Source organism: Mus caroli, unplaced genomic scaffold, assembly GCF_978045245.1.
Source record: "Mus caroli unplaced genomic scaffold, Mus_caroli_1 scaffold_4, whole genome shotgun sequence".
Classification (NCBI taxonomy): Eukaryota; Metazoa; Chordata; class Mammalia; order Rodentia; family Muridae; genus Mus; species Mus caroli.
Window position 1 is genome coordinate 118,414,131 of NW_028227259.1, and position 282,840 is coordinate 118,696,970.

At 51.0% G+C, this 282,840-nt stretch overlaps 6 protein-coding genes across 11 annotated transcripts; 3 read left to right on the forward strand and 3 right to left on the reverse strand.

Annotated features, from left to right (window-relative positions):
- Positions 1 to 392: 392 nt before the first annotated feature.
- Foxn4 (forkhead box N4) lies at positions 393 to 19,501 on the reverse strand. Of its 2 annotated transcripts, XM_021163952.2 has the most exons (10): positions 19,348 to 19,501; positions 18,645 to 18,733; positions 8,150 to 8,295; positions 6,355 to 6,482; positions 6,152 to 6,271; positions 5,629 to 5,756; positions 5,018 to 5,114; positions 3,818 to 4,025; positions 1,534 to 1,926; positions 393 to 652 (listed from the first exon to the last, which is right to left on the reverse strand). In XM_021163952.2, exons 2-10 carry the CDS (start codon positions 18,728 to 18,730, stop codon positions 393 to 395), a joined length of 1,566 nt encoding a protein of 521 aa, XP_021019611.1. In that variant the 5' UTR covers positions 18,731 to 18,733; positions 19,348 to 19,501. The 2 variants fall into 2 exon arrangements, with proteins under 2 accessions (XP_021019611.1, XP_021019612.1); XM_021163953.1 differs by lacking the exon at positions 19,348 to 19,501 and having other exon boundaries at positions 6,152 to 6,262; positions 18,645 to 18,730.
- Positions 19,502 to 35,301: 15,800 nt separating this feature from the next.
- Positions 35,302 to 109,036, forward strand: Myo1h (myosin IH). Its single transcript, XM_085837046.1, has 32 exons — positions 35,302 to 35,417; positions 61,861 to 62,022; positions 64,457 to 64,572; positions 66,647 to 66,845; positions 67,642 to 67,722; positions 70,398 to 70,577; positions 74,221 to 74,319; positions 76,296 to 76,409; positions 76,779 to 76,850; positions 77,694 to 77,813; positions 80,444 to 80,511; positions 81,105 to 81,210; positions 83,761 to 83,841; positions 85,498 to 85,589; positions 89,305 to 89,399; positions 92,051 to 92,097; positions 93,558 to 93,638; positions 94,546 to 94,651; positions 95,673 to 95,790; positions 97,735 to 97,848; positions 99,894 to 99,970; positions 101,172 to 101,240; positions 102,939 to 103,023; positions 103,923 to 104,082; positions 104,903 to 104,986; positions 105,514 to 105,607; positions 105,747 to 105,802; positions 106,484 to 106,619; positions 107,037 to 107,107; positions 107,221 to 107,318; positions 108,067 to 108,166; positions 108,948 to 109,036. The coding sequence occupies exons 1-32, from the start codon at positions 35,406 to 35,408 to the stop codon at positions 108,969 to 108,971; spliced, it is 3,117 nt and encodes a 1,038-aa protein (XP_085693172.1). The 5' UTR covers positions 35,302 to 35,405; the 3' UTR covers positions 108,972 to 109,036.
- Positions 109,037 to 109,470: 434 nt separating this feature from the next.
- Kctd10 (potassium channel tetramerization domain containing 10) lies at positions 109,471 to 127,589 on the reverse strand. 2 transcript variants are annotated; one of them, XM_021162948.3, is made up of 7 exons: positions 127,506 to 127,589; positions 121,986 to 122,199; positions 115,796 to 115,965; positions 114,438 to 114,524; positions 113,852 to 113,904; positions 113,118 to 113,313; positions 109,471 to 111,763 (listed from the first exon to the last, which is right to left on the reverse strand). In XM_021162948.3, the coding sequence occupies exons 1-7, from the start codon at positions 127,506 to 127,508 to the stop codon at positions 111,539 to 111,541; spliced, it is 948 nt and encodes a 315-aa protein (XP_021018607.1). In that variant the 5' UTR covers positions 127,509 to 127,589; the 3' UTR covers positions 109,471 to 111,538. The 2 variants fall into 2 exon arrangements, with proteins under 2 accessions (XP_021018607.1, XP_021018606.1); XM_021162947.3 differs by having other exon boundaries at positions 114,438 to 114,527.
- A 328-nt stretch (positions 127,590 to 127,917) lies between these two features.
- On the forward strand, positions 127,918 to 169,007 carry Ube3b (ubiquitin protein ligase E3B). 2 transcript variants are annotated; one of them, XM_021161955.3, is made up of 28 exons: positions 127,918 to 128,088; positions 131,439 to 131,526; positions 133,739 to 133,923; positions 134,032 to 134,152; positions 135,332 to 135,391; positions 135,674 to 135,778; positions 137,018 to 137,114; positions 138,721 to 138,806; positions 139,687 to 139,769; positions 144,759 to 144,864; positions 145,114 to 145,234; positions 146,166 to 146,343; positions 147,663 to 147,832; positions 148,928 to 149,095; positions 150,939 to 151,110; positions 152,596 to 152,714; positions 153,168 to 153,282; positions 154,144 to 154,243; positions 154,690 to 154,809; positions 158,693 to 158,869; positions 158,978 to 159,088; positions 159,265 to 159,402; positions 159,521 to 159,586; positions 160,500 to 160,558; positions 162,980 to 163,162; positions 163,356 to 163,467; positions 166,293 to 166,385; positions 167,360 to 169,007. In XM_021161955.3, the coding sequence occupies exons 3-28, from the start codon at positions 133,763 to 133,765 to the stop codon at positions 167,549 to 167,551; spliced, it is 3,213 nt and encodes a 1,070-aa protein (XP_021017614.1). In that variant the 5' UTR covers positions 127,918 to 128,088; positions 131,439 to 131,526; positions 133,739 to 133,762; the 3' UTR covers positions 167,552 to 169,007. The 2 variants fall into 2 exon arrangements, with proteins under 2 accessions (XP_021017614.1, XP_021017615.1); XM_021161956.3 differs by having other exon boundaries at positions 127,918 to 128,081.
- Positions 169,008 to 178,710: 9,703 nt separating this feature from the next.
- On the reverse strand, positions 178,711 to 190,745 carry Mmab (metabolism of cobalamin associated B). Of its 2 annotated transcripts, XM_085837048.1 has the most exons (10): positions 190,587 to 190,745; positions 189,632 to 189,693; positions 186,430 to 186,523; positions 185,683 to 185,740; positions 184,890 to 184,962; positions 184,564 to 184,661; positions 184,335 to 184,399; positions 183,094 to 183,153; positions 182,451 to 182,586; positions 178,711 to 180,991 (listed from the first exon to the last, which is right to left on the reverse strand). In XM_085837048.1, exons 1-9 carry the CDS (start codon positions 190,700 to 190,702, stop codon positions 182,469 to 182,471), a joined length of 744 nt encoding a protein of 247 aa, XP_085693174.1. In that variant the 5' UTR covers positions 190,703 to 190,745; the 3' UTR covers positions 178,711 to 180,991; positions 182,451 to 182,468. The 2 variants fall into 2 exon arrangements, with proteins under 2 accessions (XP_085693174.1, XP_085693175.1); XM_085837049.1 differs by lacking the exon at positions 182,451 to 182,586.
- Positions 190,746 to 190,955: 210 nt separating this feature from the next.
- Mvk (mevalonate kinase) lies at positions 190,956 to 206,246 on the forward strand. 2 transcript variants are annotated; one of them, XM_021162597.3, is made up of 12 exons: positions 190,986 to 191,077; positions 191,366 to 191,403; positions 192,083 to 192,174; positions 192,895 to 193,042; positions 197,227 to 197,371; positions 197,657 to 197,812; positions 199,380 to 199,483; positions 199,933 to 199,978; positions 201,158 to 201,248; positions 201,555 to 201,671; positions 204,515 to 204,668; positions 205,684 to 206,246. In XM_021162597.3, exons 3-12 carry the CDS (start codon positions 192,097 to 192,099, stop codon positions 205,830 to 205,832), a joined length of 1,188 nt encoding a protein of 395 aa, XP_021018256.1. In that variant the 5' UTR covers positions 190,986 to 191,077; positions 191,366 to 191,403; positions 192,083 to 192,096; the 3' UTR covers positions 205,833 to 206,246. The 2 variants fall into 2 exon arrangements, with proteins under 2 accessions (XP_021018257.1, XP_021018256.1); XM_021162598.3 differs by lacking the exon at positions 191,366 to 191,403 and having other exon boundaries at positions 190,956 to 191,077.
- The last annotated feature ends 76,594 nt before the right edge of the window (positions 206,247 to 282,840 follow it).

Sequence of the window (282,840 nt, forward strand, 5' to 3'; positions counted from 1 at the left end):
TTGCTGAGCAGTGGGGAGTCTAACATGGGTCTTTTTCTAGGGATCTTAGCTGGAGTCACAATAAATATAAATAAATGTACACACAGTCTCAATAGCATAGCTCTGGACACCCTAGGAGCAAGGGGCAGAAGTCTGTGGCGGAGGTCAATCATGTCACTTCCAAGGCTGACCAGGGCCTTTCTCCAGCTGTAGGCCATGCCTCTGTCTCAAGTCCTGCAGAAGATGGGGAGGTGGAGGGCTTGCCATCCCCGCCTTGCTTCTGTTGGGTGCCCCAGGAGTGTCCTGTGGCAGCATGTTGGGGTGCAGGAGGAACCACACGCTGTCATTTCCCCCATCAGCAATTGGCTCGAGACACGGTGCAGCCAAGGTGCCCTTTCTTCCAGGCCAACAGCTCAAAGCAGAGCAATAGGCTTGTTCCCTGGTGTACCCAGGTACTGCGCAGAGTTGGCCGCCGATGGGGCCACACCGTCTGCAGCGGCGGAGTAGGCAGCATAGAGACCTGTCACCTGCACATCAGGGAATGACTGGTCACTGTTGCCAGAGACAGGGGTCAGGCTTGGGGGTCCCAGGTCGCAGCCAAGCGGGGAGTCTCCGAAGGCCTCCAGCGTGTCCAGGCTGAAGCTGTCCTCCTTCATCTCTTCCCACAGGTTACCTTGCAAAGACAAAAGCATTTGGGTGAGCCAGCATAGGGCCAATCAGCCCTGAGTTCAAATCCCCCTCTTGGGAACAGAAGCAAAGATGACGTGAGGTGTTCTCAGGAGGCAAAGCAGAAGCAGAGGCTCCGCCCAGGTCTTCCTCCTGCTGCTGTGTGCCCCTGGGAAAGCCACTTTAGTCTCTGAGCCACAATGTAAGATGGAGATGATCCAAACACCCACATATGAGCCACAGTGCACGGGAAGTGTTTGGTTCTCATTGGGCAGCAACCTCAGGATCAGAGCCAGGGAGGACAGAGGAACAGGGGGATGGGACATGCCTTTCCACAGCTGTGACGGACCTGACCGACTCACCTGCCATCGGTTCTGTTCCCTAGTGAGGGATGGGACACAAGGGCTGGAACACAGCAGGCGCATGTGTGCTAGGGCTCAGTTGGGTTGGGAGCCTTTGCTGAAGCACACTTGATACCCTGCTTGGTTCTTGGATGTGTCTGTCTATTCATTGTCTCCCCCTGGACTGACTGAAGGGGCCCCTGTGCTGCAGTGTAACCCCACCTGACTTAGCATGCGTAACGTTGAAGCAATTACTGAAGAAAAGTTTGGGGTGCTAGGCTGAAATCCTGGGTCTGCCAGTGAGCAGCCAGGCTGGTGACTCAACTTCTCTTTGCTTTAGTGTCCTTATCAGCAGAACAAAGAGGAGATAGCAGGGCTTTGGCAGGGTGGGACAAGATGGTGTATAGGAAGTGCTTGGTTGGTATACAGCAGGTGCTCATGAGGTGTTAATAGGTAGGGTGGTTGTCATAGTGATGATGGGCATAGGCAGACCACCGCCACCAGGGCTCCCCTCCACCCTGCCCAACCCCTACCTCCTACACCTCACCCTGTAGAGCGAAGTCCATGATGCTGGGGTCCAGGGCGTCCACCTCTGTGTTCATGTCACTGTTGATGTTGAGGAAGTCCCCAGGAACCCTACCCATGGCTGGCTGTGGGAGAGGCCCTGGGCTGAGACTGGGTAGGGCATGAAGAGGTGGGGTCTGTGCTGGTGCCGGGGAGTCTGGGGCCAGGTGTGCCTGGGGCTGGAGCTGGTGGTGCAGAGGCACTGACTGCAGGGACAGGGTCATCAGTGGCTTTGGTGGGAGTTGGGAGATGGCCAGGCAGCTATGGGCCATGGCCACCGTGGTGGTGTGAGTTAGCACGGGGGCTTTAGGCTCTCCTCGTTTTCCAGGACGCCGGCAGCTTTCTGGGCGGTCTGAGATGAGCTTGTCCAACTCCTCTGCAGAGAAGTAGGAAATGTGACTCAGAAGTCCATTCTGTCACCAGGTCCTGAGTCCCTGTGCCACCACCCATATGAAATAGCAACTGTCTGAGACTCTCAGTCTCCTCTTCTATGAGATGGTGTGATTCCGTCTGCACTGGGTTGCTATGGAGATGTGATGCCATCCCAAACCATTAAAAGACCTTCAAGAAACGGGAGGGGAGCTACCATGAATCCCTAACAGCCCTTCCCCTCCAGACAGGACCTCACAGCACAGACCCATGTCCCTATGACTTTATTTGAATTCCTACCAGCCCCTGCAGAGGGGGCTGAGGCAGGGACACAGGTCCCAGGAGACAGCTAGATCATTAATGATTAAGGAGACCAAGCCACTCTGTGAAAAAAAAAAAATCCTAACACTGAAACTCATTGCTATGGGCTGAATGGGCTCCCTTCTATGAGAACAAAGAGCAGAAATCACTCTTTTTAAAATTATGTGTGTATGTGTATTGCATGTGTTTGTGTGTGCATGTGTATGTATGCGCATGTATATTGTGTGCACATGTATATGTGTGCATGTGTATGTGTGTGCATGTGTGTATGTGTGTGCATGTGTATGTGTGTGCATGTGTGTATACGTGTGCATGTGTATGTGTGTGCATGTATATGTGTGTATGTGTGTGCATGTGTGTGCATGTATATGTGTATATGTATATGTGTGTATGTGTGTGCATGTGTGTATGTGTGTGCATGTATATGTGTGTATGTGTGTGCATGTGTATGTGTGTGCATGTATGCATGTGCATGTATATGTGTGTTCATGTGTGTATGTGTGTGCATGTGTGTATATGTGTGTGCATATGTGTGCATGTGTATATATGTGTATGTGTGTATGTGTGTGTATGTGTGTATGTGTGTGTATGTGTGTGCATGCATGTATATGTGTGTGCATGTGTGTATGTATGTGCACGTGTATGTGTGTGCATGTGTGTGTATGTGTGTATATGTGTATGCATGTGTGTATGTGTGTGCACATGTATGTATGTACATGTGCATGCGTGTATATGTGTGTGCATGTGTGTATGTATGTGCACGTGTATGTGTGTGCATGTGTATGTATGTGCATGTATATTATATGCATGTGTATGTGTGCATGTGTATGTGTGTGCATGAGTGTATATGTATGTGCATGTGTGTATGTGTGTGCACATGTATGTATGTGCATGTATATTATATGCATGTGTATGTGTGCATGTGTATTGTGTGCATGTGTCTGTGTGTGCATGCATGCGTGTGCGCCACAGAGCACACGTCCAGGTCTGAATACGATCTCAGGTGGCAGCCCTTGCCTTCCACCTTGTGACAAGGTCTGTTGTTAGCTCATGCATCTCCACCACCCACCTTGCCCAAGGAGCCCCAGGATTGCTCATGCGCACTGCCACATCCCCTTTACCTGGCTTCTGGGGCTCAGGACCGAACACTGCAATGTGTGCTTTCCCACCCAGCCCCAGGAATCACTCGCGTTCGACTGTTCCTTACTGAGCCATAAGGGGCCCAGGAGCTAGCTGGACCACTTTAGAGATGAGAATCTAGGCCAGATGACCCACCCAGGATTCCACAGCAAGCTTAGACCAAGGCCTGGGAACCCTGGGATGGGTGTCACACAGGGCCTTCTAACATTCCCTGCTAAAACCCGTCTCCCCCTTACTGAAATGAGCATTGTTGCCTCCCATACCCACAGGGATGCCACCCCAGGGCTGCGGAGTGAGAAACCAGGGACAGCAGCTTTTTCTATTTCTCTCCATTCTCCCGCGCTGGCTGGCTTTTAGACTGGGGCGGGGAGCCATGGGAGGCTATGGAGGTGGCGGGTACGTATGCGTGTGCGCATGCGTGGTGGGTCGGGGCTCACCGGGGTTGGCCATGCTGCGGTGTATGGCAGCGAGGTCCTTCCGTTTCCACTTGTGCATCTCCTCCTCCATCTTGTCGATGCGAGCCAGGTTCAGGGCCCACAGGCAGCCCTTGCGTGAGGAGCCGCTGGACTTGGTTTCCACCTTCTCGAAGCACTTGTTCAGGGACAGGTTGTGCCTCACAGAGTTCTTCCAGCCATCAGGTGCTGTCTGCGGGGGGCAGAGGGGGTGGGTGTCGGGTAGATGCCTCAGGTGACACCCACTTAGTGAGTCTTTCCCTGCCTGGGCATACTCACACTCATGCCTGTCCGGGCAGGACACAAGGAATTCTGTCTATAAAAGCTGGGAAGACGATAGGGAAGGGTGGGGACTGTGGCACACAGTAGCCCCTGCCCTGGGGTCTGTAGTTGGACCACAATTCCAGGGCTTTCACAGTGTCTTTTCTCATCTCCTAATGGACAGGATTTAGGGGAGACTGATGCCAAAGGCTATGGAGCTGCCCAGTAAGTTTGGTGCAAATCACTTCCTTCCTTCCTTCCTTCCTTCCTTCCAACATTTATTTATTTATTTTATGTATGTGAGTACACTGTAGCTGTCTTCAGACACACCAGAAGAGGGCATCGGATCCTATTACAGATCGTTGTGAGCCACCATGTGGTTGCTGGGAACTGAACTCAGGACCTCTGGAAGAACAGTCGGTGCTCTTAACCGCTGAGCCATCTCTCCTGCCTGCAAATCACTTTCAAATGTTCATACTTCATTGCCCGATAACCAGATACTGGCACCCAGCTCACCCAATCTATGCGTCCAGCATTTCTACCTGGGATACTGTCCAGGCCCGAGATCCTGTGATCCGGACGCCTGGCTGCTTGGTGGTCTTTGGGATTTAAAGTTTGCAGGCTGACTAATGGTCAATCCCACTCCTGCTGCTCACAAGGTCTCCTTAAGTCCTTCTGAACTCGCCAGCAAAGGCTCCTGCTGAGGGTGGGCTTGACATCTTGCTTTCTGGCTCAGTGCTGAATAACTAGCCCGGCCCCTCCCCTCCTCATACCCAGAGATACATGAGGCTCTGCTTTCTCTATCCCAGCCCAGTTCTATTGCTCATAAAACTGCGAGGCTAAGATTGTGGCTTGGTGTGGTGCAGAGGAAGCCAGGGAGAGACAGGGTGGCTTCAGCACCCCACCCTGGATCAGTGCCCTCACCTTGAAGTAGGGGAAGTGCTCCTTCATGAAGCTGTAGATCTCACTCACGGGCAGGCTGCCTGTTTTGCTGTTCTTCAAGGCCATGGCGATCAGACAGCTGGGGCCAGACATGGGGATGGAAACAAGGCTCAGGACAGGGACAGACAGCCTAGGGTCCCCTCTTGCCATGGGTTCTGCCCTGCTTGGTACCAGTCCCTCCATATTCCCAGCAATAGCTCCTTATTAGCACCTTTCCATGCCCTCCTCCCGTGCCTATCCCTCCCCTCACCCAATCTCAGCTCTGCTACAGCAGTGAGCAGAGAGATCCTGTTTGCCCTTTGACTCCACTCCCATAGCCTTTTAGACTTCATCCAAGATGCTTCCTCCCCAAAGCCCGAGATACACACTGCCATTTCTACGACTGACTTTTAATCTGAAGAAACAGGCTCGGAGAGACAAAGCCATATAGTTTGAGACCATGGAGAACCAATATCTGATACAAAGTTGCCAGTCCCTCCCAAGAGTGGATCCCACCTGGGGACAACTCCCTTTGGAGTCAGCTCACACTTCCTGTCTGTCTAAGATGACCTGAAGGCAGCCCTTTTGCTTCCTCCTGGACAGTCGGAACTCACCTGTAGGAGTAGATGGGCTTGGGGTAGTGTTTGGGGTGTGGCTCCTGAGACGCGTGCATTGTCCCGTGGGCCTGTGGGTAGGAAGGCCGAGCCGCAAACGGAGAACCATAGAGGCCGGCAGGAGGGCACTTCGCAGAGAGAAGAGGGCCATGAGACAATCAGATGTAAGCCATAAACCCTAGCCCAGTTTCTTGTGTCCCCAGCAAGACCTGAGTGGTAAGAATGTGTGGGCAAAGAGGGCATCTTGTCCCCAGGAGCCTGAGTGGTATATTAGGGCCCAAAAGGTTGGTACAAGGGGCTAGAGTGATGGCTCAGCGGTTAAGAGCACTGACTGCTCTTCCAGAGGTCCTGAGTTCAATTCCCAGCACCTACATGGTGGCTCACAACCATCTGTAATGGGATCTGATGCCTCTTCTGGTGTGTCTGAAGACAGCGACAGTGTACTTACATACATAAAATAAATCTTAAAAAAAAAAATTGGTACAAGTGATTCCAGGATATTTTGTTTCCAAGCCTACAGTACCTGCTGGGACCCCAGAGGCAGAGGGAACTGGATTTGGGTAGCTGGGGAGTACAGCTGTGGCATTTCCTGGAGGACCGATGATGCCTGGCCTCCTGCAGGGAACTGGTTCATCTGCTCAGCCTGGAGAGAGTGAGACAGAACGAGACAGAAGGTCAGGGACGGACAGACATCCCCCTTTTTCCCAGCCATGCAGTGGCACTTACGCTGGCTCTGTGGTTGCCTATAGGGCTCAAACCCAGCACACCCCTGGGGACCACGGCAGTCTGGCTGCGGCGGAGCAGGGGACGTGGGGCCGCACCCACATGCAGGTCTGCTGTCCCAGCCAAGGCACCTGTAGGAGGAAGGCACAGAGAAGCGGCTCTGCTGGAAATGGTGGCCACAGTGGAGAAGGTCCATCACACATCCCTGGAGTATGGGGGCCACCGTCCACCCCAGGACCAGGCAGGCAGGAAGTGCTTCCTGGAGTGTGGTACATAATAGTGCGGAGCCTGTAACCTGTATAATTTGGCCAACCTCCGTGTCTCCATTTCTAATTACCCCTTACCTATTTACAAAGTTGTGGTGGTTAAATGGAGGACTGCCTACCGAGTGCCTAATAAAAATCTCTATTAATGTGAGCTGATGGCAACGGTGATGATCGATTAGTTTGGTTCTTGTGCTTTATGAACTAAAATGCTGATTTAGCATTCATCTCCTCAAAAGCTTCCTGGCTCCTTGGGGTCTCTAGATTAACATACAAGTGTTTTGTCCCCCTCTTCCTCCCGGAAGCTCTGCTAGTCAGCCTGCCAAAGATTAGGCCAAGAATAGCAGATGTACATCTGCTTCCTGTGCTGGGCCTGTGACAGACATCACTAATACATCACAGATTCTCATTGCACTATCTCTAATCAAGGAAAAGTGACCTGCCACATGCTGCCTTATTTTTCCATGTATCAAACTTCAGCTGCTTTAAGATGTCTCCTGTATGGACCATTGGCAATACCGCGTAAGAATAGCTCTCTTTACTCTCCCTGCAGATAAGGAAACTGCAGACCAGAGGGGCAGGCACATCCCAGTGCTGCATAACTGTCTTCCAGGGCTCTAGATTAGAGTTAGAAAACTTATCAGCAGGCCAAACCTAGCCCATAGCCTGATTTGTCAATAAAGTTTTATTGGCACACAGCCATATCTATTCATTTGCATACAGTGTGTGGCTGATTTTTCACTGTAAATATTGGTACTGAATAGTTTGGATCTAGACTTTATGAATTTAAAAAATCTCAAATATATTTTCCCAGCAAAGGCACTGTAATCCCAGCACTCGGGAGGCAGAGGCAGGCGGATTTCCGAGTTCGAGGCCAGCCTGGGCTACAGAGTGAGTTCCAGGACAGCCAGGGCTACACAGAGAAACCCTGCCTCGGAAAGCCAAATATATAAATAAATAAATAAATAATATTTCCTCATCCTCCATGGAAGATGTAAGTCAGTCACTGTGGACATTGGGACACCGATGTCCACCTCTGTCCTGGTCTTGTGTAGCAGTGACACCTCAGTCACATCACTTTCCGTCAGCACTGACTTCAGTCCACTCTCTTTGCTGACAGCTCCCTGTCACTTACGGAGCACCTACGAAGTCCAGGATTCTCTCAGAACCTTCTAGAGCAGAGGGCAGTACACATGTTTTCTAAAGGGTCAGACAGCAAAGGCTTTCAGCCTTGCCAGTCACATGGTCTGCTGTCTCCATGTTCTTACCGTCCTCAGAAAATCTAAAACCCACTCTTAGCTCGTGTAAGAACGGGCCTCAGCTTGCATTTGGCCCAATGCAAGTTTGCTAACAGTGTGAGGTGTTTGACAAGTCCCAGGGTGTCTTCCCCGGGGCTGGGTATATCACTAAGGTATATGGACACGCCCCCAGAAAGAGGAGACTCCTCCCACTTTATAGGTATGGACAGAGAGGCCAGAGAGACAGAAGGTCCTCCCTGTGGCAGGGCTGGGGTCGCCTCCTCCCCTTGAACCTACCTGGGTGTGGATGTGTCACACCGGAACTGCCCAGGTCTATCCGCCCATTTGCCATCTGCTGCAGCCGCGGCACATCCACGGCCGTGAGCCACGACAGCGACTGAAGGTCCCCAGGGAGGTCGTCATCACCCACGGGAGGCAGGAGCCTGTTCCAAAAACCAGAATCTCAGAATCAAAAAGTTACTGAGCCATGATACCACCGTGGAAAACCTCACATTGTGGATCATCTGGGGGGGGGGGAGTTGCCGTAAACCCCTTCACGCTGTGGTGTGTGACACACGAGACACCCGTAGTCTCCAGTCCCTTCACAAATATGGCTCCCTGCATGTACCTGGAACACTCCCCAAACCTCCACATTGAAATTCAAAAACACTTCTTTTGGATGAGGTATATGCTTATTGTGTCCCCTTTCATATGTGGTAAACTGAGGCTCAGCACAATGAGTCACTTGATCAAGGTCATGTAGCACAGGAAGTGGGGGTCCAGGAGCAGGTGACACAGCTTGCAGCCAGGGATCTTCCTCATGACCCAGGCAGCCCTGGAAGCCCCATCAGGCATACCAGTGACCAGCAGGCTAACACACTAACACACACACACACACACACACACACACACACACACACACACAGTCAATGCACAGCTTTCTGCAGCAAGAGAAAGGCTGTGCCCAACAAGACCCCAACTGGGGAGATGACACTGGTATCCCTGAAGTTCCATGTGCCGTGTGGCAAACAGCTTTGTGACAGGACCTTGTGTCTGCTGTCTGGGCTGCCCATACCCTATCCGAGCACCATCTCGTCTGTACCAAGTTCTATCCGCTCTGTTGCCAATTGGTCAAAGCTTACATCCCCCACACTTGAGCTCAAACCAGTGTGTGACAGGGTCTCAGAGAGGAGCGAGGGGGAACTTGTACCCTAGAACCTCAGTCTCTAGGTCCCTCCTGCACCTGTGGGGTTTCCCATGTGGCCTGCCATCCCTCTGCCTGGCGTCTCTGAGCTCCCATACTCTCTCCTCCCATCTCTGCTCTCTGTCCTTAGAGCAGCAGTCAGCAGCATCACCATGACCACCGCTGCTCAGTCATCACAGGTCTGGGCCCTCCGCTCACGAAGCCAGTATCAGGTGATGATGAGCTGCCTCGCCCATTGGTTGCCTCATAGGAAAACAGGGCCTGGACATGACTGGTAACTGTCTGGCTGGTGTCAGTGGCAACAGTTGGCCAGGCTGCTGTCCCTCGGTGGCCCATTGTGCCACAAACGACTGTTGCCCCTGCGGCACGTGGCCCCCATTGTTCTAAATCTCAATGCCATCGGTTCTGTGTTTCCTCGTGGCCACCCCTTTGGCCTGCTTACAACTCATCCATCTGAGTGACAGTCCTGGCCCTGGCCTGGCCCATGCCATCTGTCCCCTAGCATCCCTGGGGACTATGGTGTACAGGGGAGGGGCTGACCCCACTCTCTCTCCTAGCGGAGATTAGGGTAGACAGGCTCAGAGCCAGCAGACACGAAGACTGCAGCTCCCAACCACTCCCACTTACCGGGATGCCCTTAATTAAAGTCAGGCCCTGAGGGGTGTGTTGTCTCCATTTTACATATGGAGAAACTGAGTCCCTGACGGTCCTAAACTGCTTCCTATAGAGTGAGACCTGCCAGAGATAATTCTTAATGGTGCTTCAAGGTGGCAGGTGGTGGGGTGGCATTGTTGCTGTCCTGATGGTGGCTCTACTTCCCCAGCATCCCTCAGTCCACTAAATACTCAGCACCCCCACATGCTGCCCGTGTTTTTGCTGTCCCCTGCCTGCCTGGCCTTCCTTCTCCTTCTCACAAGACGACAGCCACACTGGGGTCTCCGTCTTAACCAGGAAGGGGCGGGTCATTAGGACTCCTGGCTCCCCTTGGGGGTGGGGGAAGTGGCAGCAGCAGCCAGGTTACCCGTGCTCCAGCTCCATCATCCTCTGTACTGAGTGCTCCCCACTGTTCCTCTGTAGCTCACCACTCTACGCTTCCCCCTGTGGTGCTCTCCAAGGACCTTTGCTGCCAACGTGGCTGGTTGAAACAGACGGAGCCCAGGTCAGTGACCGCAAGGAAGAATTGAGTGTAACCATCCGGTTCTGCTAGAGTTGCCCTCTGATCCCTGAACTCCTTGTCTGGGAGCAGCAGGTGAGCCACAGAGGGCGAACATCTTACTTTACAGATGGGGAAACTGAGGCTAGTAAGTACAGTTAAAGTCCCTTTGTAGGGTGACAGGGGCTCCAACCTGGTCTCTGCCACCTTGGTAGTCATTCCTAATGCAGCCAGTTTGTAGGAGTAGAGCTGAGAGAGTTACAGTGCAGAAGGGTCCTGCTTGGGCGCTGGATCCACTCGCAGATGCAGACGACCCTGAGCTGGCTGGCTCTTGATGGGTCCTTGGGACTCTGAGCATGTGGCCATAAGCAAGTCCCTTCAGGCCCTGAGACCCCAGTCCCCTGAGCCATTGTGAGCATCGAATGAGACAGTGCACAGTCACCTTTAGTGCAAGTGGGGCCTGTTGTCTATTCTTGGGGTTTGCTGTCACTTCGGGGGTCTGTGGTCTTCCTGCCTCGGCCATGCAGAAGAATGTCTGTCTTGTGTGCCAGCCCCTCTTGGCCCTGCCAACCCCTCTGTGCTCCTGTGATGGAGCACGGGCTTGAAGCCCTGTTCCCTCCTCCCTTTTCCACACAGGGACAGGGGACTGGGGCACGGGAGGGCAAGGGAGTATGGACTCTCCTCACTGTCCAGTCCAGGAGCTCGTCAAGGCACTCCTCTCCACAGCTGCACAGGGCTCACCAACTTGTGCATCTCCCCGTCCAGAAGGCACCCACACACAGCCTTGCTTCCTCCCAGTGCCTCATAGACTGTAAACTCTGGGTCCAGGACATTGCAACAGGAAAGACTTGTGATTTCAGGAACTATCCTGGTTTCCTACCACCGGCCCTCAGAACATTTAACACCCAACCTTGGTTTTCCAGTCTGTAAAATGGGTGTGGATGAGAATAAAGGTGAAGACACCTCAGATGCCCCAGAAATGGTTTCTAGGGTGGAGGAGAGGTAGTTTGAGATGTCTCCTGCCATCATGAGAGGGACAGACAGATAAACAGACAGAGCCTATGACAGTGTTCACAGTAACTTTGTCCTCTATGGGACACTTGCAAAGGCAGTAAAAGTCTGGACTAACCCTGGGGCCTTGCAAGCCTATTCCACTCACTGTCTGTCCTTGTGTTCCTCAGTGAGGAGAAACCCTGGGGTGACCACATCCCCAATGCCCACATGCCTGTGATGAGCTCTTCCCACTCTCCTTTCTGTGTCTTGTCTGTCACTGCGACTGACGGGCTCTGTGGTGAAGTCCTGGCTTCATCCTTTCTGCTGGAGGATGTCGCGCACTTCTGAACCTTTCTAGGCCTAGGTTTCCACATCTGCATAATGGGGATAACAGTCTTAGAGGCAGAGCACCCCTTCCCTCCTCTACACCCCACGGACCTGTCTCCTTCCCACGTAATCGCTATCCCTCACCTGACTGCCCTCGGAACAGCTGTCCATCACCGTACAGACTTCCTGCAGATGCCACTCGGGCGCCTGCGTCTGATGCTCACCCCATGCCCATGTGACTCCCACACACCATGCACTGGGGACTGGTGTCGCCCTCTGGCTGACTGGGTGGTCTGGCTCTGACCCATGAGCCATGGGTCCTAAGGCTTCAGAGACCTTGGCTGTGGCTTCTTGGAGCCCCGCGCCTTCTGTTTGCTCACGGTGTAAGCCTTACCACTTCTTCCCTGTGCCTCTCTCTGTCAGGCGCCCATTTCTCTGATCCTTGCTAGTCCGTCTCTCATTGTCTACAAGCCTCTGTTCCTTGAGCCCTGGTAGTGTCCCCAGCAGGCACTACCCAGGTTTCTGAGGACCCCGAGGGTCAGGAGGATCAACAAGAATAAGACAGGCACTGAACCTCCTACTGGGTGCAAGTGGCCCCAGGAGCCCCCACTACTGAAGTAAGGGGCTTTGTCTCCTCTACAGGAAGAGTCACAGAGCCCAGCACAGGCCTCTGTACACAGTAGGCACTCAATAATCACAAATGTACCCTACTTTCCTGATGTTCAACCCTCACTCTCTTGGGGCCCAGCAGGGGTAGAAAACTCAGGTGTTCCCCGTGGCTATAGCTCGCCTTGCTCAGAGAGTCTGAGTGGGCGTGGGGATAGCCTGAGCATACAAAGGGGCTAGCCTGGGGAGGTAGGAGGGCTAGCCTGAGAAAGCATGGGGCTAGCCTGAGCAAATAGGACTAGCTTGGGCATGCAGAGGGCTAGCCTAAGGATATAAGGGCTAGCTGAGCAAGCTGATTAAAGCACTGGTTCAGGGGTCCCTGGGATGACCCCTAACAGTGAATCCTTCTTAGACCCTGAGGATTTATCATTCACAGGAGTTATCATTAATGAGAGGGCTCCCAGGGCTCCCCTAACTCAGTGAGCCTTCCAAATATCAGATCTCCCCATTCAACAATACCAGGCACACTGTTTCTTACTGACCCCCATGTCAACCAGACCCCTCTCAATTAGAGAAGGTGGGGGTCAAACCTAATTCGAACCACACACACCCAAACTCTCAACATCCATGAGTCTTGTCTGTGAGTGTCTACCTCTCTGTGCCTTAGTTTACCCGGCTGTAAAATGGGCACCCTCATGCTATACCCTGTCTCTCAGGCCTGGTGAAGATCAGATGGCAGAGGAGAGAGGCACTTCCTGCAACTGAGGGTGCTCATGGGACTGGTTCACCCTCAGAGGAGTATGGACTCAGCATGAATCGGAGTCCACGAACACTGTCTAGACCTCAGGGGATCCACACCAACTACACATACCCCAAACGGGCAAGCTGACTTTTCTTACATCTAAGCAGGTAGGCTTCTTAACTGACCCTGGATGGCCAAGGAGGAGAGCCTGTGGTATGGCCACATATCCTGTGGTCCTTCAGTCTGCATCTCCCAAGTTCCCTGGCCACTAGGAGGAGGTCACCTCTGACCCCCAGCTCACAGGCAGTGTGCCTAGGGAGCATGGGCAGGCTGGCTATGGGGCTAAGCTGAAGGAGAGACCCTTGCTCTGCAGCCTCTCTCGTGGTCACTCTGCCCACTTGGCTGAAACAATCCAGGACATGTCGGGGAAGGGCACAGCCTCATCATGAAACTGTTGAAAAGGATTGTGTTGCTGGGGTCCCCATGGTGACACAGTCTCAGTCAAGGGACACTTTGGGAAATCTGAGCTGGCTCTCCTGGCTGGGGGTGGAAGGGGAGGGGGAGAGGGTTCTAAACTCACACCTCATCAGCCTGCACACAGGCTGTCTCCTCAGCTGTGCGCTCCTTGGCACACTCCTGGCTCTTTCCGAGTCTGCTGCTTAGAGCCACCAAGCTGGTCCAGCCCTGCGGGTCCTCCCCACCGCCATCATTCTGGCAATGTGTCCACAGGTTTCTAGCCTCCTGTTGTGTAAGGATAAGGCCTAAGAAGGCTGTGTGTTAGCCGGGCAGTGGTGGCTCATGCCTTTAGTCCCAGCACTTGCGAGGCAGAGGCAGGCAGATTTCCGAGTTCGAGGCCAGCCTGGTCTACAGAGTGAGTTCCAGGGCTACACAGAGAAACCCTGTCTCAGAAAAAAAAAAGAAGAAGAAGGCTGTGTGTTCAACAGCCTGTAGACATCTCTTTATACCTTTTCATGTGGGAAAGAGAGGCGGGATCAGCAACGGAAGTTTTATCTCTACTGCCAACCCAGCTCCTAACCATGCTTCCTCCAGGAAGCCCTCCCAAACCGTCTCAGTGTCTCAGAACTCTGACCTGCCCCTAACATTGATGCTGTGGTTACAACATCAACAGCTGGAGAATCTCCTGCGGATTTCCAGGAACACCTACTCCCTTCTAGCTGCTAAATGCCTAGATGACAAAATACACTGACTCAGCCTGCCATTCCTTCATGGGACAAATATTTGCCCACTGAGGTGGACTGGACTCCACGGTGCTGTTCTGTGCCACCGCTGATCACGCATGTGCTGAAGAGCCCAGTGGGTACCCAGTGAGGCTGAACCTGTGCCGGTGTGGCTACAGTTCCTGTAGGAATCTCTATCTCACATGGTGGGCAGAGCTGGCACTGCCAGCATGCAGGAGAAGGCACAATCTGTTTGAGCTCAGATCTCACCCCTACGTCTTTGTAGCTGTGTCACTTTGGCCAGTCGGTTCTCCCCCTTCTCTGTGCCTCAGTTTCCCCTAAAGAAAACGGAGTCGTGATTCTCACTGCAGGGCAGACATGAGGCTAGGGAGGGAGGACTAAGAGACACAACATTGTGTGCTCCAGCCACGTTCTTAACTTCGCACTGTGCCTTCTGCTCCTCCCTTGGATGAGCCCCAGAAGGGGTGTGCCAGCAAACACTGGAGGGAGGGATTCAGAGCCACCGAGAGATCTTCATGACAAGGAGGTGCCCCACCCTCCTGGGCTGTGGTTGGTGAGAAACTGTAACAGTCCACAAACCGTTCTTGTCTCCAGGATTAAGCCTTTGAGGGCCGTGTTTACCCAGCTAACATGTTCTTTGTGATACCTTTCAGAGAGGTTCATGGGGCGGGGGGTGGGGGGTGGTTAAGGGGGGAGACAGTTAAATGCTACTTAGCATGCTCAGAATTTCCTTGCAAGACAGAGTGGGTATACCATGAAATGATGTGATTTGTGGGGAGAAGGGAGTGTTGTTACCATCTAGAACAATAGCTGACATGGGACTGTGTGTGTGTGTGTGTGTGTGTGTGTGTGCATTTTGCCCGGGGTAGCATGACTGGACACCTCTCTTCCTTGTCTATACAGTTGCTAGGACTCTAATTAATATTCTGATCTCAAAAATGGAGGCTGTGAAGATGTTAGTTCCCCTGTAAGTCTACCCTGGAGGTTACAGCTGATGGGTGGTGCCTCCCTTAAGAGGTTCAATGTTGCACCTCACAAGGCAAGGGGCTTTTGAACCATTTCCCACCACTAGGCAGGATCTGTCTGCTCGCCCATCTATCTAGCTAATGCTGAACTAGCTGGTCTGCCTGGCACTGTGGTTCACTGAAGGAAACCACAGTGTGTGTGTGTGTGTGTGTGTGTGTGTGTGTGTGTGTGTGTGTAACGGGGGGGGGAGGAATGGGGGAGGAGACCTTCTCTTCCCAGGATCTCTTCCTTCTTTAGGGCAAGCCCTGACATTTTGGGAAGTTAACGAACAGGGCAAGGACTCCCGTGGAATTCCACGGGAGCAGGTGTGGGCCGGAGAACACGCCAACAGGCCTTCCCTTGCTCAACTCCCTCTCTGGAGGAAAGGTGCTGCGTCTGACCTCTTGGAACTGAGTTCCAAAATATGAGGCAGCTGCTCAGAATTTCTTGTTCTCCTGCCTCTCCCCATACCTAAGCCTGTGGGCAAGCAAGGTCTCTAGACTCTGTCTCCTCATCTGCAGATGGAGATGAAGCCGGGGTCATTGCTGTCAGGAAGACAGGAAGACCACACTTGCTGGAACTGAGCAAGCACTTAGCACCTAGTACCAAGCAGGTACTTAAGAACTACTCCCTGACATTCTGGGAGAGGAAGCTAAGAAGAAACCCAGTTAAAGCTGTTGAAGCTCGAGGCTGCTCGCTCTGGGAGAGAGCCACAGATACTGGTGGCTCACTCTAGTGTCAGCCCCTAGGAAGAGAGAGGTGACTGCTCTCCCTGTCAGGGCCTCTGCCACTGACCCCTGACAGCTGCCCCAAAACTGGGCGGTTGGCTGCAGCCAGCAACGCCCTCCTGGAACGTGGGCTTTGAAAGTTAACTAACGGCTAAACTAGCCCCAGGGGGGGCTGGAGCACCCGGCAGCTGCTCTGGTGGCCTGTATGAGGAGCCCCAGCGGTGGCTGGACTCGCAGCCTACAGGATTCAATCCTCCGAGCAGTCCCTGGAGACGCAGGAGAGCCAATGAGAAGCCGTAAACCTCTCCTGGGCTATTATTCTGGGAGAAAAATGGGAGTGTTGAAAGTAATTATGAAGTTTCCCTTCTAGGAACAAGTGCCCTCCTGGGCTGGCTGAACGCCTTCCCCACTGCAGGCACAAAACCCCCATGGCCAGCCTGTTGATTGGTTTTCAGAGATTTCATTTCGCAGAGTGGATCAGAGAGGGCAATAACTTGTCCGGGGGTCACACAGTGGTGAGGTAATATGTGACCTTTACCGGGAGGGGGATGCAGGTGAGACTAGAGTCTCGATGATCTCGGGTATGTGGCAATTTCAGGTTTGAGGACTCTGAAGCATTGACTCTGGCTAATCCCTGGATTCATTCCCTTGCCAGATTGTCACAGGAATGCTGCAGCTCCCAGAATGGTTTGGGGGCAGCTGGTCACCACTTATCCTGAGAGTCACCATTTATACCGCAAGAGGTGGCAGTCTGAGGCAAAGGGCCCCCAGCAGTTGCAGCAAAGGTTAAGGCCGTCTGGATGCTTTAGCTATTCAATACATCGTGGCAAAAGTATGCCAGGGTCCAGGCACCTCTGGATCCAGTACTGATAGCATGGGGCCTTCGTCCAGTCCCGAGTCCCCGCCTGGTTAGTGAGCAGGACACACCTGCCATTCCCTAAGGATGCTCTCTGTCTGCCCTTCCCTGGTGTTAGAGCCAGGCAGTGCTGCAGGCAGTTTCTGGTTGACTCTGGCCTGGACATGTAGCCCAGCCTTCTGGGAGCCTTCATTGGGTGGCAGATGGGCGGGCATCCGGATTCGGGGATCCCACCCCACACTCGCCTCAGGCTCTCTGTGGTTCTGACTCCCACACATTCCAACATGGCTAAGTTGGAAGCATCGACAACAAAACTAGTTAAGCAGCCTGTTAAAACTAGTTTAAACTAGTTAGAAGTCAGTCAGCTTTGCCGTGAATCCCATGGCAGCCTAAGTGTGCCCGTTTTTAATTTTCATTTTTATTTTTTTAATCTTGTTTTTTGGGGGGCACTGAAGACAGTCATATCACAGCACGTGTGTAGAGATCAGAGGACATCTTGGGGAGTCACTTCCCCCTTCCCATCTTTTACAAGGGTCCCAAGGATCGAACTCAGTTCACCAGGCTCGCATCACAAGCGCCTTTACCCACTGAGCCATTGCACTGACTACAGTAAAGCTACCCTGGGAACATGTCAGGCCTGCTGGGTATCTGTTAATTTTAGGGTAGTTTCTCTTCTCCACTGTATTAAACCAATGATGCTTCAGAGATCACACTACCAGCAAGTAGCTAAGCCAGATGTGGCTGCTCAGTTGCCACAGCAACCCCATTACCCCCCCCCCAGCCATTTAGCTCCATTTTACAGATAAAGAAACTGAGGTTTAAGAAGTGCCACACAGCCAGAGAAGCCAGGTTTACCCAAGCTGGAGATGCTCACACAGCCTTCAGTCTTCACTTATAGCAAGAAGGAAGCCCAGAGGACCTAGGTTGGGTAAGACTCAGTTTCTACACCTGAGTGATGGGCTCAGCAGAGGCCAGGAATGATGGGTACGGTAACTGCTTTTGCACCTGGGCCAGGTGCTGCACACACAGACACACGCGAACACAAGCGCACACGCACCACCACCACCCCAATAAGATAAACCCAGCTGTTTGAATCCTTGGCTCCTTTGTGTCTAGAGACAGCAGCCTTCTTCTAATTGGAGGCTGCCTGCGGCCTCGGGAGGTACGGCTGGGGCTACAGCGGGAGCCCGAGCCAGACAGCCCCTGGGTAAACAGGGCTGATCTGAGGTGACAGCCTGGCTTTTCCGGGGCAGCCCCCATCATGGCCCCACTACTCAACCAAGACATGGTGCTGGTTTTAGGGCCCTGGGAACCAGGTCAGGCCACTCCATCTCAAGGAAGAGAGGCTAGCGGGGGACCCTGTGACCTTCCTTCTCCTCCCCCCTCCCTCCCCGAGTCTCTGTGTGCTCTGCTCTGGGCTTCAGTTCTCCCACCTGTAAAGAAGGTTTTGTTTGGGTTTGGTTTTTGGCTGAAACCCCTAATGGCTTTCCACAAAGAGGGAAGTTCTATAAGGCTCCCCCACATTCCCCTGAACTTTGATCCTGCTGCAAGAACCATTCTTGGGCTTCACTTTGAGGCTTGTTGGCCCTTTGGACTCCAAAAGAGACCCTGAGGTCATCTAAGTCACAGCCCCATTTATTTATACGAGGAGAAAACCAGGTCCAGAGTGGGCAAAGGACTAGCTAAAAGTCACACAGCCGGGCTAAGAACTCACAGTTGTGACCTACAACCTTGCAACATCCTGAGTGCTTTGGGGCACGGTGGGGTGGAGACCATTTCCTAGAACCCTTGCTGGAGTCACTGGATGGAGAGCAACAGCTGCTGGGGTCACCAGGCTGCCCACAGTCTGTGACCCACAGGAGACACACCCTTAGAGGGGACACAAAACTGCAGAGAGCTGCTCGTTCCGAAGCTCACACTTTGTAGCTCACAGACAAGGCAGGTGCGCCCCCACCAGCACGGAGCCCAGGCCTCCTCACCTGTATTCCTGCGGAGAGCAGTGGTGGTTGTGCCCCGAGCTTCTGATCATTTCTGACATTCTGGACCAAATGCCACTTTCTATCATTTCCTTAGGGATGGGAAAAAAAAAAAAGTTAAAAAAAAAAAGTTCCCATCAGCACCGATGTAGGGCAGAGACCCCCAGTTTCCCACAGTTCAGACCCCAAAAGGGTCACAATTGCAGGACAATCCCGAGGCCGGGGGCTGGGGGTGGGGGGAGGTTAAGAACTAAGGATGGACAGTGAGTGAAATTCCAAGTTCTTTCAAATTCAAGGAGAAGGGGGGAGGGGGAGCCCCTAAACAGAAGCGCCAAGCTTTGGAAAACCCAGGCCAAATAGAAATCTGAAGAACTCCATTCAGTTCCAAGCCGCAGTCCCCACCACTATTCTGCTATGAACGGCCTGGAAATGAAGAGATCATCAAAGCGGGGCTTGATGGGGCCAGGGGAACCATCCCCGCCTGGTCTCTCGCCTTGGAAGGAGACCCCACACGGGTGCTGGAAAATCAGTTCACGCACTGCACCACCCACCCGGCCACCCACAAACGCGACATTAAATAAGACTCGGGGAGGGGGACGCCCCTAAATCCTCTAAGCCAAGCTTGAAGCAGGTGTGGGAAGCCTCCTGCCCCGGTGAAGCCCCCGTGGGTCCGACGGGGCGCGCAGCCCGGGCAGCACCGTGGTACCTGGAGCAGGTCCTGGGTTGGCTGGCTGGGGGCGGGTGGCGCTGCGGCAGGGGGGACTCCCTTTCGCTCGCCCCTCGCTGTCTGCAATTTGGCCACCGTCGCAGCTCGAACCGTTTTTAAATTTCCCTCTCTGGAGCTGTCCAACTCTGAGCATGCGCAGTAGGCGTGCCGGGTTGTTGGGGGTCCTTTCCCCTCCTTTTTCTTAAGGGTCAGTTACAGGGCAGGGTCAAGGAGATTTTAGCAGGCGGACCCCAGCAAGTCAGCCTCGTGCCCCCCGCGGCTCCCGGCCCTGGGGTGGGGCGGTCACCGAGGGAGAGACACCCCTTTTCCAACTTTGCAAACAGACGAGCTGAATGATGGGCAGGGCTGAGATGTAGATGCTGCAGGGGACCTGGGGGCGGGGGTGGGGGGGCGGAGGAGCGAGAGGCGCACGCACAGAACCAGTCCCACACCCCCACCTCCTACCCCTACACACACCGGGGGAATGAGCCCTGGCCACCTGTGGCTCCGAGAAAGTTGAGCCCGCGCTACGCCGGGGGCCGCGACAGGGTCCAGGAGCGCAGAGGGGAGTGCGGCTGCGCCCTGAACGCCGCAGGCCGTTGGGGACCGTGACCCGCTCTGCCTCCCGCGTTGCTCTGGGCTCCTCCCCGCTCTCGCCGCGGGAAAGGTGGCGCGTAGCACGGGCTGCCCGGGACAGGACCCCGCAACTTCATAGCTCGCTCTGCAGCTCGCTCCAGTGGTCAAAGGCTGCAGGGGCCTCTCCACCTGGGATGTCCCTGGCCCCGTGCCCCCCATCCCATCCCTCCTCCTCCCGGGTCTCTACGGCTTCACATGGGGCCCAGGGATCCTGATGCCCACTGGGCAGCTACATCCAGCCTGCCCCTGCCCAGCCAACCCCGGCTGTGTCCCACGCTGGGTGTCCCTCACTGTGACTCGGGAACCCTTAAGTTCAGGCAGAACCCAGGCTTCCAGCGCTAGGTGCCGGGTACTCAGCACCCCGTGCCATGCCCCCAGGTGGTTATGACCTCAGTGCTTGGCCAGGGCTTCCTTGTGGCACCTGGGCACCCTCACTTCCTCCTCCTCTGCCAGAGTAATACATAAACCCGTCACCTGGGACTTGAGTTCACCCGGGAGAAACGTAGATTATAGATATTGATCCAGGCTGTGGTTGGGGAACGCCTCAGTTTTCCTCTTCCCGACTGACTATATTTAAAATCTGAACTTGGGCTGGTCACAAAGACGGATGAAATGAAATACTTCACACGATCTGTGTTACTTTGAACGTCCCCGGATGCTCCAGGACTAATTCACCTGTTTGGTTATCCCAAGCGTTTGTGGGTGTTATAACTTCCCTTTGAAATAATCCTACTTTCCATTAAGATTGGATATGGGTCCTGGGCTTGGGGCGCGGCAGGGAGGCGAGGAGGCTCTTTGATGAGGGGTGGGGAGTTCTGTGTTCAAAAAGCTGGAGTGGTCATTAACGTTGAAGCCTGTAAACTGTTATAGAAAGGAAGGCCGGGGGTGGCGGGGAGGGGGTGGGGGAGGGAGGGAGAGAGAGAGAGACTACCACCTTTGGCTTCTCTGGGTTTTGGCTAGGGACTTTTTTTTTTTTTTTTTTTTAAAGAGTGGAGATTTTGAGTTCATTGCTTGAGGGTTAGTTAGTAGAAATAATGGTGCCCAGACACCACTGCTAGATGATTCAGAAACCCCTTTATTAGACTGACATATCCGCACTGTGCTGGCTCTGCTTTCAGTCACCTGGTGACACTGGAACCTTGGCAGCCGCGCTGCACTGAGGGCCATTATTCTCTATAGAGCGTGTAGGGGCCAACTGTGCAATCAAGGCACCTGCTCTGACGACACTCATCTTGAGTCATGGGTGACCAGCACTAGTCTGCTTCCCAGTTAAATGACAAAAGGACTCAGTTCACCTGTTCCCACAGCTTCCAGTGTGAAGAGGGGACCCCCCCACCCCCAAGCCTCAGGCAAGGTCCGATTTTGCAGCCACACTTAAGATTCTTCTCTAGCAAGAGCCCCCACGGGGCCTAACAAAAGCCAGTCAGGGGCGGTCGCCTTAGGAACTGGGTAGGTGGTTTTTGTTTGTCCTAATAGGGTGGGGGGTTGATGGTCAGTTCTCAGTAGGCTTGGGGTACCTGTGGGTGGGGAGAAAGCATTTGTCTCTGCTGTGACTGTGAGGTCTGCAGGAGCTGAGGACATTTAATTTATCCCAAGAAGTGTGTTTAGACAGCATTCTCACTGAACAACCAACAAAACCAACTTGCCGGCAAAGTCAAAGCGGGTTTTCTTTACTTGAGAAGTTCAATTTTATTACAAGTCACCTATGAGCAGCTCTCCTTGCTTCTCCCTTGCTAACTGTTCTGATCCCTTCGTCGAGGAGGACTCAGGGACAGCGAGGAGGACGGACGATCTGATCCACAGCATCAGGACCGATTCTCTCTTCCCAACCAGGAGCGGCCCGAGCTGCTCAGCCCCACTGAACTGCAGGGCGTGTCTGTGAACAGAATCACTAAGATCTTTCTTTACCCAGAACCGCCCAGGGTCACAGCCCCTGGCTGGGTCGTGCACTGCACAGGATGGGCCCTTGAGGGTCGGGGTTTATTTTTCCTGGCTTTGTCAGCTGCTGGAAGCAAAAACCACTTAGGTGATGTGAGACATTTCTCAAGGGTAACACAATAGTCAATTTCCCCTTCAACGTGCGACCATGGCAGCGGTTTCTGATTCTGGTTTCTTTTTTTTTTTTTTTTTTTTCTCGAGACAGGGTTTCTCTGTGTAGCCTTGGCTGTCCTGGCACTCACTTTGTAGACCAGGCTGGCCTCGAACTCAGAAATCCGCCTGCCTCTGCCTCCCAAGTGCTGGGATTAAAGGCGTGCGCTACCACGCCCGGCATCTGATTCTGGTTTCTTAAGGTTCAGGGAGACCACGGACAACTGTCTGAACGCAATTTCTGAACACGGAAGCAATGGGCTCTTTCTGGGGGAGACGTGGGGGGCTCTTGTCTCTTTTGCTCCTTTGGCTGACCTGTGTGTCAGAGCAGCGCACGGAGGGCCTGCTGCTGCTAACCGCAGTTCCTTATTTCTGTCTTTATGAAGTCCTGCTTTCTCCACCTAGACTCAGCTTGGTGGCTGTCCTATATACATCTCATAAAAAGGGCAGAGGTTCATTTATAAAAATCAATCCTGTTAGGGAACAGGGTTTGGAAAAGCACGTGGGACAAACCACAGGACCTTCTGTTTGCTTTCTCCGTTTAGCACGACCTCATTTGACTTTGTCGCCATTATCAACTTGTCCGAGGATTCCTGTGTGGTCTTTTTTTCTCTTTGGGATGTATTTCTTTTGAGATTTTCTCCCCCTTTGGAATCTAAAGAACAAAATGGGAGAGGGGTGGGCTTTTCCTTTTGGAACTTGAAAAAAAAGTATTAAGATCACGGAGTTGAGTGTGTCAAGGACTCTTTTAGTCAGCCTAAACGCTCAGGCTTCTGACCACCCTGGACTGTGTCTGAGCTAGCCTGAGCTATGACACAGCAGCTGAGAGACTCACAGGCTGGAAAAGGGTCAGCTCAGACCCTGCAGTTCAGCACCAAGTCCACGCAAGGCTTGACAGCAGATTCCCCCAGACAGACAGAGAGGAGACCAGAGTAAAGGCTTCAGGAAATGAACTTCACGTTGTAACTTCAACGAATATAGTCTTGGTCGTGATAACGCCCAAAGTGCCGAGCAGTAACCCTATTCGGCTTAACCTTAGAAGGGCGAATTAAATAACACTGAAACTGTAAAAGGGTGTCTCCATTCAAAACAGCCTCACCTTGGCTGTCTCTTGGTGGCTATTACTAAATGAACGTCTCCATTATTAGTCTGTTAAGTGGCAGTCATTAGGCCCTGTAAGCCAGCTTCTGAGGCATCTTCCAAATCTCTACAGGCATGATGGGTTTGTGTGGTATAATCTTAGCTTGAAGCATTTTGAGGGCGGGAGTAACATGTCTTGTCATCTCCAGCAGGGCGGCTCAGGCTGTTTAGCCCTCCTTTCCCAGCATTTCCTGAAAGAGCTTCCGCCATCAGCTTGCAGAACTGAGGCTGAAGGGGCAGGACCTGATGCCTCTCAGGCACTTGGTGGTGAGGGCCAGGTTTCCAGGTGGCTCTGCAGAGTGAGCCTCCCAGATAGAGGCAGCGATTGATCGATGGATTGATTGATCAGCATGTTTGTTTTGAGAAGGAACTCAACCTTCTCAACCAATAAAATTGGGTTTTCACTGAAGTGGGTGGGAAGCCGGAAGCTAGCTCCTTCGGGGAGATGTCACCATGGTTCCATGCTATGATACCCTCTGGGTTCTCACCCTCAAGTCTCATCAGGAGATGACATTTCGCCATCAGTTGCAGGGACAACTGTCTTGCTTCTGAATTCCGTAACTGGTTTCATGTAGACGGTGTATCTACATGGTGATTTTTTTTGTTCTCTTCACCATGTGGGTCTTGGGAATCAAACTCACAGAGTCAGGCTTGGCCTCAACTGTGCCATTACCCACTAAGCCATCTTGCCAGCCCTAAATGTGTGCTCCCTCTTTGTTTCTGTCTCTGTCTATGTGTCTCCTGGCTCCCCCCCCCCATCCCTCTCTCTGGCTCAGGCTCAGTCAGTCTCTCTCTCTCTCTCTCTCTCCACCACATCCCCCGCTTTTCCATCCAGTGATGCCCCAAGTACTCTGTCCCTTTTCTGGGTCTTCTTGAGGAGACCACGGTACTATACATTTGCATCCATCTGTGACAGAGGGAGAGAGTTCTGAGCTGAATCTCTGCGGATTTTGCTATGTTGCATCTTTCTAGTTGACAGTGTCTGGGCACGGTGAACAGGTGCTATGTCACCCATCTCCTGTCCCCCTCTCTGCACAGGTGGCTACTGACAGGCAGGACAAACCTCAGCCTCTTTCTTATGGCCCTGGCTCAAGCCTAGGCAGATCAGCTGTTGCTGATGCAGATATGTGTGGGGTAAGGTAGGGTCAGTCGGGTGGGGTGAGGGGAGTCTCTGCTCCCAGCCCCTCCCTGCAGAGGGAGCACCGTGTCCTCATCAAGTGGGTGTGACTTATAGAAATGGATCCAAGAGGACCTTCTGCAAGCCACTTTACAACACGGTCACATGAACGCATCTCTCATGCTAGCCACTCGGTCTGTGAAAGTAAACATTTGAACACATCACAGACAGCTGAGGAAAATAATATTTGTATGCGCAAGCCACTTAAATAGAAAGTGGGAACCAAGGAGAGCGCCTGAAAACACCCTCCACTGGCATTCTTGTTCTGCTGAGATTTGAAATACTTAGACCAACCGCTCTGAACCTGGGAATCAAGACCCCTTTGGGGGGTGGAATATCAGACATCCTGCATATCAGATATTCACATCGCAATTCATAACAGTAGAAGAATTATAGTTTTGAAATTAACTTATGGTTTGGGGACCGCCGCAACACGAGGAACTGTGTTAAAAGGTCGCAGCATTAGGGAGGTTGAGACCCACTGATGTGGATAGTGTTGTAACTGCTGGGACAGTAGAGACAGGTATGGTTTATGAAAAGAAATGCATCTTTTTCCTGCCAGCAGTCAGATCTTTTTTACTATCACAGACTATTTTGGGGACTGGTTTGACCCCCCATACACGGAACAACCTCAAACGGAGTTTGAAGATCTGCTCAAAATGCTCTCTCAAGCCTTAAAAGCACATCTTGGTCTGACAGTGCTCCCCTGTAACAAAGAGTCCTTTCAATACCAGCCTGTTCCCAAGGTTCTAGAGTGCGCTGTTTGTATCTTTTCCCATTTGTTTCCAAAGTGAAGGTAAATAGTAGCATGGGAACTGTTCGCATGTAGCACCAGGTAGCATGGGAACTGTTTGCATGTAGCACTGGTTAGCATGGGAACTCTTTGCGTGTCGCACTGGGCAGCCTCCTCTTTATTGCAAAGTAGCAGTCCCCGGCTGTTTGTTTTAGAAGTGGTAATGTCCCATTGTAACAAATTATACTTAAAAATCATTTAGTGTGAAATTGCAGATTAATCCCACAGGGACCGGGTATTAACAATCCCCCAGCCCTTTGGAGCATACAGATGGTGAATCTGGAGTTTACAATGGGAACAATCGCTGATTACATGCATGGGTGTAACGGACTAAAAAGACCTCCCCATCTCAGGCTGGAGAATATAGAGGGGGTCCTAGTGCCTGACCTGTTTGAGACACTCCGGTCCCTTAGAATGTCGGCTTTATCTCTTACTCCAGGGGTGGATTCTACAGCTGTTCTGTGTCCTCTGAAGTCTTTCCAGTGAATGCACGGAAAGTGTTCTGTTCTTCGGTTGTGCTTAACCTTAATTCTCCAGAGTGTTGTTCAAATGTTTAAGCACAGTATCTCAGAGAAGCCTGTCATGAGACCATGGTAGATGAGTGAGCTGAGAGCTCCTTATGGGATCAGATACCCGCTGTTCACTGTCGGAAAAAGTCCCTTGTGTACTCTGTAGAGGGAGGTGGAGTTGTTACTGCCTCCAAAATTAATCAGTGCCTGACCTGAAAAAAAAAAAAATCTTAAGTACAACGGCCTGATTTTGAGACTGTCAACCAGCTGAGCCCCAACTGAAAATTCCTTGGCTTTCCTGATGTTGTGTGGCGTTCTTGGATACAAAGCCTTGATTGAATATATATATATATATATATATATATATATATATATATATATATATATCATCTTAGAGTAGTAACCTGCCGGTGGTGTGTGCTGGAAATGCCAAATAAAGGCTGCTTTAAAAATGAAAGAAAAAAGCCGGGTTTGGTGGTGCACGCCTTTAATCCTAGCACTCGGGAGGCAGAGGCAGGTGAATTTCTGAGTTCCAGGCCAGCCTGGTCTACAAAGTGAGTTCCAGGACAGCCAGGGCTATATAGAGAAACCCTGTCTCGAAAAAACAAAACAAAACAAAACAAAAAGAAAGAAAAAAAAGATAAATTAGGTGGATGGGAAGATAGGTGGATGGAATCAGGAGTAGATGAATAAGTATATGTATGTATGTATGTATGTATGTATGTATGTATGTATGTATATATGGATGGATGGATGGATGGAAGGATGGGTGTGTGGATGGATAGATAGATGGGTGGCTGGCTGGCTGGCTGTGTGAGTGGATGGGTGAATGGGTAGGTAGTTAGGAGGGTAGATGTGTGGGTAGGTAGGTGGGTAGATGGGTAGATGTGGATATAGATAGAGATAACGATTAGCTGGAGAGATAAAACCTAGGCCATGTTCATGTTAGACAAGTACTCTACCGCTGACTACAATCCAACTTCACTTGGATAATTGTTTATGAGGTTTTGAGATCAGAGTAAATACTTTATGGGTAACCCAAATTCATGTACAACGTCTGGGAGAGCTCAAGCCCTCCACCCTGATCTCCCGTTTGACTTAAGATGTAGAGGCGGAGGGACGATCTCACAGTCAGGAGCAGACACTGACAAAAGCAAGAGGGCTCTGACGGGGCTGCAGATGATGTCAAGTGTTTGCCTAGCATGCTGGAAGGCCAGGCTTCCATCCCGACACTGATTACAACAGGATGTAACCCCAGCTCCTGGGAGGCAGAAGCAAAGTGATCAGAAATTTGAGGTCATCGACTACATAGGTATTTGTGGCCAGCCTGCACTACCTGAAATCTTGTCTCAAACACTCTCCCCCCCAAACCTTTCCTTCTGGCCCCCTTTCCATGATGGTCCTAAGCCTTGGGTGTGTTGATGCAGATGTCCCGTTGAGTGACTGAGCCCCAGTTATCTTCAGCTCTGTGACCCGTGGCGAATCTCTGCATTAACTGTTTTGCAGGCTGCAGGACGAAACCTCTCTAAGACTGAGAGAAGTTTGTGGCTGTAAACATGGATATTTAGAAGCGGTTTGATGTATCCATTTAGCAAAAGTGTAGCAGCTTCTATGCTCCAACCTCTGGCCTCCCCAACCCTGGGTTCTGAATAGTACTGGCTTTGACTTGTAGGCCTGTGCTTCCCACATTGGTCTGTGCTCCCCATGTTGGCCTGTGCTCCTCATGTTGGTCTGTATTCCCCGAGTTAGTCTATGCTCCCCACATTGGTCTGTGCTCCTCACCTTGTTTTGTGCACCCCCCCATGTTGGTCTGTGTTTGGTCTGTTCTCCCCACGTTGGTCTCTGTTCTTCACGTTGTTCTGTGCTCTCCACACTGGTTTGTGCTCCCCATGTTGATCCATGCTCCCTACATTGGTCTATGCTCCCCCACATTGGTCTATGCTCCCCCACATTGGTCTGTGCTCCCCACATTGGTCAGAAGGTAGAGAGCCGCCCAAGTCAGGTGCTCACAGCAGAGAGCAAACAAGGGCATCAGCGTCAGAACAGGGGCTCACAATACCCAGCCGAGATGACTGGAAGCAAGGAAGGGGAGGCAGTTAGCTGGGGCTCCCAGGCAGAGCATCCGGCTTCCTGGCCCCACCTCAGGCAGTTCAGTAAGTTACGTTATATGTATGGATGTCTTGCCTGTGTGTATATCTGTGCCCCGTGTGTGTGTGTGTGTGTGTGTGTGTGTGTGTGTGGTGTGTGTGTGTGTGTGTACACATGTGTGTTCATGTGTGTGTGTGTCCCTTCCCTGAGGAGAGAAGAAGAGGGCATCCCCTAGACCTGAAATTACAAATGGTTGTAAGCTGCCATGTGGATGCTGGACACTGAACCTGGGTCATCTGGAAGAGCATCGGGTGCGTTTAACTGCTCAGCTATCTCTCCAGCCCCTGCAAGCATCTTTATTTCCTCTGTTGGAAATGGGCTACTTCCTAGCCATTCTCAAAGACACAAAGTTTTAACCCTTCAGGGGCTTGCTGTGTTCCCTTCTCCCTGCCTGTCACATGGTTAGGGGATCAGCCTGACACAGGACAGAGAGTTTTATAGGACAGTTGATGTTAACATGCTGGAGTCTGAGGTGGGGGAGATCTCTTCACCCTTAGAGTCCACTTTCAACGGCACACGACAATTTGCTAATACAGTATTACTGTCGCTTATCTCTGAAGCCAGGGATTTGGGGTCGTGTTGAGCCGGCTCAGGGAAAATGGCAGTTCCTGTCTTCCAGAACTATTAATTACCTCTCCAGAAGGGGCTTATGGGGCTTATGGGGCTTATGGCTGGGTCTCCAAGGGATACCTGTAAGCATCAGGCTGATGCCAGCATGCCTGTCCAACTGTCACACACAGACACACACACAGACACACACCACCCACCCACAGCCACACACAACACATACACACACACACACATACGGCACAGAGCTACAGGCAGGCAAAACACCCACTTCAGATATCCACACAGGCTGGATAATGTCTCCATCACAATAGTCAACAAAGCCTTTGCCTCAGAAACCAACTACCCTATGGTATAGATTGTGGCAAGACTCATTCCTTGGAAAGCCTTTCTTTAAAAAAAAAAAGATAATTTTTTTGTGTGTGTACGTGTGTCCACACATGCACGAATGTGAGTATGTGTGTATGTGTATTTGTGAGTTGTGTGTGCACCAGGCATGTGAGTGTGTGTGTGCTCACAAGTGTGAGTGTATGTGTGTGTGTGCATGTATGCCGTAGCACATGTATGGATGTCAGAGGAGTCCAGAGTCTCCTTCATCATGTGGGTCCTGGGATTGAACTTGGGTTTTTAGGTTTGGCTGCAAGCACCTTTACCTCTCTGCTGTGCGGCCCAAGCTGGCCTGGTACCTAGGATCCTCCTGCCTTAGTCTCTTGAGCGTTCTGTATATAGTATGCATGTACCATGCATATATAGTATGCACGTACCATGCATGAGTTTGAGGTGATATACTGAGGCTCTTGGTCCAGATCCCTAACTGCAGTCTGCTCCTGGGAGAGACTTCAGCAAATCAACCAAGGTACCACCTGCAGGATGCTTGCCCACTCTTCACTGCTAGGGCCATGGAAAGCAGAATCAGCAATGATCCCACAGCAGAGGGCACAGGGAAACTGTCAACCATGAGCGCGACCACGTCCCTGGATCTTGCAGCAGGAAGAGGACATGGGTGGAGAAATGGCAGAATTTAAATAAGATTTAAATAAATATTCCCAACACTCAGGAGGCAGAGGCAGGAGAATTGCTATAAACTCCAGGTCAGTGTGGTCTACAGGACGAGACCCTGTCTTAAAATCTCAACAACCAAAACGGCATGCACTGGCCTCTTAATTGAGCAAAACACATCCCATGCTAACAGGGGGCAGGAGATCTGTGGACACTCCACACTAGCGGCTGGTCGTATTCCAAAATCACTGCAAAACACGGTTAATTGAAAAATCGAAGACTCGACCTGCATCAATACATACCCGAAGGAACAGAAAGCAAAACCATGAACAGACACCTACCCGTGTACACAGCGCAGACTGGAGGAGACTTGAGTGTCTATGGACAGGCAGAATTACAAAATGTGCCACCATGTACGCTGTGGAATATTACTTAGCTTTGAAAAGGAAGGGGATCCTATTATCTGTGGCAATGTGGGGAACCCTTGAGGACACTATGTTCACTGTAGCAAGCCAGCCACAAACAGAAACATACGCCATGGCACTCCCGCTGGTATGTGACAAGGAACGGACCGGTGGCTTCCAAAGGCCACGGGAAGTGAAAAGAGGGATTTTATTCTGGGTTAAAGTGATTTCAGGCGTTTAAATTGAGATAACTCTGCTGCTCTTTGAATATCCCGAATGTGTGTCCGGTTCCTGAAGTACACACTTGAAGACGTTGGAGGTATGAAGCCAGGTCCAGGACCCCCACATTCAGGAGGCTGAGACAGGAGGATGACACGTTCAAAGCCAGACTATGCTATAGCATATCCCACTTTAAGAGATGGCAAATTTGGGGATGTCCCCCTCTACAATTAATTTATTTTAAACCAAGTAAATGATATAACAGTTGTACTGTCTGCTTACCGAGGAAAAGGTATCTGGGGGTCTCAGGCTCAGGGGTGATTCTGAGACACTTTCGTTACTGTTGGGATGAACACAGAGCCCCACACTGGCTGGGCTCACGCCTTCCCACTAAGCTCCACCGGGAGTCCTCGGGCAGCCTTTTAACTGATAGTACTCTATCAGTGTGTGTGTGTGTGTGTGTGTGTGTGTGTGTGTGTGTGTGTGTATTCACACTACAGGAGATGATGTGTGGCCATGGGCAGTGATTGGGTCTGGGCAGTTGGCAACTCTGGCTCTCTAACCTTGTCAGGTTCTTCAATGATATTCTCATTATCTGGAAGTCTTCATGGTACACACACCATCTGGCTGTGAGCATCTGGGTGCAGCAGGGTGCCGGAGCCTGAGAGCCGCACCCCTTCTGGGGTGACTCCGGTGCTCTGTGAGGCAGAGGACTTCCTACTTCCTGTTTAATAACTACACTCGTAAGGGCTTGCAGAGCACGAGTGACCCGCACTTTGTCGCCAGGCCTCCCTCAGTGACCCCTACCAAGATCCCTGTCCCAGTTGGTCTGTCAGAGAAAGCTGAAGGGACTTCAGGAGCCATCAGCCATCATTCCTCTAATTGGGTCTGGTGGCTGGAGCCAGGCCTCGTTATTTTTAATTGGGGACCATCGTCCTGGAAGGATACAACATGCAGATCATGCCTGGGAATTTGTGGCTTGCAAGTTCAAAGTGAAACTGCAGTTGGAGACTTCCAAGGGCTCACACCAATTTCCAGTCCTCTCTATTGTCACCCAGGGACGTCAGGCTAAAGATCGCCCTCGGGTTGGGCCAGTCCGTGTCTGTGTCCAGAGACCTAGGCATCTAGACACAGTCTTAGCCATTGTTAAGACTTCATGAATATCACAATCCCCAGCAGTTGGACAGATTGTATCAATTAAGTATCATTTAGATGTGGCTCTGGGCATGGCATCGGAATGAATAAGTTCCTTGTTGAAAGGAACTTATTTTCGCTGATTTTCCTAATTAGCTTCAGGACAAGTAACTCATCCCGCATCACCAGCCTTCAAGATTTGTACCAGGCAGACTAAGAAACCCAGTTTGGAGAAGCTACAGCCATTTGCCTACTTATTTGCCTAGAGACGGGGTGGAGCTATGTGGTCCAGGCTGCCCTCAAGCTCCGACCTCCTGCCTCAGTCTCTCCCAAGTTGCAAGTGTTTGTCACTCTTCTCATCTCTCCCACTATTAAGAATTTTTCCCTCACAGTCATCTATTGGATGGAACACAGGGCCCCCAATAGAGGAGCTAGAGAAAGTACCCAAGGAGCTGAAGAGGTCTGCAACCCTATAGGTGGAACAACAATATGAACTAACCAATACCCCCAGAGCTCTTTTTTTTTTTTTTTTTTTTTTTTGGTTTTTCGAGACAGGGTTTCTCTGTATAGCTCTGGCTGTCCTGGAACTCACTTTGTAGACCAGGCTGGCCTCGAACTCAGAAATCCGCCTGCCTCTGCCTCCCAAGTGCTGGGATTAAAGGCGTGCGCCACCACCGCCCGGCTCCCCCAGAGCTCTTGACTCTAGCTGCATATGTATCAGAAGATGGCCTAGTTGGCCATCATTAGGAAGAGAGGCCCCTTGGTCTTGCAAACTTTATATACCCCAGTACAGGGGAACACCAGGGCCAAGAAGTGGGAGTGGGTGGGGAGGGGAACAGGGCAGGGGGAGGGTATAGGGGACTTTTGGGATAGCATTTGAAATGTAAATGAAGTAAGTACCTAATAAAAAATAAGATTAAAAAAAAAGAATTTTTCCCAACATAATAATCCTAATAAGTAAAATATTTATTGATTTCAATCTTTACGGAAACTATATATTAATGTTGTACAATAAAATATCTAAGCCTAGGACGAGAGATAATAATTTTTATGACCAAATATCTAAGATTTATTATAATGTTTGACTAATTTATTTTAGTATAAGTGTGTGTGTGTGTGTGTTTTGATTGCATGCGTGCTCACAGAGGCCAGCAGAGGGCGACACATCCCTCACAATTAGAACTACTGTTGGTTGTGAGCTGGGACTTGAACAGAGGTCCTCTGGGAGAGGAGCGGGTCTTTCGTGCTCCTGATTTGTTGTATGCGTTCTCATGCAAGTGTGCAGGATATGTTGAGCGTATCCCCCACACCCCCTTTGCCCCCTCCCATTCACCCCATTTGTTCCCTGGGCATTTCAGTATCCTTTCGTGTCAAGCACATACATGTGATTTTATGTATCTACCTAAAATCTAGGCCTGCAGATGGGAGATAACACGCACCTCTGAGACTGGCTTAATTCCCACAATACAATTCACTCCAGCTGCACCTAAGGTCAGTGTTCAAAAGATAGCTGTCCTTGGAAAAAGCTGGATGCGGCTAAAGGATTTCATTTGGATCATGTGGTATCTGTCTTGTTAGTAAGCCCTCTGTCCCTCCAGATAAGCACTGGCCCTTCTTGGACAGTGTGAAGCCTTCGGAGGAGGTTTGAGGGGCCGTGAAACATTTCAATACCCAATTGTTTTTTCGTTTCTCCTTGCTGAAAATATTCAAAAATTTTCCTGGAGAGCTACTTTCCAAAGCACACAATGGCCGGATGTCAGGGAGGGCTGTCTGAAGGTGTTATGGGAACCCAAAAGCTACCTCTCTGGTCTAACCCACCCTGAGGCTTCTGTCTCCATCCCCTTCCCCACCCCTTTCTGAGTCTCGGGAGCCATTCACCCAAGCTCTCCTCCTGAGAGATGAGGGTTTTTTAAAAAATCATCCATCCTTTTTTTAAAAAAACGCCATCTTTGAAATCCCCGCTGCGCAAGCACAAGCACGAGCGCCGATTGGTTGAATGGATGGACTTCGCTGAAGAGATGCCCGAATGAGATCTTTCTGAGCGCCTCGTTTGTCCTAAGCAAGGAGAAGTCAGGCCCCTAAAGTTCCCAGCGGCACTTGCTGACTTGCTGCTCAGAAACCAGAGCTGAAGACTGGGGGCTGCTTCAGGCATACAGAGCTCTCCCGGGCTCTCCTGGATACTCTGTGTCTGGGTATCTGCAGAAATCTGTGTGTATACACACCTGAGCGTGGAGCCTTGGAACTGACCCGTCTGGCAACTGGCAAGCATTCTGCCACCGAGCTGAGGCCCCACAGTACAAACAAAAAAATTTTAAAAGAAGAACCATACACCTACAAAGTGAGTGGTTCTGTCTTCTCTTTGGGTTTTTGTTTTTGCATGTGTGCAGGAGCATGCATGTGCAGAGACCAGGGGATGTTGTTAACATTCTTCAGATGCCTGCTACCTTGTGTTTCGAGGCTGGGTCTCTCTTCCCTATAGACTGAGTGGCAGACAAGCCCGGGAAACTATCTGCCTCTGTTTCTCCCGTACTGAACCAACAAGCAAGCTCCACCACGCCCAACTTCTGTAAAACTGCTTGCAGGGCAAGCGCTTGCCAGAGTCACATCTCCAGCCTGCCCTTGGGAGTCGTGCTCTGTAGAGACCCCCAGACCGTGGTTACTTAGTTGTAAATAAGAAGTTCTTATACCTGAGGTTGGGTGCATACTGGCTCACACCACAGATAGGTACAAACAAGGCAGGGAGGTGAAAGGGGAGGGAGTTGATTGGAGGCCACAGATGATGTCAAGGATGGCTTTGTTCTATACCATCTCAGAATCGGGGCTCTTTGCCTGTAACTTGCAAATGGCCAAGTTACACCTGTGAGGAGATGGTAGTCTATCCGGAATTGACTGTTGACCAGGTTATCAGAGGTTTGCAGCTGTAGTATGGCTTATAAAACTGAAAAAGTCACAGAGGCACAATTCCATCTAGTGGCTTCACAGTGGCCTCCGGTCCCCGACTCTATTTCCAAGCGGTTTTGTTCAGTTCTACTCTCTCTATGAAGCCGTCGTTCCTTGACTGTGCCAGACTTCTCTTTGTCAATGTGACACCAAAACTGAGACACACCTGGGAAGAGGGCTCGTCTGCCCATGGAGGAACTGGCCGCTATCAGAGGAGCCTGTGGACACGTCTGTAATCCTCGTTTTTTGATTACTAATTGATTTAAGAGGGCCCAACCCACTGTGGGCGGCAGCATCCCTAGGCTGTATAAGAAAGGCAGCTGCGGGAGCCAGCAAACGGGGACTCCTCTGTGATCTCTGCTTCAGTTCTTGCTTCCAGGGTCCCGACTGGGAGGCTCTTTCCCTGGCTTCAGTTAATGATGGACTGTAATCTGTAACATATAAACTGAAATAAACCCTTCCCTCCCACAAGTTGCTTCCAGCCGTAGTATTTACCATAGCAACAGAGGAGCAGACTGGCCCAGGCTGGTGACACTGGTGACTGAGAGGGCTTGCATGCCCATTGTACCACTAACCAAGGGGAGGAACGATTTTTTTCCCCTGGATGTTTCTAAGGAAATGTATAACCGTGTTTCCCATTGGTTCATTCCACCTTGTCTCTCAAAGGAGAGCCAAGCGCTGAGACTGAGCCAAGCACAACTAGAGGAAGGTAGAATCGTGCCCCACAGACATGTGTCTGGAGTGCTTGGGGGGCGCAGGAAAAGGGGGTCATCAGCACCATTACCTTCTCGCTTCTGAGAAGATGGGGGCAGCCGTTCAGTCATAAGAGAAAGCCTGCCTTGTGTCTGATGGATGGTAAAGGTGGACCTGGGAGCCATGAAGGTCGTCTCCAACACAGGCACTCTCACCTTAACTTACTGCAGCTTCAGTGTGAGGGTGTGGACAGAGTCCCCGCAGGTGTCTGTGGAACCGGAGCAGGTGCCAGCACAGCTCAGAGGCCCTACCTTGTCAGCCGGCATCTGCCCAGAGGGACCAATCAGAGGTCAGCGGTGGAGTAACGTGATCCAATGGGGTCCGATTTCCACTTGTAACCTCGAAGGGCCCTGTGTCCTCAGGTGGGCAGCCACAGGCGCAGGCCCCGCCTCCCAGTATGAATTATTCACCGCTCTATACTTTGGCCATCTAGAATCTCCACGGACCTTGATGCGGAGTGTCGCGCGTTGCAGGATCGCCAGGCACTGCGCTGCCCGGGTCCAGCAGAATACTGGTTACAACCGCTCTCCTCCGCTCTCCCTACAAACACCATGGGATCCAAGGTAATGGGGCCGGAGGGTGGAAACCTCTCTTCCACCAAGTCTAAGCGACAGTTCCTCCCATCCCCAGGCTTCCAAGGCAAGAAAGGACTGGGTTCGCACCTGAAATTCTGTACTTGTTGAGTGAAAATTTTTGTTTCAGGTGATCAAGTAGATGACGACTCTTCATCATCCAAGGGATGAGCTGTCCTTTAGAACCAAAGAGCGGGAAGCGGGTGGAGTTTCTCGTTTGTTTCAAACCGGATACATCTGGGATGACAGAGTGGTCACTAGCCTACCGTCCAGGGCTGGGACTATGGGACAAGGGTGGTTTCTGAGGACTTTAGGAGTGGCTGGCGTGGCAGAGGGATGGAAGTGTTTTCTTACTTATCCTTTTAGGGAGCCACGCAGGTAACTGGTGGTGATTGTGTCAGCCTGGATACAGTGGTCGCTGACAGAGACCCAGTGTTGGAAAAAGCCGTTATGATTGGTGCCTAGACGTGTAGTGTCTGTAAGTTTCTTTATCCAGACTGCCTGGGTCGGCATTGGGAAGAACCTAAAGAAACCAATGACAGAGACAGCTTCAATGTAGCCTGCTGCCTATGTACTTACAAGGGTGTTTTTTGGTTTGGTTTGGTTTTTTGTTTTCTGTTCGTTCCCCCCACCCCCCCACCCCCCGCTCCTGAAGAATGATCTCAGCATGTCTGTTTAGGGAACATGATTTATTGATGGATTGTCTCTTACTGGATAACCAAAGAGGGTCACAGAAAACCTGGGATATGTAGTCAGAGCTCAGTAACCACACACAGGAGCCTCCCACACCAGGAACTCTAGCCAGAGCCTGTCATGGATCCATTCAGCTAATTATCCATTTCTATAGCACCAAATACCGTTGCCTTGGCAACCAGCACTCACAACAGGCTTTGGCCTGAGGCCGTCCAGGTATGTGTATGGGGATGGCTTTCTGTGCCATGGCTGCAAACTGGCTCAGGGTGATGAGTGCAGGAAGTGGCTTCAGAGGGTGGGCATAGCCTGATTGCTTGGTAGAGGGGAGAGGGGTAGGCATGTCCTCAAAGAAGGTCATGGGTCGCTTTTAATGTTGTGGCGGCTGTGTGTATAAGAGAGTGTGTATGAGAGTAAGTGTGTGTGCATGTGTGAGAGAGTGTGTGTGTATGAGAGTGTGTGTGAGAGTGTGTGTGTGCATATGAGAATAAGTGTGAATGTGTGTGTGAGAGAGGGAGAGAGTGTATGTATAAGAGAGTATATGTGTGAGAGTGTATGTATGTGTAAGAGTGTGAGAAAGTGTGTATATGCATGTGATGATGTGTGAATGTGTGTATGAGAGAGTGTGAAGTGTGAAGGTGTGTGTGAGCATGTGTGTGTGTGTGTGTGTGTGTGTGAATGTGTATGTGAGAGAATGTGAGTATTGTGGAGAGTGTGTGAATGTGTGTGTGAGAGCATGTGTAAATGTGGGTGAGTGTGAAGATGAGAGTGTATGTGTAAAACAGAGTCATTGTGTGTGTGAATGTGTGTATGTGAGAGTATGAGTGTGTATGAGTATGTGTATGAGAGAGTAGTATGAGTGTGTGTATGTATGTATGTGTATGAGTGTGTGTATAGTGTGTGTGTGTGTGTTGTGTGTGTGTGTCTGTGACAGGGCCCCTTTTGTTATTTCCTTTTGTGTGCACTACACCAGTTGGCTGGTGAGTGTTTGTTCTGTCTCCGCCCCCCTCCAGCCCCGCCCCCCAAGAACTTATGCTTTCTCCCTCTCCTTTCTTGAGTTCTGGGCTCACCCTCAAGCTTGCACAGCGAACACTGTACCCACTGAGCCATCTCTGCAGCCTGAAACATGTCTCTGAGCAAGCACACAGATCTGGCTCCCTTACTTGCACTGTTTTAAGCCAAAACTCTCCTCCTTTGTGAATTCCCAGGTTCCCTTTGCAAGAGTCAAGTTTGCCACTGAAACCACTTGAAGACCTGCAGCTTCAGGAGGGAGGAGGTGACTGTCCCCACTCCCCTTCCCTAGTGCAGTAATCCCTGTAGATTCCTTTAGGAGAAGCCACCTCCTCCCCCACCCCCATCACTCACGCCCCTCCCATAACAAGGCTGTAAATGAACCTTGGTCACCAGAAACCAGGACTTAGAGCTGCAGTGGGAACCCAAATGAGCAATCCTGGCCCCTGCAAACGTCCACATCACGCATCTCTCATCCCTAGTATTACCACCATGGTCCCAAAACCCTTCTGTCTGGCTAACCTTCATAGATATAGCATCTGTTGTCTAAAACTCATAAAAGCACCATTTTTAAAAGCCATCTTTGGTTTGGGGCAGGGTGGTATGTACATGGTATGATGTGTGTGCATGAGCCAGTCAGTGCCCGTGTGGTGGTCACAGCACAACCTCTCTGTTGGTCTAGTCTTCAACTTTGTTTAAAGCAAGGTCTCTCGTTCACCGCCATGTGTGTTAATGAGACCATGGCTGACAGACAAAGCAGAGGGGAAAGTAGTGTGTAGTGGCGTGGAGCTACCAAGAGCTTGTTCTACGGCCTGTGGTGGGTGGTGTTTAGGGGTGGCTCATTTAAATCTCATTTTTTTTTTATGGTAAATAGTCGGAACTGTGGATTTGGTAACAAGTTGGGAAGTTGTGTCATCCACTGAGCAGGAGACCCAGGGCTTGCAAGCATCCACGTCTGGTGGGCCATGGTGCTCCCAGCACATGGCTTGCTGTGACTAGAGGATATTTTATGTAACTTTAAAATATGGCAAACCAAAGGCAACAGTCTAACATTTTACTGAAAATAATTATAGACTCAGAAAAAGGTGTTAAAAAAAAAAAAACAGAAAAGGCCCTATACTCTGGCCCTGCTGGTACGTCACCCTAATTATGCCTTAATTCCTGAGTGAGGTTAAGACCATCTGCATAGTGCCTGCTCCGTGACACATGGTTGCATCTGTGGGTGATACATGATTGCATCTGTGGATTCTTGGGACTGGCCTACAGTGAAGAAGAGAGATTTCTGTCCGGAGTATTTGGGAACTGATTTAGCTCCTTTAAGCCTCTTGGGTCCCTCGTCCGGTAAGGGATTCTCTCGAAGGCAGTGAAGTCAGGGGTAACAAGTTGGGCTCAGGAAATAACAGGGTCAGATGAGCTTTACAAGTGGTAGTGGAGACTTCACATTTCATTTTGCAACTGGTTTTGGTGTGTCTAACTTAATTGATCGTACATATGTTTAACATTCTATGACATTACGTGTGTGTGTGTGTGTGTGTGTGTGAGAGAGAGAGAGAGAGAGTGAGTTGTGTGAGTGTGTGTGTGTGAGAGTGTGTGTGTGAGTTGTGTGTGTGTGAGAGTTGTGTGAGTGTGTGAATATGAGTGTGAGTTGTGTGAGTGTGTGTGTGTGAGTGCTTGCTCGTGTGCAGGCCACGGCAAATGTGCAGGAGGCAGAAAACACTTTCTAGGAGTTGGCTCTTCTAGTACAGATCTCCCAGGAATCTAACACAGGCGGTTGGGTTCGTTAGCAAGCACCTCTACTCCCTGAGCTATCTTAGCCGGCCACATCCTAATAGTTTAGCATTACAGGATTGTACAAGGTCAACCCAAAAAGCAGGTCATTCAAGTATCACCAACCAGACGTAATTACTGAGTTCGGGGGTCGGGGGGGCGCCCATCACCCTTGCTACAAATAGCTGTGGATGGAAAGTCAGCACATCTCTAAGGTTTAGATGATGAGCTATTTCTAAAGCCCATTTGATCTTACTAGAACCCAAGAAAGGAGCGGTTACTAGGAAACAGAGTCGCGACGCTTCGAGCAACGAATCAGGAGATTGTTTTATTAGACCAAGTCCTCAAAGTAAAATTAGTTTTCAAACATTAAATTTTCTGGATTTATCGTGGTGAGCACCGCTCCTGTGTGTGTCTGCTCCGTAGGGAAGCCAGAGGAGTGTTTGCAGGGAGGGTTAGGGGCTTTGAGGCAAGCTCCTTTGACCCACTGAGCCATCTCGCCAGCCCAGCATTCTTTTTTTTTTTTTTTTTTTTGATCTCTGGGTAAGTTTATTATAGAAGTAGACCATTTTAGTAATTTACAAATAGATAGTGCATTCAATAATTTAGTTGAGAAAATATGAATAAAAAATAACAAAGATACCACTGTTAACTTCTTAGAAACATTATATTAATTTGTGGTTCATGTGTTTATATATATATATATATATATATATATAGTGTTTCAGGTCACATAAGAAGAGTTTTTTTGTTTTGTTTTTGTTTTTTTTAATTTTTAATATTTTTTATTACGTATTTTCCTCAATTACATTTCCAATGCTATCCCAAAAGTCCCCCATACCCCCCCACTTCCCTACCCACCCATTCCCATTATTTTGGCCCTGGCATTCCCCTGTATTGGGGCATATAAAGTTTGCAAGTCCAATGGGCCTCTCTTTCCAGTGATGGCCTACTAGGCCATCTTTCGATACATATGCAGCTAGAGACAAGAGCTCCGGGGTACTGGTTAGTTCATCATGTTGTTCCCCCTATAGGGTTGCAGATCCCTTTAACTCCTTGGGTACTTTCTCTAGCTTCTCCATTGGGAGCCCTGTGATCCATCCAATAGCTGACTGTGAGCATCCACTTCTGTGTTTGCTAGGCCCCGGCATAGTCTCACAAGAGACAGCTATATCTGGGTCCTTTCAGCAAAATCTTGCTAGTGTATGCAATGGTGTCCAGCATTCTTTATAAAGAAGATACTGGAGCAGCTCGTACCTGAAGCAGAGATGGGCCCAGCCCTCCCACCCTTTGGATCTTTAAGTGTCTCTCGTCGCCAAGGCCTGAGCGCACACTGCCTGGCTTTGTTCGAAGACTGTACCTCTGTCTGTAGCTCTGTCCTGGTGGCTGGCTATGGAAGCAGAACTGTGTTAGCAGGCGGGTGCATTTTCACACGGCTGGTGTGAAAGTCCTCTAAGTGGGATATTTCAAATAAACATTTTATGTGGAAAGTTGGAAAGAAAGCCAGCCCCACCCCCCACCTCCCCACCCCAAGCATCATCTCACCATGGGAACTGAGGACACAAAATGACTCCCTAATGAAGCATGCTTTGATTAGCCTCTGATTAAAGGGGAGGGGGTGGTGGATACAAGATGCCAGTGGCTCACAGTCCTGCTAGGAGAGCCAGGTTCAGGCAAAGGTTGGCTTGAGGAGCCTACCTCTAGCCTCTGTGTATTTGAATACACACAGAGAGACTGTACATTTCTAGGGACCAGGAAACTCCCATGAGGCCTTGTAAGCATGGCTCAGAAAGTATCGGCTGCTTTGCTCCAGGTTTTAAAACAAAACCGTTACCACAATGATCATGGTCAAGCCAGGCAGTGGTGGTGCATGCCTTTAATCCCAGCACTTGGCAGGCAGAGGCAGGCGGATTTCTGAGTTCCAGGCCAGCCTGGTCCTCAGAGTGAGTTCCAGGACAGCCAGGGCTACAGCCTCGGAAAAAAAAAAATTGCTTGTGTTCCTAGCAATTAGAATTATTCAAATTTCCAACCTGAAGGTATTGTATTTTTTAACTACTATAATGGAATACTAGAGGCTAGATAACTCTATTTAAAACAAAAAAACCAAAACAGGTTCTTGGCTCATGCCTTGAGAAATTCAAGGGCAGGGGGCTTAGAGAGAGATCACTTTGCTAGAGAAGAGACACCCATCCACCCCTGTCCCAGGCAAACCTCTTCCCCCTAAACTGATAAAGGCTCCCATAGAAACCCCTCAACCCATTCTGAGGGCAGCGCTCTCAGTGACCCAGGGAGCACTGGGCTCCTCCTCTCGAATGTATCACCACCAAAGCTCCAGTACACGACCCTTAAAGGACACAATGCATGCAGCCACCTTGCTTTCCAAGTTACAATAGAGAGTTAAGGTAAATCTTTACCATAGCTGCTTTAGATACCACAAATCACTCTATCATTCTGCTTTGGGGACAGGGAGATGGCTCAGTCAGTAAAGTGTCCAAGTGTGAAGATCGGAGTTCAGATTCCTAGTGCCCACACAGAAGCTGGGAGCAAGGGTGCACATCTGCAACCCCAGGTCATACAGACATGGGTGGGAGCAGGAAGGGCCTTGGGGCTCACTGGCTAGCCTGATTGTTGAGAGACCTCGTCACAAAGGAGATGGCTGATACCATAGGGCTTCCACATAGACACACGTGCACACGCACATAAACACATTAAAAAGTCCTTAAGTGGTAACACTGGGGGCTATAGGTAGAGTCCTTAAGATTTGTAATATAACCAGAGGTCACCATGGACCCAGACAATGTCATGGTATCCATGCATCTACAAGCCAGAAGAAGGCATCAGATCCCTTTACGTGGTTGCTGGGAATTGAACTCAGGACCTCTGGAGGAGCAGCCAGTGAGTGCTCTTAACCGCTGAGCCATCTCCCCAGCTTTTCAAAGCAATACAAAGGACATAAACCACTATCCTACCACACCCAAGCAGGAGGAGTAAGGCAAGAGGATCTAAAGGAATGGTCTTGTCCCTTTTAAAGACTTACTTGAGACGGTGGGCTGGAGCCACTGCTATGCGGATAAAAGCGCTTGCCGTTCAACCATGAGGACTTGAGATCAGATCCTCAAGGCTGACAAAAGTGGGTGTGTGAGTCACTAGCCCTGGGGCTGAGCAATGACAGGCAGAGGATTCCTAGGGCACAGGGGCTGGCAGGGCACTGACTTACCCAGCCAGTCAGTGAGTTCCAGGTTTGATGAGAAATTTTGTCTCTACAGGGGGAGGAGGGGGAAAACAGAGTGACAGAAGGATACGTCATGTTGGCCTTATGGGCACGTGTGCTCACGTGTGCTCCTACATGTGTTATATGTGCTCACCCATACAAACAAACTCATACACAAAGTCCCCCAGCGCTGTGGTATCCATACACATATGTCTGTGTGGGTGTGGGTGTGTGCATGTATATGTGTGTGCTTTTATGACTATATGGTTGGTTTTTGTTGTTGTTGTTGGTGGTGGTGGTGGTGGTTTTTCGAGAGAGGGTTTCTCTGTGTAGCCCTGGCTGTCCTGTAACTCACTCTATACCCCAGGCTAGCCTTGAACTCAGAAATCTGCCTGCCTCTGCCTCCTGAGTGCTGGGATTAAAGTCTTGTGCCACCACTGCCCAGTGGCTATATGTATTTTTAATTGGTGGGTAGTACACGTGTTTGGGGACTCTGTGCTGCTCTCTCTGCGCAGTCGCTGGCAGATCCCCACGTCAGTTATAATTGGTGTCAGAATATTCCAGATCCTCTACAGCAGCTAGTTTGCAGTCCCCACTTGGGCACTGTCTGCCACTCACCCAGTTACATGTGCTGAACGTCCTCTTCCTTGCTCCCTCCTCGCTTCGTGCTTTTCTCTGACATTAGTAACCTCTTCTAAGTCTCTGACATCCAAGCTCAGCTTCCACCTGTAAGAGAGGACACATGATCTTGTCTCTCTGGGTCTGGCTTATCTCACTTAACACGATGTTCCGGATTCCATCCGTGTTGCTGCAAATGATGGGACTGCCTTTGGAGAGCTCTTCCCTGTCCCTGTCTTGTGTGTGTCGTGTGTCTGTGTGTGGGTGGTGGTGATGGTGGTGATGGTGGTGGTGGTGATGGTGGTGGTGGTGATGCGGTTGTAGACTGAGTAGGATACTCAGCCATTGGCCTCCAGACCCCATATTACACATGCACCTTTACATACATGTGTGTCTGCACATATATTCACAGGCACCATTTTTTATAAGATGTGCAGTCTAGTAATTTTCCTTTCAATCCAAAGAGGTTGAAAGACTGAGATAAAAGAAGGGGGCGGAAGTGGAGTCCACGGTGCTGGTCCACACGTGCCCCACTGCCAGTTTCTGCCGTGGGCTCCCAGGAGAAGCTTCTGTTCTGGGAGAGAGAAGTTGAGGATACCAAGAAGACACTCCTGAAAGCCGCTCTTGTTCACAAGTTCGCATGCAAACTATGAGGCCAACGAGGACTTCTGTGATCTCAGGGAAGGCCAAGTGTGTGGCTAGAAATGACTGTCAACCTCCACAGCCTTTTTTTTTTTTAATCTTTAATTTTTTTTCTTATTTTAAAATGATTTGCAGGTGCCCACAGAGTCCAGCAGGGGGCGTGGAGTCCCCTGGAGCTGGACTTAAACAGAATATGGGTGCTGAGAACCGGATGCAAATCCTCTGTGGGAACAGAGGCTCTCCACCCCTGAGCCATGTCTCCAACCCCAGGAAGTCCTTCTCACTTAGCGTGCTTTAGTGGAAAAGCAAACGAGCCTTCTTCCCCGCCTTCTGCCCAGTACTTACACAGAGACTAGTAACAAGCAACACTTGTAACCATTCCCCCGCCACCTGTAACTCCCAGGGGCCAATTAAGGCTCCCGAGCTGCTGCTGTTTTACCAGCAGCCGCTCTAATCCTCGAGGTAATTTGGAGGCCTCGTTCAGTTTGCTGATATTCGTAATTACGCCCATTGGTGATTAAGAGGCCTCAGCTGGATAGTAAAACGCTAACTGTCTGCTGGTCGTTAGATCAAAAGATAATCCTTCATTTCAGCTGCGGGGCTGCCTGCCTGCCTGCCTGCCTGCCTGCCTGGGATCCGTCCTCGTCCTCCTTGAACAGACCTTTGGTTTCGGTTTAGCTGCCTTAGCACTCAGAACTGGGGAGAGCACCGTCCCTGGAGGCTTCCTGACAGAGACTATCTGTATTCGTGATGGACCCAGGCTGGCCTTGAACTCCACCTCCTCCTTTCTTGGCTCTAGGAACTCTCAGGCTCCACCAAGGCTGGCTGAGATTTAACTTCACAACTCCAAGTCAAGGGCCACAAAGTGTTTGCACAGGGTTGTGTCTGTAATCTCCGTTCTGTTGGTGCCTGCAACTTTAAGAACCATAGAGTCAGGCACTGGGGTCCTAAGGGAACCAGGCTAAGCTGGCAGGAAGCCTTCTCCACACACTTTGACTACAAGGGCCCAGAGAGAGCCTGGCGTAAGCCATGGGAGCCAGGCTGAGTCTGCCCCTGTCTTACGGCTCTTCAATGTGACAGCAGCTCAAACACATACCCCATGCACAGAATCACATACAAACACACCACACACAGACACAGAGACAGGGACACAATTACACACACACACACACACCACATGCAACACACACAACACAGAGACGGAAACACACAGACATTTGCACACTGTGTGTACACACACAGAGACAGACACACACCACACACACAGACACAGAAACATACACACCATATGTACACACACAGATAGACACATGCACATGGCATATCATACAAACACTAGACACTTGCACAAACACATGCAACACAGAGAAACACACAAACACACCACACAGAGATGCATACAGCACTTGTTCACACACAGAGACAGACACACACATATGACATCACACACAAAAACACAGACACATGCACATATATACAATATACACACAGAGACAGAAATATACATACGGTATCACACACAAACATACAGACATACGCACATACTATACACACAGAGACACACACAGCACATATAGAGATAGAAACGCACATTCCATATGTAATACACACAGAGACAGACACATACACATGACACCACACACAAACACACAGACACATGCACGTACACACACTATATATACAGAGATACATACACATTGGACATATCACACACACACAAACACATAGATACATGTGTACACCATATCTGCACACACAGAGAAAGACACGTACATATGACATATCTCCCTGTCACACACACACACAGACATGCATACACACACAGAGTCAGATACAAAGCTGGCTGCGCTCTGCTGAAAACACACGGATGCTGAAACAGGAAGTTCACAGGCTTTTCTTGTATCACCAATTACTTTTTCAGTCTTCTCCAGTCGTTTAAAAGGTGAGAGTGGTTTTGGCCTTTAGAATGGGCAGGGTCTGGATCAGGCTTCCGGGCCAGTTGGCTGACCCCGTCCAGAGCATGCCTGTCTCAGAGCACGCTGCATGCGTTCTGTCTAGAAGCTCACTGGCCTGGCTCCGTGCCAACAGCTTCATTAGGAATTTTGATTTTTCTCAGCATGTGCCACGTTAGCTAGCGTAGCCTCACTTGCCACTGGCTGACCACAGGCTGGGTTTGCTTATTAAAATGCTTATTATATTTGTTTAGTGCGTGTGTGTGTGTGTGTGTGTGTGCGCGCGCGGGCTCGCGAGTGTGCATGTGCATGCAGGTCAGAGGACAACTAGCAGGAGCCACTTCTCTCCTCCTAACACGTGGGTCCTGGGGATTGAACTCAGATCGTCAGACTCGGCAAAGATCATGATGGTCTTGAGATATTGTGTGTGTGTGTGTGTGTGTGTGTGTGTGTGTGTGTGTGTGTGTGTGTGTGTGTGTTTTAAAGGCTCGAAATTTATTCCAATCTCTCTGACAGGCAGGCTTCTGGCTTTGGATACAATTTCTTTCTTTCTTTCTTTCTTTCTTTCTTTCTTTCTTTCTTTCTTTCTGCAAATGTTTGGAATTTCGGGAGCAAAAGGAATATGCATATAGCCCAGTGGGTTGACATCTCTTGCCGTGATAGCAAATTTAGGCCACCGTCGTTACTAAAGATGGTTTGCAGCCTCCGTACCCGGGAGGTGGCATTCTACAGGGACTGTAAGAAGTGGCCTTGGAGCTGTCTTGCCCGCTAACTAACCTAGCTCAGAGCGGGGTGTCTGGCCTCAACCCAGACATTTGAGCACTCGTAGGGAACCTGACAGGCAATTGTGTTATGGAAGCTGACGTGCTGAATAGTCTCCTTTTTTCTCATATTCTTCACCTGTCTCTTTGTGTTAAAGGGGGAGCTGGCAAAGAGGCAGAGGAGGGAGTGGACGAGGCGGGAGGGGGGAGGCAGGTGGGTGAAGTGTGGGGCGGGTCCCATGTGTGCTCCGATGTAGACGGCAGGCAAGAAAGGGCTGCCTGGACAAAACTCTATTGTTCACTGTCATCTTGAAATGAGTGTCAGAGTAGGCGGGGGTGCTTTGACCGTTAACCGCACAATTTAGCCGGCCTGTTGTGTCCTGCGGGGGCCCCACCTCCTTGGAGTCTCTCAGATTAGAAAAGAAGGCTCCAGCCCCTTCTAAATGGGCCATCTCTCGTCCTTTGTGCCCAGACTGCCCAGTGTGAAATCAACAGTGACGTTAAATGTTTTCTAATGAATCATTACTGAAAGGAAATGGAGGGCTATATGTGTAATGGATTGTAGCGCATTAAAATGTTTTATTTTGCTCACAAAAATGTTGTCCTTCACAAGCACCGAGATTGTCATGATTGTCGCAGAAAGGCCTTTGTGCCGGGAACCGTTTCAATGGATTATCCCGCCAGTGTTTCCATCCGAGATGGGAATCAAAGGACGTCTTTGGCTAACTAATGTTTTTCAAGATGGCAGCCATGAAACACATTTAGTATTTAAAGTTGGGGTTGTAAAGGAATGTTTGAACTCGGGCGATTTTCTCACTTATGCTCCCCCCACTTTGGGTTTGGGAAAGAGAAGCGGCTCCCCGACCTCTGTCCATTCTGGAGGAGGACGGCTTCTCAGCCTCAAGCCTGAGACCCCAGGGTTGGGGGCCAGGCTCTCAGTTCATTACATTCGGTCTGTCTTCTCCCAGTTCCTTCCTTTCTGGCTATCTGGTGTCTTCTAGGACAGACCCTTGGTGCTTGGGACCGAATGTGGAAGAAATGGACGTTTCTGGAGTTTCCTGAATTGGTGCAGAGTTTTGGTGCTGTCCGTTGCTGATTTGACAGCCAGTGTGTACAGGGTCTAGCCTGCCTCTCTCTCCCCTCTTCCTCTTTGTGTGTGTATGTCTTTCTCTCTCAACTTCACTAATAATGTGAGCGAGGTCCTGGAGTGGGGACATCATCTTCCTGAGGCCCGGGCCACCATTCATGTCACATACACCTGGGTTCAGCACTCGCTGAGGATGTGTGAACTGGAACTTAAGTCTGTTAAAAAAAAAAAAAAAAAGTTCATACGAGCTGCATTCTTCTTCCTAGAAACCTCAATTCGCAAACCTCAAACATCTTCCATCTTGCTTTCCACCTTCAGACAGGAAGGAAATTATACTTAGATAGTATATAAAGAACAACTGTCTTATCAGGGCATTAGAGCCATTGCCAGATTTATAATGGGTCTTGGTTGCAAACATGGAGCCGGAAAGCTTTAAAGAGGAAGCAGTTTTGGGACTTTGTGGCAAATTGAAACCAAAACCTTTCAGAAGGCTGGAGCAAGCTGATGTGCTTGCTTGCCCCCCCAGGTCTAACTTTCCAGAGGAAACGAGCCTGCCCACCTCCACCTTCGCAGCTTGCTGGTACTATTATACACAGAGAATGGGAAAACGGCAGCGGAGCCCTCCACAGAGACCAGAATCTTACCTGCCTCCCTCTCAGCGTTAGAACTTTAACAGGGCAGCTTTTAGAGTCCTTTTATCATGGGATGTCACCTGTGTACTGGAAAGTATGTAAAATAAACGTGGGCCCTACTGGGTGGTTATAAACCATAGCCATGTCTGACGATCTGGGTCTAGACAGGGTTTCCTAGCACGCCAGCAAGCCTGTCAGTGCCCTGTCCACTGGCTCCCTCCATAGCCACCCAAGATGGTTACAATTTGTTACAGTTTGTGTTTTTCATATGCTGTACCTAATCTCTCTCTCTCTCTTCTCTCCGTCTCTGTCTGTCTGTCTGTTTCTCTCTCACACACATTTTCCCTTCCCTCCCATCTGTACTTGTGTCTGTCTCTGTCTCTCATTTCCCTTCCCCTGTCTGTCTCTGTCTCCCTTTCATTGTCTGTCTCTCTGTATCTCTCTGTGTCTCTGTATCTCTCTGTCTCTCTCTGTCTCTCTCTGTCTCTCTCTGTCTCTCTCTCTCTCTCTCTCTCTCTCTCCAGCTCTTAAGAAAAGAAAGCAGGCCAGCTCCATAGAGTAGAAACCTCCAACCAATGTTAGATAGTAAGAAAAGCCATTTGTCAAACCTGGCTATACATCTGTCATCCCAGCAACTCAGGAGCCTGAGGCAGGAGGATTGTGACTTCAAGGCCAGCCTGGGCTACATAGCATGGTTGAGACCAAGCGGTAGTGAATACCAAGGGCTGGCTAGGAGGCTAGCCAATTGGTAAGCTCCAGGTTCACCAAGAGAGACTGCCTCAAAGTATTTGGTAGGATCGCTGAGGAGACAGCCAGCTTTTAAGAGCACTGGTTGCTCTTGCAGGGGACCTGGGTTCAGTTCCCAGACCATACATGGTGGCTCACCACTGCCACTAACTCGAGAGGATCCCACAGGGTGCATGTATACACATATAGGCCACATTTGTGCACATCAAATAAAAAATAAATCTTTGGAAAATAATGAAGGGGAGAACAACAGAGGGAGACCCATGCACACATGATTGCTTGAGTCTGCCTGTGTGCGTACATTGTGCGCACATGTTCTGGTTTACGCTGGCCCTGTGATCAGTGACAAAGTACTTGTGTCACCTGCACCGAGCACTGAGTTTGAGCCAGGGCCACAAATGATGATAATAGCTTTGTCTACCATGTGTGGTTTGGTTGGTGAGAGAAAGGACCCATCTCGTCCACACTCACACCAAGGTTCAGGTTACCAGACTAAGGACATGCCTCACATCTATAAAGGACACCAAAGCCGCCTTTCCATGCTTTAGAATATATCACTTTTCTCTTCTGTTTATTTTTGAAACAGCATCTCAGCATGTAGCCCATGGCTGGCCTTGGACTCATGGCTCCTCCTCCCTTCTCCTCCCATGTCCTAAGGTAACAAAACTTATCATCAGACACAGCCAAGACTATGTTCTTACACTTAAAATGTCCATAACTGGTGTTGGAGTAAGGCCTCAGTGGCTAAGAGCACTTGCTGCTCTTGCAGAGGACCTGAGTTCAGTTCCCAGCACCAGCCTTTGACTCCGGCTGCAAGGGATGCTGCTGCTTTCCTTTAGCCTCCGAAGGACTCTCATGCACATTCGTACACAGGCATCCGATCTCAACTCATTTCTCAAAACCAAAAATGGTGTGTTAGCGAGCTCTAGCGACAGCCCCTCAGGGTAAAGCTGGGTGAGCAGGGCCTCCCGACCTGTCAGACAGAACTTACCAGTGTTCCACCGCTAACCCTGAGAGTCGGGTTAATAAGAACACGACTTACATTATTATATAATGATAGGGTTTCCAGTAAAGTTTCATCTTTTTTATAAGCCGCCTCTGAGGTCAGTTATCAGAAGATGAACTCTGTGTCCAAGAGTAGATGTCCTCCCTCCCTCCCTCTCTCTCCTGAGTCTCTCCCCTCACACTTCTTATCTCTACCCCCACCCTGTCCACTCCTCTCTTTCTTTCTTTCTTTCTTTCTTTCTTTCTTTCTTTCTTTCTTCCTTCCTTCCTTCCTTCCTTCCTTCCTTTCTTTCTTTCTTTCTTTCTTTCTTTCTCTCTTTTCCTTCTTCCTTCCTCTTTCTCTATCCCTTCCTTTCTTTCTTTCTTTCTTTCTTTCTTTCTTTCTTTCTTTCCTTCTTTCTTCTTCCCTCCCTCCCCCTCTCTCTTTTTCTTTTCTTTTCTTTTCTTTTCTTTTCTTTTCTTTTCTTTTCTTTTCTTTTCTTTTCTTTTCTTTTCTTTTCTTTTCTTTTCTTCCTTCCTTCCTTCCTTCCTTCCTTCCTTCCTTCCTTCCTTCTTTCTTCAGGGTCTCGTTATATAGCCCAGGCTGGACTCAAACCCCTTAATCCTCCAGTCCCAGTCTTCTGAGGATTAGGATTTTATGTGTGGGCCACCGTGCCCAGCATAGACTCAGTGGAATGATCTTGAATGTGGTTCTGGGGGTCTCTGATACTGAAGCCATGGAGTGAACCCTACAGTCCTGCCTCCTCATACCCTGTTCTGCTGCTGAGCTCAGGCTGCCAAGTGAGCACACTGACAGCTTTGCTGCTGGAATTCCTCGGTGGGGTTGGTGGTTTTTCTGTCGGCCCTTCCTTCCATTTCTTTTTTTTTTTTTTTTTTTTTTTTTTTTTGGTTTTTTCGAGACAGGGTTTCTCTGTATAGCCCTGGCTGTCCTGGAACTCACTTTGTAGACCAGGCTGGCCTCGAACTCAGAAATCCGCCTGCCTCTGCCTCCCAAGTGCTGGGATTAAAGGCGTGCGCCACCACGCCCAGCCCATTTCTTTTTCCTTCTTCCTCTTCATCTTCTTCCTCTTCTTTTCTTCCCTCCTCCTCCCTCCTCCTTCAACAAGAGATCTTCTTCTTCTTCTTCTTCTTCTTCTTCTTCATCTTCTCCCTCCTCCCCCTTCTTTCTCTTCTCTCTCTCTCTCTCTCTCTCTCTCTCTCTCTCTCTCTCTCTGAGAAAGGGTTTCTCTGTGCAGTCCTGGCTGTTCTGAAACTCACTCTGTAGATCAGGCTGGCCTCGAACTCAGAAATCCACCTGCCTCTGCCTCCCAAGTGCTAGGATTACAGGCATGCGCCACCACTGCCGGCTTCTTCTTTTTCTTTTCTTCTTCTTCCTCTCCTCCTCCTCTCCCTCCTCTTCCTCTCCCTCTTCCTCCTTTTTCAAGGCAGAGTTTCTTCTCCATGTTCCCGGGCTGTCCTGGAACTCTCTGTGTAGACCAGACTGCCCTCAACCTCAGAGGTCGGCCTGCCTCTGCCTCCCACGTGCTCACACTCTACCACGCCCAGCTGTGCAGTTTCCTTTATGTTGCTGTAACCTATGTGTGGCTGCAGGCCAGCTCAGCAGGTCAGCTCTCAGACACTTGCTGCCAAACCTGATGATCTGAGACAGATCCCTGGAATCCACCTGATGGGAGGGGAGAGCTGACTCCTGGGACTTGTCCCCTGACTTCCATATGTGCGCTGTAGCATGTGCATCTCTCCGCACAAATAAATGGATAAATGTAATATGAAATGTGAACCATGCGCGTTTAGCTTGACACATCACACAGGCCCATCTGCCTCCCTCAGTGAGTTCTGCGGAGGACCATCCTTGGCTCCCTAGAGTCTAGGTGGCCCCTGAGCTGCATCATGCATCAATGCCTTGTCGGATGGGCATTGATGAGAACAGTGGTACCTTCGCTCTCATGGCTGCAAACCGCATGGTGCTGATGTGATGTGTGTTTACCAGTCCTTCTATAACAAATATGGCATGCATTTTCCATCCCTGATGTGTGTGTGTGTGTGTGTGTGTGTGTGTGACAAGCTCATGGATTCTGGGGTCAGACTCTTTCTGCTTTAATCTCAGCCTATATGAGCCAAATGACAAGTTCTCTTCTCCATGTCTGGTTTGATCTGTTCCCCGAAGTGCCGGCCACCCACTGCTGCTGAGTGGAGGTGGTTTTGAGTGAATTCATACGTACCTGTAGCCTGTGAGACTGTATGTGATGTGGCATTCCACTTAGACTGTGGTGTAAGAGGCGGTCACAAGTTTGTCACTGTGGGCCCCGCTTGTGTCTTCCCCACTGCCCCTGGCTGGAGAAGCCGCTACTGGTCGGTGCCCTGTGTCTCCACCCTTGCCAGGTTCTGCCATATAGCTTCCTGCCAATGTGGTGTGCTAATTCCTGTCCCAACACCACCCCCAGCAGGTGAGACTTCTCCTGATTCCACATCCTTGTCCTGTTTGGCAGAGCTGGAAGTGTTCTGTCGGTGTGCTGAGTGCATATTTAACATCCACGTTGTCCGTTTGACCATCTGCCCCCTTTCAGACTGAGCTCTTTGATTTTGTTATGTTTGATGTCGCTTTAGACACAGTGTCTCCTCATTCTGTAGGCTTTGTTCACTCTTTACATTGTGTGTGGTGTGTGTGTGGGGGGGTGGGGGTTATGTGAATGTGTGTGTGTGGTTGTATGAATGTGTGTGTGTGTGGTGTGTATGAATGTGTGTGGTGTGAATGTGTGTGTGTGGTGTGTATGGTTGTGTGAATGTGTGTGTGTGTAGTTGTGTGAATGTGTATGTGTGGTTGTGTGAATGTGTGTGTGTGTGGTGTGTGTGTGTATGGTGTAAAGTGTTTGTGTGTGTGTGGTATAGGATGTGTGTGTGTGGTATGTGGTTGTATGAATGTGTGTGGTTGTGTTAATGTGTGTGGGGGTTGGTGTATACATAGGGGGCGGTGTGTATGTGTGTGGTATGGAATGTGAGTGTTGTATGCATGTGTGTGTGAATGAGTGTTTGTGCTTGGTGTGAGGTGTATGTGTAGTGTAAGGTGTGTTGTCTCTGTGTGTGTGTGGTGTGAATAGAGGTGGTATATATGTATGTAGTATGAGGTGTGTAGTGTGTGTGTGTAGGGGGAAGTGTGTGTGGGTGTGTGGGTATGAGGTGTGGGTGTGGTCTGAGGTGTGTGTGTGTGTATGTGGTGCATGCCTGCTCACCCATGTGTATGTGCAAGTGCCCTTACCTGTGTGTGTATGTGTATATGTGTTTGTGTGTGTGTGTGTGTGTGAAGAAACCAGAGCTTGACATCTGGAGTCTTCTCTGTAGCTCTCCACCTTAGTTTCTGAGACAGAGTCTCTCACTGTACCTGGAAATTGCCATTTCAGCCAGGCAGGCCAGCCAGTGGTTCTTGAGTCTCCCTTAAATTCTTTGAATGAATAGTTTATTGAAGTAAATTCCTCATAACATGAAATACCCGCTCAGTGGTGTCTGTTGCATAATATTTCCCACCCACTCCCTCTCTGGTTGCAGAACACTTCTACTACTCCAAAAGACAATGCCTAACCCAGTAAGAACTCCTCCGGCAGCCAGCAGGCTGCATCTGCCTCTGTGAACGTAACTACGAAATAGCGCATATTTAACAATGCCCTCTGCCGTGTCTTCTGTTACATTTATTTGTAAGTCATCTTCTAACATTAGCGTTATTATTTATATGGTGCTGGAGCAGTTGCTCAGTCAGATGCATAAAGACCTTAGTTCAAAACCCCAGCCCCCATTGAAGACCAGGCATGGCAGAACACAACCTTGTAACTCTGGTGCTGGACTTTGAGCAACCTGGCCCGCCAGTCTCATGGATATCAACTTCATCTGTGATGCATTTTAGCACGTATGGCCAAGTCACTGTCTTTCAGCAACATAGCTGTGATCCCAGGACCACACAAATTATTACCTCCTTGATAGAACTCAATATTCGGATTTTCCCGATCATTAAAACTGATCAGAATCCACATCGGTTTTATGCTCTTATTGTTGACAAGTGTCCTTCATCTGTTGGGCTTTGATTGTATCTAAGGCTGGCGATAACCACTCAGATGCACTGGGTTTAACTCATGTCCGTATACTGTGTGATTGAGAGCACACCATCACTCTTTGATGTGGGGATGCAGAAGAGAGGACAGCCCAGGCAGAGTTCCTGCCACAGGAAGTCTTTATTAGCCGGCCAGCGGCCACCCTAGATGTTGGGATCCCAGTGTAGCCTGAGCCTTTCTCAGGGTGAGCTTCTAGGTTGACATACTTCAGTTAACAGGAACAGTTAGCCAGGAGAACTACAAAAGCTAATGGAAAAAAAGGCTAGTGCATTTGGAAACTTTCCTAGACTCTGGATTTTGACGGATTGAGTCCTTTGGTTGTGGTGGTGGTGTAGGCGGTGCTGGCTGCACGCTGACCCTTAATCCTGAGTGGGATTTCCATCATGGAGTCGGTTGTGCTAAGGCGCGCGACCCTGTTACACCCTTTCCAAAACAATTGCTCTACAGAAGCTGGAGACATGGCTCAGCGGTTAAGTGCATCTGTTCTTGCAGGAGACCTTGGTACAGTTCCCAGCACCCACATGGTGGTGCACAAATGCCTATAAACTCCAGTGCCCAGGGATTCAGTGACCTCATCTGACCTCTTGAATACATTCAGACATACACACATACACATAAAAATAAATAAATAGTTTTAATCTGCACTTGAAAATAGTAGCTTTAAAAAAAAACAAATAGTTTTATGAAGCTCCCATCAATGTGAAATGGAAATCACCTCTCTGTGGCATTCCTGTCAACAGGGTCATGAGAGCCTCACCACGACATGATCATGTTTCCCCTGCTCTTGGGAGCCTGCCAGAGCACAAACCCACTGGGTCACCGAGTGACTGTTAGAGAAGCTGGCAGGCCGGTCAAGGGGCCACACCCATCTGTGTTCCCTGGGCTAATGGTGGAGCCTCTCTTTTCTGCCTCTTCCCCAGCACTTGGACTTTTCTGATGTGTTACATTGTTGCCACCTTGGTGAGGAGGAGGAGGAGGAGGAGGAGGAGGAGAAGGAGGAGTCGTCTCTCATTGTGCTTCCCATGTGAATTTGCCTCTTAACAAACAGGCTCACTGTAGAAGGCTTAGGAGTTTCAGGTGCTCATGCACACTAGGGTCCCAGGACGGCTCAGCGGGTAGAAGTGTTTAATGGGTAAGTCTTACAAACCTGAGTTCCGTCCCTGGAACCCACAGTGGAAGGAAAAAATTGACTCCAAAGGGCTATCTACTGACTTCCACATGCAGGCTGTGGTCTCTCACTCATGATGATGGTGGTAGTGATGCTGCTGATGCTGCTGATGCTGCTGATGCTGCTGATGCTGCTGATGCTGGTGGGGGGGGATGATTTATGGTTAAATGTGCATTTAGTGGCCACTCCAACCACAGACATCAATTATCTCAAGGGAATTGAAAACACAGAACTGTGTTCTGCCTGGTGTAGTATGTCTGGAGAACAAAGAACTGATTAAAACCCAAAGTGTTGGGCCTGGAGAGATGCTTTGCGTTTAAGAGCAATGGCTATTCTTGCAGAGGACCTGGTTTCAATCCCCAGCAACCACATAGCAGTTCACAGCCCCCTGTAACCCCAGCTCCAGGGGATCCAATGCCCTCTTTTGACCTCCGTGGGTGCCAGGCACATGTGTGGTCCACAGACATGTCTACAGACAAATCATTCATACACATAAAATAACAAATAAAAATATCTCATAAAATCCAAACTGTTGCCGGCATGGTGATAAATTTATGGAATCCTAAGCCTTCAGGAGGCTGAGGCAGGGAGACTGCTAACTTAGGACCAGCTTTGCTATATTTTGAGACACTGTCTTAGAGAGAGAGAGAGAGAGACCGAGAGAGAGAGAGACAGAGAGAGAGAGAAAGAGAGAGAGAGGGAGAGGGGGGAGAGAGAGAGAAAGAGGGAGAGAGAAAGAGGGAGAGAGAGGGAGATAGAGGGAGGGAGAGAGAGAGAGAGAGAGAGAGAGAGAGAGAGAGAGAGAGAGAGAGAGAGAGGGGGAGAGAGAGAACTAATTAACCACACCTCAGTGGGTTAAAAAATGTGAGGATAAAAAGAGAAGGCGTGGGAGGTTGTAGGCAATAGGATCATGATACATTGTGTATGAAGTCAAAGGATACATTTCAAATACTCCTTAAGAAACCCAAGTGTTCAATAATTGCCTTGGTAACAGGGTTGATACTGGTTTTGTCTTTTGTTTTTGTTTTTTGTTTTTCGAGACAGGGTTTCTCTGTGTAGCCCTGGCTGTTCTGGAACTCACTTTGTAGACCAGGCTGGCCTCGAACTCAAAAATCCGCCTGCCTCTGCCTCCCGAGTGCTGGGATTAAAGGCGTGAGCCACCATGCCCAACTAATACTGATTTTTAAGACTATTGTATATATAGCATGGGACGAAGCCAGTGAGAAATTTCTTGGGTCATTAATCTAGAATTTAAGTTAGGGAGGTAGGGGAGGAGTTTCAAGACTGGTATGATGAATGGCAAGAACCTTGGAAACTGACTTAACAAGTCCACAGTGTGTGCATGTACACATGCGCGTGCAAATGTGTATGTGCAGATATGTGTGCAAGTGCCCCAGTCTCTGGCATCATCTACCTACCCTCCTAATGAGAAACCCAAATCAAGATCAGGTTCATAAGTCAAGTAAGATAAGCTTGAAATATCCCATGTCCCTACTCCTCCCTCCTCCCTCCCTCCTCCCTCCTCCCTCCCTCTCCTCCTCCTATTTATTTTATTTTGTATATGATGAGTACTTTACCTTCACATGTGTCTATTCATCACATGTGTGCCTGGTGGCCACGGAAGTCAGAAGAGGACGTCACATCCCCTGGAGCTGGTCGTGAGCTACCAAGTGGAGGCTGGGACCTCAACCTGGGTCCTCTGCCAGAGCAGTGGGTGCTCCTAACCCCTGAACTATAGCTCCTCGGCAACTGGGGAAGCTTTTGAAGACCAGTGAGCTGTGTCAAAGGATCCAGGATCCACTTAGGAGAATCCCAGGAGTGAAAACTAGGTTAAGTTGAATGTCAGTGAGGACTGTTAACTTAAGAGAAGAAACACACCAGATATCCATGGCCTGTGATAACCATGGAGCTCATGGCTGACTCTGGGTTGGCCCCATGCGGACTCACCCAAACCCCGAAGGTGTCTGCCTGCCTTCCCGTACTGCACTGTGTGGTGGCTGCACACTCAATGGGGAAGTTTCTCCTCCTAGGAAGTGTTCATCTGGGGCTTGGAGGGTCGGCTCTGCGGTTAAGAGCACTTGCTGCTCTTCCAGAGGACTTGAGTTCGGTTCTCAGTGCCCATCAGCTCTTCTTTGGGTTCTGATTTCAAAAGACCAATTGAAAAACCAATTGACCAAAAGAGAGCAAGGAAGAGCAGAGATTGGGTTCCTCTGGCTCTAGTGAGCTAGTATAGGGAGACATCTGCTGGCCAATTTTATTATTGTTTTTGTTTTCTTCTTAACTTTTTTGCTATAGAAACTTTTTTTTTTTTAAATCATGCAAACAGGATAGCATCCCCGAAACAGCCCCACTTGCCACCGAGTTTCTATGTGTGCTTCCATCTCTCCCCCATCCCCCAAACTCCCTCAGTTTTATGGCTCCATCTCCTAAGACTCGATCAGGCACACTCAGGCTGAAAGCCACACACGTTAGCGACGTGTCTGATTCACAGCTCTATCGAGCACAGAAAGTTTCCATGGCCGCGCAGATGTCCTTCCCCTGGAAGCCCCCACCAGGCGACAATTGTTCTGAGTGTCCGCTGTAGATTAGCTCTGCTTGCCCCAGACAGTCACACAAATGCAGTCGCACGGGTGCACGCTCTTTTGTATCTGGGTGCTTTCACAATGTCCGCGAGGGTCTTCCACGCTCTCTCGAACCCTTTACTCCGCTTTTATCGCCATGTTCGGTCTTCGGTGCAAATGGGCTGCATCCATTCTTCGGTTGATGGGTCTTTGGACTGCTTCCAGTTCCAGGCCATTCTAAATGAAGCTGTGTGGCGGCTGAACTTGGTGTTCCGGCCTTTTGTGGACCTGGGTTTACATTGCCCTTGTGTAAACACTTAGGGGTGGAAGCATTGATCAAAGGCTAGAGATGTGGCTGACTTCATTAGAAACTGCCAAGCTTCCTCTCCTACAAACGGCGCACATGGATTCCGTGGCATTGGTCTTCACCTGATCTCCTCTGGTGGAATCATTTGGGGTTTGGGGTTGCATCTCCCAGTGGCCTTGAACACTGTATGTTGAGTATTTATTTATCTGTTTCCCTTTGGAATAACACTTGTTTGGGTCTTTTGCCCATTTTTAAATGATTTTTTTTTCTTATTACTGAGCTATGGTGTTCGCTCCTCCCCCACACCCCTGTGTGTGCATCCATAAAGCTATAGTCCTCCTCTGTGGCTCCCCCCCCCCATTGTCTTGCTATTTGTAATTGGGTCTGGGTGAGATGTTTCTGGATGCTTGGGCTTTTATTTAAGGAACTGAAATAAAGGCCAACATATATTCATGAAAGAACACACAAACTTTATTTAAAGGAAAGAGCTAGACAGCTCAGAAAGAAAATACACTGTGGTAGAGCACACTCTTTTTTTTTTTTTTTTCAATGACACTGATGAACTTTATTGGGGAAACTATAACAAAGTTCATCCTAAACTCTAGAGCACACTCTTAACCAGCACGTGAGAGACAGAAGCAGGTGGATCTGTATGAGGTGGAGGCCAGCCTGGTCTACATATTGAGTTCTAGGCTAGCCAAGGCTACACAGAAAAAGTGATTGACAGCAGGTCACGGAAATGGGGCACTTAGGCCCAGGTTATTGCTTAAACTGCATTTACTGAAAGGAGTTTGATTTTTAGAAACAGCATAGTTCTCTGCTTTAAAGTGTTTGCTCTGTGTAGTGTGTGTGTGTGTGAATCTGAATGAATATATATGTGTTTGCATATGTGTGTGTGGTATGTGTGTGTGAATAGGCGTGTTTGCATGTTTGTATATGTGTGCACGTGTGAGTGTGTATGTGTGTGTGCTTGCAGGCTTGTGTGTATATGTGCGTGAGTGTTTGTATATTTGTGTGTGTTCACGTGTGAGTGTATATGTGTGGTTGCATGTTTGTATGTTTGTGAATGTGTGTGTGTGCATGTATGTGTGTATGTGTTTGCATGTTTGTGTGTGAATCTGTGTGAGTGTGCATGTGTTTGCATGTTTGTGTGTGTGTGTATGTGTGTGTGCTTGCATGCTTGTGTGTATATGTGAGTGTACACATGTGAGTGTATATGTGTGGTTGCATGTTTCTATGTGTGTGTATGTGTGTTTGTGTGTTTGTGTGTGTGTAGACCAAAGAACTACTTGTGGGCTTGGTTCTCTTGTACTGTGTGGGGCCCAGGAACCAAATTCAGATCATCAGGCTTGGTGATGTACATGGATGAGGAAGGCCTTTGCTCACTGTTCATGTTCCTCCAAAGAGTGCATCGAATTTCAATCACATGCACGCCCGACTGTTCATATGAAATGAACCAGGGATTCTCCCTAAAGTTCTCTTGAAGGACACAGTTTGCCTCATTGCATGCACACCAAGCCACTGCAGGAAGGGGGCGGTGTCCCCTACTCTCACACCAGACACTGCTGGAATGTGACTGAATAGAATCTAAGTTTAATGGCCGTTAGGAGGAGAGACATGCCCCATCGTTCAGAGGTGGAGTGTGTGTGCATAGTGCCTGCAGATCAGGGCCCCAGGCTGCCAAATGCATCATTAGGAGAGAGCTGTGTGCATAGCCCAAACCAAGCAGAGTCCGAGGCTGCCGCACTATTCCCTATGCCCTCTGCTTCTCCTCGAGGCCGGGTTCCTCAGTGAATCCGAATCTAGCCATTTTCTCCGTGCCTGAGTTTTTAGCTGGGTCTCATACTTGTGCAGTCTCTGAACTGTAGGGAGATGCTATCCCAGGGACAGCTCCTTCATAGCTGTAGTCTTTAGTATTTCTTTAATTCTGAGATGCTTTGTCGATTAAGCTTAATTCCTGTCTTTTCTTTAACTCTTATCTCTTCCCAGGTCTCGTCTGAGAACTCTCTCTACCTTCCTCTGGCTGAAAGACTCTGTTTTCATTTATTTTTAATAGAGTTATTGATTTTAAACTCATAGACCTATGAGTGCCTCAATTTACAGATTGCATGTCTGGCTAAACACTACATGTATGTGTGTGCACATAATATAAGCCGAGGGCTAAGATGCGGGGCTGCCATTCCTTGAAATAATCTCCCATTTCCTCTCATGCGTGTCCTTGTACTTTACAAAAACAAAACCAAACTAACTTAATTTTTTTTTTTTTTTATTATTTAGTTTTAAGTTGTGTGTGAGGTGCCCTTGGAGGCCAGAAGGGTGGCAAAGATGCTGGGAACTGAAATCACAGCAGGCTATCCTAACTGTTGAGCGGCCACCAACCCTTGAACAGTCACTTCAGGGTGACTGTGTGAGTCTCCATCTTTGTTGTTCTTCATAAGAGTGTCTGCTACTGGAGGACCTTAACAAGGTCTGTTCTGCAGTCAAGAACACTCTCCCTGAAGTTAGCATGGTGTTTATTCTCTTACCACTAGAGGGCGCCAGAGGCCCGTTGTAATGACCTGGAGCTGCTCTTCCTTGTTCATTGTTTTTTTGTTTTGTTTTGGTTGGTTGGTTGGTTGGTTTTTTTCAAGACAGGGTTTTTCTGTGTAGCCCTGGCTGTCCTGGAACTCACCCTGTAGACCAGGCTGGCCTCGAACTCGGAAACCCGCCTGCCTCTGCCTCCCAAGTGCTGGGATTAAAGGCCACCACTACACAACTTCCTTGTTCCTTGTTAACCTCTGGATTTTCTTTGTTTCTGGCTGTACGGAGGAGGTGCACAAGTAAGATGCCATCTGACTGTGACATGATTCCCTTGTCCGCTGTCTGGCCAGCAAACCCCAGGAACCTGCTGCCCTCCACTTCCCAAGTGTGAGACTGTGTATACACCATCATGCTAGCTTCTCTGCATGAGTTCTGGGGTTCACACTCTGATCTCCATAGTTGCATGACGAGCATCTTACCAACTGAAATATCTCTCGGTTCCCAGGCTGCTTTCTCCACCGATTCTGCCTTTTAGCAGATCTTGCCCATGGTTTATAACAACCCTGTTTCCTCATCGACCTCAGCAGAACAGGATTAGAATTTACTATGGATGAGACACCAAGAACCTTTAAGAAGTGTCTCACACAATAGGTGCTGGGTTTCTGTCAGCTGTCATTGCTGTCTACACACACATGCAATACACACACACACACATGCAATAGATATACACACACTACACACACAGTAGACACACACATATACACACATACACACATAAATACATATCACATATACATACACACCCATAAATAGATACACACAGATACATACAATATACACATATAAATACATACACACAACACTTATATACATATAGATAAATATATACATATATATATACAATATACACACAACACACACATATATGCATATAAATATATAAACACACAATATACACACACAATACATATATACACACATAAATTCATATACACATATACATACAGAATATACACATACACATAAATTCATATACATATGTACATATATAAGATACACATATATATACACATATAAATATATATACAATATATAGACATATACACAATACACATATAACATACATATCCATAGAAGTACATATATACATACACAACACATGCATATACATATATAAAAATACATACACACTCACATATATGTCATGTGGTATTGAATGGTAGATATGATCTGAGAAATGTACCATCATTCAGTTTTGTTACTATAAAGGCATTATAGACTGATACATGGTATGCAGGCCTGGACTCCATGGCTTGTTATCCACACGTATTTATATACATGTGTGTACACAGTGCACACGCATTGGCTACATACCCAGATAGGGTGTTATCGTAATGAATGCTGTGGTCAGTCTTGACACAACGGTGAGTATTTGTGAATCCAAACATACCTAAGCATGGAACAAGCATGATAAAAACACCAGCAGAAGGATGTGCTTGGAATATCTTGGCGTCAGCTTCACCTCAGCTTATTCTCAGGGTTTAAGCATCTCTGTTTCCTGGCGGGCGCCAGATCCACAAAGGACGGTTCTGGATAAATAAACTACCGAGGACATTTCTGGTAATGTGACCTGCTGAGGACTGCTCTGTTCCCCACAGAAAGAAGAAGTGAGGCGGAAACACATCCGCCTGCACATGGAAGGGGCGCTCACCGCCAGGGACAAGGTTGGAGTGCAGGACTTTGTGCTATTGGATGCTTACACCAGCGAGTCCGCCTTCCTGGAGAATCTTCGCAAGCGTTTCCGAGAGAACCTCATCTATGTACAGTAGCCGTTACCCAGTTGCCTTTACTGTCTGTCTGTCTGTCCCCCTCGGTGCACAGCATGGACCACCTGGCAGGACCGCACCACTGACATAGCCACAAAGGGCCTGTAGGGGGCGCACTCAGCCGAGACAGACATGAGCCACAGGGGAGAGATGATACTCCCTCATTTTCCTAGCTTGAGAATACAGGAACAGACCAAGGTTTCGGGCAGCCGCTGCTGCTCTGCCTTCTTCTGAGGCTGATTCCTCCTGGTGTAACTGTTCTTTGCTGAGTGGCAGGATGACAGTCAGTTCCTCAGTTTAGCGTCATTACAAGAAGAAAGCAGCATCTTCCAGGAGCCACCCTAGGTGGTCCAGATCAGGCGCTGGCTCACACTGGCTGTCTTGGGTCAAGAGGCTGCCTCGCAGCCAATCCCCACAGACAGGAACAGTTTTAAAACCAAGTCTGGAGGAGAGACACAGTCCCAGCATCTTTGAGCGAAATCTGGGACAGGGGGATTCTTTAAAGGAATCTTTTGGAACAAGGGGGATAGATGCCTGACAAGGACTGTAACAGATCACTTCTATACCGCTAAGTCTTCAAGGACCAAGAAAACAGCTTTTTACTAAAAGATTGCTTTTGTCCTGCCTGGTATGCACAGGACTTTAGGTTCTCTAGCAGAAACAAAAATATTTATCTTATAATGAGAAATAGATATATATGTTTATATATTAATATATAATCACAATAATAAAATAACATATTATTGTACATACTCAGATATTATATATAATATATATATATCGTAATTCAATGTGTTGAATCCAAGGTTATTAGAAAAAATAATTCTTTGGGTTTTTCTTCTTTTTTTTTTCCTTTGGTTTTTCGAGACAAGGTTTCTCTGTATAGCTCTGGCTATCCTGGAACTCACTCTGTAGACCAGGCTGGCCTTGAACTCAGAAATCCACCTGCCTCTGCCTCCTAAGTGCTAGGATTAAAGGTGTGCACCACCACTGCCCGGCAGAAAAAATTTTCTTTTCTTTTCTTTTTTTTTTTTAAGATTTATTTATTTATTATTTGTAAGTACACTGTAGCTGTCTTCAGACACTCCAGAAGAGGGAGTCAGATCTCGTTACAGATAGTTGTGAGCCACCACATGGCCGTTGGGATCTGAACTCAGGACCTCTGAAAGAGCAGTCGGGTGTTCTTACCTGCTGAGCCATCTCACCAGCCCAGAAAAAAAAATTTTTTTAATTATATGTTCTATCCACTGACTTTCAGAATTATCACCCTTAATTGTAAAAATGAAACAAAGTTTCTAGCAAAGTGTAAATGACACAGAATAACAGTTTCATCAGGGTTAGACCAAAAGTCACCAGTTTCAGTGCGGAAACTTCAGGGACACTTTTGGACATCAAGGTCATTGATCGCATTGATTAAAGGAATGGAGTTTTGGGGGGGGTTGTTTTTTCATGTTTTTGAATCAAAACACTCCTCTCTGTCCAGGCCTCCAGCTGATTTTTGTCCTAGTGACTAGAGACATTGGTAGGAACAATTTGAGCACTCATGATAGAGACTTCTGCCCCTCTGTGGGGTGAAGCAGCAAATTCAGAATCTGAAAACACCCCATGTATTTTCAAAGGGACCCGCATATTTCTGTTTGACATTAAGACCTTAGACGCTCTGTTTATGATTGCTTTCCAAGAGTAGCAGTCCCTGCTTCGTCAGTGGTAGATGGAAGATGAACAGTGGAAGCCTGGAGAAGTGTTGGGGTGGGCTTGTGTGGGGTTCTAGAGCGCAGGTAAGCAAGCTTGCCCTCGAGTTCAGCCAGGGCTCATGGAGAGGACTGTGGAGCATTAACTGGGACCCTGCACTCCACCTAGGGACATTCATTCATGAGATAGTAGCAGGCTCCTCCTCTTTTCACCGGAGAAAGCACATCCCCTCGCCCATTGTGTTCAAAATGAAATGTCCACTCCTGCCGGCTGAGGCCATGTGGCCAGCCAGCGTCTTCTCTCTGCCTTTCCCTTCTCCCAGTTCCTCATGCCCGTGGCCTCTAGCTGCACTGGCTGAGGGCTGTCAGCCTTCCCTCTGGACCCTTCATCCTAAAGCTCACTTCCTGGGCATGACTGGCTCTTCATCCTTCAAGCTTCTGTGCAGATGTCCATTCCTCAAAGGAAACCTGCAAACAAACTAATGCAGCCTTCCTGATTGTTGCCCTCTGCACACCTCTGAATGGCTTTCTAACACAGTCTTGTGCCTAAGCTGCCTGTCTGCTCCCACCCCACCCCCAACCCCCAACCCCTGCACACAAGCTTCCTCTCAGCAGAGTGCACACATCCGACATTTGTTGGATCACATCCCCAACCGGCAGTCAGGGCCTGGGGGTCAGAGTGTGGGACACTACTTGTACCCTCAGTTCCTCACATATGACATTGTCCCTTCCTTCAGACATACATCGGGACACTGCTTGTGTCTGTGAACCCGTACCAGGAGCTGGGAATCTATACTGCCAGCCAGATGGAACTTTACCAAGGAGTCAACTTCTTTGAACTACCACCACACGTGTAAGTAGCTTCTCCAGGGTCAGGTCCAATTTCTGTTTTTCTCATTCTGTATTTTTCCTTCTTCCATTCTTCTTCATACCATCCAGTCTGCCCACCCACCCACTCAACCAACCATCCATCCACCCACCCACCCATCCACCCATCCATCCATCCATCCATCTATCATTCATCCATCCATCCATCCACCCATCCACCTATTCACCCATCCACCCATCCACCCATCCCTCCACCCATCCATCCACCCATCCATCCACCATTCATCCATCCATCCACCATTCATCCATCCACCCACCCACCCATCCACCCATCCATCCACCCATCCATCCACCCACTCATCCATCCATCCATCTATCATTCATCCATCCATCCATCCACCCATCCACCTATCCACCCATCCACCCATCCACCATTCATCCATCCACCCACCCATCCATCCATCCATCCATCCATCCACCATCCATCCATCCACCCATCCACCCATCCACCATTCATCCATCCATCCATCCATCCACCCATCCATCCATCCATCCACCCATCCATCCATCCATCCATCCATCCACCCACCCACCCATCCATCCATCCATCCATCCATCCATCCATCCATCCACCCACCCATCCATCCATCCACCCATCCATCCATCCATCCACCCACCCACCCACCCACTCAACCAACCAACCATCTATCCATCCTCTTACCTCCATTATTGATTGCCTTAGGTTCTGCACTCTTGCATGTCAAAGCAGCGGATAATGTTAGCGGGTCGCTTTTGCATCTCAGCCTAAGTGGACAAGAGGAGGGCTCTTTGTGGAACCTCAGAAATCCATGTGGCTAGAGAGCAATCTCCTCTGAGATGTGGCTGCTGTGGTGCCACCTACTGGTGACAGCATGTCACTGCAGCTAAGGACCCCTGAGCATTGCCTAGTCTGCACACTGCTTTTGCTGAGCCTGGAGTTTTAGCTGAGACTGTGGGTCTGTTCTGCCCTCATCTATCTTTCTGCACACTGTGCTTTTGCTGAGCCTTGTGCTTCACTAGGCTGTGGACTTGTGGCTCTGTTCTGGCCTCATCTGTCTTGGAGGCAAAGCCATTCTTCTTAAAGCCTCTATAGATTTTTTTCCCTCTCTCATCAGCACTGGGAATTGTTCCACTACTGAACCCTGAGCTCACCAGCTCTCAGGAGAGCGTTGTGTTTGGATGATGAGCCTGAGAATAAAATGCTTCTGGTAGCTTCACCTCATGCACAAGGGGAGATTTGTTTCCCCTGCACCCTAGGTGTTGAGAAAAAGAGAAACCAGTATTTTACCATTCATAGAGCCATTGAATACTCGGACAAGATGCTGTGTCTGTGTACACGGAATAGAATGTCCCACAAGGATGTAATTGAGCATCTGGCTTATTCTCAGAAGAAATGTAAATGTATTTAAAAAATAAATTTGGTGGGGTTTTATTGCAGCTCGGTAGTAGGTTGTGTTTTGTGTTTAAGATGCATAAAGCCTTAGGAGCCAATCGCTAGGAGCAAATCAATTAGGCTGTCTTAGTTACTCTCTGTTGTTGTGCTCAGATACAAAAGCAGCTTAGGGGAGAAAGGATCTATCCTGGCTGACAGCTGAAGGGCAGAGTCCACCACAGTGGAGAGTTAAGGAGGCAGCTGGTCACACCGCACCCATAGCCAGGAGGCAGGGAGTGCTGAAGGTTCCCTGCTGCTCTGCTCTCTGTCTCCAGTCACACGGTCCAAGATCCCGGGCAGGAAATGGGGCCTGTGGTTGGCCAACCTTCTTCTCACCTTAGTCTCCACAGGCAGCCCCATCTCCCGCGAGTGTGATTCTAGAGTCTGTCAAGTTCCACCAACCACCACATGGCTAGATTTGAAAAACACGTCCTTTGCTTTTAACTTGTGTTACTAAGTCTGTCAGCTAATATTCTTGGTACCAGGTCACTCAGGCAATCCCAGAGGAGCCACTCTAGCCATGGTTTCCCGGAGGCAGGGGATTCTGTCTCTTTGCCCAGTAGGTATTAGAGTCAGGGCGAGCAAGCAGCATGGAGAAGCAGCGTGCTTCTGTCCGCTCCTTCCCCAGCTACGCCATCGCCGACAATGCCTATCGCATGATGTGCTCAGAGCTCAACAACCACTTCATCCTCATTTCTGGAGAGAGCGGAGCTGGGAAGACAGAGGCCTCCAAGAAGATCCTCCAGTACTTCGCGGTGACCTGTCCGATGACCGAGTCGCTCCAAATAGCCCGAGACAGGCTGCTGCTCTCCATTCCAGTCCTGGAGGTGAGTGGCTTCCAGGAAGCCCCCCCCCCCCAAGGAAAAGCAGTCTCCTGCCCAGGTATAGCAGGAAAACTAAGCATGTGACTACCAAGGACAGGAGCTTCACGGGCATTGTCACAGCGAGGGATATGACCGCAGAGGCAGGCTTGGATGTAATCCAGCAGGCTTCAGCCAAGCCCTTGGACACAGAGCCCAAGCTCCCAGATCAGGAATGTGTCTGTTCAGAGTACCGGACTCTTCAGAGCTCTTGGGGATCTAGTGGGATGAACAGCACTAGAACGGGGGTCACGGGGGATTAGTAAGCTGTAAAGCACACGGGACTTGTACTTCCCTGGAATCAGAATCATCTGGGTTGTCGCTTCTACTGTGACAATGTGTCAATTTGCTGACTGATCCAGAACAAGTCACTGTCTCCCATGTGGCTGCCCCATCTGTAGGAGATACCCAGGCTGGGGGGGTGGGGTGAGTTGCAATTGGCCCTTGGGTGTGAGGAGAAGGTGGGGTGATAAGCTGTCAGTCACAGGGCACTGAGGGTCACATACCCTTCTGGATCATTTCTAATAGATCCATCCTTCAGAGGTTCTAGAGAGGTCTCGTCCTTGCTTTTCCTGTGCCCAAATATGGCATTAGGATTGTATCTTCTGAACTTAATGACTATTTTTTTTTTTAGAAGACAATGTGTGGCTTCCCTCCCTAGCTCCTCCTACTGTCCTCCATGAGCATGTCATTTGGGGGTGGGGGCAGGGACTTGCCAAGCATAGTGAGCCAAAGTGAATCTGTGTGGCATTTGTGTTCACAGGCTTTCGGAAATGCCAAGACCCTCCGTAACGACAACTCCAGCAGATTTGGGAAGTACATGGACATACAGTTCGACTTCCAGGTATGCTGAAATCCCCATGTATGCTCTAGGGAACCCCATTAAGGCAACCCACAGAAGGGCGTTATTGACCCAAACAGTGGGAAAAACACAGGTCAGGATAATTTGTTAAATTGTATGTGTGTGTGTGTGTGTGTGTGTGTGTGTGCTCAAGCCTGCAAGTGCATACGGCTGCATTCATGAGCATGTAGCGTGACACCGTCGTGGAGGTCACAGGACAATTTCTGGTGTCCCCACCTTCCACCTTGTTTGAGACATGGTCTCCTTTCAGAATTGTGTGTGTCAGGCTACCTGGCCTGTGAGCTCCTTGGGAATCACTACTTCCCATCCCATTGAAAGAGTGCTGGAGCCGGGCGTGGTGGCGCATGCCTTTAATCCCAGCACTCGGGAGGCAGAGGCAGGCGGATTTCTGAGTTCGAGGCCAGCCTGGTCTACAAAGTGAGTTCCAGGACAGCCAGGGCTATACAGAGAAACCCTGCCTCGAAAAACCTAAAAAAAAAAAAAAAAAAAAAGAAAGAGTGCTGGAACTACAGACATGGGCTGAGAATCCCAGCCCAGGCTCTTACACTGGAGAGCACTTTGCCTCTGAGCCAGTTACCATAGTTCTGCCTCTTGATGGTCAAAAATGACATCTGAGAATGCTGGGTGTGGGTGGAGACATGGATGGCTAGGAACCCACACCCATTAGGACCCATTAGAAAATGACCATTGTGCTGGGCAGTGGTGGTGCACGCCTTTAATCCCAGCACTTTGGGAGGCAGAGGCAGGTGGATTTCTGAGTTTGAGGACAGCCATGTCTACAGAGTGAGTTCCAGGACAGCCAGGGCTACAAAGAGAAACCCTGTCTCAGAAAACCAATAAAAGAAAAAAAAAAAAAGGAAAGAAAGAAAGAAAGAAAATGACCATTGCTCTAACATAGACTCCTGTATACTAAAGCTGTGCCCATGTTATCAAGAGTACATCCAAGCATTGTGGCACACTATCCCAACACATAGGAGGCTGAGGCAGGATAGCCATGGATTTGAGCCAGCCTGGGCTACATCGAGTTAAGGGATCTGCTTCAAAGCCTGAGGCTCTAAGTTTGATCACTGAGACCCACGTGGTAGGAGAGAACCCACTCCTGAAAGTTGTCCTCTCACCTCCACACAAGTTCTGTGGCGTGAGCATGCTTCCCCCCTACCCCCCCAGATATAATTTTTTAAAGGTGGACAGCTTTGTCTACAGCAAATAGGTTTCCTTAATGTATCATGCTGACTGTGGAAAGCCAAGATGTAACATATACTATGCAATGGTAATTATAGATACAATGTAGTTATATACACTGTAGCCCAGATGGGCCTGGAACTCACTACAAAGTCCAGGCTGGCTTCAAATTCTTGGCTATTCTCCTGCCTCAGCCTCCTGAATGCTGGGTTCTGTGCCACAGAACACTGGGTTATGTAACAACAACTTTACTACACAGGAGCCTATGTTAGAGCAATGGTCATTTTCTAATGGGCTCACCGTGAACCAGAGAACCTAAATGTGTGGGGTCCTAACCATCCACGTCTCCACCCACACCCAGCATTGTCAGCTGTGATTCTTGACCATCAAGAGGTAGAACTGTGGTAACTTATTGAGGCCTTTAGATAACTATGGAATTGAGGGGCTGGGGAGATGGCTCAGTGGATAAAGTCCCTTGTTGCTCTGCCTGATGTCCAGAGTTCAATCCCCACATAAGCCACATGTTGGGAGGGGGGATCTTCCTCCTGCACATGACTGATCCTCTGACCTACACACCCAACTGAGGAACATGCGCCTTCCCCCTCCCAACACATACACAGCTATACAAATGTGATTAAAATATCTAATTTTTAAAAATCTGTATCTATATATGTGAGTGTGTGCCACACAGCTGTGTCTGAAGACAGTGACAGTGTACTCATATACATAAAATAAAATTTAAAAAAAATCACTACTGCGATTCAGTAGAGACGCGGTCCCCTTTCCAACGAGTGATGCTTTTATTGATTCAGAGTGTTGTTAATGAGGTTAGAAGGCCTTGACCTCACACCACATACAGAAATTAAATAATGTGGGTTTGGCAGGATGGTTTGGTATGTACAAGCACTTGCTACACAAGCCCGATGGCCAAGGTTAGACCCCAGGAACCACTACGGAGTGGGGAGGGAGAAGAGGGAACCAAACCCTGACGGTTGTTCTCCGATCTACATGTGCGTGCGTGCGTCCCTGAGCACACATATACACAACAATAAATACAAATGTTATTTTAAAATTAGCAGGCTGGACCATAGTCTGGAACATTAAACAGTAAAACAAGTAGAGAAAATATGTCCCCGATCTCAGACTGGGCAAAAACTGAGCCTAAGGAAAAAAATCAACCTTTGACCCCGAGAGATTGCTGTTCATTCAGATTGTAAAGCTGCCACATTGGTCACCATGCGTCCCTGTAATTTTAGTGCTTGGGAGACCAGGCAGGAAGAACATGAGTTCAGGGCTAGCCTGGACTACACAGTAAAGCTGAAGTTAATCTGGATGACCGAGACTCTCCCCTTCTCTCCCCTGCCCCTTGCAAAAGCCACCTAGGCTACTGCAGTGGGAGGGGCCTGCAACGGGAGGGGCCTGCAATGGGAGGGGCCTGGCCGGGGCGGTCACCTGCATCTTGTTCTGTTTTGAAGGGTGTACCTGTAGGCGGCCACATCATCAGTTACTTGATCGAAAAGTCCCGAGTCGTCTATCAAAACCACGGCGAGCGGAACTTCCACATCTTCTACCAGCTGCTAGCGGGCGGTGGAGCGGAGCGCCTCTCCTCCCTGGGACTCGAGCGAGACCCCCAGCTCTACAAGTACCTCTCGCAGGTTGGAAAGACCAGTAACCGGCTTCGGTGGCCTCTGGGAGGACGGGGCCAGGGGTGTCTGATGCTCTGCTTGCACTCTCTCCCGTGAAGCTTGGCACAAGCAAGCAAACTAACACATCTTCTCTCCTGATTGACAGCCATCTCATCTCAGGAAGGCAGCCCAGTGTCTAGTTCCTCGCAGAAGTTAGAACCAGTTGAACAACCTTAGAAACAAAGAGAGCACCGCCAGGGGTAGAGAGCAGTGGCCTCTTGCACACAAATCCCTAGGTTCGAAACCCAGCACTAGGTGAAGAAACAGATGTTGGAGCTCACCTTCGAATATTTAGATTCAGCCCTTCCCGAGTGGGAAGGTCCCGGTTTTGAGTCCCAGGGCCACACATCCTTCTCTTAGATCTGAGACATAGCCAAGGCTAGCTAACACATAGTTAGCTGCTGGGGTGGACCGTGACAGGCATGGCCGTTCCTCTCTGCCCACATCAACGGATCTGAAATCTCTCTCTGCCCTCTGAGAGCTCAGCTGCAAACGGGAAGCAATTCCAGCCGGTCCCTCGAGGGGGCCTGGGAGCTAGCGTTGTTGATGGACCTTCAGCGTTTAGCTTCCAGGCTTTGGTTTTTTTCTGCAGACAGGGTTCGGAGATGCCTGGGCTGCAGGGGGGTGGGGGTGGGGAGAGAGAGACAGAGACAGACAGAGAGACAGAGAAAGAGAAAGAAAGAAAAAGAAAGAAAGAAAGAAAGAAAGAAAGAAAGAAAGAAAGAAAGAAAGAAAGAAAGAAAGAAAGAAAGAAAGACAACAGACAAGCAAGCCCTTAGGGGAAAAGCTTGAATGACTTAAAAAGCTGAAAAGGATCAAAGAATCGTGATGAGCTGGCAGCTGGTCCTCAGAACAGAGGACTTGGTTGGTTTTACGTTTCTTTTTAAGGACCTGATTTTCCCAGCATGGCCACGTGGTCTCTGTCATCTCTGTGTGTGATCAGCAGGGAAAATGACAGAAACCTCACTCATTTCCCCAGGCAACTTCTCTTCCCTCTGAGCATCACATCTCTGTTCTAGAGATTCACAGAGACACAGGCACACAAACACACACACGGAGACACACATATATACACAGACAGACACAGAGATATAGACATGCACACAGAAATACAGACAGATAGACATACACATACACACACACAAAGAGATACATATATACAGAGACACACAGAGATACAGACACACACAGAGAGAGAGAGACTCAGAGACACATATACACAGAGAGAGACACACAGATACAGAGATACAGACACAGACATACAGAGAGTCACATACATACACAAAGAGACACAGAGGTACAGACACACAGAGAGACACATGCATACACACAGAGACACAGATGCACACACACACCTTTCTTATAGAATTTTTTCTTGGACCTACTGCTTCAATCAAATCCATATATGCTACTAGGTTTGCGAACAGTTTTAGCAATTTGCTAGTGTGTGTTTGTTTTGACTCCATTCCGTGATACCCCACAACTGCTATCCCACAAAGCCAGGGAACTGTTCAGATTGTATTGTGCTTTGCACTGCTCTAAACCAAGTGGGACAGATCTCAGAGGGACAGGTCTGCTGGATATGCTGTGCCTGAAGGAAGCAGGAACAGATGTCATATGGGAAGGGACAGCTGCTCAGGTCCCATGGGACCCATTCCAGAACCCCTCATGAGTGGGGGCAACATCCAGGGATGTTTGAGTCTTTTATATAAAATGACGAAGTGTTTGCATATGGCCTATGTATCCTCCCATACATGTAAGTTGTCCCCAGGTCCAAATACGATGCAAATGCTGTTCCAGGTGGTTATGGGGGCGGAGGACATGGGTCAGTCAGTAAAGTGCTTGCCACGCAAGCATGGGAAACCTGATTTTGAAGCCCTTGCTGCCACATCAAAAGTGAGGAAGAAGAGGGAGGACCCTCGAGGCTCCTTCCAGCCTTCCGGTCTAATCAAATCCATGAGCTCCATGGTCAGTCAGAGACCCTGTCTCAAAAGTAAGGTGGAGGGTGATCAAGAAAGAGACCCAGCGTGGGCCTCCACGCACAGACTCGGAAAATGTGCACACAGAGAACATTGTTTAGGGGAATAAGAAAAAAGAGAAGTCTGCACATGCCCAGTGAGACGCCACTTACCTGAATATTTTTGGTCGCCTGTGAGGATATAGAACTCACAGACGTGGAACTCTGTTTTCTAAAACTGTGAGTTTTATTCTGGCTGATTCTTTGGCGGATGCTGTATATAACCCAGAAATATCTCAAGATGATGCACCTTCAGGCAACCAGCAAACCGGAACCCCTCGTACCCCAAATGCAAGACAAATTTTAGAATGTCTATACCGTTTCCTCTTTAAATTGTGACATTGTTGGGCCAGCAGCACAGACTGAGGAAAAAAAGTCACTTGCCTCAAAGCCTGGGGACCTGAAGTGTATCCCTGGCTCCCACACTGCAAAGGGAGAGAACCAACCCCTGCTCGGCTGTCTCTGATCTCCACATATGCACCCTGGCATACACTGTCCACACGCGTGTACACACATGATAAATAAGTGTGTGAAATTTAAAATGTGATGTTGGTAGCTCTGTTACTTATTTAGAAGCTGTCTTAGTCAGGGTTTCTATTCCTGGACAAAACATCATGAACAAGAAGCAAGTTGGGGAGGAACGGGTTTATTCAGCTTACACTTCCACACTGCTGTTCATCACCAAGGAAGTCAGGACTGGAACTCAAGCAGGGCAGGGAGCAGGAGCTGATGCAGAGGCCATGGAGGGATATTCCTTACTGGCTTGCTTCCCCTGGCTTGCTCAGCCTGCTCTCTTTGCCCCTTGATCACTAATTGAGAAAATGCCTTACAGTTGGATCTCATGGAGGCATTTCCTCAACTGAAGCTCCTTTCTCCGTGATAATTCCAGCTGTGTCAAGTTGACACAAAACTAGCCAGTACAGAAGCCAACACTCACAATTCATTGAGAACCCTGATCCCACCATTGCTTACTGCCTGCCAGTCTGTAAGTGCACACAGCCTCTCCTTCAGTGGGGCGGCCTCCAGTCTATCCCTACAGTGAGGAGGGCGTCCCTGAATATCCCCGAGGGCATCACAGCCATCTTCCAAATGTAAGCCCCGCTGTTTCTCTTCATGGGTCAGCATAATCCCAACTAGACAAACACCTTCCAGGTATGTGGCCAAACTGCAAAGGAAAAGGTGATTTTGGGGGCTGGAGAGATGGCTCAGCAGTTAAGAGCACTGACTGCTCTTCCAGAGGTCCTGAGTTCAATTCCCAGCAACCACATAGTGGCTCACAACCATCTGTAATGGGATCCGATGCCCTCTCATGGTGGTTTGTCTGAAGACAAGGACAGTGTACTCAGATACATAAAATAAATAGATCTTTAAAAAAAAGAAAAGAAAAGAAAAACAGGTCCTGAAAATATAGTTCAGTAGCTTTCTCACACAGGGATTTTTAAACATAAATTACCAAATAAAACTGGAAAAAAAATGATCTCTAGGTAGATTAACACCTTCTTATCTACAGTTTAGGGTTCTGAACTGAGCTAGGAACCAGCGTCTGCATCTTCCATTGTCCTTAAAATGCCACTAACCGATCCAATCGTATCACAGGGTCATTGTGCCAGAGAGTCGCCCATCAGTGACAAGAATGACTGGGAAACCGTGTGTGGTGCCTTTTCTGTCATTGGTTTCACTGAAGCCGACCTTGAGGTAAAGGCCCTGGGGTTCTGGGTGGGTAGCCACCGTGTTTTCTTGGGGCTTGGTTGATGTAGGACCACTGGACTCAGCAAATAAAGGTCCAAACCAGGGCCAGGGGGATGGTGCAGTCGGCAGAGTGAGCCCTAGAACCCGCATCAAAAGCCACGTGTAGGGGCTGGAGAGACAGCTCAGCAGCTAAGAACACTTGTTGCTCTTGCAGACAACTCGAGTTTGGTAACCAGCACCCATGTCAGGTGGCTGGGAACCCCTTAAGACACCAGTTCCAGGGGACCCACTGCTAAATAATAATAATAAAAGTCTTTTTAAAAAAAGACTTATTTTGGGCTGGTGAGATGGCTCAGTGGGTAAGAGCACCCGACTGCTCTTCCGAAGGTCAGGAGTTCAAATCCCAGCAACCACATGGTGGCTCACAACCATCCGTAATGAGATCTGACTCCCTCTTCTGATGTGTCTGAGGACAGCTACAGTGTACTTACATATAATAAATAAATAAATAAATCTTTTAAAAAATAGACTTATTTTATATAGATGAGTATTTTGCCTGCATCGACGTCTATAGATCACATGTGTGCCTGATGCCCACAGAGGCCAAAAGAGGGCGGCGGATCCCCTGGATCTGAAGTTACAGGTAGTTGAGAGGCATCTTGTGAGTGTTAGGGAATCTGAACCCAGGTCCTCTGCTAGAGAGAGCAGCATGGGGTGAGAAGTTAGAGTCCTCTCTCTAGCCCCCCCCCCAAGTCAGGAGATCCCAGCAAGGAGGAAGCAGTGGAAGGGGGTCCCTGGGCTCACTGGCCAGCCAACCTAGAGGAACTAAAAATAACCAAACAAAAGGTGGATTTTGATGGCCATGAGGTGACTGCCAAATTGTCCTCGGTTCCATGCACACAAACATGGACACGCACATGCATACACACGAACATATGTCAGGTAAAAGATAGAGCACCCTGTAACACAAGTACTTTGAGTTAAATAATGAAGACTATGAAGTATAAATATGCCTCGAGTATTTTTTAAAAGATCGAACATAGCCTATTCCAATAGTAAATGAGCATTTTGCCCCTTTTCTGTCAGCTTAAGTTTCTTCAGTGTTGTATAGAGAGAGGTTATATGGTCCTCAATTAGACCCGGTAGCATAGTCCTCCCTGGGTGATGTAGTCCTCCCTGGGCGATGTGATCCTCCCCAGGTGATGTGATCTTCCCCAGGTGATGTGGTCCTCCCTGGGTGATGTGGTCCTCCATTGGACCAGTTGAAGTCCAGTCTCGATTTATATCCATTGGACTTGCACATTGACTCTTTACTTACTCTTCAGTTTTAAAATGAATTGCATCATGGGTAAACATTGAATAGAATCTTGTCACTTTCTTCTGTTTTGATTATAACTCTGTTCATCTTTTAAGAACCAAAACGTAGTCTTATAAAATTATGATAAGATTTGAGGCCATGCTCTTGGCAAATTAAGTGGCTTACCTGTCAGGTTGGTTGGTTGGTTTTGTTTGAGACAGGGTGGTCTCATTATGTAACCCAGGCTGTCCTGGAACTAGTAATCCCCTGCCTTGGCCATCCAAGTGCTGGGGTTACAGGCATACACTAGCTGCAAGTTTGTTTTATAAATAGTGTTGGCTGTCCTGGAACTAGCTCTTTAGACCAGGCTGGCCTCAAGCTCAGAGAGATCTGCCTGCCTCTGCCTCCTGAGTGCTGGGATTAAAGGTGTGCACCACTGCTGGCTGGCTATAAACTGCTTTTACAAAATGTTTATGTGTTTATATTTTGTGCTGGAGGCTTAGTGACTCCCTTCCCCCACCACCCCCATTAAGATAATTAGCACTGGAAAGTGACCAGGGTCCATTACTATCGAGGTGGCTCTGTGAACTGGGCTGGGATTCAGGGGAGGGACATATCACCGTCAATTGTCGAGGAGGTGGTGCTGACCCCTCTGTTGCTGTCCCCTGCCTGCCCACATATCTAGAACCTCTTTGGGATCATCGCTAGTGTCCTACACCTGGGCAACATTTGTTTCAAGGGGGACAAACAAGGCTGTGCCAGCGTCCCGGATACCCACGAAATCAAGTGGATTGCCAAGGTGACCTTCCTTCGCTGATGAGCTCAGAGGGTGGGGTGCAGAGTCTGAACCCCAGGTGTCCACCGCGGTGCAAATGATCAGTACCACACTCTTTCACGGTTAGGAGGGTTAGAGCTTCGACCAGCGAGCCTGTTGCTCTTTGATTTGGTTGGTTTGGTTTTGTGATGGGACCTCATTATGCAGCCTAGCCTGGCCTTGAACTTGCAATCATCCTGGGTGTGGAGATTACGGGAAGGTACCGCCATAGCTGGCCCAGTGAGGCCCCCTTTGCCCTAAAGCACAGCAGTGAGGGAGGGTGGGTGACCCTGAACCCAGAGAGGCCACAGGCTCCGTATTGTCTCTGAATGACGACTGAATGTTTTCACGCAGCTCCTGGGGGTCTGCCCGGCTGTTCTTCTGGAAGCTCTCACTCACAGGAAGATTGAAGCCAAAACAGAAGAGGTAACAACACAGGGCAGGGGAGATGTCAGGCCCCTGCCATGGCTGCTTGACCCAGCCACAGCACTCTGGTGTCCTCTGTGGGTAACAGAGCCTCTAACCCAGCCCAGCAGGCCCTGAGTGGCTCAGCTCTTGCTGGGGTCCCAACCCCATGTCCCTGCACCCATGCCTCCATCTCCTGTCCTACCAGCCTACATTAAACCATCCCAGCTCTATCACGGTGTCTTCCCCTCCCACACACACACCACTCCTTACCCCACTCCACCCCTTAGCCCCTCATCTCTACCTTATACCCCTCTACCCACACCTCTTACCCCATCCTTGTCCCTAACTCCTCATCCCCACCTCTTACCCCATTCCCAGCCCTTACCCCTATCCCTGCCTCTTACCCTCCATCTTTATCCCTCTACCCACAGCTCCTACACCCATCCCTACCCCTTACCCCCCATCCACTCACCCCTTACCCCAACTCCCCACATGCCTCGCCCCTGCCGCACCCTTCCTCACAGGGTGAGCATGTGCCCGTGCTGTTCCCTCTGCTGGGACACCTTTCCCTGTCCCCCACCCTTCAGCCCCCAGACCCCCTGAATCAGGGGCCCTTCCCTGATCACCTGTCTCAGCCTCACAGCTGTCCTTACGGCACCCGTCACTCTCAGCCTGCACCAGGACTTGGATGTCTCCTTAGTGCTCCCACTCTGCCCCAGCTGAGCCCACACACACCAGGCCTGTGTCTGGGTCCTGGTCTCCTAACTTGTGTTCTATGCTCAGTCACTGACAGAGACTGATGTGGACACTGAGGGAGTGGCTTTTCCTGTCTGTAATGGCGTCCCTTACCCTTCTTTCCAGGTGATATGCCCGTTGACAGTAGAACTCTCTGTTTACGCCAGAGACGCCATGGCAAAGGCCGTTTACGGGCGGACATTTACCTGGCTGGTTAATAGAATTAATTCTTCCTTAGTTAACAAGGTGGGTCAACACACATTGGGTGTCCTGTTCTCATTGAAGTGGTAATGTCTTACGGTCATCATATTGTACCTGTGAACATGAACCGTAAGCTCCTCGTGGGCAGGGGTGATGTCTTTTTGGGTGTTCCATGCCTTGCACACAGTAGGCTGACAGGTGTGCACACCTGCTTGGGGACATTTGCCAAAGTCCAGTATCCACAGCACCTGTGGTAAACCAGACGGCATTTGTCTTAGTCAGGGTTTCTACTCCTGCACAAACATCATGACCAAGAATCAAGTTGGGGAGGAAATGGTTTATTCAGCTTACACTTCCATGCTGCTGTTCATCACCAAGGAAGTCAGGACTGGAACTCAAGCAGGCGAGGAAGCAGGAGCTGAAGCAGAGGCCATGGAGGGATGTTCTTTACTGGCTTGCCTCTCCTGGCTTGCTCAGCTTGCTCTCCTATAGAACCCAAGACTACCAGCCCAGGGATGGTACCACCTACAAGGGGCCTTTCCCCCTTGATCACTAATTGAGAAAATGCCTTACAGCTGGATCTCGTGGAGGCATTTCCCCAACTGAAGCTCCTTTTTCTGTGATAGCTCCAGCCTGTGTCAAGTTGACACACAAAACCAGCCAGTGCAGCTTTCTACAGCCGTAGAATTTTAATGTCTCAGGACGAGCTCCTGTTTAGCTGATGTCACCTTTTTACGTAGGAATCAGATAAGATGTGAGTTTATTCAAAGCTAGAAATCACAGCATGACTCCAGGACCTGGTGTGCAGAGTGCAGACTAGGAGGTAGTATCTCAATCCAGTCGGACACAAGAGTCCACTATGTCCCGTTAAGAATAATGGTGAAGGGCTGGTGAGATGGCTCAGTGGGTAAGAGCACCCGACTGCTCTTCCGAAGGTCCAGAGTTCAAATCCCAGCAACCACATGGTGGCTCACAACCATCCGTAATGAGATCTGGCGCCCTCTTCTGGAGTGTCTGAAGACAGCTACAATTTACTTACATATAATAAATAAATAAATCTTAAAAAAAAAAAAAAGAATAATGGTGAAGGGGTTGGAGAGATAGCTCAGTGGTTAAGAGCACTGGCTGCTTTTCCAGAGAACCCAGGTTCAATTCCCAGCACCCACATGGCAGATCACAGCTGTCTGTAACTCCAGTTCTAGGGGATGTGACATCCTCACACAGACATGCAGGCGAAGCACCAATGCATGTGAAATAAATAAAAATGGGGGGGGGGAGGAGGAGGGAAATGAGGAGGGGGAGAAGAAGCCGAACTAGATGGCTCAGGAGTTAAGAATGCTACTGTCCTTGTAAGAAGACCCAAGTTTGGTTCCCAGCATCCACAATGAGTGTCTCACAATCACCTTTAATTCCTGTTCTAGGGGACCCTGAGAATCTCTTCTGGTTTCTTTGGGTACCAAACTTGGGGGATATGTGTGTGTGCATACACATGCGCACACACTCCCACACACAAATAAATCTTTAAATTAGTAATAACAATCACATCCTCAGTTGCTATAACCAAGCTCTACAGGCTGGGTGACCGATAAAATGTAGAAGTTTACTTAGCTCAGGGCTCTGGACACTGGGGACTTGGGAGCACAGAGCTGCATCTAGTGGAGTCTCCGCCAGCATCCTGACAGGGCAGGGGACATCCCCATAGTGAGGCGGGATGTGCTAGTGAGCCTCTGCATCATGGTGGCCCTGTCTAATGACCTTGTCCTCCTAATACCGATGACGTGAGTCTGAGGATACTGATTCTGACAGGTGAACTTTGGGGAGACAAACTGAGACAGGGCATCACTGCGAGGTGCCCACCCGCGCCTGTATGAAGAGACGGTCATGCCTCTGCCTCCTCTCACCTGGGCAAGCACTTCCTGGCAGTTTGTAGGCCACTTTCATTGTTGGGTTGGGAGCAAGCGCACACCGGAGGCTGGAGAGATATGAAGCCAGGCAGTGAACCAGAAGGCAAGGTGTTGCTTGCCTAGGGAAGCCACAGACAGGGCCAGCTGAGGCCCAGCCTTAGGCCCCAAAAGTTACTATGAAGAAAAAGTCAGGAGCCATGTGCTTTGTCGCTCAGTCCCAAAGTTAGGGACAGCAACAGGGATTGCAAAGATTAAACTTAACCAGATCAGTCCCTTTCCCACTACTCTGATGGTGATGACCAGGAAGAGAGCATCACACGGCGAGAGAGAAAGATCATGGTCTGTGCAGCTCTGGTCTCTTTGTAGGAAGTTAGCAGCATCAGGTCCTCTGGGCTCTGCTCTGACTGTCGTATCTACCTGATGGTTCCCCCAGAGGCCCCATTTCCAAACCCCATAGTCAAATTTAGTTTCCATCTCTTACAGCCTCGCTGTGGGGATGGAGTTTCAACACCAGAGCCTTTGGGTAAGAGTTTGAATGGTGGCTTCACGGTTAAAAGCATATGCGGCTCTTACAGAGCATCCGTGTTTAGTTCCCGGCGGCAGGCGGCACCTATGTCAGGCAGCTCACAGCTGTCTGGAACACCAGCTCCAGGGGATCCAGTGCCCTCTTCTGGTCTCCACAGGCACCTGCAAGCATCTTTTAGTGCACAGGAAGATGCTTTGGGAGAGCCATAGTGCTAGAAGCTAATAGCATACATTTTCCCCAACTAGGATTTCACCCAAAAGACTGTGATTGGGTTGTTGGACATCTATGGCTTCGAAGTCTTTGACAAAAATGGGTGAGTTTGCCCTGTGTGCCTGCCTGCACCACCTGCCTGCACTGCCTGCCTGCACCACCTGCCTGCACTGCCTGCCTGCCTGCCTGCACTGCCTGCACTGCCTACCTGCACTGCCTGCCTGTACCACCTGCCTGCACTGCCTGCCTGCCTGCACTGCCTGCACTGCCTACCTGCACTGTCTGCCTGTACCACCTGCCTGCACTGCCTGCCTGCCTGCACTGCCTGCACTGCCTGCCTGCATGACCTATCTGCACCACCTGCCTGCACTGCCTACCTGCCTGCTTGCATTGCCTGCACTACCTGCTTGTCTGTTTATCTGCTTGCCTCTTGGTGTTAGAGTCTGCAACTGGTTTCCCTGCCCCTAGAACTACAGATCTGCAGTCCTCAATTTACACACGGTTCCCGGCAAGTGTTTCATCCATAGGGCTGCATCCTAGCCATTCACACGCTGCCCTGACCCTGTTTCCATGGGATTTTTCCAATTTATTAGTGGACTGCTCTATAGATAAAATCTATGTCCTCGCAAAGAAGTGGTTTGGTTGTGCTTGGTCTATCTGCATGAGTCATACGACCAAAACCCCCTGTATTTCTAGTTTTGAACAGTTTTGTATAAATTACTGCAATGAGAAACTACAGCAACTGCTGATAGAGAGGACGCTGAAGGCGGAGCAGGCCGAGTATGAATCTGAAGGCATTGAGGTGAGCATTGGATGTGTCTCCAAGTTAGAGAGAGAGACAGAGAGAGAGAGAGTCAGAGACAGAGAGACAGAGACAGAGTGAGAATCTGAGAGGGATGGGTGGGAGGAGGAAGAGAGGGAGGGAGGGTAGGGGTGGGTGCAGGGCTAGCAGTGGATACACAGGTTTTGAACACACTGGTAAAACACCCTACCTCCTAGCTCCACCCAGACCCCTCCTCATTTCTTGGATTGGGGACTTTTAGTTCTTCCCTAGGAAAATACTTGGGATATCTAGAAAGTATCTATAATGAGGATTTTAGAATTTGGGTTTCTTTTAAAAAATACAATTATTATAAGACTATGTTTTCATTTTAATCCCAGGTGTGAGATGTGGGGCTGCTTCAGACTGTCCACAGCAGCTGACTATGATTTGCCTCATGCTCTAGCAGGGGTGTGATTTTGCCAGTCACAGATAGCTTCTGTGATTGTGTGACACTGGAAATTCTGGGAACTTTTCAGAGGGTTTATAAATGCTAGAGCCCCAAGAGGAGGTACCGTTGGTCTCAGTTTGCTAAGTCATGCTCAAAACAAGGACTGGAGAGATGACTCATCAATTAAAAGCACTGACTATTCTTCCAGAGGTCCTGAGTTCAATTCCCAGCAACCACGTGGTGGATCACAATCATCTGTAATGGGATCTGATGCCCTCTTCTGGTGTGTCTGAAGACAGCTACAGTGTTCTGATGTATACATAAAATAAATAAATAAGTCTTTTTAAAAAAGCACAAGAAATCAGATATCTTGACAGTAAAGATCAAACTTGTCCCAAGGACCTCGATGCCCCTAATCAGCAGGAAGTAGTCTAACGATGATGTAGGTCACCTCCTTTGTGACCCTGACTTTGTTCAGGGACTCTTCCTGTCCCTTTTTCTGTCTTATCTAGTATTAGAGGTTGAACAGGTGGGGAAAAGGTGGAGAAGGGTGGAAGAAAGAATCACCCACAAAGTAGCAAAGACTGGCTACAAGAATCATTTAAGAATGTTGCAGCCAGGTGTGGTAGCCCAAGCCTTTAATCCCAGCACTCAGGAGGCAGAGGCAGGCTGACCAGTCCAGCAGGTCCAGTTATTCGAGGGTCTCGAGGGGACCTTCTCCTAAGAACCAAATGGGGGAGGGAGAGATGGACACCAAGTGCAAGAGAACTGACACACGGAAACAGTCTGATTAGCATCAAGGTGTCACTGTATTTAGCAAGGCTCAAGGCTTAAATGCACACGCAAAAGGGGAAGTACTTCTCAGCAGGAGGGATGGGGCAGCAGAAATTTTTCTTTTGGCTACTACACGGGGAAGCAGGAACTTGGTGGTATCAGGGTACATCTTGTGGTTAGGACATCCGGTGCTGACTTAGGGCTGGAACAATCTGTGGTTGTTCTCTGAGCAGTGCGTCGGTGGCCCGATTTAACCCCCTTTTCTTCTCGGGGGGGGGGGGGAGAGGCCCAATTCAGAGATCAGAACAGTTGTGTTGTCTTAATAGCTCCCAACAGCAGGCAGATTTCTGAGTTCGAGGCCAGCCTGGTCTACAAAGTGAGTTCTAGGACAGCCAGGGCTATACAGAGAAACCCTGTCTCAAAAAAACAAAATAAATTAAAAAAAAAAAAAAGAATGTTTAAGTCCAGCACTGTGTGTGTGTGTGTGTTTGTGTGTGTGTGTTTGCGTGATGGCATGATGTGCATTTGCATGTAGGTACACATCCAGGGCACAAAGGACACCTGAAGAATCAGTCCCCTGCCCCTACATGGGTTACAGGGATCAAACTCTGGATATGAGGCTTGTGCTGCAGACCCCTTTACCTGCTGAGCCATCTCACCAGCCCCCAAAGTATAATTTTTTTTTAAAAAAAGATTTCATTTCGTGTGTGTGTGTGTATGTTGGGGGAGGAGGGGTACCTTATTGCAGGTGCCTGTGAAGACCAGAAAGGCAGCAGGTTCCCTCCGGAGCCAGAGTTATACACAGTTATAAGCTACACGTGCATGCTGGGAACTGACCTTGGGTCCTCCGTGAGAGCAGTAAATGTTAACTAAACGCTGAGTCAACTCTCCAGCCCCCCCCCCAAAGTATAATTTTTTTTAATTAGGCTGTTTTTATTTAGGAGATTCAAGAATAGATGGATGTATATAGATCAATGCATGTAGCACAACACATAAATAGAATTAAAAACACAAATCACATAATCATTTCAATGGATCATAAAACCCTCTGACAAAATACAAAACTTCACCATTACAGAAGTCTTTTTTTAAAATATTTTTCCATGTCATTTTCTTTTCTTTTTTTTTTTTTTTACATTAATGGTCATTTTATTTATTTATTTATTTATTATCATTTCCAATTTTAAAATTAGGTATTTTCTTCATTTACATTTCAAATGCTATCCCAAAAGTCCCCCATACCTTCCCCCCAAAGTATAATTTTTTTAAGGTTAGATATGAAAATAAGATTTGGAGAATCTGGGTCAAGCTGATGTGCTCCATGCCCCTGTGCATGCTGGGAGAATCCTTCCCTTCTGTCTTTTCAGTGGGAGCCTGTCCAATACTTCAACAACAAGATCATCTGTGACTTGGTGGAAGAGAGACACAGAGGGATCATTTCTATTCTGGTGAGAAAACAGTGGCCCACCTCATTGACTAGGTGCCTGTCACAGGCAGATGAAGGCTCAGGGCTCAAAAGGCAGAGAGGGAGAGCCCTGTGTAACCCCAGCAACGAGGAACAATTGCCATGGGTTTGAGGCCAGCCTGGGCTACACAGTAAATTCTATAGCCTAGGCTATAGAATGGGATGTCTCACAATGTATGTGTGTGTGTGTAAGTATGTGTCAATGTGTGTTTGTGTGTGTGTGGGTGTTTATATGTGTTAGTGTGTGTTTGTGGGGGTATGTGAGTGTGTGTGTCAGTGTGTGTTTATGTGTGTAGGGTTAGTATGTGTATGTGAGTGTGTGTGAGAAAGTGTGAGTTGGGGGTTGTGAGTGTGTGGGTGGGGAGTATGTGTGTCAGTGTGTGTTTGTGTGTGGGTGTGTGATTAGGTGTGTGTGTTTGGGGAGTGTCAGTGTGGGAGATGTGAGTGGGTGGGGGTGAGTGTGTGTGGGGAGGTGTGTGGGGGGGAGGTATGAGTGTGTGTGTGTGTTTATATGTGTCAATATGTGTGTAGGGAGGTGTGTATGTCAGTGTGTGTTTGTGTGTGGGGGTGTGAGTAGGTGTGTGTATTTGGGGGGTGTCAGTGTGGGAGATGTGAGTGGGTGGGGGTGCGTGTGTGAGGGGAGGTGTGTGTTTGTGGGAGGGGATGAGTGTGTGTGTTTATATGTGTCGGTGTGTGGAGGGAGGTGTGTGTGTGTGTGTCAGTGTGTGTGTGGGGGGGGGTAATGAATGTGTGTGTGTGTGTGTGTTGGGTGGGTGTAAGGATGTATATGCTGAATATGGCCAATTGAGTAGACTCGTTGTTGAGGAAGTTAACTCACAGGATAGAGAGACGTGCGGCCCACGGCTGCTTCTACAGCTCCCTTCCCACGAGGCCTCCACACTGTGCACATCCCTGTGCATTGTTCCCGATCCGTAATGGCTGGTTAGGAGTGTTTCAATAAGCTGCCGTGGCAACCCTGAGTGTCTGTGGAAAGTCTGAAAATGTGGTCAGAGCGGGGCATGGTGGGGCACGCCTCTTATCCCAGCGTTCAGGAATCATGACCTTGAGGCCAGCCTGAGCTGCATATCAAGACACTAACTAAGAGTTGGGGAGGAAATAAAAATGAGTCAGACTGGGGTGTGACAGTGCACTCCTGTCTCTCCAATGCTCAGGCAGCTGAGGCAGGAGGATTATGAGTTTGAGGCGACTCCAAGCTTCAGAGCAAGACTCTAACTAGAGGCAAGGGAGTGGGGAGGGGAGGGGAATGAATGAATGAAAAGATACAGGCCAGAGTGTGAGCTGGCTGGCACCCATAACCTCAGCTCTGAGAAGACTTAAGCAGGAGTTTAGGGCAACCTGGAGACACAGCAAAGTCCCGGCTCAAAAGAAAGGATGAGGGGGATGGGAAAGGAATCAGAAAAGGACGGGTCAGATGCAAGGGGTTTGACTCTGCGCATTTCCAGGCTCTCTGGGGAAGACAGAAGGGAAGGGTTCTCCCAGCATGCACAGGGGTGGCTCACACGTGATGGCGCACTCCTTCCTCCCATTGGCCTCGTGGAAGGGTGAAAGCACTTAGACCCCGGGTCAGCCAGCGCATGCGCGGGTGTGAGGTTCAGCCTGTCCTCTTTCCATCTGATAGGATGAAGAGTGTATCCGTCCCGGCCCCGCGACGGACTTGAGTTTCCTGGAGAAGCTGGAGGAGAAAGTGGGCAAGCATGCGCACTTCCAAACGTGCGTACTTTGTTTATCTGAAGGGCTGTCCTGTGGGGAGAACGTCGTGCTTTCTCGGACCTGTGTCCAAATGCGAGTACTTTGGGGCCGGAGAGGTTGCTCCATGGGTACCTGCGCTTGTGTAAGCATGAGGCCCCAGGTTCCGATCCTAGCACCCACCCAAGAAGCTGGGCATGGTTGCCCTGGTCCCTAACCCCAGCTAGCTGCCAGCCGAGCTCCAGGTTCAGTGAGAGCCCCTGCCTAAAAGAAGAAGTAAGAGCTGATCGAGCAGGACACCAGTGTCTGTCCTCTTCAGGTCTTTATGTGTCAAGCACATACACGTTTACATATTATACCATACACATGCATGCATACCTATAGCACTGTGATGTCACATGCGAAAATAACATCCTGAGAACTGGCTCATGTCGGCATGCCCTTGTGAGTAGAAATCGGACTGACGGGATCAGTTTAGGTCCAGTAAGGACAGTCAGATGCAGTTGACGCAGGCTTGCCATCACAGCGCTTGCTCGGGAGGCTGAGACAGGGAATTGGGAGTTCAAGGCCAGCCTGGGCCACAAAGAAAGAAAGACACTGTCTCAAAAGACCTTAAAACAGACAAATATGTAGAACCTGCTGACCATGGTCGAAGTTAAACCATGTGTCAAAAACCAAACAGAACCTTTTTAATGGTTCGTGGCTGACCAAGGAATTGAACATATGAGATAAGCAAAAGCAACAACAACCGCCGGGTGAAAAAAAAAAAAGCCACATCAAAATTGCCCCATATTTGTCTTCCCAGGCGTCCATCCTGAGTTCTCAAAATGGCTTGATGGAGACTCTCCAAATATTTTCTCTAAATCTGATTTTCATATCCAGCTTTTAAAAATTTTTTTTAAAGATTTATTTATGTATATGAGTACACTGTAGCTGTCTTCAGACACACCAGAAGAGGGCATCAGATCCCATTACAGATGGTTGTGAGCCACCACGTGGCTGCTGGGAATTGAACTCAGGACCTCTGGAAGAGCAGTCAGTGCTCTTAACCGATGAGCCATCTCTCTAGCTTCCCATGTCCAACTTTAAAAGGCTATACTTTTGAGGTCTGGAGAGATGGCTCAGCAGGTAAGAACATTTACTGCTCACGTGGACAGACACAGAAGAACACGCACCAGCACGCATGCATAAATAAACCAAGGTTTGCACAGAGACTTGAGTTTGAGTACTGGGAACGTGGCTCTGTAGTCAAGGGCTTCTATGCCTGAGACCTGGAATTCAGTCCCCAGCATCAACCAACCAACCAACCAACGAAACAAATCTGGCTTTGAAGGGCAGTCTCAGCTTAACCTCTTACTGAGTGGGTCACACTGAGGCGAGCAATCTGTCCTGTATTTGAACCTCTGTAGTAGGTTATTTCCAGACCTACCCTGTAGCTCTGTGACTGTCCATGGAAATCACCATGGGCAGGGCCCTATTAGAGCTGTTAGACAAACTGGATGAAGTTGTATATGCAAATGAAGTGACCCTGGAGAAACAAACTGACCCACGTTGACGAGTGGGCTCTCACTGGGACCCACTCTGTCCCTTAGGCTAGGCCAGCTGGCCAGTGAGCTCCAGGGACCAGCCTGCCTCCAACTCCCTGGGTTCTGGAAATCAAACTCGTGACTCATGCTTGCATTTCAAATGTTTTGCCAAATGAACTGTTTCACCATTGATAGGTTATTTCCCCCCACTCCCCGATGTTGGTGAACTGAGCCAATTTACACCAGATTAGATTATATTAAAGGCAGATTTATCAGGAAGCTGCGCTCAGGTGGGTGGGTTCACTGGCCCTGAGAACGGAGGCCAGGGAAGTTGCCATGGGGAAAGGGGGGGGGTAGGGGAGGGAGAGAGAAAGGGGTGCATGTATAGAGAGAGAAGAGGAGATTATATAGGCATTATATAGGGAGGAGCTGCTGGGGGAAGGCAGAGGCCAGGGTATGCCAGGTAGAGACTGAAGAATGCTGGGAGAACTGGGAGGCCAGGTCGGCTTTGGTGTGTACAATATGCACCTCAGTCCCTTGTCCCAGGGTCTGAAACCAAACAAACATGCCTTTAAAAAGTTACCTGTTCATTTACTTATTTGTGTGTGAGCACACCCATGGATACATGCGCCACACTGTGTGCAGGTCAGAGGACAACTTGGGGAGGAGGGCAGTTCTCTCCTTCTACTAGGTAGGTCCCAGGGATTGAACTCTGGTCATTAGGCTTAGTTGCAAGCCCCTTTGTCTGCTGAGCTGTTTGCTTCTTCTTCTTCTTCTTCTTCTTTTTTTTTTTTAGATTTATTTATTTATTATATGTAAGTACACAGTAGTTGTCTTCAGACACTCCAGAAGAGGGAGTCAGATCTCATTACGGATGGTTGTGAGCCACCATGTGGTTGCTGGGATTTGAACTCTGGACCTTCGGAAGAGCAGTCGGGTGCTCTTACCCACTGAGCCATCTCACCAGCCCTTCTTCTTCTTCTTCTTCTTCTTCTTCTTCTTCTTCTTCTTCTTCTTCTTCTTCTTCTTCTTCTTCTTCTTCTTCTTCCTCTTCCTCTTCCTCTTCCTCTTCCTCCTCCTCATCTTCCTCCTCCTCCTCCCTTCTTCCTCTTCTACTTCCTTCTATTTCTCTTTCTTACAGTGGGATTTTCTAGATCTAGACCCACCAGTGGTTAAATAATGACACAGAGACTTACTAATTTTTATTATAGCTCAGGCCTTCAGATCCAGCTGCTTCCCAGCCAGCTCATCTAACTTAATTGTATTATCCTAGCTCACCGTTTGGCTAGTTCTTTCCCTCTCTCTCAGTCCCCGTACATCTGAACACCTCCATGTCCTGCTGGCAACCCCCCCCCACCCCATTCTTCTCCCAGAGACCCTCTCTCACTTCCTGCGCTCCCTTTCCTGCTTAGCCACTGACCTTCCGATCTTTATTAAGCCAATCAACAGGTAAGGGACACAGTCTGTGAAATACGGGGGCAGGTGACTGAGAAGAGTGACAATACCAAAATCAGGTCAGTACTTAGCTCTTAGCTCTCTGCCAGCACAGCAATCAACAGTTGACTCTACACAGACACCTTCATACAACATACTTAATACTTCCTCTCCCCCTCCTCCCTCTCCTCCTTCTCCTCTTCCTCCTCTTCCTCCTCCCCTTCTTTGAGACAGGATCTCACTATGTAGCCTTGGCTGACCTGAAGCTCATGTGAACCAGGGTGGCCTTAGACTCAGAAAGACCTTCCCGTCTCCTGAATACTGGAATTAAAGTTATGCCACCATACCCAACCTCCAGTTCTGGGGTATCCAAGACCATCTTTTGACCTCAGCAGGCACAAGGCCCAAATGTGATACACAGGCATACACGCAGGCCAAACACCCATATATACAACATTTTAAAATAGGACAAAGGCCCTGCGTTGAGGGAATCCAGGGCTTTATGCTTGCTCAGCAGGTGTTCTTCCTAACCCAGCCAAGCCCCCAGCCCAGGTCACTTTACTTAAACCAGACAAAACAAAGGCCAAATGTTTCTCGCAGACATATGCTTGTCTTCCTCACTCGTTTAGGTGAAGGAAGGCTCTGATTATGAGACCTGATAGACAGCGGGTCAGGGTCAAGGCTCCCTAGGAGCCCGCATGGAGTCAGCTTCAGTGTAGATGGCCCAGGACTTCTTGGTCATGCTTGCTGCAGAGGTGGTCTGTGTTTGTGTCTTGTAGCCGGAAGCTGGCTGGTCCAAAGGGCCAGAAGAGGATCGGCTGGCTGGAATTCTGCCTCCTGCATTACGCAGGAGAGGTTACCTACTGCACCAAAGGTGAGTGGCCAGGGTGGGTCACAACCATGCAGGTGTCCAGGTGTGCATCTGGTCACCAAGTAAGTCCTCCAAGGCCACCCCAAAGTTCCTTAGTGTCACATTCAAGCAAGCCACTTGAAAGGTCTTTATTTATTAATTCCTGATATTTTTATGCCCAAGTCACAGGGACCGCAAAGACCATAGAAGAGCCAATTCCAGTGCAAATACACAAGGGTCTTTTTGTTTTGTTTTGTTTTGTTTTGTTTTGTTTTGTTTTGTTTTGTTTTGAGACAGGGTTTCTCTGTGTAGCTCTCTGGCTGTCCTGGAACTCACTCTGTAGACCAGGCTAGCCTCGAACTCAGAAATCTGCCTACCTCTGCCTCCGGAGTGCTGGGATTAAAGGCGTTCGCCACCACGCCCAGCTTCAGGCATCATTTTAGAACACTGCCTGCCTATACTGTCTGCCTCTCCCTCACACTCTTTGCGCCCCCCCAACCCTCTGCCCCTCCCCTATAGCCTCTGCCCCTCCCACACAGCGCTAGGCAATGAACTAACGCCCTTCCTAAATTCATAGCTCCTGTTCTGTCCTGGAGAATCCCACTTGTGATCTGTCCGGGTCTGGTTTCCCTCTTTAGCGTAAGGTTTCATGCTTCCTCCACGTTGCCATTCATCTTCATTGCCCAGTAATATTCCTTTCTCTGGATAAGCTTCTCTGTGCCTGTAGTTCACTAACCATTCAGGGCGCTTATCCTTCTTGCCATAGTTGAAAACTGATAAGCCTGCACACTCCCCTCCCACACAGTAGCAGCGACGGCACCTGGGGCCATGAATGCATGAAAAGTTTTAGAATTCTGGGACAGTCTCACTGAGTTGCCCAGGCCGGCTTTGAACTTGCCATCTTCTTGCCTCAGCTTTCTGAGTAGCTGGGGTGACCAGGTCACTTTTATTTTCCTGGGTAGACAATGAGGAAGGGAATGACTGGGTCCCATGTAAGTCCATGTTTAGTGTTTTCAGGAGCCTCCTGACTGCCATGGTCCCAGTTTCTCCTCATCTTCCCCAGCATCCACAATGCTCTGCCAGCAGCCTTCTGGGCATGTGTGACAGCCTGCCCTGTGGTTCTCCTGGTAGCTGGTGATGTCAAACACTCTTGTGTACTTGCCAGTCATTTGCGTAACTTCCCTGGATAAATACCTATTTAGATACTTTGGCCATTAAAAAAATTATTGTTGAATCATGAGAGTTCTTTATATATTATGGACATTAGACCTTTGTCAGATATAGAATTTGCCAGAATCTCCCCCAATTCTGAGAACTGACCTTTTGAGAGACCAGATATTTTGGGTTCAGGCTCCATCTTAGCCACGTTATTCCCCAACAAATCTGTAACCCCAGGTTATAAGCTCCTTTAAATGCTTGCCTAAATCTGCTCCTTTGTGGACTTTTGGGGTTCACAAACGTTTCCTGGCACAACACTTTCTTGTTATTGATGGGTATCTTTCAAAGCACCAGAAAATTCACCACTAAGAGTCTTTTTAAAATAACAAAACACATTTTAAGTTTGTTTTTTCTTTTTCTTTAAATGCAAAGCAGTGTAGAGCACTTAAAAGAATAGATTGGCTCTCTGTTGAGATGATTCCATTTGTATTTCGAGGCCAGCCTGGTCTACGGAGCGAGTTGCAGGTCAGTCAGAAGTGCACAGTAGGACCTTGTCTGAGCTAACCAACACAATCAGAACAGCACCAGCAAGAGGGAAAGGACATCAAGAGAGTTTGCCTTTGTCAGTGGGGCTGAAAGTCACATGGTCTCAGCTTGCCTTCTGGGGCTCAGTGCCCCCCCCAGGGCCCAGTGTCCCCCACTGTCTCTGTGGGGCACAAGCCATTGCTACTGGATCACTTTGAATCAAGGCCACACATCATACAGCAGCCTGCTGTAAGTTTACCTCTGAGGACCTGGCTCTCAGCTGGGAAGCTGTCCCTAGAGTATCTGGCTCTCTAGAGTTATACAGGGAGGGTGTTCACCCAGAACATCTGGCTTTCTCTGGGGGTATAGAGGGAGAGTGTCCCCATAATGTCTGCCTCTGTCTGATGTGTATCATTGCAGACAGGGCGTCCTTCTAGTGTGAGGGAGTGGAGGCCTGGGTGTTGCCCCTTGCTTAGCTCACAGCTCACTGGCAGGATCCAGCTGGTCTCAGTATTGTAAAGGCTGGGAAACCCCATGTCACCAGGTGTCTTAGTCAGGGTTTTACTGCTGTGAGCAGACACCATGACCAAAGCAACTCTGATAAGGACAACATTTAATTGGGGCTGGCTTACAGGCTCAGAGGTTCAGTCCATTATCATCAAGGTAGGAGCATGACAGAGTCCAGGCAGGCATGGTACAGGAAGAGTTGAGAGTTCAACATCTTCATCTGAAGGCTGCTAGAAGACTGACTTTCAGGCAGCTAGGATGCCAGTCTTAAAGCCCAAACCCACAGTGACACACCTACTCCAAGGCCACAGCCACTCCGACAAGGCCACACCCACTCCAACAGGGCCACACCCACTCCAGCAGGGCCAGGCTCTCTATAGTACCACTCCCTGGGCTGAGCATATACAAACCACCACACCAGAATGTGTCTTAGCTATTAGTGTAGAATTGCATTGATTGAGACCTTTTTTTTAAACAACTAACAGGATTTTTGGAGAAAAACAATGACCTGCTCTACAGACACCTGAAGGAGGTAAGACTGAATCTTCACCCCGCGTGTGAGGCAGAAGTCTATGGTGGCGCTCTGGGTTTTCTGGAACGTTCTTGTCCATGAGAATTATATCCTCAGCTGGGACTACAGGCAGTCTATAATCCTCTCTAGTGCCTGGGAGGTCGCAGCAAGAGGGCTAAGAGTTTGAAGCTACCCTCAGTTATGCATCAGTTTGAAGCCAGGAACTGCATGAGACCCTATCTGGGAAAACCAACAGAATTTCCTGTTTTAAAGCTGACTGAGATTTTATTAAATACAAGGACTTTTTTTTTAATGTCTCAATTTTATTAAATTAAGGACTTCTTCCAGAGGTGGTGGCACACACCTGTAACCCCAGCATTTGAGAGAGGGAAATGGGAGGATCTTGAGTTGAAGGCCAGCCTTGGCTAGCTAATGAAAGTATCTAAAAGAAAAACATAAAATAGAGATTAGAAGAGGAGGAAGGTGGTGGTGAAGGCGGCACGGGCTGGGGCTGGGCTGGGGCTGAGCATATGCAAGACACCAAGTCAATTTATAAACAAGGATGAGGGCTGGTGAGATGGCTCAGCCGTTAAGAGCACAGACTGCTCTTCCAGAGGTCCTGAGTTCAATTCCCAGCAGCCACATGGTGGCTCACAACAATCTGTAATGGGATCCGATGCCCTCTTCTGGTGTGTCTGAAGACAGCTACAGTGTATTCATATATATATGTGTATATATATATATATACACACACATATACATATATATGTATATATACACACATATATAAAGTCTTTTTAAAAAGACTATATATATGTGTATATATTCTTATATATGTATATATATACAAGAATATATACACATATATATTTTATTCTGTATATATATATATATACATAGATATGTGTGTGTGTGTGTATATATATATACACACACAGAATAAAAGGGGGTACATTTTCCTTATATTATTTCAAAGATTGATGGAGTAGGATCAGCTAATATAAAGGCCTAGAGTCTTTGGCTTCATGTCACTGAGAGCCAATATCTGCCAGTTTCTGAGTTGTCCAGCAAGTGGCTGAAGCCAGGCTGTGTGTCCTCTGTCCCCCACCCCCACCCCATGCCCTCACTCCGGCCTTATAATTGATCATGAGTTGGCTTATTCCCCAGCACTAAGGTGGGCTGGAGACATCTCTTGCTTAATCACGTTACAGAAAACTAGACACCTCGGCAAGTACACAAGGAAGAGGCCCAGGCGTTTGGACACCTCCTTCTCCTGTGCTCTTGGGCAATGCTGGGTGTGGAACCCAGGGTCTCACTACATGAAGAAAACAATCTATAGCTCCGGCCCCTGGCTCCCCATTTGTTTGTGTCTCTTCCCACTCCCCTGTGGTGGAGAGTATCTTTAAGTGCCCACAGAAGGGGGGGGGGGCTCTGCTGTCCCCTGATGGCCTCCAGCATTCCGACTGCCTCTCTTCACACAGGTGCTGTGCAGCTCCAAGAATAGCATCTTGAGGGAATGTTTCCTGGTGGCGGAGCTTGAAAACCGGAGGCGACCACCCACGGTGGGTGAGGGAGGGATGAGGGTGTGAATTTAGCAAGGGAACAAAAGCCGCCGCCGGGTTAACAGCAATGACTCCTCTCTCCTCTCACAGATAACTACAAAACACATGTGTAAACTTTGTATTAGCTCATTCCTTGGGAGGCAACGGCGCTGGGTGTGTCGGGGTGGGGGATGGGGGGTTCCTTGCCCTCGAGGGATTACAGTCGAGGGGGATCGAGAGGATATGAAAAAAAAACACCATCAAATGAAGGGACTTGGACCTAGGGACAGGGGGCTGGGCCCAGTGGTGGCCTTGCTCCCTAATGTGCTGGGTATGTGTGAGCCAGCTTTCCTGTCCTGCGACAAAATCCTTGAGGAAAAAAAAATTAAAAGCTGATTTAGTTCCTGGTTTTGGAGACAGAACTCCGTGGCCTCTGGTTGTGAGAGGCAGGGAGCACCACAGCAGAGAAGGTGTGTGGTGAGATTGGGGGGAAATACACCTTTCAAAGCTAAGTAACATTTCTTCCCAGGAGGCCCCACCTTTTAAAGGGCCCACGCCCCTCCTAAAGAACAGCTCCCTTTAAAAACCCACCAACCCCAACACCAGTGGGCTCTGACGATGACGTCAGAGCCCTCCACTCGCTGTAAAAGCTGCTGCACTGGGGACCACGGATTCAGTACATGGGCCTTTGAAGGACACTGCAGAACCTAATCACAATACTGTGCCTTCGAAGCCGACGGCCCCAAAGCACTGGGAACTGACCTTCCCAGAACAGGCCATCTCCACCCTCCAGGCTGTGGGCAAAACACTAATAGGCAGAATTCTGGCCTGGGGATGGGGATGGGGGCCGGGGATGGGGGCAGCTGCGCCTGTGCTGTGCTCTGTCTCCAGAGTGGGTGTATACTCAGTGTGTCATCTCTCTGCATAGGTTGGGACTCAGTTTAAGAACAGCCTGAGCAGCCTCCTGGAAATTCTCATCTCCAAGGAGCCTTCCTACATCCGCTGCATCAAGCCCAACGAGAGGAAGGAACCCAGTGAGTTATCTACCCCTGAGCCCCGGATGGGGGAAGCAGCAAAGCAGGGTGGTGGTCAAGAACTCCAACCCCACCACAGCCTTCTCCTTGGACACAAGCTCTTTTCCTTCTCAAACAATAGGGTTGGGGTACAGTTCAGTGGGTGAAGCGCTTGCCTTGCAAGCCTGAGGATCTGAGTTCAAATCCCCAGAACCAACATAAAGCCAGATACAATGATCTGTCTTTCTAACACAAGTGGTCCTATGGAGAGGTGAGAGGCAGAGACAGAATCCCTGGTTAGCTTCTGGGCTAACTTGGTGTGCTAGTATACCTCAGAAAACAACAGGAGATCCCATTGAAGGAAGATAGAAAGTGAGGACTAACACTTGAGGTTGTGTATACACACACACACACACACACACACACACACACAGAGGCAGGCTGACCATGATGGCATACCTTTAATCTCAGGAGGCAGAGCCAGGTTAAGGAGGGCTGGGGGCCGGCTCCAGTGCAGGAGCAGGGTAGACACAGAAGAAAACAAGAGAAAAGAACACTAGATGCTAGACTTACTGAGAAGGACTCCTTTGATGTTCCAGAGGATGCTCTGCTCAGAGCCTGGAGGTGCCAGGCAGGTGTCCAAGGTAACAGGAATCAAAGTGACAGATGACAGGAGGGTTCCTTACATTAGTAAGCAATCTCCCCAAAGGGTTTGTGACTCAGGCACTTTCTAAAAACTCTTCCATAACCCAGGCAGGTGACATACTAGAGAACAGGGTGACAGGGCCTGGAGCATGTCCTCCCTAGGGAGGTGGTAACAGTAAGCCCTTCAGCCAAGTTTTGCTTCTTGAGAGTCCCGGCCACATCAGCAGACCTTGGGATTGTTTATCAGGAGAAACTAGAATTCCCTACCAAATCCTTCCACCTAAGAAACACAGCCAAAGCCCAGTGACAGGTTAGCCGCGACCTGGAGCAGCCCAGAGCCTCGGTTTAAACGGAGCCGAGGGGACACTTCCGGTCACTCTCTTCTATTTCTCCAAAGGCAAGTTTGACGACTTCCTCATCAGCCATCAGATCAAGTACCTGGGGCTAATGGAGCACCTGCGTGTGCGGCGGGCGGGCTTCGCCTACAGGCGCAAGTACGAGCATTTCCTGCAAAGGTGAGTTGAGTCCGTTGAGCCCCGGTCCTTTAAGCTGGCCTCCGGGAGACAGGGTGGCCAATCGGGTGGCATTCTCTAGGGAGCTGCGATCAGATCCGAAGCACAAGGCAGTGAGAACAGAACATCTGTTCTCCTGCAATACCAGGAGCCCAGTCTTCTGCTGAGTTCACTAAGCCTTACCAACTCAGCTTCCTGTAGTCTGAGGGACCAGACCAAGGAGGGGGGCATACTGTCCATCCAGACCCCTCAGGGTCAGTGCCTCTGCCCTGGGCTGTGAAGGGCAGTGGGCACAGAGGTGACATGTCATGGAGGCACCAGCCTTGAAACCCCAGCCGGGTTAGAATTCTCCCCGTGCCTCACAGATGTGACTCAACCCTTATCCCACAACAAGGGTTAAAGTGTCAGGGGTTTATAAAGGTTTAATGCCACACCCACAGCAGCTTCTTTGGGGACGGGCAGCACATGGCCACTCTAAGACAATGGCAATGTGCATTGTAAAGTGGCCATCTTCATAAGTCAAGATGGCTGCCCTGTTGGCTGACTAAGACCATTATGAGGCTGCTTTTGAGTTTAAACATGGTAGGGTCCACAGAACATTTCCCATCGCCCTTTCCCTGTGGTTCCAGCTGCACCTCCTCTGCCTGCTGTCTACCTGCCACTAACGCTCTCTTTATCTGGTTTTCTTAACCTGGCATCAAGTATGGACGTTGGGAGGCCACAGCCACTGCTTACTGCATCAACACACACACCTGCCATATCTGCCATCCCTCATCTTATGTCTTAGGTTGATTCCCCACTGCATCCCAGATGTCCCCTTCACACTGATATTGTGAGTGACTCCTGAGCCATCCCTACAGGCAGGATATGCTTCTTTGTCCTAAGGCAGTTCATTTTCTGGAGGGAGGGATATGAAACCGAGTGCAGGGAAATCTATGGAAGACGGGAGAGTTCCAGGCTAGAGGCTGGCTTTTAGAGGGGCGGGGCACCCCAAAGGGATGCATTAGGATCACATAAAGCCAACACCAGAGCCAGAGTTACTCTGAAAGAAATATTTTCCAGCTGGGTAAACAACTAGATTAGATTAGTTAGATTCACAACTCTAACTCCAGCACCCAGAAGGGAGAGACAGGCAGATCTCTGTGAGTTTGAAGCTACCCTGGTCTACATACCAAGCTCCAACCCTATATCAAAAAAAAAAAAAAAAAAAAAAAAAAGAGGAGTGGGGGGAGGCCAGGAGGAGGAGATGGCTGAGGGAGAAAGTGCTTTCAGCACAAGAGTGAGGACCAGATGCTGACCCCCAACATGCACCCACACAAATGCTAGGCGGGCCTAACGGCCTACGTGTAACCCCAGCACGCAGGGGTCAAATGGGATTCCCATGCCAGCAGGCTACCTTGACTCTTCAACTCAGCAGACTGTGAGTTCAGTGAGGGCCCCCACCTCTGTGAACAATGAGAAAGACACCCAGCATCTACCCTACACACACACACACACACACACACACACACACACACACACAGATAGAGAGACAGAGACCAAGATCACATGTGGACCCATACCCTTGTGTCCAGGGTGCATGCATGCACACATGCTCACATGAAACCAAGCATGTCACTCTTCCTCTTGATGCTTGAGCACATCTGTTGCCTTTCTGGCTGCGCTGCCCCACTTTGGGCCATTATAAACAATGTTGCTTGGGGCTCTGTGGACTCGGGATGCAGCTCTTGGATGCACAGCTAGGAGTGAGAATGAGTTACTTGGCTCAGTGTGCAGCGATGGCTCTGCTGTGTGAGCCACTCCTTTCTCACCCTGTACTTGTTGCTAAGGTGTCTGTACCTTGAATGGCTGATACACTTCAAGGGGGTCTAGGAGGCCTCTAGGGTGTGTGGAGGGCAACGAAGGGAGTCCTGGAGGCTTCTATATGTCCTTCTCCATTCCTGGTAGGTACAAGTCACTGTGTCCAGACACCTGGCCGCACTGGCACGGACCTCCAGGAGAGGGCGTCGAGCGGCTGATCAAGTATATTGGCTACCAACCTCAGGACTACAAGTTAGGAAAGTAAGTGGCTGGGAAACCAGCCCCACACTGTCAGAACTCATGCGCCAATCCACATGGAGCTGGTGTGTCCCGCCCTTGACACGGAGGTACAGTGTTGTCATCTACAAAGTTCTCACGGAGATCTGCTCAATTGAACTGGAAACAACGACAACAACAAAAACAAAAACAACAACTTAAAAATTCTCATTCTCAGGCCACACGGCTGCCTGGCCTAGAGTTGGGCATGCCCGATACTACCTCTGTTTCTTTGGAGACATAGTTTGCAAGCCAGTTCTTCTACCTGCTAAGTTAGAATGTAGCAGATTATGTTACAATGAGAACCGTGGTCCCAAAGAAGCTGGGTGTTCTAAGGCTGGCTCCATAGTTAGGCAGAGCCTCTGCCTACCTAACAAAGAGGGGAAGAAGGAGCTGGGGTGGGACCCTGCCTGTGCTGGCCTAGCATCTCTCACTGCTCAAATGAGCACAGCACCACCCAGAATGCTAACTTCACCTTGCTTCCTCCTTGGTATCCCATAATGGTATCCTAGAACATTGGGTACCACTGTAGGGATGTGGTATCCCGGAGCAGAGAGCTTTCCCATGAGGAACTCAGTCGGACTAGCCAGGATGGCTTTTTGTACTGTGAGGGTCACGAGGCACGGCCGCCTCATGTTCAAGCCACAGGAGGACCAGTTCACAGACAGCAGGGCCTGCCTGCTTCAGGGGTCCCTGCTTCTTGAGCTACCTGTCAGCTCCAGCCTGTGCAGCTGGTCTCTTTCTTCCGGCTTCATTAATCCATCCTCATCCCTGAGAGGGCCCCACGAATCTGTCCCCATTCTATTGTTGCATGTAGCTTTTTTCTACCTGCCTAAGCTCTGGAAATCATTGCCTTCCCTCATCCAGCTTCCCTTGAATCCAAGCATAAAAGATACACACACAGTTGTTCCTTTTCAACTTGCCTTTGGACACAATTGCTGGGTGCTACTGTGTCCCACCTGGAAAAGCATGCCCTTAACAATATTCTTATCTCTGTTCCTCCCACCTTCCTTAAACTTTAGTTGCTAAGATACATCTAATCCCTGCTAAACATCCCTGACCACCCTGACCTATATGAGTGGCCACAGGCCCCTACTCTGCCCAAGACCTCACATGTCTGGTCAACCTTACTCCATCAGAAGCCTGGCAAACTCTCCTCACCTCCCTAGCATCTCTCTTTTTCTTCTAGGGTCCCAGAAGTCCCGCCTATTCCTTCTGCCCAACCATTGGCCCATGGCTTTCTTTAGTGATAGATCAAGAACCATTTAGGGGGGCTGGAGAGAGGGCTCAGTGGTTAAAAGCACCAACTGCTCTTCCAAAGGTCAGGAGTTCAAATCCCAGCAACCACATGGTGGCTCACAACCATCAATAATGAGATCTGACTCCCTCTTCTGGAGTGTCTGAAGACAGCTACAGTGTAGTTACATATAATAAATAAATTAATTTGAAAAAAAGAACCAATTGGGAAACAGGACCTTAGCATCAGACCCACCCGTACCCAGGGCATGGTGCGCTGCTGCCCCCTCAGCAGCTGCTCTGGGAAGTCTCCAGCACAAGGTGCTGTGTAGTTGGCACAGGCAAGGCCCCTTATGACCCCTCCTGAAAACCTAGAAGCATAACTGCAAGCAACTTTGGGTCGCGCGGCAGATTTGCTCTGTGGGGCTATGTAATAAACTATAGCAGCGGTAATGCATTTTCTCACAGCCCAGGGTCCAGGATAAAGGCATAGGCAGGCCAGGCTCCGCCTGAAAGTTGTCAGCCAACTCCTGATGCTCCTGGCCTTCCTTGGCTGGTAGCATCACTCCTGCTTGCTTGCGTCCTACATCCTAGCTCTTATAAAGAGGCCGCTGGACTGGATTTAGGACTTACTCTAACTTACTGTCTCCCCTCTACCGTACTGTAAGCACATCTGCAGATAGCCACCCATCCTCCTACACACACACATAAAGTTCTGATTGGGTGCGGGGGCAGCTTCTCCTATCATGGGTGGCAGCTGGCCAGTCAATAATTATGTTTCTTTTTGCTTCTAGAACCAAAATATTCATTCGCTTCCCCAGAACCCTGTTTGCTACTGAAGATGCCTTTGAATTCAGTAAACATCAATTAGGTATGATAACTCTTTTTGTCCCACGAACAAATTTAGCCAGGGAGAAGGAAAGAACAACCTTAAACATGGCTGGCTGATGTGTCAGAGGCATCACTTAAGAACCAGGGATAAAGGAACCGGACTCTGAGGTTATGGTGGGATGCCCCTGACCTGATGGGCTCCGAGGGCAGGTGTGGACAGATCCTGAGTCCGCGTGTCTCATTCTTTGCCTGTGCCCTCATGCATGCTGGAGTGTGAAGTCACAGGACCACACCCCTCCGTTTAGGCTTCACAGCTTCCTTTCTGTGTCTGATGGCAACCGGTGTGACTTCAAACCTGCAGCCAGGGTGTTTTTGTGAATGGCGAAGTGACAGGAGTTGGATGGGGGAGGGGGGGGAGGTAATTTACTGCAAAGTCTGCGGCAAAATCTAAGGGGTCCTTGCTCTCTGCCTTGTGCACTAACAATCGTGTTCCCAGAACAAGCCTGTGAGTAGGTGTAGCCGCTCCCATTCTGAGCAGCTGAGACAGAGGCTCCGAGAAGCTGTTGAGAACCATAGCTGATCAGCAGCAGACCCGGGGCTTTGAATTTGGGCCTGTCTGGTTTTAGGGTCTGACAGTTGTACATGCTAGGCAAGCTCTCTACCACTGAGCTACACCGCTCTAGCAGCAGGCTCCCATGGCCACCCACCTGGCTGAGTTGCAGGCACTGTCTTATTGGCCAGGTTTGGGTGCGGTGTTTCAGGGAGAGGTTGGGTCAGCACCTATTCCTAGAGGATGTGCTGCTACGGGTAGCAGGGCTCTCTGTGAACGTGGCCTCTGGTCCTCAGCCACTACATGGAGGGGATGATGAAAGCCAGAGCTGTGGGGTGTTCTGGGGTTCATGCTGCTCAGTGTTGGTGACTCTCAGCATCTCCGTGTGAGCCTGATGCTACTTCTGAGATGTGTGGATGTCCTTCCTGCCTTGTAGATGGGTTATGAGGATGAGCTATGAACTGGGCACCTAGCAGTGAGCCTCTTCCTCACCCTATGGAAGGCTCCACAGAGCACCTGGGAGACAGGCCTAACAGAAGCAGCTGCTCCTGTCTCTCCCACTCTGTTAGCTCCCCGAGAATGGTTACACTGAAGGCTCTGGAGGCCCACACTCCGGAGATCAGTCCTGCTTCCGGGAATCACGATCAAAGACGCAGAAGCCAATTCACCGAAACTTTCATTTTATTTTAAGTGTCAAGAATCCAGGCCACATACAAAGGCTGCCTAGGGAGAAGGGAGTACATGAAGAAGAGACAAGCAGGTAGGACTGGGGGGACATGTGACTGGCCCTGCCCCTCTGTCCACCCTTCTTCACACCTTTGTCTGGGGCTGCCTCGGGCCTAGTTCCGAGATCGTAGCACAGTGACTATCCCTGTCCTGTACACAGGTTTTACATGCCCACATGTAAATAAGGTGTGTGTGTGTCCGGCACACATGCTCATCATGTGTGACTGTGGAAGCTGGGGGCCGATGCTGGGTATCTTCTTTTTCTTCATCATATTTCCTGAGACAGGGGGCTGACTGACTTCACCAGAATGGCTGGCAAGTCCCAGGGATCCTTCTGCTTCCACCATGGAATCAGGGATCACAAGTGTGTACTCCATGTCCAGCTTTTGTATGGATACTGGGGATTCGAACTCCGGTCCTTGTGCTTGCAGAGTGAAGCACTTTCCTACTGAGACATCATCTCCTCAGTCCCTAAGAGGATTTTCTTGAAAGTTTTACACATCACTTAACTCCTTTGGAGTCATTTTTTTTTTCAAGCAACGCCCACTACCCACCCCCCATTAATTAGACTTTTTCTTCGATTTCATTCTTACTACATTTTTCTTTATAGTTTTACCATCTATGGATGTCACTGGACAGCATAGTTTGATGGGTGTTGGTCTTTAGTGGCTAGAGTTTTGTTTTCTGAATTGTTTTTGAAACTCAACCAGGAGGTGGACATATTTTACCTCTTTTTCACACTTGATCTTAGCCAAAAGGCCGAGAGGCGATTTACTTCTTTTTCAAAGCTGTATACTATTCCTTTATGGCAGCTATCATCAAGACAATATTTCTTTGAAAAAAAAATATTTATTTACTTTATGTGAGTACACTGTTGCTCTCTTCAGACATACCAGATGAGAGCATTCGATCCCATTACAGACGGTTGTGAGCAACCATGTGGTTGCTGGGAACTGAACTCAGGGCCTCGAGAAGAACATTGAGTGCTCTTAACCCCTGAGCCATCTCTCCAGCCCCAAATCAGTATTTCTAATCTGTGGGTCTTACGGTCTCCACAGTTACTCAACTCTGCCACTGAAGCCTAAGGATTGCTTTAGGCAGTATATAAAAAAAGGATTTAACTGGGTTACAATCAAACTTTATATAAACAGGCAGCTGGTCTCCCGACCACAGTCTGCCAGCCCCAGGCTCTGAGTACTGAAATGTGTGATTTTTTAATTGCCTGTTCTCCAAAGGAAACACTGCTGTTCTAGGGGAGAAACGCAATCTGAAAACCCAAAGAAACACACACACACACACACACACACACACACACACACACACACACACACACACACACACACACACATTAAAACAAGGAGGCAAGCCAAGAGCTAATTTTTCATGTCCCTGTTTGTTTATGAATCTCCATCTTTGAATGTGGCAACTGAAAGTCAGCACTAGGTAAAACCAGACTCAACTCAGTGCTGGGACTAGTTCTCAGGTGTAGTTCCCCACAGAGCTCCCAGGAGGCCCCCTCCTGTAACTCTGAACTTCTGCAAAGCTTCCCAGCCTCCTCTGCTGCCTGGTACGTGCAGGCTCTGAGTTTAAGGAATGGCATGTACCCTGCTTGCAGCCTCTGGGACCAGCAGAGCCCTCTAGTGGGCTGCTGTGTGCTGAGTGGCTGGATTCTTCTGGGAAAGCCTTCCGTGTTTTGTGTGAATCCTCTAATGCCATCAGTGGACTCTTCCAGCCACCAAATTAGAAGCCCACTGGCGCGGAGTCCTGGCTCGGAAGGAGATCAAGAGAAGAAGGTGGGCGGTGCGGATCATACGGAGGTAGAGTCTCCACAGGACCAGCGTTACCACGGTGTGGTCATGGGCCTGGTGGGGTTTCCATGGCTATTTCTGAGGGGCATGAGTGTGGTATGTATGTATATACGCGTGGCATGTGTACGTGCCTACGCAAATGGGTGTGGGTGCATTCCAGAAGAGGCACTGGCTCCTCTGGAGCTGGGGTTAGTTGTTTGTGAGCTGCCTGCCGTGGGATCTCCAATCTGAATGAATTTCAGTCCTCATGACCTAAAGCAAACATGCTGAGCCATCTCTCTAGCTGTGGTCTTGGTGTACACAGAAAGCTCCGCCCGCAGACCATGCTGGGAACTCTGCTGTCTCTCTGCTCTGGGATCCCACCTGTTAGGTCTCAGCTTCGCTGACTGCGCTCCCTTAGCCACGTGACTTCCAGAGCCAGCCAGGGAGAGTGAGCAAGTCTCACAAATGGTCATCAGACAGGATACTGTGGGGACTGCAGGCAATCTGGAGGCTGATTGTCCTCCAGAGGACATGAGCCCAGCCGTGTAGCCAGAGAAAGCTGAAGCCTGGCTTTTATGTAATGCCGCTCATTTTAAAAATAAAGGTTTAATATATGTTAGAGTACAGTGTAGCTGTCTTCAGACACACCAGAAGGCATCGGATCCCACTACAGATGGTCATGAGGCACCATGTGGTTGCTGGGAATTGAACTCGGGACCTCTAAAAGAGCAGCCAGTGCTCTTAACTGCTGAGCCGTCTCTCCAGCCTTACGCTGCTCATTTTTATAAATCAACAACTCAAGCTAGTTAAAAGAGAAAGCAGAGTGGGTAGAACACAGGGGCAGGCGTGGTGGGATGGGGTGCGGCATTACTGGTCCCCAGCCTGTGTGGCTGTGTAAACTCTCCTGTCACCCCCCCCCCCACCAGCTTCGTCAAGGGTTTCATCAACCGTGACAAACCCCTTTGTCCTGACAATGAGGAGTTCGTAGTGCTGGTGAGGAAGAATTACATCCTGAATCTTCGCTACCATGTGCCGAAGAACGTGCTGGATAAGAGCTGGCTGAGGCCTCCGGGCATCCTGGAAAATGTAGGTCTCAACTGGGATGCCGGTGTTACAGGTGATGTGGGTACCAGGAACTGGCGGGGCTGCTTTTCAAAGTCTTTGTTTGCAAATGTGTTTCAGGAGGAATGGGATACCTCAGCATTCATTAGCAGGGGTTATAAGCCCAACAGACACCTGCTTAGACAGAACCTTTTCAAAATACAGGTTCTTACTATAGAACCCAGGCTGGCCTTGAACTTGTAAGCTTCCTGCCCCAGCATCCCAAGCCCTGAGATTACGGATATGTGAGAGTCCTCTGATAGTTTCCAACTACGATGGAGCAGTCTGGAAGCTAAGTGACTGCCATGGGTTCCACGAAGAATGTTCTAGAACAGTGGTTTTCAACCTTCCTAACACTGCAACCCTTTTGTGCAGTTCATGCTGTGGTGACCCCCAAAACCATAACATTATTTCATTGCTACTTCATAACTTTAATTTTGCTACTGTTATGGATCCTATGTAAATATCTGATATGCAGGATTTCTGATAGGTGACTCCCAAAGGGGTCCCAGCCCACAGGTTGAGAACCGCTATACTAGGGTGGTAGCTACTGTTAAGATTCCTGGGTTCCACTGAAGCCCTACTGTGCAAGACGCCTACTCTCCTTCCTACAAACCCCCTCTCCCCCGTGGCTCTAATCACGCCCAAGTTAGCGAAACCTAGTTCAGCGGTGCTGACCTGCTGGAGGGACCAGGTTGGGTGTCTTGAATGTAAGCTGCTGCTGTCTCACTTACTGGAACCACCGTGATCTAAAGAGCTGCCGTGTGGAGTGTGGGGGTGAGAGGGAAGCTTGTTCTCCACACAGGCTTCCAATCTGCTGAGGAGGATGTGCACCAGGAACCTTGTTCGGAAGTACTGCCGTGGAATCTCAGCCGAGAGGAAAGCCATGGTAGGACAGATGGGTGGCATCTGCACGGTGGCGGTGGCGGGGGACCAGATTGTTAGCACTAAGCCGACTTTACCATCTACCGGGGAGCCAAGGGTCTCGCTATTCCTGTGACTTGTAGAGCTGAGGAACTTCAAGCTGCTTCCATCTGCATCCCTCTGTTGTTACCATGGCAACAGACTCCAGCCAGGGCCCTGTGCTTCCAGAGGCAGGATTCCCTGAGCTAGAGGACACTTACCTGTAGTCTTTTCTGTGAAGGGCTACAGACTCCATCTTTGAGGCTTTCTGGGCTGTAGCTATGCAATAAGCAGTCCCACACATGTAAACATGAATGCTGTAGCTGTGTCCCGATAAAGCTTTATTGACACACACAAGCAGCAGGCCCCAGGCTGCCTCTGGGCTGGAGTTACAGAGCTCTGACTTAGGTACCAGCCTGCTCTCCACCGGTGTAAGCTGTGGGGCTGTTGTAAAAGCTCCTGCCTGAAAACTACCCAGGGCTGCCTGCTCCCCGTTCTGACCTGTTGTTACAGATGCAGCAAAAGGTGGTCACGAGCGAGATATTCCGGGGGAAGAAGGAAGGCTACACAGAGAGCTTGAACCAACCGTTTGCAGGCAGCCGACTGGGTGAGTGTGCTTTCTGAGAGGGCAAGGGAGCCTCTCCCTAGCTGAGCCTCAGCAGGAAGGGGCACAGACCCAGCCCAGCAGCAGCAGGCCTTCCTCCCAGGGCTGGTGCTGACTCCTCCCATTCTGGTCCCCTCCCTAGATGAAGGCAACATAAATCCCAAAGTGCTCCAACTGCTTGGCAATGAGAAAATCCAGGTACGGCCTCCACCGAGACCCTTAGTATATCTGAGGCTAGGGTGTGCTTTCCACGTAAGCGTCTGGAAGTGCTGCTTAAACCCAGGGTGCCGCTGGGGCTCACCCCTGCCACTCAGGGCATTAACTAACATTACCAGGTAGCGTTTGCCAACAGAGGCCTACTGCCATTCCCTGTCTGCTGTCTGTCATCCCCCAAACAAGCTTGCTTGTTTAGTTGCTTTTCTATGCAACAGATATAGCCAGGACCTTTCTCATGAGACCCCATGTTGATGGTGGTGGGGGGCACTGAACTGATGACCCCAGTCCTGACCCCAGTCTCTCAACAATGGCCAGGAGGAGGTCATTGCTGCCAATAGTATGTGGCTTGTGGGTCACTGAGGGCTGAGGGAGGGACTCTTGCTTATGTGCTTGGTGGCTGCTGTCACCTGCCTGGTTCTGGAGAAGAACAGCAGGTGAGACTATGAGAAGCTGGGGACAGCTGTAGCCTGTTTCCTTGGGGGCCCGAGGAGTAAGGTAGAGCTCAGAGCGTTGCCAGGGTAATGGAGCAAAAAGGGCTACACTGAAGGAGTCAGGCTGAGTGCCTGAAGCAGTGCCACGGGATTCCATGGGGAAAGGCTCTGTCCCCAGCCCTCCTGGGGTGAGGTGGCCCTCCCCCTCCTGGTGACACTAGCCACCTTGCAGTATGGCGTCCCGGTCATCAAGTATGACAGGAAGGGCTTCAAGGCACGGCAGCGGCAACTCCTTCTCACGCAGAGGTCAGCATACCTGGTGGAGCTTTCCAAAGTCAAGCAGAAGATAGAGTACTCGGCCGTGAGAGGTGAGTGCCAGGCTGTCTCTGTGGGTCTCTACCCTCTCTCCCATGTTCTGAGATGGCTCCCGCGCTGAGCCTTGGAGCTCAGTGGAAGCACCCACCCAGTCCAGCCCACCCCTCTCTAATGCTGGGTTACAGATGTGCCTGCCTGGTCGGTATGTCTCACTTCTATGTGGTTGCTGGGCATCCAAACATATGTCCTCAGGCTCAGCTACCTCCACAGGCCCAATTTTTTTTTCCCTTTTTCCTTTTTCCTCCCAAGACAGGGTAGCCCTGGCTGTCCTGGAACTCACTCTGCAGACCAGGCTGGCCTTGAACTCAGAAATCTGCCTGTCTCTACCTCCCAAGTGCTGGGATTAAAGGCCACCGCTGCTCTGCTTCCCCATTCTTTAAGTTAATGCCAGACTCTTGTCTCTGTCTCAGGTGTCTCCACCAGCAGCCTCAGTGATGGAATCTTGGTCATTCACATCTCACCAGTGGACAAACAGCAAAAGGTAACTACAGCTTCCGGCCACAACAGCTCGCTTCCCTAAGCTGAACCCTGCGGAACCTCCACATTCAAAACACCACTCATCTGCAGCTGGCTGCCACCCCTCCCTCTCCGCAGGGGGACGTCATCCTGCAGTGTGAACACATATTTGAGGTGGCCACTAAGCTCGCCATGCTCATAAAGAAGGAGCACACTGTCCGTGTTGTCCAGGGAAGGTAGGGGCTTATCCACGGTGACAGGGCTGCCAGCATGAGCCCCACTTGCCTCCTTGGCACGGGGGTGGGGTGGGTGGGGAAAGGGGTCTTCCAGTAGGGGCTGGGAGGCTCCAGAGCCGGCAGCACCACACCTTTACAGTGAAGAACATTCCTTTCTCCATCCTAATCTTGGATACAGGGTATACAAGGGAGTCAGCATCTCCTTCCAGTTTTCCATGGGGATGCTGATGGGCATGGGGACCGGTTCTCACTCACTGTGGGGGGATAGCAGCGGCACAGGTGCTGGTTACAGAAGGGCTGGTTTCTTTAGGGGGTGAAAGAATTGGCTCAGGCAGAGACCTCCAAGGCAGGGCTACCCAGTGTGCCCGAGGCCCAAAGCTGTGAGGACTCCTGTGCTCTCTCAGCCCCTGATGGGTGAATTCACAGGCAGGGTAGAGAGAGCGGGTGGGGACTTTTAAAAGGGCATCAATTCTGCTGGGGCTCAGAGGATGGAATCCTTGGGTGGCTGTGAGCTGCAGCAGGAACCCTGCAGGCTGCTCTTATAAATGCATCCGAAGGCCCTTCAGACAGCCGGACTGCTGAGCTGACTTGAGACCACCAGAAGCCCACTTGTGAGGGCATCCTTCTGATTGTAACCAACAGTGAGACAAAGTGGAGGAACTCAGTCATCAGCTAGGACAGTTCCCCGAGGGACTTTCTCTCCAGACTACAGTGCGTGTCAGTAACCTGTCACTCTCTGCGTTTTAAGTTTACAGTTCTACATCAGTCCTGGGAGAGAAGGCACAATAGTTTTTGAGACTGGAGAGGAAGACCAAGTCTATAAAGATAAAAACGGACAGTTAAGAGTGGTAAGTGGCTGTGTGCCGGGCCGTTAGAGGATACGCATAGTTGTAAGCCAAAATCGACCACTCCTACTGCGGTCCCAACTGGTATTCTGAAAGAAAGCAACAAAATGGTACTTGAGAGATGGGTGGGCAGGTGTTGTGAACCAGAGGGGCACACGAGACAGTTGTCATTTTCGAGTGTCAGAGCCAGGTGTGTGTTTGCTGGCTCACAAAAGGCTCTGCCATGTGCTCAGAACCCAGCCAAGATGAAAAGGTCCCAGGTCTAAGGTTCAGATCTGAACGCACTGCCTTGTGACAATGGGGTGCTGAGCTCCCACATGCCTGTCAGAAGGTCCTCACGGTCCTCGCCAGGTCGGACGGAGCAAGCGACCAGAGGATGTGTTCTGGTGCCATGGGTGAGGCAGACGGGGGAGGAACCTGTGAAATGCACTTTCTGTATATGCTTGTTTAATTTATATATCTTACCTGTATGCAAAACCGGTTTACAGGTAAAGTTATATAAAATAGTTATATATAAAGTGCTTTTTGCAGCATGGGGACCCTCTGCCCCCTCAGGGACAAGTGGAAGGAAAGGTTACTTTGAATGTGAAGTCGGCGATCTTTCCGTGAGGTACTGGCCGGGACTCGGTGGCCACTCAGGCCCTCTCCCATGCCTATCTACGGCTGAAGATGCTGATTGGTCGGTCTCTCTGCACCACTTTGTAATCTGGCTGCTCCCTTAGGAGGGAGCTGCTTCCTCCAGCGCAGACGGCTGGGCTCTAAAGCTGGCTGTTCCTCTCCCCAGGTGTCGGCAGGGAAGAAGACCTGACAGAGGATGACCCCGCCCTCCTTGGTCACTATTTCTTCTCCAGCTGAGGCGAGCACTGAACAAGCATGGACCGCTCCAGTTATCCACGCTCAAGGCCAGTGCGGCAGCTCCTGGAGAATGGCCGCATCAAGGAGCCCATGCTACGGCAGAGCCAGGTTTCAGGTGGTGCTGTATCCAGTCGCTTCCTGAGAGCCAACCTAGAGTCTTCCCCTGTCCCTGGTGGAACCCACTGTAGGCGCACAGCAAGAAGTCAGTGCAGGGTGGGCGGCAGACTCTGTACCTCTGGCAAGCTGCTGAGACCCAGGAGTGAAGGAAATCTCGTCAAGAGGCACAGCCTCAACCCGGCTGCCCGGGACGCCAATCTAACACCAGCCCATCCCTCAGCCCTACAGAGAAGGGCAGACTCTTGAGGTAGGATGTGGCAGCCCTGCCCTTGCTGCACCTCAGCAGCCCTAATGACTGGGCCAGGCGATCTCGAAAAGACAGAAGGTGGCGTGAGTAGAAGCAGAATTTAACGTTTATTTTACACATGTCCGCAGACGCTCATACAAGAGTGAGCACTTCTAAAACTCCCAGTATGGTTTTCATAGTGCAGAGGCAGGAAGAGTGTGATGTGCGTACATGACCAGGGACTGTGGGTAGAGCCCTCTGGCCAGCACGCACTCTGGGGAGGGCTGATTACCAGCACTGAGCAGCAGGTATGGGGTCTCAGCCTCCAGAGAGGTCAAACAGCCCATCTCCCACAGCAGGCAACAGAGCTGGGCCAGACCTGCCAGGCTGTGGGCCCCACAGACACTGAACTTGGTTACCATGAGCAAAAAGCTATTCTGGTTTATTTTAATTGTGAGCCCTTACTGTGCAGTCAAAGTTCACTCTACACCAGCGACTCACTAGACAGTGATCTAGAAGTGCTAACTACTGCCCCTCACACCAGTGTTTGGAACCTGGAAGCAGAGCTTTGGAGACTGACGCTGGGTCAGGCCCTAGCTGGACTCGGTTGCCAGCGAGATCAGGCACCGTGGAATGTTCGCTAGGTCTGTTCCTATCCCTGGGAGCTGAAGTACAAAGCTACAGGCACAAGGTTTGAGGATAGAGGAAGGTAGAGAGAGCTGCCAAAAACAGTAACCGGAAGGCCAGAGGCCAAGGCAAGTCAGATTGTGCTGCTAGGTCATTCTCACATGAGCATTTACACAGTGTATACATGGCTTCTCCATTCCTACAAAAAACACCAGTACTGACATTCGCTTCCTAGAAAAGCTGAACCCACTGGGCGGGGCCGCCGTTTAAAACAAACAGTATAAAAATGTAGGAAACATGATTCATAAGCTCCCTTTCTTGGCTCTTAATACAAAAGTCTACCCCGTACATGGTTCCTCGATCCAGTCGGGACTGTTTGAGTATTTATCATAGGTTTTGTGTCAGATACAAGAGAAAGGTATACAACTGTCATGTACAAAGCGAGCTGTACAAACCGTTGCAAAATAGAAACTTTAAAACATGTCAGAGATTGCCCACTTAATACCTTTGGTCTAAAAAATAGCCAACACTTCCTTTATCAAGCAGCCAAATCCATCCCACACTCTCACAACCTTGAAACTAGTCTACTCTTCAGCCACGACGCCTCTGCGCAAAGCAGACTCGAGGTAACTGACCGTTGTCGTGAGCGCCAGCGCCCTACAGTCACACATCCCACCAGCAGTCACACACACATCCCCTGAACACAACAAGACCCAAAGGTATCTGCACACCCACTCTATTCTGCAGGGAAACTGCTGCAAACTCAGTGGTGTCCTCACCTGGTGCCAGTGTCTGCAGTCACACAGTTCCTAACCAAAGGGCAAGGCACCCCCTTGATGAGAAAAGGAAGCCATGCAAGAGAGGAGTAGACCCTTAAAGCAGCGATGGCTGCCCCTTCCTGGATGGGGTACATCAAAAGGACAGAGTCGAGAGAGCAGCCAACTGCCAGGAATGGGTCTGCTCCCAGCCTGGAGTGTGCCTGCCATGCTGAGAACCAGGGAGAGGCCAGAAGCACACTTCGTCCCCCTTCCACTGTGACCAAGGGGCTCTGTACAAAACCGCACACAGAGCAGACCCACAGGAGAGCAACGAGACTGCCTGCTCAGAGCATACAGGGGCCAGGCTGCTCAAGAACACCTTGGTGGCCGGCTGCCAACTGCGCAGTTCCTCCCAACTGTCAAACTAAGTCCTTAAGGGAGTGTCACCTAAGAAGCCCTAATATGTAGTCAACACCCATAAAAATAAATACTGCAACAAAGGTTCTCACATACACGCCAAACTCATTCATACGTTTTCCTCCAAGGCCCAGAGGCTGGGCTCCAGGCTCTCACGGGAGGTGGGACCCCAGACACAGCATGTTCAGAAGGGGTGCACATCTGGGCTAACACAGAAGCAATCTACTTTGTCAAGAAATATCAAAATAATCATCTGGCTTGTTACAAAAGTGTCTCAGACTCCAGGGGAAGTGGGAGGTGCCCCAAAGCCTGCACAGGGTCTGAGGGGGCTGGGCAGGAGCAGAGGGAGGGCAGAAGGCAGGGTGCTCGGCCTGCTCACTGGTGGAGGTGGGCTCGGTCATCTGGGCGCTTGATATGGATCCTCCTCACGCGCTCGATCCGCTCTCGCTCCCGTTCCTCGTCCTCGTCCAGGTGATGAGAACGTCCAGCTGCCCCGCCCGTGGCCTCCAGGAGGGCATTGTCAGGTCCTCGGCCATCCTGGGCCTCGTAAAGCAAGATATTCAGGGTCTCCTCATAAATTCGGGCTTCTGGGAACTCAACCTGTGCCCCACAAAATACACAGCAGGAACGTTAGCTGGCTGGCTGCACATGGCCACTACCTCACACTGCATCTCAGCAGGGCCTCAGGCTCCCCAGCTCCTAGGCTGACAATGCAATCCCAGGGAGTCCACAGATGTCCTCCACTTTCCTACATTTCGGCCTCCAGCAGACTCACGGCTGCAAGCAGAGCCTGTCCTCAGTGGCATCTTCCTCATGGCAGGGGTGGGGAGTCGGGGTCTAAGCGGGTGGGAGAATGACAGGCTGAAGAGGCTGAGGCAGCCTGAGATAAGCAAAGCCCCAGCTCTCTGGGCAACTGTGAGGTGAGCCCAGGACAGTGAAGGGAGAGAGCTTGAGAAGCTATTCTGGGTATCCGACTTCCTCCATGGGCAGGGTCTGCTCCTCAGCCTCACACAGACCAGCCATGGGGACAGCTGGTGTGAGAGGCTGAAGGCTGGGAAAGTCACATTGCCACAAGAGCTCCAATCACAAGGCTAGGTGGAACTTGTGACCCAAATCTCACAGTGGCAATTGCCAGACACACCAAAAAAAACATAGTGGAGCCATTGAGGTGGCTCAGAGGGTAGAGGCGCCAAACCGGACAACCTGAGTTTAGCCTCAGTTGCCAGCTCCAGGATCCCATGGAACCACATCTCCCAAAGCCTCAGGGGTAAGAGCATATGACTATGGCCTACACACAGGTGACTAGAACCTTGGCAAAATTAACGTCCATTTCCCTTAGGGTGAGAGAGAAATGACAGAATGTGCAGCGAGCAGAAGGGGAGAGCGGGAAAGAGGGGGCCACCTTCGCTCCAAGTCTAAGAAGGGTGGGCAAGCACGCCTAGAGAGAGAGGTGTGGTTCTGACAGTGAGCCGGGCTCCAGCTCACAACTCCAGGGAATTCGATGCACCAGCACTCACGTGCACAAACCACCTGCAGATATACACGCCTACACGTAATAATTGTAAAAAGCCATGGCGTGTGGGGCCTACGTCAGCGGAAGACAGATCCGGGTCAGCAGAAGGGAAGGGCAGGGTGGACAGCCAAGGGTAGTCAAGGGTCAGCTTCGGAAGGCAGCATAGGCCTCTGACCGGTGAGTCTCGATGAGGCCATGCTGGTGGAGCTCCTGCCACCCGGAGCAGGGTGACCCCGCACGGGTGGTCAGAAAGATCAGGATGCCAGAGGGAGAAGGCCCTGGCAGCTGGGCACACAGGCGCAAACCTGAATCCGGCCAGATTGCCCGGAGACAGCTGGGAGCACGCCCCTCTCTGCTTGCCCAGTGTCGGTAGGAAGTGCCCCCATTTCTCTGACCTGCCACACCCCCCTCTTTTGAGTTTCCCGTGAGCACGGCCCTCACCTTGGTCTGCTTCTTCTCAGTGGCGTAGACAATGGAGGTACAACAGACTTCAGCGATTTTCCGGCCCTGGCCGTAAAATGACCAACAGCAGATCTCGTCCCCGATGACGTCCTTAATGAACAGGACCCGCCCGTTGAAGCGCAGGGACAGCTTATCGAACAGTTCGATGTTTTTCAACATGTTGTCGTCAGAATTGCTGCAGAAGAGCATTGGGTAAAATGAGCAGAGGTGGCCACCCTGCTGATATCCGCCTGGTGCTCCTGCTCTCAGAGCCCTTCTGGCCCCTTCTCTATCTCTACCGAAAGTGAGCCCGAGAAAGGTACCAGAGGCTGCTGCTCCAGAATGTGTAAGTGGCAGAGTGGGGTCTCCAGGACAGCTGTGCCCCTAACGGTGGCACATCTGTTCCACCCACACCTAAGAACACTGACTGCAGAGCCTCTGGGTGCCAGGTCCTGAGAGCCAAAGGGCGCTCTATAAACATCCACTGCTTGTGGGTGGCAATGTTCAAACAGTGCAGTCCCCAGGAACTGAACCAGAGTCACAGAGACCCAAGAGACAGGGCCACCAATGTCCACACACGCCTGAACTTTCATGTTCACGGCAGCATCTGTAACAGGTAACAGACCCAGGAGCCACTCAACCGCACGACTCGAAGCTGGATTTCATGCCATGGGTGAATGCCCCCCCCCCCCCGCCCCGCCCCGCTCCGTGAGTGACGGCCGCCGTGCGCGTACCTGGTGTAGGAGTACTTGTTGTTGCTCCTGTTGTAGAGCAGCTTCACGGCTGGCTGTGGGGGGGGGGGGGGGGACGGACAGGAGGACAGGACAATGACTACTCTTGGGGGTGCAGGGCTGTGGGCACAGGCTAGCAGAGCTTACAGCAGTGTTGCTACAAGTTCCAGGGGTGGGGGCAACGTGTGAGATGGGGTTTCCCACTCAGAATGCCCTTTTCTCTCAAAACGCGGGCATTGGGTACTGCCTCCCCTGGCCCCACACCAAACACAGGCACACACAGTCACTCCTTATATCCCCGCCACAGACAAGCCCCCCAGCATACACACATTCTCATTCACATTCTCTCTCTCACTCACACACACACCAACATTCCCCAGCCCCCCACAGGTACAATGCAGACACCCTCACACTCACACAAGTACACTCAAAGGTATACACAGACACCTCCACGCTCAGAGATATCATCCACATACAGACACCTCCATACTCATATACAAAGGTACACACACCCTTCCCATTCACACACATACCCCCCCCCCACACACACTCAGTACACACACACACCCCACCCCAAGCCTCAGCACACCTTATTTGACGTCGCTATAAGCCTCTGTTCTTCCTTGGAGGATGTGATGACCGGAACCTTGCAGAAGGGCTCATAAGTATCTTTGTTCTGCTGGAACAAAAAGTGCTTTCAGCCCAGGGGGTCCACCTGGCCCAGGGCTGTCTAAGCCCGCTAGCCAGAAAGCCAGGCAATGAGCAGGGAAAAGAAGCCACTTTGCGGGGCTGGTGAGATGGCTCAGTGGGTAAGAGCACCCGACTGCTCTTCCAAAGGTCCAGAGTTCAAATCCCAGCAACCACATGGTGGCTCACAACCATCCGTAACGAGATCTGGCGCCCTCTTCTGGAGTGTCTGAAGACAGCTACAGTGTGCTTACATGTAATAAATAAATAAATCTTTAAAAAAAAAAAAAAAAGAAGCCACTTTGCACCAGTTAATTGGGAACGGTTAGATCAAGGGAGGAGTCTGGCCTTTGGGGCTGTGGTATGTTGGAGTGCCCAGTAAACACCAGGATGACACTGCTCTGTCTGCCTGGGAGGACACTCAAAACTCAGCCCTGGATGCAGCAGGTGACTGCATAAAAGCTGCTCCACCCTACTGTAGTGGCAGCAGCAGATGAAAGGAGAGAGAATGAGCCCTGAAGCCCAGACATCATCCCCACCTCCCCCCAAGCAGGAGGAAGATCTGTACTCTGCAGTGAGAGACAGAGCAGAGCATAGATGTGTTACTATTCTCAACACCTTGCAAGTCCCCCGAGCCTGCTGAGGTCCAGCATCCAGCCATGCTTACAACCCAGACAGAAAAAGTCCAGCGCCTCTCTGGTTCTTTATGAGAGTGTTGCTAGGTAGCCTGGGCTGGCCTCAAACTCGTGACCCTCCTGCCTCTGCCTTCTGAGTGCCTGAGTTCCAGGCACCACCACGCCTGGAGGACTCCTTACAAGGCAGCATCTTCCCCCATAAGGCTTCCCTTGAAAAAGTCAGTCTATCATCCAACCATGAAGGCCCCCGAAAGACAAGGGCTCCTAGTCCCGCATATGCAGCGTCTCCTTGGGCTGAAATAGAAGCCAAGAGCCACCCAATTCTGCATGGGAAACTTCTCAAATGATGCCTGAACAAACCAACACAGAGTGAAAACACCTGAGGCAGTGTTCGGGTAGCCAAGGAGAAGGACAGCCCAACAGGAGGGGAGGACAGCTTTCAGACACAAAGGACAGGCCAAGGAGGCAAGTTCTACAGTGAACCTCTCAGATCTGTAGACAGGGAGCTGAAGGACCCATTCCCACACAGAGGTGACCCAGGATCTCTAGATACATCAGGGCAGTCTGGCTTGAGACTGGCCCTCCTATCTGTGAACCTGGGGCGAGTAGGGAAGGGGGTACCTACTTGTAGGGCGGCCTGGCACTCTTCCAGCAGGCCCTGCACCAGGTAGTACTTGGCCTCGGCTAGCAGCTCCTCGATCTCCCGGCGGCTCTCGGGCAAGGGCACACTCCCGTCTCGCAGGTAGTTGAGGATTGTCCCAAAGTGCTTCCCACAGCGGTCAATGAGGATCCAGCCTGCAGTGGGCAGCAGGAAAACCAGGGCACAGGGCACTTGTCAGGGGAGGTGGGCACCATGGCTGAGCGCAAGCCCCCAGACTCCTATGCCTGTCACTGTCAGCCCAAGCAACCCCAAGGTCCCTAAGGCTTGAAAATGTGCTCTGAAGGCTCTGCACATAACTGAGAAATCCAAAGGCTGACTTCTGCTTTGGCCAATCGGCCAAACAGACTCCTCACTGCAAGGGCTTATGGACCTGTGACAGCAACAAACTGTCATCAGAGAGGGTGAGCCTGCCTCACCGGATATGGAAAACGTCCCACCTGCTGGCTAGCAGCAGGCGTGAGGGTAAGGGCCGAGAAGAGAAGCCCACCCTTCTGCTCACCAGAGTCTGGGGGCTTACTCTACCCAAGTCCACTGGTTTTCAAAACCCCCGTCCTAGTATGTGAAGGTGTTCAGAGGAGAGGGCAGGACTGGAGCTTGCTAACAAAGAAGCCCCAGGAAGAAGGAGAAAGGGATGAAGACCCGTGGTCTCTCCCGAGAGCAGGGGGAGCTCTCAGAAGCAGTCAGGGTAGGGGTTGGGGGAGGCTGGTGATGGAGTATTCAATTCTCAGCACCCACATGGCATTCACAGTCATCTGCAGCTTCTGTCTCTCTGCACTGATATCCTCTCCTGACCTCTGTGGGCACTGGGCACTCTAGTGGTATGCAGACACACATGTAAGCAAAACAGCATACACAGAAATATAACACAAATCTCAAAAAAATATTAGAAAGCAGAAAGATAGGATGCCAGACCACATAGTGAGCCCAGGCACAGGGACTTGCACACGCCTCCCGATTTAGCATGGCATGGAGGTATACACAGGATTGGGAGCCCACTGCCTTCTCCTATGCTCTCTGTACCCAGTAGGAAAGTCACAGCACTGTGCCTCCTGCCTGGGGCAGGAGGAAGAGTGGCCAGCCCGTGATATTGGCTGTACTGAGCGGCCCGGGAAGGTAAATCCTCCCACAGTGACCTCCAGCTGCCACCGGAGCCTCTTTCTGGGTCTGAAAAAACAAGAAACACACCTACTAGTGTACACAGTCCACGGCACACAGCCTAAGTGTGTGCAGCTGGTGGTCCAGGCCTGTGGCCAGCTCGTGAACACACCCCTTCTCCCAAGTGTAGCCTCTACCGATGCAGCCAAAAGTGGCCAAGAAGGCAAGTGGGTCCAGGGCTTCCTGGGTTTTGTCATTCTAAGCAAAACCACAAATTCAATTTCTCCCCCTCAATCTCATTTTAAAAGGATGGTAAACTAACTTAAAAAGCAAAGAGTTCTCAACCCATCAAAAGGTAAATACAGCATGTATATGTGTATAGGTTGGATTCAGCCTACACGCATCGGGCCTAAAGCCCCCAAGTTCCCTAGACCGAATGCTGACACAGTACGGATCGATGGTTTTGCCCTCTGGACTGCTCATGTAGGGGAGGCTCATTCTCTGCATTTCCAAGACAGAGTACCCAAGATGCTTGCTGTCACTTAGGGGTAGGGGTACGGGATTCAGCCACTGAGAATAAAGATTCCCAAGCTTCGAGAGAAACAGCCATCAATGACGCACTCAGCTGCCTGGAAGGAGCCTGCCTATGTCCTGTCTTCCACGTACCACCAGCTCAAGCTGCTGGGGAAAGGCCAAGATCCCCCAAATCCATTACTCAAGTGACAGCCCAGAGTTTCCGTAAACGAACAGGCGGCCTGGGACACTGGGCTCCAACTCAAGAATGTCAGGAAATGCTTGTGGGGAAGGCGCACTTTGAACAAATAAGGGCAGAGGCGCCGGCCAGCGCACACTCCATGAGGTTTCAATTAGCTTAGCATTCAGACTTGAAATATTTTGGTTGCTTTCAAAGCAGGCATTTATCCCTCACACTCAGCTCAACCACCAGCATGGAGAACCACAGACTGCCATCAAGTGGCCTCTTGCTGCCTTGGAGCACACAGCACTGAGGAGAGCTTCCAGGGCCTCGGGGACAGCAGGACTGGCAGGGTAGCCCAGAGGCTCTGACTCCAGGACGTCTCAGCACCTAGCACAATGGTGACAAGCAAGAGCCACTGTCTGAACCCCAGCTCTGCCACCTGCCTGCTCCATGTTCAATGTTCCCCTAAGCTCTGTCCCAAGGTCTCCTCTGCAGACAGGATGCACAGTACAGGCATACAGGTGTGGCCAGAGGCTGGCCAGAAAGCACAGCACTGGCCTATAGGCAGCACTCACAGTTAACTACAGGCATGTGGCAGTGAGCACATCACATCATGGATGCCAGAGGCAGCAGCAAGACTGTCGGGATGCTGCAAACACCAGACCCCAGGAGTGAGTCGCTGTGGCTTTCAGGGTACTGAGGCTGCTGGGGCAGGGGGCAGGGGGCAGGGATAGGGGATCGATGGAGCAGGAGACTACTGGCTGACTTCATATAAGCACACTGGTGTTTCCTCTCTGGGGAAGCCTGGGCGCTCACCCTCCTTCCTCTTCTTCCCCAGGAAGCCTCTCTTCACAACTCCAATGCATGCCAGCCTTCACTGTCACTCAGAGATACCTGTTACAACCCAAATTCCTGAGCCTAAGGCCTCAGTGCAGATCTGTGAGATGGAGCCTGTCCAGTGTACTGTAAGGCAGATTCCCAACACCCAGGCTGCGACAACCAAAAACACCTTTGGACATTGCTAAATATCCCTTAGGTCACAGACAGCAGCCACAATGCTTATCTGAGAATCGCAGACACATCAAGAACCCGTGGATGGGGCTGAAGTGCAGGCAGAGTCCTGTCTAGCAAGTGACAGTTCCCAGGCTCTATCCCAGCCCTAGGAGGGAGGGGAGGAGGGAGACAGGGAAGAGGAAAAGCAGAGGAGGGAAGGAAAAAGGAAGGAGGCAGAGACCTAACAAGAAAAGCCATGCATGAACGTAGAGGTACTAAAGAAAGCGGAGGTCAGTCAGTCTGGGGGAAGTTCCATGCAAACAGAGCCCACGAGGAAGCAGGACCTAGAGCACACACATCTACAGAGCAGTGAGGAGTAGGAGAGGAAAAGAAGAGGTTACAAACCAGATGCAGCCAGGCGGCCGAAAGACGAAACCCAAACCAGTAAGACAGACAGATGGACAGCATGCCAGAAATTAGGAACTGCAAAATGAACCCTAACCCGGATCACATAGCTCCTTGGCAATAGTTAAATGGTCAACAGAGCCCAATGCGGGCAGAAGGCTAGACCACTGTGAGGTTTACCCACTGACTCAGCACCATGGAGAAAGCTCTGGCAATACCCAGCACAGTGGAAGACACGGACAGCCGAGGGAGTGGTGGGAGCCGAGGGAGCTTAGTGCTCCCGACCTGGAGTTGGGAGGCAGGAAAGGGAAGTCCCGACCCTTGTCCCGTTTCCCCAGGGGGATGTCTGGGGACTGGACACATCTGCGGGGCCATCAAACCGACATGCTCCTTTAGCTGCAGTTTGTGTGCAAAAGGAATTACTCAACCTCAGGGAAACGCCTGAGCCGGGAATAAGCATAGCGCTAAGTGAACAGGAGCCGAAGATAACACCAAACACTGTTTGAAGCCACAGGAACTGAACGATGGTAACACCACGGCAGTGATAAGCATAACACCCACAAACCCGCAGCTCCCCATCCTGCCTGTACGCCGGATCCACCTGGGGAGCAGACTGCGCCACTGCCCAGCCAGGAAGCTTTGCAGTCCTCGGGTGAGCGGACTGAGCCGCACCCAGTACCCCAGTCAGACTAATGGTGGCCATGAGGGGCCACCCTGCGTAAGTCTCCTGACTTTCCTGAGAGGATTGCACGTAATAAAATGAGCGAGTGCTTCAGCGTAGTTCCTACACTCCCGGATTCTGAAGGCATTAGTCAGAGATCTGCAGCCTCAGGAGTTGGGGCTGGGAGGGAGCAGTGTCCAAGCTCCACAGGAACAAAGCACAGCAGGCTAGCCTAAACACAAGTGGGGGAGGGGAGGACAGGGCCTCAGGGGGGCCCTGAACTCTTGGTCCTCCTGCCTCCACCTTCTGAATGCCGGAATTACAGGCATGTGCCACCTTGCCTGGATTTCGATGTGGTGGTGGGGAGATGCTGGGCAAGCACTCGGAGCCAAGGTCCCTGCGCCAGAATTTCATTCTTACTGTGAGAGGTGCTGCACAAACCCTCCGGGCCACTCGGGGGTGGGGGGTGGGGGGGGTGAGGCCTCAGAGAGTGCTATGGTGGCCAGAACTGAACTTTTCAGAGAAGTCAGGGAAAGTCTGCTCACAGCCTCAGCCTCGAGGGCGCAATTCCAAACCACAAGCACATCTACTCCTGAAGGGTAAGATGGGACCCCCGTCCTCCCGTTCTCAAGCCTCAGAGGCGGGCATCCATCCTCTACCTTCAGTAATACCCGGTGGCTCCGCTCTCCAAGCACCAGCACTGACCATGTGGCTTTCCGGCACACTCACAACTTGCAAGCAGCGCGAGACGAGCTTCAGAGAAAGCCACTCGTCCACATCCCAGCTCCAGTGTCTGGCAGGTGAGGTAGAACTGGCGCCATGCCCGACACAGGAAAAGGCTCCAAGACTGTCAGCTGAGCACTTGCCGTGGCAGAGGCAGGACTCATGCCCAGAGGTGCCACCCTCCCACACTCAGGCTCCTCACTGGGGAACTGTGTGTCCACAGTGTGGCCCTCAAGCAAGGGGACACTCACAGCAGCCCACACTCGGGGCCTCTCCTCAAGCCACACTCTCTCAGCCATGCTCCATCAACATGGCACATACACTCCCAGGACTCTGTCCTACTGTGGGTGAAACCTCCTTCTCTTCCCATGGGAAGCCCTACTGTGGGTCCATCTCTCCACCGGCAGTGTCTTTATGTGTGCTGTGTGAGGACATGCATGTGGGTGCTCACTCACAGAAGCCAGCCGGCATCAGGCCGGGGCTGAGCTGCTGCCCGCCATCCTCTGTGAGCGCTGAGTCCTGTGTCCAGCCCCCACCTTTCTGTTTACAGCAAATGTCAGCTCAGCTGTCAGCGATGGAGTCCCTACATCAGGGTGCCCCTTTAAGGTGCAGACAGTCTATTCCTATCTGTACCTAAGCATGGAGGTCAGGTTATGCAGTGTGTCCTCCAAGGGCAACAGGATGGCTCTGCCTGGCATGGGTGACGGCTGAGGTCAGAACACCAGCCTGACAGCCAGGCCTCTGTGGGGTTGCTGAAGGGCTCTGGCACCAAAGCAGTGGCCAACCCATCAAGGGATCTGGCTTTGGGTGATGGGGCCACCCACTCAGAGAGTAAGAAGCAGAGATCTTAGGGACAGTAGCTGCACCTCTTTCTAGCCCTGAAGCTATGGAAGAAACATCTAACATCTTCCACAGGCAAAGGGCTAAGGCGGGGACTAAAGGAAACAATAACCAAGAACTGTCCTTAGTAGTGCATCTTCAACAGGAGTGTGCTGCTGGCCCAGCAGCTGCCCCACTGAGTGAGGAAGGCAGTGACCCACAGCCGGTTTACAATGCGGCCTTAGGCCACCCATGAAGGCTTACCCCAGGAAGCTCACCCAGCCTGCCCACCCTCTCAGAGCTGCTCCTCCAGAACCTTGCCGGACCAAATGGCACAATGACCCTGGGTTCTCAGATAACCTTGGTTTCCTGGGGCTGCCGGCTGCCATTGTCTTCATTTCCACAAACACCCTACAGCGCGGGTGTGGTGCAGCCAAGGGCGCCTCCCGCTCATAAAACACTACTGTCCAGTGCCAGCCCAGCAGCACCTAACTGCAAGAGAATGAACACAGGAAGGTACCTGGCCCCGGTTTACGGAAGCAAGTGGAGAAAAATCTTGCTCAGAGTCACCCAGCAGACCTGCCAGGTCAAGACCAAGGGTCCTTATCTACTGCTACTCACAGTCTGGTCTCAGCTCCAGTGCCACTTCCTCAGGAAGCCCTCCCTGACCACACCCTCCAGACTGAGTTTTATATCCCCAAGACTCTCAGGGCTTCAGTGTGTCTGAGTGCCTCATTAGCACCCTGAGGCCGGGGACTCACCTTCGCTGTCCGTGAGCACTTCCATGCGTCCACTGAACATGGCCTTCAGCATGGTGTCCTGCTTGGTGAGCGTCTGCATGGTGGTGTAGTAGAGAGCACCCCCCACATTCAGCTTCACGTACTTGGAGCTGGGGCTAGCGCCCTTGAAGGAAGTGGTGCGGGTGGCAGCCGCTGGCACCGCTGAGCTCACCACGCTGTCTCCTGACATCTCTTCCTGCCGGAGAGAAGACAGGGTCAGCACGCCTGCCTGCCCTGCTCCTTTAACTCCAGGCTGAACAACAACATCCCGATGCTGTTTGAAACACTGGACTCCCAACACAGATAACTCAAGAGCTCAAAGGAAAAAAACCTCTTGGATTTCTGGTTTCTCTGTAGATCAGGAGGACAGCTGGTGGCTGCTGGAGGGTGGCCCCCAGGAGAGGAACGCGTCCCTCTCAGCTCACCCTAATCTGCACCGCGTCTCATGTGCCAACCTTGCCAATGACTCCACAGGCGTAAGTCTGTCTCTAAGTCCGTGTTATGTGATGTCCGTCATTGCCATCAACAGTCCCTGGACCGCGTGCTAAGACAGCCATGGCCATGCTGGGACGCTCTACCTTCCTGTAGAGCTACACACAGAGCAGCCGATAGGACCTTCTTTCAAATGAATTCCAGATTAACTCGCTTCTGTGAGCTAGGACCCTACTCCTGCTCCTACTGTTTCCCATGGGGAAAGAGTCCCTGAGTGCAGGCAACGGCCGGATGAGGAAGCAGGTTCAGAAAAAGGGGCAACGTCCTGCCCCAGCATCCCCAGACTACAAGATCCTACAGCGGTCCAGGCAGCACGCCAGACCTGAGGTACTGAGACCAGGGGTAGGTAGCACCTGGTCCTTAATTACTTCAGGATGAATCCATCAGATTCTAGAGCCTGAGATGTCCAGAGGTGGGCTGGATCTGCCCCGTGAATACAGGGCAAGAACAAGAACGGGGGCAGGGGGGAGGGAGAGAGAGAAGCAGCCCCCACAGACACCATGGCTGCCGGCACTGCAAGGCCTCAGACACCATCACAGAGCTTCACCAACACATGAGGCTGCTCTGGGGCCTCGCCGCCGCAGGACAAAAACAAGACCATCCACCAACACACCACAACACAGAGAACACGATCATTATCCACAGTACAAAAATACACTCCAGTCTCCTGGCAGATTTGTGTGTTCCTTCTGCGGATCTGCGGATTGCGGGTCTTGGTGTCCCGCCTTCAGGGTGAGAGTTGCCACACAGAAGCATGGAATCGGCTGCCTGCTGACAGTATCTCCCACAGAGAGGCGCCGCTTCTCTGAACACCCCTGCTCCTCTTCCTGAGGTACCTTCCACTCTCTGTGTGACCTGGAGGTAACTCAGCTGCAGTGGGCGCAGGTGTGCTCCTGCTACCTTTCAGCTAGAGGGTGCAGGCAGCACAAAACTTATCAAGCCACCTGAGAAATGACGGCTTCCCTATTTTTATCAGTAAATGATTATATTACCACATCATAAATGGCAAAGCATATGTCTTTTTAACAGGTAGGAGACAAAACAGAAGCAACTCATTACAGCAGACAGTGAGCAGGCAGCATGAATAGGGCTCAAGGGTTTCCAGTTCTTCTGTCCCCTTTACCCCCAACCCTGAGGGTGGTGGGACATCACCGTGGGAGAACCTGCATTACAGCCCTGCAAAGTGGAGCAGAAAGAATGGTCCCTGCAAGGAAGGGTTTCCTCAAACAAGTGTAAGTGTGTGTGTGTGTGTGTGTGTGTGTGTGTGTGTGTGGTTTCTAAAGTTCACCTGGAGTTCTCCTGGAATCTACGGCATGGTGGCAAAGAGGAAAGCAGGACATCAAACACACACACACACACACACACACACACACACACTCACACACACACACTCGCTCTCTCTCTCATTCACTCAGCTTTCAAAACAGTCCCCAGAAATACTATATTAGCAGTCATGATCAAACACATCCTCCAGAGATACTGTCCACAGGTGGCAGGATATTCTAGGAAGAAAGCATTTCCCAAAACTTTGATGACCTGGGGGGGGGGGGTGGCAAAAGAAAAGCTTCACAGATGTGTTGGGGGGGGGTGGTAAAAGGACATCCACCCCAAACTGTAAATACTTTTCCATGTTCTTTTTAGATAAAAACTTGTAAAGTACACGAATGCACACACACACACACACGCACACACACAAGATATCTGGACATACACATATGTGCATATGTATTATCTACAGTACAGTCTAGCATCTTCAAGGTACCTGATACAATACAGAACATAGATACAGCTGTGTACTTTTGTGTGGATACCTAGCATATAATAAATCATCCTTAATGTGTACAGATGGCTGGGTTTTAATGAACTTGTGCATCTGTTCAGCCTCACTCTAAGGAGGGCAGAGAGCTCTGACGCACTCTAGATATATATATATGCCCATACCCCTGACCACTAATCTCTACCACTCTGGGACAGCATCCACAGTGTGGAGGCAGCGTTGGTTATCTCTATTCTATGGCCCACAGAGGGTCAGCGAAAAGCAAGCAAAGCATGTGACCAAGGCCTGCCCGGCCCTGGGTTGTTTGTGATGCTTGGCAATATTTAGAGCTATGACATGGAAGTTAAGATAGGACAGTTCAGTCTCACTGAAAGAAAAAAAAGTGAAAGATAAGCAGTGTGTAGTTCAGGTGTTTCCAGACCCATGTTCAAGGCCCCAACTCGGCCACATACACTGGTGCAGGGACACGGTGGGCAAGATCCGCGAATGTATCCCAGCTATCAGACACTGGCTCTCCCTCCCTCCCTGCTGCAAGAGCCGCCGGGTGGACACAAAGCATCCAGCACAGCCCCAGGACGGCCAAAAACTCAGCAGGAAACACTGCTGTTGTGATTATCTGAGTCTCAAGTCGTCTCCTCTTTGGAGACTGTCTCCAGCTATGAATAACTGAAGGCACGGAGGATCAGGACAGAGCCTGTGACACCAGATGAAGCAATGGAGACTTTCCTGAGTCCCACACCCCAAGTCAACTGGGCAACCTGGTGCCTGGCACTAGGATAGACCCCTTGGAGGGCAGGTTCTGGCTCCACTCACACTCTGGGCTGTGATGGTGACCTGGGGTCACAGAGCAGTTATCTGCCACTGCTGGCTTCTCTGCAGACACCATGGACTGCCTTCCCCACAGTGACACTGTCCTCCTGCAGGCTGACTTCATGAGTGACCGGGGGTGCGGGAGAGCAAACTTGGTAGCAGTGAAAGGGGTGAGACACAGACTCAGTGACAAGTTTGTTCTGGTGGGACAGGTGAATCTAAGTTTCTTTCCACATTGTTGCCCACTAAATAAGTGGTGGCTCCACCTGGCCATACACTGGAAACCCAGAGGAGCTTTTAAAAGACAATAATGTCTGTGTCCCACACACACACACATTCTTCTGTTATCAGCCTTCTGGGTGTGGCCCAAGGAACTTTTTTTTTTTTTTTTTTTTAATTTCCCCAGCTGGTTCTAATGTGCAGTCAACATGACAAGCCTCTGTTCTAAATGGTTCTGTACCCCTTCAGTCGGCTATAATTAGCTCTGTGGTCTTGAAGAAGCTCTCTAACAAACCTCTTACTCTGTTGGCCCAGTGATTTCCTGACCCGCATACAAAAACAAACCAAAACATCATAAATAAAAGTCTCACTTCACAGCGATTGAAAAAAAAAAACAAAAAAAAAAAACCCCACAACAAAATCGGCCAAAAGAGAGAATTGCTGACTGTCTTGTGGGAAAGCCAGACAAATAAGACAGGGAAAAACAAACAAAACCTAGAAAATACCAACTCCCTGCAGACTATCGCCTGTCAGCTGAGGGAAACAAGCCGATGGTGGAGCCAACCTGGACTGCAGTTTCAGGCCGCCACCTTCTGTGCAAGGTTCACAAGAGCTACTGAACCTAAGTCTCAGTTCCCTCCTTTGTAAAACAGACCGTTAAAGCCAGAACCTTCCAAACACTGTACCCCATCCCCCCCCCCCCCCCACCGCCCCAAGAACACAGACAAAGCCCGGCCCACCTTCTCCTCCTCCTCCCTCAGGCTCCCTTCCACTCCTGAACTCCTCAAGACTAGGTGTTCTCAACTGGAGATATTAGAGTCACCAGAGCTTCCAAGACACTGCTGTCTGCCTGGGCGGAGACCCCAGGCCAGCAAGGAGTGCTGCTGCCTGCAATCTGGGATTAAAAGGCTCTTTCAGGTGATTCGGATACTAAGAAGGATTAGACAGTCTGTTTATCTAGTAGCCTAGGGATCTGAAGGGTGGGTTGCTTAAGGGGTATTATGCAAGGAGGCTAAACTAACCTGAGGTCTCAGCTACAGGGCTACTGCACGAAGCAAATGGGGTTAAAGGAGGCCAAAAACTAAAGCCCCACACTTGTTTCTAGGATAGTTACCTCCCAGTTCTCCTGCTTTTGAGCACACTTCTCCAAACAGTCTCAATGAGGATGTTGTCAATCCTGCTTACTAGGGAAGCTAGGTATTAGAATCTGGTTTCAAATACCCTCCATTTCACAGCCCAAATCATTAGTGACACAGAGACTATAAAAATACATCCGTGAGCCCAGACTGTCCTGTTGTTAACAAGTTCCCAGGTTAGCCCCGGGGACCAGTTGGTGGTCTACGGGTGCTGCTGGCCGCCTTCTACCAATGTGTGTCTCTTGTTTTACACCAAATAGAGCTTGACCAAAGCCAAACACTGGCCGAGTCATCTGTCTTCAGTTTGGGACTGATCTTGTGAGTGAGTGGCAGACAAAGAAGACCTGGGTACAAAGAAGACCTGGGTTGATAGTCCACCCACCCCCCATCCCCACCCAAGGACAAAGAACCATTCAAGGGACAGAGCCTACAGAATCTCAAGTAAACCGAAACCATCCCATAAAGCAGACAGCAACAGCTGACATCCCGGGACTCCCTAGAGGGCCTCAAGGGAAGTGATTAGGTAGGTATCCAGGTGCCACTTGAGGCCAGACTCTGTGGTCAGGGTACCCCGACCTCACACATGCCTCCCTAGAATTACTGTTACCAGTCATCTCGCTCCAGACTTGTGGGTTCAGAGGACGCCCCCTCCCTCTCTTGCCTGGAACCCCACCTTACTCAAGGCACAGCCTCCCAGAGGCCAGACTTTGCTCGATTCCAAGGGTACACGCTCGCCCTCTCCACACGCCCTCGAACCCCCGTTCGTTCCCCACCGCGAGCGTCGGTCTGGATGCCGCCGCTGCCGTCTCTTTGTCCCGACGATCTCCCACGTCCCATCGCCCATCAGCACTCCAGGCTCGCCGCCCAGCGCCACCTCCGCCCGCAGGACCAGCCGCCCCTTCGCAGATCCCCACCACCACCACCCCGATCACGGCTCCTTTCATTCGAAGCCCTTCCCCCGCCCCGGACCTCGCCCGCACGCACTACTCAGCGCCCCACCGCTCCCGCTCAGCCTCGTCGCCACCCTTGCCGGCCCCGAAGCTCCCTGACCGCGGCCACCGCCCTCACCATGAAAAGTCGGAGGACGCCGGAGTCTCCAAATCCGGACTGAGAGGCAGGAAACACCCAGCTCGCCTCAATGCAGGGGGCGGAGGCGGGGCCGGGCGGGCACTTCCGGCGTCCGTCCACACCCCACTTCCGCCCCGCAGAGGGACACTTCTTAAAACGTCCCCCTCCCCCCCCACCGTAAGCCCTAGATGGGATGAACTCTTTTTATCAACCGTTCCCGCCTCCCCTTGGCCGAGTCAGGCTTTTAGTCCTACTTCTGGATGTTTGTTTCTCCTTTCCGGCTGCTAAAGAAGATGACAAGAAGAAAGGAGTTGTTGTTTTTGTTTTTTTTTCATTCCCCTCAACACCTCCTCCATGGGCAAAGAAGCAGTGCGGAACTGTTGTTTCCCGGAACTGAATAATTGCTTGCTTCCCAAGAGGTGTTCGGAACACAACACCCGGGGCAAGATGGCGGCCGGGCTTCGGCCGCTGCCCCGGGGCTGGCGGACCTCGGGGGGATCGGGCTAAGGCGGCGGTCGCTGCGGCCCGGACCCGGAGTGCCGGGGCCTCGAACGGATAAAGATCTCCGGACTGCGGGTAGAGAGTGAGGACAGGATGGGCGCTTCTCTGGGCGGCGGGGCCAGGGACGGAGGGAGGCTGTCTGGGGGCCGAGTCTTGGCTTGAGTGAAGTCGGAGGAGGGACTGGCTTGCGGGCTTCGGGGATCTCCGTGTCCCCCTTCCATTGATTTCCGTGCCGAGGCGACTGGCCTTGCCAGCCAACTGATTGTGGACAAGACGGACTTGTTCTCGTGGTTGTTGATATCCGTGCCAGTGAGAGGCGTCGGGCCTCCGGATCACCCCCAAGTGGAATTCGAGCCCGGTGCTGTCGCTCGCTGTGTGACCTTGGGTGAATCCAGTCCCATCTCTGACCCTCAGTTTTCTCCTCTGTAAATGGAGAAATTAGATTGTTTTAGGGAGGTTATTTTAGAATACGTTTTAGTGTGGTTCCTGACGGCTCTTGATCAAAAGCTGGAAAAACTGGATCGTATTTTGACTTAAGCCTAGCTAGCCACAGAACGCCTGGCGTTCTCAACTTCTCTTTGTGGTGCCTTTCTGTGTGTGTGAATCCTGAACCTTGCCTTTTTGACTTGCCGATAAGTAATTCCTTTGCGAACTCAAAGTCAGGGACTATGCGTGAGGACACTGGCGAGTTATGTGCCCTCTACATTTTGTTTCCCCATCTGGATAGGCTGTAGCTGTCTAAGAGCAATAGTTTAGCTTATTAATGGTTTCTTTAAGAGCTGTTGTCTCGTCTTAGGCTTTTAAAATTGGGGTGTTGTAGCCTCACAGGATAGGCTTCCAAAGGGAGGCCTAGTTAAATAGATCTACAATGTCTACTATGTGGTCTACACTTAGATGGTGGCCCTTAGGCCTGGAAACCTAGTGACTTCTACCATAAAAGAAAGTCACTCAGCAACTTGTGTTTATTTTTACTTCACACTCTGGACTCCTGTGCAACTTGTTGTGCTTCTTGAAGTTTGTTTCAACCAAATAGGTTGGTTTTAAGCAAGTTGCCTGGGGACGTAGAAGTAACGCAAAGTCTTGTCTGTTAGCATTGAAAGCTTGGCTCTGCAGCTTACTAAGTGTATAACCCAGACCAAGGGAGGCGAGATTTGATCGTCTCATCGTGTTGCTGCCCTTATTGGATGAGACACTTAGGCGAACCACGTCCCTCCTTACCGACTGATTGCTTTCTGATTTCTCTACCTAGAGCACTCTTACTTCCCTAAACCAGGTTCTCAGCTTTGTAAGGACAGTGCAGTAAGGCTTCCTTAGGTGTGATGAGCTTTTCCGAGTGCCAGTTATCAATATTTTCCCATTTATTCCTCATCTCAATACTATAGTGACTAGATTAGGGTTAAGAATGGCAAGTGTTCCATGCAATCCTTAACAACCCTAAAATTGAATCTTGTTATTATCCCAGGAACCTGGGACCCAGAGTGCTCATGGGACAATGCTGTGAGGTAGAGTCGGGGTGAACAAGATCTGAGGCTCCTTCTCTCTGACTTGAAGGCCTCTCTGATTACAGTCTTTGTGGTGTTTCTCTGTGGCCCTCAGGGGAAGAACTTGATGCCCAAGGGTGCATCTGATTTGATTCATGAGCTGTGCAAGTGGAAAAGCGACAGAAGAGAATGAAGAAACTCACAAAGCTTAGCAACTGTGCAGTGCAAGCAGAAGCCAGTGTGTACGCTCTTAGATGGGGATAGTTTCGAGAAAGGGATCAAATCCCGAGAGGTCCTGGGGAGAAGTGAGAGCTCTGAGGGAGTCACGGGTGCTGGGTCCCATTTGCATGCAGTCATTGTGTTTCCACTGGGAGGAGAGGCCCTCTCCTGCTCCCGGGTCCTGCCTACCACGGAAGATATCTCTCTCTCTCTCTCTTTTTAAAGATTTATTTTTAAATTTTAAGTATATGTGTGGTTCTCATGCATGCATGCATGCATACGTGTATGTATGTATGTATGTATGTATGTGCATTCACCATGTCCATGCCTGGTACCCATGACCGGAAGAGGGTATTGGATCCACTAGAACTGTGGGTGCTAGAAGCCAAACCCTGATTCTCTGCAAGAAAAGTCAGCGCTCATAGCCACTGAGCCATCTCTGAAGCCGAGAGAGGGGATATCTTGAGGAGCAGACTTAAGGTTGTAGTCATGCATTGAGCCCTGCGTGCACCTCTCAGGAACTTGACCGTTGACAGTTTATAAACAACAGGACCAGGACTTGATGGCCCAAGTGCTGGGCCAGGCACATCTTAGTTCATTTGGAGAGAGGGAAACGGCTTACTGGGACTGTGCAGGTGAGGAGATTTTTAAAAGTGGTAATAATAAAATAAATAGTCTGGAAGAGAGCTCAGTGATTAAGAGCACTTGCTGCTCTCGGAGGACTTGGGTTCCATTCCCAGCAGCAAGTCACAGGGCTCAAGACAACCTGTACCTCCAGCTCCAGGAGCATCTGATGCCCTCTTCTGGCCCTCCCGGGAACTGCTCTCACTGACTAACACAATAAAAATAAGTTCAAACAGAAAAAAAAAAAAAAAACTTTTTGTGTCTATAAAGGTAACACATCCCCTGGGCTTTTGCACTGTTCTGTTAGCAGCTCCGTAGAACCATGGTACACAGGTGTCCGTTCTCATGACATGCATCAAGGCTGATTGTCAAACATGGAAGACTGAGGCTGCCTCCCAGCAGTGTTGACAGAGCCGGGGCTGGTGCCAGCTCTGTGTGACCCAGGCCCTTGCACCTCTTTCTGTGCTACCTGCCACACCTTGCGCTTTCTGTGAAGTGGGGGTGGGAGGGGCGCCCTGCCACCACCACCATCCTACTTGTCACAATGGCCACTTGGATTTGCTTTCTGCTCTTCACTTTTACCTGGGAGCTCGGCCTTAACCAGGCCAGACCTGGTTCCCTGCAGAATGGTTTCCATGTGTGCACACACACTTTGCCTTGTCACTGAGAAGTGGGAGCCGGTTGTCTCACCGGCAGCCATTGTTCTCTAAAGCGTTCACTTCTAAGGCATGAAGCCCTGAAACGATGTGGAGGGTGATTATCTTTTACATTGCGTCGCCTTTGGGGTTACTTTGAGGTTAGAATGTAGTTAGGGGAGACTGAGAGGGTTTTAAAAAATAATTTACTTTTATTCTATGTAGATGGGTGTTTTGCCTGTCTGTGTGAATGTCTGTGTGAGGGCATTGGATTCTCTGGAACTCACGTTACAGAAGCTGTGAGCAGCTGTGCGGATGCTGGGACTCGAACCCATGTCCTCTGTGGGATCTTATCTGCTGAATCATCTCTCTAGCCCTGAGACAGTTTTAAAAACCTACAGTCTATTACTTACATTCAACAAAGTTGCAATGCCATGCTTACAAAAAAGGAACTAATTCTGAATCTTTCTTAGGCCAGAAAAACCAACTCCTCTGAAGCCAGAGGCTGCAGGAGGTCACTGATGGTCACCTAGCATCTCCGCTGCACAGGCAGGTCCTCAGGTGAGCTCTGCAGGCCCTGAAGAAGGAGGGAACAGTTAGGAACAGGGCTGCCCCCTCTCATTCCAGCTTCCTTCCTCTCCCTGTGGTTAGCAGCCTGTGGTGATGATGTAGTTCAGGAGTTGCTGGTGGGAGTGGCTGGTAATGGAGCTTCGTGGTAGAGTGTCTGACCAGCATGCACAGAACAACCATTTTCTTGAGGATGGAGCAGTATGCCAGCAAATTCCATTTGATTTGGGGGGTGGAGAGGTACTGCAGAGGTTCCTGAGTGTGCTCATGACAGAAATCTAGGCCTGCCTGTTATTCTACGTGTGTTTCAAAGTGGCTGCTGCTTCGAGTGACCTAACCTGGTGAAGTTGCTTTTCCAAACTCAGGGTTTCAGCAGGATTTCGTGTTAATGATTCAGTCAGCTGGGCAGGTGGTGCTGTGTTTTGGGGTAGCTAAAGAAATCACCCATTTAGGAGCTCAGTGGGTCAATGCCATGTGCATCTGGCTGTCAGTCAGAGCCACCCGATTTCGGTGAAAGCAGTTTGTAGCAATTCTATACTGTTCCGTGTTCATCTCTGACCCCCAGTGCACCCATCAGCAAGGAGGTGCAGTTCTCCTGCTCGGCCTACCAGAGGAAAGCTATGTGCAGTGTCCCCTGCCCAGATTAAAGGGGCTGCTATGGCTGCTGGAAACACGACTAGTGGGAAAGCTCTTGCCATGCACGAAGGAGGCCCCGAGTTCAGGTTCCCAGAATCCTCCAGTGCTGGGCAGGTGTGGCACCATCTGTAAGCTCGCTGGGCACTTCAGAGCAGAAGTGGGGTCCCTGAGGCTATTTCAGCGTAGCACTGGATTCAACTGAGACACCCTTCCTTAGTAAATCCGGTGCAGGGCAGTAGAGGAAGACAGCGTCACCCTCAGTCGTCCATGTGTGTGTATGTGCTCACATGTGCACACTCATGGAAACACAACACATACACAAGTGAAAAACAAAACCCATGGCTTTTCGGGTGCAGAGGTTTGAGTTTGATCCCTGGCACCTACTTGGTGGAAAGAGACTACTGACACGTATGTTTTCCTCCATCCTTCACACGCGTCCTATGTGTGCATGTACGTGCACACACACACACATAAAATAAATGTAGTTTTAAATGCTTTTTAAAAACGTTTCGTGCCAGGCATGGTGGCGCGCGCCTTTAATCCCAGCACTTGGGAGGCAGAGGCAGGCGGATTTCTGAGTTCGAGGCCAGCCTGGTCTACAGAGTGAGTTCCAGGACAGCCAGGGTAGAACCTGAACCTGGGGCTTCTGCACGGGCAGCAGTGCTCCTCACCCATGACATGGCTCTCTGGCCCCAGCACGTGTAAAGAAGACCCCAGGGTGCCGAGATGGCTCAGGTAGAGAGCTGTGGCCTGATTCTGAGCTCCAAAACCCATGTCAAGAAAACGGACTCTTCAAACAGTTTTCTGACCCCTACACATGTACCATGACACAGTTGCCAACACCAACACACCACACACACACACACACACACTGATGTTTGTAAGTTGAGATCAGAAGCGGCCTGCTGCCCAGCCTGACAGTCTGAATCTCATTCCCAGGCCACGGGTGTGACAGGCACCATACAAACACACTTGTTCATTCACAATTGCCCAAAGAAAATGTAATAAAATATTTTAAGATAATTTTAAAAGCGAAAAGCCCTTTTTTTTTTTTTCACGTGTGACTGGACACAGCACAGGCAGCAGTAAACACCTGTGAGCGGGTGACCCAAGTGGTGTTAACACCGTCACGTCTGTCTATTCCTTCACCTTCTTACCTGCTGAGTGGGGAACGTGGCAGAGAGGAGAGGCACCTCTGGGAACCTCTGACACCTGCTGTTAATTGGCGCTCTCTGGACGGGATGACTCGAGCTTTGGGCTCTCCTTAAACTTACAGGGAGCCCACCCCGGCTCTATGCCCAGTACCGATCTCATCCTTTAAGAACATGTGATTATTTAGAACAGCCTTGGTGTCCCTGGTCTCCATGGGTGGTGTGAAAGGAGCTTGTAGGAAGTTGAGGGTGTCAGGAGAGCCATGAGCTCTGGGGGGAATGGAGGCTGCTGAGCGCCTCTGCTGCTGCCAGGTACACCCCAGCTCCTGCTGTGTGTGTTCCACACTGTGACCCACACCAGCCCCTGCTGAGTGTGTTCCACACGGTGACCCACACCAGCTCCTCTCTTGTCCTCACAGGCTTCGTCGTGTCAGTTTGCAAACATGTTCACTGTATCTCAGACCTCCAGAGCATGGTTCATCGACAGAGCCCGGCAGGCACGAGAAGAGAGGCTGGTGCAGAAGGAGCGGGAGCGCTCAGCTGTGACAATCCAGGCCTTAGTCCGCAGTTTCCTCTGCCGGAGGCGACTGCACAGAGATATCAGGTGAGAGCAGCCCCTCTTCCCGTGCAGGAGAAGCCCTCCAGATGCTCAGCGAGCCTCACTAAGGATGTCTTCACCCCCCCCCCCGCCCCCCTCTTTTTTTCTCTCTAGGAAAGAGATTGATGAGTATTTTAGTGCTGATGAGTCTGGGTCCAGCAAAAGAAGTGCACTTTGTATTTTTAAGATTGCTAGGAGACTGCTGTTCATATGCAAAACTACCGAGGATAGCGAGGTGAGCCCTGACAGCCACAGGCAGGCTTCTCTCCCTGTGCCGGGACCCTTTAGTTTAAGACACACACACCCCCACGCCTCCCCCTGCATGAGTTCACAGCTGCCCGCCGTCTTTGGAGAGGTTGAGCCCCCCCTGCTTCTGGAGGTCTCTGCACGTTAACTGTTACAGACAGGAATTATCCGCAGATGTGTATGAGCATCAACAGCTGAAGGACACCAGAGACAGCACAGCAGCAAACAGGAATCGGTGGTCTGCAAGTGGTGGGCTGCAGGGCCAAGGCCCCGCCCGAGAGAGCAGTGGGTCTGTTCCCTGTTCTGCCCAGGCTCCAGTTTCCTGGAAAGGCACTGGGGTTTGAGTTGCACTCGATACTCGGCTTAAGATGAAGTGCTGGTCTCTGACTTGTGCATCAGTCCTTACACCACTTTGCCCTTGTGCCACTCGATTGAGGGCAGTTACAGCAGGTGCCTGTGATCACGCTCAGGATACCACTGGGGGGCCTGAAGGGGAAACCTGACAGGCAAGGTCTCCTTAGCCCGGCTGAGGAGGACAAATGGTCACAAAGACGAGGCCCTTCGGGCTCCAGGAGGTGACCCCGTTACGGGGAGGACACTGTGGCACCCTGCCCTTTTCAGGGACAGGTGCAGAGCAGTTCTTCCAGTTTCTACTTTTTCTTGATTTGCATATAAGGGTTAAAATGAAGGGCTTTGGCTGGTAGCTTCAAGGCCCAGACTGATGCTTGCACTCACGGAACTGCCTGCCAGGTGTTGGGCCCAGGTTAGAAAGGCACTGTGAGTCTGCGACAGCCTTGGCTAGGAACAGTGGGAGTCAGGAGGCTGAGACGGCCGGGAGTGCCGCAGGTTAGAGGCCAGCCTAAGCTGCAGAGTGGAGCCGAGGGAGGCTCCGTTCTGGGTTTCTATGTGAAGTGCACCGAGTTAAACACAGCTGTGGGCCCAGGAGCTGTGTAAGTCTCCACCTTGAAGCCTGTCATGTCCATGTCTCTAAGCAGGAATTAAATATGATCCTGGGTGTATGATATGGATCACCTGACACGTACCCTGCATGCTTCGTGTCTGTGTGTGTGTGTGTGTGTGTGTATACACCCACCAAGCATGTACTCGCCTTCCTCTCTCACGTTTGATCACTTTGGAGATCTGACAGCCATCTTTTCTGCCTCCACAGAGACTGGAGAAGTTGTGTCGCAGCATCCTGAACAGCATGGATGCTGAGAATGAGCCAAAGGTGAGTGCAGAGGTAGGAGCTGTAGAGCCTCCTGCGGGCTCTGCAGGGCGAGCTCTGCGGAGCTCACAGAGGTGCAGCCGAGTGTTGGGTAGATGGACAACGCCTCGTCTTCCTCTACAGAGCTGTGCTTTGCTCTTGCCTCTGATTAGAGGCCCGGGAGCCCTAGGTTTACTGTTTCGGTCCCTGCTGCTTCCCCTCCTCATCCGTGCAGTCGCACTGCCTCAGTCGCATGTTCGTGATGCAGCCAGGCTGCCCACACAGCCGTGCTTCTTGCTGCTGTAGGTGTGGTACGTGTCCCTGGCTCTCTCCAAGGACCTCACGCTGCTGTGGATTAAGCAGATCAAGAGCATCCTATGGTACTGCTGTGAGCTTCTAGGGCAGCTCAAGGTAAGCCCACCCCAACTCAGTCCAGCAGGTCTACCCTCACCTGGTGCCTCAGTTGCCTCGTTCACTGTTGGTGCCTTCGGGGGTCTAATAGCCGGGAGAGAACTGATGGGCCACTGTTTGGGAGAGAGGTGGGTAGATGCTGCAGGTCCTGTGGTCTGTCTTAGGAGGACACATTAATGTCAGCTGCATTGGCCACAGTCTCCATAACAAGAAACTTTCAGGGCCAGGGAGGTTGCTGAGTGGGTAAGAGTGTTTGTAGTGCAAGTCAGAGGACCCGAATCTGAACCTCCTGCACATCAACTTTGGGCATGCCACGAGTGCCTATAAGCCCAGTGGTGGGCGGCAGAGTCAAGTGAATCTCAGCAACCTAGGGGAGATGCGGATCTCAAGGGTCAGTGAGAGACCCTGTCTCAAAAACTACGAGAGAGCAATAGGGAAAGACACTGAAAGTCCTGACCTGCCTGCACCCACGTCACGTAACATCACACATACACTTCAAAGGATTGTAAAACATTTTGGGGAAAAAAAAAAAAAGAGAGAGAAAACCTAAGAACAGTTAGGCACAGAAGCAGGTGTATAAGATTGTGGGAGCTGGAAGCAAGCTCTGTGCTCTGGCTGGTCGGCTGCCAGGCCTCCACGTGCTCTCTCTTGTGCACCTGGGGTTTGCAGCATCTCTGGGGATGTACAGTGGATCCCAGGTAGATGTATGGTAGGGTCTCAGCCTAGAAAGCCATCGGGTGTTTACTTGGCTTACTCTTGCAAACCAGGGAAACCGTGCCCCTTGAAGCAGCAGCAGCAGCAGAACCCAGGCTGAGCTATGTACGTGTCAGGCGCTGCACTTGGGTCCACTGCATTTAAGCTGTTATTCATTCAGAAAGCCCTGTGAGAAATCAGTGCCACTGTCCCTAGTGAACAGATAAGGAACCAAAGCACAGAGGGGTTAAGAAACTTCTCCAAGATCACACAGCCAGTAAGTAGTGAGGCCATGTTGTAGCCCCTAGTCTCCACCAGTGTGTATTGCAGCATAAAGTCATCTGTAGGCATGGAGAGTGAGGCACCCTGGGATCCTTTCTGTCTCAAGGCTGCTCAGCTCGCCCTTCCCGGCAGCCTTTGGTCCTGTGGTTAAGTGCTCCTGCTGAAAGTGGGCTGGCATGTGCACTGGCTGTGCAGCTGGCCAAGCACATGCACTGTGGAGTGGGATCGCGGGTGCGAATCTTCATCTCCCTCCATTGCTTGCAGCCAGAGATCTTACAAGACTCCAGGCTCATCACACTGTACCTCACCATGCTTGTGACCTTCACGGACACTTCAACATGGAAGATTATCCGGGGAAAAGGTACATAGGACCCACTTCAAAAATCTTTCCCAACCAGCATTTCCATGGGCGGGGGCCACCCCTGCTGCATGAGAAACACTTTTGCCGTGCGTGCCCGGGAGGCCCTGAGCTCAGCCTGAGCCTGTGTGTTAGTGTGCATTATCATGTGTGGAGACCCTCCTGCCTTCGAGTGTTGGTGTGAAGACCCTGCTCCCTGCTCTTTCTGACTCTCCCAGCGCCCTGCCTGTGGGGATGGCAACTACTGGAGGCACACACCTTTAGTGCCAGCACTTGGGAGTCAGAGGCAAGAGGATTTCTGAGTTTGAGGCTAGCCTGCTCTACAGAGTGAGTTCCAGAACAGCCAGGGCTACATAGAGAAACCCTGTCTGGAAAACAAAAAACAAACAAACAAATTAAAGAAAAAAAATAGGGGTTCAGACATGTGCCTCTGTGGTTAGGAGCAGTGACTGCTGTTAGAGGACCCAGGTTGGATTCCCAGAGCCCTCACAGTGGCTCACAGCCATTCGAGACACCAGTTCTAGGGGATCCAGTGTCTCCTACTGACCTCCATGGCCACTGGGCACACGCGATATCCATATAGGCAGGCAGAGCACTCTACGCATATAAATAAACGTAAATGTTTTGAATAATAACACTATTCTGCCCGTAACGTTTACTGTAAAGTCGCCTTCTTTCCCAGAACTTGTCCCCAGTGTTTGACACAGACACTCAGCACACACCTGTGTACATGCCAGACACTGTTAGACACCAGAGGTGCGGTGGCGCACAGAGCTGGAGTCTGCTGAGCAGACGCCAGCAAGCAGAAGTAGGTTTCACGGCCGTGGAGTCAACCTAAAAAAAAAAAAAAACACTGCAGTGAACCCGTCCGTCCTCTTTTCTTGCTTTGTTTCTCCATGTGTCATGGTTGTTACCTCCAGGGTATTTTGTTGTTGTTGTAGTACTGAGTGCTATAAATTGTCAGTGGTCGATCTAAAACACATGGTGGAGGATATGTGTTCTGGCCAATCTTATGCCTTGAGTGAGCAGGAAGGGTTTGTTTTATATATTTTTCTGGACCTGGAAGGGTCCTCAAGCTATCAAGATCTGAGCCCTGCGGGGTGAGCATGTCCTGGTTGGGAGAAGGAGGCATGGCCCCGCCCTAGAAGGAAGCGCCACCTGGGTGTCTTCTGGCTAAGGGTCAAACCTGACAGGTAACACTTGAGCCAGACCTCCTGTGGGAATCAGCCTCCCAGAGCTCTGGTTTGCCCTAAGGGATTAGGAACCTAGGCAGGTACCCAGGGACTGTCCCCTCCCCTGGGACTGTGGCCTGAGGCTAAGCTTGGCAGGCAGGAAGAGCTGGCTGGCAGCTGGGGACCAGAGTCTGTATGCAGGAAACAAAGCGGGTGGAGGTGGGACAACCTGAACCTACCCCCACACCCTGTGATGCACTTCCTCCCGCAAAGCCCCACTTGCTTAAGGTTAGGGTCCACTCCTTCACAGTCAGTCACCTGAGCCTATGGGGGACCTGTCTCATTCAACCCTGTGTCCCCAAGGCCTTGTCCGTCCTCTGATCCCCTGGTCACATTGTGGCAAGAGACTGCCTTCTCAAGCTGTTTTCTTCACTTAGGTGAGAGCCTTCGGCCAGCCCTGAACCACATTTGCGCAAATATAATGGGCCATCTCAACCAGCGTGGACTTTACTCTGTGTTGCAGGTCTGTGGCCCCATCCCTAATGTCCCCTGCAGTGCCTGCATTGGGTTCCCATGGGTGTACACGTGCCTTGCATGCTCCTCATAACATGGGTTTTTCAGGAAGAGTTGAAGACGCAGCATCCTCTTCTGTCACTTCAGTCACTGTTGTCATGGGAGGGAGGACTGGCATTCACTACTAGGGACTTCTAGCTAATGGCAACAAGGGCAAGCCAGAGTCCTGGCTGACATTGAGGTCCCAGAAGGAGGCCCAGGGTGGAGGGGGACGGTGTGTTTCTGCCTCAGCTACCTCGGGTGCTCCTCTGTCCATACCATAACGGCAGTTCTCAGCTGGAGAGTGGACAGAAGTCGGTGGTTCTAGAGGGCTGCCCTGGTGTTTTGGCTTTAGAGGAATGCTGACCTGACTCTGTTCAGCGCAGTGCTAGGATGGCGGGCTCCCAGTTCAGTCGCACATCTCCACAACACGGCCGTGTGTCGGCCAGAAGCGTCAACTGTGGCCATTGGCTGGACTGCTGAGAAGTGTGCTTAAGTCACACTTCATGAGGCTTTTTTCACTCAGTGTTTTTGGGGATTACCATGCTGCCCCAGCCAAGCTCAAAGCCCCAGGCTTGAGCGCTCCAGGGAAGCCAGGACTGCAGGGGCGCATTATACCCGGCTCACAGACACTCATTCTCTTAGCTGTTTACTGTGAGAATGCTTTCGTGCTCCGTTCTGATGCAGTTTATCTGAAGTGTTCCTTTTGCCTTCTGGTTGTTTTGTTTGAGAAAGGGTCTGTTCTGTAACCGAGCTGGCCTAGAACTTACTGTGTAGACCAGGCTGGCCTCAAACGAACGGACAGCTACAGCATCTCAGTGCGTGGCTGACGGCTGGACTGTTCTTTTCAGGTACTGCTGACCCGAGGCCTGGCCAGGCCCCGGCCCTGTCTGTCCAAAGGCATGTTAACAGCAGCCTTCTCTCTGGCCCTGCGGTAAGAAGCCAGCTTCAAGGCTGGCTACCCCAGCACTCCCCTCTCCCCTCCTGGCTCTCTTTCTGCCCACCTTGTCAGCCTCTGCAGGAGGTGTTCATCTTAGCGAAAGTGACGTTTTGTGACATTCACACTTTCCCTCAGCCTTCCGTGTGTGTGAGTTTTCTCACATGATCTGAAGGAGATGACTCACGGTGAACTGGGTTCATCCTGCCAGCGGCTGTGTTGAGGGATTTTTTTCTTTTGAGTTTCTAAGAGTAAAAGAAGGAGGGCCAGCCAGCCCAGGGCAGGGGGAGGGTTCAGAGGACAGGGCCGGGGACGCAGGTGGGAGATGCTGGCATCTGAAGCCACAGAGAGTGTGCGAGGTTGTGTATATCAGCAAAGTGTGCAAGTGTGTAGACATGAAAGGCTTCCCCCGAGAAGTCAGACCTCAGTTCTGAGACCCACAGGGGAGAGCCGCATGCTAACCACTCTAGAGACTTTGTGATCTGTTGGGGATGAGAGTTGGAGATGGCTTGGGAACTAACTGGTCCTGGAAGTTAGGCTGCGGTTGTCAAGCTCGCTCAGGATGACTTGAGCGTGGAGTTCCTCACCTTGCTGGCTTGTCGGCTTTCATTCCTGGTGCTGTGCTCGGTGGAGCCCCTTTGCATGGGGCCGCCGCCAAGCCCGCGTTGGCAATCTTCTGTAAAGGACCGGAAAGGAAGCAGTCCCAGCTCCCTGGCCCCTCAGCCTGTCCCGACTGCTGTCCTGTCTGCTGTCACTCAGTGAGGGGTGGGGAAAGGGGGAGGGGGTGTCACAGTGAAGACGGACAGTTTTCTATCGTTCTCCACCACCGCCATGTTAAATAGCCAGTCGGCTCAGTCGGAAAGACCATGGCTTTGATCCCCAGCACTGTAGACACTGGGGATGGTGGCGCTTGTCTATAGGAGGTAGAGGTGAAAGATCTGAAGCTCAGTCACCCATGGCTAGATGGTGGGATGGAGACTAGCCTGAGATACACTGGACCCTGCTGCAGGGAACATGGAAACTCAGGGCCCATCATTTCTCTGGTCAAGCAATCCATGACCTCATTAAGGCCAGGCCGCTCCAGAGCACTCTGCTTTTTCCAGGTCTGCAGATCATTGAGCACGCTCAGAAACTTTTAAACAGGATGCAGGCTGGTGAGATACTCCATGGGACAGGCACTCACTCACTTGCACTGGCCTCACGATTCTCATAAAGGTGCACAGAGGAGGTCACAAAGTCGTCCCCTGACCTCAGGCCTCAGCTGGCACAGCCTCCCACACAGGCATGGATGCATGCACACGCACGCACACACACACATGCACACTGTAATACTAAATAAAATTGAAGACTGGCAGTATTGCCCTTGCAGGAATATAGTGAAAATCCTGGAAGATGTGACAAACTAAAAAACCCTCCAGTACCAAGCCCTTGAGTACTAAACCCTCCCGTACTAAACCTCCCAGTACTAGGCCCTCAAGTGTGCGTAGCTGGAAATCACAACCTCACCTTCTCCCGGGGCTCCCTCCAGCCGTTGGTTGATTCCCTCCCACTTTCTCTTCTCTTTATTTTATAGATGCGGAAGCCAAAGCTCAGAGAGGTCATAATTCCTCAGTCACACAGCAGGGGAGGTCAGGCTAGGAAGTAAAACTTAGTCTGACTGAGAGCCCACAGGCTCCTGATTCTTCCTGTTTGTCTTGCACAGTGGAGATGCCTGTATCCTACATCTATACCTGGGGCTTGAGTAAATGGCACAGGGGACCCTTCCCAAATGTGTGTTATTTCTCAGAGCAGCAGGGCATCTGTTCCCCAAGTCCCGCCTTGGTCCAGCTGCATTGCTGTGTGCTGACGAGTCTTGGTCCCTATCTTCCCTATCCCGCCCACCCCCACCCAGCTGTATGGTGAGCTCTCTGCCATGTCTAGCCTTGCTAACCACATAGTGGCATCACAGCTAAGTGGGGCAGCTGACTCATCCATCACCTGAGAGGGCTGAAGAGCAAGAAAGCCAGGGAAAGGTTCTGCTGACCCTCGCTGGCAGACGGGAGGCACACGTGCTTGTGAGCTGTGCCTGTGGGTGGTGCCCCCGGCACCTCTCTCCCTGGTTGTACTGACATGGACCAGGCTGAAATCTCCGGATGCTGTGTGCAGAAACTGTGCTGTCCTGGTTTGAGCCTCTTTCTAAAGTGTAGAACTGGATTTTCTTTTGTTTTTCCCAACTGGAAGCAGTGAAGTTAGCTTGGGTGCCAAGCGATTAGTGTGGTGTTTCAGCCTTAAACTTTTTTCTTATCCCCGAAGTAGTACTCTTGAGAGTAAAGAGTTAGAGTGCAAAGTCTGCCAGCATAAAGCCAATGACACAGTTTTTACTGTCGTCGGATGTGTCAGCTGAAGGGCGTCCCTGGCCTTTTGTAAGTTCTCCTCCTTTTTCACTGTCGCCCGCATGGTTTCTGTGCTGGTTGGTCTTAACTGTCACCTGGGCACAGCAGAGTCACCGGGCAAGAGAGTCTTAGTGAGATGTGCTAGTTCTCTGTTGCTCTAATAAAATGACCTAATGGCTCCAGATAGACAAGAGCCCATCACCATCGTGCCAGGGCGGCTGGAGCAGCACACATGCACGGATGCATGCACTCAGAGCGGGAGCAGGTGGGCACTGAGAATAGTGCATGACTTTTGGAACCTCAAAGCCATGCTCCCTCGATCCCCAGTGATGCTCTTCTTCCAGCATGGCCACACAACCTTAATCTGCCCAAACAGTACCACCAACAGGGAGCAATATTCAAATATCCAAGACTGGGGGGCATACCACCACAAGGGATTCCCTAGGTCACATTAGGTGTGGGCATGTCTGTGGGGGACCATGTTGATTGATAACTGACGGGGAAAGACCCGGGCTGTTGAAGGCACTGTCGAGGGCAGGCTCTGAAGTGTCTGAGATGAGATGAGCAAGCATGGGTTCCTTCCCCAGAATGGTGGCCCTGACCTGGAATTGATGTGACCAGGATGCAGTCACAGCATCAGAAATGAAACGTATACAGCCTCTGGGTGACTTTCTTCTTAATGTCTTGTTTTATCTTCCCACGCTGGGGATTGAACCCCCTGCATGTTAGGCAGGTATGTTACCAATGAGCTACCCGCAGTCCCCAATCCTACTGACAGGTATAATTCACACGTGTCCCTCATCCATGTGAAGTGTGCTCTTCCACTGTGGTGGTCAGTATTCACAGAGCAGTGCCTCTCTCCGTCAGGAGCGCCTAGTTCAGAATGCTTTCCTTGCCCTGAAGGGAACCTGCCAACTAACAGCTCTCTCTACCTTTGTCCTTTCTCAGGGTAGCTTGTCACCTTTGTGTCATGTGAATGGACTCCTGCATCCTCTGTTGTTAATAATGTTTTTATCTGTGTGGTGTTCCCAGCTTATCTGTTCAATCAGCCCACACTCCTTCATGTGTGTGAGCACACACCCCTGTGTGAGCACATGCCCCTGTGTGAGCAGACACCCCTGTGTGACCACGCACCCCTGTGTGAGCAGCTCCTTTGGATGTTCTGTCATTTTTTTTTTTTGCAGCTGCAGTCACTCTGCTCTGAGTGTGTGTGAGGCACGTGTCTGCAGTCCCTGTGTGTGAGGCATGTGTCTGCAGTCCCTGTGTGTGAGGCACGTGTCTGCAGTCCCTGTGTGTGAGGCACGTGTCTGCAGTCCCTGTGTGTGAGGTGCGTGTCTGCAGTCCCTCTTAGGTCTGTTTCTAGGCATGAGGTAGCGCAGTCCTGGATGCTAAGGCTCAGTCCCTGCTTTGCAGAGCATTCATTCCCACCAGCAGCCAGTGCAGCCTCCAGTTTCTTCCCAGCCTCATGAACTACCCAGTGAGTGTGGTGTGCTCAGTCACTGGCGTTAGCAGTCCCTGATGGCTGAGGTTGCCATGTTCCCAAGTGTTTGTTAGCATCTGGTATCTCTTCTGGAGAAATGTGTGTTGAGTTCTTTTGGCCACCTCTCTCTATTGGTTTTGTGTTTTAGTTCGAACATAGCATTAAGCCGTGTAGCCAAAGCTAACCTCAAGCCCCTGCTCTTCCTTGCCCTACTTGCCAGAGCAGGACTCCAGCAAGCACAGCCTGTAGCTTGTTCAGCCATCTTTAAGTTGAGATGTGTTTTACCACTGAGTTAGTGAGTTCTTTCTGTATTCCAGATGCAAGCGCCTCCACCTGGCACTCATCTTTCTGCTTTCTGGGTGGAGTGTGTGATACAAACTGTTGTATCTCTGGTGTTGTACACTTAATCATTTTTCCTTTGTACCTACACTCTTAGTGTCATTTCTGAGAGCTCACTGTATAACCCCAGATCCCAACGATGTCTGTTTTTTTTTTTCTATGCATTTGATGATTTTAGTATAAAATTAAAAGTTAATTTTGTGTACGGTGTGAGACATACGGTCACTACCTTTTCAGTGGTTTGGTTTGGTTTGGTTTGGTTTAGTTTGGTTTGGTTTTCTGTGCTGCAGCCTTGGTGCGCTAGACAAGGACTCTACACTGAGACACAACCCGGGCCCTGGGCTTTTTGAGATCAGGTCTTGTATAGCCCGGCTAGCCTTGACTGTGATTCTTCTGCCTCAGTCTCCAAGTGCTGGGATCACATGTGTGCACTGCCGTGCCTAGCCTGGGGCCAGGGTCTCACCTTGTCTGTTTTGTGTGCTGATGTGTGTACTTTCAATGTTCATACGGACTGTAGATTCTAAAGTGTGCTTAAAGTGTGAGGTATCGGTGCGCTGTCTCCTTGAGGATGCACTTGGGTGGCTCTGCTCAGTTGAGGAGTGAGCTGTACAGGAAGCTTTCTCAGTCCTTGTCAGGACCCCCCCCCCAATTCATCCATGGAGGTTATTTTATCTTCCTTCCTTCCACATTTCTTATAGAACAAACATTGTCTCAGGCCAGTTGCTTCAGAGCTCATCCTCCCTCTATGCAGCTTCATCTCCGTGATGCTTGTGTGCCCGCCCCCTCTCTGTCTAGGCCTGTGGTTGCTGCGCAGTTCTCTGACAATCTGATGCGACCGTTCATCATCCACGTCATGTCGGTACCTGCTCTTGTGGCTCATCTCAGCACCGTGGCCCCTGAGGTGAGCGTGCAGTTCTGTCTTTGTTTGCCAGACTCCGAAAGCAAAGCAGCACCTCTGCGCGGTCCTGCTCCCTCCCACAGCTTCCCCAGTAGCTGGTGTAGACAGGTTCCTGATGCCATCCTCTCTCTCCCTGCGGCCTGAACGCAGTGCTGCCTCTGTAAGGGCCGGGCAGCGAGGCGAGTGCTGGTCAGGTTCTCTCTCGGGCGAGCCTTCCCCGGCTCCGTGTTAACTGCCTGTTGTTGCCTGCAGCGTCTCGGCATTTTAGAGTCCCATGACATGCTTCGTAAATTCATCGTCTTCCTGAGAGATAGAGACCGATGCCGCGATGCTTGTGAGAGTTTAGAAGGCTGCCATACCCTGTGTCTCATGGGTGAGTCTAGAGGCTGGCTTTCAGTTGGTTGTGGCCATGGGGGAGGCCTTCATGTTTCATTAAGGTCATTAGCAGGAGTTAATATAAAAACCAGATTCTCTCCATGGTGCAGGTAGAAGAACAGGTAAAACCACGAGTAGAGTGTGACTGCATGGGTGCCTGTGTCCTGCTGGCCGTGGTATCTTTCCCTAGAAAGAAAGGCCCCCGGCTCAGCTCAGAGCCTCACTGTGTTCCTGTGGGACTGCAGCATTTGCACGCAGGGCACACAGCTCTTTCTTGGTCTGAGGAAGGGAGTTTAGACAAAGCTGGGCTTAGACTGGCACCTGTCAGACCAGCAGGCTCCCCTCGGTTACAGCATTTGTGTTTCTCAGGCTGGACCCTAAGGAGAGTACTTTGGTAAATACTGAGTACAGCCATCTCCCAGGACAGAAGCTAATGCCACATCTGTTCCTCCTGGGTTCTAAGTGTCACTGTCGCATTAAAGTATGATGCTAAGTATTATGTCCCTCTTGTGCCTGGCAGTCCAGTGTCTTCCTATAGTGCCATAGAAATGGGGGCACCAGCCGGGTGTGGTGGCGCATGCCTTTAATCCCAGCACTTGGGAGGCAGAGGCAGGCGGATTTCTGAGTTCGAGGCCAGCCTGGTCTATAAAGTGAGTTCCAGGACAGCCAGGGCTATACAGAGAAACCCTGTCTCAAAAAAGGAAAGAAAGAAAGAAAGAAAGAAAGAAAGAAAGAAAGAAAGAAAGAAAGAAAGAAAGAAAGAAAAAGAGAAATGGGAGCATCGTGACTCCTGGCTTAGAGCTAAGGAGGCCATTTCAGGTTCCAGAGCTGTGGAGTTCATCTGTGGCCATGCTGTGTCTTAAAGTCAGGTCACGCTGCCGCCGCTGGCATTGTCTGGCCCTCAGGTTCATCTCTCTCTCTCCTTGCAGGCAATCTCCTGCACTTGGGCTCCCTCAGCCTCAGGCTGTTAGAGGAAGAGATGGATGGGTTTGTGAGCGCGCTCACGCAGATGCTGTGCTACTGTCAGAAGTACGTGGCTCAGAAGAAGTCCAACCTGACCCACTGGCACCCTGTGCTTGGCTGGTTTTCCCAGCCTGTGGATTACGGGTATGTCCCGGGGACCGGCTCTGACCTCCCTACACCGTCCACCTCCTTCCCCCTCCCATTCTCCTCTTCCAACTTTTCTTTCATTGTAAAAATCATATGTGGGGCTGGAGAGATAGCTCAGTGGTTAAGAGCACTGGCTGTTTTCCAGAGGTTCTGAGTTCAATTCCCAGCAACCACAATGGTGGCTCACAACCATCTGTAATGGGATCCGATGCCCTCTTCTGCTGTGTCTGAAGACAACGACACTGTACTCACATACATAAAAATAAATAAATAAATAATTCTTTTAAAAAATTACGTATTTATCATATGGCATAGATAGAGCCTGGGGATTTGGCTCACTGGTAGAGGAGGTTTGCCTAGCAGGCCCTGGTTCAAACCCCAGTGCCAAGAGAACATTTAGTAGCCCATGATCCTGATACGCAAACAGTGTGTGTGGTTAGCTTTTCATCCGTGTCCTTTCCTGATAGTTTTTCAATAGAAAGCTGAGGTCACGTGGCTTCATTGTCTCTCTTTAGTTAGTCAGTTGCAGGCCCTGCTCACAATACTTTTCTTCTTCAGCGTGCCTGTCACTGATTGTCTCCATGCCTTGGAGATACTGAGACAGGGCAAAGGACTTAAGGGAAAGGAGCCCCCAGGACTTCCCACAAAGCACGATATGAGTGTCATAAACTCAGTGTTGTTAGAATAGCAAGAGCCGAAGAGCTGAGGTGAAGTCAGGCAGCCACACAGACACAAGACGTCTCCATACTGCATGCCAGGCCTGTTCCCACAAGATGGTGGGAGCCAGCCTAGAGCCTTGATGGAAGTCTGGTAGTTGGGGCAGTGCTGGAAATACAGCCTGCAGTGGAGATACACCTGAGGCAAGGAGCTGCTGTGGCTGTGGCGGTGTGGAGCCATCTAGGTGTCGGGCCACCCGAGAGGAAGAGCAGTGCAGCAGCAGGACACAGCTTGTACCTGACTGGGCCGGGGTCAGCTATAAGATGGCGCCTAGGGGAAGGCAGTGTGAGGAGACTGGCCTGGGAGAGAGGCGCAGCCCAGCACCGTTACAGGCCCAGCCCTCGGTGGCAGTTTCTTCATTCTGCTTCCTCTCACGAGAAATGCATTTGGGTTTTCTTGTCTGTTGGTTTTTGGCAAAAGCTCACATGCAGCTCAAACTAACTTCTAACTTGTAATCCCCCAGCCTCCCAAGTGGTGTGGTCGCAGGCATGTGAGTGCCAGCCCAGGCTGCACCTCTGTGCGGAGGGTCCCAGGGAAGGGACCGGGCTCTCGGTGGCAGACGCTGGGCGGCCCCGACACTGCGTCCCTGTCTGTCCTAGCCTCAATGATTCCATGTACCTGATCACCAAGCAGCTGCAGTTCCTGTGGGCGGTGCCTCTCATCCGCATTCTCTTCAGTGACATCCTGAGCAGGAAGCTGCTGGAGCACACAGAGCCGGCCCCTGTGCAACCGCAGCCGTCCTCACCACAGACGGTGCTCCCCGTGAAGAGTGAGTGAGTGAGGGACTGGGTCAGCCCTCAGGGGCGTCTGAGGGTCCTGGGCTGTCTTCTGATCTCTTGGCTCTCAGCTTAATCCCAGGCCTGGGGCCTGCTAGGCAAGCCCTGCTCAGGAGGGCAGCTCCTGCTTCTCCCTGTGTGAACATCCTCTGCCTGTGGGCCATGCGGGCCAGCAGGACAGTGTGAGTCATAGAAATGAGAGCCAATGAGAGAGACTGAGGCCGTCAGCATCCTCAGGGGGGTTGCTCTGCAGTCTCTGAGCCTCAGCTTGGCTGCAAACTTCCTCATAGCCAGAGGGCAAGGAAAGGCTTTGTGGACCCTTTCTTATTACCAGGGAGGAGCACAAAGTCCATTTTATATGAGACTTTAAGCTTTTCCGAGTTTAGTCATAAATCTCCCACTGATGACTCCTCCTCCAAGGAGCCAGTGAGGCACAGGCCAGGCAGTACCTCAGCAGTTCCCTGTGGTGCAGGGAAGTGTGCGCCATAGAAAGGCAGGCTTCTGCTGCTGCTAGGATCACAGGCAAGGAAGTGTGGGCAGCATAAGATCCACGATTACTGCCTGAACTGCTAACCTGGGATGGGTGATGGTCTGCTGCTCGGGCATGGGTGGCAGTGGGCAAGGGGCGGCGGTGGACAGAGGTGGCGGTAGGCAGGGGTGGCAGTAGGCACTTGCCCCACTCCTGCGGCTTCATCTGCCCATGAACAAGAAAGCCAAAGGCTGAAGTGAAGGCCAGGACTTAGGGCCTGAGGGTGTCCACTCCCTTCAAAACACAGAAACAGCGACCGGCTTTCCCCTCCCCCCAGTACAGTCCCCAACATCTCCCCTTTGCCTTGTTGAAATCTGGTGATACAGTAAGAATCCATGTCAGAGCTGAACATTCCCGACTTACGCTGAAAAGTGATGTGGTGATTAAAGGGAGCATTAGCGTCTTCCCAGGTTATCCCAGAGAGGAACGCATTGAGCCCATGCAGCAGCCCCGCTGCCCTGCCTGTGCCCGGGGTTCTTGTCTGCACCCTTCTGTGACAGGTGGGAGCTGGCAAATGGCTGAACTGCTTGCTGTGTCTTCTTCCCTCCCTCCACACCAGGCCTCCTCAAGCGTGCGTTTCAGAAGTCGGCTTCGGTTCGGAACATCCTCAGGCCTGTTGGGGGCCGCCGTGTGGACTCCGCTGAGGTGCGGAAGGTCTGCAACATCTGCGTGCTCTACCAGACCTCGCTGACGACCCTCACTCAGATCCGCCTGCAGATCCTCACAGGTCAGGGGCCCGCGGCCGCTGCTCCCACTTCCAAGGTTGTCAGGCAGTGTCTCCTGGAATGTGTCCATGGAGCCCCTTCCCCTTGCTGCCATCTTAAGTCCTGCACAGGGTGACAGGGCGTGCAGCAGTAAGTGCACAGTACTCCTCCACTCACTGTCCCACTCTGTCTGTGCCCTGGAGCGCCCCAACCCAAGTCTGCCTGCCTGTGACACTGCTGCTTTCTTCTTGTATTTAGTAAGCTATCTTATTCTTGCCCTGTGCAATGTTGGATTGCTCTGTTTCTGTCTGTTTGTAAACTGTAAGCTTTCTGAACTCTTAGGTGTATGTGGTTCAGGTTGCGTAAACAGAGCCCCCCTGTGGAACCAGTGGGACTGTCAGGAAGCAAGCAGGTGTCAGTCCTGTGCTGTTTGCTTCTTCACGGGCATTCAGTTCGGCTGGCGGCACACTTAAGTAGCCTGACAGGATCTCCAGAGCCCCACCCAGGCAGCAGGCCTCTCCCAGACAGGCCTCATGTGAGACTAGGTAGGAGAATGGCTGATCTGCTGAGAGCTGTTAGGTCCTGTGCAAAGCGTTTCACCTCCCTGCATCTGCAGTGTGCCTGGAACCTCGGGTCAGGCATCTTAGTCACTGACTAGTGAGGACCGAAGGTGTACCAGTCTACAGCCTGTGTCCAGGCCATGCAGCCCTGAAAGGCAGATTGGAGGGTCCCCCGTTGTACCTGTTGCCTTGTTGCTTGCCTGGGGCTCACTTTGGAGTTTCTGCCGCAGTCATCTCTTGCTTTCCTGGTGTTAGTGTGGCATCCAAGGAGCAGGTGGAAGGAGCCATCTAAACGCACGCAGGTCAGCCTGCGAGATGGCCAGGCCCGGGCCTGCCCACAGAGCAGAGCCAGCCCGCTGTTCACTGTCTGTTGTAAATGCCCTTTTATTGAGACAGAGCCGGATTCATCCGTCTCCATTATTCCTGGCTGATCTGTGCTAGCACTGAGTAGTGACAGCATCTAAGTAAACATGGCCTGATGTGATGAAGACCATGGAAGGGCTGACCAGTGTGAAAGCTTCCGTCATGAGTGGCTGAATCAGCCACAGCAGCCAGCCTCAGGCAGCCAGCGTGGCCGGGTGACCAGACTAGATGACGTAAAGGAAGTGTCAGGAGGCACCGTTTGCCCTACCTGGAGGCTGTCCCCAGAACGTCATTGTCTGTCCTAAGTGCTGTCAGGGAGCAGTTACTCTTTGCTCTATTAGACTGATTTTGTGTGTGTGTGTGTGTGTGTGTGTGTGTCGGAAGGAGTTTGATTTTTCGAGACTGGGTTTCTCTGTGTAGCCACAGCTGTCCTGGAACTCACTCTGTAGACCAGGCTGACTTGGAACTCAGAGATCCACCTGCCTCGGTCTCCTGAGTTCTAGGATCAAAAGTGTGCACCACCAATGCCTGATAAATCAATTTGTCTAAAGCTTTTAACAACAGAGGTTGCCTGGCCTGCAGCGCTTAAAAACACCTCTGACCTTAGCTGATCTCCTGATTGAAAAGCATGGCTGCTGCATTAAATGCCCCGGTTCTTTTTCTGACTCTAACTCCAGCCATGGGTGAGGGGCAGTAACCGAGCCTCACTTAGAGAGCAGAGCTGCACTGGGCCCCTTGGATGGGGCTGCTCCCGAGGCTGGCAGAGTGGAGCCTGGCGCTTGAGAGCATCCGTCCAATGTCAGCTGCCCCTGCTGTTGTGGCTCTCCGTGCTCACACCTTCTCTCAAGTGCTGGTTTAAGTGGTGAGCTTTTCCCCTGGAAAGGAAGAAACAGCAGAGCAGCTTGGGTCCCCACATGAAGCTCGGGTTTCTCTCCTCTTCCAGGTCTTACGTACCTGGATGACCTGCTGCCCAAGCTCTGGGCGTTTATCTGTGAGCTGGGGCCCCACGGCGGGCTCAAGCTCTTCCTGGAGTGCCTGAACAATGACACTGGAGAGTCCAAGCAGCTCCTGGCCATGCTGATGCTCTTCTGTGACTGTTCCCGGCACCTCATCACGTAGGTCCATGTGGGACTCAGTGCCCGGGCTAGTACTCGGTGGGGCCATCAACTGTTCAGCAAGCAAGTAACTGCACCCGTGTGCCTGGGTGATCCCTGTAAGAACCAGCCAAAAGCTGAGTAGGGTGATCCCTGTGATGGCAGCTCCTCAGGAGGCTAAAGCAGGAGAAATAGCTTGAGCTCATAAGTTTGAGGCCAGCCTGGACAACACTGCAGGAAGCCATAACCCCCTTACCTCCCACCAAAACAGTAGACAAGAAGTCATTCAGAAAGCATGTGGCACGTGTCCAGCAACTTGTAGGTATTTTCAAGGCAGCTGATGTGGGCTCGGTGGTCTTCAGACATGTTTAAATCACACATTAGCCCTCTGTTCACTGAGAGGTAAATTACAGAAAATTCCAGACTCAGAAACCAGGGTGTTCACTGGGACACCAGTTTCCTGTCTACAGAGGAAGGTAACAGTGCACTGACCTCAGGACGTGTATGAAGATGAATCAGTCGGTGCTGTGCTTACAGCTCTGCTAGCAGGCTGCCTCTGGACTGCTGAGCCGAGGGCTCCTCATTGGTGGAATGGAGGTGGCATCACCTACCTAAATAAGAGAACGGAGTCAGGCACAGCCTGGGACATCCGCCAGAATCCTTGTGTTTCCTCGTGCATGTGCTGCTGTCTGTCTTCCAGTCGCCCAAAGGCTGATGGAAAGATCTAGAATGGACCTCAGGCAGCTGCGTTCAGACTAGAAGATCTCGTATCAAGAGAGTTCAGGGACATTTAGCTTGACGGCTAGGTGCTCTAGAAGAAGGGGCCTAGTGACTGGATTAAATACTCTAAAGGCTGGGGCAAGGCTAACCTAAGACTGAGCTGTACACTAAAACGTGTGCAGAGGATTTTGTCAATCTTCAGTTGAGTTGTGTCATGTGTTCATTCATCTGTCTGTCCATCCATCCATCCATCCATCCATCAACTATCCATCCATCCATAGACTTTCAAACATTCATTTGCTCACAAGCACCAAGTGCCACTGGTCCTGCCTAGATGTGGGATGCAGCTCCACAGCACTTGCTCCTCAGTAAGCAGCGGCAGCAACTGACTCAGGTTCTCAATCCTCAGGCAGGGGTGAGGCCTGACGGACCGTGCACCTCAGGCGGCTCACTGGGGAAAGCCTGAGCAGATCTCACTGCTTTCCCTGAAGTTTTCTATCTTCCCACTGGGAACAGTTTCAAGTAAACAGAAGGGAGGACGATTGTAGAGCCCTCAGGTGTGTCGCCAGCTCACAGCCTGACTTGCTTTGTTTAAACCCCAGGAGCTCCCCTGCCCCAGCATAACCCCGAGGCAGACCTTAGACACCATGCGTTTCATCTCCAGGCCGTGCAGGAGGTATCTAGAAAAGCTAGCATGCTATTCTCCCGTTTGTCTAGAAGTCAGTGAGGTCTCATTTGTTTCCTTTTCTCAATGGAGAATTCTGAACAGTTCTCTGCCTCGTGTAGCATCCTCGATGACATTGAAGTTTATGAAGAACAGATCTCCTTCAAGCTGGAAGAGCTGGTCACCATCTCCTCGTTCCTCAATTCCTTCGTGTTTAAGATGATCTGGGACGGAATCGTAGGTAAGGTGACCATTCCCGCTGAGCCTCAGTGATATCCGAGAAGGCCAGTCTGTACTCTCAGCTGCATCTCAGCTTTATCATTTACCAGAGGTGGTAGGGAATCCTGTCTGCTCACACACCTGGGTGGGCTTGTAAGGTAGTGATATGGCTGCAAAGCTCTCTCAGGCAGCGCGCATGGGACTGTGACAAGTGACTAGCTCGGCCCTGAGCCGCTCTCTGCATCTGCCATGGGGGCTTGTGTCAGTCCATGCTGCGGGCAGATCTACTGTCTGACGTGTCTCGGCTAGTTCAGTACAGACTCCTCAGGATGAGGATGTGCATCCCCTGAAAGATACCCAGGCCCTAAGGCCACTGAGAGCATTCCAGAGAGCCCGAGTGCTTCCACTGAAGACAGAGTGCCTTAACACAGGCCTGCCTTCCCTCCACCTCTGACCCCTCTGTTTTGCTGCACAGAGAATGCCAAGGGTGAGACCTTGGAGCTGTTCCAGTCCGTCCACGGCTGGCTGATGGTGCTGTATGAGCGAGACTGCCGCCGGCGCTTTGCTCCTGAGGACCACTGGCTGCGGAGGTGAGCTCGGCGAGCACACTCAGGGCCTCTCTCACCACCTGCCACACGGGTGCCCAGCACTGTGCTTACAGCAGTGAACCGTCTCCCCTCCTGCACCCTGTCCGTTTGTCTGGAAAGAAGCTCCTGTCTGGGCATGTCGCTTAACAGTAGTCTGTCCACCAGTGTCACTCCAGTTAATTGGCAGTGACAGGCCAGGCCAGGCTCGTCGGCTGTGTCCCTTCTAGGCTGGGGAGAGGGCTTCTCTCGGCTGATCTGAGCAGTGACAGGCCAGGCCAGGCTCGTCGGCTGTGTCCCTTCTAGGCTGGGGAGAGGCTTCTCTCGGCTGATCTGAGCAGTGACAGGCCAGGCCAGGCTCGTCGGCTGTGTCCCTTCTAGGCTGGGGAGAGGGCTTCTCTCGGCTGATCTGAGCAGTGACAGCCAGGCCAGGCTCGTCGGCTGTGTCCCTTCTAGGCTGGGGAGAGGCTTCTTTCGGCTGCTCTGAGCAGCAGGGTGTGGTAGTTTTAGTTGCATGGGGATTTGTATCAGCTCAGTCATGGGGTAAAAACTGCTCCCAGGTTTGGGAGGTGAGTTGGGAGCCCTCTGACAGCATCTAACCTCAGAAGCACATCAGCATTTCTGTCAGTGACCCATCAGAGCCTCACAGACTCAGCCAGACTCAGCCTCTGTCTGTCCCACCACTCCCTCTGCTTGGTGCCGCCAAGGTAGCCACAGAGGCGCACCTACGGAGCGATGAGCCGGTGTGGCTGTGCTCATAAGGTTTATAGAAGTGGGCAGCCGCCACACTGGGACACATGCCAGCCCTGTGCTAGAAGAGGCCTTTCTGGCTTTGTAACCACAGCCATGTGTGTCTGTCTCCTGAAGGGACCTCAAGCCTGGTGTGCTCTTCCAGGAGCTCGACAAGGACCGCAAGAGGGCTCAGCTGGTCCTGCAGCACATCCCCCACGTCGTGCCTCACAAGAACGTGAGTTGGCACCTCTGCCCCTCATGTGGCCTCGGACTCCATGAGCATCAGTCACTCCGCACACACTATGTGGTCCTTCTGTCTCAGGCAGCCTTGTGCTGAGTACTGGGGTGTGAGGATAGGCAGGTGAGGGGCGGTGTGTGCTGTGTAAGTCCACTGAACTGATTCTCTCTGGACTCCAGCTGTGGCCAGGGCCCCTCTCTGAATCACACCTGTGTTGGTGCAAGTTTACTGTATTTCTCATCCCCAGAGGCTCTCTGGGCACTGCTCACTTTTCTCCCAGGACACCTCTGAGCGACAGCATGGGGGCGGGGGACGGGGGGGGGGGGAGGGGGTTCTCGTCGCACTTGACTGGAATGTTAGCCATTTTGTGTGGAGGTTTGACTTGGCTTGGCTTTGACATTAGTTGCTGACCCTGCTGCTGATCCCGCCTTGGCTCATTGCAGAGAGTTCTTCTGTTCCGGAACATGGTTATCAAGGAGAAAGAGAAACTGGGGCTTGTGGAGACCAGCTCTGCCTCTCCTCACGTCACCCACATCACCATCCGAAGGTCCCGGATGTTGGAGGTGAGTGGCCTTTGCAGAGAGGGGTGCTCTGTCTGTCGGGCAGATCGAGGGGATGACCTGTTGCTTCCAGACTCTCCTGTCACTCTGTGCTATGAAAACTCAAAGTGAGGCTCTTAGGGCAAGAGTGGTGTGAGCTGGTCAGTGGCTCTGAGTCAGGCCGGTCAGCAGCTCTGAGGTGCTGCTCAGTCTGGCTTGTCCTCAGTACTGGGGCTCTTCAGTGACTTCCTTTGCTCTATTAGAGCCCTTGGCTAAAGCACAGACTGGTAATGCCCCTGCGGAACAAAGGTAAGAGCCCAGTGCAGCAACCACCCTGCCTTTCCCAGGTCTATGCTGACTCGGTTGTCCCGCCAGCATCTGCCCAGACGCACCTTTGAGAATGTGCTGTACATGCCGCAGGTGTTGCCCTGCCTGACCACACAAAAGCTTTGATCCCAGACTCAAACGCCTCTGTAGATACGAGAGATTCAAGTACTGTCACCCTCTCAAGCCACTCCTTGTCCAGGGTGCCCCCATGTGGCCACTTCACAAGGTAGAAGTAGGTGCCCTGTCATCTATGGGAGCTTCCACAGCAATGTGTGCCTGTGACACCCTGACTACATTGCTGGGCGTTGCCATGGTTCTGACGTGTGTGCTGTCTCTGTATCATACATGCCCATAGGGCATACAGTCCATGCCTTGCTGTGTGTTCCTGTGTGTCTGCCAGCGGTGCTGGGGACAGGCTTGGCTTGTTCCACTTGTTATTGCTCCTCATACCTCTTGTTGTGCTCTGTCCACACTCTGTCATTGGCGTGTTCTGCCTGCGTGTGACAGCCACGTTACTAACCCCCTAGCCCCCTGTATGTGCTATGGCGCAGCAGCCGGTCTCCTCTGGCAGCATGTTTGCCGTTTGTGCTGCTGTGTGCTGGATGACGTAGCTCCCGTTTCTCCTGCTGTTCAGGAGTCATTCTAAAAGTAACATGTGCAACAGTTGATGTTTTTACCTTAAAGTTAAGGATAAGAAGTAGATGGTGTGACTCCATGGTAGAGCAACTACCTAGCATCCCTGAGGCCCTGGGTACCATCCCCAGCACTGACCAGAAAACAGGAATAAGGTCGTGTTCGCAGAGTGGCTGGGTGCGTCTTTCTCTCAGTGAGCATTTAGTTTGCATGCTCAACAAAGAAAAGTGTCCTCTGCTCCTCCTGTGCTGCAGCCCAGTGCTCTCAGACATAGAAGACACCCACCAGGGCTGGGCAAATGGTAGCTGACATCTGGCTTCAGTCTCAGGGAAATAGTGGGCAGGAAGGCGGCATGGCAGTCACCCCAGAGATGCACATCTGCTCAGCGTCTGACTTGCTGTGTGGACCTGTGTGTTCCAGGGGACTTTGAATTTTTAAGAGAAGATTCCCCAAATTCAGGGACTTAGATTAAAGCTTCAGACCTGTTAATGCAGTGAGCTAATTAAATTTTGTCAGTGACCCCAAAGGCCATGTTTGCCGCTCAGGCTGAGGCCACCTCTGCTTTGACGCAGAGCTTGCTTGTGTTAGAGCTCCCTTTCCACATCAGAGCCAGGCGTCGCTGCGTGGACGCTGGAAGTCTCAGTCCCCATCAGAGGAGTCTGGCACCTACCTCCTGAAACAATTCTGAAATAATTGGGAGGCGTGGACTGTGGTGTGTGCTGAGAGGGGGGGGTTGTTGGCTCGCCACCACCTCTGCAAGGCTAAAACACCCCTGGGTATCACAGGAGACAGTCACCCTTAACTTAGGCAAAGCCTGTTTTCCTCTTTGCATACTTTCTTGTAAACTAGAGTTAGAACACAAGAGGGTCGTTTATTCATTCCGTGATGCTACAGGTTCTCCTGAGCCTGGGTCAAGGCCTTTGCTTGTTGTGACCATATAGGGACATGAAGAAGCTGAGGTCTGCCTTGCTGTCCTGGACTCTCACGCCATCCAAGGCCAGGCTTCTGGTACATTTCACCATCCTGCAGAAATATCCCCCTTCTTCAGGGTGAATGTAGTCTATCATTTAGTTATTTGGAACTGGAGGAAGCTTAGGCATGCCCTTATCCAGCCCTCGGGCAGGTGCCAGCTCACTGTCCTCTGTTTAGCATGTTGAAGCCTGAGAGAGCCTGACTGTCCTGTGTGTAACGCTCACATAACCACACCGGTACCGACAGGCAGGGATGCATCAAAGGAGGCAGGCAGCACATCCCTCTTACGACCTCTTGAAGAGGCTCCAGGGGCTCCGATCAAGCAGCACTGCCACATGCTGGCTGAGAACGTCACATGTGCCGTCCCATTAAATCCCCACAATGCTGAACACCTTCTGCTAGGGCGTCATACTGAACAGAGAAGTGGTCGGGTGCAGGAGCCTGCTGAGCGCTCTGTGCATCCTCCCTCATGCCCAGGAATGCCAGGTTGTGCTGCTTCCAGTGCCGCAGCCACAGCTGCATACCAACACGCCCCTCTTCCTTTCCCATCCTCACTGCCTCTGCTCCGCTGGCTTCATCTGCTTTCCAGGGGGAGTCTCCATAACTCAGGCTGGTCTCAGACTCACAGGCCACAGCCCTGAGTGTCTCCCTCCCTGCAAGTGGCCTGGGGACTAAGAGGTTATCTTTGTTGGCTCAGCAGCCTAAGAATCTGTTTCTGACAAGATGCAGACTCTGCAGGAGGGATTGTGTAATTGAACATGACAGGAAGACGGCAAGGGTCCCTCAAAACTAGGGCTCAGTGCTGCTAGGTCACTCGTTGGCTTTGTGTCAAAAGCCAGCAGGACAGTACAAGGGAGATGAGTAGACCCCATGGGCGTGGTCTGTCGTGTCAGCAGTGTGTGACAGTAGTGCCCCAGGATAAAACTTAGCACTCCCACATCAGGGCACACGGAGTGGCCGTCAGATGCCAGGAAGGCCTGCAGAGAGAACCCAGAGGCATCCATCTTAGTTCTGGTCAGGTCACTGTCGCTGACAAAACACGGTGACCAAAAGCAGCATGGGAGGAAAGGCTTCATCTGGCTTCCACGTCCACTGAGGGAAGCCAAGGCAGGAACTCATATTGGGCAGGAACCTGGAGGCAGCAGCTAACACAGAGGCAGTGGAGGGGGCTGCATACCAGCTTGCTCTCTGGTTTGCTCTGCCTGCTTTCTGAGAGCACCCAGGATACCTGTCACTAATTAAGGAAATAGCCCACAGGCTTCTTGCAGCCAGCTCTTAAGGGGTAATTTCTCAAGTGAGTTCCCTCCCGCAGATGACTATAGCTTGTGTCAGGTATCATGGAGGTTTGGTGGACTCAGAAAGTGTATGTGGGCTCTGGAGAGGAGGTGCACACTCAGTGTCTGCATTTACCGATCTTGGTTTCCAGTGCTGTCGCTTACACCAGAGCCTGGCATGGGCTAAGCACACTTACCCCACAGAGCAACACCCCACAAGGAGCTGACCACACGGCAGCCAAGCTCTCCCAGCGGCATGTTCCACTGTCCCTGCCCTCCTGTGGGCAGACTCTGCATCATCACTGCCCCTGGGCTTCCCGCCATTTCTCCTGCCGCAGCTGCCCCGCCGCCAGCCGGTCTTTTAGTTCAGAAAGCCAGCCTGCCTGCTCCAGCCTTTGCAGCCTCTTCCCCACGGTTGCCTTCAGCAGCTAAGACCCTGGGGTTTTCACCTTACATGTCCTGTAAGCCTGACTCCGCCCATGAGCTGAGAGATTCCCATGCTGCCCTAGTCTCCTCCACCTTTGATGAGCAGAGCTAGCTAGCTAGCCCCATCAGGCCCTGTATCCTCCTGGGGGCAGTCTCCTCGTGCCTATGAGTGAGACACAGTAGCCATCAAATGAATCCTCCATGGCTGCTATGCAGACCTGCGTGGTTAGACTCGTGGGTTTGCCAAGGCTGCGTTCCTCACTCTGTCTCTGTAGGACGGCTACGAACAGCTCCGGCAGCTTTCCCAGCATGCCATGAAGGGTGTGATCCGAGTGAAGTTTGTCAACGACCTTGGGGTGGATGAGGCTGGGATTGACCAGGATGGTGTCTTCAAGGAGTTTCTGGAAGAGATCATCAAGAGGGTGTTCGACCCCGCACTCAATCTGTTCAAGGTGGTGAAGGGGATGCTGGTGGGGCTGGCAGCCGCCCGACATGGGGATCCCATTCAGAGTAAAGACAGGCCTCTAACGTTCACCTCTCCCCGCCCTTTCTCCTGGCAGACAACCAGCGGGGATGAGCGGCTGTACCCATCACCCACGTCCTACATTCACGAGAATTACCTGCAGCTCTTTGAGTTTGTGGGGAAGATGCTGGGAAAGGCAGTGTATGAGGTAGGCGCACAAAGGAGCCTGGGACAGCTGAGGTGGCCCCAAGGCCTGCGCCTACGACCGGAGATGCTTTCTTAGATGATTGGAGGGAGAGCCGCAGGCTGCACGTAGACTCCACCGGTGCCCACCCTCCAGCTGCCCAGGGCTGAGAGCTGAGCCCTGCCTCCCGTCTCTTCCAGGGGATTGTGGTAGATGTGCCCTTTGCCTCCTTCTTCCTGAGCCAGATGCTCGGGCACCACCACAGCATCTTCTACAGCTCCGTGGATGAGCTTCCCTCCCTAGACTCTGAGTTTTATAAAAACCTCACCTCCATCAAGGTTAGTGCTGACTGGGGTGTGTCCACAGCCAAGCGACCAGCTGAGTCACCTTTCCTGTCACTGAGCCTTAACCCCAACCCCACACCAGCCCCCATGCTCTCTCTCTCTGTTCCGTTAGCGCTACGATGGAGACATCGCAGACCTCGGGCTGACGCTGTCTTACGATGAAGACGTCATGGGTCAGGTATGTGGCTGACCTGGCAGGCTGCTTCTGCTCTTGATGTGCTCCGACTCATGCTTTCCCCCAGAGATCTGCTCACTGGGGATCTGCCCATCGCTGGCGTCCGTGTGCTCACCTCGGCCAGCTCCCACAGAGCCTGTACTTTTCCGTGTTACCTCTTGGGACTTGAGAGAGGATTGCCAACGCTCAGTCTTTCTGTTCTAGTTCTGGCAAGCTATGAGCCTCAGTTTGGAAGCCATGGTGAGGATGTGTGATCTGAAATGAACGGGCAGCATCTAAGGAGACATTTCTCCTCTCGGCAGGTCAAATCCTGCTCACATCATCATCAGCAACACTGGAGAAATCAGCCTGGCAGAAGCCATTTCTGTCAGGTAGTGGCAGGACTCGCATGTCCTCCGCTCTCTTGTGTCCCTGCGGGATGCTCTCTGTCCATGTAGCCTGAGGTCTGCTCTGGAGAAACCATGAGCATATTGGTGCAGAGCTGGCGTCTCAGACTCCGCCTTCACCTCAGAGGGGATTCCATCTTTGGAAAGCATTGTAATGTGCCCTGTGTGTGTGTGTGTGTGTGTGTGTGTGTGCGCGCGCACGCATGCGCGCGAGCACACTAAAGTATGTGTATCTGTGTGAGCATGTTGCGTGAGTGTTCACGCCAGCTGCTGTCCTCAGCAGCAGCCTACCTCTGTGGCACCCAGCAGCCTCAGTGCAAATGTTTGGACAAGGATTGGATGAGAAACCTTTCCTACTGATCGCAGGAGGCCTGCGTGTTGATGTTTTGGCCCCAGGCTTTTGTGAAAGATGATCTTTCTCTAACACACAGTCTTAATTCCATGGGCGTCGTTCAGGCCCTTTCATCTTCAGGAAGCATCGCAGGCCCTTTAGAGTTCTCTCTGGTAATTACTCCCGTCTTCTCCCCCAGCTCGTCTGCCACGAACTGGTTCCCGGAGGGAAGACCATCCCGGTTACAGATGAGAACAAGTGAGTACGGCAGTGAGCGCCTGAGGCCGGCACCTGCGAGGACCGCTCTGGCTCCGGCTCAGGCTGAGAACTGAGCAAGATAGATGGGTGGAAAGAGGCCATAAATATCCTAATGGGATTTCCTGGTTACAGATCATAGGCTGGAATTGTAGTAAATTCAATTTGCAAAATAAGAGTGGATGGTTTACTCTTCGCAGAAGCACTTGGAAGGTCAGAGGTACCATTCTTAGGAATGGAATGTAGGGCTGGCCCTCGCTGAGGCCGATGGAGCTCTAAGCAGCTTTGGCATGCTGTCCCGAGCGAGCCGGGACCCTTCCGAATGGCCGGCCATTTGCCGCTGATCTCAGGAAGACAGGGTGAATGCAGACGCAGCACATATGTACATAGAGGCAGGGAGTTGAAGGAGGTGCTACCGCGCCTGTCACAGATAATGTATTTTAGTAATGTCAGAAATTCAGTCCTTTTGATCCCAGAATCAAACCCCTCAACGCATGCTCTGCACCCAGGCTTTCCCACCTAATTAAAGGGAGGAGCTTGGCAGGAGGAGGGGACACTGGCCCTCTTGTGAGTTTTCTGCCAAATTCCCAACTCGGGAATTTGAACTGTTTGTCTTAGGATCCATCTCAGCAAGGACAGGCGAGGGCTCAGGCCCTGTGACTCATCTGGCCCCAGTGCAGTGTTCCTGGGCTCCATTCCTCTCGGGTCAGCTAGTTTGGTAGCCAGTGCGCTGGGGGGAGAGGGAGGGGTTAGGGTTTAACTTTAGAAGTCTTCAGTAGGGGTGAAATCCATCAGCATTGCTCTTAACCATGGGGCGTTCGTTCGAAAACTTTAACAAAGCATTGCCTGCAGAGAAAGGATGACTGAGGTCTGAGTCTACAGAGTGAGTTCTGGTCCTGCCTGTGTGTGGCTGTGACTTCCTCAAGGGGCAGCAGTGTTTTGTGTGTAAAACAGCCTTTGAGATGTCTAGCTGAAAAGAGGGCCCAAACTTTTTGACAGCAGATATAGGGAGGTCAGCAGATATGGGGAGGTCATCTTTGTGCCTGGAGCTTTGGCAAAGGGTGATGGAGGGAGGGAGAGAGAGAGCAAGAGAGAGAGAGAACGAGACAGAGAAAGAATGTGTGACACAGAGAGAAGTGTACAAATGACAAAAGAGGCCAAAGGCCATGGAAGAAGAAGACGAATCTGTGGGGCTGAGGACCCGGGGAAGGTGAGTTCTTGCACACTGAAGAGCAATAGAGATGAGTCTGTGTTGTCTGCAGGGCCAGGGAGGTGAGTGTATGCAAGCTCTGCTAGAGGAAGGTTCTTCTGCCACAAAGCCTAACAGGGAGTCCTGTGTCATGAACTGTGACCTATAGTGAACTTTCAGGATATGGTAAGGGTACCTGGGGTGTGTGTATGTGTCACACACACACACACACACACACACACACACTATTAGTAACCTCCTTCATAGAGTACATGGAAGGAAGAGATAATTGAAATTTCATATTTGAATGTATTAGTGTGTAATGTTTGTTGCTGTTTGTTTGTTTGTTTATATGTAAGTACACTGTAGCTGACTTCAGACACTCCAGAAAAGGGCGTCAGATCTCGTTACGGATGGTTGTGAGCCATCATATGGTTGCTGGGATTTGAACTCAGGACCTTTGGAAGAGCAGTCAGTGTTCTTACCTGCTGAGCCATCTTACCAGCCCTGTTGCTGTTTTTTAACTAGAAGTAGTTTGAGGACAATAACTTTGGCCTGGGCACTGTGGGGCAAAACAGAATTGTTTAGACTATACTTAACATGCAGTTTTTAATAGTGTACATGGGCATGCTTGCCAACAGATCAGCAACACTGGCAAGCCTGCTTGGGGTGCCAGCCTGCCTCTGTAGACAAGCTAGATCCAAGGGTATGAAACACTAGCTCCCTTTTCCCCATCAGTGTGGGTTGATGTGACCCTAGGAATAACCCAGCAGCATTTCTGGAGACCACTGGGCCGGTCTAACACCGAGTTAGGCTTCAGCGAATTCTAGGTGTGTGCTGAGGTGAGGCAGCAATTCTCTGAAGTTGGCTGGAGCGCTAAGCTGTGCCCTTGAGAGAAGTCCAGTGGGGCTCACCTGTGCAGGTGCAGGCAGCCCTCAGTTCCTTCGAGAGTGGGGTCATCCCAGGGAGTTCTCAGGTGGGTGCTGTAAGTGAGCAGGCTGCCCTCGACACTCGGGGCTGTCATGGTAGCCCAGTGTGTGGCCTGGGGGCCACCATCCCCATGTCACCTGCCGATAGATGCTGGCATTTGTGTTTTGGAGATGGTTCGAGAGCACTAGGCTCATCTCTTAGCATGCTTGACAGCAGTCTGCCCTAGCCAGCTCGTCCCAGTGTCTCTGTCTCTGTCTTTCTCTCTCTCTTTCTCTCTCTCTCTCTCTCTCTCTCTTTCGTTACAGAATTAGCTACATCCATCTGATGGCGCATTTCCGAATGCACACTCAAATCAAAAACCAGACAGCTGCTCTTATCAGTGGCTTCCGTTCCATCATCAAGCCTGAGTGGATCCGAATGTTCTCTACCCCCGAGCTTCAGCGCCTCATCTCCGGGGACAACGCTGAGATTGATCTGGAAGACTTAAAGTAAGGGCACTGAGGAGGGACGCGTGGCATGATTAGGCCATCTGGAAGGAGAGCTGTTCCCTCCCTGGGTTCTGACACAGAGTGACTCTGGTATCCTGGTGACAGCCCATTTAGTTTCCAGGAGATGAGGCCATGGTATGGGTGTACCCTCCTATGTGTTCCTGAGAGTGAGCCCTGCTCTGGTTGTTTTTAGGAAGCACACGGTGTACTACGGTGGCTTTCATGGGAGCCACAGGGTCATCATCTGGCTCTGGGATATCCTGGCTTCCGACTTCACGCCTGAAGAAAGAGCCATGTTCCTGAAGGTACTATTTACAACTCCTGTGTATGCTCTTGACTGTGTGTGCAGACCTCGGGCCACTCTGACTCACACTGAAAACAGTGGGATTATCCAGAGGGCAGTGTCAGCATAGGCTCTTCAGTGCCAAAGGCCTGAGGAACCAGAGGGGGGCGCGATGGGGCCCAGCTCCTGCGGCTCCTTGCTGTGGAGCAGGGCCCTGTGCACCACTGTGCTTACCCCTGGCCATCTGCAGTTCTTTTTCTTTACCTTAAAGAAATAATAATAGTACACACCTTTATAATCCCAGAGCTCTGTGAGTTACAGGCCAGCCTGGTCTACAGAGTGAGTTCCAGGACAGCCAGGGCTATGCAGAGAAACCCTGTTGCAAAAAAGGAGAAGAAAGGAAAAAAAAATACAAACAATCCTAAATTTCACTCCAGTGTAGTATGATGCATGTATGAATCATACACATACACACGTGCACAGGCACAGAGTGTCCCAAGGAAACACAGGGCTTGAGAAGGGGTTTCAGTGTGTAGCCTAGTCAGGACTTTGTAGCCCCACCTACTTCAGAGTCAGGGCAGGCCTCCTGCCTCAGCGTCTTGAGAGTTGAAGTTCCAGGTGTGGTCACCATGCCTGCTTATTGTGTGCTTTCTTAGAAGGAGTAGCTGTAGTTAACTCTCTGCCCTAGCATCAGTGAAGTCCTGAGTGTCCCCTGTGTCCCTAAGTGCTGCCGAATTTGCTGAGTGACCACAGCAGAGTGTAGCTTTATAGGACACTAGATTGATTTCGTGCATGCCTATCTCCGTCCCCTGTAGGGAGGGCATCACCATGTCACCTGCTTTCCTTCTCCCTGAGAAGCTGTGGTCCAGGAGTCTTTGTAGTGCCTTGGAGCCTCCCCTAGGGCCGGCTGCACACTTTGTCTGTCTGTCTCCCTGTCCATCCCCCTCTGGGTTTCTTTAGTTTCTTTAGCCAGGGTCTCATGTATCCCAAGATGTTCTCAGATTTGCCGTGTAACATGTAACCAAGGTTGACCTTGAAGTCACCTCCGAATGCTGGCATTACAAGTGTGTACAACCACACCTAGTTTATAAGCATGGGAGTTTCTTATGTGATCCACTTTGTGTGGTGGTGTGGCTGCTCTTCTTCCTTGCTGCCCATTCTGAACTGAGTTCTCTCCTGCTGAGGGAGCCATCACCCACTCCAATCCAACCAGTACACACGGGATCCATGCACCCACAGATCTCCAGGCCACGGGGCATTGGTTGCAACAAGTGGTTCTGGGAATACTGGCTGGTTCTCCCGGCAGCGCACCGCCCAGCAGGCCAGGCTGCTTCTTGTGAGGCCGCTGCTCATGAGGCTGCACCTTCATGCCCTCTCTCCTAGAGAGAGCAGCACAAGTGCATCACGTTTGCATCGTCACCTGTCACCAGACCTGTTACACACCGCAGTGCCAGCTGCAGGAAGTGCACATTCCTGCAGGAGGGGATGGGACCGTGTTGCTTTCAAGTGTAGTGAGAGCTACCATTCTCCCTCTCCCTGGCTAGCCTATTTACAGTTAAACATGTCTGAGCAGCAACATAGTAAGCTTTTTTTAAAGATTTATTTTATTCTTATTGGTGTGTTTATGTCTGTGTAAATACATGCTATGTGTATGAGTGCCCTCAGAGGCCAGCTGGAGTTGAGGCAGTTGTGAGCTGCCTGATGTGGGTACTGGGACTAATACCCAGATCCTGGAAGATCAGCAAGCACTCTTAACTGCTGAGCCATGTCTCCATTCCCAGGAACACAGTACCTTATTAAAAACCTTGTGAAGCATGACACATAAAGCTGTATAGCATTATAACATGGCCTAAGTGGTTATTATGACCGACACCACATTAGCTACTGAATTACAGAGGCAGGTTCGGTATTCTATCTCTCAGAAAACAGCATGCATCTGGTTACTGTTGAGTTAAATGGGGAGTTTTCTTCCCCGTGAGGGCTGACCTGTGGATTTCCAGCTTGGTTCTGGTGCTTGTGTCTGCAGCATTAAGGCAGGTCCTGTGTTTGGAGAATGCCAGGAGACTCTGCAGTGTTGCTGGCAAGTGTGGCCGGCTGCCTGCAGGCTCCACACTCCACACCCACAGCCCACACAGCCTCACCCATCCCTCAGGAAGCTCTGCGTGTGTGCAAGACACCAGTGTGTATCTGGCTTTGCTATTTTGTGGGTTGTTCTTTTTCCTACCCTTTATCTGCCCAGCTCTACCTATCATTAGATAGGAGAGAAAGGATATGAGAGAGAGAGAGAGAGAGAGAGAGAGAGAGAGAGAGAGAGAGAGAGACAGCGCCGTGCATGAGGTCCTGGCTTCAAGCTGTACAGGACTCACTAGCTCCAGACCTAGGCTCACAGCCACCACCAGCATCTGCTCGCCCAGGCCCCTCAGATGTTGCCACTGCTGTCCTCCTGAGGACAGAGGCCACTTGTCTCTAACTGCTTCTGCTTACCGTGACTGTGCAGCTAGAGACCTGCTCTACACCGTGCTGCCACTCACCAGGATCTGAAGGACATCTTCTGCTACAGAGCAAGTTGAAAGCCAGCTCGGGCTGGAGGAGAGCCTATGTCAGAGATATAAAAAGGAGACCTATGTCGTGGGATGTCACTCCGAATGGCCCTACAAGCCCCCAGCTTGTTCAATGAGCCATTACTTCATAAGCTTTAGTTCCAGAGAGTGGCACCGTAGAGACATGTGATGTGTCCTGGGCATGTGTGTGGGACAAGCACCTCCGCTACCCCTAATTCTACTGAACAGCACACGGAGGGAGAAGAGCCCAGCATGGCTGCCCCTCTGACCCTGCCTTGTATTGCAGTTTGTGACCAGCTGCTCCCGGCCCCCGCTCCTAGGATTCGCCTACCTCAAGCCTCCGTTCTCCATCCGCTGTGTGGAAGTATCAGATGACCAGGTAACTGCGGCCACGTGCTCCCTTCCTTCTTTGTGCTCAGTTTCTGCTGTGCCCACCATGTCCCCACCCTTGCCTCCATGGTTCTCAGGGCATGACAGCCAGCCACCCACAGAGGGCACTGCAGAGCCAGGTCAGTGTGGCTTCAGCATTGTCTGAGGCCCCTCCTTGGTGAAGGCCTGTGAGGTGTGTTATTAGGACAGTCTTTCATGGCTGCTGATCTGGCCAGGTTCAAGGGCTAAGCAGAGGTTAGGAGGACGGAGCAGGTCTGCTTCACTCCTCCCTGATGACACGCACACCCAGGAGGCTGCCTGTTGACTGCAGCTTAAAAGAGAATGCCCTAGGACTCTGTCCAGTAAGGTAGAAGCATGACCATGCTCTTGTTCAGATGTGGGTGCCCTGGGAAAGCATGCTGGTCTCAGGGTGTCCCTGCCTCACCACCTCTCTGCAGCCAGCAGCCTTCAGGCTGTGTTCCCATGGGTCAGACACTAGATGGTCCTGCACTTCCAAATTTTGGGCCAAGTTGAGCCAAGTGCTAGTTGGCCATGGGCTGTGGTACCAACAGAGACAGGGTATCAGGCTGCCTTAGTTAGCTGATACATGTCTGTCAGTCAGGAGCCTGTTGTCTTAGTTGACCTAGAACAGGACTCAGCAGGTGTGAGTGCCCGGCAGCAGGTGTGTGTAAGTGCCCAGGCAGCAGGTGTGAGTAACCAGGGGCAGGTGTGTGTAAGTGCCCAGGCAGCAGGTGTGAGTAACCGGGGGCAGGTGTGTGTAAGTGCCCAGGCAGCAGGTGTGAGTAACCGGGGGCAGGTGTGTGTAAGTGCCCAGGCAGCAGGTGTGAGTAACCGGGGGCAGGTGTGTGTGAGTGCCCAGGCAGCAGGTGTGAGTGCCCCACGGCAGGTGTTCTTCAGCCTCTCAGGCCCCTGCCTACTCCTGTATAGGCACCTTCTGACCCAAAGCTGTGTGTGTGCTTGCAGGACACTGGGGATACCCTGGGCAGCGTCCTCAGGGGCTTCTTCACCATCCGCAAGAGGGAGCCAGGCGGGCGTCTGCCCACGTCTTCCACTTGCTTCAACCTGCTTAAGCTGCCCAACTACAGCAAGAAAAGCGTACTGCGAGAGAAACTGCGCTACGCCATCAGCATGAACACGGGCTTTGAGCTCTCCTAACACACCCCGGTCTCGCTACCACAGAGCCCCCAGGAGTGTGGCCAGGGTACCCGCAGCCCTCAGACCCTCTCAATAGCCATGAGACACCCAAGCTTGGGGATGCTACACAGTGCCCTCCATGCACTGGGGAGAGAGGGCTGATGAAAATAACCCCCCAGTTCTGCCCTGTGGGGCCTGAGACCTGGGCCTAGTGATTACAGAGCAACTCCTGGCGATTCTGTGAGGCTTTCTTCTCTTCCCCTCTGAGGACACAAGGCCTGTGCCTGTGAGCTCCTCCTTCCGTTCTGAAAACTCAGGTACGGCCTCGCCAAGCCTCTATGCACAGCAAAGTCCCTGCCTCTACCCTGTCCACAGTGGCCTCTTCCCAGGCAACCAAGCCCAGCTCCTGCCAGGGAGGCCACTGAGCACAGTCAGGGTCTCTCCTACAGGGATACAGGTGGTCCACACCACAGCCCTCCTTCCCAAGTCCTCAGCAGGCCACGCTGTCAGGGAACCCTTGCTGTCAGCCCCTGGCCTGTGCATCAGTGTCCTAGCTTGGGAAAGAAACCTGTCGTTCCCCTGGAGAACAGCCCATTTCTGGAGTACCCAGAGCCTGCTCGCTCTGGGCGTCTGGGAGAACCACATGAGACCCTACAGTGCCCAGCTGCCTGGGTAGTACTTTATTCCAGGGACTTCAGAGTCCATCCTTTTGCACTGACAGACCCTGGGGACTGAGGATACGTCCCACACATCTCATCTCCACACCGCCTCTTTTGGCACTACGCTTTGTCTGGGACCTCATTCTCTTTTCCCACCCACTGCGCTCCTGGGCCCTCCCTTTCCCCATTTCCCTTAAGAACTTTCTCCAGATTCAGGATGTTGAGGCAGAGGCCCAGGACTTAGTGACCTGCTAGCAGCCACACGTCTCCTGCCTCATCAGGTTCTTGTCTCCCTCCCACCCTGGTGGAAGCCAGGAGTCCTGGCCCCTCCTCCATTCCCTGGAGCCAGCTTAGGGCTACAGCACTCCTTCCCCAAGGAGCCTGCACAGTGGGAAGTGGCCGTGCCCTGTTCTCACTTTAGCAAAGATCTGGGGCTGGAGCATGGGGTAGGCCCAGGAAAGTCCCTGGGGTTCTGGAAGGTGGCTCCAGTTTCACGTCTGCCAGCCATGTGTGTTCCCAGCTTGCTCGCAGACCCTGTGCCCCGTTCACAGCCTGCACAGGTAACACAGAGCCTGCAAGTTACAGCGGGCACACGGAGAGTTAGTTGTAAGCACCGATATCAACTTGACCCGTTTGTCTTTGACCTAGGGCTCTGTCGGTCACCTAGAGTCTGCTTCCCGGCAGTTATGTCATAGCAGCTGTTTGATGACATCCCAGCAGCTCCTGGTGGCGCCAGAAGGAAGCGGGGGTTTTTGTTTTTGTAGGTAACTCGTGGACTAAGACTTGTCAGGGCTTTATTAAATTTGTACTTGAGCACACGACGGCTCTGTTCTGGTTTCTACACAGCCCGGTGCCCAGACGGTTTAGGTTACCCATAGGAGCGGGAAGACAAGAGCTGCTTCGACATCCTGGCCTTGGAGCTGAGCTAGGAGTTGTCACCTGTGCCCAGCTTTAAAGTGACATTTCAGAGAAGCATCCCAGGAGCCAGTCTCCCTCCATTCCCTCCCATCAGGAAGGGCACCTGGTCAACATGCGTAGCTTTGCAGTTTATGATGTATGTGGCACCTACCAAAGCCAGCTTGTTCAATGGGGAGAGAAACCAGATATCTCAAGATGGATCTAACCTGGGGTAGCTCAGATGCCCCAGTGTCCCCACTAACAGAAAAATACTGCAGACCCCCTGAGACACATAATCTCCTGCAGTGTGGTACTCACCCACCTAAAACTAAAGCCTGGCTCTGGCTTTGTACCGTTTAGAACTGAAGTTGCCAGCGCAAAAAGCTATCATGCAGCAAGCAGGACCTGTGGGTGCTTCTGAACATTTAGTTGGCACAAAGCCCTGAGGAAATGTCACTGTTGCTGGCAGTGCCAAAGCTGCTGGCCTTTATCTTCTGGATCAGGTAGAGTTGGTGACTTCTCCCTAAGTTGGTCATTATATGAATGTGGCGTGCCCTGGGTCCTTTCTTTTTTACTTTCTGAGATTGGGTGTACTGTGTAGCCCCAGCTGCGTGAGTGCTGGGGTCACAGGTTCCTGTGTCACCACATATCTAATCCAGGGGTTCGGGACAGGAAGATTTCAAGCTTCCGGTCAGCCTTTGATAAACAGCAGACCCATGTGGTTTCAGACCAAAAAAAAAAAAAAGCAAGGGCCAGGGCCACCCTCCAGAACCTCTGACCAAGCTTCCAGACTTGTGGACAGAGAATAAAGGTCACCTGCCATTTCTTCGAAGTTTACACAGGCTGGGGACTCATCTGTGTGGAACAGTGCCTTAGCAAATGCACTTCAGCTCCCAGGAGCCTGGCCTGAAGTGTTTGCACACCTGAGGAGTTTGCCTGAGTGTGCATCTCCAGAAACGGGCTATGCCTCCCATGACAGCATGAGACCAGTGTCGGAGACTGCATCAAGACCCAGGCCAGCGGTCCCCACCCCTTGGCGCCTAGTTCCTAATGAAATCATTTCTTCACTGTGGTCCTGACAGCCAACGCTGCTGACGAGCATATGTGTAACAGATGGGGTTGTTCCGGAGCCTGCGCCACGGACTCCACCATCCACCCAGAGCCCGGAGCATTCTGCCACAGGACTCTTGTCCCAGCCCTGCTGCCCACCAACTGAGAGCTCAGGCCAGAGCCCCTTGCTTTTTGAACCGCAGTTTCCCCTCTAGGACAGCAGAGAAGGGGGGCGTAAGAGACACCAGTCTCTACCGACTGTGGGCAGCTGGTGATTCCCTGTTATCTCAGGGACAGAGTAAACATTCTCTCTGGGGTTCCTTTGTTCTTCAGACTTCTGGGTAGGAACATTTATCAGCAGACATCTTAGACCCGGGTAGGAACAGTCAGAAATCTCAGAGATCTGCTGTCCAGCCAAAGATGGTGCTGGTGCCCCTAGCCCAGAGCCCTGGCTGCACCCCAAGCTTCCACCTCATTCGCTGGACAATGCTCCTGCTTGGGCTCCTTCAAATTTCCCTTAGACCCTTGTTGGAGCTTGGTTCACATGGGGGCAGGGGAGGTGGTTTGAAGAAACAAGGCCAGGGCTCCAGCAGACAGAATACAATGCTGAACTTGGCCTCTGAGACATTCAGGTTACCCTGGGCACCTGAGCAGTGCCAACCTCTCAGCTTCATTCTGCGCTCATGCCTGTGTAGTAACACCCGTGGGTTGTCTGGCTGACAGACGGCTGGAATTACTGGTCAGGTGGGTGAGACTGGTCCAGTCCACCTTGCTTGGATCCTCATTCTCCTCATCTGAGAAAACAGAGCAGTGAGTTTTCTTTGCCATAGCTGGCTCCACTATGGGACTGCACCGGCAGTCCCAGCACTTGGGAAGCTCAAGCAGAAAGATTTCAAGTTCAAGACTAGCCAGGGATACAGAGTCAGTCAGAGGTGGCAGCACACCCCTTTAACGCCAGCGCTCAGGATGCAGGAGCAGGGAGACCTCTAAGTTTAAAGCCAGCCTGATCTCTGCATTCACGGGCAAACCATGCATAGTTTCGATGGAGAGGCTCAGAAAGGCACTGTGTGTGTGTGTTCACTCAGCAGCTGGCACCATGGAGGTGGAAAGGGGGGCACTGTGGCAGAGGCAGAAGCAGAAAGGCCAAACGTGTAAAGGTGGGCATGATAGCCCAAGGTCAGCGTGGGCACCACATGCCAAACAGTGATGGCCAAGGCTGCCCACTGTGTCGAGCCTCTGCACGGATGATCGCTGTAAACCCACCAGGGATCTCAGGAACCGGGGTGGAGCTGACCTCAGTCTACCATGGGTTAGAGAGGCGAACAGGCTTGCAGGAGATCACAAGTCAAAAACTCCACAACTGAGACTCAATCCTGGGCCCGTGTGACTCCGCTGCCCTGGGGGTGTGTGCTGGATGGGGAAGCGGGGGCTCAGGGCTCAGGCTATCTTCCAAACTGGGCTTTTGAAGTCAGTGGGGGGCAAACAGGCAGGCAGTGTTAGGCTTGGAAGAGAGATCCTTGGGGGAGATGGGAGCAAAGCTACGCCAGGGCAAACATGATGCTGCTTACCCACTGGGCCTCTGCCAGTGCTAGGCACCTGCCGGGCATCTGCATCCATGATCCTTTCCCTATAGGGGCTCCCATGCACTCTGTAACCTTCTGTCCCACGTAGGACACTGTCCAGGGGAGGAAGGGTCCTCTGTGCATACTGTAGGGGCTTTGGTACAGTCTGCTGGATGGTTTTGTCTCTGGCCCAGATGGTGCCAGATGGGCTAAGCAGCTGGCAGGTGTTCCAGCTGGGAGCAGGCCCAGGAAGCCTGACGGGCATTCATTCACCTAACAAATAGGCCCAGGGAACTTCTGTGCCGCAGGCTGGGACAGGAGTTGTGACAGCCACAAGCAGTGTGGGCACTGTCCTAAGGAGTTATAATCCAATAAAAAAATGTCATCACATTCCTTGGTCACTCTGTCCAGTGCCCTGTGTCACCCCATTATGATACCCACTTAACAGCTAGGAAAACTGAGGTTCAGAAACTGTCCCGCAAATTCCAGGCCGGAACACTGCTATGCCAAACCCCTCGTCGGGGCTGAGTGGGCAGAAAGGTGGGAGACACTTCTTGGCAAGTTTAAAGGGATGCACTGGCCTTTGTCTACAGCTCTTCCCGACCCTATCACTCAGCAAAGCCTTCTGGAAACTGTCACAGTCACGCTCGTTGTTGAAGCATCCCTACTGGCTTTTGAAAGACTAAATTCCCAAGCTCTGGCTTCCCAAGTCTTGCAAACTCAGAGGAAGCAACGGGCCATGGAGCAGGCCCTGGTCCCCAATTCCCAGCCAAAGGGAAGAACAAGACTTGGGGGTGGGGGGTGCTCCTGACAGCCTGCTTTGTGGTATTCACTCTTCCCTGGACCTTTAGAAACTCACTGCAGCCAGGAAGGCAAGAGAAAGGCCAGGACCTCACCCTTTCAGCTCACCCGAGCTCTGTGGGTCTAAAAGACCCCTTGCCAGCCGAGGCAAAGAACCAGGGGAGACAAGGGTCCTCCACAGTGGGCATGGCTCCTGCATCTGAACGCGTTCTGTGGAGAGGGACACCATGTGTGCTTCTTCTTCCCTCGGCTCCCAGATATTTTCATAATGATGGTGAGCACACCACTGGCTGGACCGTAGCAACCATAGTTTCTGGTTTTCCCTTTCTGTGTGCTATGCCAATGGTCCCTGGGAAACAAGCTGTTGGCTCCCACCACCAAGAGCCGATCAAATGGAAGCAGCCCACCTCCATCCGGGGTGGTCTCCAGTCATCCAGGGTTCTTGAACATCCCATGGCAGGAGGCAGCTGAGCCTCAGAAACACCTCATAGATAGATAGTGTTGTCGGGCCGTGTACCCACGCTGCATGTGGTTAGAAGCCAGGGCAGCTCAGGCTCCTGGGGAGTGGAAACAGAAGCTGGGTCTCCAGGTTGCAGTGTCAGCCAATGGCCTGTCCTCAGTGCACATGCATGTGTCGTGGAGGTTCAGCACATACATGGCTCATGGACGTTTAGCACATACTTGTCTCGTGGAGATTCAGTAGATGGGAGGGCCTGGCTTGGGCGTTGTTCTTCCACATTAGGTCTGCAGACATTGTTGGCCAACTGTGCCAGGCCTTGCACAGGACTGGGATTCAGTGTCTGTTGAAAGCCAGTCCCCACATGGGAGCGAGGAAGATGACTTCTGGTGTGTGTGCAAGTTAGGAAGCACCGTCAGGATCACGCTGGACAAGGAGAGGACAACCAGATATCATTGATGAAATGCCTACACAGCAAGCATCCCCAGAGGTCCCTGCTGCTTCCTGACTTGCCAAAGCCCACTCTGGCTCAGGGTGATGGTGAAGATTCAGGTTCTGATCCACCATGGGCCCCTACATGGGAGCAGTCACACATCCTCTCCAGGCCTGCAAAAGGGGCTGGCCCCTTCCCAGGGAGGGCTACTGAGATCAAATGTGACTATAGCACAGTGTGTGTCACACGCATAAGCACTTACACAGGCAAGGGAAGTCACCCAAGCCAGCTGTCAACTGCCCACCTGACCCTCCAATGGATTAAACTAGCCACACATCAGTTTCTGGTGCGAGTACCTTCTCAGACACATGTTCTTGGCTATTTTACCAGCGTACGGACACAAAGAGTCAAATAAAGCTATGAGGTTGCATGGTCTGCCACTGTCATAAATGTGACCCTTCACTGACCAAAAGGTCATTGCACACCGAGCAGCGAGGCTGTGCAGCTCTTTAGATCACTGGCACCTCCCTCCTATCTATAGCTAGATCTCTCTCTCTGTATATATATGTGTGTGTGTATATATACATATGTATATGTATATACACACACATATATGTGTATATGTATGTATATGTGTGCATATGTGTGTGTACATATATACATATATATGTGTATAAATATGGGGTGTACATATATGTGTGGGTATATATATGTGCATTATATATGTATGTTTATATATGTATATATGTATATATATACATATTTGTGTGTATATATATGCATGTGGTGTATGTATATATATGTGTGTGTATGTGTTTATATATGTGTGTATATATTTGTATGTGTGTATATGTATACATATGTGTTTATGTATACATGTGTGTATGTATATATGTATGTGTATACACGTGCATGTGTGTATATACATATGTATATTCATGTGTGTATATATGTGTGTGTAAATGTGTATGTGTGTGTATACATGTTTGTGTGTGTGTGTGTGTGTGTGTGTATGAACCTAAGACTCTGCTCCCCGATGACAATGGCATGCCTGTGCTACAGAGGCCAGGCAGCACTGCCTACATTTAATTCAGAGGTTTCCTTCGTGACCTTTGGCTGCAGGTCTTTGCAACCTGTAAGTCCCCAAATGTCCCTGGACCAAAATGTTTGAAATGTAGCTGTCTTCCTGGAAAGGAGCTGGCACTGTTCCTCACACTGCTGGGCACAGCACGGCACCACAATGGGGAGTGGAGAGACAAAGCTCCGGAAGGGAAGGTTCTGGAGTTTGCACCAAGGAGCCGCCCGAGCCACCGGTGGTGCGGGCTGGGGAGGCTGGAGGGGGTGGAGCTGTCATACCATCTCTCTGGGTTTAATCTTGAATTTGCATGCTTTAATATGAAATCTAATTGCAGATGCTGAATTATGGTGGGGAGCTCGTCAGGGCGGACTAATTAATTAGTCAGATTTATAAGCATTTGACGCTTTGAGATCTACGGCCCTGATTTGTCGCCTCGAAGCTCTTGGAAAATCTCCCCTCTGTTAGTCCTCTTGGAGTGTTGAGAACCATCTTGGGGGGCTGATTTGGAGGGGTAGTGATACCCCTGAGGCAGTCTGGAGACCAGATCTCCCTATGAGGTGTCCCCTCCTTTGAGATTAGTGATGGTTTTACCCTAAGAATCCAGAAGTATCAAAAGCATGACTCTCATTCTGTATCTCTGTGAGCCACGACAGACATTGCTAGTGGATTGCCAAATTCCTTCCTATAGAGTCTGGCCTCCTGGCTCAGCCTTCTTATAACTGGCAACCCACTGAATTTCTTCTTTTTCCCTTCCTGGGGTAAGCCCCTCTGCTGATGCCTTGATCATGGTGTCTCTTCACAGCAACAGAACACTAAGACATCATCAGAGGGCACCCACAGCTAGTGGGGGGCTCTAGGGGATGCCATCCTCTAGGGACTGCTATGACTCCAGCTGTGCCCAGGAAAGGAGGTGACACAGCGCAGGCAGGGGACATCTTCCTCCCTTTGGGTCTATTTCCCTACTTTGGCCAGTGTCTCACGTAGCCCATGCTGGCCTCCAGTTTAATTTGTAGCCAAGAAGAACTTGACCCACTGCCTCCGCCTCCCAAATACTGAGCTTAGTAGCATGGACCACACACACCAAGTTATTCCAAGTTAGGGACCAAACCCAAGGTTTTGTGCGGGCTAGACAAAACATCCTACCAACTGAGCCGACACCACGCCCGCCTGGCTTTTCTCTTCCTGTGTCTCTTACACAAGGAGCCCTTCTCAAATCTAACCTGAATCCACTGCCAAAAAGTTAGGAAATCCAGAAAAACAAGGAATAAGTGCTAACATCGCCATGATCCCACCTCCACTCACATCACCCTTGATCCCCACCCCACCCCCTCAGAAGCGGGTACGGTTAGCGCGCACATCTTCGTGTAGTGTATACACATGCATATTGATTTCACAGGATTCGTGCTATTTGCCGCACAGCACTTCAAAGCAGGTCTTCATACCTCTCAGTACCGAGCAGTGGCCGTGACCTTCCTTATGGTCCCTCACTGTTAAATGCTGCACTTGTTCAACTGCCTCGCTGCCTTGTCTTGAACATCAGTTTCCAGTGGCTTTGTTGCAGTGAGCAACACTGCTAACCAGGACCTTCTCCACTCTGCTGCGAGATGGAGATGTTTCCCTCTGAGATGACTTGGACTTGAAAGCCTGGGACATACCCTCTCAAGACTGTCATCAGTGGTGCCAAGTTGTCCTGAAACTCATGCCTGCCTCCTCTCCCCTGCACTGGGGACTCATGTTTTTCTCCCATGACTTTGCCAGGTGGAAAGCCACCGGCTCAAAACTCTCTCCAGCTACTGGGGTGCTGCAGCTGTACCCACAAAGGCAATGGAATTACAGTCCTCTTCTGCCACCTTACCCAGCACAAAGCATCTCGACGAAGGCCACGGCCAGTCGGTGCAGCTGGTCACCCGGCATGGCTGCCACAGCCTCTAGCCACCTCCCTGTCCCATGTGCACGCCTGGGTGTGTGCTCAAGGCCTGCAGCTCGTGCCTCGTGGCAGGACAGCGAGCTTGAGTTATAGCGGACCTGATTTCCCCGCACAGCTCCCACGGAGTTAACAGATGTACATGCGTCTGAGGCAGTCAGGCGGCAAGAGGCTTTGGGGCCGATCTTTCCCGTTTTGACAGTGTGTAATCGAGGTGAAGCCATAAATTTTATAAACAAGAATAAATGCCCCTTAGCAACATATGTCTGCTCGACCCTTCCAAGGTGATCATAAATAAAGGCACGTAGCAGCCGGGGAGGGACGTGGGCATTACAGATGGCCGGCGAGGAGGACCAGAGGGCCTGTGACCCAAGATCAGCCACGGGGAGTTGCTTCTATAGACAGGGCTGGTAGATAGAGAGGTCACCTTGCACCCCGGGTCTGGAGTCATCAGAATGCTTTTGTGCCATCTACCGGGTTGGGTCTCTGGAAGCTTTTGTCTGTGTCACTTTGAGCTGTCACCTACATCTCTCGTTTTCCCTGGAATGGCTGCTTCTGCCTGGGCCAACCAGGGTCCTCTGGGAGCTTTTTAATTCTTTCCTCCTTTCCTAGAGAAACAGCCTACTCCACTTAATTACCAGCTCTACCCCTAACAGCTAACTGCCCAAGGGAGGCCACCCTGGGGAACGAGACACTGGGCAGGCTGGAGGAAGATCCAAGGTCAAGGCCCAGAGTGGCCTTGGTACTAGGCATGGAGAAGCCCCAGCTTCTGTGTAACAAAGATGCTGATGGTGGCTTGCTGGGCTGCTGTGGACAGGATGCTCTCTCTCTAGTCTATGTGCATGTCTACAGAAATCAGAGGTCCACTCCTGACAGCCTGTCTTTTTCCACCAGGGGTCAAACTCGGGACAACAGTTCTATAGCAGGTATCCTTACCCGCCAGGCCACCTCACCAGCCCACAGCAAGAGGGGGGTTGCAAAGTTCTGCAACGTGGCCTGAGCAGGGTGACATAGAGTTGGAATTACAGTGCTTAAGAAACTGAGGCAGGAGGATCTCTTATTCGAGGCCTATTGGTTCTGTAGTAATATCCTGTCCCCAAAGCCTGGTCCCACACCTGGAGCTCAGAATGTGACCTGAAGAGGACACAGCTGCTCAGCCATGACAGCCACACAGGACAGGCACTCAGCATCCACTACCAACCCAGGCAGTTGCTGTTATTCTGTTAGAAAGGCAGAATGCCAGGCACCACCATGCTAATACCAGCACTGTGGAGGGCCAAAGAGCATTCAGGCGGGAGGAGCACAGGTTCCCGGCCAGCCTGGGCTACACGATGGTTAAGTGGTTAAGCTCGAGGTGACTCGGCTAAGGTGTGAGAAAGGGGTGATCTGAATTCAAGTAACGGCAGCTTGAGTTTGCCAGGCCCTGCCTGGTTCAACATCCCCAAGTTAGGCTCTTCCATGACTGTCAAACATGAAGACTCATCATTTTACCAGAGAGGGGACAAGAGGGAAAAGATGACCAGCATGTCCAGGCTCAGACGCTGGGGAGTGAGTGACAGGGCTGGTCTCAGACCCGGGTTGGGGAAGCCAGAGGGAAGCTGTGCCCACAGATCATTCACTCACTGTTCTTCCAGGTTGGACAGCCCTCTGACTCTGCCAGTGGCCTCTGGACACTCGGGCACTCCATCTTGCCTTCGAGGCTGGGGCTATGTGAACCCCTAAGTGGCTGCTCTTGAAGAGGGTGGTTTTCTTTTTGTTTTGCTCTCTTTTGAGACAAGGCCTTGCTGTGTTGCCCAGGCTGACCTTAAATCCCCAGGTTGTTGAGGGATTCCAGCTACCTCAGCCCTCCAGGTGGCTGAGACAAAAGACATGTGCCACGGTGCCCAGCTTGTGTGGGAATCTTACCTTGGGGTTACACGGACTTCTGGGATGAATGCGAATTTAGCAACCAACCGAGATAGAGCACACACACCATCCCAAAGAGTGTGTGCCCTGCTTTCTCCAGGATTCCTAAGGTACCAACTGATGGCTTTGGGGGTTCCAATTCCATAAAGTGACTGATACCCCCTCCCCAAAGCACCCAGACCCCAATCTGCTTGTCCTCTGCTCAGCCTGGACAAAGTGCCACCCCTTCAGGAGGGACTCAGAGAGCAGCTCTGGGCTCTGACAGTGGAAGCCACGCCCCCTGCCAGAACCCCCAAAGACAAATTTATCCCTCTTGGCGATCAAGACAGGACCAGCTTGGGCACCACACTGCCAGCAGGATCCTCCAACCCTGTCTGGGGAGAGAGATGAGCCACAAATCCTTCCAGGCACTGATTTATGTAGCATTCATGCGGAATTTATTATACAAAGAATTCTATTCAATTAAACTTGAAGTGCGTCCGGATTCTTAAAGGTTCAGCCGTGATCACTGGGACAGAGGGATCGTAAAACTGGATGGGCTGTCGGGAGGTGCTGGGGAGGAAGTAAGGGTGACATTGCAGCTGACAGGGGACTTAGAACCGGGGACGTTTATCATTGGGATGTGCTACAAGTTCAGGCTCTGAAAATTACTCCATGGGAAACGCACATTAACAATAGCCATGAAGTATCAGTTAAGGGAGACTCAGCTGAGAGATGCGACAGCAATCTGTTAGTGCTGGCACTGCTTGCCGTGGCCCAGGTCGTGATTAAAATGACTGTCAAGTGCCAGTGGGCGGTGTGTGTGTGTGAGGCTACAGTCTAGGTCAGTGCTGAGCCTCAGTTTCCCTTCCTGTAGAAATGTGAACTCCACGCCCCCAGTGAGGCTCAGGCGAGGTCCAGTGTAAGTGCTTGGCTTGGGCCCTTTGGTAGCACGGCAGGCTTTACTGACCAGGTTAGCTCACCTGTGAATGCTGATGCCCCAACTAGGGGGCATCCCCCTGGGTGTGAGGTATGGGGTGGCAAAAACTGGGCAATACCCTAAAACCCACTGAAATGTCCATTTTAAAAAGACGAATTTTATGATGGTTGGACTGTATCTCAATAAAAGCGCTTTCTACGAAAGTTCCAAGGAGAGAAAGCCTCCCCGCAATGGTTTCAAGGGTCGAATTATGAGAGACCAAGAGACAAGAGACAGAGAGGTCAATGGTGAATGGGTACAATTTAAAGGAGGCTTTGCAGTTTGTTAGCTCACAGTGAGACTCACAGTATGAGGAGCGTGGGTGGTGTACACGAGGCTAGGCAATGCCTGGAGCCTGAAGGTGGGGATTGACCTTTCCAGTGCCACTCTCCAACCTGGGCACAGGCGAGGGGCGTGGCTTCCTATTCTCTTGAGTTCATACTATCTTTTTTAGGAAGATCTGGAGCTATAGGCGGAGTGTCAGGGCCACTGCAAGCTCTTAGAACATGGCTTCCCCCGCCAGGCCTGGACCAACAGCATGATGCTTAAGTTCCCTAAGCCTGTGCCTCCTGCCTCTGGTCTCACACACATAGCACCAACTCTGTACCCAATCCGTGTCTCACTACGGTGGCCGCAATGGCATTGGACAGGACAGCCTCCTAGGGATGTTCCTCCCTGCTGGGCCTCTACCCTTCACAGGACCCACAAGATGCATGGCTGAAACCAAAGGCTCGCTGATTGACCAACAGGACAGCTAGCACGGAAGGCGTGCCAAGCAGGTGCGCAGAGAAGAGGCAATAGCTGAGCAGAGTCCAGGGTGTCTCAGATCTGCCCTTCCTAAGTCACCGCATACCATGAGGTTCTCAGGGCTGCCTCCAGCCTCTCATAAATATCCCTCTTCCCAAGGACACAGGTGTCACTGCGAGGTCACTTCACAGGGAAAGGAAGCAGTGGAGGCCGGTGGAGTTACAGACAGGCCAAGTTGTGGCTCACAGAAGCACAGACCAGCCGAGGGACATCAGAGAGCAAGTGTCAGGCTAAAGAACAAATCTCTGCCACCACCCAGGGCAGGGAGGGCCACCTGCCTCCTGCCTTGATGGAGAGGATACTCCGAGCTGCACCCCTGTGGACCTGCAGCTGTCTTTCCCTGACACTGTGGCAGTGATGGGCGGCGCAGAGGTGACTAAACTCCTCAAGCCTGCCTGCTTTCCCTTTATAAATGTGACATTTAAAGCCCCGTCGGCGCAGGTAAATCACTAGTACATTTCCAGGGGCCTCTGGTACATTCCAAGTCCTTGAACAGCCTGAGTTGGCAGTGCGCTCTCTCTCTCTCTCTCTCTCTCTCTCTCTCTCTCACACACACACACACACACACACAGAAAGCCCAAGTGCACAGTTCAAACCTTTCCCATGTTCATTCTCAATTCCGAGGAGCCCGTCCCCTCCGTGGCCTCCAGTGTACCTTGCCTTCCCAGAATTTGGAAGTCAGCTGACATGTTCAACACAACCTGGAGAAGCCAGGAGTCTCAAAGGTCCCTGGGGGGCGGGAGGTGAGCACAAGGCGACGCTGAGCCTGTAGCCAACCCCCACTTCCGCTCTCAGCACGACTGTCTGGAGTTGACCCCTCGCCCACCGTGCAAATCCATGCTTCACACATCATGTTTCTTGTATATTTTCTCTTGGCTGCCCTCCTTCATGGCTGCATATCTGGCTACAGTGAAGAGGTAATCACTGAGCCTGGAGAGCAAAGAGAAGCAACAAGAAGGATGTGAGAGGACTGAATGGTGCTAGCCGGCCCCTGCCTGCCCTCAGGGAGGTGTGAATGGAACACTCCTAATGGCACAGGCTGTGGTGCACCCAGAGTGGGAAGGGCAGGGACTCTAGGCTACCAGTTCCTGAGTTGCTCCTATATTCCACAACAGACAGGCTGCGTCTGGAACTCAGGGGTGTAGTGAGAATTCTGGTTTCTTTAAAAGCCCAGTTATGGCGCACGCCTTTAATCCCAGCACTCGGGAGGCAGAGGCAGGCGGATTTCTGAGTTCAAGGCCAGCCTGGTCTACAAAGTGAGTGCCAGGACAGCCAGGGCTACACAGAGAAACCCTGTCTCGAAAAACCAAAAAAAAAAAAAAAAAAAAAAAAGCCCAGTTATGTCGGGTGACTACGTTTTTGTTGTAATCCCTGGTGTGGGAGATGGGGCTGCTGCAGACTGTCCACAGCCGCTGACTGTGACTGTCTCATGCTCCAGGAGGGGCGAGATTTTTGCCAGCTGCAGACAGTTTAACCTCCTGCAGGGCCACCCGGGACACAGCATGAGGGACTCTTGAGGGAGTTTACATAGGAAATCCCCTGCTCCTTCTCCGGCTGAATTGCTGTTTTGCTTGTTGGATACCCTGACGACAGAGATTGGCCCTGCCCCAAGGAACCTGACATTCCTAATCAATAAGGAGTCTGAAGAGGTCTACACCCGATCCTCCCTTAGCCTTTCTCTCCTACCCAGTGTTGAGGGTTGGAAGGGGTTGAAAGGGTGATAGATAACAGAACCTAGTAAAGTAGCCCAAAAGGTACCCAATCCAGGAGAGCTGCATCAGCCCAAAAGCCTACAGGTCAACCCGGCTCCAGACTCTGCTACATTTCCAATAGAGAGGCCTTAGGTGGGTTGTGACCTTGGAACTATCAACATTCTGGCTCAGTCTTCTTGGCTGGGGCTCTCCTGTGCATGGAGGACGGTCAATGGTGTCTTTGCTCTCTACATACTAAGTATCAGTGGCACCCAGCACCCACTGTGACGACCCAAACTGTCTCTAGATATTGCTGGTGTCCCACTTGAGCATCAGTGGTCTTCAGTATTCTCATAAAAGAGTCTAGTTCCCCTAGCTCTTTGTCGGGCCCACCAGTGATGGGCTCGGGGCGGGAGGCCTTCTGCAGGGAAAGGGACAGCCTAGGAGACAACCACACACCTGCCCCAGGTGTTCTTGAGGCTCTGACCTCCTGGAGGCTCAAAGCAAGCCTTTGTCACTTCTCCACACCCTCCTGCTTGCCCACCACCCTGTGCCCTAACTCTTGGAGCCGATTACTGGCTATCAGACAAGACTTTGTCCTGGTATTGTCCTTCTGAGCCTTGTGTTCCTGGGGCAACCACGTGCTGCTTTCTTGGTGACTCCCTGGAACCTGCAGAGAGAGCATGACCCACCCTTACCCGCACAATGCTGTAGGGTCAGCGGGTATCCTCAGGGTTGCCTCTTCTGAGTTTAAAAGGAACCATTTCTCTCTTGACCTGGGTGACATCCCACCCAAAAGGAAGGATTCTATGAAGATCCAAGGTAGTCTGTATTCTGGGATGGGGAGGTAACACAGGACACACGTAACCCCACAGCTAGGTGTTGTGAGGTCACTTCCTGTCTTGCTAGGCAGCACCTGGGGTGCAGCCTGGCCTGCACTAGCACCATCTGAGCCAGGATGCAGTAGAGACCAGAAGCATGGCTGTGGGGCAACGGTGAGCAGGGCAATGTACTCCTGGAGTTGTAGCCTTGCTCAGAGCACTGAGCTCAGCACAGCCTAGCTGTGGGTCGCTTGAGCATCTCAGGAAGAGATGCTCCCTGGACGGACTCTGCTCTACCAACATCAAGGCCCCTGGGAGCAGTCTCCATGAGCAGACCTTAAGATCGCCTGACCCTTGTTTAGATGTGCCTGCGCTGGCTCTTATTTCCTAAACAGAGCCTGACTTCAGAGTGGGACAGGGCCACCCGGGACACAGCATAGTCCAATATACATGATGGAGGGAGGGGCTTAGCCCTGAGTCCCTGGTGGTCAGACAGACCCGCCACACTCCACTTAAGCACCTGTTTAAGAACTTCGCCACGTTTGCATCCGTCTCTCCCATCTGGACGAGAGGCACCACACTGTGAAGAGAGAACGCACAGTCAGGTTACACAGGAGCCTGGGATGTGTATTGCCACCGCTTGACTTCACTATTCAAACCTAGTCCTGGCAAGCACAAACCAGACACAGCGTACCTGCCACTGCCTCAGCCAGCCCCTTAGCTTGGGGACACGCAACGGGCCTGGCCAGTGAAGGGGGACGCACAGCAGGCAAGCTGAGGGTAGGCTGGCCAATAGCCCAGTCTGCTGGCCTTTGTGCCACCAAAGCCTGGCCCGGGCTCCTTTGTGGGCAGCGCTATACACGTCTAGTCCTCAAAGAAGGGGTTTCGTCTAGCCCTTAATCTCCTAGGAGCTACTTGTTCTAAGTTGTAATTCTAATTACCCAAGGTCCTGCACGTGGCTGCATGCATACAATTTGTCCCATCCCACCTCCTGCACTGCCTGATCCCAGCTGGTCCTCCCCTGAGCTAGCCTGGGGGTGTGTGTTGGGTTTGGCCTTATCCAAGACTACACTTGGCCATCGGCCCAGGAAGTCTTGCGTCTCTAGTCCTGCTTGCCCCATACCTCCCACTTGGCTTCTTCACCTAGGTGTCCTCCTGTGCTGAGAGCTTTCTGGCAAGTCACTGATGCAGCCGGGGCGTGTCAGCCGCACTGAAGGTGCGACACCAGCTCAGTCTCGTGCTCTGATACTGTAAGCCCTGTTGATGTGGGTGACTTTGTGCAAATGGCCATTTTTCTTTGGAGGCCCAAGCATTTTGGTTTTGGTTTGATTTGTTTTGTTTTGTTTTGTCACCCAGGATACATCTGGGAAATGTCCAGATTCAACAGTCTTCCGTGAAGGAAAAAGGCTTGCGATCTGAGTCTGCGGACCCCCAGAATCCCACTAACCTACTCCTGACCCCTGCAGACCGGAGGTGTTGTGAGGAGCCCCTGAGATGGCAGAGTCTCTCTGGTGTCCCCCCAACCACTGGGCTCCCTGTAGCCCTTTCTGCTGGTTTCTAGCAGGGTCCTTTCATGGTCCTCTCCTCAGCCCCACATCTTAGGGAGCCTGTGGCTCTCAGAGCAGAAAAACCTCTGTTTGGCCTCTGAGCAGTGTGAGTCACTATTACAGTGCCCTCCCAGACAGTACTCAGGCCACGTACAATGAAGAGGCGGTGGCTCAGATATGACAAGGGCTCCCCATTGTCCTCTGGGGCCCTTACCGTCGCTCGGCGCGGCGGCATACAGCGCGGCAGAAGTGCAGGGCAGAGCTGCTCTTGCCTCCAGACTGAAAGAGAGAGAGGGTTGGCCACTGTTGCTCTACTCTGGCATACCTCTGAGGGGCTGGGGTGCAGGGGGTGACTCTGTTGCTACAGTTGGGTCTACTGGCAAGCCCGTGTTTCCATCAAAGCAACCACCCCGCCACACCAACTTGAGCCCTCCAATACCTACCGGCAGAATGAAGGCCTTGAGCGGGGGGAGCTGGCTGGAGTACTTGTCAATCCACCGCTCCAGCTCCAGGACAGGCCCTTCCTGGAAGGCCGTGTGCTCTAAGGAGTCAAGGGCAGAGAGGCCCTACTGTAAGCATGCCACCAGACCACTGGGAAACACCCCTTCCTTCTGTGTGGGAGCCCTGCTTCCACCAGTCTCCAGGAGAATGTCTCTCCCAAGGCAGAGAGCAAGGATGTCTGCCTACCAGAGAGCTCTAGGGCCCAGGCTCCTAGTGGGCAACTCTCACCCCAAGACCCCACGAACTCCCTGTGCAGGCTGGGAATTACTTAAGTGAGCCTCCCTGGCTGAGGAACGTGGAGTGGCCAGGGCGGAGCCGATGTCCTGTAGCGTGCACTGGATCTGGAGCAAGGGTGAGGAGAAAGACCGTTTGTGGACCGTGTTGGGGCCGTTGGACCATGAATCCAACTGCCCTAACTCTAAACATGACGAAACCTCCTGGAGTTTAATTCACTGGACCAAACATACCAGTGCCGCCTAAATGGTGAAGGATAGCCCATGGGGCAGTGGTCAGCGGGGCAGGGGGACTCAGGGAGGACACTTGTCCATTCCTGGGACCCACGTAGGCCCCAACCAGACTACAGTAAAGCTTGGGTGACCTCAGCCTCCCACTGCATCCTAGAGTGACTCTGCTAGCAGATGCCCCTCCGAACTCAACGGCAGCGCTAACAGGTAGAGAGAGGTCCACCTTGCTGAGACTCAAAGGCAGCAGGGCTCCCAAGCACACAGCTCTTCAGCCTGGGCTGTGACCCTAGCCCTGAGTTGTCCTCTGCAACCCAAGAGGCTGTCCCATGCAGTGTAGGACTCGCCACTAGATGTGACGAGCGCAGATAGCCTTCGGTATTGCCGAACACCCCCTGGAGAGCAGAGTCACCCTTCACCCGACACCCCTCGCCTCAGGGAGGATTATGTGTCCCTATTTCAGAGATGAAGACAGCACGTTCTCAAGAGTGATTAGCTACTGTGATGCAAAGAGGTAATGGGACAGGGCGAAGCTGCCAGCTGACAATTCAGGTCACAGGCACCAAAGGCCCTGTCGGGGGCTAAAATGATGCTACTTACTTTCTGCAGCTCTTCGGCAAACATGTGGCCTTTTTCTGTGACCAACTCCATGGCAAACCTAGAAGGATGAGGAAGAATTAGTCCCTGACAGTATGCTCTGAGAGCTGTAAGCTAATGAGCTGCACCCACCAAGGCAGCCTTGTCTTGCTGACAAAGAGAACACGTGGACGGGGGCATTTGCTTTCTAAAGCACCCACCCCGAGTCAGCTGTTCTTATTACATGGCTAGGCTAGTCCTGTTGCAACAGCAGGGAGCAGGAGGCCTGGGATCTGTCCAGCAGGAGAGAGAGACCTGTGCGAGACCTGTGCGAGACCTGTGCAGTGCACCAGATGCCCAAGTTAACCCGCTCATGGGGTAGGGGATGGGGGTGGGGGGAGGCTTTCAAGGTGGCGCACACCTTTAATCCCAGCACTCGGGAGGCAGAGACAGGCAGATTTCTGAGTTCGAGGCCAGCATGGTCTACAGAGTGAGTTCCAGGACAGCCAGGGCTACACAGAGAAACCCTGTCTCGAAAAACCAAAAAAAAAAAAAAAAAAAGAGGAGTTTCTTCATAAGGTAGGACAGAAGAGGAAACAAACTTCCTAGGCACAGGTGATAGAGGGACAGACCTCGAGCTGAGCTGACTTCTCGTAACAGCAGCTCACACAGATCCATCGAGGATAACCTCCAGGGCCCTCCAGCAGGGCAGAGAATGTCACAAGGATGGGTGTCTGATGTCCAGTACTAACCACATCCAGGCCCGCTTACCCAATAGCTGAGCTTAGCTCATCCGTAGTCCCTACAGCTTCAAATACTTGATCATCTTTAGGTCTCCTTTCTCCTGTGAAGGTGCTGGAAAACCCTGGGGGAAGATATTTTTAGCACATTAAGATTTGGGGGTTTTCTTGGGGGTGGATGTAGTGGGTTGGTCTGATATTGCTTGTATTTTAACACTCAATACTGGTCCCTAAAACCTGGTTGTCCCAGAGAGTCCGCATGTAGACCCAAGTGATGCTACGTGACACTGCCCTCCAAGTTACCCCTGATTGGTGAATAAAGATACCTACAGATCATTCCTGGGCACAACTGAGAGAGGAAGGGCTTGGGGGTTCTGGGCTTAGAGTCTGAAGAAAACCACGAGGGGGAGGACGAGGAAGGTGCAGAGAGAAGATGCCATGGGGTAAGAATCCTAAAATTATGGCCATGAGGGCGGCCAGCTGGAGTTCAGGGCAGCCCAGATGGAACACGGTAAGTAGTAATTCGGGGTTATCGATAGGAAAGGAGATTCTAACATAGAGGGTAGGTATTTGCCCAGCTTTAGTGGCGATAAAGGCTTATTATAAATTAAAGATCTACGTGTATCTTTTATCTGGGAACTGAATAATCAAAGGAGGGGAAGGAGCCCCTGACTGAGATTAAATTTATTCCACAACAGGTGGGGCAGGAGCTGGAGGGATGGCTCTGTGGTTAAGGGCACTGGCTGCTCTTGCAGAGGACCCAGGTTCAGGTCCCAGCAACCACAGAGTGACTTGCTGACCCGGGATCTGATGCTTTCTTCTGGCCTCCACAGGCAGCAGGCATTCATGTGGCACGTGTACATACATGTAGGCAATCACTCATACCCGTCAAAATGTCCACACACCATAAGCCTGAATGTCCTTTTAGTCACTACCACCGAGGCTATCCCTCTTCTTCCCTGGCTTAGACTAGTGGAACCACCTGTGGTGTCACCCCTCTGCTCGTCCTGTCTCCTGTCAGCCTAGGTCACAGCTCCTGCCTGGCGTCGTCAGCGTGGCTTCGTGCCATCCAGCCACTGAGCCCGCTGCAGCACTGGTAAGTAAAAATGACTTCACAGAGGAACATCCGATATCCACACTGTGGCTGTTGACAGAGCAACCTCAACAAACCGAAGTAACTGTGTCTGAACAAAAGCGACCAGGCTTTGGCTCTCCTGGCTGATGACAAAGACGTATGCGTCTCTGTCACAGTTCCAGGACACCCCCACCCCACCCCACCCCTGTCTCTTCTACTTTCTAAGAAAGGTCAATACGTTACAGAAGTAGCCCTGCTTCCCGACCACATCAGACCCAGAACAAAGGTCAGTTTCTTTGTCTCCGTCCCTGTGCGGGCCAGCATAAGCCTCACCCCATCTAGCAGCTACTGCCGGGCCATAGTGAGCCCACTGCCCCATCTGTGAGTGACCTGAGGCTGTCCCTGAACCTGTCTGGTGTAGCACTGATACCACCATCTGACATCTGTCACTTCTATACACATGTTTTCCCACCATTCTGGTAACAACATAGACGTGGCAGAAAAACATCTATCATTCTGACGTTTTGTTCGCATATAGCTCAGTGATAGGAAGTACATCCTATGAGTGTGGGGTGTGTGTGTGTGTGTACACTTTAGTATGAAAGGATGTAACCCAAACACAATCACTATTAATTATCTGTATGGTCTTAAAACTTCAGAAAATGGTACCATAGTAGTTTATTTCTCCATCACATTACATTAATAAATATTGAAGCAATACATTTTTATTATTATTGGAAAATAGAAGAACAGTGTGTGAACTTTTCTGTATTTCTCTCTCCCACATATCAGATCTCTCTCCTAGCTACCAGACAAAGATAAAATCTTTCAGGATTAGCAAGATGGCTCAGCTGGTAAAGACATGTGCTGCCAAGCCTGATGACCCAAGTTAATCCCTGGGAAGCAGATGGTGGAAGAAAACCAACTTCTCTAAGCTTTTCCCTGACTTCAAATGCATTGGGATATAGGCACCTATAACACACAGACACAGCCTGGTCTACAGAGTAAGGTTCAAGGACATGCAGGGTTATTCAGAGATACCCTGACATACATGCATGCTCATATATATATATATATATATATATATATATATATATATGTATTTATGTGTGCATAGTATATATGTATGTATATGTGTATGCTTGTTATATATGTATGTGTGTGTGCATGTTGTGTATATATATATGCATGTATATGTCTATGCATGTTTGCAAGTATGTATGTGTGTATATGCATGCTGTGTATATATGTGTGTATGCATGTATGTATGCATGTTGTGTATGTGTATGCATGTTGTATATGTATGTATGCATGTTGTGTATGTATATGTCTGTATGTATGTTGTGTATGTGTGCGTATGCATGTTATGTATGTATGTGGGTATGCCTGTTGTGTATGTGTATGCATGTTGTATATGTATGGATGTATGTGTGTGTATGCATGTTGGGTATGTATGTGCACACAACTGCAAGTGTTCCCAGAGGTCAGAGGCAATGGATTCCTGTAGATCTGAAGTTAGAGAAAGGTGTGAGCGGTCCACCGTGGGTGCTGGGAAGAGCAGACTAGGCTCACCCTGAACTGTGTCTCTCACCCTTATACTGTCCCACACTGTTTTTATCTTTTTTTTTTTTTTTTTGGTCTTGGTGTTGAACACAGGGCCTTCAGAATACTAGCTGGGCACTCTACCACTGAGCTACACTTCCAACCCCACACGTGTCATTCCCATCATTCAAGACAAGGTTTTACTATGTAGAGCAGGATGCCTTGGAGTTTGGTACATCACCCTAGCTGGTCTTGAACTTGTGACTCTCCTACCTCAGCTCCTGAGTGCTGGGATTACAGGTGTGCACTATACTTGGCTTCCTTACAACTTGGCTTTTTTTTTTTTTTGCTCTTTGCTTTTACATTTATTTATCTTATGTATGTGAGTACACTGGTGCTCTCTTCAGTCAGACCAGAAGAGGGAATCGGACCCCATTACAGATGGTTGTGAGCCACCACGTGATTGCTGGAAATTGAACTCAGGACCTCTAGAAGAGCAGTCTGAGCCATCTCTCCAGTGCTACAACTTGTTTTGAACACTTTAACAGTGCACCTTTCTTGTGGCTTCACTTATGATGTATATTCAGACCCGTCACGTGGCTACAACGTGGCCTACCTTTGTCTCCTGTCTTGGTGTAAATCTTGGGGATCTTGGCTGCCGTCGAGGACGGCTGCAGCCTGATGAGAAACAGACACGAAGATGTGATAAGTGGGAACGGCTGCGCCTCGGGGAGTGATGCCCAGCTTTCAGTCTGCAACCTCAAGGGCAGCACTTCTCTGCCTTTGGGATGGCAATCCCTTCCTGACAGCTTCCTGTCCCTGTCTCTACCTGTACAGCAGCTGCTGTAGCATACTGCTCAATAAAGATTCTTGGCAAAAACTGGCAAGAAAGACTAACTGGTCACTCCATGTAGCCCTAGCTCCACAGTGGGCTAAAGCCACTAGCTCCTGGAACTGCCCTTCAGCTTCTCCCACACTCCCAAAGCTAGTCATACGCTTCTCCATTGAGGAAACTGGAGCCCACAAAGATTCAGCTTCCTAGATCTCCAGGAAGAGACTGGGCTAGGATTCATGCCCAAAACCCTTCTACTGTAAGCCTGACCTGGGCCATTATCCTCCCCAAACTCTTGTCTCTTGTCTCTCCTAACCCCCAACACAAAAGTTAGCGCTTCTGGGGGAAAGAAAACTAGGCCTCTTGCATTTTTCTAAGATTTTGAGTGTCAAGGGAAAAAAAATACACTGTCAAAATGGAATTTCAAAAATGATATTTTAACTTAATTTTTTTTTTTGAGGACTGCGACTGAACCCCGACTCTGTCACCATGTCTTCCTGGTGTCTTAATCCTAATCCAAACAAACTGCTTGGAGAGGCCCGACAAAACCCACATGGGCATGTCCTGCCCTGACTGACCCAGCTAGACTCTGTTTGAACTTGGGCAGGAAATCCTGGCCTCTGACGCAATGCCGACCCCGGTGACGTCAGGCCACATAGAGCACGTCATCAGTGTGATGTACCCACGGAAACAACCGTTCCTCCTCCGTGTTGAGTCACTCTCCCAGCCTGAAACTCACCTGTCCCCGTCTTCCCCGCCCTGAGGGCCACGGCTCTGGAAACGGGGACACAGCAGCCTGCAGGCGCTGAGACGCCCGCGCAGGCCGAGGCGACCCCCAAAGAGCCACACAGCCATGCGCACGGTAACACATCCACAAGGCTGACCCGGCTAGGCACCCGTCCAGGCCCGGGGATGACTCCGCCCCGCAGCCGGCCGCGCCACCTCTCAATCGCTGTTTCCTATTGGCCTGGGGTACTCGCACCAGGGCGGGGCACTCCCCAGGACTTGATTCCCATTGGATTACTTATAGAAAGAGGCGGGGCACTTTCGGCTTGCTTGAAGTTCCCATTGGTTAATGTTTGACCCAATCCGTAAAGGTAGTCCTTAGCTCCAGCTTTCTGATTGGCCGCAGGAAGACACACCCGCCTCCTTGGGGCTCTCCCATCTGATATGGAGAAGACCGGGAGCTGCGGCCCGGGTTTCGGCTCACCTGGGTGCTGGCCGGGGCAGGTGAGAGGCCTGGGCTGCGGGATGGGCGGCGTGAGGACCGGGTTCCGGACACCCCGGGCCGGGCGCCGCGGTCCTCTGCCTTGGTGTCCTTGATCTGAGCGCACGGCGACCTCAGATCGGACAGTTTCCCCTAGACTAGGGTCCAGTAGACTGGGCTACTTAGTGTGCAGTGGGGTAGCCAGTGAAGCCTTGAGCCCGGGTGATTTTTGCGTTATTTATAACAATGTAAAAATGCATGCACCCATAAATCCAGCAAAACCACTCTGTGACACGACTCTTGCCTTGCAGAAGTTCTTGTTTGAACGTGCAACACGGGGTGTTAACAGGTGAGTCCTGGCAGCCTCGTTTGTGATTGTGACAGGTTGGTTGTGGTCTTGAGGTCCAGGAAAGATTCTTTCTTCTGCAAGATTTTATGTAAACCTCGCGTTCCCACACGCATCAAACACATGGCCGTCCTCAGAGTAGGCACGCAGTCCGTGACTGAGCTCATGTCAGTTTCTACCAGCCACAGCGGTGGTAATAAACACTGGAGCTGAGAACCTGTCAGTGCCGACTAGCTCAGTATAGTCAAGAGGCCACTTTGCCAGACAGACAGGCCTGGCTGCTGCTGGTCCTTTGAATCAGCCTCCAGTATTGCCTGTATTAATTATCTGATGCATGGGAAACAGACTCATGGCAGAAGACATTCTGGGGACGGAAGAGCTGTGGTCTGAACCCAGATTTTTTTTTTCCCCATTGTCCAACTGACTGGCTCACTGCACTGTCATCCTGGAACATAGCTCTGGATGGTAGTTCTGGATGGAGTTTCTCTACATGCTCCTGGCTGTCCTGGAACTCACTCTGTAGACCAGGCTGGCCTCGTACCCCCAGAGATCCACCTGCCTCCACAGTGCTGGGATGAAAGATGTTCACCTCCAAGCCCAGCCTTCCTGGTGTTTGTAACTAACATCTAAGGAACTTTGTTTCTCTCTCTCTCTCTCTCTCTCTCTCTCTCTTTTCTTGCAGAAGTCTCAGGAGCCATGTTGTCAGAAGTCCTGCTGGTGTCCGCCCCGGGGAAGGTCATCCTCCATGGAGAACACGCTGTGGTCCATGGCAAGGTAAAAAGTCCCCAGGGAGCTGGGCAGTGGTGGCAAATGCCTTTAATTCCAGCACTTGGGAGGCAGAGGCAGTCGGATTTCTGAGTTCAAGGCCAGCCTGGTCTACAGAGTGAGTTCCAGGACAGCCAGGGCTACACAGAGAAACCCTGTCTCGAAAAAACAAACAAACAAACAAAAGTCCCCAGGGATTTGAACAATGGGGTACCATGTCTCTCAGACACTGGATTGGAAGAAGGTAAAAGAAAGGCCTAGGGTGTTCACTGGATGAGTGTCTCCAGCCGGACGAACCTTAAGCTGGCCCCACTAAGTACAATAGCTGAGGATGGCTTCTAAAACCTATAGATTGGGTTGGAGTCACCCAGGAAGTGAGTGTTGGAGGGGAAAGGGATTGAAGGACCGGACTTTGGACATTCCAGTGTTGAGGAACTGGAAAGATGGTCGGGTAGAAGTGTTGCGCGCACACATTATCTCATTTAACCCTCGGATCTAACCCATGGCTACGATGTGTAGTCTTCTATTTTACAGGTAAAGCTGAGGCTTTTTTTCTTTTTCCGAGACAGTGTTTCTCATTGTCTTACACTCTAAGAGTTTGTTGGGATAGAGAAGGAGTGAAGGCCAGTAAATCCCCAGGGTCCTCCTGTCTCCACCTCCAGAACATATGGTCGCTGGTCCCTGAGCCGCTCACCCTCAGGCTTACTGCTTTTGCCCTTTATTCTACAGGTCGCTCTGGCGGTGGCCTTGAACTTGAGAACTTTCCTCTTGCTGCGACCACAGAGCAATGGGAAAGTGAGCGTCAATTTACCCAACATCGGCATTAAGCAGGTCTGGGATGTGGGCATGCTTCAGCGACTGGACACGAGCTTTCTTGGTGAGTACAAAGAGTGGAGGAGCCGGGTGTAGCAAGAGGATGGCCCCTGAAGAAAGTTGGGGGGGGTGTGTGACAGGGTGGTTACTTCAGACTGCCTTTGGGACCCCCGAAAATTGGCTTCATTCATTTACTACATGATTTAATTTTGTTTGTGACACCAGACCTCACAGAGATCTGCCTGCCTCTTTTCTCTTAAGTGCTGGGATTAAAGGCATACGCCACCACACCAACCTAGCTAGTTCATTTTAAACGTGTAGACCAGACCTGTGCCCTGAGTCTCTGTGGACTGTTTTGGGCAGATTATTCAGGCGTAAAAATATTAAGCTGTTATATCAGTTACCCTTCTCGTTGCTATGATAGAGGCAAGTTCAGAGTGTATTTTGGTTCTCAGTTTGCGCATAGTCCATCTGTCTCCTGGCAGGAGTGTGAGGTGCCTGGTCACATTGCCTCTGTAGTCAGGAAGCAGAGAGCAGGATGGCTCTAGTCCTCCTAGTTATTCAGCCTAGAACCTCAGGGATGGGGCCACGCACACACACAGAGTAGATCTTTTTTTTTTTTTTTTAAGATTTATTTATTGATTATATGTAAGTACACTGTAGCTATCTTCAGACACTCCAGAAGAAGGAGTCAGATCTCGTTACAGATGGTTGTGAGCCACCATGTGGTTGCTGGGATTTGAACTCCGGACCTTTGGAAGAGCAGTCAGGTGCTCTTACCCACTGAGCCATCTCACCAGCCCCAGAGTAGATCTTTCTACTTCAGTTAAACCTCTCTAGAAAGGCAGCTGTGTCTCTCAGGTGATTCTAAATCCTACCTGCATTAACTAGTGCATCCTCAGTACTTGGGCAGGAGGAGGCCAGAGAATCAGGAATTCCAGAACAGCTCCGGCTGTATGGTAAGTTCAGGGCTAGCCTGGGCTATATGAGCCCACATCAAATGAGACAAAAGGATTGACCGTCACAAGTGTGGAACAGCCGTGTAATGTACTTATGGAAGCCAGTGTATAAAGGTGCAGGAAAGTCTATGGGAAGAGCCGTCAACCAACAACAGTAAGTCCCTGGGGTCGATGCTGTGATGGGAAGTAGACCGAGAAAGCCATCGATTCTGCTTTTAGTGGAGGGTGAAGGCACTATTGTTCTTGTGTGGTTTGTTACTGAGCAGAGGGCCCGGGTGGCTCGGTGGTGGAGTGTATCCTTACCAACCTGTGTTTATTCCTGCCTAATCCAATCAATACTAAGGAAGTGTTGCTAAAATCCCTGCCCAGGGGAAACAGAACATCTCCCCCTCCTGCTCCTAACATCCCAACGACAGATCAAGGCACAATTCCCCCAGAGTGAACTCTGGGGGGGCCAAGGGGTTTGTTAGTCGTGTAAGTCAGGAGTTGGTTATTGAAGTATGGGTACCCCCACATAAAGGCCTCACCAGAAGGTTTGACCCAGCAGGAATGATACCTGTCCCGTAGTTACATAGATGGAGCCCCCCACCTCTGGTCTTCCCCAGCCTATATACCCTAACCCCCCTACCCTCCAGAAGGCCACATGCAATTAAGGTAGAGTTGCATGCAGTGTGGTAGGGAGCTGCTAGATACTCAGATGGGGGCCCTGTGACCCTCTCCACCCCTCTGTGAGGGGCACAGTCAACAAGCCCAGCTTGGATAATCGTTTTTGACAAAGAGGTATAGCTGAACTCCCCAGGATGGTGGTTGCCTGACAACACAAGGTGACAGACACCTCCTTGCTTCAACTTCCTCAGGAGCTACCTGGGCATTCAGGCACCAGCCCTTCATGACTGACTTCTGGGGATGGGGACTCAGGTTGCCTGAGAGATGTGAACGCCGCGTCTCTGAAACAGAACCAGGGGACAGGGGGCCTTTTGGGGTGTCAGCACTTTCCCGTGCCATTAGCCCAAGGCCCCTGTGCTGTTGCCGGTGGCATGGGAAGAGCCGTGGTTACAGCTGTCCAGGCTATTTCCCTTCCATCAGCAGGGTAGCACCTGCCCCATGGGTCACCGCAGTCTTCTGCCTCTTTGGTTCATGCCTTTCTCAGCAAGCCCAGGGCAAGCAGGAGCCCTCCAGGATACCTGCTCCCAAGCCCCGCCACCAGAGATGGAGTGTCTGTGAAAGCTTCCACTTGTGGTGTGGCTCAGCAGGGGGGAGCTGGGCTTGACCCCCAGTAGAGAAAGAAGGAAGGGGCTGTCTGTCTAGACTGACTCTTTTCTAGTTATTGGGGCTTGTACTTGGGGGAGGGGGCCACTTTGTTGGGTTTTTTTCTCCCCCCCCCCATCCCGGTGTCTGTGGCTCCTGGCTCTGCCCCTCACCTGTGGAGAATTGGTAGTTGTGGTGAGAAATGACTATATTTTGCAAGAAGTGCCCTGGGTGACTCCTGGGTCCCCTTAGCTCAGAGCCTCTGGGACTTGCTTTCCATGGTACCAGGCACTCGTTAGGGCAGAAATGTTCCCTGGGGACCAGCAGCTGCTTTTCTAAGTCTCTGTCTAAAGTGGCAACAATCAGGCATGGTAGCTACTGGACAAGATCACGCAAACCCACCAGAGGGTCCAGACAGGCCCAGGGGTGGCGGCATGTGACCTGGTCAAAGGATGCTGTGGAGAACCAGCAGGATGCGTGGTGGGAGCCAGGATTCTAAGTCTGCTTCAGTAGGAGAGTGAAGGGGCCTCTCGGAGACTGGTTTCCTCCTTTTGGGATGGTGGCCCTCCCTCCACATAGTTACAGGCAAAGTGATCAGGTATCAGGCACCCGTGCCGGTTACCCCCACCAGTGGTCCCCCAAAGTAGGGGAGACCATTCGTCTCCATTTTACGGCTATGATGGTTAGGGCGAAGGGTACTACCATGTTGTCATGGATACAGAAAGGGCTTTGAAGATGCAGGTCTCTAAACTCCAAGATGGGTCTGTCTCCATCCCACTCTGCAGTATTGGGGTCTCCTTGACCCCCTGGTTAGGTCCTCTGGAATCTGTCATCAGTCTGTTAGGCACATATGCACTGAACGCTTAGTGGGTGGGGCCTTGAACTTTCCAAACAGCCACACCCTGCTCTGCTCTGCCTGCTGACTGGAGGCTGGGAGTGATTTCTACAGGTGAGCTGGTCAGACTGGATCAGCCTCCTCTGTGTCACAGAGAAAGGTAGCCCAGGCTCCTGTGCGGCTCTAGACAAAACCTGTGTGTGGGTGTCTGTGGGTGGGGGTTATATGTGGTCTGTGTTGTATGTGGTGTGTGGGGGGGGGTGTATGTTTGTGTGTGTTGTGTCTTTGTGTGGTGTGTGTGTGTGTGTGGTATGTGTGGTGTGCGTATGTGTGTATGTGGTATGTTATATGTGTGATGTGTATATATGTGTGGTGTGTTATATGTATGTGTGTTTGTGTGTGTTGTGTGTCTGTGTGGTATGTGTGGTGTGTGTGTCTTTGTGTGGTATGTGTATGTGTGGGTGTGGGTGTCTTTTTGTGGTATGGTGTATATACATGTGGTATGTGTGTTGTGGTGTGTGTTGTGTGTATGTGGTATTTGTGGTGTGTGTGGTATGTGATGTGTGTGGTATATGATGTGTTTGTGTCTTTTTGTGTGTTGTGTTGTATGTGTATGTGGTATGTATGTGTGGTATATGGTGTGTGTGTATGTGTGTGTGTGTGTGTGTGTGTGTGTGTGTGTGTGTGTGTGTGTTGTATGTGTGTGTGGTATGTGGTGGGTGTGTGGGTGTGGTGTGTGTCTGTGTTGGGAGTGCTGGAACTTGCTTGGGCCTTACAACCAAGCCACATCCCCCAGTTCTCTTGCTAATTGTCCTTGAGAGAGAGAAACTGCTGCCTTTGGCTTGGTTTTGAAGCCTTGTGCTCAGCATGTGCGCAGACTATTAGCTAAGCACTTGGTCCAGGCCAGGAGCAGTGCTAAGTCCTGGGGCCTGGTCCTCATCTTTACAAAGAACCTGAAGAGGTGCTATTGCTATCCTCTTCCCAAGGTTCAGAGACGGAAGCCACTTAGCTGAGGGCCACGTGTGCCGTGAATGGCAGCTAAGACCCACACCTGGGGCTGCCTACACCCCAAAATACAAGTGAGGGTGCACAGGGCTGGAGGGTTGGGACCCTTTCCTCCCCGTGCGGATGCCGATGTGTCCCGTGGTTTTACAAACATCTGCTCCACAGGCCTCTCACCCACCTGTTTGTTTGCCCATGTGACAGAGCAAGGTGATGTCTCAGTACCCACCTTGGAGCAACTGGAGAAGCTGAAGAAGACGGGGGACCTCCCCAGAGACCGTGCAGGCAATGAAGGCCTGGCTCTGCTCACCTTTCTCTACCTGTACCTGGCGATCTGCCGGAAGCAGAGGTGTGTGTGTGGTCTATAGGAGCCAGTTCCTGGGAAGCGTTCCGGAGAATCCCTGTGCCTCCACAGAGCAGGGAGTCCTGTAGTTCACAGTGATCCACATGAGGTCTGGTGCCCATTTCCTGGTCGTCAGGGTCGTCTTGAGGCCCTGACATCCAATGGACATCGCTCCCTTCAGGTTCCAGATGCTCAGTCACCCCTCCCCCCACTGTCCACGCCTGGCCCCAGGTTCCAGTTGGCACTTCACACCCTTTAAGGGAGTCACTTTCTGTGCCTGGTGTATTTCAGGACACTCCCAAGCCTAGACATCGTGGTGTGGTCAGAACTGCCCCCCGGGGCAGGCTTGGGCTCCAGCGCCGCCTACTCTGTGTGTCTGGCAGCCGCCCTCCTGACTGCCTGTGAGGAGGTCTCCAACCCACTCAAGGACGGGGTCTCTGTCAGCAGGTGAGAACCATCCTTCACTGCTCACTGTCCTTCCTGTGATGGAGCAGTGGGTAGCACTGGGGTCTGGAGCTCTGTTGTGCTCCTCTGAACCTCAGTTTCCCCTCTGTGTGAAGTGGGTAGGTAACCCTGCCTTTCCCACAGGATTTCTCATTGTCTCTGTCTGTCTGTCTCTCTATGAGTGTGTGTGTGTGTGTGTGTGTGTTGCAGATTTGTGAAATCCTCACATGACACAGGAGAAAAGACCCAGGAGCAGCAGCTGTTGGGTCAGGTTTTGCATACACTCAGGAACTGTGCTCCCAGTAGCCCGTTTTAGGCCACTGTCCCTGGGCATTGTACAACAGTATTCTTCCATCTCACAGTGTGCAGTCGCCTCTGGCTTCACAGATGAGAAAGGTGAAGTTTGAGGACTGGTGTAGCGGAAGGGGTCCAACCAGCACCCCATATAGCACCCAGCAGAGCACCCTAGACAGTACCCTGCACAGCACCCTGCATGGTACCCTACACAGCACCCCACACACCACCCAGCACGTTACCCCTCACAGCACTCCTCACAGCACCCTACATAGCACCCTACACACCACCCAGCATGTTACCCCTCACAGCACTCTGCACAAGCACCCCACACAGCACCCTGCACAGCACCCAATATGTTATCCCTCGCAGCACCCTGCACAAGCACCCAGCACAAGCATCCCACCCAGCACCCAGCACAGCACCTCATACAACACAGACGGGGTTTGACCAGCTCACAGCATCCCTCACAGCTCGGCCAATGCAAGGAGAGAGAATTTCCAGAAAGGAGCCAGACTGAGGGGCAGGGAGAGGGTGGGCTGCACTTCCAAGTTCCCAAGAGTGTTTTTGACCCGGTCACACGCTGGCACCGAGCCCACCCCATTCCTCGGGAGACTCGTTGGCTTCACAGAGACCCAGAGGTGACAGGTGCCCACCAGGGAGTCACAGTAGTGGTGCGTTTATTTCTCCTGAGGTACAATCTCAGCGTGTGGCACAGGCTGGCCTCACCATATGGTTGCTGCCTCCGCCTCCCGAGCGCACAGTTGCAGGAGCGTGCCACTGCAGGACACTTGTTTCCCTCCCCAACACCTCCAGCTCCAGGGGTCACACAGGGACTGCAGCCTCTCCTCTGCTGGCCCTTCCTGAGATGGGCCTGTCGAGGAGCTGACACTTAGCAGCGTTGTCAACACGTGACCCATGTAGATGCAAGGTCTGCCTCCAGCCATACGTGAAGTAGCCTGACAAGGATGAAATGAAACATTCTATCCCTGAGGGGAGTGGGGCTCAGAGAGGTTAGGTAACAAATCAGGAGTCTCTCAGCAAGTGAACACGCAACACTCCCACTGCACTTTATGGGTTTCAGAGGACAGGAAAACAAAGGTCATTGTCACCTTAGGCCGAGAGGGACAGATTCTACTGCTCCATCTGAGTCCCTGTGCCCAGTCACATCAGCCCCCGGGTTTTGGGTAGCCCTGCACTTGTAGCAGGTGCAGCCCACAGCTCCTTCCTTCTGCTGTCCAAGGCTACCCCAGCCCCTCACTCTCTGTGTGCTCAGGTGGCCCGAGGAAGATCTGAAGTCAATCAACAGGTGGGCCTTTGAGGGCGAGAGAGTGATCCACGGGAACCCTTCTGGTGTGGACAATGCCGTCAGCACCTGGGGTAAGGCCGTTCGCTCCTCGTCCTTCCCAAGAGTCTCATTTGTAGGTATGCTGGCTCTTTTGGGCTTGGGGTGGGTCCAGTTAGTGGCTCCTAAGGAGAAGAACACGTTCCTGTTCCAGGTGAGGGGAAGACCTCAGGCTCGGAGGGGGGAGGCCCTGGGAAATAGGAACTTCCCCAGGAAATAGCTGCTGTGGAGTTGACCCACAAAGGCAGCCTTCCATCCTGACAGCATGCTTGCTGACAGGCCCAGCCACCAAGCCCTGGGCCTTAACCTCATCGACACGGGCAATGGCTGAGGATGTCAGGTGGCTCAGAAGGCTAAGGGCTGGAGGAATGGGTGGGGTGCGCCACTCAGCCTGGCATGTCCTGGGGACCACACTAATCTCATGCTGTCCCAGAATGCAAATCTGAGCCAACCCCATGGTGACGGCTGCTGTCTCTCTCTCTAGGAGGAGCCCTGCGCTACCAGCAAGGGAAGATGTCTTCCTTGAAGAGGTAATTCAGGCGTCATTGCCACAGCTAACAATTACCCCCACATATCCAGGAAGAGCACTGTGCCTTTGTGAGGTTATTAGGGGCAGGGTCCTTGTGTCCCCTCCCTGCTGTGAGGCCTGGGGCACTGTGAGGCTACCTTGTCTCTCCGTGCCAACTCTTCATCCAGATAAAGGTGAAGGTTGTGTGTGGCCATCCCTTCCCCTTGAAGCGTGGCTGATCTGCAGACCCTGGCTGCCTGTCTGTCCATCTGTCTGTTTACTTAGAAAACATTAGGCACTATCTTCTCTTTCTGCATGACATTATGGGGCCCGGGAATGTAGACATACGTCTCGGGCTGTTTCCGGGAGTTTTTGCTGGGCATGACAGTGCGGTTGGGACAGATAGGTATGGAAGCCAACTGAGGACAAAGCAAGGCTTAGGGGAGCCGGAGCCTGCAGCGGGAGACTTCAGCAAAGCTCAGAACGGAGGGCTTGGCAGCTCCCAGCCTGCTTTGTATGGCTGTGTCCCACCTGGTCAGATGTACAGACTGAAGCTTGGCCCTCTGGGGAAAGGTTGGGGACAGGGATTAAAATGGTGGCAAACAGGAGCCCATTTGGAATTACATGTTAGGGAGGGTCACCCACGGTGGTCAGCACAGATAGGCACAGAGTCCTGGCACACTGCTCTGGCCAGCTGAGAAAATGCATTAGTGGTTCGGCGCCCCTCCCTCCCCCGCCCCAGTCCTGCCCGTCCTTTGATGGTCTGCAACTCTGCACCAGATCCCTCCTGGGGATGCTGGCTGTCCTGTGCATCACACAGGGTGCTCTGCAGCAGCCTGGCTGGGTGCCCACAGCACCCCCTCCTCCCCACCGAAGCCTCAGGGTTAGGCACCACTGAACTGACCCTTCCTGCACTCTGTCACAGCGACTTTGAACTTATAACCCAATGAAGGGTTATGACCTACCACCTCCAGGCTCAGCATAGGCTACTGTGCCCCCCAACCTTGGTCCCTGGTGGTCTTTCTCCTTCCTCAGTCCTTATATCTCATGGAGGTGAGATCTTGGAGGACCTCCTTTCTCCCCTCCCGGCCCTCTAGTCCCTAGGCTCAGCTGAGGTGCCCCTGTGTGCTGGCTGTGTGGCACACCCACACCTTCCTGGGCCTGGCCCCTCCACACACAGACCCCCACCTTTTCTCCGCAGGCTCCCGTCTCTGCAGATCCTGCTCACCAACACCAAGGTCCCGCGGAGTACCAAGGCCCTCGTGGCTGCCGTCAGAAGCAGGCTGACCAAGGTGCTCCTGGGTGGAGGGGTGCTGCATGTACTGGGGGGACAGGGACATCTCGGGGCAGTGTATGCAGAAAGGAAGGTGCTAACTATGGCCACTGCCAGCCCAGTCAGGATGGGGACTTTGGGAACAGGCCTGTCCCTTTAGTCACACTGGCTTTGCGGTAAGGACACACACACACACACACAGACTGTAGGACATTGGCAGGACAAAGGCCAGTGGGGCTTGTGTAAATGGTGCTCTGCCACTACAGCAGGGTCTGCCCTCCCCTAGCCTTAGGCCTCATGGTCTGCCCGCCTTCCTTTCCCACAGTTCCCTGAGATTGTGGCCCCGCTGCTGACCTCCATTGACGCAATATCCCTGGAGTGTGAGCGTGTGCTAGGGGAGATGGTGGCAGCTCCAGTTCCGGAACAGTACCTCGTACTAGAAGTAAGCCCCCCACTCACCCCACTGCTGGCCCAAGGAGCGTCTCCCCCTGTCCTCAGTTTACCCAGGCCGGGGCCCTGAGCACATGTGTGGCCGTGAGGGCAAGCATGGAAACCTGGCACACTGAGGCCCTGCGGTTGAGGGGAGATGCCCACCTTCCTAGCTCCTGCACCGTGCTGACTACGGGTGTCCACTCAACAGCCACCTGGCGCTTCTGGGCAGGCGGGTCCCTGAAGATGTTCTGTGGTCCCTTAACTGTGGCCAGCACCATCAGTGGAATTCTAGTTTGCGTTTGAGCAGCCCCGCGTCTGAATTCTCTTACACTCACTGCCTGCTAGTGGCCTCACTAGGGTGTCACAAGCTTATTCCAGTTCCAGGGTCTGCTGTTCCCAGTGCCCATGTGTCACCAGCTCAGAGAGCCAAAGGCTCCCTCTCAGACAGACATGGGCCATCTGGTCTGGTAAGTCAGGCTGGTAGTCAAAAGCCATCTGTTGTCCTCCCTTGAAGTGCGAGGGACCCAGCAGCCCCTGGCTGTAGCAGCCGAACCTCAGCAGTCATGAGGAGGTGCAGGCACGGTGCCCTCCAGACAGCAGGCGTGCTTCCCCTCCGCCTGGCCTCTGGTACTGACCTGTGATATCCACTGCAGCCTCTGTCCCTCCTGGCATCCCTGTGTGCAGCCAATACCACAGCGGCCTCTCAGGGTAGCGCCACTCCTGCTCCTTACATAACTGTCTCCTCCATCTTACAGCCGCAAAAGCCGAGGTCTGAAGAGGCTGACTTACTTCTGCTTGTGTCACCCAGCTAGGGAGTGTCAGAGCCAGGACCCAAACTAATGCGTGCATATGCCTCCACTCAGCCAATTTTACCAGTTTATGTTTTTTAATATTTTATTTATATAGGTACACCATTGCTGTCTTCAGACACACCAGAAGAGGGCATCAGATCCCATTACAGATGGTCGTGAGCTACCATGTGGTTGCTGGGAATTGAACTCAGGACCTCTGGAAGAGCAGTCGGTGCTTTTAACTACTGAGCCATTTCTCCAGCCCCTTATTTTTTCTTTTTCAAGACAGGGTCACGCTATGTACCCCTGGCTGGCCTGGAACTCACTGTGTAGACTAGGATAGCCCCAGACTTAGAGATCTGCTTGGGATGTGCTCCGTCACACCCAGAATCACTCTGATCTTTCCTGAGTACCTACTGTGTGCTCACTTCTCAGTCCTCAAACCTTGCTTCCCAGCTCTTGGCTCCTCCCACATTCAGAATCACAGACCCAAGCAGGGAAGTAATAAAGATGAAAACATCTCACACATGCCCTGTCAAGCCCCTAGAGCAAGCGCCGGGAGCAGCAGGCTGATTACACAGGGAGGGTATTTTTGGCTGCCACAGCCCCTCAAGTGCACATCGCTGCTCCCGGACAGCTTTGCGTGTGAACCAGCGAGCTATTCTCTGGTGTCAGAGTCTGTCACCTGATTCTTGACAGATTTTGGATCAGAATGTGACAGGTGTCTGGAACCTGCCTTGACACCGTGACACCTGGAGCTCAGGCACACAGAGAGGCCCCAGAAGTCTCCGCATGCATGCAGCCCGCTGAGCTCATGAAAGGCACTCAGGGCTGCCACCAGGCCGTGTTGCCTGTCTACTCTTCTATCAGTATCCCAGCAAGTGTGCGGGCCCTCGGAAGAGCACCTGGCAGAGCTAGCTTAGCCATGGGTGGCCCTCCGTGCGCGGGCATCCTGAGCTCCAGGCTCAGAGCAGATACCCTCCATCCCACCCCACCCTCCAAGCAAGAGGAAGGAAGTATCTGGAATGCCAAGGGTGCTCTAACAAGCAGGGGCACTCTGGCACCGACCCGCTACCTTACAAGTTGGATGGCCCCAAACACCCTGGCCCTCAGTGTTCCTTTTATAAAATGGGATAATAGTGACATATACTGATAACAGGGTTTGCAGAGCACAGGTGTTAGGCAAAGTCCTTCCCTTCACACAGCCGTGGGTGGTGGGGAGCAGGGTGCATGACAGACTTTCATACTGTCTGCTTCCTTGGGAGAAAAGGACTGAGAAGGGCAGAGCCAAGCCTCACCCTACCCTGCCAGAATCCCAGACCCAGGAGGGAGGGAGGGAGGGCAGGCAGAGCCTTGCTGGGTGCTCCTCTCCAGCACATACTGTGTACCCAGCATCCAACGAAACGCAAGCAGTGGCTGCCTTCAGCCTTTACCCACATGCGCCCCGTTAGCCCTCGGCAAGCAGCAATCACTGCACATAATTGAAGAAACCTAGACAAATATTTAGCTATTTCCTCTCCACTTGTGACCTTGCTGGGGTGGCAGCCAGGTTCTTATTCCGAAAACCAGCCCGGGAGGGAGGCAGCAGTAGGGTTGGCACACCGTACACCACATTTTCTCTCTCGCAAATGGTAAGCCCTCCTCACTGGCCTTTAGCAGGAAAGGAGCCGTCGTTTCCTAAGTAAGGAACCAAAGGAACCGGCGGCAATGGCTTCAAGTATAGCTTCATCCAGAGATTGAAGCCCTGGGGTTAGAGATCTTTCACGTGATCTCTGACCACATGGCAGGTGGGTAGGTGTGGTGGCTAGTGTCTGGAGCCAACTGGTTTCGGCCATTCTGGTGATGGGGACCTCTACCCCTCCTACCCATGCTTGTCCAGTTTGGATGGCCAGGCTTGGTACTGGCTTCATTGGATGGGGGGGGGGGGCTCACTTATCTAAGTCCCACAGAGAGAGCGTGAGCTGTCCCACATCAGCAGCTGCCAGGTGGACAGGCAACCTGGGGTGCGACAGAGGGCTCGCCCTGGGTGGGCCCAGGCAGGAACAGATGACCCCTCTTCTAGGAGCTGATGGACATGAACCAGCACCATCTGAATGCCCTCGGGGTGGGCCACGCCTCCCTGGACCAGCTCTGCCAGGTAACGGCAGCACACGGACTGCACAGCAAGCTGACAGGCGCCGGCGGTGGCGGCTGTGGCATCACCCTCCTGAAGCCAGGTACGTGGGATATGCGGCCTGGGAGGTGTCTGGTTGCCAGCGTGGACTGTGGTGGAGGGTTCGCAGGAGAATCCCCTAGAGGGGCGAAAACTTGAGCTCGGCTCTGTGACCTTGAGCAAGTGAGTTGACCTCCCTGTGTCCCTCTGGGAAAGCATGGATGATAGCAGGTAGACTACTGAACCGGTGCTCCCTGCCAGGAGGAGCATATGGCTGGAAAGCTCATCCACCCCAGGCTGCTCCTGCCTCCACCTGCACAAGTTTTGGAGACATCCGGGGTGGGCTCCCACCCCCTAGCTGCCACATGACTCCTGATCACTGGGAGGAACGGATGGGCATAGAAGAGTGAAGTGGCCATGCTCATTGGTCTTTGTGGGAAAGACCCACTGATAGACCTGAGGGGAGGGAGCCCCACGCTATACCAGAGCGAGAGGAATCCTTGCTGCAGGCATCCAGTGGTACCGTCTGCCTCACCCACCCCTGTGGCTTCTGCTTGCCCTCCTCCTCCTTCTCTTCTTTCTCCTCTCCCTCTTCTTCCTCTTCTTCCTCCTCCCGCTATCTCCTCACTCTGTAAAGCCCACCAGGGTTCCCAAAGCCCCAGGCTTCTGGCTTCAAGGACTGTGATGCCCTCCCTGCCTACCAGAGGCCTTGTGTGGTGGCTCCTGGTCCACGGGTGATGCTCGTGAGTCAGTGCTTTAAGAGCATGCCCAGTATGCCAGGTGCTGGCCAGGTACACATGTGTGGGGGGGGGGGGCATTGTCAGCCCCATTCCTAGGTAGGGAAACAGACTCATATGAGGATTAAGTTTGAAGCCACATTGGAAGCCTGGTGTGAAGTCAAGAGGCATAGCAAAGCTGGTGACTGCAGCCCATGAAGAGGGTGTAGGACTTGGCACATGGTTCATGGGTACCGCAGTGAGCCTCAGAAGCCACAAGATACACCGAAGGAGGGCCTCACTCCAGGGGTGGGAACGTCCGCTGAGCACCGTCCCCCAAGGCTGACCTCCCTCCCTCCCCAGGTCTAGAGCAAGCCACAGTGGAGGCAGTCAAGCAGGCCCTGACCAGCTGCGGGTTTGACTGCTGGGAGACCAGCATCGGCGCACCCGGAGTCTCCGCACACTCAGCTGCAGCTGTAGAGGACCCCGTCCGACAAGCCCTGGGCCTCTGAGACCACCCGACAAGCCATCCTACCAAGAAGCCTCTAAGTATCTGGGGCTGGAGTTGGCCTCTGTGCTAGCTGCTGACACATTTCCTGCTGGTAGCACCTTCTAGACTCTGGCCCCATCCGTGTTCTGACGTTTCTGAAGCCAGGCAGGGATCAGTTGTGGGGTCTTCTGAGATGGCAGGCCTTCACCCTGGAGCTCCTATGGGCACATCTGCCTCACACAAACTCTCTGGCTCCTCGCCACGCACTCTTCTGTCCAGCCCACGATGGCCCCTAAGGAACCACCTGGCCAGCAGCTTGTGGCTCCTGGCTCTTGTCCTCTCTCGGGGATCATCAGCTGAGGCAAGGCATACCGACTGCCTGTCTCCGTGTGGAAAAGCTGCTGTGGGGGAAATAAAAAGAAATAGTACAAACAAAGCCTCGGGCCCTGTGGGAAGGCAGGGCTAGTGCACGCTGCTCCTCAACCCTTCCGGTGCGTCCTCCCTCTCTGGGAGTTCTCCGGCTGAAGAAAGACATCTGTCTTAGTCAGGGTTTCTATTCCTGCACAAAATGTCACGACCAAGATATAAGTTGGGGAGGAAAGGGTTTTATTCGGCTTACACTTCCACATTGCTGTTTATCACCAAAGGAAGTCAGGACTGGAACTCAAGCAGGGCAGGAAGCAGGAGCTGATGCAGAGGCCATGGAGGGATGTTACTTACTGGCTTGCTTCCCCTGGCTTACTCAGCTTGCTTTCTATAGAACCCAAAACCACCAACCCAGGGGTGGTACCACCTACAAGGGGCCCTTCCCGCCTTGGTCACTAATTGAGAAAATGCCCCACAGCTGGATCTCATGGAGGCATTTCCTCAACTGAAGCTCCTTTCTCTGTGATAACTCCAGCCTTGACACACAAAGCCATCCAGTACAACATCCATCACTTTGCCGTGTAGCTCAGGGAGGGAGTTTTCCTAGGTAGCCATTGCTGCACAGGGACGCCTCCATCACAGCAGAGAGTACAGCTCTCCTGGGTACCCACCAGTGTACCACAGCTCTGAAACCTGGGAAGTGAACTTACGACCTGAGGCATCCCTTCCTTGTGATGTCAGCTGGCTAGGGGAAGGATGCGCCCCTCCCCCCGTGCCTCTGCAATGGCAGGGTCCACCGAAGCCCAGTGAACTACTTCCTCCACCACAGAGCGGGTGGGAGCCAGGGGCCTTTGTGGAGCTGGGCCGGACTGGAGTGGACTGGGTTTCTGATGACACCGTGTATTTGCACTCAGCCGCTAGGGGGCAGCAGGTGCCTTTCCCACCTTCCTCAGGAGGAGGGCAGATGACAGCTGGGCTGGGGGTGGGGGGAGCACTAGGTCACTACCAGCGGCCCGAGGGCCCCAAGAAGATGAGGCCCAGCACGTTCCCTGGCAGGTCTGCGCCCCTGCCCTTCAGAAAGAAGAGTAATTCACGGAGAGAGAACGTTAGATTCTAAGCACTCGTGAGCCCAACACACCGAGTAAACTCATCCCCGTTTATCAAGCCAAGAAGCCAAGGCTCAGAAATGACAGGTCCAAAGCCACCCAGCTAGCTGATCTGTCTCAGAAGCCGATTGACTCCAAGGCCTGCCCTCAACCTGCTCTGCCCTGGAAGTGCTCCCCCACCCCACCCCACCCCACCCACCCTCACCGCGGCTGTAGCCACCTGTAGCACGTAGGATAGGCACAGTTTCTCTCTGATCAGAAGTACTTGGTCAAGTCTGGGGCCAAATGTCTTCTCCACCACACAATTTGAATCTGGGGCATGGGATGATCGTGCCATCATGGGGGGTGGGGTGTGTGTGAGGTGTCTGTAATAGCTATAGCACTGGAGAGGAGTATCTGAGACTAAGGTCTGAAGAGCCTTCGTGCTCCCTAGGAGATAGATATCAGCAGCCGATGCTGATACGATACTCTAGCCCTCAGGAAGCAGCCACCTGCCTCAGCTGCCGTTGTGGCCACACACACACCCCTGCGCACCCATTGCCACCATACCTATGTCTGAGAGACCTTTGCAGCCACGATTGCTATGAGTGCTCACACAGCGCTGACACTGGCTCAGTCATCCCAGAACAAAGACCCAGGAGCGCCGTGCTCTGTCTGCCTTGGACGTTCAGCCCTTGGTCCAGGTGGGACACCGTCACTGAGGGATATACCTTTTCCCTTTCTTTTACGTGTGTGTGTGTGTGTGTGTGTGTCAAACAAAAGGACATCTTGGGTGAGCCGGCTCTGCTGATTGAACTCAAGCCATCAAGACCTGGCAGCCAGCGCCTTTACCAGCAGAGCCATCTTGCTGGCCCACTGGTAGCTTCTTTAAGCTCCTGGGTGATTCCAGTGTATGCTGAGGCCTGAGGTCACTAAATCAGAGGACCTCAAGGTCACCTCTGCCACACCAACCTGGTGGCTGAGCTCAGCTCTGAGCAGGCTCCATTCCAGCTCTTTCACCCTTGTGGCCTTGTGGCCTTGGGCCAAGTCACCTTGGCAGGCTTTCTCTTAGAGAATGAGATGAACAGAGTTACATTCAGAGTGAATGTGAAGATCAAGCGAGAGAACACACAGCAACCCTTGGTGCTGTGCTGGCTATACCGTGGGTGCTCAGTCAATGCTCACTGCAGTCTTGCTCTGAATAACGGCAAGGTGTTTCCCAGAAACATCAGCATCCCGTGGTGCTGGTTAAAACCCCAGCCTTGCCGGTCAGAGATGCTCTTCTATCCACTGTTGGAAAACTTGCTAGTGCCACCCAGCTTCATCCCCCACCCCACCCTCAGCTTCTCTGCTCTGACACAGCCTGGCACCCTCTGCCACCACCACCCCTGTGGCCCTCACAGCACCCAGCACAGCCTCCAGTGCACAGCAGGGCCTCCCATGGGGAGGCAGGATGCAGACACCACAGGTGTACCAGATGGGAGCTGGTGTCTTCTCAGTGAAGCTTTGCTCTCCTGGTGCCACTGGGCAGCATTTGGTGCGGGCCCTGGCTGGCCTGCCGACTTCCTTGTGCCTGCTCTGCCCTCCGGTTTTGTCCTGGGTCACCTGATTCAGCTCACTTCATCCCTAGCTCCCAGCAAAGTCGCTCCTTTCCTGGCTGCCTGGCTCCCGGCTCATGTCTTCCAGTGAGGAGTGGAGAGCCACTTCTGCAGCTGGGGCCTCTGGTTCTAGCCTGGGCTCTTGGCTCCAAGACTGCCATTAGAAATGTGAGTTCCACCGGGCAGTGGTGGCACATGCCTCTGATCCCAGCACTTGAGAGATAGAGGCAGGCAGATTTCTGAGTTCGAGGCCAGCCTGGTCTACAGAGTAAGTTCCAGGACAGCCAGGGCTACACAGAGAAACCCTGTCTCGAAAAACCAAAAAAGAAAGAAAGAAATGTGTGAGAGCAGGCTGGAGAGATGTCTCAGCGGTTAAGAGCGCTGACTGTTCTTCTGAAGGTCCTGAGTTCAATTCCCAGCAACCACATGGAGGCTCACAACTATCTGTAATGAGATCTGATGTCCTCTTCTGGTGTGTCTGAAGACAGCTACAGTGTACTTATATATAATAAATAAATCTTTTTTGTTTGTTTGTTTGTTTGGCTTGGAGTTTTTTTGTTTGTTTTGTTTTGTTTGTTTGTTGTTTTTTGTTTTTTCGAGACAGGGTTTCTCTGTATAGCTCTGGCTGTCCTGGAACTCACTTTGTAGACCAGGCTGGCCTCGAACTCAGAAATCCGCCTGCCTCTGCTTCCCAGGTGCTGGGATTAAAGGCGTGCACCACCATGCCGGGCTGTTTGGTTTGCCAGCTAATGTTGGATTTGCTCGCACACGACATTGGGCCTCAAGCTTCTAGCTGCAGAGCATCTTGGGTTGTGGCAGAATGATTCTTCCATTTCACAGAGAGGCAGCTGGGCAGGTGTGCCCTCAGACAGGCTGGGCAACCGGCTTGGATCTGAGCCCTGCCAGCCTGGCTGATTTTGACCAGAGCTTGTTTCAGGATGAGAGGCAGCTGTGCCAGGCCCTCGCTGTGCTCCTGGAGACTCCACAGGGGCCCAAGACCCGGGGCTGCTGAGTCCTCACATCTAGTCAAATCTGAGTTTTCTGTCTCATTTATTTCTTCCTCACCATAGACCTGTGTGATGAATGAGATGTCAGATAACGGGGATGGGCCCTGCCTCTGGTGGCTGGATCCTCTTGGGGCCCTACAAAGGGGTCACAGCACAAGAGAGAGGAAGGGACTTCCTCCCCTCCCAAGCCCTCCCAGCTCCCTCCTTGTATAAGGGAGGGCAAGGGAGGCCTGAATACATCAGTTAATAGAGCCAGCTTGTACCCAGTGATGAGATGTGTGAGCCTGTTCTGGGCCAAGCTCTGCCTGATCCCTCGTGCCCTCTCACTGTGAAGTTCAGATGACTTGGAAGCCATTCAGGGGACTTTTGATGATGTGTAGGCTGAAGTGGAGTTTCCGCAGGCTATCCCCAGGCCTCCCAAGATCCCTATGGCTTCCTCTTTCTTCCAGAGAAAGGTGCTGCCTCCCTTCATGGGCTAAAGTGAGCAGGCTCCACCCTGTGTCATGAGCACACCTACTGTGTTGCAGGGAGCTAGGCCAGGCCCCACACCTACTGTGTGCAGGAAACTTGACCAGGCCTCAGAGAGGCAACCAGGGCTGTCCAGCCCTCCAGGACACTCTGGCTCTTCATTTTCTCCACTCAGCCCAAGCCCATGAAGAACATACATGAGCCCCAGTTTATTTCTGAGGAAACTGAAGCCCAGAAGGGAAGACCCTGCTCTAAGTCACAGAATCAGGGCTGAAGTCCTCAGGTCTCTGGACTCCAGGCACAGTGTGCATCCTGTGATGCTCTGGCCTCCTTTGTCCTCAGCGGGTAGATGGGATGTCCTGAGAGATACAAAGTAGCCAGTGGATAAGGCCGGGAGAGACAGCTTGCTGTGTGACTGGAAACAGGTATCTTGCCTTCTCTAGATCTCTGTCTCCTTATCCATAGAAACTGTGCCTTTTCACTGTTAAGACCTTGGCCCTCCTGTCTTCTTTACCCCTCCCACTGATAGATATCCTGCAAATTCGGTACTCAAGAGTTGATCTGCCGTTGTCTCACGGACCAAGCAGCCCCTGCCAGTCATAGGACTTTAACCAAGCCACCTCCTTGTTGGCGCTGTTGGCTCCTCTGCCCATCTCACCTGTGGCCGGAACATCCAGGAAGCAGGGCTGCTACTGTTCCTACAGTGGGAAACTGAGGCTCAGAGAGGTTACCTGAGAGCTCTCAGGTCTGCAGATCCAGGCTTCAAACCTGGCGACAGAGGAGGCCGAAGCCAGGGAGACTTCACCCTTCTTTCTCTGATTTGGAGGGGAAGTCTGGGTTCAAGGGAGAGAGGCGGAAAGAGCTGCCTTTCTGCTCTTCTAGGTGGCTGGCAGCAGGGCAGGCCTGGCTGTGTTGAGCTGGACACTGCGCCCCAGCCACAGTGCCCAAGCACCAGATCATCCGGGCTCTGGGAGTTAAAGGACTTGACCTTGGAGGAAGCGGCTTCCTGGGCCTGTGCACCTGCCATCTGTTGCCAAGACAACACATCTGTTCCACGCCCCCTGTGACCTCACAGGGTGGGGGTGGGGTGCTTCAGCACACGGGCTGGCCTGTCCTTGGCAGCACTCACACCTGGCCCTCTAGGTTGGGGTCGCCAGCCACCTGCCTTGTCAAAGAGGAGAGTCCACCAAGACCGCCTCCAACAGCCACAAGGATCTACACTGTAGATGGAGGCACTGAGGCACAGAGCTGGGAAGTGCCCCGTCCCCGCCGTGCCCCGACCCTGCCCTAGACACAGTATGTTTGCAATAAGCTGGGATGTGAGCTCAAGCTTCCTAAAGGACTGCGAACACTGGATAGAGCCCTGGCATACCTAAAGGCTGGAGAAAAGGGCGGAGGCTAACGTAGCCCTGCTTGACCGCTGAGATGATACCCTCTGCTCCGCTAGGCCTTTGTCCCTGCATCGTGACCCTCTGAGCTCTCCAGAGCCAACCCCAAGGTCTGAGGGCTCCCCAGATGCCTGAGCCACATGACTTTTTGGGTCTGACATGTCTGAGATAGACACTAAGTTCAGGACTTCCCACCTGTCTCACAAAGAGCTCTTCAGAGCTGCTTTCTGTGTCTCCCCATGGCACAAGAGAGTGGCGTGCCTTCCATGGGCGCTGGTCTCACTGTTTCTGAGACTGTGGTGTCCAGTCCTGTGGCCTGGCCTTGGTTTTCATAGTTTCTGGCACCCCTGAGAAGTTCCTACTCTTATGCCTCACCCTTACCAACCTCCAGCACAGCTGGGGCAGGGTTGTACCGGGCACTGCCTGGGCCTAGTCCCAGCCAGCTGTTGCCCTGGAGGAGGGGTGGGGCTGTTCAAGCCTTTCTGTTAGGTCAGGTGCAGATATGGAACTCGGGCCCTCAGCTCTGGCCCCAGCCCTCTATTTAGTTTATCTATCTATCTATCTATCTATCTATCTATCTATCTATCTATCTATCTATCTATCTATCTATGTCTCATATATATTATACAGGGTTCCATATAGCCCAGGCTGACCTCCAGTTTACCACATAGCTGCGGATGACCTTGAACTTCCCATCTTTCTGCCTCCATCCTCCAAATGCTGCGATTACAGACATTCACCATCATTCCTGTCACATCTGGTTTGAAAATGAGATTCCAAAAAACTGGCTGTTATGGTACATTTCCATTTTTAAAATACTAAGAAAGAATGAAAAACCAATTTAAGAAAAGATAAAAAAAATAAAAAAGACCAGGCCAAAGCTCTTTGTGAGCTGAAAGGTCCCCAGGGTGAGTCCTCCTTGGGAGAGGAGCCCTGGGGAGGACTCTGGGGGCCTGGGGTGGGAGGACTGCCCTGTGGAATCTGATTACCCAGGCGCGGTGAAATGGCAGGCCAGCAGGGCGCCAGCGGTTGGAACCGAGCTTGCTCTGTCCCCGGGAGGCACAGATTTTTTTTTTTTTTTTATCATTGTCAGTATTGGCTTCTTTCTGCTCTGATGAATAGATTGTAAAGAGGCAGTGACATTATTTGAGATAACAGACGAAGCAGAGAAAGGGTCAGCGCGCGAGAGAGAGAAAAAAAAAAAAGGCAGAGCCAGCAGAGAAAGGGGCGGGGCATCCTGGCTTGGGGCCCCCCCACCGACCCCATCGACACCCCACCCCGCCCTCAGCCTGGCTCCCTGCCTGGGGGGGGGGGGCTGGAATGAGGTCTCGCTGGCCACGGAGCCCCAGCCAGCTGCGCCAGGCCACTGCGCGCTCCCGTCCCTCCTCCCAGGCCCCGCCCCCCATTCTGCCTTTTCAATTCCATTCAATTAGGCCTCCCCGCTCGGAAGCTTGTCTCCTCTGATATCCAGCTTAACTGACAGGGGATTAGAGCTGTTTGTATTACACACAGAGCCACTGCCGCCAGGGCCCAGGGACCTGGTTATTTATGGAGCAGCTAGGGTACTGTCCCCCTGGGACCTGCTTCCTCTCAAGGAGCGCTGAGGGGCCCTGTTTTCCACCGCCCTCCTTCCCCATCTTGCAGCCCGGACAGTGGACAAGAAAAAGAAAAAAAGGCTCAGATGGACTCGGGCTCAAAGCTCAGCTCTCCCACGAGCTGGCTGAGCGACACTGGGCAAGCTGTGCCTTCTGAGTCTCCAACCATTCTTCATCTTTATTTTGGTTCTTTTTTGAGGGGGCTACCACCTTGTGGACCCTACACGGGACTTTTGTAACAATCCAGACATGTAGGCCTTCTATGCATTCCAGGTTGGCCTTGAATTAGTAGCAAACCCCCTGCCTCAGCTCCCAAGTGCCTAGCTGAACATGATTCTTCATCTTAGACATGGAGTTAGATGGTGAACCAGCTTACGGGGTGCCTGTGTGTATAGCAGGGTGCTGTGTGGGGGCGTTTGGTCCAGTGCCTGAAGCCATCATTCACTTTACCTGCTCCATGACCTCCTTGGGCCAGGCTGTCACAGTGGAAGTAGTGCAGTGTGATGGTTTGTATATTCTTGGACCAGGGAGTGGCACCATTTGGAGGTGTGGCCTTGTTGGAATAGGTGTGACCTGGTTGGAGTAAGGTGTGTCACTGTGGGTGTGGGCATAAGATCCTCACCCTAGTTGCCTGGAAGTCAGTCTTCCAGTAGCTGCCTCTGGATGAAGATGTAGAACTCTCAGCTCTGCCTGTGCCATGCCTGCCTGGATACCGCCATGCTCTCACCTTGATGATAATGGACTAAGCCTCTGAGCCTGTAAGCCAGCCCCAATTAAATGTTTTTTATAAGACTTGCCTTGGCCATGGTGTCTGTTCACAGCAGTAAAACCCCAAGACATGCAGGAAAGACCCTTGATGAAGTAATTGCGGGCCTCTGCCCCTACCCCTTGGCTTGCCTACAAGAAAGGTTCATCCCAGAACAGGAGATGACAATGAGGACTCTCTTGGGTGCTGCATGAATCACATAGGGTGTGTAGAAAGATGGAGCAGGGTTGAAATAGCCCCCCACCCTGTCCCCTGGGTCCTGTTCGCCTGGCTAGCCCAGGGCTCAGAGCCTTTCTATCAGTCCTCCTGCCTTCCCAGCAGTCCTTCCCTTCCCAGAGGTCCTCCCCATGGCTCTCCTCCTCTCGGTCCTGCCATTCTTTGTGAGGATACATCAGTCCCACTGTCAGCAGCCAAGGGCAGGCGGCTAACACCTTGTTCACTTCTGTCCTACCCACAAGTCAGGTGTGTGGCCTGTGATAATTGCTTGAGGTTCCGGAATGAACACAGAGATAATGAAGGGAAGAAAGAAGGGAGGGAGGGGGAGTCAGGAAGTGGTTTCCCTGGCCCAAGGTGGCCACCCTGCTGGTTCCGGAACCCCACTGCCCTGAGCCTGCCCCTAGACCCTCCAAAGCGGCTTCTAGCTGTTGGAATGGGTGAGCTTAGGGTGGTCTGAAGGGCAGTGTTCTCTCATACCCCCTGTGGCTTCCTCTCTCCCAGTATCCTTGGGACTGAAAGAGCTCCAAGGGCCCCAGGCCAGCGAAGGTCCTTCTGGGGTAAATCCTGGGGTATTCATTGCACCCTGTTCTGCACGGCACCGATCAGAGCTCAGCGGAGGGCTGGCCCTGCGAAAGTACAGGTCTCGATAGTTACAAAGTCCCATGTAGGGTCCACAAGGTGATACAGTGTGTAAAGGAGTTTGCGGTGAAGCCTGGGAACCTGAGTTCAATCCCAGAACCTGCATGGAAAGAGAGAATCAACTCCTAAAAAGTGTCTGTTAACCTACACACACACACACACACACACACACACACACACACAGAGAGTGGTATGCACAGAACTACACCCATATTATACAGACACATCTATCGTTCATATATTCATATATACTGAATAATGAATGCAACCTTTTTAAATCTAGTGCAATAAAAGCCACCTGTTGGGTATGGTGGCACACACTTGGAATCCTAGCACTGAGGCAGGGGGATCATAAACTCCAGCCCATCCTGGGTTGGATGTCTGGGACCAGACTCCAGCAGGGCTGGAGTCCAGACCAGGCTCAGGTCTCAGGTGAGACAGCTGCTCATCTGTCGGACACTGCTGTGTGTCTGCTTCATGCACGTTGTCTCCTGACACTTGGACAAGTCAGAACTGTCCCTCAAGCCACAGAAGAGAGAACTTGACCCTCGGAGGGGTGAGGTGGCCCAGCCTGCCAGACGCAGAGCTGGATGGAAGCGGTCTCTAACCTGTGGTTTCTACCTCAGCAGCAGTTCCTGGATTGCTTCACATCGGGGCTTCATATCGGCCTGACAGAAGGTATTGAGCCCTTAAGACCCCCCTGGGTGTGGCACTGCGCTGGCTAATTTTACATCAACTTGACACAAGCTAGAGATAGCTGATAAGAGAGAACACCAATTGAGAGAATGCCTCCATAAGATCAGGTTGTAAGCAAGCCTGTTAGTGATTGATGGGGCAGGCCCCGCCCACTGTGGGTGGGGTCAGCCCACTGTGGGTGGGGCCAGCCCATTGTGGGTGGGGCCAGCCCTGGGCAGATGGTCCTGGGTTCTATAAGAAAGCAGGCTGAGCAAGCCATGGAGAGCAAGCTAGCAAGCAGCACCCCTCCATGGCCTCTGCATCAGCCTCCAGGTTCCTGTCCTGTTGACTTTCTGGTCTGACTTCCTTCAATAATGGACTACAGTGTGGAAGTGTAAGCCAAATAAACTTTGTCCCTCCCAAGTTGTTTTGGTCATGGTGTTTGTCATAGCAATAGTAGCCCTGACAAAGATAAATTGATTCCAGCATCATAGTGATGTATTGCTGTGACAGACCTGACCTTGGTTTGGGGGGAGATTGTGTAAGAACTTTGGGATTTGGGGTTAGAAAAACTGTTGAGTGTTGAGAGCTCGGTGAGCTGTTCTGGGGGAGCCTGGAAGATGAGCAGTGAAGACAATGCAGGCCTGGCCTGTGAGGTTTCAGAGGGAAGCAAAGGCTATTGAGGGCCATTTGCTATTTTGAATTGAGAATTTATGGTTCTGGTCAGCTGGGGCTGAAGAATTAGCTGTGATTAACAAGAGACCAGCATCACTGGGGTGAAATATTCTGAGAAGTGTTTCTTGAGAGTCAGCATACAAAAGCTGTGTTCCAGAGATGGACAGGGCTGTACCTTATACTGGCCTTAGTACTATAAGAGTCACCAGGTGGCCCTGGTTTTGAAGGCATGACGGGATCAAAGAGAGCCGCTGAGGCTTGGCCCTGAGTGGCAGGGCTGGGGTCCTAGAAGAGAGCCCAGGAGAGGCTGTTGGTGAAGGTGCAGCCCAGTTGCAGGAAAGACCTCAGCATTTTGGAGATGCCAATACCATGGGATGACCACCAAGAACTGTAGTTATAGTGGAGTGGAGCCAGCCGGAGGTGACAAGAGAGGCTGTCTGTGCTGCAGAGGGCAGAGCTGGGAAAGTGACCCAAGTCCTTTGGAGGAGCCCAGAGGTGGTGAATGAATCCCAGATATCGGACATTGAGGTATTTACACTATTGGAGTTCAGTTTTGCTTTGTTTAGATTGTCACTGTGTCGTGGTTCTTCTCTCTTGAAGGAAGAAAGTATTTAGCATTTTCTTTTCATTTTTATAGGAGCCTTATAAAATCCAGTTGAGAAACTTTGGACTTTTTACACACACGTTTAAAGTGTTTGAATTTGTAAGGCTGGAGGACTTTTAAAATTAATATTCATGTGTGATCTTGGGAGAGGAACAGGAAAGGCAAGGTTATAGCTTAACAGCGATGTGTTTGTCTGACAAGGGATCAGTTGTGCTGCTGGCTGGTTCCATGTTAACTTGACACAAGTTAGACTTACCTGAAAAGAGGGAAGCTCAATTCAGAAAATGGCTCCATAAAACTAATGTAGGACAGTTAATGAATTGGTGATTGATGGAGTGGTGCCATCCCATTGTGGGTGGGGCCATCCCTGGGCTGGTGGTCCTGGGTTCTATAAGGAAGCAGGCTGAGCAAGCTATGGGGAGCAAGCCAGTAAGCAGCACCCCTCCATGGCCTCTACATCAGGTCCTGCCTCCAGGCTCCCACCCTGCTTAATTTAAGTCCCTGTTCTGACTTCCTTCAGTGATGAGCAGTGATGTGGATGTGTAAGCTAAATTAACCCTTTCCTCCCCAGGTTGCTTTGGTCATGATGTTTTATCACAGTAATTGAAACCCTGCCAGTAAAGGAGATATCATCCAGTTGGGAGGATGATACATATGTAAAGAGCGACAGGAATCCAATGATAACGTCAGGTAGAAACAGCATGTCACAGGGTATGTGCATGCCTCTCAAATTTGAGGAGGGTCCAAGACACTGAGATCGTGGGAAGAGATGGTACAGATCCTAGTCATTAGTAACCACTGCAATTCACCATGAGGCTCAGAGGGACAAAGCTGCTGGCCAGGCACTAATGGGGCTCAAGCTCAGGCTCTGGGATCCCAGAGAAATCTCTGTCCTGCAGCCCCCGACCACCTCAGCTCAGAACGGACTCAGGGCTCAAGGTGAACAGGAATGGCCATACCCACAGAGCTGTGTGAGCAAGTACTGAGAGAGCTGTGACTTATCAAGGGAGCCTCAGAGAGGAGAGTGGGCTGCAGGTAGGGGTTGAGGAGGGGCGTCTTGAATGTGGGACCTGGGTGCTTTTTTTTTTTTTTTTTTTTTTTTTGAGGTAGGATCTCAGTAGCCCAGGCTAGCTTCAAGCTCAGTGTGTAGCTATTGATGACCTTAAACTCCTGGACCCTCTTGCCTCAGCCTTCCAGATTCTGGGATTATACACACTCATGAGCATGCCCTGTTTATGAGATGCCGGGGATCGAACCCACAGTTTCATGCATGCCAGGCAGATACTCTCCCAGTTGAGCTACCATCTCCTGGGTGAAGAAGAGCATGCTCAGCAGCCGAGCCCTGCCCCCATCCCCCAACCCCCAACCCCGTGCAGGCCGCCCAGAGCAGTCCTGTATTCCGCATGGAGCCTCTGTGGGTGAAGGAGTCACAGCCTCAGGTATCTGGTGCAAATTGGAATGGGAGGAGGAGGTAAGGTGGCTTCCCAGGGCAGTGGGATTAAAGCCACAAGCACTGGAGGGGACACGCGTGGGTACACATAGGGAGTGGGGTGTCACAGCTGCTAAAGGGGCTTCTCAGCTCTGAGGCTCAGACTGCCTGCCCTGTCTGGAGAGCGGGTTTATCGGCTTTTACTATTCTCCTGCCAGGGCAGTTTGGCAAACAACCCCCCAAAAGGGTGTTTTTAGAAAAGGGTCACCGGGCAGAACTTCTCGAAGTCTAGAGGCTGGACGCCCACCCTCCCTCCAGATGCCAGAGGTTCCCTTCCTTTCTGTTAACTTCTAGCAGTAGGCATGGCCCCTGGGTCTCTCCTGGGCAGCAGCAACAGCATGCCTCACCATCCCTGTGCTTACACCATCTAAAGCCAGTGGGTTAGAGCACACCCCAAACCTCATCAAACCTGGAAACATCTGCAGAATAGCCCTGGCTGTCCTGGAACTCACTCTGTAGACCAGGTTGGTCTCGAACTCAGAAATCCGCCTGCCTCTGTGTCCCAAGTGCTGGGATTAAGGGCGTGCGCCACTACTTCCCGGCTTGCATCTCTTAATAAGGACACACCATAGGATCCAGGACCCAGAACGGCTCAGTCCTTTTGTAGGGATACAGTCCCTTCTAGAAGAAAGGTCCCCACACATGTCAGGGAAGAGTCACCATTGGAGAGATTCCGAGTACAGGCCTCTCTCCCCAGGCTTCAGCCCGTTCTACCCACAGCAGAAGCCGAAGCCCACAAGGCCCTGGGGCAAAGCAGGTCTCCCGGCGCGCTTCTGCCTGGGGCTGCGCGCAGGGGAGAAGCATGCTGATGTCAGCACGTGCCTGCCACCTTCCTTCCTAGCAGAGCTCAGCTGTCAGTGTCCCGTCACGCCTAGCTCCCCGCATGTCCCAGATTTTATTGGCAGTTTCATTGTCTCCCCCCAAATCTTTTCCTTTCCGTTGGCATTTTCCTCGGGAAGGCTGAAGCGGGAAGAGAGGACAGAGCTGGCTTGAAAACATGTGGTGCCAGTGCCCCTGCCCTGGGGTCAGGGGCGGCAGAAGACTCCTATGGGGCATCCCGTTTGCCAAAAGCAAAGGACACAAGGCAGGGATGGAGAGTGCCCTGGAGAGGCCTGGACCCCACAAACTTTCAAGCCCTTCTGCAGCCCTCCCAGGTGGCATGTGGGAGGCAAGGTCACGGAGTAAAAATTTAGGCCATTGCGTCAGACCCACCAAAGGGGCACCCTTTTGGTGCCTCAACATACCCGTCTACTAAATGGGAACAACCAGGGCCTCCAATGGCTGAGACCAAATGTAGGCCAAATCTAGGCCATCCTAGGTCACCCGTGCCCTAGAAGGCTGGTACTACCACTATCAGTACCTTCGCGGTGGAGAAACAGAAGCTCAAAAAGGTCTGGCACCTTGGTCATGTGACCAGAGAAACAGCAACATCTGTGTTTGAACTCAGCCTGCAGCAACATTCCTGGTCTGTGGAGTAGGTCTGCTACTTAAGTCTGTCCTATAGGGTCAGTGGAGGAGTGAACCAGGCACACACACGAAGAAACGCCATCCAGTGTGCTAAGCAGGATGGAGCCCGGCACCTCGCTGGCCACTCTATGTTGACGGCCCAGTGGAAATTGCCGGTAGTAAAACACAATGCACGGTGGCCTCTTCAGGCATGAGGTGAGTTTGGGGGTCTCTCTGGAACTGAGGCTGAGTCCATGGTGGGACCCCAGCTGGGTACGTTTCCCTGTCCCAGCAGGGCCGTTGCCCCTGCGAGGTGCCCGAACTGTGCAACCATGTAACAGAGGCCCAGAGCAGTGGCTGGCCCAGGGCTGCCCAGCAGGGGCGGGTGCTGAGGGCTTGCACTCCTCCGTGGCCACTGCCTGAGCCCCAGCTCCACATTCTCTACAGCGGAAAATCAGCAACTCCCTATCGTGGGGTCAAGAGGCCACCCTGCACGTGGAGAAAACTCTTGAGCCTCTAGAAAGTTCCTTACAGAGCTCAGACTCCAAACCCTTCTGCTGTGCAGATGAGGAAACCAAACCCTGGGATGGGAAGAAAGGAGAAACTGCTGGCCCAGGGTCACCATGGGATGCCCCTGCCACTGCCCCTCCCTCCTCCCTGTGCCCCTGACCCCCGCGGCTCTCGAGAGCCTGAGTCCTGGCCACGCAGCGAGGAGAACCGAGGAACGCCGTTCTTCCTCTCCCTGGCACACTGAAGGTTTTGAAAGTTAAAGTGTTACCGTCGGCTTTGTTGTTGCCTAACTACGACAGACAAATTGAGAACGAGTTGTCAAAATGTCAACGCACAACAAATCAACATGCGAAACGAGTCCCGGCGCTCCACGGTGTATAATTAAACAAAAAATCCCTTTTAGAAATTTCAGCGAGCGTCGGATCCACTTTATATTTGTCTGTGTGATTAATAAAGGCAGCTAATTTTCAGACTTTAAAAACAGCTAGAAAATAGCTCCTAATTACATATTAGGTTCCTGGCGGCCCCCGCTGTGCTCCGCCGGCATTGGTGGGCCGAAGAATTTGGCAGAGCCTTAATTGCATTCTGAGCGCCATCTAATTTTAGTTAAATGTAATGTAATCAGCAGCAGATGTCTGAAATAAAATATGAATTATGAATATGATGAAATTTCATTCTTGAATAAAAAAGTAATTTGCTATTTAGTTCATTAACGTCTTCGAGGTCTGTTTGAGCAGGTAGAGAGCACCCAGAGTGCTTATGGGTTAAATGATACCTGGGATGAAGACACCCCCCCCATCTGGAACAGGAAACTTCACAAGGACACACCCAGTTGTGAGGAATGAGTGTGGACCTTGAGTCCAGATCCTGGTGAGCCAGAGTTTAGGGGTGAGGGGACATGACACCCCTGGCATCCACTCTGAAATGAGCACAGTGGAAAGCTAGCTCCAGGTGACACCACACTGGCCTTGGTGACAGTGTGGAGCAGGGATTGGTGTCTCAGTCACTGACTCGGGATGCAGGCTCTGCTGCGTTCTGTGCAATTGTGAGCAGGAGCTAGGCTTCCCTTTCCATAAAATGGGATCACCAGAGCATCGATCGGACATCCCAAACGCACCAGGGGTTTAGTTAGTGCTGCCGGTCTGGTGTCGCCTCCCACCGGGGTTGCTCCTGTCAGGCAGAGCAGTGGTAAAACTTGGCTCTTAAAATACCTGCTTTGGCTGGCACAGTGGTACTTGGGAGACAGAGGCAGGCAGATCTCTGGGTTTGAGATCAGTATGGTCTACAGAGTGAGTTCCAGGACAGCCAGGTTTACACAGAGAAACCCTGTCTCAAAAAAACCAAAACCAGGCCAGGCAGTGGTGGCGCGTGCCTTTAATCCCAGCACTCGGGAGGCAGAGGCAGGTGGATGGATTTCTGAGTTCGAGGCTAACCTGGTCTACATAGTGAGTTCCAGGACAGCCAGGGCTCTACACAGAGAAAACCTGTCTTGAAAAACAAACAAACAAACAAACACCCAAACCAAAAACCAACCAACCAAACAAAGCTGCTTCCTTGGTTTGTGGGGCAGCCCGTGATGAAGGGATTACAAATTCTATATTGTGTTTCACCCAAGGTCCAGAGACACTAAGCAGCCCACAGCTAGACATTGCCAAGATTGGGATTTGATTCCACAATTTGCTCCAGTGCTTACCACCACATTCAGACGGGTGCCCCGAGAGCTCAGTTGGTAGGTGTTCTGGGCTAAGGATTCCAGACAGGCTCATCTGGGTGAGGCAGAGGTAAGAGGCAGATGGGGAGGGAAGGATGGAGTCCCAAAGCTGCTCTGGGCAGGTTAGGAGACACAGCTGCCTCTCTACCCTCTCTTCACACCAACCAATAATTTCCTGCAATTATCTGGAAGAGATTAATTAGCAAAGGGCACCATATTGACTCGAGGTTGCCTTTTGCGATCAATAACTCGGGAGAGTCCTCGAGGCGGGGGTGGGGGTGGGGGACAGAAAAAAGAAGCTGAATTGGAAAATGGGGGAGGCGGCGTCTCGATCCAGAGTTCTGAGTCTCTGCCTGAGGCTCTCAGCTTTGCCTGACTTCCAGGTAGCCTTGAGCACTGTCCCTTGCCTCAGTCTCCTCTCATATAAAATGGGTATGCTACATCGAAGACTCTTAGGACCCTTCAGATCCTAGTCACAAGCCTCACTCAGAGAAACTCGAATTCCTACCAAGAGGGGCTCTGTGAGTTGGTCCGTTCTGGTTGGAAGACAGGGATCTAACTGTGTAGCTCAAGCTGGCTTTAAATGATGAGACTCTTTGTCCTTCTGTTCCTTGATGTTCTGACAGGAGAGCAGGCTCCTTGGGCATGTAGGGTACTCTGATATCACCATGATGGAAGAGGCTAAAACCAGGTCTAATGGGGCAAAAACATGGAGTCACCAAAGCTAGAAGGATCTACAGCCATCAGGGTAGGAGTGCCACAGGGTAGGTGATCTGTGATTCCGAAGGACACAGCTACCACCAGGGACACTGCACTGAGACCCTGAATGTGGTGGCAAAGTGGGACAGGAATCCCCAGAATTCCTCCTACCCCCCAGCTTCCCATCAGACAACCTGCTTGGATCCAGAGGGCAGGGAGTCAGCTTTCTGGGGGGCACAGAGCTGACTAGAAGAGAACAGCCTGGTGGTTGTAAGAAGAAACCTAGCACAGGCTGGGATTGCAAGGAGCACAGGTGTGTAGCTTCACTACTCTGCCACTGAGGTGAGAGGGCCATGAGTTCGAGGCTAGCCTGGTCTACATAGTGAGGCCCTGTCTCAAAAAACCAAAACTTACGGTAAGCAAACCATGACCCCTCTTGGTAAGATCTGAGGTATTTTGTGGGTCAGACTTCTGAGTGGACACCAGAGGTCCTAAGCAAGCGCAGGCCTCACCCTGTGTTGCTGATTCTTGGATCTCTGCAAACAGGCACACCAGGGCTAACTCCTAGCTTGCTTGCTCCAGTCCCAGGGACAATAACTGCTTTGGCTCAGAGATCAAACCAGGCCACCCCAGAGAAGTACTAAGCAGGACAGGTCTCAGCAAAGTGCTGGCTCTGCCTTTCTCATCCTTCCTTAGACCCTCTTGCGCGCCATCCATTCATCTGATAGTCATTGGGCCCTCGCCATACCTGGAGGACCAAGCTTCAGGGAACCTGAGAGCCATATGTCCAACCGAAAAATGATCTGAGCATCTTTGGGCTGGAAGGATGCAGGAGCCACAAGATGGAGCTGGGCCTGGGAGGTTTCTCAAGATCTTGAAGCTTTAGCTATGAGGTTTTGCAGGATGGGATTTTGGGTGTCCATCATCAGCTGTTCCTAGCAGAGAAAGAGTCCTCTCCTCTATTCTCAGCCCAGGGAGCTGCCCTCCCTGAGTTGTTCCTGTATTAGACTCCTGTGAGCAAGGCCACAGTGAACAAGCATCCCTCCATCCAGGTCATGGGGAGGGCACAGAGGGATCTAGGAAGGCAGACTTCATGAGTCTCTGCCCCTCATCTCTCCACCCAACCTTGCTCTACCAACAGAGTCGGAGGGCGCCTGCCGGCCACCCCATGGTCACACTACCAGGCCCAGGTCAGCTGCCTATCCCTGCTCTATTCATCAAGGGCATGACAGCCAAAATTCATTTGAAGATGAAGAAAGTGGCCGCTAATCCGTTCTGCGAGACATTGATAGACTCGCTGCTCCGGGAAGCTCGCACAGCAGTAATGAAATTAGGTTAAAACTGCTGGCGGAGCGCAGGTAATTGCCCTTGTCTGTCACGAGGAATAACATCTCCCAAATCCAACACAATGATTGTTCAACTTGCAGGAATTTCCTTCTTCTGTTTCAAAAGAATAAAAGAAAAAAAAATCCAGAGGGGTGAGGCCCAGACAGTGGCTGGTGGAGCCATTGCCTGGACAACTGCTTAGGATAGCACCAATGCCCGGCTGCTAACTAACCATTGCACAGCCCAGCCTTAGCTGGAAGTACCCTAGGAGAGAGGAAGCCTGGTGACAGTCCCCATAGAGCCTGCCCAGGGCCCCACCCCCAAGTTGTGCTTTCTTCTAAGATTCTGTCCCTACTCCTTCCAATGTCAAGGTCTGTGTAGAAAATGTGGGGAGTGGGAGGCAGAGAAGTCATGGAGGGGGGTCACAGCTACAGATTTCATGGCTCTGAGGTTTTACAAGACAGACATCTGAATGCAGAGTCTTGTGCGCAAGTGACCTTAGGTTGTTATTAAGACATCATTTTTCCCTGTGATAGAGGGGATCGTGATGCGGGGGTGTGGCTCACATCTCACCCTGGAGATCGCACAGGGACCACAGGTTCCCCAGGCTGTGGGCGTGATAGAAGGAGCTGGCCGTGTTCTACAGTGTACACATCCTGGAGACTTCGCTGTCAGCAGACATTTGAATGTCAGAACAGGAGCCCTTTCCGCAGGTTAGCTGAAGTGCAAGTATGACATCAGTAGCATCAGTGATGTCAGGGAACATCTGAATGTCAGCATCAGTGCTTTGGTGCCAGTGGCCTGGAAAGCTTGCATGTCCCCAAAGAGGAAGGTCAACAGCTCAGGCACCTAGCACAGAACTCAGACGCTAAGAGGAACAACAATAGCTTCTCCTCTTCCTCCTCTTCCTTCTCCTCTCCCTCCTCTCCTCTTCCTCTTCTTCCTTCTCCTCTCCCTCCTCTCCTCTTCCTCTTCTTCCTCCTTCTCTCCCTTCTCTTCCTCTTTTCCCTCCTCCTCTTCCTCCTTCCCCTCCTCCTCCTTATCCTCCTCTTCTTTCTCCTTTCCCTCCTCTTGTTCCTCATTCTCTTCCTCCTCCTCCTTCCCTTCCTCCTCCTCTTCTTCCTTCTCTTCCTCCTCTTCCTCCCTGTCCTCTTCTTCCTCATTCTCTTCCTCCTCCTTCCCCTCCTTCTCTTCCCCCTCCTTATCCTCCTCCTTCCCTTCCTCCTCTTCTTCCTTCTCTTCCTCCTCCTTCCCTTCCTCCTCTTCTTCCTCCCCTTCCTCCTCTCCCTCCTTCTCTTTCTCCTCCTTCCCTTCCTCCTCTTCTTCCTCCCCTTCCTCCTCTCCCTCCTTCTCTTTCTCCTCCTTCCCTTCCTCCTCTTCTTCCCTGTCCTCTTCTTCCTCCTCTCCCTTCTCCTCTTCTCCTTCCTCCTCCTCCTCCTCCTTTTTAAAACACAATACAAATGATTTATTTACCAGAAGCAGGCCTATGGGCAAAGTGGTGGGTATCCTGGACCAAGCAGGAAGTTCAGTGAAAATTCCGAGCCTGTCTTCCTCACTCTAACACGGGGAGCACATCACCGTCTCACACGAGGCATTTCACGCTGTGGATGATGGGCGGCTGGTGCTTCTTCGAGGTCCATGCTCCTCTGTATACACTGTCTCCGTGAACCAGTCCTGCCAAGCACTTTGGTTCCCCTGGTCAGCTTCATAGGTTGACCTGTGGTGCTTGGTGCAGAGTGGAAAAGCCCAGCACAGCAAGGGACCATCAGTGTGTAATCAGTGTGGTCACGTGAGGTACCTTCACCCCCTTCCACCAACAGGGGGCTGTGGAGGGCTTAGTATGCCTGGAACAGGATGCTGGCAAGGGGGCCAGACTGCAGGAAAGATAACAGAGTGAACTTACCAGTAGTTCGGGAGCAGCATCTCAAAGAAATGAAAGTATTGTTATTAGCATAATACTGGGTCTCGGTTGAAGACATTGTCCTGAAGGGAGAAGGAGGCCCAGGTGGTGCCAGACATGAGGTGGCTTCTGATGAGACAGAAGAGAGTCGTGAAGCTCTCTTCATCCATCTAAGTTCAGTTACCTCTCCTCACACCCCAACTGCCTGGACCAGGTTGGGTCAGGGGTTCTTGATGTAGATTGGCACACCTCTGGGGTCCCAGCTCCTGTGTGTCTGTGAGGTAAAAGCTACCTTGGTAATATTGCAATGACATTATTTGCCAGGCTCACCGTGTCTGGCATTTGAACCAGTGACAAGAAAGAGGAAGACAGGAAATTCAACTGGCCTCAGATGTCAGGGGCAGGGCAGGGGTAGTGGACCAGGAGGTCCTTGGAGGTTGGAAGAAAGAAGAGTTGAGGAATTGGGGGCAGCCTGGGATATGTCGCAAGAACCTGTCTGTAGACATAAATTTTTGCAACCTACTTTAATAAGGGTTCAATCTCTCCTCTAGCCCATCACACAGCAGAGGCAGAGGAAAGTTGCTAGGATATGGGAGAAGTGGACCTGTTCTTTGGGGGTGAGCTCCATTTTCTTTGTCAGCAGTTCAGTCCCGTAGCAAACACCAAATATGACTCAGCAGCTGCAGACCAGTCCTCTAGGCAGGCAGACACCAGGCACAAACCGGCAGCTACAGTCCAGTGCTTTCAGCAGGCAGACATGAGGCATGAACCAGCAGCTGTCGTTCAATCCTGAAAGAACGGCAAGGCTTGCTGACTGGCATGAGGTGAGGCAGAGGAAGCAGCAGGAACCTCATGACCACAGTTCGTTGGTGAGTTTCTCTCTGGTGTCACTACTAGTGGAGATCAACAACGCTATGTAAGGCGAACCAATATGTGCGTGCATGTCTTTAGCAAAAAATAGGAGGCAGAGCAAACCAAACCAATGCTCAATGCTTGTCTCCCACTGACTGTGGGGTCATCTTTATACTCCATCCTCACAGGTCCTTTCAAGTGTCTGCTATATAGACACACCCTGTCACCTGTGTCTGCTTCAGGAAAACATTCTTTCACGTGTCTGCTTTAGCAAGGCATCCTTTTGAGAGTGTGTCTCAGTAACACCTCACTTGACATAACTAACTTTCCAAAGAAACTAGAAGTTTCCACCTCACCTGCCTCAAAGGGAACATCCTGAGGGCCCGACTGTAGAGTCATCTGACAGGAGGAAACCTCCGATTGAGAAAATGTCTCCAGAAGATACAGCTGTAGGGCATTTTCTTAATTAGTGATTGATGTTGGAGAGTTTTGCCCATGGTAGGTGGGGCCATCCCCTCGGCAGGTGGTCCTAGGTTCTATAAAAAAGCAGACTTAGGGGCTAGAGAGACTGCTCAGCCGTTAAAGGCACTGACTGCTCTTCCAGAGGACATGGGTTCAAATCCCAACAACCACATGGTAGCTCGAAACTGTCTGTAACTACAGGATCAGACATCTTCACACAGATATACGTGCAGGCAACGTACATAAAATAATACTAGATACGTTAAAAAAAAAAAAGAAAGAAAGAAAAAAGAAAAGAAAGCAGGCTGAGCAAGCCAGTAAGCAGCATCCCTCCATGGCCTCTACATCAGATCCTGCCTCCAGATTCCTGCCATGTTTGGGTTCTTGTCTTGATGAACAGTGATGAACAGTGATGTGGAAGTATGAGTCAAATAGATCCTTTCTTCCTCAATTTGCTTTCGGTCATGGTGTTTCATCTCAGCAATAGTAACCCTGACAAAGATTCTGGTCACTTAAGGAGTCCCTTAAAGAGAAGTGACCAGTCACCAATTTTGAAACCGAAGCTATGGGGTGAATAGCTTTCAAGTAATGCCTTGTGGGGAAACAGGAAGTTCCATTCTGCTGGAGATGAGTGAGAGGTGTTGAGGGGGCTGAGCCCCGAGACACTGTTGCTACTCAGAGCTGCTGAGAACAAGAACTACCTAGCTTTTCACAGCTGCAGTTTGGCCTCTACTTTCCAAAAATAAATAAATAAATAAATAAATAAACAAAGTTGCCCGTCAACTAGTTACTGTCTCTGGTGACAGCATTAAATCAGAAACTTGGACAACTTGTATCGGCCATGTCAGGTTTAACATCTTTACTCTCTTTCCTGGAGATACAGGTTGATGGTCTTAGTGAATGTGGCACTTCTTAATTTTTGTTTGCCTTCTTTCTTTCTTTTTTTTTTTTTTTTTTTTTTTTGAGACAGGGTTTCTCTGCATAGCCCTGGCTGTCCTGGAACTCTCTCTTTGACCAGGCTGGCCTTGAATTCTGCCTGCCTCTGCGTCCCAAGTGCTGGGATTAAAAGCACACACTATCACTGCTCCACTTGAATGTGGCTTCTAAAAACATTCTGATAGCCTAGGAAGACAGCTGGGGGGTGGGGGGGATACTTATCACCAAGCCTGATGATCAAAGCTTGATCCCCAGGTCCCACATGGTAGAAGGAGAGACATGACCCCCCCCACACACACACACAATTGTCCTCTGACCACCACATACCCCTCAGTAAATAACTGAAATTTAAAACTTAAAATTTAAAATAACACCTTTGTGCAACCTATCAATGTTTGGGAGATCCATGGACTTCAGTAAACCGGTAGATTCCCAATAACCAATGTGAATATTCCATTTGACATGCAAAACAAACCAAAGGGTTTGAATTGAGCCAGTGGCAGAGGTGAGGAGTGTGGGTGGCTTTGGGTGTCCTCAGCTGTTAGGAAGCGGGGACTTGTGACTAAACTGGAGTTCAGTGTCATAGAGCCTGGTGTCCTCTTTGGTCTGCACACCTGGGTATGGCCTGATCTCATACTTCCGTCAATCAGCATTTCTCCCAGCTCCAGTGGAAAGCAGACACAAGAGGCCCACTAAGTTCCTTCAACCCAAGCATTTAAGTGAGTGGCAAAGCCCATGGATGACGGGCAGAAGCTGGGCCGGGTGCCTGGATCAGACCCTTAAAGAATCAGATAGGTGATGGCGTCTCTGGAGGCAGGTAGTGTGTCAAGTAAAAAGCCATCCCCTGGCCTCATTGACCCAGGGTCGATAGGGGCGAGATCCAGACAAGGGGCACTCCCTGGGCCTGGTAGGACATGTCCAGAGCCATGGCAGTAATGGATTTCAGGGCAAGCCGGTGGCAGCCGGGTGAAGGAGTGCACGGGCCCCAGCCCCGTAATGCCTCCCGCCCCAGGTCTGGCACGGGTAATTTACTGCCACCGACAATAACATATTTCACTTCCCGTCGCCCCGATGGAGCTTAGTTGTGTTTGAAAGTGGCTGAGTACACAGTCGATTCCGCTTAAACGTTTACACTCAGCCGAGCACAGATAATGCCCCCTCGGAACATGTGTCCGGCCTCCTGCAGCTCGGGGTGGGGCTGGCAGAGCGGGTAGGGGAGTTCCCACCCTAAGAAGAGGCTGCAGCTGCTACCAGCAGAGACCCCGGCAGTGTGACGGGGAGGGACTCAGGACCTGAAGCTGTGGCTTTCTTGACTCTTTAGATTCTGTTTTAAAAATCACTCTTCCCTGAGACTGGTTCTAGGGTATCTGATTTATTTTTGGAGGCAGAGAGTTAAAAGCTATGATTTTTTTTTTTTTTTTTGGTTTGTTTAAAAATTTTTATTTAGCCGGGCGTGGTGGCCCACGCCTTTAATCCCAGCACTCGGGAGGCAGAGGCAGGAGGATTTCTGAGTTCGAGGCCAGCCTGGTCTACAGAGTGAGTTCCAGGACAGCCAAGGCTACACAGAGAAACCCTGTCTCGAAAAAACCAAAAAAAAAAAAAAAAAAAAAAAATTTTTATTTAAAAAAAAAAAAAAAAGCCAGGCGTGGTGGCGCACACCTTTAATCCCAGCACTCGGGAGGCAGAGGCAGGCGGATTTCTGAGTTCGAGGCCAGCCTGGTCTGAGTTCCAGGACAGCCAGGGCTATACAGAGAAACCCTGCCTCGAAAAACCAAAAAAAAAAAAATTATTTTATTTTCAACCCTCCCGTGTGTGTGTGTGTGTGTGCACATGCACACATGAATATAAGTATGTGAGCTCCCACAAGATGCCTTCAGAGACCAGACTTGGGACTTGGAGGCTCCTCTGGAGCTGGAATGACAGGTGACAGGCAGTTGTAAGCCTTGTGACATGGGTGCTGGAAACTGAACTTGGGTCCCTGCAAAAATCAGTCTGCACTCTTAACCACCATCTCTCTAGTCCTCTTTCTTTTTCTTTTCTCTTCTTTTTTTTTTTTTGAGACAGGGTTTCTCTGTATAGCCCTGGATGTCCTGGAACTCACTTTGTAGACCAGGCTGGCCTGGAACTCAGAAATCCACCTGCCTCTGCCTCCCGAGTGCTGGGATTAAAGATGTGCACCACCACTACCCTACCATCTTCCTTTTTCAAAACAAGGTCTTGCTGCTTAGCTCAGGCTGTCCTTGAACTTAGAATCTTCGACTTCACCCTCTAAGTATGGCATTTGTCAGTAGTCAGCACCACATCTGCCTCCATGATTGTGTGTGCTCTGAGATTCCCGAGGCGACCGAGCTTATCTCTGTCTTTCAGAAGAAAGGGACTGAGGCTCACAGAGGTTGAGGAACTTCTCCAAGGTAACACAGCTGGTTGCAGATGGAGCTGGGATTTGAACCTGAGGCTGACAGGATTGTCGAATCTTAGATGGTTCCTGGTGGCTTTGTTCCTTGGCTGAGCTGGGTCATCAGCACAGTACAGCCATGGCCCTTGGGTGTCTAGATAGACTAAGCCTACACTTTCCAGGCTCTCACGTTTAGCTGCTCACCAGCTCCAGTGCAGACAGCGTGGCCCCCATCACAGGCCCCACAGCAGGTCCAGGAGGCTATGGTCTCAGCCCTGACCCACAGAGAGGAGCAGCTGGAAGTTGCACTGTCCAACCAAGTCCTTCTCCAGGCTGCCCTTGATACTCAAAGGATAAAGACCAGCGTGCGTGTATTCAGATGCCCGGCTTCTGTCCCCCATCCTTCCCCTCCCACCACTGTCTGTGTCTGGGACTGAGAGGTTCTAGTGCACACTTGTGGGGACAATAGACTATCAAGGTCAACGTTCACCCCACCCCCAAGAACTGCCTGTTGCTGGAATTTACAACCCCAATAAGTCCCGATAGAAATCACACAATCCAGTTATTATAAGCCGTAAGCCTAGATTGGGCAGAGCTAACACTACACTAACTTATTCCGCAGCTACAAGACCCTTTGCTACTTGCAGTTTCTCCTGGTCACGTGGTTCTGCTCCATCTTTGCCTCCTCCTCTTCCTTCTTCCCTTCTTCCTTCTCCTCTCCTCCTTCTATTTGGCCCCACTTTCCAAGACCTCCCAACCCACCTTTCCCTTCCACTGCCCAATCACAGGCTCTAGCCTTTATCTGACCAGTTAAAATGGGGAAAGGGTTCACAGGAGATCACCTGAGTATGTGATTGGCTGCTTGTGTGGGGGTGGGGTGGGGGGGATCAGCCCCTCCCGAGGAAGCAAAATTAACATCAGAATACAAACAACATCAGGCCCTTGGTCCTTGGGTGGCCTGAGAATGGAGAGTGGGTTTCAGAATCCCTGTGTCCTGGGTGTGGTCAGTATCATACAGGCCCTGGGCTCACAGGTCCTCCATCATACACACACCCTTAGGAGGACTCCCCTTCTGTGTCATTCCCCAAGCCCTGAAGTCCGCAGGGGCTTCCAGACATTGAAGAGCACACCAACTCCTGTATCTAGAGCCTATGGTGGAAACCCAAGGCCTTCCATAGTCATGGGATGTGTGAGAGATTTCCACTAAACATTGAGTACCCACACCATGCTCTCACTGGGCTAGGCTCTGCAAGTGCGTCACCCGGCTAAAGCCTTCAAGAGACTGGGGGTGTAGCTGTACCCAATTAATATTATTCAATTGATCGTGGCAGCAGCTGCGTGTTCCTGCTATCTACCCCAATGCTTTATATTCCAGAACAGGAAAGAGACACATACACACTCTTTATATTTTGATATGCCTAAAACAACTCAATGGTTGGGCCATTTCTTACCCTCCAAGTGGCTAATCCACCTCCCAATATTCCTGATTTATTATGTATTAAAGCCTCTATTCCATCTTTGCTGCACCAGACCCAGACGTGTATTGCATTTCCCCGACTCCTGCATGGCGACTGTGCTCTCTGTCCCGAACTTTCTTAGATGCAGCCTCTTAGTTCTCCTTCTCCAGGCATGGCAGATCTCTTTCTCCTTCCTCCTTTCTCTGTCCCTTGCCCAGGAATCCTAAAAGTCCCGCCTCTGTCAGCTCTGCCCAACCGTTGGCTGTCCAGCATCTTTATTTTTCAACCAGAACCAATCCAACCATGGGCAGGGTCCCTCAGTGGACACTGCAAACAGGTTTGGGGGGAACATAATTAACACGAGAAGAGAAACAGCTACATGGAGGGCAGTCATCGTGTTTCCTCCCTACGGAAAACACAAAGGCCCAGCAGAAAGACACAGCAAGAAGACACACCTAAAAGAGGAGACGCCAGAATCCAGACACACCCAAAGAAGGACATACCAGGATCCAGTCCACATCTGGATCCCCATGGAAGGTCTCAGCCTTCTGATCTGTTCCCATGGAGTAAGGGGACGAGCGTGTGACCCTGGGCATAGATGGAGTAAGGTGTCTTATCTATATGGGATGAGAACTGAGAGCGCATGCTTAGGATTCTGAGAGCGCATGCCCGAGGATGCTACGGAACAGCGCCTGCTAGTCACGTGTACCTACATTCAGCACACGCCGGTAGATGACTCTGTTGACAATGTGACACAGTTTATCAGGGCCAGTGTGGCACTGCTATCTGACCACAGGAAGTTAATAGAACAGCGTAGCTGTGTGGGGGCCACAGAGCCAATCAATGTCCTTCAGATGTAATTATTTCACCCGGTCCAGGACTCTCTGTGACATCTGCAAGGAACTGTCCGGGTCTGTGACCAGAAATGTGTAGGATGCCGTGTGTCAGACCAGGTGACATGTTCCCTGTGAAATTTCACGGTCAGCATCACACTGTTTATCAGGGTCAGTCTGCTGATGAGTGGTGCACGAGTGAGTGTGTGTGTGTATGAGTGTATGTGTGTGTGTGTGTGTGTGTGTGTGTGTGTGTGAGAGAGAGAGAGAGAGAGAGAGAGAGAGAGAGAGAGACCATTTGTCAGTCTCCATGATATCTGATGACCCATATGATTCTCTCTCTGTGGCCCTGCCTGGGTGGCCTGTTCATGGCTTTGTGACACAGTTACTATGTACCCATGACACCATCCAGTCTCCTTATGTGCCTAAGTGGAGCTATTTCTCTGTGGGCTCTAACTGTGAACCCCAGTATACCCTGAGTCCTCACAGAGGCTAGTGACCACTGCCTAAGCCCTCAAATCTCTGCCCAGGTTCTAAGATAGCCCTCAATAGAGGATGCCACCATCAGAGTATGCCTGATGACTGCACCAGGGTGACCCTGTCTTCTCTTTCCTACCCTCTCCCTTCAGGGCAACATCAGGGTCCTCCATCTTAGACTGGACCCTTCCCCACCATTCCTTTGTTTGTTTGTTTGTTTGTTTGTTTTCCAAGACATGGTTTCTCTGTGTAGCCCTGTCTGTCCAGGAACTCACTGTGTAGACCAGGCTGACCTCGAACTCACAGAGATCTGCCTGTCTCTGCCTCCCAAGTGCTGGGATCAAAGGCGTGCACCACCACTGCCTGGCCTTCCCTGCCACTCCTACACCCGACGTCTCTCTGGGGTTCCCTCAGACCTCCATGTTGTCTTTTGTTCCACTCCTACAAGCATTGGCTCCAGCTCTTGGGGATCACAACCATCCCAGTTGAGCTCACAAGCCAAGCAAGGCATCTTCAGATCAGGGCCCCACTTCCAGAGTGCTCATACACAGAGCCCAGTCTCTTCAACTGGGGGCTGTGAGCCAATACAGAGCTATGTAGGTGGGAGGCAGAGACAGGAGGATCAGGAGTCCAGGGCATTGAAGGTTGGAGGCCATAGCTCCCTGGAGGCTTCATCTCAACAACACGTTAAAACAAAGCTCCAGTGTGGTGTGATACCGGCCTGTGACCCCAGAACTTGTAAAGCTGAGGCAGGAGGACCATCACAAGTTTGAGATCAGTTTGGACTCCCCGGTGAGTTCCAGGTCAAGCTGGGAAATATTGTAAGTTCTAGACCCACCTGAGGACAACAGAGGGAGACCCTGTCTTAAACAAAATGTTTTTTTTTTTTTTAAGATTTATTTATTATATATAAGTACACTGTAGCTGTCTTTACACATACCAGTAGAGGGTGTCAGATCTCATTACAGATGGTTGTGAGCCATCATGTGGTTGCTGGGATTTGAACGCAGGACCTTCAGAAGAGAAGTCAATGCTCTTAACCGCTGAGCCACCTCTCCAGCCCCAAGCAAAATGTGTTTTAAAGAAAATTGCTGTTGGGCTAGAGATAGCTACCGGAGTGAGCGTAGTTGACGGAAGCGAGCAGGGTTGACTGGAGCAAGCAGAGGTCCTAAAAATTCAATTCCCAACAACCACATGAAGGCTCACAACTATCAATAAAATTTGGCTTGGGATTAAAACAGAACTTCCGATGTTTCTGAAACAGCATCGAACACTGAAAATATGTGGAAGGCTGGGCAGTGGTGGCGCACGCCTTTAATCCCAGCACTTGGGAGGCAGGCAGATTTCTGAGTTCAAGGCCAGCCTGGTCTACAGAGTGAGTTCCAGGACAGCCAAGGGTGCACAGAGAAACCCTTTCTCGAAAAACAAAACAAAACAGAAAAAAAGAAAATACATGGAAGATGTGAGTCTAAGTAAAGGTTCTCACAGTAGGTGGCAATTGACAGAACCCCTCAACTGGTCACTATACAGAAAACTATAGACGGTGATGTGCTTAGCCCTGAACAGGATGCACACCTCCCACACTGCCCCTGGAAGCTCAGATATCTATGGGAATGAAAAGAAGATTTTACAGGAGTCAGGTGGGGTGAGCATCTCCAAGGAAATTGTCTTCCAGACACAGCAGATGAGCGCTCAGAGAACATGCCAGATACACAGTACCCTCGCAAGCAAGCAAGCAAGCAAGACACAATCCCAGTGTAGAATAGTGGAGGTGGTCACAATGCCCCACCTCTAGCTGAGGAACTATGAGCATTTGGTTGCTTCAGGAAGGGGGATCTCTAAATGTGTAATAAGTGATAAGACCACTACACTCCAGGGCAGGCTCAATGCTCAACAGTAGTCGGTCAATACAGCTGGATTCAATGGATTTGGGATTTTTATTTGTTTGGTTTTGGTTTTTTGAGACAGGGTTTCTCTGTGTAGCCTTGTCTGTTCTAGAACTAGCTCTGTAGACCAGGCTGGCCTTGAGCTCCCAGAGATCTGCCTGCCTCTATTTCCCAAGTGCTGGGATCAAAGTCCTGCACTGTCACTACATGGCTTGACAGGTTTTTTAAAGAAAGTGAGAGAGAACACAAAGAACTCATTCGTCTTATTAATATGCAGATTTTCTTTAATCTTTGATAAAATTTTTCAGCAGACTGATAAATTCTTAAAATGATGTCATGGTTTCTCATCAGCAAATGTTTGATTTGTGTACCTATGTGCCTGGGGTTCCTTGAAAGTTTCTCAAGTCACAAAGGTTAAGAAGCCCCATTATAGAGACATGAGAGATCCTCCAGAAGAGGATCTGGAAACCTGACTAAAGACTCCCCTTGCTGTGCAGCCTTAGAAGTATTGCTCGTTGCTGCTGGAGAGATGGCTCAGCAGATAAGAGCACTGACTGCTCTTCCAGAGGTCCTGAGTTCAATTCCCAGCGATCACATGGTGGCTCACAACCATCTGTAATGGGATCTGATTCTCTTTTCTGGTGTGTCTGAAGACAGCTACAATGTACTCACAGACATAAAATAAATAAATCAAAAAAAAAGAAAAAGAAAGAAAGAAAAGAAAGGAAGGAAGGGAGGGAGGGAGAGAGGGAGGGAGGAAGGAAGGAAGGAAGGAAGGAAGGAAGGAAGGAAGGAAGGAAGGAAGGAAGGAAGGAAGGAAGGAAGGTTGCTTGAGTTCTCTGAGCAGAGGCAGGACATGACCCCTTGCTAGCAGCTGCCATTTCTTTTTTTTTTTTTTTTTTTTTTTTAAGATTTATTTATTATATGTAAGTACACGGTAGCTGTCCTCACACACTCCAGAAGAGGGAGTCAGATCTCGTTACGGATGGTTGTGAGCCACCATGTGGTTGCTGGGATTTGAACTCCGGACCTTTGGAAGAGCAGTCGGGTGCTCTTACCCACTGAGCCATCTCACCAGCCCGCAGCTGCCATTTCTAAGCACAGCTCGAAGCTGATCCCTGTGGACAAGCTCTGTTTTATTTCTCCATTGCAGATGGGGAAACAGCTTGCAAGGATGGGGGTGGGGAGTAAAGGAGAGGCGGGGCCTGGGACTCAGCAGACAGAGAAAGAGCTTGGCCCAATCTCACACTCTTGGAGGTTGACCCTCAAGTACCTTACCCTTATCATCAGTAAGGATGAGACATGGCAGGGACCACCCCCTTTTACAGATGGGGAAACCGAGGCTCCAAGAGGGGGATGGGACTCCCAAGCCAGCGTTCTTGCCTACTTGATCCTGAATCTCCCTATATCTTGACTGTAAACCACATGACTGGGGTTACAGGAGGCCGGGGCAAGCAGAGAGATGGAGCCCTCTGGGGACAAAGGGCCCCTGTAGCCACACAATGGTAACAGGCAAAGCTGGATGACAGGCCCGAGGCTTCAGGAGCAGCTTGGAGTCCACCTGCTGCCTCTCCCACACAATAGGAAGACTGTGCTACCCAGAGGGCACGACAGACACCCCGTACTGGGCACTGTCCATTTCCTGCACCACGCTAGGAAAGAGACGACACGGCAGTTGATGCCTGGTCTATGAGCCAGGGGGTGGGTCATGGAGAACTCACCTATGTGATATTGTTTAGTCTTTCTTTCCTGGTGCAAACACCTCACCATCAGTGTCCCATGGCTATGTCTAGAAGCGTGCAGCTAGTCGTCCATTTTCTGGCCTTCGGGTGAGTGATCTAAATCTCTGAGAGCCTAGGCTTTCCTCACCTGTACAACGGACAGGATAGATTGTACCTGGCAGACGTTCTGTGAGAATCTGCTAGGGGAGGTGTGTGGAGTTGCTTATAGTAGTAATGTCGTAAGGCTTGCTGGCTTTGCTGGCTCCTTTTCAGGCTGTATAGGTGGGTTAAGTAGGCAGATAGATGACGGGTAGATGGATGAGTGGAAGAATGAATTGGGGGTGGAGGTGGGGGGTGAGTTAGCTGATGGAGTCATGGCAGGTGGGTGGATGGTGGGCGAATAGACGAGTAAATGGAAGGATGATGGTGGCCAAGGTCTGGGTAGCCAATGACATGGAAGGATGGTGGCAGCTAAGGTCTGAATAGCCAATGGGACGGAAGGAGTGTGACGGCTAAGGTCTTGGTAGCCAATGGAATGGAAGGATACGAGATCAGTGTGGTCAGGGACATCTCTCAGGGTGAGGTAATGGGAGGCAAAAGGTTTAATGGAAATCCCTGAAGTCAAGCAGGGAACATCTCGTAGGTGTGAGTCCCCACACAGAGCAAAGACTCAGAGCCCCTTCGTGCAATAATGTCCCATGTGCCAACACAGAGCAAGGTGGGGCGCCGAGCCTGGATCCCTTGTCTCTGCTGACCACGGCTCTGGATTTCTATCTGTACCGCACTCTATCCTGAAGGGATGAAGTTACGGCTCATAATTTAAAACCCTTGAACAAGAGACTCTGGAGCCATAGCTGCCTTGCTTAGTGGAATTAGCAAAAAAGGCTTTTTAATTAAAAATAGGAAGTTGGGGGCAGATTCATATTCATAATTCAGGGCCCTGATGTCGTCTCTGCCGTGGGTCCCTGTCTCGGCCGGATCGATGTTGTTAAAATCTAGCAGGGAAAGGGTCCCAGCTCCTCAGGTGGAACCATTAACTTTTACTGTCTTCACTCTGGTCTCCCTGACACGGGAAATTCTGGAGTTTTAAAATAACAACTGAGATGTCTCGTTACAATCTAACTTGACCTCTTCTGCCCCTGCTGATAGCAGTTACTGTGCATGTGCAGGGCAGAGATGGAACCTGGGTCCCTGGACCTCAGCGGTGGGCTCCTAGATACTCTCAGGCACGCTCTAGAGCAGCCCAGGAAGGATTGTCAGAGCAGGGGAGGTAGTCAAGATGATGTCCAGAGCCTCGTGAGGGCAGTCGGCCTGGCCAGGGGCTACTCCACATTGCTTCTCCCTGCCCTTTCATCCCAAGGCTGGGGATCTTACTGCTGAAACAAACAAACAAACAAACAAACAAAAACACCCTGACCAAAACAACAGCAAAAACATAGGAAAGAAAGGATTTATTTGGCTTCCTGTTCCAAGTTACAGTCCATCATTTCAGAGACGTCAGTCAGGGCAGAAAGGCCAGCAGCTACTCATCACAACGACAGCCAAGAGAGAAGAGAGAGTGAAGTTACCCTTGCTGCTTGCTTGCACTCAGGCAGCCCTCTCCCCTCTTTCAAAAGTTCAGGACCCTTTGCCTAGGGAATGGTGCCACCCACTGTGGGCTGGGTCTTCCTATGTTGTAAGACTCAAAGTGAGCCTTAGCTACCAGGAGACACCCCCACCCCCACCCCAACTGAGACTCGAGAATGGAGTTTGATGCAAAAGCAAGAAGTTTATTTTTCTAGCATAAATAGATTTCTAGCATAAATTTTTCTAGCTGGGGGTTGTTCTGCACCCAAAGGAGAGGTGACGATGTCTCTTTCGTGAGCTTTTTATACAGTTTGTTTGTTTGTTTGTTTTTGTTTTGTTTTGTTTTCGAGCCAGGGTTTCTCTGTATAGCCCTGGCTGTCCTGGAACTCACTTTGTAGACCAGGCTGGCCTCGAACTCAGAAATCTGCCTGTCTTTGCCTCCTGAGTGCTGGGATTAAAGGCATGCGCCACCACGCCCTTTTTATACAGTTTTGAGGGCGGAGTATAGCAACAGCAACTAGGCATGTAATGATTGGTGGTTCTGGTGACCTGTACATTAATTGGCTGGGCAAGGGAGGGGGGCTCAGGGACCTTCCCTAAGGCCAGGTAGGAAGTTCCAAGTCAGGGCTCTCTCAAAGTCAGTTAGCAGTCTAGACAATGCCCCGCAGACCTGACCACGTGCCAACTTGATCTAGACGACCCTAAGACTTTACCCTGACCCCACAGGCACGTTGACACACACTACCTCCAACTCTGCATCCAACTCTGGAAGTCAGAGGATGTCTGGCTTCCTGCTATGTCTGTAGACCCAGCACAACCTGGACCATTGTAGACTCTGGGCGAAGGGACAGGGCATGAAGTCAGAGTGACAAAGAGAACTCAGAGATGTTCCTCGAGGCTCTCCACTATGGCTTCATGGCTATGCGGCTATGGCACAGCCTACTTGGCTTTGGTGGGGCTGTCAGAGACCCGGGATTGCTTCAGGTGGCCTGCAGAGTATGTATGAGAGACTAGGCAGGGCACTATCTCCCCAAGTATACTGGGGTGTGTTGGATAGGTTCATGTCAACTTGACATAAGCTAAATTCACCTGAGAGGAGAGAATCCTAATTAAGAAAATGCTTGTATAAGATAGGACATGTCTGAGGGTTTTACTGCTGTGAGCAGACACCATGACCAAAGCAGCTCTTATAAGGACATTTAATTGGGGCTGGCTTATAGGGTCAGAGGTTCAGTCCGTTATCATCAAGGTGGGGACATGGCAGCATCCAGGCAGGCATGGTGCAGGAGGAGCTGTGAGTTCTACATCTTCACCTGAAGGCTGCTAGCAGAAGACTGACTTCCTGGCACCTAGGATGAAGGTCTTAAAGCCCACACCCACAGTAGCACACCTACTCCAACAAGGCCACACCCACTCTAACAGGGCCACCCCTCCTCATAGTGCCACTCCCTGGGCCAAGCATATACAAACCATCACTGGGTGATAGACAAGCCTGTAGGGCATTTTCTTAATTAGTGATTGATTGTGGGTGGGGCCAGCCCATTGTGGGTGGAGCCATCCCTGGGCTGGTGTTCCTGGGTTCTATAAGAATGGCTGAGCAAGCCATTGTGAGCAAGCCAGCAAGCAGTACTCCTCCGGGGCCTTTGCATCAGCAACTTGGTACCAAGGTAGTGGCATGTTGCTGTGACAGACCTGACCAGGTTGTTTTGGGAAGGGCTGGGGAAGGACTTTGGAACTTTGGCCTTGAAAAGCCACCGAGTGTTGAGAGCTCACTGAGCTGTTCTGTGGCAGCCTGGAAGATGAGACAGTTGAGAGTGGAGGCCTGACTTGTGGAGTTTCAGAAGGAAACAAAGACTCTACCGGGCCTTCTGTGTGAAGAATCCGTGGTTCTGGTTAGCTGGAGCTGAAGGGTCAGCTGTGATGAACAGGAGACCGGAAACACTGAGGTGAACTCTCCTGGGAAGGGTTTTCTCAGGGTCAGCTCACACACACACACACACACACACAGACACACACACACGCTGTGTTCCGGAGGCAGTCAGATGTCGCACCTCCTGCTGGCAGCTGTTAGGTGTAAGAGCCTCTCAGATGGGACTGGTTTTGAAGGCGTGAAGGGGGTCATAGGGGGTCATGGAGAGCAACTGAGGCTTGGCACTGTGTGGCAGGGATGGGCTTCCTGAAGAAAGCCCAGGAGAGGTTGTTGGTGAAGGTTCAGCCCAGTTGTAGTGAGAGGCCCCAGGACTTTGGAGACGCCAGTGCCATGAGATGACCCCCAAGAACAACAGCAGCAGTGGAGGGGAGGCAAGGGGAGCCTAGAAGCCATGTATGCTGCAGAGAGCAGGGCCAGAGAAGTGACTCAAGTCCCTTGAGTTGATCTCGGATATTAGACATTGAATTATTTACAGTTGGAGTTTGATTTTGCTTGGTTCAAATTGTGACTATACCCTGGTTCTTCCCTCCTTTTTTTTTTTTTGTTTTTTTGTTTTTTTGTTTTTTTGTTTTTTTGTTTTTTTGAGACAGGGTTTCTCTATGTAGCCCTGGCTGTCCTGGAACTCACTTTGTAGACCAGGCTGGCCTCGAACTCAGAAATCTGCCTGCCTCTGCCTCCCAAGTGCTGGGATTAAAGGCGTGCGCCACCACGCCCGGCTGGTTTTTCCCTCTTGAAGTATTTACTTAATTAATTTTATTTCATAGGAGCACACAGTTGAGAGACTTTGGGTTTGAAAAATAACACTCTGTTTTAGTTTTCTTTTTCTTTTTAAGAGACTGGATTTTTTTTTTTTTTTTTTGGTTTTTCGAGACAGGGTTTCTCTGTATAGCCCTGGCTGTCTTGGAACTCACTTTGTAGACCAGGCTGGCCTCGAACTCAGAAATCCGCCTGCCTCTGCCTCCCAAGTGCTGGGATTAAAGGCGTGTGCCACCACCGCCCGGCGAGACTGGATTCTTAAAGTGTCTGAATTCATAGGACTGTGGAACTTTCAAGCTGAAAATATTTTATATTGTGATGTTGTGGGAAGGAAAGGTTGTGGCTTAACAGCGATGTGTTTGTGTGTCAAGTTGACACAGGATCAATTATTCTGGCAAGTTCTACGTCAACTTGACACCAGCCCAAGTTATCTGAGAGACGGGAACCTCAACTGAGATAATGCTTCCCTGACATGGGCTTGGGAAGCCTGTAGGGCATTTTCTTAATTAGTGATTGATGGAGGGGGCCCTGCCCATTGTGGGCGGGGCCATTCCTAGGCTGGTGGTCCTGGGTTCTATAAGAAAACAGGCTGAGCAAGTCATGGAGAGCAAGTCAGTAAGCAGCACCCCTCCATGGCCTCTGATCAGCTCCTGCCTCCAGGTTCCTACCCTGCTTGAGTTCCTGCCCTAACTTCCTCCAGTGATGATCAGGGCTGTAGCAGCGTAAGTCAAATAAACCCCCGTCTTCCCAAGTTGCTTTGGCTACAGTATTCCATCACAGCGATAGAGACCCCAACGAAGCATGGGGTTTACTGTTGTGGATTCAGTTTTCTCTTTCTACCTTTATGTGGGCTCTAGTGATGAAACTCAGGCCTCCTGGCTTTATGGCAAGTGCCTTTCTCTGCTGAGCCACCTAGCAGTGGTCCGGAGCCTGCCCCCTGAGGTTTGTTTTTGCTGTGGCTTTATTAAGATATTCATACACCATAGAGTGCACACTGGTGAACTACATCACCAGCTTTTATGATACGTTTCTGTGAGGGAATATAGTCTTTGTTCATGTGCAGTTTGTTTTGTTTAGACGTGGTCTCATTACGTAGCCCTGGCTGGCTGGAACTCCCTATGTAGACTAGGCTGGTCTTGAACTCACAGAGATCCACCTGCTGGGTACTGGATTAAAGATGAAATCAGGAGGCAGAGGTGGGCAGATCTCTGTGAGTTCAAAACCAATCATGTATATAGGGGGGTGCAGGGCAGCCTGGGATGCACAGAGAGTCCTTGTCTCTAAAAAGAAAAAACACAAAAATAAAATTTAAAAATGATAGATAGATAGATAATAGATAGATAGATAGATAATAGATAGATAGATAGATAGATAGATGATAGATGGGTAGATAGATAGGTAGATGAGAGATTATAGATAGGTGATAGGTAAGTAGATAGATGATAGATAGATAGATAGATAGATGATAGATAGATAGATAGATAGATAGATAGATAGATAGATGATAGATAGATAGATAGATAGATAGATAGATAGATGACAGATGATAGATAGGCAGATAAAACAGCTAGATGGGTATCATGTGCTACTACACCCAACTCTTTGTTTTTTGAGGCAAGCTGTCCTTGAATTCACTCTGTAGCTCAGGCTAGCCTGGAACCATGTTTAGATCATTTTTATAACCCCCCCCTCCACTGCCACACACACACACACACACACACACACACACGAGTCCAACCTCATTCATGTGTATATACATGGCTCCCAACAGTCTTTCTATGGGTTTGCCAGTCCTTAATGTCTCCTGATAAGGACACACCATGTGTGGCCTTGTGTGACTGGTACTTTCTAGATCGTGACATTTAAAGGGCCACCTTGTTGCCATTTGCGTTGGTACTTGGTTTGTGGCCGGTTCATGTCCATGTGGTATAGCTGTGCTGTGTTTTGCTTGCCTGTTCCTCCACAGGTTGACATCTGGGTTCTGGCTGTGTTTCTCTCTCATGGCTGAGGCTGCTGAGACTGTGCTATGCCAGTCTGGATAGGAACAGGCCTTGACTTCTCCCACATGCATCCGGAGGGGTAGAGGTGTGGACTTGGGCTTTGTGACAGCATCTTGCCAGCTCACAATTCCTCAGGTGGTGAGGGGTGTGCACTGACTGGGGGCTCTGATGGTCAGCAGAGGTCTGGCGGGGGGGTCACTCATGGTTTTAATTATGGTTTCTATTGCTGTGAAGAGACTCCATGGCCACAGCAACTCTTTATAAAGGAAAACATTGAACTGAGCTGGACTGGCTTACAGTTCAGAGGTTTATTCAGTGACTGTCATGGCGGGAAGCATGGTAGCACACAGGCAGACGTGGTGCTGGAGATGCTGAGAGTTCTACATCTGGACCAGCAGGCAGCAGGAGAAGAAAATGACCCTGGGCCTGGCTTGAGCATTTCAAACTTCAAAGCTCTGCCCCTAGTTACACACTTCCTGCAACAAGACCACACCTCCTAATAGTGCCACTCCTGTGAGCCTTTAGAGTCCATTTCCACCCAAACAACCACACTTGTGGTGTCTAAGCAAGCCTGCTCACGTCTGAGCTCCAGCTTCCTCATCTGCTGAACAGTCACAGTCAAGGGTGCATCCCAGAGCCTCTGCGGGATGCTGGAAATGGCAAGGCTACAAGGGAGGGAGAAGGCTCTCTGGGAGCCACTGGGCTCTGCCACTCGTGGGAAGAATCCTGGAATGCTGGGCCAGTCAGCAAGGATGGGTTGAAGAGAGCCAGGCTCCCTGGGCACTCTCTGGAGGCCCCAGAAGAGATGTGTCACTGATGCAACTCATCCCATGATGAGAGATCCGAGGCTTGAATGTGAAGTCTCTTATCAAGCCCATGAACCAGGCCCAGTGTGCAGGACAGAGCCCAGCCCTGCCTCCTCCAGGTGTTGCCTGTGGATGTGAGTTCCTGTGTGAGAAATGCAGTTGTTTTTTTTTTTTTTCTTCTTTGCTATCGAAAGTGGCTGAGGTCTGCCAAGGACCAGAGTTTCCTGGATCTCCTTCAACTTGCAAAATGTGAACGCAGCTAATGCAAAAGGATTCAGATCTGTTTGTTTGTTTGTTTGTTTTTCGAGACAGGGTTTCTCTGTGTAGCCCTGGCTGTCCTGGAACTCACTCTGTAGACCAGGCTGGCCTCGAACTCAGAAATTCGCCTGCCTCTGCCTCCCAAGTGCTGGGATTCAAGGCATGTGCCACCACTGCCCGGGATTTCAGATCTTTTTATCTCCTGCACTTGGAACTTATTTACAGGGAGGCCCTGCTGCCTTTGCCTGCTCCCTGCTGGAAGAGATCCAGAGACGTTGAACAGGTCCTAGAACCTTGTGAGCTGACTCTGCTGTTCCAGGACCAGGCTCCCTGCTCTGCCCCCTCTACAGCAGGAGAGCCAGGGCGGCGAGCATCTGGAATATGCTAGGAGCATCTGTAAAGTGGGAAGATGGCATACTCTCCTGATGCTGCGATGGAGGGCAGCTCTGGGGTCACACACGTGTCCCTACCCAGCAGGACAGAGCATCTCCAGATGGGACCTCCAGAACTGCCGCAGGAAGCCTGGCAGTGGCAGATGGGGGTGTTCAGGCAACTGTTGTGCAGGCATGGGTACAGAAGGGACAGGCAGACAGGCGGGCAGACTAGCCTCTCATGTCTCCTCCAACAGGCTCCCAGTCCATAATCATAGGAATGTAAGGGGTAGGAATGTAAGGGGAACCATCAGCAGGTGTCTCCACAGCTTGAGCGGAGTGGATGCTCCTATGTGTCCTCCCCCATCCAGCCTGCCACAGGGAATCAAGGACTCTGACGGGACCTTAAATGCAGCCTCTCAAGGGATCATCAGACAATTCCAGCTACTCCGTGTGACAGTGGCTGTAATTAAGGTGTCAGCACGTCATTGCCCCTTTTCGTTGAGAAGCCCTGGACAGGGAAAAGGCCTCTTGAGTCAGCTGGAGAGAGAACAGAGAGTGGAAGTTGGGGCTCGTGCCCCACAGGGGTGTGTCCCAGGGTCCAGATGGCGGCTTCTCTCAGCAGTCCTTGCTGATCCAAGGGGACAGACAGGGCAGGTGAGCATGGGAGCCAGAAGACCACAGACCTGGAAGTGGCAGGAGACATGTTGGATTTTGTACTGGTTAGGTTTTTATAATTTTTTTCTTTGAGATTATAATTAAATTACAACATTCCCCCCTTCCCTCTTCCCTTTCCTCCCTCCAAACAGTCCTGTGTGCCCCCTCCCCACCCTTCAAAGTCATGGCCTCATTTTTTTTTTTTTTTTTTTTTTTTTGGTTTTCGAGAACCAGGCTGGCCTCAAACTCAGAAATCTGCCTGTCTCTGCCTCCCGAGTGCTGGGATTAAAGGCATGTGCCCCACTGCCCGTTTTTTTTTGTTGTTGTTGTTTTTTGTTTTTTGTTTTTTTAAGTAATTGTTATTGTGGGGCTGGTGAGATGGCTCAGTGGTTAAGAGCATTGACTGCTCTTCCAGAGGACCTGAGTTCCATTCCCAGCCACCACGTGGTGGCTCACGACCATCTGTAATGAGATCTGACGCCCTCTTCTGGTGAGTCTAAAGACAGCAACACTATACTCACATAAAATAAATAAGTAAATCTTTTAAAAAGTTGTTATTGCTTGTGTGCGTGCCTTAAAACAACCTGCTCCGTCTGTATGTCGTCTAAGGTCACGTGTATGTATGTTTTCAAGGCTGACTTGGTGAGATTCAACAGGTGTAGCTCCTGATGTTACCAGGAGACAGCCTCACAGCAAACTCCCAATCCTCTCGCCCTTACAATCTTTCCCCTCCCTCTTCTGCAATGATCCCTAGGTGCAGGGGTGTTTTGTGGATGTAACCAGTGAGACCCTGCTCCATGTCTAAACTTTGATTGGTTGTGGTTTTCTGCAACAGTCTCCATTGGTTTCAAAGAGCCGGTTCCTTGTTGGGGAGGGGCTGGTGGTGGTGAGGACTCCGCTTCCCTGTGCTATAAGCACAAATGTTGATAGAGTGTGGTTAAATGCTGGTTACTTTTTTCAATTTGACACAAACTAGTCACCTGCGAGGAAGGAGCTGAGGTGGGAAGTTGCCGCCATCTTACCGGCACATCTGTGGAACGTTTTCTCGGGTGTGGTGTGGGAGAGCCCAGCCCACTCTGGGTGGTACCACTCCTGGGCAGGTGGTTCTGGGTTGCATAAGAAAGTGAGCTGAGCAAGCCAGAGAACAAGCCAGGAAGCAGTGTTCCTCCATAGTCTTGGCTTCAGTTCCTGCTTCCCGCTTCCTGCCTGCAGTTCATGCCTTGGCTGCCTCCAATGAGGGACCTTAATCTGTAAGCCAAATAGATCTGTTTCTCCACCAACTTGCTGCTTCTCTGTGTTACACCCTGGCAACGGCAAGCAAAGCACCCACCCACCCTGAGTCACTCCTTGGCTGGGAGCACAATACCACTAGCACACCCTCTACTCTGCGGACGGACGCACCAGCAGGCACTGCCCCAACTGCCCCAGCTCAGACTTGAGAGCGTCGTATGTTGTGAATTAGCGTTCTCACCGCACACGCAATGGCTTTTTACTCGTATACGAACAGACACCGAGGTTTAATTACAGAAAACAGACTTTTCATGTTTTCCTACCGCCGCTCCTCAGTCTGCAAGTATCAAATTAGTCTGTCTTGGGATTAGCTTGTGTTAGAATGTGTGATTTAAAGAAAGAAGAAAAAAAAAAAAAAACCAACCTACTATTTGAGTTGCTGACTTGAGCCTCATTTAAAGTAAACACGTTAACTGAGTTTTGGCTCGGGATGCGGACAGAATTCCCAGAAGTTCCTGAAATGGCATAGAGTTTGCTCCGTACTTCTGCCGTCTTGAGCTAGTATGTTCGTGTGAAGCGGTTGTTCTCAGCACTGACGGTTATAAAACCGAACCCCTGGGCGGGTGAGATGGCTCAGTGGATGAAGGCACTTGCCTCTAAGCCTGATGACTTGAGTTCGAGCCCCAGAGTCCACATGGCAGAAGGAGAGAAACAATTCCCCAGTTCTCCTCAGACCATTGCATATGTACCAGGGTGCACACATGCCCACACAAGTATACATAACCAACTGCCCTGACTTAGCCAGGGTTACTGCTGCTGTAAAGAAACACCATGACCAAAAGCAAGCTGGGGAGAAAAGGGTTTATTCCACTCACACTTTTTTTTTTTTGGTTTGGTTTGGTTTGGTTTTTCGAGTTAGGACTTCTCTGTATCGCCCTGGCTGTCCTGGAACTCACTCTGTAGACCAGGCTAGCCTCGAACTCAGAAATCCACCTGCCTCTGCCTCCCGAGTGCTGGGATTGATGGTGTGCACCACCATGCCCGACTCAGCTCACACTTCTAAATTGCTGTTCATCACTGAACAAAGTAAGGGCAGGAACTCACACAGGGCAGGAACCTGGAGACAGGGACTGATGCAGAGGCCATGGAGGGATGCTGCTTACTGGCTTGCTCCTCATGGCTTGCTCAGCCTGCTTTCTTATAGAACCCAGGACCACAAGCCCAGGGCTGGCCCCACCCACAATGGGCTGAGCCCTTCCCCATCAATCACTAACTAGGAAAATGCCCCACAGGCTTGCCCACGGCCTGATCTTTTTTTTTTTTTTTTTTTTTTTTTTTAAAGATTTATTTATTTATTATATGTAAGTACACTGTAGCTGTCTTCAGACACTCCAGAAGAGGGCACCAGATCTCGTTAAGGATGGTTGTGAGCCACCATGTGGTTGCTGGGATTTGAACTCTGGACCTTCGGAAGAGCAGTCGGGTGCTCTTACCCACTGAGCCATCTCACCAGCCCCCCACGGCCTGATCTTATGGAGGCATTTTCTCAATTGATGTTCCCTCCTATCAGGTGGCTCTGGCCTGGGTCAAGTTGACATCAAACCATCCAGCTCGTCTCCTTTTTTGTTTTTAAATTAGAAAACATTGATTAACTCTGAAAAATGTTGAAGATCCCACAGTATCAAATATCCAACCAACAAATCTTTATGTAAAATAAGTGCATCCATCTGGTGAGTATGCAAATCTGTTTTCATCATTAATAAATGGAAAATTATATATAGAAACAGATGTGTGTACACACACACACATATAGACCCTTTTGGTTTTCTTGGAGATACGGTCGTACTATATAAATCAAACTGGCCTTTGATAGGTAGAACTCACAGATCTACCTGTGTCTGCCTCCCAAGTGCTGGGATCAGTTAAAGGCCTGTACCACCACCCCTGGTCCTGTAAACCTTCTGATGTACCATCGGTCAGTGTTTGCTCTGTGTTCCTGTTGCATTCACTGGGTTCCCTTGGGTCCCTAGAGAGTCCATGGACAGATGGGGTCATGAATAGGAGGAAGGCTAAAATCTGCTTCAACAGGACTTCCCACACCTCTTTTTTGAGCATATGTGGGGTATGGGACAGGTATAAGACACTGTAGCTGTCTTCAGACACACCAGAAGAGGGCATCAGATCTCATTACACGTGGTTGTGAGCCACCATGTGGTTGCTGGGATTTGAACTCAGGACCTTCGGAAGAGTAGTCAGTGCTCTTAACCGCTGAGCCATCTCTCCAGCCCCTAATTGTTTTTTAAATCCTTGGGGTTCTTTGGTGGCAGGTGTTCCCCTGAAACTGAGTCTGTCATCATGGGGAGCAGGTTTCTATGTCTAACTCCTTCTCTTCCCTTCCCTTCCCTTCCCTTCCCTTCCCTTCCCTTCCCTTCCCTTCCCTTCCCTTCCCTTCCCTTCCCTTCCCTTCCCTTCCCTTCCTTTTTTCCTTCCTTCCTTCCTTTTTTCCTTCCTTCCTTCCTTTTTTCCTTCCTTCCTTCCTTCCTTCCTTCCTTCCTTCCTTTTTTCCTTCCTTTTTCCTTCCTTTTTTCCTTCCTTCCTTCCTTCCTTCCTTCCTTCCTTCCTTCCTTCCTACCTTCCTTCCTACCTTCCTTCCTTCCTTCCTTCGAGACAGAGTCTCACAATGTAGCCCTGACTAGCATGGAACTCATTATGTAGACCAGGCTGACCCCAGACTCATAACAATCCACCTGCCTCTGCCTCCTGAATGCTGGGATTCGAGGTATGTGTGTCATGCCCAGTTCCCCTTCTCTTGAAGAGATGCTTGCCGCTGGGTCTTGTCTTAACTCTGTCCCAGCTCCTCAGATCATGGCAGTGAGCACATGCCACATGACAAAGAGGCCCAGACCAGAGAACTGACAGGGAGAGGATGGGAAGGTGCGACTTTCAGTTCTACAGCTGGGAAAGCTGGGACCAAGGCATGGCCAGTGTGGTCTGGAGATAGCCCATTCTCTGTGTGCAGGACAGTGACGTGGTATATTCTCTAAAGGAGGAGACACTGTGTCCTCCCATGGCAGAAGGACAGGAGGACAAACAAGCCTCACCTTTGACTCTGAGGTCTCTTAAAGGGGTTCTGATCCCATGGGTGAGTTTAGGGTCCTCACTAATTACCTCTGAGGGGAAGGCCTCTCCATCCCTGAAACCAAGGGCAGCTGCATCTCCAATTAAGGCTCCATTCTCTGGGTTGTGGGCTTCACCACATGCTCCTGAGGACTCAGTTCTATCCACAGAGGTCAGCGGACAGTTGACTGTCACACAATCCTAGAAGCACTGAGTCAGACCCTACGTGCCCAGGAGCTACCAGTTCATGGGATTGCTGTTCCTAGAATGCCTGCCATCCGTGACTCAACTGTGGAAGTTTTGGGGTGCAAGGGCTGGGGTTCAGGGAAGGAACAGTGAGTGCTAGGGTATCTATGGATTGCTGTCTTCAGAGATGGACCAGGGAGAAGAAGTGGCTGGGTGGAAGGGGCCCAGGCTCAGCCCCAGCCCTTCCTCCCCTCTCTCCCTTGGCATTCAGATAAATCTGCCCAGGATCTCTGGTATCTGGAGCCTGTGTAAATGGGGTATAAATTAACTTCAAGAATCACATCTGCAGCCATACTCTGTGTAGCCTGTTTCTGATGAGCCCTGGGGTGGGTTTTGGGTGGGCAGGGTGGACAGCTACAGGTCTGAAATCCCCACGGATCCTATGGCTTTATCTCTGGAAGATTCTGTGATAGAACATGGCTGAACTCCTGGCACGAAGCTCCCTGGGGCAAGGAGACTTCCTGGATGCTGGATGTGGCGCGCCAGATGGCAGGGTTAGGGAGAGACAGGCAAGAAGGCAGTAGAGGGGACCTGAGGGCAAGGCCGGGGGCTTGGTGGCCACTCAAAGGGTGCAGGGTGGGAGTGGGGAGTACAGAGAGAGCCAAGTGTGGCCTCATACATTTCCAGGTTTTTCCTGCTGTGTTTGAAGTCTCTGAGCCAGCCAAGATGGACTGGGAAGAAAGGCCTGTCACTATGGCTGGTCCTGAACACCACCTTGCCTTTCTTGACCATACCTTTTCTGAGGGTGCTTTAAAATACCCACATTTTATAGATGAGAAAACGGAGGGCTGGGGCCATTCAGAGGTCCGGGAGTCAGGCACCCTCAGCTGTCTTCATTGTCTGGCCTGGAGCCTAGCAAAAGAGGCTGTGGGCTGGGGAGGTAGCAGAGTGCTTATCTCACACACAGAAGCCCTGGGTTTCATGCCTAGCCAGACCAGCTGCTTTCCTGTTGTTGTGATCAAACACGATGGCAAGTCAACTTAGAAAAGAGTGCATTTGGGTTTCCTTAAGTGCTAGAGTCCACACTGATTGGAGCAGAGACAGCAGGCGACAGGCCTGGTACCAGGTACAAGAAGCTGAAGGATCATATCATGAACCACAAGCACAAAACAGGGAGGGGGGGGAGAGAGAGCAAGAATATGATTAGAAATGGCTACCTTGGGCTGGAGAGATGGCTCAGTGGGTAAGAGCACCGACTGCTCTTCCAGATGTCCTGAGTTCAAATCCCAGCAACCACACCGTGGCTCACAATCACCCATAATGAGATCTGACACCCTCTTCTGTTGCATCTGAAGACAGCTACAGTGTACTTAGATATAATAATAAATAAATCTTCCAGACTGAGCAGGGACCCAGCGAGCAGAGTTGACTGAAGTGAGCAGGGCAGATGGGGGAGGGGGGTAGACAATGGGAGCGAGCAGAGGTCCTAAAAAAAAAAAAAATTCCCAGCAACTACATGAAGGCTCACAACCATCTGTACAGCTACAGTGTACTCATATACATAAAATAAATACATCTTTTTTTAAAAAGAAAGAAATGGCCACCTTTAAACCCCCAAAGCCTGCCTGTGACATCTTTTCTCTAATGAGCCCACCCCCTCCTAGAAAACATCATCACAAACTGGGAGCCAAGCGTTCAAATGCTTCTGTGTGTCCAGCTGTCCTCCGTGTGGTTTCTATTCCCATCCCAACCCCAATTCCAGATATACAGGTTTAGCTGGTTACCCAGTGTTCGCCAGCACAGGCATTGCCAGCTTGACCCCAGCTGACCCCAGCTGACCCCAGCCCTCTCTTGCTCCTTCCCAGTGTTTCTCTTCTTGGTCCCCAATGGCTCTATCATCCATATCCTCAGCCCCATCCTCCATATCCTCAGCCCCATCCTCCATATCCTCAGCTCCATCCTCCATATCCTCAGCTCCATCCTCCATATCCTCAGCTCCATCCTCCATATCCTCAGCTCCATCCTCCATATCCTCAGCTCCATCCTCCATATCCTCAGCTCCATCCTCCATATCCTCAGCTCCATCCTCCATATCCTCAGCTCCATCCTCCATATCCTCAGCTCCATCCTCCATATCCTCAGCCCCATCCTCCATATCCTCAGCCCCATCCTCCATATCCTCAGCCCCATCCTCCATATCCTCAGCCCCATCCTCCATATCCTCAGCCCCATCCTCCATATCCTCAGCCCCATCCTCCATATCCTCAGCCCCATCCTCCATATCCTCAGCCCCATCCTCCATATCCTCAGCTCCATCCTCCATGTTCTCAGCTTCATCCTCCATATCCTCCACTCCATCCTCCTTATTCTCAGCCCCTGTCTTCCACCACAGGATCACTCCAGCAGCATGTTGTCAGCACCACCTCCTGCTGACATCCAAAATCCCACCACCTCCCACCAGCACTGTCAAGGTCATCCCCCTGCATCACGCCAGCCTCCTGTCAGCCTGCCTTGCTGGTGTTCTGTTTCACTTCATCTATTCCTCAACACAAATGCCACAGGGAAGGTTTTCAGAGCAGGGGTAGCCTGTCCCCTCTGATCCAAACCTCCACTGCACAGCGATTTCCTCTGAAACATTATTCTCTTCTGTAGGGAACGGGCGGGGTGGGGGGTGTAGACTCAAATAACTCCCAGGAAAGCTATAAAACGTTATAAGAAACTTGAAAGGCCCAAAAGGCCCCTTCCCTGTGTTCTATAGGCAGCCAGCGATTGCTGGGCGGGGGGCGGACAGGACTCTCTGGAGGAGCTGACTACTAGCTGGGCAGGGACTCCAGCATGCCGCAAGCAACTTCAATAGACTCATTGATTCACCAAACCAGACTTGGGAACGTTTCCTTGCTTGCTAGTGGTTTCCTGTACAGAGTAAATCGGCATCTGTTCACATCTCCGCCTAATACCCCAAAATGCCAAATAGCAAGTTGACAGCTTAGGGCCGGGACTGGGGGTCAGCAGTAGAGCACTTGTCTCGAGGGCGCGAGAGCACGTGCATGCATGCATGCATGCGTGCGTGCATGGGAAGCGTGGGAAGAGTGTTGGCGTGGATGACACTGGTGACAAGACATGCAGACAAGCCCAATCCTTCTGAGAGCAATTCTGACACGCCCGTGTTGTACAGGATTGGCGTGCCTTTGCAACGCAGCGGTGGTGGTGGCGAGAAGACATGAAACTGAGCCTGGGAGACTGGAGATCTCCTTCTAGGGGAGTCCTCTGCATGATATGAGATGTCCTTCCTCCTTGAAGAATAGAGTCCATCATTCAAGTATAGGGATGCCTGCCCCCGCCTGCCCGCTCCCGCCCCCGCCCCCATGGCAGTCGGATTTGAGAACACACTTTGGCCCCGGTGGCTGCATATACCCAGAGGGATTGTAAGCAGGTGTCACATTAGGTCGTGTGGCTTTGGCTGTGACCTCTACGTTATACAGCAGAAGCTGTTCTGTCTTCCCAGACAAAACTCAGCCACATCAGAATGGGAAGAAGATAAGCAAATTCGGCCTCTTGCTTGTCTAAGTTCTCTTACTTAGCAACGTTCTACCAACACCTGGCGCTTGGGCCTGTGTTTGCTTTCTCTCTGCTCCTCCCCTCCTGTATGCCTCCAGCTTGGGGAACCACTGAGCTCCAGCCCAAGACAGCGCCAGACACAGCTGGGACTCCATGTGCAGAGGAGTGCAGAGGTTGCGGAAGGTTGTGAAGGGAGCCATCCCTGCTAGGCCAGGGCTTTTTAGTTAGGCCTTTGGGGAGCATCCACACTCCTGTAGGCACCCCTCACCTATGCTCTGTAAGGAAGCACATTTTCTGACTGAACTTTGGCCTAATAGCACCCCAGCTTGCTGTAGGGACCTTGGGAGGGGGGGTAGATGTTGTTTCTGTATTCCGGTGAGGAGGAATTTTAAGCAGCAGGGTCCCAGGGATCACAGGAAGATCCTTTGGTGCAAACCACTGGTGTCAGGTTCACTGGGGGAACCAAATCCAGAAGGCCCAGTGATGCCATCTCTTCCCAGAATACTTCCCCCAGGAGACGTTGTTTCTGAAGATTTGGGAGCCCAGGACTCAGTCCTTTTGGTTTCTGATGTTCTGAGAGTGAGGCCCGTGGAGCTTGACCCTACTGCCTGATGGGCTCAGGACCCAGAAGTTGTGGAAGCCCATCCAACCCAGTGTGTCTGCTTCCCAAGGTGGCCTCCCTCTGCCTCTGCCCCTGCCTCTCCCTCCGTGGGGACTGCTGCCAGCACACATGGTTCTGCTGGTAAAGTCTTTATCGGGAATGTCGCCTAATGCATTCATATCAAACAATAGCGCCTCATACATCATCCCTGCCAGAGGCCACCTCTGCTAGGACAAGCACAGTCCATTACCCTGACGGGCGCAAGCCATGTGCAAAACAGATAACAGGTCCTGACTGTGCGGGAGCACACAGGGTGAGGAAACGTCACAAGCCTCTTAGATCACTGAAGAAGCCCTGGACAGCTGCCACCTGGGCATCAGGGACATTGGACTCCTGAGGTTCTGATATCATAAAGCGGTATGAAGGGTGGTTATGGAGACCTAGCTCTGCATCCTCTAAGGAGTGGCTCAACCTCTCTGAGCCACGTTATCCCTATCTATTAAACGAGGTTGGAAGTGGTCCTTGCTTGCTGTGGGGCTGGTGGGTGTTCTAACAAGAGAGGGTGTTGAAAAGAGGATTGGCCTGAAGCAGGAAGAGAGCCAGAGTGTCCCGGTATGTGACAGATGTAGGCCCACCAGTGACCCAAGACAGAGTGTCGAACCCACACGTCAAGGGATGAGAGTGTTGACAGATCCACCAATTTGTATTAACCTCAAGGCTGCTTTTGAGGCAAAACCCTCCACGAAGTGCAGGTGTGACAGTCTAGTTGGCTCCCGTGGCCTCAGAGCCTAGTTTTTCTCCCTGGGGCACTGTGGGCTTTAGCATAGTGGGCAGGAAGCCAGGAGTCTGACCTCTGGATTACCTACAGTGCATTTCTGTTTTCCGGGCCCACCAGGAGCCCTTGAGACTGTCTCGGAGTGACTTGCAAGTTTCACCTTCCCACCAGCACAGCATGGATGCCTGGTAGGTGCTCAGTTAACCCCGAGGAAGGACAAGACACACCGGGCAAACGCTGCACACGTGCAGACATGCCTGTCCTCACCAGCAAGTTTAAAGCTATACAAACGTCTTAAAGCTTGCTCATATCCACCTGTGCCAGGAAGGATGCCCAGTGAGGTACAGGATCAGCCGTCTGTCTTCCACAGATCAGGCTATGGGATCTGGCTGTCTGCTGACCCCAGGCCAGCAGTAAGTACTTTATACTATAGACTCAAACTTTCTTTTTTGCATGTGTGTTTGTGCGTCCTGTTTGTATGCATATGTGTGTAGAGAAGCCACGTGTGTAGAGAAGCCAGAGGTCGACCCTGGGTGTCTTCTTTTGACTGCTCTCTATTTACTGAAGCAGGGTCTCTCTCTTGACAAATTGCCGGCTTGTTCTTAGGGGCCCATTTCTACCTCTGAGCGCTGGGCAAACATACACGCCTTCACAGCCTCCATGCCTGTCCGGCTTGTACGTGGGTGCCAGGGAACCCCAAGTCCAGTCTTTATGATCACATGGGACGTGGCTTATCCTCTGAACTAGCTCCTCCCCGCACTGGATTTGCATCTCAGCTCCGCCTGCTGCCTCTGTGGTAGTTAAAGTAGGGGACTCTGGTGCCCTCTCACCCAGGCATGAGCCCAGTCCTAAAACTCACTGGCCGCCGTGCCTTTGGACAAGCAAGAGGCTCTTTTTGTCTTAGCTGTTGGTCTGTGAAGGTAAAGTGGAGGTTCTGGGGTGCTTGTCTCAAGGGCTGAGAGTCACTCTTGATGGTGTGAGTTTTAACATGCTAGAGGTGGGTCCCCAGAAACCCCTGAGGCTCACACCAGTCATTCTGTTAACATCATATGTGATTTTGTATCATGTGTGATTGAAAACTTTGGGCCTGTGTTTAATATCCTGGTAGGGGCTTGCACCTCATAAAACCCTTGACACGCTAAAGTGGCAGCTGTCTCTTGTTTTACTGACAAAGTTGGCAGCTGGTAGAATCAGGAGAGGGTATTCTAGTGGTAAGAGGACCAGTCTGATTGATCGACCCTTCAGGGTGGCTGCTGGTTCCAGTGCTCCAGGCTCTCAGTGGCTCCCCCCGTTGGAGTTCTCTGCTGGTCGATGATGGACCTTCTCTCCCTGAGCCAACCTTGTTGGACTCCTAAGCCCCAGAAGATCCAAGGCAACAGCAGTAGAGCAGACAAGGGGAGGGCTGGCTTAGGGTTTGGGGGAGATAGAAGAGGTTCCTAAAGCTTGTGATTAAAGACTCCCATAATGGCATCCGACAGAAGCCTCATCCCTAGGGCCGGGCAGGAGGAAAGCCCAAAGCCCAGCTGTGGTCCAGGGTCAGGGGCTGCTGGGGTGGGGAGCACCCCCTTGGAACTGAGCACTGGTGCCATACATCACCCGGCACTGCCTTTCTGTGGGACTGAGGCTGACAGGAGCCATTTATCTGAATGTCACTGGCAGTAAACTGGAGGGGGGTGCGAGCAGTGAGCAAGGAAGTGGGGGGCGGGGCTCCTTGGGAGTTTCCCACAGGCCTCAGTCTTCGAGCAGGGTGGAGAGAGGTGGTTACAGGAATGGACCTGAACTTGGGGTCCAATCCTGGTGTTCTTCTTTATTGAAAGGAGCCCACTTCCCAAGTTCCTGCAGGCATGAATCACACACTCACAGGACCCAAGGTGCGCACCTCACCATTAGCTGTGACCACCATGAGCTGTGTGTGTGTCACCGGGCAAGTGCTATGATGTCTCTGTGTCTCAAAGCCCTGTCTGTAAAGGGAGGGTGGGCATCAGAGCCACTTCACAAGGCTGTGGGAGGTGGTGAGTGATGGAGGAGACCTGGCTCACAGAGGGTGTTCCCTGAGTCTTTGCTGTGCATACCATGCCATTTGGGAATGCTTCCATGCAGGGGAGACCTGAAAAGTGCGGCCAGACCTGGAGGACATTAACGCCCGCTCAGAGGAGGTGGTTAGGTTTTCTACCCATACACTATGACACAGGCAAAGCTCTCAGGGCAGGAAAGACACCATCCAGGAGCTAACAGGAAGTGAAGGAGGATAGGGTACAAGCATATGCCCTTGGGTCAAGTCCCCAGGCTCTGTTTTCTTCTCTGTTAAAGGGGCCTGTAAGCAGAATCTCCCTTTTTTAAGTGTGGGAGGAGTTAAGAGTCTCCACCAAACTGGCTTGGAAGACAGCTATTCGAACTCCCAGTTCTAGCCCCAGGGAAGCCCCATTCAGTTTGCATCTCTTCTTCGCCTTCAAGCCAGAAGAGCCTAGAGGCCACTGGATGTCACAGGTAGGGTGGCGAGGATTTTTACCACCCAGTGACAAGTTAAAGGCTTTTGGAGGAATGTGTGCAAAAGCAGCAGGAGCCATGGGGACCCTGAAAGGGGTTAAACTGAAAATCTACAGGTAAAATGCACCTGTCATAGAACTGTTGTGACGGAGATGACCGCCATCACTCTGCCTTCCTGAGTATGAACAGGATCATGACACCTACCCAGAAGGCATGGTGCTTGTGAGCCCCGCCCCCCTCCCTGCACAGAGCACATAAGGTCTACTGAAGACTGTATAGGGCCCCACCTGACGGGGGCCACCTTATCCTGACCTGTGCAGAGTGGGGTGGCCTGACTTCTCAAGAGCTGGTTACAAGTCACATTTCCTTGTTTCCAAGTGTTAGAAAAAAAACGTTACAGGCTTTTTCCATGTAGCCCTGGCTATCCCAGAACTCACTCTGTAGACCAGGCTGGCCTCAAAGTCAGAGATCTGCCTGCCTCTGTCTCCAAGTGTTAGGATTAAAAGTGTGCACCACCACTGCCCAGCAACTTTACAGCTTTAAAATATACCTACTGTAAAAGTGTAGCCAGCCATGCATGACACATCCATGACAGAGCTAAGGAATAGATCAGGATGGTGGCTTACCTGTCTGCTGGAGGAGCTATGAGAAGCCATGAAAGACTGGAGAACTGGGTCTGTTTCATTGCTCAGGCTGGCCTTGAACTTCCTCCCAATCCTGCCTCAGTTTTCCTACTAGGATCATAGAGGTCACCCAAAAGTGGGAGCTTCGGGTGTCCCCGATTATCAGCACACACATAGAATAGCATCACTGTAAAAAGCCGATTTTACAAAATAAAGTTTACAAAATAAATCTCAAGTGTTACTCAAGAGAATGCATATGTGAAGGTAGAGTGTGTGGCCTCTGGGGAGCAATGCATTGAGAAATCACACAGAAAATGAGGTCCTTCTTCCTCGGGACCCCTCTCTCTGCCTACATCCTTTCAGTCTGCCTATCACCATCCACTGACTGGGTGTCACACCTTCCTAGATAACCTGGGACCCATTGAGGCGCAGGAACCTCTGGTTCAGAAGGGAGATGAGACCCTCCCCCAGCCAGGGTCAGAAGCATGGGTAGCTGCTGTGCAAGGTGTATGTGTGTCTGTGTGCATGTGTGCATGTGTGTGTGTTTGTGCATGTGTGTGTGCCTGTATGTGTGTGGGCACCTGCGTGTGTGTGTGTGTGTGTGTGTGTTTCTGTGTGTGCATGTGTATATGTGTACATGTGTGTTGTATTGTGCATGTGTGTGTGCATGTGTTTGTGTGTGTTTGTGCATGTGCCTGTGTGCTGCGCGTGTGCTGTGTGTGTGTGTGTGTGTGTGTGTGTGTGTGTGTGTGTGTGTGTGACAGCTTTGTGATATCTCAGGCTTCTGCTTTCTTCCCCTCCTGGGCATCAGGAAACCCTAGGAACCTAGTGATACAATTCCCTGGGGTCAGGGAATTGTACCTTGGGGAGAGGGGGCTGGGATGGCAACTGTGACCCAGAGGTAGGGACAGGATCACATGACAGTAGATTTCTAAAATAAGCAGAAAAAGGAATGATCCAAGGCCAGCCCAACTGTATTCAGCAGGGAAACTGCATACTGTACGGTGGGGGGATCTGTGTGTTAGGATCCCTGTGTACTAGCTGGGATACACTCCTTCCTTCCATGGTAGTCTCCCTACAGTGGCGAGGGGGTGGGGGATGGGAATAAAGGTTGGGGAAGGGCCCACTCCCTAGGATAGGGAAGAGATCTCTGCAGGCCTGCGGGCTATGTCCCCACCTTGGTCTCTCCTCTTACTGTGTGTCATTGGACAAGTCTTTTAGCCTTCCTGCGGCTCAGTCTTAGCGCTGGGAAATGTGATGTCATGTCTGGCTAATAGCAACCCTCTAAAAAATGTTTTTACATCTATTCATTTGGAGTGTGTGCACACGTACAAGGACACATGCTCATGTGTGCGGCAGTTAGAGGATAACTTCTGCTCTTCCCATGTGGCTTCCGGGGATCAAATTCAGGTCATCAGGCTTGGGGGCAAGCACCTTTACCTGCGAGCTGTCCCATGGGCCCATGCTAGGGCGTTTCTTCCTTCCTTCCTTTCTTTCTTTCTTTCTTTCTTTCTTTCTTTCTTTCTTTCTTTCTTTCTTTCTTTCTTTCTTCCTTCCTTCCTTCCTTTCTCTCTCTTTCTTTCTTTCTTTTTCTTTTTCTTTTACTTTTCTTTCTTTTTTTTTAAAAGGCATTTATAACTGAACTCATTTCAGAAAGTCCCCAAGTGCTTTTCAAACATTTACCAAGATACTAAAGCAGAAGGTGCTTGGATGAGATGCTGAGAATGAGAGGAAGGTAACTGCCTGAGTATGTGGGCTGAGAGTTTCCTGGCAGCCAGCGCAGAGGAAATAGGACCATTATTGTTAGCAACCAGGCATTTCCACCAGCCTGCCCTCAGGGACCTAGCAGCATACATCATCACCATCACTGCTGCCCGGTGCAACAGGTGTGCCAGGTGTGTCGCGCTCTCTCTCTCTCTTTCTCTCTCTCTCTGGCTTGCTCATTCTCTCTGTCCTCCATCTCTTTCTCTGTCTCTCTGTGTCTGCCTCTCTGTTTCTCTGTGTCTCTGTGTCCTTCTGTTTTGCTTGTTTTCTCTGTCCCGTCTCTCTGTCTGTCTCTTTGTCTCTATCTCTTTCTATCTCTGTCTGTCTCTCTGGTTTGCTTGTTCTCTCTGTCTCCCGTCTCTGTGTCTCTCTATCTCTCTCTGTCTCTCTTTTTATCTCTGTCTGTCTCTCTGTCTTCCTCTGGTTTGCTTGTTCTCTCTGTCCCCATCTCTCTGTCTCTATCTCTCCCTCTTGTCCCCTCTCCGAGACAGCCTTTCGCTCTCCCTCTTCTTAAACGAGATCTGTTTTGTGGTGTAATTTCTTAGCAGCCCACCAAAGGTTCCCACCCCCACGCTCCACCTTTGCCTCTTCATCCTCTCAATTGTAGACACAACTAGAGGGTCAGCCTCTAGAGAGGCCATCCGGACCTTGAGGAAAACGGACACTCTCCCAAGAACGAGGGGTAAACAGTTTCTCATGCGAGTCTGGAACAAATGAACCCAAACCTGGAAGGTGTCATGACTGACAGCCTAGGCTCTGGAGACAAAACCGGTGTTAACACCAAGCTGGCAACCTCCAACACCCTCCACGCAGCCTCAGTTTCCCTCTATGTAAAACAAGAAGAAGGAATTACAATAGAAGTGTGCACCACAGCTCAGCTCGCAGCTCGCCTTGACGCCTTGACCTTCCAAAACTGTAAAAAGCCTGACATACAGTAAGTGCTCAATAATTGCCTACTAGTCTTACAGCAGGAGCTCAGTAAGCTCAGAGGATGTGGGAACAGCCAGACCATTTTATCTCCGAGCCCATCCCTTAGGTTTCTCAGCAGCAGACCTTCTCCTGCGCCCAGATGGAAACCATGGGTGTGTTGATCAACTCCACAGTTTATCGAAGCCAAAAGCCCAGGTTAATGGAACAGAGCCGATTCCCCAGTGACTTTCTAACCCTCCCTCAAAGCCTTTTGCTTTTTCCTGCTCAGCCACTGGGAAAGCCACGGCCTGCACTCTGGGAGGAGAAATTGAATAATTGATGCAATTTGAATAACACTAGGATTTGTAATGATATTGAAATGTAAAGATAAAAGGGGCGGGAACAGGAGTGGAGAGCCGGAAGGGAGAACTTGTTAATAGGCTCTCAGGGGTTGGTGTGGGGGGCCCTGCTGGAAGCAAAGGCTGAAAAGGCATTTAAAAGAGGAGGTACCCAGCAAGGGGCAGGCTGGGAAACCTCCACCCCATGAGGGGGAGAAACCATATTCATAAATAAGATGCGGAAATTTCTCCAGACTCAGCAGCGCTAACAGTTAGAGAGTGGATAATTATTTAAATGCCAAATCACTCTGTTCATTAGAATCCCAAATTATATCTGAAGAAATTGATTGCTCTGGGAAGGATGGAGGAAGGGCAGGGAGGAAGAGAGGAACCGGGGACTTATGGAATCGGGGAGGGTCCCCCAACCTCTCTCTAAGCCAGACAGGAGATCGAGGCAGAAAAGACAGGAAGAAGGAAGGCTTGAAAGACAGGCAACACTGTAATCTCAGCGTTTGGAAGGCTGAGGCAGGAGGATAAAGTGCAGTTTAGGGTAAAAGCCTGTACCCCAGCAGCTCTAACAAGTTAGGCTCAGCAACCTCCCACAGTATGCCAACCCGACAGCCAAGCAACGGTGAAAAGAAGGGTTCATTCATTGTGGCCACCCTGGGAGGAGGGGTGGCATAGGGCTCAGTGACCTCAGCTCCATCTTAAGGATGCTGATGTGAGCCTTAGGATTAAACAGAACTGGAGAGGGGACAAGAGGTATAACCGACAGGGTGGTCTGTCCTTATTATCAAGTCAGGCTCTTCCTGGAAACTCAAGATGACCCAGTTTAGGACAAGGACTTAGCCATACACCTGCAGGTTTATGAACCCAACTGAAAATTAGATGTTTCATTTCTTATTAAAAGCAGCTGGTCTACGCCTGTTCCAAGGATAATTTCAAATTCAAGGGCAACCTGGGATTTGCCTTCATCTCAGTAGTCAAGGGGTCAAACCGCTCAGGGGTCAAAGCGGAAGATCTCACAATGCATGTAAGTCTGGGCTACACAGTGAGACCCTTCCTCAGACAACAAAAGAAAAGGGGCGGGGAGATGGCTCCGTCAGTGAAGGGCTTGCTGGTACTCTGCAAAAGTCGAGGCATGGAGACAGAGTGGATCCCTGGAGTTTTCTGGTTGCTGGAAAGAAGACTGTTAGGTTCAGTGAGAGGCCCTGCTTCAGAATATATGCCAGAGAATAACCAAGGAAGACACGTAATGCTGACCACAAACACACACACACACACACACACAGGCCAAGCAGGCCTGGGCTCAAAGTCTTGACCCGATACTTCCTTCTTGTGGCCATTTTTATTGCCTTCTCTCTTTGAGCCTCAGTTTATCCAGCTGAGCACTGGAGGTAACACAAGGCTCCTCCTTAGTGGTCAGGACAAGTTCATCTTTCCTTGATTTAGCTATAGAACCACAGTCCCAGTCGGTCGATCATAAGACGAAAACATCATTAAGTCAAAAATGTATTTAATTGCCACGAACGAACACTGACATTGCAGCTTAGCCTCACTGACCTTGAATGTGCTCGGAACATTGACATCAGCCTACAGTGGGTGACATCATCTAACACAACGCCTAGTTTTATGATAAAGTGTGAAGCTGGCTGTGGTGGTACATGTCTGGAATCTTAGCACTTGGGAGGCTGAGGAAGCAGAGGATCAAGTTCAAAGCCAGTCTGAGGTGCACACGAGACCCTGAGGTGGTTAGTGTTACTGTCAGAATCTAGAATCACCTGGGACAAGGATCTCTGGGCAGAGAATAGGATCAACCACCCTGACTCTGAGCTTGGGTGGTATGAGTGAAGAGATGAGCAGCCAGGGGTGGGGGGGTGTGGACACTGGAACTTTTAGCCTTCAGATCACCGATACAATGTAACCAGCTGCTTCCAGTGTCTGATTCCCTGATGTCTCTGCTCAGATCGAAGGGGTACTGAACTGCCAGCCAGGAAAAAAAAAAAACACAATAATAATAATAATAATAATAATAAAACCTCTGTCCCTTAGGTTGCTTTATTTATTACTTTTCTATTTCTGTGATAAACACCACGGCCAAGGCAACTTACAGAAGAAAACGCTTAATTATGCTTACAGTTGCAGAGGCTTTAGAGTCTCTGATGCAGAGCATCCTGACATTACAGGAGTGGTATCTATTTGCATCCCTAAGCAAAGGCTTAGCCCCAGGAGCAGGCACCTGAGATCTCATATCTTGAATCTGAAAGCACAAAGCAAAAAGCGTGAACTAGAAATGGCTCACATTGCTCAGTGGTGGTGGTGCACGCCTTTAGTCCCAGCATTTGAGAGGCAGAGGCAGAGGCAGGCGGACTTCTAAATTCGAGGCCAGCCTGGTCTACAGAGTGAGTTACAGGACAGCCAAGGCTACACAGAGAAACCCTGTCTCGAAAAACAAACAAACAATAAATGAATAAGTAAATAAAAATAAATAAAATTTAAAAAGAAATGGCTCATATCTTTAAATTCCCCAGCCCACCTCCAATGACATACTTCCTCCAACAAGGCCATGCCTTCTAATCCTCCTCAAACAGTACCAACAACTGGAACCAAGTGTTCAAATGTCCAACACTGTGGCGGACATTCCATTCAAACTACCACAATTGCTTCTGTCAGGGAATTTTTTTAACATCGCAGCCACAGGGAATGGAATGAAGACAGACCCTGTCTTAGTTAGGGTTTCATTGCTGTGAAGAGACCCCATGACCACAACAACTCTTTTTTTTTTTTTTTAAAGATTTATTTATTTATTATATGTAAGTACACTGTAGCTGTCTTCAGACACTCCAGGAGAGGGCGTCAGATCTCATTACGGGTGGTTGTGAGCCACCATGTGGTTGCTGGGATTTGAACTCAGGACCTTCGGAAGAGCAGTCGGGTGCTCTTACCCACTGAGCCATCTCACCAGCCCCACAACAACGCTTATAAAGGAAAACATTTCATTGGGGCTGGCTTACAGTATGAGAGGTCCAGTCCGTTATCATCGCGGCAGGAGCATGGCAGCATAGTGCTGAGAGGCCTTTTTGTTTGTTGTTGTTTCTAGACAGGGTTTCTCTGTGTAGCCCTGGCTGTCCTGGAACTCACTCTGTAGACCAGGCTGGCTTCCAACTCAGAAATCCTCCTGCCTCTGCCTCCTGAGTGCTGGGATTAAATGCATGCACCACCACTGCCCAGCAAGCTGAGAGTTCTTGATCTGCAGGCAGCAGAAATGAAACTGAACCACTCGGTTTCAGTTTTGAACAGCTGAGACCTCAAAGCCCCACCCCCAGTGACATACTTCCTCCAACAAGGCCACACCCCTACTAGCACCAATCCCTAGGAGCCAAGCATTCTAACACATGAGTCTGTGGGGTCCCTTCCTATTCAAAACACCACTGACCCTGAGAGGGAAGGGTCGGGGAGGAAGTACCGAAGGAAGGGTGGTTGGGCTCTTTAGTCTCACCTACAGTTTATCAAATACAGTCCAGAAGACAGCAGCTGTACCATCAGAAAGTCAGAAGTTTAACTTCCTAAGTGGAACCATCAGAGTCGGAGGCTGAGATGCACCCCCACCCCCACCCCCACCCTGAGGGACACACGACTAAGATTGGGTCAAGAATGCAATAGCTGGGACTAGGGGAGGTTCAAGAGAAGCCTCAAGGAGCCTCCACTGAGCCCCTTTTCCCATCCTTGCTTCTCCCCCAATTCCACTAGTCACAGCCTAGGAGATGAGCTGCGAAGTAGAAACAGAGGCCCAGAGTGAGAGACTTGCAGGGTCAAGCTGGGGAACAGAGCCAGGGATCTCAGCCAAGTCTGCTTGTGTGATGGTTTGTATATGTTTGGCCCAGGGAGTGGCACTGTTGGGAGGTGTAGCCTTGTTGGAGTGGGTGTGGTCTTGTTGGAGTGGGTGTGGTCTTGTTGAAGTGGGAGTGATCTTGTTGGAGTAGGAGTGGCCTTATGGGTGTGGGTTTTAGTGCCCTTGTCCTAGTTACCTGGGGGCCAGTCTCCTCCTAGCAGCCTCCAGATGATGAAGATGCAAAACTCTCAGCTCCTCCGACGCCATGCCTGCCTAGATGCTGCCATGTTCCCACCTTGATGATAACGGACTGAACCACTGACCCTGTAAGCCAGCTGCAATTAAATGTTGTCCTTTAAAAGAGTTGCCTTGGTCAGGCTGGAGAGATGGCTCAGCCATTAAAGGCTAGGCTCACAACTAAAAATATAAAAGAGTTGCCTTGGTCATGGTGTCTGTTCACATCAGTAAAACCCTAACTAAGACAGCTTATATCCCGGGTAGCCCAGCATCTGCCTCTACTACCTGACCCTACATGGACTGCCACACAGAAGGAGAAAAGAGCTCACATTCGTTCACAGTTCCATACATCCTCTGAATGCCTCCCTGTGAAGCCTCCACCTCTCCTGGCTCCCACCCCTTATGCTGAGGTCCTCACCTTGTCCCACCATATGGCTTCCTGGTCACCAGAGAAAGGTATCAAGTGGTACTTCCTCCATCCCCTCAAATAGAACAACATGGCCACTTATCAGACCCAAGGAATGGACCCACAGAAGGCTAATGAGCTTCCTAGCTTGCTAGAGGCTACCTGGGACCCACAGTTCCTGTCTTAGTTTAGGTTTTATTGCTGTGAAGAGAGACCATGACCAAGGCAACTCTTATAAAGGACAATGTTTAATTGGGGGCTGGCTTACCTTTTCAGAGGTTCAGTCCGTTATCATCATAGCGGGAAGCATGGCAGCATCCAGGCAGGCAATGGCGCTGGAGAAGGAGCTGAGAATTCTACCTCTTGATTCAAAAGCATCAGGAAGGCATCCAAAAGGAGACTTGTCTTCTGCCGGCAGCCAGAAGGAGCCTCTCTAAGCCCACCCCCAGGATGACATACTTCCTCCAACAAGGCCACACCTATTCCAACAAGACCAAGCATATTTAGGCCACCCCATGGCTCTGATGCCCTGTTTGAATGCACAAGTGTGTTGTAAGGTCAGTACCGGAGAAGGAGCTGAGAGTTCTACATCTTGATCTAAAGGCAGACCACCTTCCACACTGGGTGGAGCTTGAGCATAGGAGACCCCCAAAGTCCACCCCATAGTAACACACTTCCTCCAACAAGGCCACATCTTCTACTGGCCACTTCCCATGGGTCAAGTATATCCAAACCACCACAGTCCCCAAGGTCAAGTGTCAGAGCCAGGCCTACCCAGGTGCTTGATGGCCGTGGATGTTGACTTGGAACAGATCTGAGCTTAGTCCTTAGGTGGCTCCTAAAAGGATAGGCTGGGCCACTTCCTCCCAAGTCCACAGGATGACAACTGGCACATGCTAGGAACAGCCAGAGGGTTTGGGCCAGAATTCACCTCCTTTGCTCTGTGGCCTTAATCTACCGCCCCCTTCTCCTCTGAGCCTCAGTGGAGGCATTGACCCTTCCTGCTTGGTATGTACTAATTTCGAGGTTCTAATAGGTCCTGGAATACAGTAGGTACTAGATAAATGCTTCACAATATCACAGATACTCTTACTGAGGAAATAGCTGTACTTCTGATGAGCCGGTCTGCCTCCATCTTAGGCTTAAAAGCCATCTTTTAGTTAAAAAACAAACTAGGCCAGGCAGTGTTGGTGCATGCCTTTGATCCCAGCACTTGGGAGGCAGAGGTAGAGGCAGAGGCAGGCGGATTTCTGAGTTCGAGGCCAGCCTGGGCTACAGAGTGAGTTCCAGGACAGCCAGGGCTACACAGAGAAACCCTGTCTCAAAAAACAAACAAAACAAAAACAAAAACAAACAAACAAACAAACTAGGCTCGTTCCTATTTATGTTGAAACCTGTGTCTCCAGGACCGGACTATTCCCCACCTGTAACCTTAAGTACAAATGGTTCTTTATTGCCTGTCCCAGGACAGATCAACACAGGATTATTTCAGTAAGTTGTTTATAACCGTCTTGAGACACTAACTTTGTTTCAAAAGGTTGTTATGATGGCCTTGCTATGCCCACTCTGTAGTCACAACTTTGTTTCCAGAGGTCATTATGACGACTAATTTGTTATGTTCGGCTCCTGTAGCCCCTCCTATTTTGCCCACCAAATCCCCCATTTGGGAACCTCCTACCCCTGAGCTATAAAAACATTGTCTTGGGACTGGCAAAATAGCTCATCTGGTAAGAGCACTGACTGCTCTTCTGAAGGTCCTGAGTTCAAATCCCAGCAGCTCCATGGTGGCTCACAACCATCTGTAATGAGATCTGATGCCCTCTTCTGGTGTGTCTGAAGAGAGCTACAGTGGACTTATGTACAATAATAAAATAAATCTTTAAAAACAAAAACCTTGTCTTCCTCACATCCTATGGTGACCTCTGAACCCTGCCTTAAGGGGGAGGCAGCCGTGTACATAAATAAAAGAGCTTGCTTTAATTAATCGATTGCTTTGATTAATCTGGCCATTGTGATTTGGGTCTGGGGTCTTTCTCCTCCCATCTTCGGGATTAATGCTTCCTGCCGTAGAGGCATGACTGGTATGCTTGTTTCGTTAATGTTATTCCACGTTCCACCTGGCCCACTGGAGTGGTCAGGGCTGTACAGCCTCCTGGAGTAACCCAGGGACCTGCTGGCTCCTCAGCTGGCACTGCTGGGTGCCCTTGCTTCCTAAAAAGAGATGGAGCCTAGCTTTGGGGTGATCATCAAAGCCTCAGTTTCCCCGGGCATATTCTCCTCTCAGGAGTCCTGGGGGAAGCGAGGGAATGCAGGGCTTGGCTCATAATAGATATCCCATAAGGCATCCCTGCCCCTATAGTAAGGAAGAGAACATCAAGAGTCTAAGTGAAGGCGAACGGGTCTCTAGCCCCTCGGGAGCCTCGTCAGCAGGGCCCGCTCCAAATCGATCTTTTCTCCCCCATTTTTGTAGCTCATGTCAGCATCTCTTGGGATGGGTGGAGGAGAAACTGCCCGAGTCAGCACACGGCGCCCGCCAGACACCGCGGTTCTATATTAATTAACCGCCAGATGTTAACTTTGCATCTTTTATCAGAGGGAGGCTTTGTCACAGGACCTTGTATGTCAAGTCATTAGGGACAAGCAGTGAAGCATCTCTGGAGGACACTGAAGTTGACAAGGTGGCTTCCACCCCCTTGGGGCACACAGATTCCCACCCAGAGCCCAGACTGTGCTTGGAGCTGCCCTGGAGATACGCAGCGTTTGGTCTTGCTCTCCGCAGCTACCTCGATGAACAGAACCCGCTTCACCCCGTTCCCATCGTCCGGAGAGAGTCCTAGAAGCCAGTTAACCCAAATAAGCAACCCTGTGACAAACCAGTGTCTGTGTCACCAAGGAAACTGACAAGGCTCCCGGAGAGGGGAAATGGCCAGCAGAGAATCTAATTTAGATGGAACGTTTTGTCCCCTCTGGGGAGATGATGTTTAAGTACAGCATCATGGGAAGAGCCAAGGGCAGAAGTTCCAGGCTGAGGGCACAGCAAAGGCAGAAGACCTGGGGCACTCATCAAGGGCTGAGCCAGGATCTGAGAGGCCAAATGTATGAGAGGCAGCTATGTGACTTGTGGAGCTGCAGGGCTCAGGGTTGTGTGCCTTCAAGGGGCACAGCAGAGACGTAGGTTTCTTGTCTGGAAGGCTTCTGGGCAGACAAGGAAAGCCAATGCTACGGTAAGGGATGGGTTGATTTCAAAATGGTCAACGTGTCAGGGTACTGATGTCTGAGTGTTGACATGGATGTAACTTGACAATGTCTCGGATGAAGATATAGAACTTACAGGGTATTCACAGGCTACCAGAGGTCAAGAATTTCTTAGGAGGTGGAGGCTAGCGAGCAAGTTTGGCTCCTCCTTCCAGGTGGAAATGGGCAGAAGGGAAGGACCACCTGGACTCTTAAGTTGCTCGCTCCTGATAGAATTGTGTTTTTCTTCCTCTCTCTCTTTTTAAAGATTATTTTTGAGTGCTTTATGTGCATGTGTGCCTGCATGACAGACATCAGATTCCATTATAGACGGTTGTGAGCCACCACATGGTTGCTGGGAATTGAACTCAGGACCTCTGGAAGAGCAGCCAGCGCTCTTAACCGATGAGCCCCAAACTGTGGTTTTTATGATAGAGAAACAGAGAGCAGGCACAGTGGCAGCAAGGTCAAGGTCATGCACAAGAAGCAGCTGCAGGAATCTTTGAACCGGGCCAGCCATCTTCCAGGTCACCCTGCAGCCAATTACAGCAGTCTCTTCCCGCAGCTTCTATGACCTGCACTCCTCGCCCGACTCACACAGCAAAGGCCTCTGGAAAGAGCATGCACTGAACCTTCCAGGCTGGAAGCTGTGGGTCCCAGTTCCAGGCCGGCCCAGCCTACTAGGCCCCAGCCCGTCACTGGTCCAGGACTCTGAGGATGCAGAGGATGCAGATACAAGCCTGTGGCATCTGGACACCCAGGACGCCATCACAGCAGGTTTTATCATTTCCCACCCGACCCACAAGCCATCTGATAAACAAGTGATTACTTCAGATTTGCATATAATAAATATCACCCCCAGGAAGGGTGGTAGCGTAGAGCAGGGCTCATGTCTTATTTATGAGGATAAACAAGAACAGAAGCTGGCATAATCAACACATATTTAATCTTAGTCACCCTTTGACTCTAATCAGGCAGGTCTTACAGTGCGGTGTGTGTGTGCCCAGGTTGTAGGGGACATCCTTGCCACGATCTTCATCCCAGTCAGAGAAGGCTTGTGGCTGGAACACAGACTACCTAAGAGGACTATTTAACAGAGACAATGTCTTTTATTTCTTTTTATTCTTTCTCTCTCTCTCTCTCTCTTTCTTTCCTTCATTTTCTTTAAAAAACAAAACAAAAAATAACCAGGGTCACATGTAGTCCAGGTTGACTTCAAAATTGCTGTGTAGCCAAGGCTGGCCTTGAACTTCTGACCTCCTGCCTGCACTTCCCAAGTGCTAGACTATACGCGCATATGTCATCATGCACAGCACTATTTGTAGTTAGGTTTTTTTTCCTACATACATTTATTTGTGTGTGTTTGGGGGGGGGGTGGCTTGCCATGGAAAAGACACAGAGGTCAATGCTGGGTTTTCCTTCTATGATGTGAGCTCTGGCTGGGGACTAAACTCAGGTCTTTATGCCTTGCAACAAGGGCTCTTACTCCATGAGCTAGCTCCCCTGTCCTTTGTTGTGTGTGTGGTGTGTATATGCATGTGTGTGTGCATATATGTGTGTATATGTGTATATGTATGTATGTGTGTATGCATATATGTGTGTGAGTGTGTGCATATGTGTTTATATATATGTATATATATATTTATATATATGTATTTATATATATGTATGTATCTATGTGTGTGTCATATGTGTGCATGTATATGTGTATGTGTGTAGGTGTATATGTGTGTATGTATTTATGTATGTGTATGTATGTATATGTCTCTATGTGTCTGTCTGCCTGTATGTGTGCAGTGCATGTGTGTATGTGTGTGTGTATGTATGTATATGTATGTGTATGTATGTGTGTGGATATATGTGTGTATGTGTGTGTAACTGTATATGTGTGTATGTGTGTGTGTGCATGTATGTGTATGTATGTATATATGTGTCTGTATGTGTCTATCTGCCTGTATGTGTGCAGTGCATGTATGTATGTGTGTGTATGTATGTATGTGTCTGTCTGCCTGTATGTGTGCAGTGCATGCATGTATGTGTGTGTGTATGTATATGTATGTGTGTATATGTATGTATATGTGTGTATGTGTATATTGTGTATGTGTATGTGTGTGTATGTGTATGAATGTGTGTGAGCGCGTGTGCACCTGTGACACTGTGAATATGGAGGCTGTGAGGCCCTTTTGTTGGGTTGGCTCTCTCCTTCCACCTTCACATGGGTTCTGGGTTCTGGGTATCAAACTCCTGTCACCAGGCTTGCCCAGTTCATGAGTTCCAGGGATGAATTCAGGTCGCTCAGCTTGTCAGCAAGCGCCTGTACCCACTGAGCCATCTTGCTGGCCCATAACAGCTCCCCTACCCCCACCCGCCCAGTGTTGCCAAACTATGTCTAAACTATCAAAAGTCCTTGAAGACAGCATTCGCTGCCCCGGTTCAGTCTGTGGTGACATCTACCATTGCACATTTTCAGTGCGACTGCGACAGGAAAGCAAAGCAAATCTGGGAAAGAAGGGAGGAGGGTGAGTGCTGTCCTGGAATGGAAGTCACATGTTTACAGTTGCCAGAGCAGAGACTTGAACCTGGGACTCAGATCCTGAAACCCAGGACCCCCTTAACATTCCACTTTCCTAATGTGGTGGGGAAGAAACCTGGCAGAAGCCCTCCCTCCACAGGCTCCAGCTCCTAATCTGCTGCTAGAGAAGCTTAGGCATATTAAGGGGTAGGGCCTTGCCCACATTCATGCACAGAACTATGGTAGGAGTAGAACTTAAAGTCAGGTATTGACCATACGTGTGGTATTTACACGCCAGGGCTCCTGTATTGCCCTCGGCATATGATGGTGTAGGGGTGAAGACAGACACAGTGGGGAGTTGAGGAAGCCTGATATGAACAAAGTCCTGAGCAAATGTGTGCTGTTGTCATAGGCACAGCCATGTCAAGGGCCCCAGAGCCTCAGACCTAGAAGCAAATGGCAAATCTTTCCTTTCTGGTCTCTGTGTGGCTATTGATAGTGTGTCCAGAAAATATCTACCATAGTGTTCTCCACCAGGATATGTTCAGCCTGAAGGCTAAACCTGCCTTCTTGTTCATCTGTCCACTGTACACCCTGCCTCTTGTTTAACTATTTGCCATGAGCCCGCTGCTCTGTTCAGCTCTATGAAAGAAACACTCTGCGAGTGCTGTGCTTTCTCCATCAGCGGCCAGATCCCCAGATGCCAGATTTGTCCGCGTTTCTGTCTTTCTCTGTGTCTATCTTTTCTTCATTTCTTCACTCCCCTAGCTGAGTCCAGATCCCTGGAGCCATGAAACGACATGGTAGTTCTCTTTGCTCTATGATGACAGCACCCTAATTTAGGGGTCTGGATGATTCAAAGTACACTTGAGGTCCGTGTCTTCTTGCCAGTGGATTCCTCGGGTCTATCCACTACTGCATGTTCCAGGACTGAAATGCCTAGGGTGACCCTTTCACTCACACATCTGGTGCCTGGACTCTGTGACTGGGGTGACTGCAGCTGCCCAGGTCCCTCCTCTCCTCATAGTCCCTTCACTTCGTCAGTTTATGCTTCCTCTCAACATGGCACTTAAAATGGTGTCCTACATCTTAGGCAACTGCCTTCCACAGACCTGACAGGCTAAAGTCTTGGATGCGTTTTCTCTTTGAGTGTGTTTGTTTGTTGTTTATGGGTGCAGTGTTTTACGCCAGCACAAATGGTGGCTGTGTAGTCTTAAAATTTCAAGTAGCCCAGAAAGTACAGAGATGATAGGAAACCCAGTAATCACTCAAAAGTCCAACACACAGAAAACTGCTTGGCAGCCATGACCGGAGGCAGCCAGCTACGGAGTCCGGTTCCTGACTAAACACTGGACATTCTGGAAGCAGGCCACTTCTGACTGGTGAATTCCCCAAGAGAAGGTAATCAGGAGGTAGATTCCAGGGACTCACACACAGGACAGGCGCCATTCAGTGGGCTCCTACTGTCCAGCCTGAATCTTCTAGATCCCAAACTGTCATCTCTGCCTGACCTTTGAGGGTACTCCTCTGCCACTATATGGTATCCAAGCCACTCCTATTATCACTGTTAATATGGCCACTGTTCTGCCGGGCAGTGGTGGCGCGTGCCTTTAATCCCAGCACTTGAGAAGCAGAGGCAGGTAGATTTCTGAGTTAGCGTGTGTTCCAGGACAGCCAGGGCAGCCAGGGCTACACAGAGAAACACTGTCTCGAAAACCATAAATAAATAAATAAATAAATAAATAAATAAATAAATAAATAAATAAAACCTATTGTTACTACCACGGTTATTAACTCCCATAAAGACAGTTACTGCCACTATTGTTACAGTAATTTCATCATGATAACTATTGCTACAATGTTTGCTTCCCATAAAGACAGTTACCATCACTATTGTTACAATAGTTTCATCATGTTAACTATCGCTACAATGTTTATCACCACTATCGCTGCCACCACCACTACCTCTGCTGTTACTGCCGTAGCCACTAATACTGCAGTTACTGCCGTTCCCACTGCTGCCAATGCTGCATGTTGTTACCACCTCATGCTGCTGATCTTGCTTTCTCTATTTCCTGCAGTAATTGTTTTAGTGGCATGTGCGGGCGCACATGCACGGGCACATCTGTATGCCTAAGGAACTTGGGTATGAGTGTACCATGGCATGCATATGAAAGTCGGGAGACGGCCTTGGGCGTTGGTCCTCCCCTTCCACCCTGTTTTGGGACAAGGTCGCTTTGGTTGTTCCTGCTGCTCCAGCTGGCCTGTGAGCTTCTGGAGAATCTCCTGGCTTTGCTCCTCATCTCCCCAGAGAAGGGCTGAGATCATGGGTGCACTCTACTGCTTCCTTCCGGGGATTTGAACTCAGGTCCTTGTGTCTACACACCAAGTGTTTTACCCACTGTATTTTACCATCTCCACAACCCCTCTGTAGTAATTTTTTGTTACTTTTAAATTCTCACTACAAATGTAACAGATTTTCATTATGTAAAAATTAAATTATAGGTAATTTCTAAGAAGAGACTAAAACTCCTCCAGTTCCACCATGCAGAGGCATCAGGCCACCATGCAGAGGCATCAGGCCACCATGCAGAGGCATCAGGCCACCATGCAGAGGCGTCAGGCCACCATGCAGAGGCGTCAGGCCACCATGCAGAGGCGTCAGGCCACCATGCAGAGGCATCAGGCCACCATGCAGAGGTGTCAGGCCACCATGCAGAGGCGTCAGGCCACCATGCAGAGGCGTCAGGCCACCATGCAGATGCGTCAGACCACCATGCAGAGGCGTCAGGCCACCATGCAGAGGCATCAGGTCACCATGCAGAGGCGTCAGGCCACCATGCAGAGGCGTCAGGCCACCATGCAGAGGCATCAGGCCACCATGCAGAGGTGTCAGGTCCCACTCTGCCACGATCCTTTCTCAGCTGGCACCACTCACCTGGTCCTCCTGTTGCTTCTCTGGTCGACTTGTTATACCAGTTTATTTTTCACCTTTCGCAACATTTTACAATTTTAAAAGATTATGTTTCCGCAGGGCAGTGGTGGTACATGCCTTTAATCCCAGCACTTAGGAGGCAGAGGCAGGCAGATTTCTGAGTTCAAGGCCAGCCTGGTCTACAGAGAGAGTTCTAGGACAGCCAGGACTACACAGAGAAACCCTGTCTTGAAAAACCAAAAACCAAAAACCAACCAAACAAACAAAAAACAAAAACAAACAAAAAAAAACAACCTTATGTTTTTTTAAATGTTAACTTAAAAAATATTGACACTTCCATTTTTTTTCTCTAAAAAAAAAAAAAATTACATTTCTTTATTTATTTGGGAGGTGGGGGCATACACCTGTCTTGGTACCTGTGTAGAGGTCAGAGGACAACCTGAGAAAGTTATGCCTCTCTTCCACCATAGGGATCCTGAAAGCATTCATATCTGTGTGTGTGTGTGTGTGTGTGTGTGTGTGTGTGTGTGAATGTGCCTGCAGAAGCCAGAGGCATTGAATCACCTGAAGATAGAGTTACAGAGGTTGTGAGTCTCCTGATGAGGGTGCTGGGACTCAAACTTGAATCCTCTGGAAGAGCAGCACATATTCTTATTCACTAGCCATTCCTCAGCCTTCCAGGCTATTGTCTGGGGCACAAGGTGGAGCTGCCTCTGGCTTTCAGTCAGTCCCTCCCCTGATGGGTAGCATTAAGGGAGTCCCGGAGGCCCTCTGACCACATTTTTTTTCCTATAGCAAAAGTGGAGATTAGCAGAAGCTACAGAGAGGTGAACAGAGGACACAAGCATTACAATGTGACTGTTGCCCCCTTCGAGAGACAGTGACACTCTCATGCCACCCTGCTGGTGAGTTAGCACCCATCGTAGTGCCAGACGACATGAAACTGTTAAAACATTGTAGAGAAGAGCCCCAATCGCACCCCCATCCGTTTTTTAGAAAGGTTTCTGTTCGGTATGAAATCTTAGGTGAATGAAATCTCACAGTGTATGAGCAGGAACAGGGGTGAGTGGTGGGTACCAGAATGAGACATCTGTACCTGGGGAGGCTGGCAGGCTTCTGGCTGGCTGTATCTTGTCCTTGGTGACAGTAGCAACCTTCCACTAGAGGAATTCCCCCCATATGTATGTGGTTTCTTAGTTAGGATTTTACTGCTGCGGACAGACACCATGCCCAAAGCAACTCTTATAAGGACAACATTTAATTGGGGCTGGCTTACAGGTTCAGAGGTTCAGTCCATTATCATCAAGGCAGGAACATGGCAGCATCCAGGCAGACATGGGGCAGGAGGGACTGAGAATTCTACATCTCCATCTGAAGGCTTCTAGGAGAATACTGACTTCCAGGCAGGTAGGATGAGGGTCTTCAAGCCCATGCCCACAGTAACACACCTACTCCGATAAGGCCACACCCACTCCAAAAGGACCACACCTACTCCAACAAGGCCACACCTCCTCCAACAGGGGCAGTTCCTGATAGGGACAGACACTTTAAAGTGGAAGGCAGCCCACTCTTTCTGTGCTCTGTGTCTCATGTCAACTCTGTATGCAGTTTATTTCTGGGTGTGATCACAGCTACCCAGAATCACAGAAATCCTGGTTCTGCATTAGTAATGGAGTTTAGTTGCCAGGGTGCTTGCCAAGCATGCACTAAGTCCCAGGGCTGATGCCCAGGACTGAATAAAATGGATGCACTTGGAGGTGGAGGCAGAAGGGTTAGGAGTTCAAGCTCATCCTTGGTTCCTTGGGCCAACCTGGGCTACATGAGAGCCTGTTGAAAAAGAAGAAAGGGGAAAGGAAAGGAGGAAGAGAGAGAAGGACAGATGGATGGATGGATGGATGGATGGATGGATGGATGGATGGATGGATAGATGGAGGGAGGGAGGGAAGGAGGGAGGGTTGGTCCTGGTTCACAGGCCAGCGTTCAGCATCCTATTCCTGTTCAGTGGTAAGGAACTAATGTTGAGTTTAAAGGTTCAGGAGTTTACAACCTGGGGCAGGGTCCTTGACTTCTCTGAGCCTGTTCCTCCTGGAGCTCCCTGGCAGGTGGGGGATGGGAGGATGGCACAAAGCTCACTCATGAAAGACTTGGAATCACTGGCACCTGTTACTTAACGGGTGGCTTCTTCTTAGTATTCTGTGGCGGTCACATTACCAGGCACCTGTGTTTTCATCTGCCTGGGGCTGGCAGCTTACCTGGACCAAAGTTCACCTACTGCGATGGAGGTTGGGAGTCCATAAAAACGTTCTTGCACTTGCTCGGCTGATTTAGGATTCTGTAGAACAGAACTCAGAGCTCGGCTGCAGGGACATGGGAGGCTCCAGGGAAGCTTCAGGGGACGAGCTTCGTGCTCCACGTGTCAGGAGCGGACAGCATCCTCAGGTGCACCGTGGGGAAGGCGGCAAGCATCAGGGAGAACCTGGATGTCCGTGGGTACCTCGCTAGTAAGCCTGGAAGAAGGTGCTCGCAGCCTGGCACGGAAGTACAGACAGACCGGGTGCACAGCCAGTTTAATCCTCGTAGGGTTTCTGTGAGATGCAGACCTCAGGAGAAACCCAGCCTCAGGGTGGCCCTCAAATGTGCCACAGTGCATCTTCTCATTCCACTGCTGCAGAAAGGGGGGGGGGGAGAACGGAGGATCTCAGGAGCAGAGCCTCTGCCCTGTCAGACAACCAATCTGAGACAGAGACAGAGCAAGCATATGTGCTCCCTTGTGGCCCATAGGACAGAGTGGGCTGTCCTAGGAACTAGTTCACCCCGAGAGGGGCGCCAATGCAATGAGCCTTTATGTTTCTCTGTCCTCTTCTCTGCCTTCCTTTCCTCAACCCTCCCCTTCTTCCCCTCCTCTCTCGCCTTTTCTCCTCTTCTCTCCCCTTCTCCCCCTACTCATTCTCCTCATCATCCCCCTCCTCCCCATCTTCCTCCTCCCCATCCTCCTCCATCTTCCCGCTCCTCTCCATCCTTCCCGTCCTCCCTATCCTCCCCATCCTCCTCCCTCTCCTTCTCATCCTGCCCTCTTGCCCATCCTACCTGTCCTCCCCATCCTCCTCCCCTCCTTCTCATCTTCCCCTCTTCCCCATCCTTCCTATCCTCCCCATCTTCCTCCCCATCCTCCTCCATCATCCTCCTCCCCGTCCTCCTCCTCCCCTCCTCTCCCTCCTCCCCTCTCTCCTCCCCCCTCCTCCCTATCAACCCCACCCTCCTCCCTCCTCCTTCCCACCTCCCTTCTTTCTTCTTCATTTTTTTTTTCAGGCAGCTAGACAGACACTGTACCACTGAGCCACACCCTCAGCCTGTGCTTCTCCTTTTAAATTTCAGCAGCCAATGAGTGGGCGATTTGGGTTCTGAAAAAAATGAAAAACTACAGAAAAGTCACTTACATTAATGACACGTGCAGCTCTTGACAAACTCCTGAGAGAGGGGGACTCCCCAGCCCTCGGTTTAGTCCTGGGCCTCTGCCTTAGAGAGTTTTAAGAGGTCCATAGGGAACAGTTGGGGCCCTCAATGGACCTAGCCTCTCCTCCCCGTTCCAGGCCTCCACTTTGTCTCCCCAGCCCAGCCCGTGCAGCGCACCCAGAGGCAATTTATGAAGCAGATGTTTACTGCTGGGTTTTACATGGGCTTGGTGTCTCGCCAAGCGTTATAGTAATTGGAGGCTGTGTTTAATTACTGATCAATGTAAAGTTAGGACGGTGCAGGCCTGGAAATGCTTGGTCTAGGCCTCCTCTCTGCCTCAGAGACGGGAGGGGATGCTGGCATCCCAGACTCAGCTCTTGCCAACCAAGGCCTGGGAGGGTGCAAGGGTGGGCAGAGCAGCTTCTGCTCATGTCATTCCTCATTGTCCGCTGATGCCAGACGCTGGCTGGGCCACCTTGGTGAATGGTGATTTACATACAAACCCAATACAGGAGATCCATGGTAGCTGGGTTCTGACCTCAAAAGCAACATTTTGTGACTTTTAAGGCTGGGTCTTTACAGACACCACAGCCCCTGCTTTGCTTTCCTGGGCCACACACTCCTGGGAAGCCAGCACACCTTAAGAAACACTCCAGCAGCACCACAGAAGGATCAGAGGAGGGACTGGAAGCCACTGTGCAGACTGCATGCTGCAGCCCCTGGGTCTCAGTGAAAGAGCTCACAGTGACTGTGTCCTCATGAGACACCAAGCCAGAACAGAGCCTGGTCCTGTCCCATCAACTCTGACGGACAAAGTGCTTATATCATCACTATATTTTAGCACACCATGAAAAAGAAAGATGAGCTGGAGAGATGGCTCAGGGGTTAAGAGCACTGACTGCTCTTCCAGAGGTCCTGAGTTCAAATCCCAGAAACCACATGGTGGCTCACAACCATCTGTAATGGGATCTGACGCCCTCTTGTGGTGTGTCTGAAGACAGAGACAGTGTGTTCATATACAAATAAATAAAAGAGAGAAAGAGAGAGAGAGAGAGAGTAATAAAAGCAGCAGCAAAGAAGACAATGAGGTGCAATGGAGATTAAAAGCACTACCTTCTAAATATTGATTTAACATGTCTGTGTGTGTCTCTGTGTGTGTTTGCCTGTTTGTGTGTCTCTGTGTGTGTCTGTGTATGTATCTCTGTGTATATCTGTGTATATCTGTCTACGTATGTCTTTACGTGTCTGTGTGACTGTGTGTGTCTGTATATGTATTTCTCTGTGTGTCTGTATGTATATATTTCTGTGTATATCTGTGTATGAGTTTGTGTGTCTGTATATTTCTGTGTGTATCTGTGTGTGAGTTTATATGTCTGTGTGTGTCTCTGTGTAAGTTTGTGTATCTGTGTGTGAGTTTATGTGTGAGCTTATATGTCTGTGTGTGTATTTCTGTGTGTGTCTGTGCATGTATTTTTGTGTGTATCTGTGTGTGTCTGTGTGTGAGTTTGTATGTCTGCGTGTGTGTGTGCCTATGCATGTCCGTGTGTGTCTGTATGCGTGTGCACATCTGCGCAGCACATGCAGAGACCAGAAGAGGATGCTAAGTGCACTCCTTAGCATCAGTTCCTAATGCTAATGTCAGTCCCTTCCTCTCAGGCTGAACTGTCTCTCTGAACCAGAGGCTTACGGTTTCTGTGCTTGGCTGAAAACCAGTAACCCTCACCACGCCCTCCTGTCTCTGCCTCGCTTTAGAGATGGGGTTACAGGTGTGTGCAAAACAGCCAGTTTGTTACAGGAGCACTGGGAGCCGACCTTGGTCCTCATGACTGTGCATTGAGAGCTCTGAACTGCTGAGTCATCACCTCTTCAGTCTACATATTGATATTTGTTGTGTGATATTATAATACCACCATCACAATAAGTGTGAATGAGTTAAACTTACCAATCAAAACGACAAATATTACTTCTTTCTTCACAAAAAATTTATAAGATAGACACCTTGTATCCACCTCACAGATGAAGAAGCCAAGGCTCAGTGGGGAAGAAACGTACCCAAGGTCACCCAGGCCAGGCATGTTGAGTCCAGGCCCTCCTTACTGCAAAACCCAGTGGCTATCACACCATTCTGTATTGTTAATTCCTTTGATTGGAAGAGGAAACCAAAGTCTAGAAAGGGTCTCCCAGGATCTGCAGTGGGTCATCTCAAAGCTGGAGAAGGAACCAGGAATCTCACCCATGGTCTGGCTGCTACTGATGCTTTAAAGATCTGCTGCTACCAAAGCCTAAAGATACTGAAGACAGCTGGGATCCTTGACCAGGGCCATGAGATCCTTTGGGGTCAGATGGTGGGGGCTCCTCAGGAAACGAAGACCCAAGCACAAAAGAACACGCAGGGGTGCAGGGCTTGGTGGCTCGGTGCATTGAGCCAAGCTCCTGTAATTATATCAGCCACAGTGTAATCTGTATCTGGGTGATGAATGTCTGCATTTTGGGGTCTGATTGCCCTCTTTACATTTGGAATTTGCTGAACTATTATTAATGTGTCCCAGAGGCCTGGGAAAAGGGCAACCAGGGAGCTCCCCCTTTTTCTAGAGCTCAAGAATATGAGTCCTTATCCCTTCCCATGTAGCCCAGGCTATCTCAGCCTTCTCTTGGACCAACTGACAGCAAGGCCGAGTTGAGCTCAGATTTCCCAATAGGCACAGCCGTTGCATCCAGAGGCACACTTACATGTGTATGTGCCACACACCTACTCACCAGCAAGCACACACATGGGTAAGTGGAAGGACCCACGTGTGTGCACATCCAAGTGTATCTACATGTACATAAGTGCAGCGTGTGTGTACTACCTCATGGGTGCCTACTGTGCTACACAGCAGATTGCCTGGGCCTCCTGACCACAGAGCGGTGACTGTTGAGTATATGAGCCACTGGCCCAGGTGGCAATCTCCCAGCTCTGTCTGCCCCCTCTCACCAGCTGTGTGGCTTCGGGCAGGTCACCTCCCCTCACTGAGCATCTCACTGGATTGCTGCGAGGACTAAAGAACCACAGGCACTTATTCTTTATATGTTTGGTGGAAGGGAATGTTAAACGTATTCTCCCGCACCCATGGACTCAGAACACACACACACACATGCATGGATGATGGGGTGGGTGCCTTGCAGAATTTACCCCACTCCAGGCGACCAGTTCCATAGAAGTGGGAGGAGCCCATCTACCTGTTTCCTAACAGGATGGTAGCAGAGGAGGTGACCTCACTTCCATGCAAATGAGAATGCAAATGATTTTAATTCTTTAAGACAGGCTCTCTCTTCTTTAACCAGATGTTTGCTCCAAGGCACAAGGGACCAGGGACACCAACAGGAGTCAGGAGACATGACACAGTCAGGTCACATGAACACATGCACACACTCACACACATATACAGATACCCCATTCTTTTTTGTTTTGGTTTTTTGAGACCGGGTTTCTCTGTAGCCCTGGCTATCCTGGAACTCACTTTGTAGACCAGGCTGGCCTCGAACTCAGAAATCCACCTGCCTCTGCCTCCCAAGTGCTGGGATTAAAGGTGTGTGCCACCACTGCCCTGAGATACCCCGTTCTTAAAGGAGCACCTTCATACAAACATGGGAACATGTGTGTGAGCAATCAGACACCCATGGCCCAGCTGCCTAGAAGGAGCTGGAACAAGGCAGGCTCCGAAGATCTCCCTGTGCCTGCTTTTTCCTCTATAGAATCTGATGGGCCACAGCTGGCCACATCTGTGTGTGGTGGGACTGACGGTAGATGGGGTGACGGGTCATACTTCCAGATTGAGATCGCTGAGGTAGGGAGACCCACCTTGAATGTGGGTAGGACTACTCTGACCTCTGCAGGCACCAGGCGTGCAGACGCCCCAGGTAGATATACATCTGTGCAGATACAACACGGGAGGGGCGCGTGGGCTGTGCACCAGCCCTCATATCTGTCTGCAGGAAGTGTTACCAGTTGCCTCATGCTCCTGACATCACAGGTCGGGATTTCCTCAGCCCAAAGGGTGATGCTCTCAAGTTTGCTGATACCAAGTATTTTAACACAGAGAGAAAAGTAACTAAAATTGATGGGGAGACATGACAGCGGCTTGGGGTATGCAGCAGGTGCCGGCACACGGTGGCCATGCTGGGCACTTCTTCACTGGCGAAAGTTCAAGGCTGGGAGAGGCACTCTAAGGCTCCTGGTGGCTCTAAGGTCCCGTGACTCTGTGATTTTTCTTTAGAGTCGGTCAGCTACCTAGATTGGGGGTGGGCTTTGGGACGTTTCTCAAAACTGACCCCCTAAAAGGTTCTACTGATGTTCTTCACCTGTGCCTGCCTCTGGTCTGAGACTACAGTGACACATGAAGAAACTGAGGGCAGAGTCATCCAGCATCACGAAGACGACCCCAGAGCTGGTGGTGGGATGACTCTGGGAGATGTGGTCCCTCCAGGCTGGGATCCTGCCTGCAGTGTGTTCTTCAGCCTTCGCTGCACCAGGCAGAAGCGGGATCGAGTGCCCCATTGGAGAGCTGAGTTCTCCAGGGTGGTCAGGACCCATGCAGTGCCCCCACATAAAATGAAGTGGGGTGGTATGAGCACTGTAATCGGCATGTGCTCACACTGAGCACGGCACTGCTTTTCTCATCCCTAAGCAGGAAGCTCATAACCTCAGGCAAGCTCACCCAGGGAAGGAATAGTAGACAGGACTCGAACTCGGATCTTCTGGACTCCAGCTACTCACTGTGGTGCTCTGGGACTTCGCCTGTGGGATAAAGCAGAGGGGAAAAGGCTTGCAAACGGCAAGTGGCAGGTGCCCAGCACAGAGGCCTCCTCAGCCTGCTGGGGACAGGGGAAGTGACATGTAGCCCCAGGTGCCCATAAGGACCCCCTGCTTCAGCCCCTAGGAAGTGCCATCTCCCTGCCGTGCCAGGGAAGGTCGGCAGTGAACACATTAAATAAAGCCATGAATTTATCATGAAGGCCTGGAAATGAGCAGGCTTATCATTTATGGATGGAATAATTAAGCCAAGGCTCTCCACAGGTTCACGGAGGCCCGCACCCAGGTGCCAGGCGCTGCCAGCAGCTGAGCTGGGGACCAACCTGAGGCCTTCATTATCACCCCCAACCTAGACATCTCACCCTGCGTTCTGGGTGTGGACATCCCACAGATGCCCCAGACATCTGCGTAGGCCCCACCCGATGATGTCATAGGTACTGGCTAAAGGTGGGGTTGCACCTCCTTAGACAGAACTGGTGGTTTTAGCTTCTTGGACTAGAAAGGTCCCTAATGTG

What these genes read in the sequence shown, in the direction of transcription:
- Foxn4 (XM_021163952.2), bottom strand. Translation starts at nt 18,730, where the DNA reads ATGATAGAAAGTGGCATTTGGTCCAGAATGTCAGAAATGATCAGAAGC. An exon ending in CCGCAGCATGGCCAACCCCG is followed by an intron (nt 1,927 to 3,817) that starts GTGAGCCCCGAC and finishes ACTTCTCTGCAG; the next exon opens with AGGAGTTGGACAAGCTCATC. An exon ending in CATGGACTTCGCTCTACAGG is followed by an intron (nt 653 to 1,533) that starts GTGAGGTGTAGG and finishes TGTCTTTGCAAG; the next exon opens with GTAACCTGTGGGAAGAGATG.
- Myo1h (XM_085837046.1), top strand. An exon ending in TCTCCATTCCAGTCCTGGAG is followed by an intron (nt 66,846 to 67,641) that starts GTGAGTGGCTTC and finishes TTGTGTTCACAG; the next exon opens with GCTTTCGGAAATGCCAAGAC. An exon ending in TCTACAAGTACCTCTCGCAG is followed by an intron (nt 70,578 to 74,220) that starts GTTGGAAAGACC and finishes ATCGTATCACAG; the next exon opens with GGTCATTGTGCCAGAGAGTC.
- Kctd10 (XM_021162947.3), bottom strand. An exon ending in AGTGCTCACGGACAGCGAAG is followed by an intron (nt 115,966 to 121,985) that starts GTGAGTCCCCGG and finishes TGCCCACTGCAG; the next exon opens with GCTGGATCCTCATTGACCGC. An exon ending in TTATAGCGACGTCAAATAAG is followed by an intron (nt 113,905 to 114,437) that starts GTGTGCTGAGGC and finishes CCCCCCCCACAG; the next exon opens with CCAGCCGTGAAGCTGCTCTA.
- Ube3b (XM_021161955.3), top strand. Translation starts at nt 133,763, where the DNA reads ATGTTCACTGTATCTCAGACCTCCAGAGCATGGTTCATCGACAGAGCC. An exon ending in TCCCAGCCTGTGGATTACGG is followed by an intron (nt 146,344 to 147,662) that starts GTATGTCCCGGG and finishes TGTCTGTCCTAG; the next exon opens with CCTCAATGATTCCATGTACC. An exon ending in ATGAAGACGTCATGGGTCAG is followed by an intron (nt 159,587 to 160,499) that starts GTATGTGGCTGA and finishes CTTCTCCCCCAG; the next exon opens with CTCGTCTGCCACGAACTGGT.
- Mmab (XM_085837048.1), bottom strand. Translation starts at nt 190,702, where the DNA reads ATGGCTGTGTGGCTCTTTGGGGGTCGCCTCGGCCTGCGCGGGCGTCTC. An exon ending in GGCGGGGAAGACGGGGACAG is followed by an intron (nt 189,694 to 190,586) that starts GTGAGTTTCAGG and finishes GTTTCTCATCAG; the next exon opens with GCTGCAGCCGTCCTCGACGG. An exon ending in TGCCGCCGCGCCGAGCGACG is followed by an intron (nt 183,154 to 184,334) that starts GTAAGGGCCCCA and finishes CTCTCTTCACAG; the next exon opens with TGTGGTGCCTCTCGTCCAGA.
- Mvk (XM_021162598.3), top strand. Translation starts at nt 192,097, where the DNA reads ATGTTGTCAGAAGTCCTGCTGGTGTCCGCCCCGGGGAAGGTCATCCTC. An exon ending in ACGCTGTGGTCCATGGCAAG is followed by an intron (nt 192,175 to 192,894) that starts GTAAAAAGTCCC and finishes TTTATTCTACAG; the next exon opens with GTCGCTCTGGCGGTGGCCTT. An exon ending in CATCACCCTCCTGAAGCCAG is followed by an intron (nt 204,669 to 205,683) that starts GTACGTGGGATA and finishes CTCCCTCCCCAG; the next exon opens with GTCTAGAGCAAGCCACAGTG.